At 38.3% G+C, this 288,050-nt stretch overlaps 14 protein-coding genes across 37 annotated transcripts; 7 read left to right on the top strand and 7 right to left on the bottom strand.

The window, feature by feature from the left end:
* Positions 1–16,867: 16,867 nt before the first annotated feature.
* nlrb5 (NOD-like receptor family B, member 5) lies at positions 16,868–27,929 on the bottom strand (the record flags this gene model as incomplete). The annotated part of the gene is made up of 16 exons (XM_079875898.1): positions 16,868–17,845; positions 18,425–18,463; positions 18,986–19,130; positions 19,369–19,485; positions 20,880–21,136; positions 21,285–21,499; positions 21,599–21,675; positions 21,936–21,997; positions 22,603–22,691; positions 22,819–22,896; positions 23,113–23,259; positions 23,676–23,780; positions 23,882–23,962; positions 24,073–24,153; positions 24,656–26,300; positions 27,914–27,929. 16 exons carry the CDS (start codon positions 27,927–27,929, stop codon positions 17,565–17,567), a joined length of 3,435 nt encoding a protein of 1,144 aa, XP_079732024.1. The 3' UTR covers positions 16,868–17,564.
* Positions 27,930–54,257: 26,328 nt separating this feature from the next.
* zeb1a (zinc finger E-box binding homeobox 1a) lies at positions 54,258–76,767 on the top strand. Of its 4 annotated transcripts, none has more exons than XM_079875301.1 (10): positions 54,258–54,411; positions 62,919–63,080; positions 65,327–65,374; positions 66,953–67,093; positions 67,192–67,394; positions 67,526–67,631; positions 68,515–70,127; positions 71,406–71,969; positions 72,066–72,240; positions 73,631–76,767. In XM_079875301.1, the coding sequence occupies exons 1-10, from the start codon at positions 54,354–54,356 to the stop codon at positions 74,230–74,232; spliced, it is 3,672 nt and encodes a 1,223-aa protein (XP_079731427.1). In that variant the 5' UTR covers positions 54,258–54,353; the 3' UTR covers positions 74,233–76,767. The 4 variants fall into 4 exon arrangements, with proteins under 4 accessions (XP_079731427.1, XP_079731424.1, XP_079731426.1 ...); XM_079875298.1 differs by having other exon boundaries at positions 54,259–54,411; positions 72,069–72,240; XM_079875300.1 differs by lacking the exon at positions 54,258–54,411 and adding an exon at positions 55,444–55,720 and having other exon boundaries at positions 72,069–72,240.
* A 605-nt stretch (positions 76,768–77,372) lies between these two features.
* Positions 77,373–113,557, bottom strand: arhgap12a (Rho GTPase activating protein 12a). Of its 6 annotated transcripts, XM_079875340.1 has the most exons (18): positions 113,367–113,452; positions 103,262–103,954; positions 94,379–94,636; positions 93,870–94,001; positions 92,715–92,813; positions 92,362–92,484; positions 91,214–91,279; positions 90,446–90,507; positions 90,247–90,328; positions 90,054–90,152; positions 81,816–81,908; positions 81,613–81,715; positions 80,685–80,801; positions 80,490–80,588; positions 79,658–79,735; positions 79,420–79,554; positions 79,228–79,333; positions 77,373–79,025 (listed from the first exon to the last, which is right to left on the bottom strand). In XM_079875340.1, the coding sequence occupies exons 2-18, from the start codon at positions 103,883–103,885 to the stop codon at positions 78,851–78,853; spliced, it is 2,451 nt and encodes an 816-aa protein (XP_079731466.1). In that variant the 5' UTR covers positions 103,886–103,954; positions 113,367–113,452; the 3' UTR covers positions 77,373–78,850. The 6 variants fall into 6 exon arrangements, with proteins under 6 accessions (XP_079731466.1, XP_079731468.1, XP_079731467.1 ...); XM_079875342.1 differs by lacking the exon at positions 93,870–94,001 and having other exon boundaries at positions 113,367–113,557; XM_079875341.1 differs by lacking the exon at positions 91,214–91,279 and having other exon boundaries at positions 113,367–113,524.
* Positions 113,558–114,938: 1,381 nt separating this feature from the next.
* LOC307160976 (E3 ubiquitin/ISG15 ligase TRIM25-like) lies at positions 114,939–118,504 on the top strand. The gene is made up of 6 exons (XM_079875382.1): positions 114,939–115,666; positions 116,021–116,116; positions 116,315–116,548; positions 116,652–116,811; positions 116,942–117,001; positions 117,778–118,504. Exons 1-6 carry the CDS (start codon positions 115,076–115,078, stop codon positions 118,299–118,301), a joined length of 1,665 nt encoding a protein of 554 aa, XP_079731508.1. The 5' UTR covers positions 114,939–115,075; the 3' UTR covers positions 118,302–118,504.
* Positions 118,505–119,480: 976 nt separating this feature from the next.
* Positions 119,481–122,706, top strand: LOC307160974 (E3 ubiquitin/ISG15 ligase TRIM25-like). The gene is made up of 6 exons (XM_079875380.1): positions 119,481–120,168; positions 120,466–120,561; positions 120,757–120,990; positions 121,094–121,253; positions 121,391–121,450; positions 121,938–122,706. The coding sequence occupies exons 1-6, from the start codon at positions 119,581–119,583 to the stop codon at positions 122,462–122,464; spliced, it is 1,665 nt and encodes a 554-aa protein (XP_079731506.1). The 5' UTR covers positions 119,481–119,580; the 3' UTR covers positions 122,465–122,706.
* A 1,735-nt stretch (positions 122,707–124,441) lies between these two features.
* Positions 124,442–127,039, top strand: ftr16 (finTRIM family, member 16; the record flags this gene model as incomplete). The annotated part of the gene is given in 7 exon segments (XM_079875377.1): positions 124,442–124,957; positions 124,960–125,034; positions 125,320–125,415; positions 125,617–125,850; positions 125,963–126,122; positions 126,287–126,346; positions 126,435–127,039. Coding segments are annotated over 7 exon segments (1,680 nt in total). The 3' UTR covers positions 126,974–127,039.
* A 2,278-nt stretch (positions 127,040–129,317) lies between these two features.
* Positions 129,318–148,726, top strand: kif5ba (kinesin family member 5B, a). 2 transcript variants are annotated; one of them, XM_079875312.1, is made up of 26 exons: positions 129,318–129,666; positions 134,637–134,724; positions 134,815–134,888; positions 135,701–135,805; positions 135,923–135,971; positions 136,135–136,190; positions 136,306–136,393; positions 136,511–136,635; positions 136,715–136,819; positions 138,427–138,572; positions 138,762–138,910; positions 139,570–139,778; positions 140,507–140,575; positions 140,668–140,874; positions 140,979–141,122; positions 142,718–142,906; positions 143,053–143,170; positions 143,269–143,324; positions 143,407–143,516; positions 143,718–143,819; positions 144,066–144,126; positions 144,234–144,305; positions 144,485–144,589; positions 144,797–145,013; positions 145,146–145,287; positions 146,905–148,726. In XM_079875312.1, exons 1-26 carry the CDS (start codon positions 129,541–129,543, stop codon positions 146,906–146,908), a joined length of 2,916 nt encoding a protein of 971 aa, XP_079731438.1. In that variant the 5' UTR covers positions 129,318–129,540; the 3' UTR covers positions 146,909–148,726. The 2 variants fall into 2 exon arrangements, with proteins under 2 accessions (XP_079731438.1, XP_079731439.1); XM_079875313.1 differs by having other exon boundaries at positions 142,721–142,906; positions 146,905–148,725.
* Positions 148,727–149,045: 319 nt separating this feature from the next.
* Positions 149,046–150,673, top strand: LOC307161005 (dual specificity protein phosphatase 14). Of its 2 annotated transcripts, none has more exons than XM_079875438.1 (2): positions 149,046–149,317; positions 150,120–150,673. In XM_079875438.1, exon 2 carries the CDS (start codon positions 150,128–150,130, stop codon positions 150,635–150,637), a length of 510 nt encoding a protein of 169 aa, XP_079731564.1. In that variant the 5' UTR covers positions 149,046–149,317; positions 150,120–150,127; the 3' UTR covers positions 150,638–150,673. The 2 variants fall into 2 exon arrangements, with proteins under 2 accessions (XP_079731564.1, XP_079731565.1); XM_079875439.1 differs by having other exon boundaries at positions 149,078–149,093.
* Positions 150,674–151,674: 1,001 nt separating this feature from the next.
* LOC307160944 (NACHT, LRR and PYD domains-containing protein 1 homolog) lies at positions 151,675–171,209 on the top strand. Of its 5 annotated transcripts, none has more exons than XM_079875315.1 (15): positions 151,675–152,016; positions 152,121–152,159; positions 154,442–154,690; positions 154,789–154,830; positions 155,555–157,259; positions 158,258–158,341; positions 158,439–158,606; positions 158,727–158,795; positions 158,998–159,144; positions 159,233–159,391; positions 160,105–160,227; positions 160,541–160,660; positions 160,783–160,876; positions 161,926–161,954; positions 165,332–165,403. In XM_079875315.1, the coding sequence occupies exons 2-13, from the start codon at positions 152,141–152,143 to the stop codon at positions 160,811–160,813; spliced, it is 2,916 nt and encodes a 971-aa protein (XP_079731441.1). In that variant the 5' UTR covers positions 151,675–152,016; positions 152,121–152,140; the 3' UTR covers positions 160,814–160,876; positions 161,926–161,954; positions 165,332–165,403. The 5 variants fall into 5 exon arrangements, with proteins under 5 accessions (XP_079731441.1, XP_079731440.1, XP_079731444.1 ...); XM_079875314.1 differs by having other exon boundaries at positions 151,698–151,835; XM_079875318.1 differs by lacking the exons at positions 151,675–152,016; positions 152,121–152,159; positions 154,442–154,690; ... (7 more) ...; positions 160,105–160,227; positions 160,541–160,660 and adding exons at positions 165,720–165,764; positions 165,910–167,614; positions 167,844–167,930; ... (3 more) ...; positions 169,788–169,907; positions 170,166–171,209 and having other exon boundaries at positions 165,332–165,475.
* A 659-nt stretch (positions 171,210–171,868) lies between these two features.
* Positions 171,869–195,007, bottom strand: epc1b (enhancer of polycomb homolog 1 b). 4 transcript variants are annotated; one of them, XM_079875328.1, is made up of 16 exons: positions 194,659–195,007; positions 193,777–193,861; positions 181,020–181,179; positions 179,976–180,121; positions 179,684–179,719; positions 178,277–178,483; positions 178,047–178,195; positions 177,612–177,756; positions 177,246–177,404; positions 177,074–177,163; positions 176,803–176,951; positions 175,762–176,126; positions 175,303–175,424; positions 174,663–174,795; positions 174,231–174,576; positions 171,869–173,137 (listed from the first exon to the last, which is right to left on the bottom strand). In XM_079875328.1, exons 2-16 carry the CDS (start codon positions 193,843–193,845, stop codon positions 173,065–173,067), a joined length of 2,349 nt encoding a protein of 782 aa, XP_079731454.1. In that variant the 5' UTR covers positions 193,846–193,861; positions 194,659–195,007; the 3' UTR covers positions 171,869–173,064. The 4 variants fall into 4 exon arrangements, with proteins under 4 accessions (XP_079731454.1, XP_079731455.1, XP_079731453.1 ...); XM_079875329.1 differs by lacking the exon at positions 179,684–179,719; XM_079875327.1 differs by lacking the exons at positions 193,777–193,861; positions 194,659–195,007 and adding an exon at positions 189,545–190,011.
* Positions 195,008–196,526: 1,519 nt separating this feature from the next.
* LOC307160957 (integrin beta-1-like) lies at positions 196,527–205,941 on the bottom strand. Of its 2 annotated transcripts, none has more exons than XM_079875357.1 (16): positions 205,692–205,941; positions 205,000–205,066; positions 204,650–204,735; positions 204,339–204,543; positions 203,012–203,182; positions 202,697–202,932; positions 202,151–202,306; positions 201,960–202,055; positions 201,749–201,838; positions 200,885–201,025; positions 199,224–199,426; positions 198,895–199,133; positions 198,080–198,302; positions 197,646–197,881; positions 196,955–197,121; positions 196,527–196,821 (listed from the first exon to the last, which is right to left on the bottom strand). In XM_079875357.1, exons 2-16 carry the CDS (start codon positions 205,064–205,066, stop codon positions 196,756–196,758), a joined length of 2,382 nt encoding a protein of 793 aa, XP_079731483.1. In that variant the 5' UTR covers positions 205,692–205,941; the 3' UTR covers positions 196,527–196,755. The 2 variants fall into 2 exon arrangements, with proteins under 2 accessions (XP_079731483.1, XP_079731484.1); XM_079875358.1 differs by having other exon boundaries at positions 202,214–202,306.
* A 3,694-nt stretch (positions 205,942–209,635) lies between these two features.
* Positions 209,636–227,022, bottom strand: itgb1b.2 (integrin, beta 1b.2). Of its 3 annotated transcripts, XR_013821659.1 has the most exons (15): positions 226,781–227,015; positions 226,090–226,156; positions 225,746–225,831; positions 225,435–225,639; positions 224,047–224,217; positions 223,777–223,967; positions 222,347–222,439; positions 221,759–221,854; positions 221,551–221,640; positions 220,696–220,836; positions 219,368–219,570; positions 219,039–219,277; positions 217,551–217,768; positions 213,993–214,077; positions 209,636–210,049 (listed from the first exon to the last, which is right to left on the bottom strand). XR_013821659.1 is itself a non-coding variant. In XM_079875369.1 (14 exons), the coding sequence occupies exons 2-13, from the start codon at positions 226,154–226,156 to the stop codon at positions 217,557–217,559; spliced, it is 1,794 nt and encodes a 597-aa protein (XP_079731495.1). In that variant the 5' UTR covers positions 226,781–227,022; the 3' UTR covers positions 215,502–216,247; positions 217,551–217,556. The 3 variants fall into 3 exon arrangements, 2 of the variants coding, with proteins under 2 accessions (XP_079731495.1, XP_079731494.1); XM_079875369.1 differs by lacking the exons at positions 209,636–210,049; positions 213,993–214,077 and adding an exon at positions 215,502–216,247 and having other exon boundaries at positions 226,781–227,022; XM_079875368.1 differs by lacking the exons at positions 209,636–210,049; positions 213,993–214,077 and having other exon boundaries at positions 216,570–217,768.
* Positions 211,362–249,821, bottom strand: itgb1b (integrin, beta 1b). 3 transcript variants are annotated; one of them, XM_079875349.1, is made up of 16 exons: positions 249,378–249,694; positions 242,123–242,180; positions 240,791–240,876; positions 238,372–238,591; positions 238,036–238,206; positions 237,678–237,916; positions 236,824–236,979; positions 236,630–236,725; positions 236,420–236,509; positions 236,036–236,176; positions 234,526–234,728; positions 234,198–234,436; positions 233,345–233,567; positions 233,035–233,267; positions 232,762–232,928; positions 211,362–211,454 (listed from the first exon to the last, which is right to left on the bottom strand). In XM_079875349.1, the coding sequence occupies exons 2-16, from the start codon at positions 242,178–242,180 to the stop codon at positions 211,377–211,379; spliced, it is 2,400 nt and encodes a 799-aa protein (XP_079731475.1). In that variant the 5' UTR covers positions 249,378–249,694; the 3' UTR covers positions 211,362–211,376. The 3 variants fall into 3 exon arrangements, with proteins under 3 accessions (XP_079731475.1, XP_079731476.1, XP_079731474.1); XM_079875350.1 differs by lacking the exon at positions 211,362–211,454 and adding an exon at positions 228,503–229,882 and having other exon boundaries at positions 249,378–249,821; XM_079875348.1 differs by lacking the exon at positions 211,362–211,454 and adding an exon at positions 231,030–231,164.
* A 4,028-nt stretch (positions 249,822–253,849) lies between these two features.
* nrp1b (neuropilin 1b) lies at positions 253,850–278,319 on the bottom strand. Of its 2 annotated transcripts, XM_079875320.1 has the most exons (17): positions 277,758–278,319; positions 276,540–276,717; positions 270,772–270,953; positions 270,354–270,581; positions 269,107–269,274; positions 266,693–266,856; positions 262,272–262,427; positions 261,460–261,604; positions 260,778–261,109; positions 260,509–260,653; positions 260,216–260,383; positions 259,354–259,398; positions 258,043–258,189; positions 257,566–257,912; positions 257,392–257,488; positions 256,817–256,861; positions 253,850–256,597 (listed from the first exon to the last, which is right to left on the bottom strand). In XM_079875320.1, the coding sequence occupies exons 1-17, from the start codon at positions 277,816–277,818 to the stop codon at positions 256,329–256,331; spliced, it is 2,877 nt and encodes a 958-aa protein (XP_079731446.1). In that variant the 5' UTR covers positions 277,819–278,319; the 3' UTR covers positions 253,850–256,328. The 2 variants fall into 2 exon arrangements, with proteins under 2 accessions (XP_079731446.1, XP_079731447.1); XM_079875321.1 differs by lacking the exon at positions 259,354–259,398 and having other exon boundaries at positions 277,758–278,274.
* Positions 278,320–288,050: the final 9,731 nt, after the last annotated feature.

The raw sequence follows: 288,050 nt of genomic DNA, 5'->3' as shown, positions 1-288,050 counted from the left end.
AACTAAACAATAGAACATCTTTTAGATGGACTAAACAGGGATTCAAATATTTAGGAGTTACCACCTAGACTTCCACAGTTGTATCAGGCAAATTATAATAAACTAATTAATACCATTAAAAAGGATTTATTAAAGGGGGAAGTGTTGCCACTTTCGCTGTTTGGTAGGATTGAGACAATAAGAATGAATATTCTGCCTAGATTGCTCTTTTTATTTCAATCCCTCCCAGTATGGATTCCTGCAACTATAATATGCTAGAAAAACTCATATCAAAGTTCATAATATGGCAGAATAAACGACCCAGAATAAAATTAAAAACATTGACTTTAGGAAAGGACAGAGGAGGGCTGCGTCTCCCTAATTTAAGATATTATTATTGGGCTGCCCAGATAACATCGATAGTGGCATGGATTAACAACGATGTTGAAACAGGATGGGTTAGCATAGAACAGAGCTCTGTACCAAATGCCCCTTTATCAAACACTCTGAGAGTGTGGACAACAGTTAAGAAGAAACTGAAAGGAGTGGCAACCATATCAAGGGCTATGTCCATAGCAGATAACCCTGAGTTTTTACCCTCTAGGTGGGATGCTATTTTTAAAAGATGGACTGAGAAGGGTCTTACCAAGATTGATCAGCTTTTTGACGGAAGTACATTGCGCTCTTTCTCTCATCTTAAAGAAAAGTTTATGTTATCATCAAATGATTTTTTCAGATACCTACAAATAAGAAACTATATTACAAATCATAAGGAAAGGGAAATAATTAAGAAAGCCCCGACTAATGTGGAACAGTATTTCATTACTATAATCAAACAACACCCATTACATAAAGCACATGTCGCACATATACAGCAGACTACTGCTTGATTCAACAGATAATACGTTCCATATAAAGACAAAGTGGGAGTTTGAAATGAATGATCATATAGAGGATGAGACGTGGGTAAACATATGTACAGGATGTCATAAGGGCATCAACAGTCATAACTGGAAAGAGTTTAACTGGAAAACAAAAATCAGGTTTTTTAGAACACCACAGGTGATATAAAAATTTGTGGATAATCCACAAGCAGATAAATGTTGGAGGGAGTGTGGGAAGGTAGGAGACCACACACACATATTTTGGGAATGTCCAAAATTATTTACATTTTGGCAAGGGGTTAAGGATGAAATTATGAAAATGATGCATGTAGATCTGCCTTTTACTCCCCTGTATTTTTTGCTTGAAGGAATACCCCAAGATTTTTGTAGTCAAGACCAGAGATATATTCTGCATGTCCTCCTATTATGTGCACGAAAAACCATTACAATTAATTGGATGAAACCACACCCACCCAAAATGAGTCAATGGAGAGAAAAACTTATATCTATATATAGTGACTGCCCAACTCAAATTTTCATACAAAGGTGGACACCTATTAGTATATATATTGAGGCTTTGAGGGTGAATTGAACTGATTGTGTGAAACTTTTAATTATTCCCTGTTGCATAAAAAAAAAAGATTTTTTTTTTTTTCTTCTTTCTTTTCTTTCATTCTACTATTGTATAGTGCTTTATGTATTTTCTTTTTCTTTGGGCCACTGTGGTTGTCAAGGAATGTTTAGTTTGTTGTTGTAACTTGTTAAAATGTATAAAAAATAAAGTTAAAAAAAAAATTCGTTTTCCACATGTGGGCGGTCCTGAGACGCCCCCTTCCGCCGATTGGTCAAACAAATCTGAGCATGTGACGTCATCAGTCGTCGCTCAGGTCTGTTCAACAAAATAATAGTCTTCTATGGCTACCGATTCTTAAACTGTACAGGGCATGCCAGGTCCTATTGGGCTTTCTTATGTGCAACTTTAAGCGTTTCACAGAAATCTTTACATCAGAAATATTAAATACTAGTCTGCCACCAGCCTGTTTTATTTAGCTGTGCGGAGTTAAATCTGTGTGGTGAAGCTGCGCTTGACAGCGCCGAGCGGGATAGGCTCACTGACCATTGCCCTGTCCCAAATGGCACACTCCGTACTTGTGGACTTCCTCAGAGTCCACACTTTGGTGATGTCATGTAGTGACATTGAGAGGTATTTTTGGGACAGACTCGATCGTCACGCCGGAAATAACGGTCTGGTTGTTGCTGGACAGGAGAAATCACATTTTTGCGCTCCGACGTCTTATCTCCATGTCATCTACACAGCCTAATTTTACAGTTCTATATTTTGATATTGTGCATATCACCTGGGCATTAGACAATAGATATATCATGCTTATTTAAATGATGTATAGGCTACAGTTGTACATAATAATACAATGTTCCATTTGAACCAAGATTACAGTTTTAAAACATAATGAAAATGTGCATGAGTCTCAGATGAATTTACAGGTTTCAATATTCATACAATGTATGACTCAGTAAAGCCCTGACATGACCATAATGTTTGACCATAATGTTTGTAAAACTGTAGGTAACAACTGGTAAAATGTACATTTAGGTCATAAAAACCGTAATATTTTCTTCTCAGCGATGTCAACAATTATCCGTGAGTGAAATCTCCTCCCATCTGTCGTCTGATTGGCCTTTCGCAAGGATTCCTGGGTAGTTAAAGACATTCTCTGGTGGAGCCTGCTTCTATGCGGGCTTCGTGGAAGACCGCTTCAAGGGTACAAAGGGGGCGCTGCTGAGTGCACTTCCGAGCGTTAAAATGCTGAATGGGACGGCCTACGGACTCGTAGACTCGGCGAGCACGCGCAATTCAAGTCCACGAGACCGAAAGTCCGCATGAAGTGCGCCATTTGGGACAGGGCACATGTCACTGACCAATGTTCAGTCAGCAGTCAGAACTTTTCTTTTAGACAGTATACGCTCCGTTTTGACACGGGATGGTGATTGCATATACAGTAATGCCAATCGGCTGAGGATGGGTACCGATGATGGTGAAATACATTTTTACTGAAACTGTAGCCTTTTTTGTTGTTTTGTTGTTTTTAATCAAATAACGTAATTGTATGCCTAGGCAAAACACCACAGTTTTTTGTTTTGTTTGTGCGACTTTTTATCCCCAACCATATTTCTTCATGGGCTCCACGCCAGGGGTCACGCTCAGCACCCTTACTTCCCATGGTACTAACTGTAATTAACAGTATGCTGACCCAGTTTACTTGTAAAATCTTTGGAATTTGAACTTATCAATTGCTTTTCCTCTAGATCACTTTAAAGTGTGATGAAAATAAACTTTTCTTAAAGCGTGTTGTACAGGTGCTGGTCATAAAATTAGAAAATAATCAAAAAGATGATTTATTTCAAGAATTCAACTTAACAGGTGAAACTATATATTATATAGACTCATTACATGCAAAGTGAGATATTTCAATACAGCTTATGAAACAGCTTATGAAACCCACAAAATCAAAATCCCAGTAAATTAGAACATTACATGAAATCACACAGTAATTACACAGTAATACCATGGTCATTGAACCAGGTTTTGGTTCTTTTGGCAGTGTGGGCAGGTGCAAATCCTGCTGGAAAATGAAGGAAGCATGAAGTGCTCTGAAAATGTCCTGGTAGACGGCTGCGTTGACTCTGGATTTAATAAAGCACAGTGGACCAAAGTCCTCTTTTCTGATGAGAGCAAATTTTGCATCTCATTTGGAAACCAAGGTCCCAGAGTCTGGAGGAAGAATGGAGAGGCACACAATCCAAGATGCTTGAAGTCCAGTGTGAAGTTTCCACAGTTTGTGTTGGTTTGGGGAGCCATGTCATCGGCTGGTGTTGGTCCACTGTGCTGTCCACTCAACGCAGCCGTCTACCAGGACATTTTCAGAGCACTTCATGCTTCCTTCAGCAGACAAGCTTTATGGAGATGCTGACTTCATTCTCCAGCAGGATTTGCACCTGCCCACACTGCCAAAAGAACCAAAACCTGGTTCAATGACCATGGGATTACTGTGTAATTACTGTGTGATTTCATGTAATATTCAAATTTTCTGGGATTTTGATTTCGTGGGTTTCATAAGCTGTAAGCCATAATCATCAAAATTATAACAAATAAAGGCTTGAAATATCTCACTTTGCATGTAATGAGTCTATATAATATATTAGTTTCACCTGTTAAGTTGAATTCTTGAAATAAATCAACTTTTTGATGATATTCTAATTTTATGACCAGCACCTGTATATCACCACAGATTTTTTGGCACTGTCGAGGAAATTCTTAATACGAATACAACCTACTTAATCTGACTTCTTCACCACGGACTGACGGACAATTTAAACAACTTGCAGTTGTTAAAAATAATAACTACAGTATCTCGAGGTAATTCCCTGAATTACCTGAATACTTACAATACAATACAATACTTCCCTGAAGTAAGGTGACGGCGTCCCGTCAAGAAGCTACTATCACTACCTCAATCACACATGAGCACACAGGTCTTTAGCATCTACAATCTCTCCGTCCTTCTCAGGTTTACGCTGGTCCGACACAGGATCATTAATACTAACTCAGAGTATTACAGCCTCACCCCAAGGGTGGCTCTATAGTCTTCCAACACTATCACTGTCTCTGCGGTGGTCTTTTGAGCATAGAATCTTTAGTACTTCTATTACTACCTCAATCACACATAGATGTTCATATATATTGTGGGGTTCCCATTTTTACTAATAACTGCTTTGTGTTAATTCAGAGGACAGTAAGGCAAACTATTAAGCATGAACTCGAACAAGATCAATTAAGATTTTCAAAGCATTTTGGAACTCTTCTTGGTGGAAATTGACAGCACGTTCAAAAAGAGATAATGCATCATGCTGCAGGAGCATTGTGGGGTGCAAGCTGTGCGTCAACCAATGGGAGGCAACATCTACACAGTGCCCTAAATGCTGCTCCGAAGAGTACAACATCACTGAGGCTGCGGGTCTCTCCAGTGCCCTGGACGCAATTAAATATATTGTTTAATTTTCAATGCAGTGTTTCAATGAGTTTCAACTTTTGGGCAGAATCCATTTCAGTCACCAGAGGACCAGGATGCTGTGGAGAGGCAGTTTTCTATGCAGTGTCCTGACATTTCATCTCTTTTTGAACGTGCTGTCAATTTCCACCAAGAAGAGTTCCAAAATGCTTTGAAAATCTTAAATGATCTTGTTCGAGTTCGTGCTTAATAGTTTGCCTTAATGTCCTCTGAATTAACACAAAGTAGTTCTGCTATGCTGTTGCTAGTACGTGTTATCACATTGCAATGGTGTTTCAGATAGATTAGAAATATTAGATAGATAGTCTGAAGTTTTAAAGTTTTTAAAGTCTTTAAGTTTTGCAAGGACTTATAAAATTCTATCTAGACATCTAGATATCAAAATAGATATAACCACCCTATAACACTTAAACAAAGATCTTGTACATTTTACATCAAATAAAAGCCACATTAAAGGAAAAAAGTATTAATTTAATTCTTGTTAATATTACTAAATAGTTTTTTCCCTTCACATTCTTACCTACGGTAAAAATAAAGAGGTCCTCCTCGAAATCGGGATAAAAGGAGGAGTGATGACAGTGAAGGACGAAAGAGGACCTGGTGTGTTGTTTAAGTTTCTGCAGCAGTTGTCCATGAGGGGCGGCTGCTTTACTTTCGTATTGTTGTTTGTTTATTTTTGGATTAAAGTTTATTCTGTTCTGTTCTGTTTCCGCCTCCTTCATTGAACCTTAAACCTTGCTACAGAATTGTTTTGGGGGAAAAGATTGGGAATACTTATTTGTGGTTGTTTTTCTGTATTTCGCGAGTCTGGTCAATTCGTCCGGTCAAATCACCTATACATACACATCTATGTCTAGCCTGGAAATCCAGACCTAAATCTAAAAGATTAATGGTCTGGCATCAACTAATGAAAATCGCCCAGCTCGAGGGGCGGCACCAAGCATGCATTTGAAAATCTCACTGCATGCAATTGGATAACACTACGACCAATCACAACAATAAACCCCATACGCTTAGCTACCAGCTACCAGCGGAGCTAACTGGTAGTCGTAGATTATGCTCTTACCGTATCCGGTCGGCAAAACAGCAAAAACGTCCTTCTTGCAAAGGAACGATTCGAGCGGCGTCTTCTGTTCCTGTTTTAAATAAAAAGCCAAGTCTAACTCGTTCATTAGCGGCCAAAGCCGTTTCAAACAACTGGTGTTCATCCATAGCCATCTTACAATGTTTATTAATGACTTCGACGTCACAGCGCTGTTGTCATCTGTTTAGCTCGCCTCTGGCCCGCCTGTATCAGATAACCCGATGTGATTGGTGCAGCTCGGATTGAGGGGCATATTTAATGAGCATCATTACTCGACACCAGAGTAACTCGCTGAGCAAATTCAACTTGTGCTCTCGCGAGAACTCTGGATTTCCAGGGTAATCTATGTCCTCTGGAATGGTAAAAAGAAATTTCGTACAGTTAATAGAAGTTTTTATTATAAGGAATAGTGACAACGACTGTATACACAAAATGTGGTTACCTGTCTGTTGAAAGTGGTGACATAGATGCACTGGATTATTTCCTCCAGCAGAGGACAGCAGAGTGCACTTTCCGATTAAACTAGGCTTTTAGTGAACAGTATTCCCCCTTTAAATTCATGTTATTGTGGGTTAGGTGTTAAAAGATTATCGTTTAAAGAGGTTGGTGCCCAACAGAGAAGATGTAAACATTTATTATTTTATTCTACCACACATTTGTCTGATATATATTAATCATCATCATGAAATGAAATGGTTTGACTACAAACCAAATTTTTCTCATTTTTAAAAATTACTTCAAACTTTACACTAATGTTTTACAGAAAATGTAATAGCCTAGTAGAAAATGTGATTAGAGCTTATAACATTGTAAGTTAGTTGCATACATGGCAACCCTTTCCACTTGTATATATTCTGTTTTATATTATTAATTTATGTACTCTGGCACGGCTTTATTATATATATTTTTTTATTTTTGAATTGAATGTTTCTCATTGTGTCATTCTTGTATATGGCATTCATTAAAAGTTCGATTTTGAACAAAAAATAACCCTGATCCAACCAACCTCAATTATCTATTCAGTGAAATGAAATGGAATAGAAAACTAGAGTAATACAAAGAAAACAACTGACACTTTTTGCATCAGTCGTGTCGCACGTGTTCACAACTTTCATTATGTTTGCAGTGCACTGACGCTGATATTAACCTCTTTTTAAAGGGTTAAACTATGTCATCGGACTTCCCAGCCTGTCGGGGGCGCTCCCGATATTACAACAACCCTTTTTTCCCTGAAATGTCCTCATATGTCGCTCTAAACTATTTCAGAGAATGTCTAATAGGAAGAGAATTGGCACTCTCTGCTTACTTCTGGTTTCTGGACTGGCTGCAGTAACACGTCTCTGTCCATGCGGGGCGCTCGCAGGCGAGTGCAGAATGAATGGAGGTCTATGGTGAAATACCCCTCAAAATCCACTTTTCTCAGGATATAATTTTTTGTCTAGTAATTTGAATGTTGTATTCGAAAGGAGATGCAAAGAAATTACACATTGCTGGGTGTTAGATTTTTTAGAGTCACTTATTTGCTTTAAAAAGTCTTTTAAAATGATGCTGACGTCATTAGCAGAATGCTAGCGTGTTATGGGCAACAACAACTCAACCTGTAAGAAATCGAAAAGAAATAAGTACTCGTTCATTCAACTTTCGACCTATAACCCATGTTGAACTTGCAAAACCTACAATAAAATCTGAGATTTCTCAACGGCAATCGGGTGAAAGAGACACATTTAGCCGTCTAGCCCCATAGACTCCCATTCAGTCTGCACTCGCCCGCGATCACCTCCAGTGGAATTCTAATGGAACTGCAACCAAGATCGATACAATGGGGCTAATAGGAAGTGCCAAGGCTCTCCGTAGACGGGCTCTGACTATTTTCCCCGTTCCTCCTTAATGTAATGCTTAATGTAATAAGCTGCATATGCGCTTATTACATATGCAGAATGTTTCCCCGTATTTAAAAGCAATGGATATCTGACCACAGAGGGTGGGGTGTCAGGGGAGAGGTGTTCCAGAGCTCGTCTAGCCCGCCATATTAGACATTCTCTGGGTGTTCTCACTGCATAAAAAGGTTATGTCGTAAAGCAGAATGTCGTAAACCAGGTGCGGAGAGGGGCCTGGTATGGGGAGGGGGTAATAGAGGGGGGAGAGGGGCTCAATCCGCGAGGCACCGTTTAGACACAGCGCAAAAATCATGGCGGATGGCCCCAGGTGCCAGCGCAGAAAACAGACAACCACAGCGCCGGTGAGTCCCACAGGCTGAGATCAGATCACACGCACTATAACGAAAGGCAGAAAAGTTGTTTTAAAGTTGTTTTTCCATCTTTAGACTAGTTTAAAGGGGGGGTGAAATGCTATTTCATGCATACTGAGTTTTTTACACTGGTAAAGAGTTGGATTCCCATGCTAAACATGGACAAAGTTTCAAAAACTAAGTTGTACGTTTGAAGTTCTTCCGGTTTGTCACAAGTTTCGGAAAGTTTTTTTCGAGTATGGCTCTGTCTTACGTAAGATAGGGCGGAATTTCCTTATATGGGTCCTAAGGGAACTTCTCCGGTAAGATCGCGGCCGCGCGCGCACTCGTAGACCAGAGCAAGAGAGTGAAAGCAGTTCGCCATCAAAGCGCCCTGCCCGGCTTTTGGGAAGTCAATGTCACCAAAGAAGTGTGTTTTTGGTTGCCAGGGCAAGACAACCCTGCACAGATTCCCAAAGAACCCAGCGTTAAGGAACCCGTGGATGGAGTTTGTTTTCCTGAGCATAAACGGAGTTGTGTAAGACTGTTGTTCCCTGCATTTCGACGATGATTGTTTTATAAACAAAGCCCAGATCTACGGATTTGCAGATCGTCTAATGCTTAAGGATCGAGCAGTCACAATGATAAAGGTTCGCGGTCGTGCGTTGGAACCGGACGGTGAGTAAAACCATAGTTCGAATTACGGGGGGTATTGGGGGGGTCCGACCCCCCTAGATGAGACTTGGTACCTCCCAAAAGGGAGGAAAATAATAGTTGGGGGGTACTGATTTAAAAAAATAAAATAAATATAATGTTAGCCTATCCAAAATAGTATGTATTTAAATACGATTTCAAACCCTACCCCCCATCGGGCTGTACCATTTTTCTGGTACGTTCAGCCTCTGTTCTTTACCATGTTTTTTTGATATCACTTCACTAGCTGTCAGTTTGTCGATAGTGCTGCACAGATCATAATCCGCCGGTCGAGCGGGTCAAGTAATAACAACATTCCATTCAATCGAGGGTGGATGACAGATAAATCATTATAATGTGTTGAGTGTAATAAAGACACGGAACTCCCATCATGGTAACTTATCTAATGTACAGACGGTAACAAAGTTGCGCTGTTGAGGTTTGCGCAGTTATTTATAACATATTAATTATAGTTAAGAAACAATAACGTTATATACACGACCAGAATGCTGTTTTCCTGAATGCTATCACGATTGAAACCGAGATATTGATTTCATAACAGTTCAATAAACAAATAATTAAAACTAAGTTAGGCTACTTACATTTTTAGACGCAATGACTGTTTTTGTTCTGTTTCAGCAGCGAAAATAGTTCCAAACAACAGAACCATAGCGCATCTCACAGCAACACGCATCCATGATTCATTACTGAATGATTCAGCGTTTTGAACTAATCGCTCGAGTCAAAGATTCAATTACCAATTATTAAACTGCCTCATTCTGAATAAATCAGCCGTTTGAACGAATCATTTAAATTAATGACTCAATGACTCGCTCATTAAGACGGTCGCCTGCCGCCTCCTACTGGCGGTTCTGTTTAATAAAGTATCATTCTTTTCAACATTCCTTATTTGTATCAAAAAATATTCAAAACAATCTCATAATCTCATTTAATACAGTTATATTTTTTCAATGTAAATTATTTAATTTGATTGGTAACAGCCTAGTGTCTTATTATTTTAATTGAATGTAGGCTATTGATAAAATGTAAGAATTTGAAATGAAATTTAGAGCATGCATCAAATTAGGGGAAAAATGCCCTTTATAAAGGTACAAAAAATTATTCCGATAAGTGTTTTCAAAAATGAAACATTGACAATTTAAGTTTAAAGGGAGTAAAGCCTCTGTTTAGGCTATAAAGGAAATGTAATTTTGCCAAAAGAAGAACTTTTATTTTAAATAAATGTTAATTTTAAATCAGCCTACTTCAGTGTGATATGTTACCATATTATCATGCTTAATTGAGTAATTGTAATGTGATGATCAGATGCAGATATCTAAATCAAAGAATATAGGCGGTTGGCGGGTGGATTATTATTTATTTTTAACAACAGATTCGAGTGACTCAAAGTGCACCAGATTAATGAATTTAACTTTAAAATGTAAAAAATTTTCTCCCGGGGGGGCATGCCCCCGGACCCCCCTAGAGTTACGATTTTACCACCTCCGCCTCATTTTGAGCCAGGAAAAACTCTGATATAGATTAGTGGTTCTTCTGTGTAAACCTATAAAATGGGCAAAAAAGTGACGTCACCAGTTGAAATAGTGGTACCCCTCGAAGCTCACGGTATAATTCGAACACTGAGTAAAACTGTTTGTTTAACAAATGTCTCTGTATGTTGTCACTAGCTTGGCGCGTTAGCACAGCTAAGCTTCGCCCACACGGCCCGCCCCCAGCCGCTCGTTTTTTTCCGGAAAGACTCGGTACAGCCTATCTTTCTGTTAAAAATGTAATAAAACAAAATACTTTTTGGAGATATGAAGGATGCAATATTACTCTATAGGTACTCAAGATTAACAGGAGATTGAGTGAAAATGAGCATTTCACCCCCCCCCTTTAATGACGACTTGTGAAGTTGTGCAGTATGGGAGTGGACTGGGCACCGTTACCTGAGTCTGCCCGGACCGTTATGGGCCTTTCACACAGGACGCGGTATGCGCGGGGATTGCCGCTGGGTTCAGCGTTGCCCTTCAGATACAACGCGATTTGCGCTGCGCTATGACGTAGGCGGAGTTTTAAAAACTTATATGGGGACACATATTAAAAAAACTGTTTACACACATTGCCTACCTACAAGTTACCTGACTGTTAAAACCATAGACTGTAAAAAAAGATGGACGACGCCCCTTCGCTCTCTTCCATTGATGAGAACTGAAGCCGCCAGTGTCCCCATAGACATCATATGATGTCTATGAGTGTCCCGATATGGCGCTGACATATTGGAACTTGAGTCTGCGCAGTAGCGATCTCGGGACCAGACCTGCGCAGTAGTGAGCAGGAAGTAAAGCCGCGAAGTCAACGCTCCGCCCTCACTCTCGTCGGGAGAGTGCATTCTGCACACTTTTTTGAAAATTGATTGCAGTATGACAAGAGGCTTGTTAAAATAAAGTAAATACAATCTCCTCAGTCCTCCGAAGATCCCGAAAAAAATGTCCGTGGTGCTTCAGTGACTACTTCGCTCAGAGAACCTGTCAATCACAGCTGTCAATCATGACGTTACACCACCTCATCACGTAACTAACTAAAAATCAACTTATTTTTGAAACAGACACTTGAACTTACATCAGCGTGATAAAAACAACAGCAAATGAAAGAAACCACCTTTGGAAAAAATATATTTGAAGTGTAATTTAATTGTTTAGTTGGTCTCGCGTCCCATTGAATAACACGGCGAGGCGGGGCTTATGACCTATACTAGGACCAGTCACCGGGGGGCGATCGAGACGTTTTGGCTTCACTTTTCAGGGCTTAATTGTGCGGCACGCTTGGTTAAAACACAACTATTTTTAATGTAAATCTGTCTGTCTATGAGACGATCATCCATTTTGATTTCCGTGCTTGTTTGGATCCCCTGATTCTATTGGCCGCGCTGGTAATCGTCACAGAGCGCAGCGGCAAAAGTTGAACTATTTTGAACTTTGACCGCGGCGTGCGCGTGAGCACGCCAATGATGCGCATCGCTGCGCTTGCGCTTTGATCGACGCAGCAACAAAACGTCCTTGCGCGGCGCAAGCCATTGATATGAATGGATTTTATAGCGCAGCGCCGCGCATACCACGTCCTGTGTAAAAGGCCCATTATACGGAAGGACGCGCGTCTCGTGCACTAGCTGCGTGTGCATTACACCGCATTAAACACAATTAAGTAATTTAGCGTTTGTCCTGATCAGAAACTTGTGGCGTAGATTGAATCAAATAGTGCTGTACTAGAGTATCTGCTGCTTATAAAGCAGAAACTTTTATGGCATTCAAATGACTGATCCCTAGAGGGCTTCTTGACAGTTGTCGGTACCAAGCGGCAACCTCCCCGTTTCTCTCTTGAAACCAACACGGAAGTGAGTTAAACTGCAATTCGTTGACTGGCCGCTTGAGGCTGTTGTCAGAAGTGAGTCAAATCTGTATCTCCCCCATGTTAAAATGACCAACTTTACAGCAGAAAAAAACATGTTTACAGCCTGGTGTCTGTATGTGGCTTAGGTCTATACAGCTAATTTTGCCCTTCATGACAACTGTGAGGGGGGTGAATTTTTTTATAACTCTTCCGTTTAGTTGATTAATATTTAAAGTTCTGCAAGGGTGTGGCCACTTGAGTGAAAGGTGGATTGCCGCTGATGTCAATGCTAGCCGTTTGTCTGCTGTTACTAGCCGTCAGTTCACCTCAGCAAATTTTAGCTGCTGAACTTGCCACCTCTGCAGTGTTTTGTGCTTTTTTCGGGATGATTTCATACAATTTAAAACACCCATTACTTGCCCACGGCTTTGGGTTCCGTCGTTGTCGTCGAGTATCATTCGAGAGAACAACCAGTGCTGTATTTCTAAATTGTTTTCCTCAGTGAACATGCACTAATGGATGTCTGACAATTTCGTTGCTTTTGGAGTTATCAGATTTAAAAACGTCAATAAAGGCTCGTTCTGCTCTCACGGAACAGATTGATTATAATATGTAAGTTACCGTCAGATGAAATCCTGCAGGCGTCGGCGCTTTCTCCGTCCATGCAATAAATGCACATCCTTGAATGAGCGCGGATTTTATAGCTCATTTACTTGAACTTCATGGCAATATATCTATGGGGAGGTGGCCAAAATCAGAATTTAAAATGGACCGAATAAGCTCTCTACGAACTTGACGAGCGATGCCGCGCTGACGGACCATAGACTATAAAAAAAGAGTGACTGACATGTATGCACATAAATCACTGTCTCACACACACACTCTCAGAGTAATATTAAGTTACTGCATAATGCATTTTCAACTAGCAGAATAGTACAGAATCACGATACACAGTCTCACTTGTAGCCATGTCTTTTAACTAAATAATATTTTGAAGGGCAAAAATAGGAACTTTTAATTGAGCTCCTCAGCTCCACTCACGCCCCGCCTCTTTGCCCATTTTCTGTTATCCGGGAGTGACGCAAGGCCAAGATGGCGACGGCCGGCTCCGCCCATGCTCTTCAGAAACCTACGGGTGTCGTCACGGACACTACGTCCATATTTTTTTACAGTCTATGGTCGGTACTCACAAATTTAATAAAATATTTAAAGGGACAGTTCACGCCAAAATCATTTAACATGTTGTTTCAAACCTGTATGTTTAGGACCTGTTCAGCAGAATGACAGCCTCAATAACCATCCACTTTTATTATAGTAAAATATGTAAGTGAATGGTGACTGGTGAATGGTAACCAAGCCTGTCAGTCCATAACATTCATCCTAACGTCTCTTTTTTTTTTTGTAACACGAATGTTAGAAATAATGAGCGAATATTCATTTTGAGTGAACTGTCTCTTTAAGAGCGACCAGTCCTGAATCTTAAAAGCCATGGTTGTAGCTAACGTTAGATGTTTTTTTTCTAGATTTTACAAGATAATATTTTTATTTAATTAAAAGCAAATAACAATCTGCCATATTATTAAAAGTTTTTCCTTCTCATTAAATATATAGCTTATGCCATTACAGCTACGTGCAAAAAAGTCTGGAGAAAAATGCCTATAACCATAAGATCTAACATAAGATTTATTAAATTCATTTTAAAAGTACATATGCTATTGCATTCATTATTATCCAAACATCCACGTCCAATATTGCACTGAATGAATGTTGACTTCTGGTTCGACGTCACTTTCTCTTTAAATAACCTTTTCGGTAATCCGGTAATATAGTCCGCCGTGCAGTGCCGTTATGAGCACCTTTTCCTGTGCGTGCGTGTGACAAGGAGCGCGGATCCGCTCGCGACGTATAGAAGCGTTTGCGGGAAAGTTGTAACGGTTTGACATCCTGATAGAGGACAGTCCCAACATTAAATACACCAATTTTGGTGTGTCTAACTCATTCCCTCTAGCGCCACCACCTGTCCAAAGTTTAACTCATATTTACGCTAATAACTTTAGAACCTTATGGCCAATCAACAAAATTCTTTTTTCCTCTGATTTCTGAGCTCATGTCGATTCGATTGCACCCTATGACGTCATTTTCCGTCATAAAAATATGGCCTCCATTTTGAATTTTCCAAAAAAGCTACTTTTTCGAACTCGTCCTAGACGGTTTGTCCGATCTGCACGAAAATTGAACCAGATCATCTGCAGGTAGTGTTAACAAAAAGTTATGGAATTCAAATTGATTCGTCAAACCGTTTTCGATAAACGCACTAATACATTTTACATAGCGCTAGCAAAAACAGTCGTAAGGTTGTATCTCCGCAACGGTTTATCGTATTCAGGCCAAACTTGGTACATGTACTCACAAGCATGACCTGAGGCAACATGCTGCGTTTCAGCGCAGCACCACCTACTGGTCCGGAAATATGAAAAATGGCTATTTTTATGGTTATAATGGCTTATAACTTCTGAACAGTTTGTCCAAAAATCATAAAATTGGTCTCGTTAGATTCAGAGCAACATGCCGAGTCGACTGATATCCAATTTTACCATATCGGCCATTTTGACTGTCGGCCATTTTGAATTTTGTGCTAAAATGCTGTATTTTAAGAACGCATGAACGGATTGTCACGAAACTTGGTATTGGTCATCATCATAATTCCTGAAAGAAACTGAGAAGTTTCGCAACAGCGCCACCTAGTGGTGGGTTTTTTTTCAAATGCTTATAACTATGGGTGTGGTCAACTTATTTTCACCTGAGTCATCTAATTAGACTCCTGAATCCTTGCCGAGTCCAATGATACCAAACATGCTAGGTTTCGCCTTACGGTTTGTGTAGCGTTGTGATTTAGCGCTTAAAAAACATTTGCCGATATCTTCGAAACCGCTAGTCCGATCAAGACGAAACCACCGTCAGAAGTTTGGAAACATAGGTCGATAGTTAAACATAAGTGGCCAAATGCGAAAATATTGATAGTAAGGGGTAGTAAAATCCAATCAAAGTCATGTGTCAGTCATTTTTTACGTGTTTTGTCATATAAATGTCTATAACTCCGAAGCGAATTGAGATATTTTCAACAAAATTGACACACATATGTATGGGCTCACTCTGAGGACACGTAAATAAATTGGTGGGACTGAGCCTCTTGGTGGCAATATAATAGAACAAAACATGAAATTCCCATAGACTTCAATAGTTTTGTGAAATAAAATGCTATACTAAACAAATGCATTGGTGTAATATTACGAAACTCAGAATGTGCCATCAGCACCATCCCCTGAAAGTTCTCAAAATATTTCGAGACAGCGCCACCTAGTGGTCAAAAGTTATAACAAAATTTCCAAAACTGCGAATAACTTTTGAATACATTGGCCTATTGTAATGCAACTGGTCTTAATAGATTCCTTGGGTCAAGCTGAGAACATAGATACCAAGTTTACCTTATTTGGCCTAACTTCCTGTCCGCCATCTTGATTTTCATTCAAAACCTACTTTTTCGAACTCCTCCTAGACCGTTTGTCCGATTTTCACCAAAATCAAATCGTATCATCTCCAGACTGTGCCGACTAAAAGTTATGGATTTCGTGTCGATTGACGAAACCGTTTTCATATACCGTAGCAGCAAAGTTGAGGCATGATGCCGAAAGGACTATTCAGGCTTTATCTCTGCAATGCCTTGACAAATTGACACCAAACTTTGTATGTCTCATTGTCACTTCACTCTGACCACATCACATCAGTTTTGTGACTGCGCCACCTATTGGTCAAAAGTGATAATCCATTTAATCATATTTTTAATTACTGTTCATATGATTTTTCAGCCATTTCACCTAAAATCTTCTTTAAATGTCTTTAATTGCTCATTTTTGCAGTTAGTCTGACACTTTCAGCAATGTTGGCATGTCTTGTCGTCTTACTCTGCTTGGCCCTGATAATTGCTGCTTGCAGCTATATTTTTTATTATTGCTTTAAACAACAAAATACAACATACAATTTTAGAGCCAGGGGAGAAAAGACAACACATATAAAAAATAATAATAATAAATAAATAAATAATAACAATAATCACAAGAATACAAGACCTTTGTATCAATCAAAGATTTCGAAGACAGTACACAAATTAACAGTCTTAATAGCTTTTCCATTAGTACTAGAATGAATGGTATAAAAGTAATTTTCGAATTCTTTAAGGAATACTGAGAAATGGGGCTTTTTGTTAGAAAACTTACACTTATGGATGTGAAATTTGACTAATAAAATTAACAGATTAATTACAAAAGCCTTCTTAATCACACCGTTATCATACTTTAAATATCCAAAAATTACATTTTCAAAATGCAAAACAAAATTAGAGAGTAGCCTATCTTTTCCTTAATAAACATAGACACTTCATACCATAACTGTTTTACATGACTACAATGCCAGAAAATGTGGGGTTCTGTTTCCAAGTGCAAAGAGCAAAGAAAAGCATGTAAAAGTGAGTCCAGTGACAGCCTCAGTAACCATCCACTTTTATTGTAAAATATGTAAGTGAATGGTGACTGGTGACCAAACCTGTCAGTCCATAACATTCATCCTAACATCTCTTTTTTTGTGTGTGCGAATATTAATTTTGAGTTAACTGTCTCAGAGCGTCCAGTCCTGAATTTTAAAAGCCATGGTCTTTAGCTGAATGTTTTTTTCTAGATTTTACAAGAGAATATTTTTATTTAATTAATAGCTAATAACAATCTGCCATATTATTAAAAGTTTTCCCTTCTCATTAAATATATAGCCATTACATCTACGTGCAAAAACGTCTGGAGAAAAATGCCTATATCAATAATATCTAACATAAGATTTATTAAAATGATTTTAAAAGTACATAGGCTATTGCATTCACCCTCTTCATCAGTGTTCGAATTGTGTCAAAGCTCTTGGGGGGTCTTGACTTGAGAAAGACTTTATCAATATTTTATATACCATTGATTTACAATACAAAAGATGCTCATTTGATCTTTCCAAAATCATGGTGTAGAACATGATCATAAGGTTTTACACAAACTTGCGCCAGAAATATCATTTGAAAATCTTGTGCTAACTTAAGAAAATGAGCATCTAAGTCTCTCTCTCTATAAATATATACACATGTATAATGCTTGAGCTGGCGTTTATGTCTCAAAATGACCAAAGTTTTAGCATTGCTGCAGTCCACTGTGTCCAGACTCCAGTTCATCTACTAGATAAGGTTCCTTCTCCTTCAGCAGTCTGTAGAATTCTGCTTTTACAGAAGCTCCTCCAGAGTCAAGAGCATCCAACAACCGTCTTGTTTTCTTATGTCGTGTGTCTGCAGCATTAACTTCACTGTAAATTTCATCTGGAATCATGTCTTTGGTCCTCAGACCATCAGCAATCGCCATCGCTGATGAAACTCTTTTAATGAGTTCATCCCTGTGTTTTTTCACAAATACAGATTCTGATTGAAACAAAAAAGCAAAAAAAGTTTGTGTGTGCGATAGATAGATAGACAGACCAATCAACTGAAATTACTGCTGTCAAACTGATTAATCGCATCTAACATAAATGTTTGTTTATATAATATGTGTGTGTGTGTTTATGTATGTATGTATGAATATATTATATATTATATATATATATATATATATATATATATATATATATATATATATATATATATATATATATATATATATATATATATATATATACACTCACACATACACATCATACATATATATACACACACATACATATATATATTTTTGTCATGACAACTGAGTGTTGGGCATGGTAATGGTACTGTACACACACATATTATATAAACACAAACTTTATGCACACTTTAATCGTGAAAGTGCCCTTTCGGTCGTATCGCGGGGCCCTCGGAACGTGATTTCTACCGAGGGAGACCCACGCATAGGAAACGCGACTTCGCCCCAGCCTCCACAGAGTTCTGTCACACACCACTGCTTTTATGTTATATGCGATTAATGGATTTGACAGCACTAATTGAAATACATCTTTGAGTTCATACCTGTTAGCCTTTTGTGAGCAGAAGGGTCTGCATCTTTACCTGATGTTATTAAGAAATAAAGAAATTTTAACACTGAAAAATCTAAAACTTTAATATAAGTTAAGTAAGTATTATGAATCAATAAATACTTCACAAATAATATTGAGTTTAGTACAATGGTTTAGATAACATAATAACATGGGTTAAATCTATTAATCACCTAGTAAGTGTCCAACTTAATACTTTTATAAAGCATTGTTGATTACACAAACATATTGGAGTAGGATTTACTTTGAAAAAGCCAGGAAACAATCGCTAGTAAATTTCCCAAATAATTACAAAGAATCAGCAAGTAACATTGAATTCAATATGAAACTCTTCAAGCAGAAAGACTGGATAAGCATTTGCTTGTAAACCATATTCCAATAATCTGTTTTATTTACAAAATTAAAAAACCTTTTTACAGTGTAGACTGAAAGATTCAATCTTTCATATAATTTTAATTTTGTAACGAATTAATGTATCAATGCGCTAAAAAGAGTTACAATACTAGCAACATCTATCACTCATGTCATTTGTTACCTGTGAGAAGGATTCGTCGAACCCACACTTCCTTTCCTTCAGTTTTATCAGAAAGACTCAGCTTGACCTCCTCAATGTTGACATTCACAAACGCTTCAAATGTGGGATGATAGTTTGGACCAAAATTACACTCAAACATCTCACTCTGAAAAAAGAACAGCAAAATGAAGGCGAGAGACTAAATTACTAAAATCACAGAAAAAAAAAAAAACAGTGTTAATCTATTACACAAATTACTCATTATGAAAAATATGCTACAAACAACTAGAAATCAAGAACATTTCTCAAGGAAAACATCTACTCTTCAGTGACATTTTAGTGATATTAATTAGAAATCTGAGAATATATTGCTGACATGTTTATGCAACCTAACATGAAGTTACCTCTGGCTGCACTGTAGATGCCTCTGGTTGACAACACAGACCGTATTCTGTTCCCGGAGTAAGAGAACACTTTGAACTGGTTTTAATGTGGTTATTCTCTGCATGCTGGTCCTTGACCTTAAGGGAGTAAAAGGCTGTGAATTTTTAGATACAAAAGCCAGAGGTAACAGAAAAATGGTTCCTTCCAATATCTTTAGAAAAGCCTCCTCACTTAATGACTAAATAGTGTAAAAAGTCCTCTCACTTAAAGCTACACTGTGTAACTTTTTTAGTTGATTCTTAGCAAAAAACACTTAGTTCTTTCAAAAATATATGTGCTCATTAATGTATATTTACTTCTTTCAAGTAATAAAGTATTGTCTTAAGTTTATAATCTGCCATTGAAAGTACATACGGGTGAGGGGTTCGTATGCCGGTCGCCATGTTGCCCCTCCATCTTGAAACTACATTAGCCAAAGAGGGACATACCTGTAAATTCAAGCTTCGCCTTTCGCGCTTTACACTCAGTGACACAGAGACGAATGCGAGGGGGAGATTACTCGCGAGCGCCGGCAGATTTGAAAGATAGTGTGGTGTGTGTGTGTGTGTGTGTGTGTGTGTGTGTGCGTGCGTGCGTACTCACATTTGAAAGAGAGAATTAAAACGTCAACGCGACAGACAAATCAGCAAGACCGTAGTCAATATTGGAGTAACTTTTCCCAGATGGAAAGAAGAGCTCATGAGGAGAAAATATTTTAAAACGGTCGCCGAGGTTGCCTGCTTTCTTCTCGACAGGTAATTCAGCCTGTTGTAATTCATTTGTGTAAATTCGAAGTTTTATAGTTGCTTGTCTAACCATAGCATGGTTGTGCATAACGCCAGAACGACCTCTAGTATAACTTCATCCACGCATCAATAGTGAAAAAGTATTGTTTACCTTGTAACATAAATCTGTGCTGCGACAGATCACAGGTAATGAATAGTTTTAAAGGTGCAATTTTTTAAGCTATATAAAAAAAGGACACTGTAAATTTTAGTTATTTTTAATTGCTTTTACTTTGTACACATTGTAACATTAGCCTAATCTGATTATGCTGGGATAGCCGATTCCAAGGGTGACGTTTACCTCCTGACATCTGTCCTGTAGTTTTATTCATTTTAGACGTATTGTTTATTATTGTCATGGACGAAGTGATAACTGGAAGCCATGTTAATCTTGGAATAATACGGCCACCGTAGGAGTTAAAACGCCCTCGGAATTGAGAGGAACAGAAACTAATTTTCACTGGGTAGTCATATACAATTTCACCGCTAGATGGGGGTAAAAATCACACAGTGTAGCTTTAAGAGATTTACACCACAGTCATCTGAAGTATGTATTTTATATATGTTCAAAAGTAATGAGTAATGTGTGCCTCTCATTAGGGGAATATGATACGGATCAGAGTATAATAGAAGGCACATTTCCACAGAAATACACTTTTTATTAGTATTATGTAATCATTTGCTTTCATTTGCAAAAATAATGATACCTCTGACAGTGGAACATTCAATGGGAGCAAATGGACATCCAGTATGTTTTCTCTATGTCTCACAGTTATTGGACGCAGAAAGACAAGCACTTGGGCGCAGATAGGGGAAGGAGAAAAGATCATCCTTTTGAAGAGCCCAAAGATGGAGAGATCTCTGATGTCAATCATCACATGAGTTTCAGTTACTTTGAGAGGCTGCATTATTGCTGTATTACCGCCAGTTAAATGTGCTACAGCCAAACCATCCTTGTTTTCCTCTGTAAAACACATAGGAATGATAGATTAGTATATTTTATTGTTATATTATCATACTATTATACAGATTTTTTTCCAACAAAGCTGATTATTTAAACCCTCAAATTGTGAGAATTATAATTATATGCATATATGTAGAAATAAACATACCAGAGATTTCACAGTGTGGAAGGTGCAGTCTCGAGATTGAACCATGAAAACAGTCAATGTTGTACAAGGGTCCGGCTGGCTGCATCTGACCCAAACCATCTAACACACGAGGATCCCATGAGACAGTTTTATACAGCACCTCTCCTTCACCCTCCATCACAAACACAAGGCTGGTCAGACTGCAATGAAACTGACCAGCATGTGGACACACAAACCTGGAGGACATAATATTAATTTTATTTTTAAACTTTATAAAGTCAAAACAGTATGCTTACATTCTAACAATGTCCACAAATAAGATGAGTGTTCAATACCTGTATGTATTCTTGTGTTTGTCCTCCTCATCTCCCTGAAGTAGTTCAGGTGTGAACACTTCTGCATCTTCTGAGGACTGAAATAAAGAAAAGTATAAAGAGTATATGTATCCTCTAAAATGTCATGTTACAGTATGTAAAAGATTATATGTAAACATTCTGAATAATGGGATTACAAAATAGTGTAATTAAATGAAATACCATACCACTGTTTTTAGTAGAATGTTTTATAGCTTCAAAATCATCTCCAGATTCAAAGAAATTAATTCACACATAAATATCACAAACAAAAAATAATAATTGTTATAACAAGAAAGACTCTTCAGCTTCTACTCACTGATTGTGCTGAAGATGATTCAGCTTTTGATGATGAGCAAGACCCAGAATCTGAACTCTCTCCTGTCAGACAAAACACAATTCAAAAACTTTTTGCACACAATACAATTTTTTTCCAGATACAGCCATTTATAAGTAGACTCATATGTTAGCCAACATAAAACATTTATAAGCAAAGAAAATCAGATCAGATTTTATGAAATTACTGTTAGGAACATTACTGTGTAACTCAAAACTACATATTACATTGAGATTATATTCTGTTTTCTGACTCCTAAAATTAACATATCCCAAAGCACCAAATAAGAGTGAAAATGTGATTTGTTAAATAAAACAAATTAATTCAATCAAGGTAAATAAACCTGAGTTACCTGCCACTTGGCCAATAACTTTATAAGTAACTATAATATTATTTGCTTAAAACAGAACTGTAATAACGGTAAGACTCAAATAAAATCAACTAAAGAAAGCATCTATCATCATTTGTGGCTCTTCTAATCATGTATACAACAGTGAACGCTTTACTATCAGATGTTTTGACTGTTGTCAGTTCTCTAGATTATTTGGTTTATTCTCAGGAATATGAGTTATAATGAGGTACATAATGAAGGCACAGATCAAGCTCTCTGGCAGGAGTCTTGATTATAAAAAAAAAAATATTTGCTTACTTCTGCTCTCACTCTTTTCTTTCTTCATCTTCAGCTTCTCCACTGTGAATCTCTTCTCACCTGGCTTGATCCACACTGAATTTCCCCAGCTAAGGAAAATAACATTAAACACTCTTGATGACTGAAAAATTATAATTTTCTGTATGTCTACAGAACATAATCTTCCTAATGAACTGAAAGAAATGGCTAAAAAAAGTCTTAATATTTAACTCTTACACAATCAGGGTCCAATCAGTCTTCTTCAATGATTCCTTCAGGGATTTCTCTAACATGAATCCATTTCTGGAATTTATCCTGAAAAATATTTTAAAAATGTACTACAATAATTCTACAACTATAAACGCTTATGGTTTATTGTGCTCGATGGTTGCTGGGGAAAACCTTGTTATTATGATAATTAGGATGAGAAATCGAATGGAAAACAAACTATTAAGATAGATTTTTTAATTTTCACAATAGTAATAAGAAAACAACATAAAACCTTTGTGAATGCTCAGATACTGCAGTTACCTGAGTTCAGTCAGGCTGGGACAGGCCTGGATGAGGGACAGGATTTCAGAGGCAAATGTGTCACTCAGACGTGAACCATTCAGACAGAGTTTCTTCAAATCAGACAGTGATTTCAGGAAAACAAACAGTTTCTTAAACTTAAAACCCCTAAAGAACACAAAACCCAGATGAAGTAGTAAATGTGACATGCTGGTTCTCAGGCTCAAAGCTTGGATATACACGCTTTTATTTTTTAGAATAAAAAAAAAAGAAGAAATTAATCTAATAAGCACCTATTAAATCTACCAACTGATCATGATGTAAGATCCTTAACACGATAGTTTACTCAAAAATGAAAATTCTGTCATCATTTACTCACCCTCATTTCACTGCAAACCCATAAGACTTTCGTTTACCTCTGAAACAAATTTGTCGAACGAAAGTCTTATGGGCTTGGAACAACACAAGGGTGAGTAAATAATAATTTCTGGGTGTACTAATAATTTAAATATATTTTTGATATTAAATGGCAGCCATTCTTAAGGGGATATATCTGAAAAAGAAAGAATGAAGCTTCCACTCACAAATGTCGATATCTGTCCAACTGTACAACAGAGTTGATGGTGGAAACCACTGAGCTTGGACAGGTTAGAGTCAATGATGTGATCAATGAACTGCTAAAAGACAACCTGAAGCATTCACAGATATAAACATCAGTATAGGTTTATAATAATCATCAGGTAGGATGAGACTGCAATTTTGTGTGTGAAAATTGAAGAGAGTTTCATACCTGATGTCTTCATCTCTGACTGACACGGTGATCTGTGTCTCTGGGAAAAATCCACTTTCATGGGTTTCAGGCTTCTTTATACTGCCAATATTTAATGAGTTTATTTCATTATTAGATATTAAATAAAAATGATTAAATGTACTGAATATGGCAATGAGTACAATTGTAATCTAAAAAGAATTATACATTACTTGAGTTTATGCAGAATCTTCCCTTTACCAGCAGCTGAGATCAAACCAACAACATCGTCTGAAATGTGATCCATCATCAACCTTTGAAAGTTAAAAGAAAACAGATCAGATTTGATCTTCATTACACACACGGGTAATTCTGGGCTTGTGTGTGTTTGCAGTGTTTCAGACTAAAGTACGGGGTCATTGTTAAACAGAGATGAGAAATTTGCCTAGAGCATTTCTTTTTTTACATTTTAGAATTTTTTGACTCCGCATTTTCTCTCACTCCGGTCTGGTTCAGAAAAGTGATTCTCAGTGACTGTGGAGTAAGAAGTGTGTGGTAAAAATCAAAATATCACACAATAATGACTGCTGTAATACTGAATATCAGATTACACTCGAGGCTGAATCACAGCTGTGCTCATATTCAGCACTACAGCACTCTTGCTTGTGTGATATTCCATAAGTATTGAAACAGATACAATTTACATTTAGAGCTCCAAGAGAAGTGAATGTATTGAAATTGCTGTAAATAAAATGTAAATGCTGTAAAATGTCATGTGTTGATGACGTGTCAGAAAGGGCACAAAGTTTTGCTCACCACAGCTCTTTACAGCGGTACAGTTCAGGCTGAAGCATCTTCAGATCATCAGATGTTACATGGAGTTTCAGGTTTCTGATGTGTTCACAACACTGTAAACAGTACTTCAACACCCAACAGTCTGTCCTTTTCAGTGGAATATTTGACAGATCTATCAAAATTAAACCTTCCAAAACTTTCCCAACAAAGCTTTTCTCATGGAGCTCATAGAGACAATGGAGAATGAACAGCATGTGTTCATTTTGAAATCTCTGTGAGCACTGATTGATCCATTCCTTAATCTGGGATTCTGTGTTGATAGAGACGGCCATGTTGTGCTTTTCAAAGAATGAGGGGATCCATTCTTTCTTACAGAGACCACAGAGGAACAGAATCACAGGCTGCAGCCACTCTGAATGTCTAACTTCTGCATCTGTCATTGAAAAGTCTCTATCAGACCAACAGGACAGAGCCCATCCTCTCTCTACAGTGTGAAGCAGCTCTCTCACTTTCCTCTGGGACTCTTCTTCATCCAGAAGGACATAGTACAGAGCAGTGAAGAACTCCTGAAAGCTGAGATGCATAAATTTGAACATAGTCTCCTGGTGGATTCTTCTCTTAATGAGGAACTTGCACAGGAATGGACTGCCATCAGGGTCTGAAAAGGTTTCATTCACACTTTTCTCATCAAACAAGACCTGATGTTCCAGCATCCCTCTCTCTGCCAGCTGACCCAGACTCCTCAGCAGGGTCGGGACGGACTGACTCAAACCCTGGCAGTGATGCTCCAGTAGAGTGGACACAAAGTCAGCGTAGATGGAGGTGGTGGTTTCCAGTCCACTTGTTACTTTTGCACCAACTCTGAACATCTCACTGATGATCCAGCAGATAACAGGTTTGGAACAGGCAGTGAGGAGGGTTTCATTTGCTCTCACACAGTCAAACTCTTTCCTGAAGAACTTCTGGAAGTACCCGTCCACCTGACTTGCAGAAAAGCCCATGATCTCAGTGAAACGCAATTTTCCTTTCAGCATCTTGTTCACAGTGTTCTTAGTTCTGGTGGTGACCACCAGTGTGGACTCAGAGATGAGGTACCTCCTCATTAGGCCACAAAGAATGACCTCAGGTGGGGCTTTCTGAAGCGGATCAGTGTTTGGTGACATGTCATAAATGTCTTGTGTGAGTCTCAGGTCATCAAATCCATCAATGATGAAAAGCACCGTCATTGGTGACTGCTGTAACACCTGTGAGATCTGATCTGATGTTAAACTGCAGCTGTAGCTCAAGAGCTCAATTAAGTTCATCTCCTCAGAAATACACATCAGCTCTTCACACCTCAGATAGAAAACTAAACCAAAACGTCTAGAGTTTAACCCTTCAGATGCCCAGTCCAACATGATCTTTAGTGCTTTGAAGGATTTGCCACTGCCAGAGTCGCCTTGGAGAATAACACTCACTGGAGAATGGAACTGGAAACAACCCAAAATATCATCCACACTGATGATCTTAAAGATGTCATTTTCATTTTTCTGAATGATCACTGGTTCAGTATAGAGGACAGACAATGATTCTTTTTCACCAGATAGGAAGCTCCACTCATTGTCATACTTCTGTATGAGTGACAGCTTATATTGATGTACAATCTCCTGAGATTCTGAAGGAAAACCTGTTGATTAACAAACAAAATGTAAGAGCAAATACAGTAACACTCAAACCACTTACTATTGCATTCTAATAACTGTTTTTCAAAAATATTGTAAAACCATTCAAATACAATTATTAACAATAAATCTTTAAAAAATAAAACCAATAATTTTTTTTTATTAAAAATAAAGTTTCAACAAAAGTTATTTAAAGTCAACAGGGCTATATTCATTATTCAATATTCATTATTTTTTGGGTAAAATTTCAGCATTAACTGAGGGTGCAAACATGATGTTGAACTAACATCACATTGTAACATTGATTCAACAACATTACCACCCATTCTTTTTGCTAATTTTATCATTGAATCAATGGCAGTGTTGAATTCGTTAGGGGGCATTTAGAAAACAGCATTATTTTGTAGTGTTGGTTGGTCACACTTGATTCAAATTATGATTCATAGGTTTTTGACAAAAAACAACAACTTATTTTTCTTTTGCATATTCAGAATGATTTGCTTTGATTTCTAATGAAATTATATTAAATACAAAATAAAATGCATTTGTTTTTTTTAATACTTTCTGTCTTGCAAGAAAAATAAACTACTTAGGATTGTTTATTCCACCAAAAGTAATTTAACTTTAAATATATGAAAATTTCAAGTCACATGATGTTTTTTAACATATAGACCATAATAACTGAATTTACACAAAAGATCCAGTTCAAAAGTTTACATATGCTTGATTCTTAACAGTGTGTGTTACCTGGATGATCAAAAGCTGCAAGCATTCACTGATGCTCAAGGCAACACAACCCATTAAGAGCCAGTGGGTGTAAACCTTTTAACAGGATGCGACCATCTCAAATATATAGCCAAGTGACCAAAAACGGACGAATTTGTGATCTTGAGACCAATGTTAAACAGAAGGCGTGAGGACCTCAAAGTGACAGCTTCCTAATATGAACAGGTAAAATAAAAGTAGAGTTGAAAAAAATAATCAAATGTGCTGCTAAACTATTATATAAATTACCAATAACCAATTGGCATTCTAACCTAAATTCGAGGTTGTGATAAAATGGAGTCGGATAAGTTTAATTGGAATTAAATTACTTTGCCACGCGGAAAAGACAGTAACACGCAGAGACCTTCACCCGTTTTATCGGAAACCGCCATTGGACCAATAGACAGGCTTGCACTTCTGGTTCAGTAGCTCTAAATAAATATGACCATCAATGTGAGAACTGCTCGGTCAAGATTCAAATTACACCTGTTTCAAAAAAAGAAAACCTTTTTAACTATATCACCACCGATTAATGTATCAGCTTTTAAATCATGGATCTAAACTCTTATAGTGTTTCGTATTATTCAGTTAGTCAGTGATTTATTTCAAGATCAATCAAAGTAGAGCTCTCATATTAAACAGCCAGAATATAAGCCTACCTTTGGGTCTTATCTGGTGTCTTTCAGTCCAATCAGGCTCCCCAAACACTGAGATAGTGGGCCGCTTATTAAGGAGAGAAGAGTGTTAAGGAGTTCATTAACATGGAGCAAACAGATGCACCCAACATTAGTTGAAAATCAAAAGTACTTCTTAGTTCACCAAGGTCTCATTATAACAAATACACATCACTTACAGAAGTAGAAGCACATGACTCGTTCTGTCTGGCCCTGCTTGAAAAGAACTAGAAAGAGCTTGTGACAGCTGGAATAATGTCAAGTACAATCCCAGATAGCAGGGTAACATTGATACAATGCTGAGTTCTCTTACGAGAGGTTCTCTCGTATTGCGTAGTTGCTACGCTACGGGAAAACCTTTCTTTCTCGAGATACTGAAGCCAAAAATGATCCTTAATTTTTATAATCTTGTCAACGCAGTGCGGCAGCCTGCAGACCTAGGGCGAGCTACTAGCGTGCCCATTGGCTGCCCTGCGGCAACTGCAGCAGCTTACCGCTGAGCCCTTGGCGTGACGTCACGACCAATGAGCGCGCTTGGCGCGCTTACTGCGTCACAGCCCGCGAAAAAGGGGGGTGTGGCTTAGCGTATATAAACAGGGCTCGGAGGCTGCTTCTCTGATTTCTGTCTTTTCAGCGAAGCTCTTCGCATCGCTGCTCTCTGAGGAAGCCGCCGTTGAATCAAGCGACCAGCACGCCGAGGATCTCAGCCTGAGGACGCCGGCCGCCTTCGCCGCCTTCAGCTTTCCCTGCCTGCTTCGCTATCCGGCGAATATATCCTTTACTGCTCTGTGTTGTATGTGTGTGTGTGTTCGCCCCGCGACACACTTTGCATCTAAAAGAGCGCGAGGCGTTGTTGCAAATGCCTCGCTCATCCTGTGGCTCGTGCAGAGCCTCGCTCAGCGACGGAGACCGCCACGTGGTCTGCGCTCTCTGCCTGGGCCTCGACCACGCAGCCCGCGCCCTCTCCACGGGCGGCTGCGAACAGTGTGAGGACTTGCCGATGTCGACCCTGCGGGCTCGACTCGCCATGTTTGATGATCCTCCACCTTCCCCGGCTGCCTCTTCAGGGCCGCGAAAGAAGAAACGCCGCTCTCAAAGGCCTCCCGAGCCGGTGGTTATAGCTGAGCGCTCGCCGGAGCCCCTCCCGCGAGCCTCGCTCTCTCCTTCTCCCCCGCCCTTCACCGACGCGCAGCGGCCGGCCACTGCCTGCACTGCCGTCGCCTTAGGGGATGAAGCAGATGACGCCGCTGACAGCTGCTCTCTGCTTGCTTCGGACAGCGAGGAGTGGTCGGGCTCTCACCGCTCCGCCTCCTCGACTCCAGAGTCTGGCAGGTCCCGCTCCAGTGTTGACGCGGAGCTTATCCGCCTCCTCACCAAAGCGGTCGACCGACTGGGATTGGACTGGTCCCCACCCAAGGAGCCCGCGCCGAACCGACTCGACGGGTGTTTTCTGCCTAGCCGCCGCCAAGCGCCAGCCTCTAGGTCAGCACCCTTCCTGCCCGAGCTCCATGCGGAGCTATCGAAGTCGTGGAACGCGCCCTTCTCCGCTAGACTCCGCTCATCTGTCTCCTCGGCCCTCTCCCAGGTGGACGGGGCCGCCGAGAAAGGATATACCGGCATCCCTTCCGTTGAGGAAGCGGTGGCAACGCACCTTTGCCCGCCGTCTGCTAGATGGCGCTCAAAGTCTGCCCTGCCGTCCAAAGCCTGCAGGACCACATCAGCTCTCGCCGGCCGCGCATTCGCCGCCTCCGGCCAAGCTGCTTCCGCCCTGCACTCGATGGCTGTTCTCCAGATCCTGCAAGCCGACCTCCTCCGCGAATTGGACGAGAAGGGCTCGGATCACACAGCCTTAACAGATCTGCGCAGCGCGACGGACCTTTCGCTCCGCGCTACCAAATCCGCTGCACAAGCCATCGGCAGATCCATGGCCGCGCTCACCGTCATCGACAGGCACTTATGGTTGACGCTGGCGGATATGAGTGAGTCAGAACGCGCTGTTTTCCTCAACGCCCCGCTCTCGCCCACTGGCCTCTTCGGCCCTGCGGTCAGCGGGATTGTGGACCGCTTCTCTGAAGTACAGAAGGCGTCGCAGGCTATGAATCTCTTCCTGCCCCGCCGCTCGAGCTCAGCCGCAGGCCGCTCTCAAGCTCAGCCTCCTGCGCACAGCTCCACACAGCGCTCGTCTCGGCCACCAACTGCTTCGCAGCGACGCCAGGGCGGCCGCCCTAGGTCGCGCTCAACCAGCCGTCACAGACCGCCGCCCCCCCGGGGTCCGCGTCCCAAGATAACGCTGAAGTCTGAGCCCGCGAAGTCCTCCTAGCACCCGCAGGGAGGAAAAGATGGCTGAGTCCCGCTGCGGCCGGACCGCCATCAAAACGCCCAGCTCTGTCAGTCCCCTCAGTACAGGCTACTGCAGCAGCTTACACCGCAGCCAACGAGCCAGTAACACCACTCGCTCGCCTGCACACAAACGCCGTTTTTACGGCGGCCCAAATAAATCTCAGAAAGAGTGTAAATTCGGGTTTTCCGGCTCCGGCCGAAGGTGTTGTAAGTGCAGAAAATGTGCCCACTCCCACGTGCTCACTGCTTCACACAAACACGGTCCCCATGGTAACGCGCTCAGAGCGCTCTCTCATAAAGCGGTCACACACCGCTCGAGTACTAAGTGTAGTAAATGTGCCCACAATTCTGTGCTCACATCTACCCGTAACTCGCTCTGCCACTCGGTTACCCCGGGCAACAACGGCTCAGGCCGAGAGTATTATAAGTGTAGAAAATGTGCCCACTCCCATGTGCTCACTGCTTCACACAAACAGGGTCCCCATGGTAACGCGCACAGAGCGCTCTCTCATGAAGCGGACGCAAGCTGCTCGAGTATTAAGTGTAGAAAATGTGCCCACAGCCTTGTGCTCACACCTACCCGCTGTTCGCTCTGCCAGTCAGTTACCTTGGGTCACAGACCCTCTAAAGCTCCCAAACACTGGCCATGTCATAAGTGTAAACTCTGCGCCCGCTCACGAGCACGCGCACTCACTTTTAGACATTATAATCCCCACGCCACTCTCGCGCCTGGGATGTTTGACAGCAAATCACGCTCCATCCGATGGGACCGAGCTACTGAATGCTGTTCAGTCGGCCAATACTGTTTACCAGCCCCCGTGTTCGAGCACCAGCGGCGCGCACGCCGCTCCATCCTCTCTGATACAGGTTCCCCATCCCGCGCAGCGCGGCGATCTGAACCCAGAGACCATTCGACCCCTAGCTATGCATGCGAAAGCATGGGAAGCGATTCAGGGCGCGTCAGAATGGGTGCTGAATACTATAAAACACGGCTATTCGCTTCAATTCGCTCGTCGCCCTCCGCGCTTTACAGCACAGACGGAGACGAGAGTGAGTTCAGAAGCTGCGCACCTGCTTCAAGCAGAAATAGCGAAGCTGCTGCGCAAAGGGGCTATAGAACAGGTTCATCCTTCTCTGAGCGAGTCGGGCTTTTACAGCCGCTACTTCCTCGTACCCAAGAAGGACGGAGCGTTAAGACCTATTTTAGATCTGAGACATCTGAACAAAGCCCTCATGAGACGGCCGTTCAAAATGATCACAACCAGAAAAATCCTCGCGCAGATTCGCCCAGGAGACTGGTTTATCTCTCTCGATCTAAAAGACGCATACTTTCAGATCCAGATAACTCCCCGTCACAGGCCATTCTTGAGATTCGCCTTCAACGGTCGAGTATATCAGTACACAGTCCTGCCCTTCGGCCTGTCTTTGGCACCCCGTACATTTACGAAATGCATGGACACGGCCCTCGCTCCCCTGAGAAAACAGGGAATGCGAATACTGAATTATCTGGACGATTGGCTTATTCTAGCGCAGTCAGAGACGGAACTTGTGTCTCACAGAACAGCGCTTCTCAGCCATTTGGAGGAGCTGGGTCTCTCGGTCAACTGGACCAAGAGCTCGCTATCGCCCCGTCAGTCAATTTCCTTTCTTGGAATAGAACTGGACTCGGTGGCTATGACGGCCAGACTGTCGGAGCAGCGCGCGCGCCGCATCCGCCTCCTCGCCGCATCCCTCCAAATAGGCAGCCGGGTTCCGCTGAGGACATTCCAGCGTATCTTGGGGCATATGGCCTCAGCTGCAGCAGCGCTCCAGCTGGGCTTACTGCGCATGCGCCCGCTTCAACGCTGGCTGAAAGCGCGCGTGCCCCACCGAGCCTGGGCGGCCGGCGGCTTGCGAGTCAGAGTGAATCAGGGCTGCATTTCAGCCCTGCAGCCCTGGCTGGCAGCCGAATGGTATCTCACGGGAGTGACTATGGGAGTGATTTCACACCGGAAAGTTGTCTCGACAGACGCTTCCAACCTAGGTTGGGGAGCGCTCTTCGAAGGCAGACCGGTCTATGGCCGCTGGTCAGACCAGGAGAATCTCCTACACATAAACTGTCTAGAGATGCTCGCGGTCGAGAAAGCGCTCAAACACTTCCTCCCATTCCTCCACGGTCACCATGTTCTAGTCCGCACGGACAATACATCGGTAGTGGCCTATGTGAATCGCCAGGGCGGTGTCAGATCAAAGACGCTCTGCACCCTGGCGGAACGCCTCCTCGTGTGGGCTCAGCACTCTCTGCGCTCGCTGAGAGCCGCGCATGTGCCTGGCCACCTGAACGAGGGTCCCGACAGACTGTCCAGGGACAACGTTCCCCCTGGGGAGTGGTCTCTACACCCCCAAACAGTCCAGTCACTGTGGCGCCGTTTCGGCAAAGCGAAAGTCGACCTTTTTGCGTCAAAAGACAACGCTCATTGCCCAGAGTTCTTCTCGAAGAACGAGGACGCGCTGGCCCAGACCTGGCCCAGCGGCCCGTTGTACGCTTTTCCCCCGGTCTCTCTGCTGCCTCAGGTCATCGAGAGAATCAGGGAAGCGCGCCACTCAGTGCTCCTCATAGCCCCATGCTGGGAGAACCAAGCTTGGTTCCCGGATCTAATACAGCTGGCAGACTCAGCCCCCTGGCCGATACCGGTGAAGAGAGACCTTCTCTCTCAAGCCCGCGGCTCGATATGGCATCCCCATCCAGAGCGCTGGTCTCTGCATGCGTGGAGCCTCAACGATTACACGCTGATCTGCCAGACGGGGTCATGAACACGATCATACAATCTAGAGCCCCCTCTACGAGGCGGCTCTACATGTCGAAATGGTCAGTGTTTAACAGATGGTGCACTGCTAAGGGGCTCAATCCACAGACATGTGGGGTATCGCGAATTCTGTGTTTCCTTCAAGAGCTACTGGACGCGGGCAGGTCCCCCTCCACGCTCAAAGTCTATGTTGCGGCCATTTCAGCGCTCTCTGTTTCAGAGCGGGGCCGCGCATTAGGAAGGAACGAGTTCGTCATCCGCTTCCTTAGGGGAGCCAGGAGGATGAACCCCCCGCGACCCCCCGCGGTTCCTATGTGGGATCTTTCTCTGGTCTTGGAGGCCCTGAGAGCGCATCCCTTCGAACCCTTGGAAACTGTGGATATGAAATACCTCACGCTCAAAACCGTTTTTCTGATAGCACTGTCTTCAGTCAAACGAGTGGGAGACCTTCACGCGTTATCTATTAACGCCGCGTGCCTCGAGTTCGGACCTAATGACTCCAAAGTCATTCTCAGACCGAGGCATGGGTACGTTCCCAAAATTTTGGGCACTCCCTTCAGAGCACAGGTCATTTCCCTCTCAGCCCTGCCAACGCATGGCAGCGAGGCCGATAGTAATCTCCTCTGCCCGGTCAGGGCGTTGAGAAACTACATTTCACGGTCCGCCGCTTTCAGGCGCTCGGATCAGCTCTTTGTTTCGTTTGGTGGGCGCACCAAGGGTCTCGCCGCCTCGAAACACAGCCTGTCCAGATGGATAGTGGACGCTATTGCTGTGGCTTATGCGTCTAAAGACCTGCAGTGCCCATTGGGCATTCGAGCTCACTCCACCAGAGGCATGGCCTCGTCGTGGGCGTGGTCCAGCGGGATTCCCATTCATGACATTTGTGCAGCGGCAGGCTGGGCCTCCCCCTCTACATTTGTTAGGTTTTACAACCTGGATGTTCCCGCCTTGCAGGCGAAAGTGTTATCAGTCTAAGTCTCGCGTATGCCGGCCCACTATCTGTGCGCGGGCTACGGTGTGTGATTTAGCTCTACTGGTTGAGCTGCACTATGCAGGGAATTGTCAGTTCGGACCGGCCGTGCCGCTCCTAACCCCCTAGTGTTTGCTTATGTACGGCGCTAGCCCTCTTTAGGCCGCCCGGCTCTCCGCTATCACGTTCCCCGGGCTCTCCCTGGGACTCATTCAGTGGATGCTGGGCGCGCACGGCGTTGACAAGGGCGTTCCCGTAGCGTAGCAACTACGCAATACGAGAGAACCTCTCGTAAGAGAACGTTTCGGTTACTCACGTAACCTCTGTTCTCTCTAGAAGAGGGAACGAGTATTGCGTAGCCCGCCGTGCTCGCGCCACGAGCTCATTTCGCTTCATGCGACAGAAACCAGAGAAGCAGCCTCCGAGCCCTGTTTATATACGCTAAGCCACACCCCCCTTTTTCGCGGGCTGTGACGCAGTAAGCGCGCCAAGCGCGCTCATTGGTCGTGACGTCACGCCAAGGGCTCAGCGGTAGGCTGCTGCAGTTGCCGCAGGGCAGCCAATGGGCACGCTAGTAGCTCGCCCTAGGTCTGCAGGCTGCCGCACTGCGTTGACAAGATTATAAAAATTAAGGATAATTTTTGGCTTCAGTATCTCGAGAAAGAAAGGCTTTCCCGTAGCGTAGCAACTACGCAATACTCGTTCCCTCTTCTAGAGAGAACAGAGGTTACGTGAGTAACCGAAACGTTTTCATCCAAAATATTATCTTGATTGAGACTGACTTCCAATGTTTAAAGTATGTTGGATCAGAAATTGTGATGAAAGCCGACAGCACACACGAATGGATAAATGCCCATGTTGTTTGAAAACACACACTGATTGCAATTTTAGTTTTGCATGTGCACTCAGTAGTCTAAATAATGCTTAATTAATGTGTTTTTTATTTTAAGTGGTTTTCTCTTTGTAATGGTCCAGCAATATGACAACATTTTTGTTGTTTTTCAATGTTTCAACAAAAGTGATTTAAAATCAACATGGCAGTGTAATTTTTTGTTTGTTTGTTAAAATGTCAGCATTAACTGAGGGTGCAACATGATGTTGACCTAACATCACATTGCAACATTGATTCAACAACATTACCATTTTTGCTAATTTTAGCATTGAATCAATGGCAGTGTTGATTCGTTCGGGGGCATTTCGAAAACAGCATTATTTTGAAGTGTTGGTTGGTCACACTTGATTCGAATTATGATTTATAGGTTTTTTGTTTTCTATCAACTTATTTTCTTTTGCATGTCTGTTTTTTAATACGTTCCTTGTCTTGCAAGAAAAAGTTTTTAATTTATTTATTTTTCGAAAAATTTTCATGGCCTGGAAATCACAATTTTAACATTCCAAGTTTTCCATGTAGGAATGTAACAATGATGTGAGCGTCTTTAAATAAAGACTAGAGAGTAATTATTAGGGGTGTAACGATACGGATATATCGTATCTAACGATACGATGCATCGATTCCACACTTAAAATATCGATATACACCTTTATTTTGACACTCTCCACATTCTCACGTCATTCTTCCGCCAAAGCGCACATTTTCGTTTACTCACCAACCGCCTGCCGGTGTGTAACGTTAATCTCCTCATCTGAAAAAGACGCCTGACAAGACTGACTAAACCCTAAACAAGTTTTTTTTCACAAAAGTCGGTATTGTCCGCTGTCAAGGCATCGCGAGTTCATGTTTTACAGCAGAAACAGACAAGCACTCGCACCCTTGTTGGTGAACACAACACGATAAGTCCGTTTTAGCGACTCAGCGCGCAGTATTCAGGTCAGATGCATAGACTGTAAAAAAAGATGTCACTTTGAAAAGACGCGCTGGCTAAGAGGAGTTTCGTCAAAGCTGACTAAAAGTGATCGAGGATGGATAATTTCAATGAACTCGTGATATCTTCTTCAGGGCATAAAAGGAAAATAAAACCTGAAACATTTTCACGGAACTACAAGCCCTAAGAGGCCATGGATTGTTATTTTTTTCTATCTTGTTTCCTCGTGACCACGACTTAATTTTCTCGTTATCTCGAGATAACAAAAGTTGTTTTCTCGTTATCTCGAGATAACAAAAGTTGTTTTCTCGTGATCACGACTTAATTTCTAATGTATGATCTCGACATAAAACCGTTTTCTCACGACGTCATGTGTATCGCGATTCGCGAGAAAATCTCGCTCCTTCTGAATGTGTATCATGGTGTAGGTTAGCGGTAGCCTATGTGCGATATGGCGTCTTTGATTTTAAAATCAGATTTCGTCTGAATCACAGAAGAGATGGATTTTATAACTGCTCTGAGAGAGAGAGGTGTCCCAGAGGAGAACCTGGCAAAAATGGAGGAAGATAAGGTATGTCACTTGCTAGATAACATGTGGTTTAGCCTAAGTTACTTGTACTATTGTAACTTCTGTTAATGGTTATTGAAATGGTCGCCTTGATAGCACCTGTTTTGAAAAATAATAGGCCCCATGCCTTATTAGCGGGACGAATACAACACGTATCCATGTCGGATTTGCGAATCAATTGAGTTTCTTCAAGTTAAGTCATCTTTATGTAGTCACGGCTGAAGGGCGTTGTTAGATAACCCTGCAACCCCGTGATACAGCACTAGCCTCGAGTACCTTATTACTTTTATAAAACGGTTCTCACAATACAAATATTAAAGCTAAAAAAAAATATGTATCTCTGCAACTTTCATGAAGTAAAATAAATCACTAAAAGCCTTCCTTCCGCTGGAACAAATAGTCCCTGACTGTAAACAGCAACAGAAGTTACATACACTATTTCTCCAATAGATGGCGGCAAAGACTGTCTTTATGAGTGAGTCAGTCAGTAGAGAAGACTATTACAACCTTACTAAAGCAGCTCGTTTAGTGGTGAGGGAAAAGCTCTCTGTACTGCGTGTACGTTATCACAACAACAAAGTTTGTTAGGCGTCTATGTCAGCTGAGGAGATTAACGTTATGAAGATTAACCGAGTGTTGTATTATTTATCATAGCAATTACTTGGTTTTGTTTGACTCAGAAAGATGAAATGTGAATGTATCTGCTCTGCAAAAAAAAAAAAAAAAAAAACTTTTAACATATTAAAGCATACTTTCAATTCAATTAAATTTTGTAATTTACCTGTATTTTTTAAGTTATTATTATTATTAATCGAAACAACCCAGCTGCAGTTTGATTGATATTACCTAATAATAATAAAACAATAATAATAAAAAACATGATTTATGAAAATGAACAAGAACGGAGTACTTGCAAATGACCACTTTTGTTATAAATGTCCCAATTGGGAGAGGGTGTGCAATTTTCAAAGAGTTTAATTAAACGTTCATGTTATATATTTTGATTGCATTTGTGAGTTAATAAAAACGTAACTGGTTGTGTGAACATAATATCTTAATATCGATTAATCGATCGATATAGCCCCGAATCGAATCGTGTAATTTTTTGAAGTATCGGAAAATATCGCATCGCTGGCTGAGAGAATCGGTATCGTATCGTATCGTATCGTGATGAACTGTCCGATTTACACCCCTAGTAATTATGAAGGAGCAGTCATCTTCTTATGTGATTTTCAGTGGCCGACTTCTTGAGAAGCGATCAGATGAGGTGTGCAAAAGCCTTAGAAAACTGCTCAGAAAAAGAATGTGGATGAGGACATGAATGCTTTCTACAAGTTGGAATCTTGTAATAACGGCAATTCCTGCATGGAGTGAATGCATTAGGAGCTAATGTGCTGAGTGTGTCTGTGAGGGAGAACTGTAAAAGGGAGGCACGCCAGAAAAATACAACAGCACAATGTCTCTAGTAATTCGCATATGTAATTAATTTTGTGTTGATATATTTTTTAAATATTGTGCTATCGCAAAAAAACTTTCTTCTTTTGTTTAATGCTTTACAAATATAGTGCATATCGCCAACTATTTGGTGGTTGTGCAAACATTTTTCAATCTTTTCGTTTAATAATCTTTAATCACTGTGACTTAAGAACTATATTGTTTGTTTGATGCTAATTATATAATAAAAAGAAAGACTGATTAAACTAAAAAACAGTGTGCTTGTTAAGATGGAGCTTGCTTTAACAGTAAAAGTTTATTTTTTATGTTTAGCCATTTTGCTACCACATTTCTTGAAGGGTAAGATTTTATATATATATATATATATATATATATATATATATATATATCTTATGATATAAATATATATTTATTTACATTTAAATACATATAGTGCCCAATGCTTATTAATCTGGTAGGTACCTCATAATCCGAAGTTTTTTTAGGACACTGAGCTCCTTAGTACAGACAGAAACACAGCAGTAAATTATAATGTTCATCAGAAATCAAAGAAGAGCTCTCATTTTAAAAAGTCAGAATATGAACTTACCTTGGAGTGTTTCAATCAAATCTTGCTTCCAATTTGTTGATAAACTGTACATCTTAATAAACAGAAAAATAATGAGTGTTTCACAGTCTTATTGTAACAAACACACATTACAGGAAATTCTGCATCACTTACAGAAGATAACTCAGGTTTCACCCTTCTGTCTGGCCCTGCAAGAAAAGAATTTGTTAGAGCTCATGTCAGCTGGAATGATGTCACAAAATACAATTTGCTTGGATAGGAAAAAGATACCTGATAATCTGTATTTTTTATAAAACTCTCTTATCTGCTTGGTAACCATGGCAATTTCACTTAGGACCTCAATGAGGACAAAAGCTATTACAGAATGACATTTCTTAAGTGCCTAGTCTTATTTTAACTAAGGATAGGTAAAGGCTATTATAGAAGCATCCTAACTCGACAAAAAATCCTAAAAACTGTCTTAGGACAACTCCACTGGTGTCCTAACTTCAAAATTCTTTGAAAGCCAACTGTAAAAATCACATAACAATAGCCCTGTCTGAGAATGGCATCACATTTATTAATGATACACGATGAAGAACAGCAATGGTGGATGGTGGAAACACGCAACATGATGTTCTTCACTTTGACAACAAAACAAATAATAACAGACTCCCATGAAAAGTGATAGGCTTTGCCTTTTCTATCAAGTTTATCAAAACTTCCCTTTCTGCAGCACTTAATTAAACACATTTTTAAAAGTATATTTTGTTTCTTCATTTAAATCTAGCATTTACTTCACAGCAGCTGCTTGTCCGTCATTGGCTGCTTGGTAAAAGACCTTTGAATACCAAACTCCTCCAATCTCAGTGCGAAAGATTAGAAGTAGGACCAGATGATAGAAATCCTAAGTGGAATTTTGGGAAAGCTGATTGAGATAAGTTTCAGAAATTGAGCGATGATGCAATGATTAGAATTGAGGTTTCTGGAAGCATGGATGATGTTAACAACCAGATAACTTTGGAAATTATTATGGCAGCAGAGGAAGCTATTCCTAAAGGGAGAAACAGGGTAAATCTAATTCAGTACAAGAAAGCTCAGATGGTCAGAAGAACGATTCGCAAAGCAAAGAGGAGGAGTTGGAGGCATTTTTGTGATGAAATAGAAAGAACTACACCAGTAAGAGAAGTGTGGGAAATTATTAAAAGGAGTTATGTCATTTGAAGAGCTTTCAAAACAACACCAGTAACAGCCATACATGTAGAGATGGGAGAACTGCCACTAGAGTTAAGAAGGAAGCAGCTGATAGCAAACTATTGGGCTGGTTTACAAGGGCATAATAATTCACATCTCGCTAAAACAGTACTGCAGGAGAGCTGGGAGTATGGGAAAAATCAAATTGGGAAATTAAAAAGTTAAAGAATTAAAAGATCCTAGGGTAGTTTATCCAAAGATTGCTCCATGGAAGATAGTTTGGCCTGAGGTAGACTGGTCTGTATTACAGGAAAAAAGGAAGGCACAGGAGGATACTAATTTGGAAAGAGTGTTCAATAACCACGTAATGGAAAAATATAATGAATCCTGTTTATCCAGATTTATACAGATGGTGCTAAGAATCCAGAGACAGAAGCAAAAGAATTGGGGGTGGTGATACCAGATAAAGGAATAGGAATCAATAGAAGAAAAGCTGGAAATGTGGAAATGCTGGCATGTTAATTGCATTACGATGGGTAGAAAAGACAGGACATGACAAAGTTTTGGTATGCTCAGACTCATCAACAGTTTTAGCAAGCCTACGGTCATTCTATTCAAAAAGTCATCAAGATATTCTGTTTGAAGTACTCCAGTCAGTAACAAGAGAAGGAAGACGGGTCAAATTTATTTGGGTTCCAGGGCATGTAGGGATAAGGGGGAATGAAATGGCAGATATATTAGCAAAAAGGGCGTTAACAAAAGGAAATATGCAAGTAAGTATAAGCAAAGCAGAGGTTAAAAGTGTGATATGGGAGAAAATAAATCAAAAGTGGCAAGAAAGGTGGGATAGAGAGGAGAAAAGGAGACACTTATATCAAATTTAAAGGGATGTTAAAGATACAAGTGTTGGAAGTGGAAATAGGAGAGAAGAAATGGTAATAACTAGGTTAAGATTGGGACATTGTTTATTAAATAAAATGCTTAAAGGGATAGTTCACTTTGAAATTAAATTTTGGTATGTTTTAGCTTACCTCAAGGGCATCCAAGATGTAGGTGTCTTTTTTTCCGCAGTAGTTTCAATTTTGATATTTTTAGGTCAAACCGTTCTTGTCTGTCAGTCCTATAATGCAGGTCTGTGGTCACTGTCTCAAAGAGCATGCACAGAGTCGAAATTAAAACAATTCCCCATCGTCCAAATTAAACAATTCCCCATCGTAAGTACACATTGATGGCCTAAGACATGAAACGAGCGGTTTGTGTGAGAAAACGAACAGTATTTATATCGTTTTTTAACTCTTGTACACAACCACGTCCAAGTGATCTGAGGGCGCGTGCGCATCCTGGTGTGTGACGTGTGCGCAGACTGATGCATAGATATATATATATATATATACACTAGAATAGATGCCGCCTTGCCTACAGCATTCGTTCCAATGAACTGCCGTAGCCAAGGCGACATCTAGTGTATATATATCTATGCACCAGTCTGCGCACACGTCACACACCAGGATGCGCACGCGCCCTCAGATCACTTGGACGTGGTTGTGTACAAGAGTTAAAAAACGATATAAATACTGTTCACTTCAATTGTTGCGTTTTCTGTCTGCATTTGAAGTTTTTATTCCCTCCAACACTGAATTTACTATTTATATACCATGCACAGTGTTTCAATGACTGTCCAAAGCATGTAAATATACAAGCATGAAACATTACTTTCCCAGGGGTTAAAAGCGGTGTTTAGAACAACAATAACCTGTGGTTGAGCTCAGTGTGAAAAGCCCTATGAAGTGCTTGCCTTTGCCTACAACCAGTGTTGTGTACTCGAGACTCAGACTCGGTCTCGAGACCATATTTTAATGGTCTCGGTCTTGTCATGGACTCGTGTGCATTTTGACTCGGAATTGACTCGTACTCGAACATATTAGGACTCGGACTTATTCCCGAGTCCACTCAAGTCCCATTCAAAATATTTCATGATTGTTACTGTATGTTAATATTTCTTTAAATTGTTGTTTGATTGAAACGTCCAAAGATTGCTGACTTTCTTGTGCGCAACTGCGCATGACTTGAGACTAACGTTCGCGCCACGCAAATGCAGCAGAAGCCTTTTTACCATTACAGTGTACATGATTCCATGGTATATTTGATTTACTGTTTGAGTATGGTGCCAATTTTATTGTTACCACCAAATATTTTACATATTCTTGAAGATATCTTTAGGTCTGGTTTTTAGACCCAACCTTAGGTTATCTAACCTCTCTGGTCTCTGTCTCGACTCGACTCGGGCTCGATTCTCATTGGTCTCGGTCTCGACTCAGACTGGACTCTCTCTGGTGTCGACTCAGGCTCGGGTCTCTTTGGTCTCAGTCTCCACTCGGACTCGACCCTCTCTGGTCTCGGTCTCGACTCGGACTCGAGTGAGCTGGTCTCGACTACAACACTGCCTACAACACAACACAACACAAGACATTGTTAAATTTTTCATTTGTTTGTACACTTCTCTCATGAAGAAGCCACAGATCACAGAATTCATCTGCACTGCAGCTTCTGCGGGACAAACAAACGTCATCACTCACAGATTTAGTCGAAGAGCCGTGCTTTCTGAAATTGAAAGAGGAAGAAAAGGAAAACGCCCTTCTTCAACTTTCACAGGCTGAAACGGATGATGACAGAGAGACAGACCAGCCAAAGAGCTTTTAGTGTTTCGCTTCTTAAGGATGAGATGGACATTTTTCTTAATGAGTATTTGGACAAAAGGACTCTCAGAATGAATTGTATGTTTATGGAGATTTTTAATTTATCATCATGTACCTGCTGTGCAATAACTTGTGTTTAATTTATTCTCTTTGCTACTTAAGGGTAAAAGTAAATTTGCTTAAAAATTTAATAAATCATTTTGGTGTTTTGGGTTTGATGGATCTGAATTAGCTTGATTCATGCAAATCCACTGTAGAATTGTAATGTGTATGAAAAATGTTTTCTGAAATGCTAGAAAATTATTTTATGTCAAATAAATAAATGTTCAAATGCTCAAGCCATTTAAATTTTTTGGGTTTTAAGCTTTGGGTTAAATTTAAATTATTTGAATCATTTAAGACATAAAGCAATTTTTAACTTAAAAAAACAAAAGGTTACAAGGGGGTTATATATACGTGTGTTTATATTATTAAGCTGTCATTTTAATAAAAAGTCAGGGTCTATCTATCCAACAAAACAATCATAAAATCATTTCATAACACAAAATATAATTTCAATTGGATCGTTTTAACAAAATACTTAACATTAAAACTTGAAACTGAAGTGCTCCACACACACGCACACTCACTCACACACACTGCGTTGCAGTGTTGTCCTCAGACTGTCTATGGCAAGCCGTTTTAACATTTAATCCTTAAAACCTACTAGTATCTATTTTCATGCTACTAGTACTTATTTTTTAGACACTAGTATCTATTCCATTAAGTACTAGTGCTTATTCTTTAGATACTAGTACCTTTTTAAAAGATACTAGTAGTTATTCATTAGATACTAGTGCCTATTAAATTGGTACTAGTACTTATTCATTAGATACTAGTACTTATTTAGTGACTAGTAACTATTCTTTTGTTACTAGTAACAAATTTAAAAAATTTGCCATTGACTTCTATGGGGATCTGTCATTCAGATATCAACTATTCAGTTCTGACTAGTGTGTATTCCAATTGTGACAAGTACATATATATTAGATAGCCTACTAGTAGTTATTCATTAGGTACTAGTACTTATTTTATAGATACTAGTACCTATTACTAGATACTAGTATTTATTCCATAAATACTAGTACTGTCATTAGACACTAGTACCTATTAAATATATACTATTATTTATTCATTAGCTACTAGTACTTATTCAATAGATACTAGTACCTATTTATTAGATACTAGTATTTATTCCAAATGTTACTAGTACGTTTTTTTATTTTACTAAGTATGGCAAGCCGTTTTAACATTTAATCATTTCAACCGACTAGTATCTATTTTCATGCTACTAGTACTTATTTTTTAGATACTAGTATCTATTCCATTAAGTACTAGTACTTATTCATTAGCTACTAGTGCTTTTTCTTTAGGTACTAGTGCCTATTCTTTAGGTACTAGTGCTTATTCTTTAGGTACTAGTACTTATTCAATAGATACTAGTACTTATTCATTAGATACTAGTACTTATTCATTAGATACTAGTACCTATTAAATAGATACTAGTACTTATTCATTAGATACTAGTACTTATTCATTAGATACTAGTTCTTATTTATTAGATACTAGTACTTATTCATTAGTTACTAGTACTTATTATTAGATACTAGTACTTATTCATTAGATACTAGTACCTATTAAATAGATACTAGTACTTATTCATTAGATACTAGTTCTTATTCCAATAGTGACTAGTAACTATTCTTTTGTTACTAGTAACAAATTTAAAAAAATGCCATTGACTTCTATGGGGATCTGTCATTCAGATATCAACTATTCAGTTCTGACTAGTATGTATTCCAATTGTGACTAGTACATATATATTAGATACTAGTAGTTATTTATTAGGTACTAGTACTTATTTTTTAGATACTAGTACCTATTACTAGATACTAGTATGTATTCAATAAATACTAGTACTAAGTCATTAGATACTAGTACCTATTAAATAGATACTAGTACCTATTAAATAGATACTAGTACTTATTCATTAGATACTAGTACTTATTCAATAGATACTAGTACTTATTCATTAGATACTAGTACTTATTTATTAGATACTAGTACCTATTAATTAGATACTAGTATTTATAAATTAGCTACTAGTACTTATTCAATAGATACTAGTACCTATTTATTAGATACTAGTATTTATTCCGAATGTTACTAGTAAGATTTTTTATTTTACTAGTAAGATTTTTAATTGAACTCTCCAGTGGCCGTTCTGACTAGTCATAACATAAGACGTGTAAAAAAGCAGTTGTGACTAGTAAAATAAAAAATCTTACTTGTAACATTCGGAATAAATACTAGTATCTAATAAATAGGTACTAGTATCTATTGAATAAGTACTAGTAGCTAATTTATAAGTACTAGTATCTAATTAATAGGTACTAGTATCTAATGAATAAGTACTAGTATCTATTGAATAAGTACTAGTATCTAATGAATAAGTACTAGTATCTATTTAATAGGTACTAGTATCTATTTAATAGGTACTAGTATCTAATGACTTAGTACTAGTATTTATTTAATACATACTAGTATCTGGTAATATGTACTAGTATCTAAAAAATAACTACTAGTACCTAATAAATAACTACTAGTATCTAATATATATGTACTAGTCACAATTGGAATACATACTAGTCAGAACTGAATAGTTGATATCTGAATGACAGATCCCCATAGAAGTCAATGGCATTTTTTTTTTGTTTGTTACTAGTAACAAAAGAATAGTTACTAGTCACTATTGGAATAAGTACTAGTATCTAATGAATAAGTACTAGTATCTATTTAATAGGTACTAGTATCTAATGAATAAGTACTAGTATCTAATAATACGTACTAGTAACTAATGAATAAGTACTAGTATCTAATAAATAAGTTCTAGTATCTAATGAATAAGTACTAGTATCTATTTAATAGGTACTAGTATCTAATGAATAAGTACTAGTATCTAATGAATAAGTACTAGTATCTATTGAATAAGTACTAGTACCTAATGAATAAGTACTAGTATCTAAAGAATAGGCACTAGTATCTAAAGAATAAGCACTAGTAGCTAATGAATAAGTACTAGTACTTAATGGAAAATATACTAGTATCTAAAAAATAAGTACTAGTAGCATGAAAATAGAGACTAGTCGGTTGAAATTATTAAATGTTAAAACGGCTTGCCATACACTAAGATTTTTAATTGAACTCTACAGTAGCCGATGACTAGTAGCTGTGACTAGTAAAATAAGAATAGTTACTAGTAACAATTACAAAAGATACTAGTGTCTAATAAATAAGTACTAGTATCTATTGAATAAGTACTAGTAGCTAATGAATAAGTACTAGTATCTAATTAGTAGGTACTAGTATCTAATGAATAAGCACTAGTATCTGATGACTTAGTACTAGTATTTATTGAATAAATACTAGTATTTAGTAATAGGTTCTAGCATCTAAAAAATAAGTACTAGTACCTAATAAATAACTTCTAGTATCTAATAAATACATACTAGTCACAGTTGGAATACATACTAGTCAGAACTGAATAGTTGATATCTGAATGACAGATCCCCATAGAAGTCAAAAAAAATTGGCAAAAAAAATTATTTGTTACTAGTAACAAAATAATAGTTAGTCACTATTGAAATAAGCACAAGTATCTAATGAATAAGTATCTAATTAATAAGTACTAGTATCTAATAATAAATACTAGTAACTAATGAATAAGTAGGCTACTAGTATCTAATGAATAAGTACTAGTGTCTTTTTAATAGGTACTAGTATCTAATAAAAAGGAACTAGTATCTAATGAATAAGTACTAGTACCTAAAGAATAAGCACTAGTATCTAAGAATAGGCACTAGTAGGCTACCTAAAGAATAAGCACTAGTAGCTAATGAATAAGTACTAGTACTTAATGGAATAGATACTAGTATCTAAAAAATAAGTACTAGTTGCATGAAAATAGAGACTAGTCGGTTTAAATTAGCCTAAATGTTAAAACGGCTTGCCATAGACAGTCATGACGTTCTGCGTTTCTGCAGTTAAAGGGATAGTTCACCCAAAAATGACAATTCTGTCATCATTTACTCACCCTCAAGTTGTTTCAAACCTGTATGAATTTCTTTTTCTGCTGAACACAAAAGAAGATATTTTGAAAAATGTCTGTAACCAAACAGTTGATGGACCCCACTGACTTCCATAGTAGGAAAAAAAAAATACTATGGAAGTCAATGGGGTCCATCAACTGTTTGGTTACAGACATTTTTCAAAATATCTTCTTTTGTGTTCAGCAGAAAAAAGAAATTCATACAGGTTTGAAACAACTTGAGGGTGAGTAAATTATGACAGAACTATCCCTTTAAACTCGATGGACCGGTTTAGGCTAAGATTTCATAACTACAGAGAAGATGAGATGTGGAGATATGATTAGAAAATTAAATCAATTTGAGATTTGGTTATGAAATTCGAATTTGTGAAAAATCCTAAATTAACTTGTCAGATAGAAAGTCTGAAACGAAACATCTCAATTTATTTTCGCATTTATGATTTACAATAGTTTACTTACTGTCTCTTGAGCGTTGTCTGAGCTCCACTGCTTGTTGATTACAGCCAATAGCCTCTAATATTTCGAGTGTTACAGGAACCGCGCCCTTCAATGTGAAAGTTGTCACCATTAAATCGGCGAGATCTGCAGAGTCTATAACTTTGACGACTGTAAATATTTCGAGGTGCGGTTTTTTCTTCTGATCGCACAATTTGCTTTTAAACTTATTTTGGTTTTCTATCCCAAGATTATTAAAAATATGACACAGGAGCTCCTTGATGCTCTGACACTTTTCCAGTAGTGATGGGTCTGTCATGAACGGTTCGTTCATTTTGATCAAATTTACTCGGGAACACATGCCGAGAGTAGGCTATTTCTTCATTCTATGTTGACCGCGCATGCGCAACATCTTAATGCTCTGCACAGGAAATAAGTGAAGGTGCGTCGTCCATTTCTTTTACACATTTACACAACTTTACAGATTCTAAATACATTTTAATGAGTAAAATTGGGTTTTGAGTTACTCAATTTAGTTTGATAATGATACAATTTTCCTAATAACAAAAACAAATCGATAATTTTTTTTTCTTGGAGAAGTCATATTCATTTGAATGAGTAAAACATGGCAAATTTAAGACTAGATTGCAGTTCATTTTAACACAGATACCAAAAGAAAAATTAACATGGCCTTTAAAAAAATAAGTGCACAATATAGACTCTCTTTCACAATTACAAAAACAGCCATTGTAATCAATATCCAGATGAAAACGCTCTAATGTGTCTTTCACAGGATATATTCTGTGAGAAATTTTAAATTACACTTCTTTGGTTTTATTTGATACACAATAGGCCTACCGACTAAGAACTCCCCAAAAATGTCCCCACTCAAATGAGGGAAACATAAACAAATTTAGACGGAGGAGAACAGATATTAACAAAAAGATCTAATCGATTGGTTACTCCATTTATCATTAAATCAAGTTTATCTAAAAACAAATGTTTGGAGACTTTACCTTCTACATTTTGCCGTCGGTAAAATAGAATAGAATTCATGACAATACAATATTTTTTAACAGAAATATGACACTTACATGTAAGACATAGTTCAGTAATACTTAAAAACTGACCATCAGAATTCAACTGACAAACTAATAATATATCAGACTCAAACCAATGTCTAAAAAATAAAGTTTTTCTTGTGTGTGTAATGTACTTTTGATTCCAAATAAAAAATGAGTGAAAAGAGAAGTTATGTTTAAAAGCCATCCCTTACAAAAATAACCTACAGGTATCCTGCAGGATTTTTCGCTTGTGTTGAATGTTCCTGCATGTTTCTGTTGTACTGAAGGGTTCATTCTAAAACATGTAGGAATGTCCTGCACATACTGCTGTGCAGCACAAGTGAAAAATCCTACAGGAATTTACAAATACCATGTCAAAAGGACTTGCCTGTAAAAATTAGATAAACAAAGAGGTATCAACATGGTGGTATACATTTTTTCCTTAGATGCAGTTTTGATATTAACAAAATACCATTTTGTTTATTGTTTTGGTCTTATCAATGCAGAAATAATGTGTTTTGTATAGATAACTGGGGTGCACTGCTTTTCATTTCTAATTTCCGCATCCTTGTTTCTTTTCCTCGCGTCTCAGCCAGGGGGGCACTGTTTCATATTATTTTGAAGCTTCCCCGGGCACTGCCATTGATTAGCAGACCCCCACCTGCTGTTAGCATTCCATTGACTCCCATTCATTTTGGCGTCACTTTGACAGCGAATAACTTTACATCTGAGGCCTTTAAAGACTCCATTTGTCCATTATTTATTTCTAAAGAAACACGAAAATGTATAAAAGGCTCCATTACCTTGTAGCTTACGTTATGGCCCCGTAGAAGCAGTTTTTGTAAAAGTAGGCTAACGATTGCGTCATAACCTGCGACTCTCTCATACAGTAGAGAGATTACCATATGGACAGGAGGAGAAGTATGGAGTTAGAATCATGCCAAAACCTCACACACACACAAAACGTGTTTTACTCACACCCAACGATTCACAAACAAACTCAGTGTGGTTTGCAAATACAAAACATCACTCACAAACTAATGCATTTTGTTCTGCAAATAAAAAACGTACCTATCAAACAAATACAGTATGTTTTACATATACAAAGAAATTTCTTCAATAACAAAAATATCCTCCAAGTACAAACTCAAATCTTTCAAGTACAAAAAAAAATCCTTCAAGTACAAAACAAAATTCTACAAGTACAAAACAAAATCCTTCAAGTACAAAACAAAATCCTTCAAGTACAAAACAAAATTCTACAAGTACAAAACAAAATCCTTCAAGTACAAAACAAAATTCTACAAGTACGAAAAACTGTCACGTGACTTTTGGCACTAATTTTCTGCCTTGCTGATCCACACACAAATGCCTTCAGATCCACACACATGCTAGTAAACTGTCATGTAATTCGCACTCCTCAACGTCAGGTGGCGCTGTTACCGACTTGCTTAGCGCCGCCACGGACATGGAAAGAGGAGAGAAGAAGAAACGCTAGCGTGGGGGACGTATTTTGAACAAGATGAGCGGCCAACAGGTGAGTTTGCAGTCGTTGCCGGTGAAAAATCAAATGTTAGAAATGTTAGTATATTTAGTTAGTAAATATCAAACTCCAGAAATATCTGTCGTGGGTAGGGTGAATGGCCGTAGCCAGCTGAGGTCACCGAGGTCCGGACCTCGGTAAAAAAATGTATATTCAAAAATAAAATTTCAAGCTCTCTGAATGATTAATTAGCCTTTTAAACCACTTCATATGAGTGTTTGCAATTCATGTCGCTGCGAGAAGGTAACGTTAGAACAGTGAACGGGGCTTGAGAGCGTGCTGTGAGTGAGGGCGCGGGTGCAGCCTCCGTGTTGCCAGATCCACCTATTATACGTCTTTTTGGACTCGTCTTTCCCATGTATTTATTGTGACACTTTAGGAAGTTTTTTTTTATTACCTTTCCAAGTTAATGTGAAGTGGCGAAGTTATGAGATGATGATAACAATAGAAAGACTGGTAAAAAATATGTCTGGCCATTTTATTTGTTTATGATGCATATAGTTCAATTACCAGTTAATCTACAGTTTACAGTAGTTGGTTGTAGTTAAACTGCAGTGCATTCAAAATCTCTGTAGCTTTTTCAGTAGTTAAGTACTTTGGATCATGTAGTTTAGCTAGTTAATTACAAACTGCAAATTCATAGTATTCAAATAACATTTTTTTTTTCCACCCTATAAAGCCCACAACAATAGGAAAAGCTGTTGATAAGGGAATGGGGTTTCACTTTTGTGTTTTTGTAGCGCTGTCATGAAAGCTATGTGGTTTTAACCAAATTTGAGTATATAGAAATATGATTTCTTAAGTATTTTGTATGCATGTCTTGATGTGTCATATTTTGCAGTGTTAACAATGCACTTAAGATTGCACCCATGTGTTAAGCTTTTTTTAGAGCAATTCAGGAGAAAAACAAAAAACAAAGTTAATACACACGTCTTTGCTGAAATGTATTGTGCTGTTGTTGTTAACAAGCCATGGTTCATTTGCTCTGCTCTTAGGATTGCAAGTGTCCTGGGACAGATGAGGGTGTGAGTGGGAAAACCCACTGCTGAAACTTGGCCCTGGTTTGTCCTCATGGATGAGGTGTTGGGACAGAGGCATTGCACCAACCCCCCTGTCCTCATCGCCTCAATCCCTGAGGACAGACCAGGGCCGAATTCAGCAGTGGGTGCCCACGGTGAGGAGGAGCCAGGGGCAGCACCAGCACGAAGGCGGCGAGACAGAGAGGTCAACTACAAAGGGAGGCGAGGAGAGCACAGGAGAGTAGGGAGAGGATGGACAGGCTGTTTTCTCTTCTTGAGAGAATGATTGAAAAATATATTTCTTTTATTTTTGTTTAACTTTTTTCACTTTTATTTTTTAAAAGGAAAGAAAAAATCTGTACATTGTTTTTATGCAACTTTAAATGTGTAAATAAAAGAGAATGAATTGTTCTGGTCATTGCTTATTTTTGTAATGACAGTAATAATTTCTACATGAAACAAATTCTTCTATACTTTTTTTTTCCAAATACAATTTGTAAATGAAAATCATTTGTTCCACAGGCTACATTAAAGTACTTTTTCCAACCATGAACAACATACATTAAACATATCAAAATCAACATAAACATTTACATTTACAATACATAAAATAAGAAAAAAATAATGTAGACTTCTATTGAGCTGAGCAGGAGACCCTGGAGCTGCTGGACCGGGATGGGCTGTCCCTGGTAAGGCCTCTGCTGGTGGGACATCATCTGGGATGGTCTCCAGAGTGTTAGAGTGCATATTTCCACTATCCACTACTAAGTTGTCTACCAGCAGGTTTGCAGGGCTGACTTAATCGACGGCTCCCATGTCACTGAGGTTTTTTTTCTTTTCTTTTTTCAAAGAGTATATTTCTGAAAAAAGTACTTTTAATAACTACTAATACTGCATTGGGGGGAAACTACTAAAACCTTAGTTAAGCAAAATTATCTTGCATACTCTAATGTACTTAAAGTACCAAGAGTAAAACTAGAGGTATGTATTCTGCAGTGGAAAAAACTCCTTGTCAGGGTTTTTATTATAGTTTTGTAATTATATTATGCTACTACTGCATTTTACTTCTGTATATTTTCAAGGTTGTTACATTATATAATTGTGTAGTTTAATGTAAAATCATATGTGTGGGAAAAAAAGTACTTCAGTAGGTTACTTCACATTTGAACGTGAATACTTAACGAAATATGCAGTTCCGAAAATTAAAGAAACAAAATGTAGGCCTATTGTCACAATAGGGCGCATCTGAAGCGCTCGGACCGGTCTAGCCTACGGAGGACTGTTCTTGTCGCCTGGCAACTGTGACAGTTGCCGATGACGAGCGTGAGAAATACTGGACTTTTTTATATTCAGTTGGGTTTTATATTCAAACCGGGCTAAACCGAAAATACATGATCCGGCAGCGCCGGGGCTGAAACATCCTCAACATGTCCTCCAGTAAAATATAAAACATAAAAAATACAATAGCCAATTCTGGCTCCATAGCTGTTTACTCAATTAGGCTATATCAAATGAATGATCAGGATGGCAGCTGTCCTCTCGCACCGTTGCTTGGCACCAGGAGCGGTGATCAGAAACACCTGGTTGCGCAATTAGGAAATCCTACGAAGGCTACATGGTGCGTCCTTCGAAGGACGAATATAGGCTGCATCCTTGAAGTCTTCAGTCCTTCGAAGGATGCAGCCTTCACGTTGGGATACAGCTATCATGTTCAAAACATCCCCCACGCTAGCGTTTCTTCTTCTCTCCTCTTTCCATGTCCGTGGCGGCGCTAAGCAAGTCGGTAACAGCGCCATCTGCTGTTGTGGAGTGCGAATTACATGACAGTTTACTAGCATGTGTGTGGATCAGCAAGGCGGAAAATTAGTGCCAAAAGTCACGTGACAGTTTTTCCGTACTTGTAGAATTTTGTTTCGTACTTGAAAGATTTTTTTTTTTACTTGAAGGATTTTTTTGTACTTGAAAGATTTGAGTTTGTACTTGGAGGATATTTTTGTCATTGAAGAAATACGTTTCTTTGTATATGTAAAACATACTGTATTTGTTTGATAGGTACGTTTTTTATTTGCAGAACAAAATGCATTAGTTTGTGAGTGATGTTTTGTATTTGCAAACCACACTGAGTTTGTTTGTGAATCGTTGGGTGTGAGTAAAACACGTTTTGTGTGTGTGTGTGAGGTTTTGGCATGATTCTAACTCCATAGGACAGGCCTCAACTTGTCTTGTGTTTTGTTTTATTTTATTGTGACAGCAGTCGTCCGTGAGGGGCTAATGTCTTTTACTTTCGTTTTGTATTTGTTTTATTTTTGATATTAAAGCTTCATGAATGTTCGCCGGTTCCCGCCTCCTTCCAATAACAACGAACTGCGTAACACTTAAATATAAAGTGTCTGTGCAATGTGTTCTTTTGTTAATTTTGTTTAGTTTTCCATGAAGTGATCAGCTAAACAGGCCAATAAAAGACTAACTACTACTATTATTTTTAAAGCTGCAGTCCGTAACTTTTTTCGGTTAAAATTATCCAAAATAAATTCGAGCAAGTAACCAGCCAGTGTTCAAAACTATTTGCTTGCCTTAACTCGATTCAAAACGGTAAGCTTGTAGGCCTAATAATGTTTTTAATTCCAGTGCTGGTGGATTTCCGCGGGAAATTCGAGCATGTTTTTGCATCATTACGTCACATCTGTACACATAAAGGTGTCCTGGTTAGTAGGCTATATTGCGTGTGAGGATGTTGGAGGTGGAGATTTATAGCCTTTTCTCACAGCACTTAATATAATTATAATAATTTGCTTTGGTTGTTTTTCTGTATTTTGCGAATCTGATCAATTCGTCTGGTCAAATCACTTATACGTACACACCTATTTTTCCTCTGGAAGGGTAAAAAGAAATTTCGTACAGTTAATAGAAGTTTTTATTATAATGATACTGACAACGACTGTATACAAAAAAGTGTTTACTGTGTTGAAAGTGGTGACAGATGCACTGGATTATTTCCTCCAGCAGAGGACAGCAGAGTTCACTTTCCGATTAAACTAGGCTTTTAGTGAACAGTATTCCCCCTTTAAATTCATGACTAAAGTTTTATTGTGGGTACTAGTATTAGGTGTTAGAAGATTATCGTTTAAAGAGATTGGTACCCAACAGAGAAATTAAAACATTTATTATTTTATTCTACCACACATTTGTCTGATATATATTAATCATCATCATGAAATGAAATGAAATGAAATTTTTCTCATTTTTAAAAATTACTTCAAACTTTACAATAATGTTTTACAGAAAATGTAATGGCCTAGTAGAAAATGCGATTAGAGCTTATAACCTTGCAAGTTAGTTGTATGGCAACCCTTTCCACTTGTATTCTGTTTTGTATTATTATTAACGTATGTACTCTGGCACGGCTTTGTTATATATCTTTTTTTTATTTTTGAATTGAATGTTTCTCATTCCGTCATTCTTGTATATGGCATTCATTAAAAAGTATGATTTTGAACAAAAAATAATCCTGATCCAACCAACCTCAATTATCTATGCAGTGAACTGAAATGAAATAGAAAACTAGAGTAATACAAAGAAAACAACTGACACTTTTTGCATCAGTCGTGTCGCACGTGTTCACAACTTTCATTATGTTTGCAGTGCACTGACGCTGATATTAACCTCTTTTTAAAGGGTTAAACTACGTAATCGGACTTCCCAGCCTGTCGGGGGCGCTCCCGATATTACAACAACTCTTTTTTCCCTGAAATATCCCCGTATGTCGCTCTAAACTCTTTCCCCCGTTCTTACTTAATGTAATACACGCTTATTACTTATGCAGAATGTTTCCCCGTATTTGAAAGCAATGGAAAGCTGCCCATAGAGGGTGGGGTGTCAGGGGAGAGGTGTTCTCACTGCATAAAAAGGTTATGTCGTAAAGCAGAATGTCGTAAACCAGGTGCGGAGAGGGGCCTGGTATGGGGAGGGGGTAATAGAGGGGGGAGAGGGGGCTCAATCCGCGAGGCACCGTTTAGACACAGCGCAAAAATCATGGCGGATGGCCCCAGGTGCCAGCGCAGAAAACAGACACAACCACAACGCAACAACGGTGAGTCCCACAGGCTGAGATCAGATCACACGCACTAGAACGAAAGGCAGAAAAGTTGTTTTAAATTTGTTTTTCCATCTTTAGACTAGTTTAATGACGACTTGTGAAGTTGTGCAGTATGGGAGTGGACTGGGCACCGTTATACCTGAGTCTGCCCGGACCGTTATACGGAAGGACGCGCGTCTCGTGCACTAGCTGCGTGTGCATTACAGTTACACCGCATTAAACACAATTAAGTATTTTAGCGTTTGTCCTGATCAGGAAACTTGTGGCGTAGATTGAATCAAATAGTGCTGTACTAGAGTATCTGCTGCTTATAAAGCTGAAACTTTTATGGCATTCAAATGACTGATCCCTAGAGGGCTTCTTGACAGTTGACGGGACTCACAAATTTAATAAAATACTTAAAGGGACAGTTCACGCCAAAATCATTTAACATGTTGTTTCAAACCTGTATGTTAGGACCTGTTCAGCAGAATGACAGCCTCAGTAACCATCCACTTTTATTGTAAAATATGTAAGTGAATGGTGACCAAGCCTGTCAGTCCATAACATTCATCCTAACGTCTCTATTTTTTGTTACACGAATGTTAGAAATAATGAGCGAATATTCATTTTGAGTGAACTGTCTCTTTAAGAGCGACCAGTCCTGAATCTTAAAAGCCATGGTTGTAGCTAACGTTAGATGGGGGTTTTTTTCTAGATTTTACAAGATAATATTTTTATTTAATTAAAAGCAAATAACAATCTGTCATATTATTAAAAGTTTTTCCTTCTCATTAAATATATAGCTTATGCCATTACATCTAACGTGCAATAAAGTCTGGAGAAAAATGCCTATATCAATAAGATCTAACATAAAATGTATTAAATTAACTTTAAAAGTACATAGGCTATTGCATTCACCCTCTTCATTATTATCCAAACATCCACGTCCAATATTGCACTGAATGAATGTTGACTTCTGGTTCGACGTCACTTTCTCTTTAAATAACCTTTTCGGTAATCCGGTAATATAGTCCGCCGTGCAGTGCCGTTATGAGCACCTTTTCCTGTGCGTGCGTGTGACAAGCAGCGCGGATCCGCTCGCGACGTAACACGCCCAGGAGCCGTCAACGTGTTTACCTGAACGGTGAGAAGACAACGGAGCGAGCCAATGTCATCTTTTACCGTTCATCGCACTCCTCGCGTGTCCAGAGCAGTGATTGCACAGACGCAGGACGGGAATCGGTGTGTGAAACGCGATCTGCCCGACAGAAGCGCGAGAGAGGCGCCCAGCACACTCCACGGCAAATGGCAACTTGTGCAGGTAGAGAGAGAATATGGTGTTTGATGGCAGACGTGCTTATGTCGAGCTTAGACCGATGACCTCTTTTATTTAGCTTTCATCCACTATAGTGATATTTCGCTGTATGCTCGTTGCTAGAAAACAGATTGTTTTGTTTATATTTTTATTTCCGCGCCGGAGTTTAGTTTCAGCGGCTGTAGAGTGGTTGGGAAAGAAGGACTTCGTGCATAAGGTGGTTATTAGAGGTGCTGTCCGTCGTATCACTGATCAGAAGTCAAACAGGTCGTTTTTCCCGTAAGGTATTTCTGTAATGGCGGTGTGTGGACCGTTATTTGCTGCAGTGAGGGCGGGGCGGCTGCTCTCGCATGTCGGAGACGAGCCAGGTAGGATAGGTGACGAAACACCTACATAGGTGCTTTCATTGGCATTTTTTTGTAATTGTACAATTTTTATATAATATTTAAACGCGATTTAAGCTGTATGACGACAGTAACAATTTGCAGCTCACGTTTCTTTGTAAAGGAAACATAGGTAGTCTATTCAGGTCCAGAGAGGCGCTGATTCACTGTGTCCGTCGTTATAGAGCGAATTTACAGTTTTATCCCTATCAAACATGTTGAGATTTGTTTCGGTTGTTTTGTGCGATATGACAGATCATACAATTTTACAAGAATACACACAGCAAATAGGGGTTTGCTTTGGCGCGGACGGATGTATTGTGAGACGAACGGGTGGTGTGACGTAAGCACTAGGAGGAGTGAAGCTGCTGTGACTTTTATTTTCATTCTTCGTGGTTCTTCTCGCGCTTGACATGTTCACGGGGCCGTACGATCTTAAGGGCGTTACTACACGGAAATGAGGTCACACGCTGGATTTCATTGGTCCAGTTACTCAGCCTCATGTTTGTTTCTGGAGAGATGTCTCTGTAGAATCAGCTGTCGTGTGTGTGTGTGTGTGTGTGTGTTTGTGTAGGATATCAGTCCTGGAGAATGTGTCATGTGAGTGAATGTTATTAGGGAGCACATAATATTAGAAGTGTGCATTTTACATATCACTTACATTACAAGTGAGATGCAGAAAGACAGAAAATGACAGAAAATGACAGTCAGATAGTCGTTGCTTTGAGAATTTTTTTAGTAACCCAAGGTATATTTCAGAAAACATGAAATGAAGGTTAGCCTATGCTTTGAGAGAGGGCATGTTTTTTCTAGGGATGTCCCGATCCGATCACATGATCGGAAATCGGGCCCGATCACGTGTTTTCAGACTCGATCGGAATCGGACGTTACCTCCCGATCAGGACTCGGATATATATATTCTCATTATTTTTTAACACATCAATATTTATGCGGTGGCACAGAGTTACGCCGGTTTCACATTGCACGCGTTAGTAAGCAGCGCAGGAGCAGTGCGTATGGTGAGCAGGAGCAGGACACGTGCGTTTTGCTTTCACACTGGCAGCGTTTGTCACGCGCGGCTGAACCGCGGGTTGTGTAGGGCAGGCTACAGACAGAGTAGGCTACTCTATAATGGATAAGTTGGCATTGCTTTTTTTCGTTTTCAAATACATTTAAGAGAAAAGACTTGTCAAGAAGCTTATTTTATTAATAATTTCATTTATATAACTTTTGTTTCATCTTTGATTTTATTGTTATGGCAACAAGTTTGTTTTTGGACATTTGTTTTCTTTTTAAATTGCTGTTGGTCATTTGATTGACTGTTTAAAACACAATAGATATCATCAATGCACTTTTTGGATAAAACTGCGGTGTATTTTGGCCATGATCAATGTATTGTCACTTTAATTCAGCAAAAGCGGCGCAGCAAAAATAGACTCGGCGCCGAAACGATCGCGGCACTGCCGCGCCGCCTCTGCGCGCGGTGTGAATGCTCTAAAGCCTGGTTTAATCTGGTAACATGGGCGGCGAAAAAAAATACGCGCTGCACGCTCTGCTAACAGTGCAGTGTGAAACCGGCGTAAGAGTTAGGAGTGCAGTTCCTAAAAGCACATTACTGGCTTTGCAAACACTGTAGCACTTTTTATTTTTTATTTGTTTACATGCCTGCCGGGTATTTTAAGTTGAGGTGCTATTTGTTTATATATTAGACTTTTTTTATATTTACTGTTGCACTAAAGTCCAAAAGTGAAGAATTTATGTATTACTTGATTGTTCAAGCTACCTCACAGAAGTGCTCTGTTTGTTAACAGAGTTGTTGAATGTTAAAATAAGGTGAATTAAATAAAAAATAAGGAACATCCTGGATCTGTTTTTTCGCTCTTCTTTATTCTTTTTTTATGTATTAAGTATCGGATCGGGACTCGGTATCGGCAGATACTCAAAATCAAATGACTCGGACTCGGACTCGAGGGCAAAAAAACCTGATCGGGACATCCCTAGTTTTTTCCATTCCTCATTCCTCCTGACCCTTTCAGTCGACCCCTGACCTATGAGGCCACACATGTTATCATTTAGCTTTTCTTTCTGGATTGTTGTTTTTAAGAATTCAACTGCCTGTTTCATAATCTTAAGGGATAAATAAATATATATATATATGTGTGTGTGTGTGTGTATATGAAGACTTCAGATGCAAAAGCCTCTAAGTGCCATCTGAAATTTCCTTCTAGAATGATCATTTTTATCAAGCTTGTATGTTTATGTTCACTTACAGTGCTATGCATAAGTGAATACACCCATGCTAAAGTTGACGAAAAAGAGGAATAAAAAATCATATTTTGGAAATTGAATGTAATGCCTTAATTTAAAAAATTAGGAAAAATCCAACCTTTAAGGACACCATTTTTCTTTGTGAATGAATAATGTATCGTAAATAAATAAATGTTCTTCCTTAAAATACATGGTGCATAAGTTAGTACACCCCTATGTTAAATTCCCATAGAGGCAGGCAGATTTTTATTTTTAAGTATTTAAAAAAAAAAATTTTTTTAGGATACTATGCATCCTGATACAGTTCCCTTGGCCTTTGGAATTAAAATAGCCCCCCATCATCACATAGCCTTCACCATACCTAGAGATTGGCATGGGGTACTTTCCATAAGATCATCTCTCAATGCAAATCAAACTAGCTTTTAGGCTAACTGAAATAAAACCATGCCAATCTCTAGGTATGGTGAAGGCTATGTGATGATGGGGGGCTATTTTAATTCCAAAGGCCAAGGGAACTTTATCAGGATGCATAGTATCCTAAAAAAAAAAAAAAAAAATACTTAAAAATAAAAATCTGCCTGCCTCTATGGGAATTTAACATAGGGGTGTACTCACTTATGCACCATGTATTTTAAGGAGGAACATTTATTTATTTACGATACATTATTCATTCACAAAGAAAATTGGTGTCCTTAAAGGTTGGATTTTTCCTAATTTTTTAAATTAAGGCATTAAGTTCAATTTCCAAAATATGATTTTTTATTCCTCTTTTTAGTCAACTTTAGCATGGGTGTATTCACTTATGCATTGCACTGTATGTTCACTTTTATGGCAATGAAAATTACCTATTAATTGTCATTAAAGTGAAATTACTGAACTTAAATATACGAGCTTGATAAAAATACTCATTTTAGAAGAAAATTTCAGATGGCACTTAGAGGCTTTTGCATCTGAACTCTTCATATATGCTAGTATCTTCAAATTTTCTTGCCAGGTATTATAAACTGTACTAATATTGATATAATATCAGGTATTACTCTCCCCCTCTATCTCTTTCGCTAGATAGATTAGAAAATTACCTTTCAAATTATGCCAATGACATTTATAACAATGAAGTACATTGTAATGCATGTCTCAATGTGTGTTGTAAAGGTATATGCATGGAACAAGCAAAGACAATAAGAACACCTGTAGCACTGAGCTCTTCTCACACTTCCCCGCTGATGGAAAAGGGATATGTGAGGGCATTAAAGAGCTTTTCACATTTCACTCCGTGTTTGTGGGGGGGCTTGTGACTGCTGGGCATCTCTTTTTGCATGCTAATCTCTCCCAGTGGTTTGCCGCCTCTTTGTACGGCAGGGGGAAAGTTTCTCAGGGTGAAGGGGGGGGTCTTCTCTCTTTCTTTTTTTAGGGTGGGGGAGGGTTGGGAGGGACTTGTGTTTGTGTGATCGAAAGAAGCTGATAATATATGTCGGTGATTAAGTTTACATGGATGTGAAAAAGAAAAGTTTTTAATTGGTCTCACGTGGCTCATACAGTGTGTGTACATGAGGGCTCTTATTAACCTAAAGACCTGGGAGAAACAAACCTCAGGTGACCACCACTGCTCCCAAGTGATCCTAAATAGATTATGTGCCAAGACACACACACACACACATACTGCATTACATGCCTCTCTCTCTCTCTCCTTCTCTCTCTCTCTCTCTCTCTCTCTCTCTCAAACTTATTGAGTTCATAAGTTTGCATGAACCGCATGATATTTATCAAAATATTAACTGAAATTACAGAAATCATTCTGTTATCTTTTGGTGTGTAACTTCCTTTTTTGTGATAGATAGATGCATATCTTACATAGTTTCTGAAGACCAGCACTATATTTAAAAAAAAAAGTTATATTTTGTATGTTTACATTAAAGGAGTTTATAAACTTACAAGACAAAAGAGGGTATTGTAAACGTGTGCAACTATATATAAACACATAGGCCTACACCATAGACTGTAAAAAATAGGCCTACACAGATCAAAATATTACAGTAGATCTAATATATCAGAAATAAACAGACTATCATTCAAAAGTGTTTTTGTTGTATTGTAGTGTTATTACAGTTTTATTATTATACTACAGAAAATATTTTCATTTTTTTTTTTCAGGATTCTTTAAATAGAAAGTTCAAATGAACTGCATTTATTTGAAATAGAAATCTTTAGTAACATTAAATGTCTTTAGTGATACTTTTGATCAATTTAATGGGTCTTTGCTAAAAATGTTAATTTCTTCCTAGTCACACACAATACATTTAAGTTTATTGCTGACATTAGATATTTTTTAATGTTTATTCGGCAGTCTTTAAATTCATCCCCTTTTAACATATACACACAAACAGAAACGTAAAATTCAATGTGCTTTTATAGTTAATGCACTCATTGGTTAATTTGTTTTTAGAATATCAGGGTGATCCTGAATGTACTCTCTTATGTGAAGTCAGAGCGTCTGTGGTTAGGTGTGTGTGTGTGTGTGTGTGTGTGTGTGTGTGTGTGTGTGTGTGTGTGTGCACATATGGTGGCAGGTGCACTCTATAACAAGCCAAATCAACACATCCCAGGAAGTGTCACATAAAATGGAGCTTGCCATGGTGACCTGATTGTGTTGATTATGAAGTCACACTGGAAACGGTTCTACCTGCCAACACGGTCTGTCACTCAGGTGGTGCACAATAAACACACCCATGAAGGCAGCACAAGTGCGCATGTCCTTTAATGTGCACCCAAAAAACAAAAACATAATTTACTCACCCTCATGTCGTTCCAAACCTGAATGACTTGATTCTGTAGAACACAAAAGCAGATATTCTGAAGAATGTTCATGCTGCTCGTTTCCATACAATTAACTCTTGTGCTACATTAAAAGTCTACTGATACAATAGAACATGGTCAGGTTAGATGCCAATGCCATATTGAATTTCATGCAGATGAAAACAAGGCTGTGAGGGGTAGACTTAGTCTTTACACAATGGCACGCCCTTTATAAAGGTTTTGGATCACATCATTTTCACAACTTTGAGGGTTTTTTTCTTAAAAGGTGCTTAGTCAGCTGAACAATCGATATGTTGTTAAACAACGGTACAATCAACGCACTGCAATTATATCCCTCACAGCCTCGTTTTCATTGCAGTCGAAAATTAAATATGGCACTATCCTGACTAAGGTCTATAGCTTTGTGTAAAGAACAGACAGAAATTTACAGTGTGATTCATATCAATCAGTTTTGTCATTATGAGTGTCTCTTATTGCCACAGAGAACTTTAGTATAGCTTGTATGGAGTCTAGGAAACAATCAATCGACTTGTTTAAAAAAAAAAATAATTATGATGAGATCCACCATGCTGATTCAGAGATGATCGCATGCTCCTCTCATTGTGGCTGGAACAATGAATGAAATGAATTTTTGCAATTTCAAATGTATTTTTATCAGGGCCAAAAGCATCTCTGATTACTACACACCTGTTCTAGTGACTGTGATTTCAGCTGTCCACGGGATGGGACAGACATTCAGCAGTGATTTGAATCAGCTGTGAGAACAGAGAACATTTTCCATCTGTATGGCAAAAAAAATCATAATTTCCATTTCTTGCATGCACAGGTATGTGAAATGACTTCGCACAGATCATTTCAGAGAACAGAAACCTTAAACGGGAACTGTTTTTTGCACAATCAGATCACTTTTACATCACTTCCTGTTTACATCCTCAAATTCTGCTAGTGAGAACAAACTGGATGAGCTCCATAGAAACCAAGCAGGCTTAAATCTGTGTGTATTTAAAAACACAGATTTGACATGCACATCTGGAAATATTCTTTGTATCCCAACATGTATGCACAAGCACACACACACACACACACACACACACACACACACACACACACACACACACACACACACACACACGTTAGAGATGAGTTTTCCAGTACCTCATATGCTTGTGCACAATTTGAAAACTAGAGCTCTCGGATTTAGAGAAAGGAATGGGATTCATGTGTCAAAATCGCTGCATCTGCACTAACATGCTATTAAAAACACTTTTAAACACTGCTCATCTTTCCTTTCTTCAACGTGTCTCTTGATGATGTCACACAGCAGGTAAAAAGCTTTTCTGGGCTGCAGGAAACTGATCTAAAAATAGACGAATCTCACTTCCTGTCTTTAGGGCACAAATTCTACCTTTATTGTATGCATGCTCATATATTTGTTCATCAGGGATGTGTGTGTGTGCATGTTTGATTGTGTAAACCCTCTATTTTCACAATAATTTTACATTTTAGGTTTACAGTAATAATAATTTAAAAAAAAAAAAAATCACAGCTGTTACTGATTACAGAGACATCACTACTTGAAGTGTCCTGTTTGCAAACATGTGCGCGACTGTGCGTGTTTTAACAGCATCAAACATGGCCAATAGATAAAGGAGAGTATGAATATCACTGTTAATTTGCCTTTTGGAACATCTGTGATCCTTAAATGAATAGGCCATTCTCTCTCTCTCTCCGTTATGTAGTGAGGAGTTTTAGCAGTGTGCCAGAGGCGACCTCAGATTCAGATGATGAAGACAAACTGCACATTGTGGAGGAGGACAGTATTGCTGACGATCCTGACCAAAAGTCCTCAGTATTCCAGCTCAAAGCAGCACGGCAGCTCTCTGACACATGCACACAGGACGGTGAGTAAACAAACAAGAGATTAGAAACTTAACGCATTTATTTTGGTTACAAACCAAAACAATGCAATTGTAACCTAAACATTTTAAGGATTTATGTAATAGACAAAGTTGCAAGAATAAGGATGATTGATGTTTACCACAGCATGGTCGACAATCGGCCATCGGTGAGTGTCTGAAGGGCTCGTTTTTGCGGTGTTTCTCTCACATCGGCGGGAGTTCCCCCAATTCAGCTTGTTGAATTGGTATCGGGGCCATCGGTGAGAGAGATCACTCTGATTGGCTGTTCAGTTTAGCGAGCGGCACACACAGAAGGCTGTTCTAATTTTAAGTATCTTACATAAGCATTCCAGAATCTAGAATAAAGAAAGTGATCAGCATGATTGATTTTCAAAATGATAAGCAAGTGCTGCTTTGTATATCCACAGTCTTAGCTTCAGTTTCCCTTTTTGAATGATGAATATCGACTATTGATACCTGCTGATAAAGACAGTTATTTCCCTACACGCTGGCACAGAACACACATGCTAGTTGACAGTCGCCTGTAGTCCTTTTGGTGTGTTCAAGCGCAGCTTTTTGGCCGAGACGCAGCCAACGCGAGGTAACAACACGGTTAGCTTTTGTCACAGCTAGTTCTTTGACGTCGGCTTTGTGTGTCACAGCCTTAACTGGTACATAATCTGTTTACACTTGGTATTAAGATGCGTTTTGATCGTTAAATACAGGTGTAAACGGGGTCTAAAACATTTTGAGTTTGTTCACTTTTGACCACTTCCAGAGGTAGTCGAAAACACATTGAACCGGATTGCTTTCGTAGTGTAAACGTTCATGTGGTCGAACGCGTTCAAACACAACCACAAAAGGCCGCCTACTGATCTAATTAGGGATGCACCGATCCACATTTTTTCACTTCCGATCCGATCCCGATACCTGAATTTGGATATCGGCCGATACCGATACTATTCCGATACCAGAGCTGTGTTTGCTTTAATATTATTATTATTATCATTATTGTTTATTTTATATGATGCTGAAATAAACTTCTCTCAACAAGCAAGTAATGATATGTTATGTACGTATGTATGCATGCATGTATGTCCCAAAAGGCAACTTGAGGTAAGTATAAGGTCAGAAAAGGAAGTCAGAAAAACAGGAAATCCTGTTAACAGGAAAAATCCCATTCTGAAAACAAATATGCAGCTGGGGTTTCAAATTGATTGTCATGATGTCAATATTTATTACATTCCCAAAATGTCAAATACTTGCGTCTTGAAATATAAGAAAAGTGCAAGTGTAACGTTAACGTTAAACATCTTACACACACTATCTGAAGGGTGATCCTCGCTCCGATGCAGTAAATGCTCGATCAGCGTCAGCATCGTGCAAACAAACAAGCGGATTTTGCCTCAGACGCGCGTCAATTTCGTTTCAAACTTTTGCTTTTTACGCACGTCAATTTTTCTCTGGACGCGCGAATGGATTCAAAATAGACGCGGTAGACGCGAATTTGACGCGCTATTCGCATTTGGTGTGAACGCACAGTAACGTGGTGCTTTTTTAAATGTTTGATTGCGTTCGTTGTGTTGTACGACGCGAGGAAGCTTCAAAAGACTCTGAATTACAGCTTTGCAAACATTACATTTTGCTGTCTTGCTCTGCGGTGTTTCCAGTGTGAAGTATATCCACACAGCGGACGTTGTTGGCTAGCCGCAAACTGCGGAATAGGATTCCTGAGCGGGGGCGTGTCTCATAACTCTGTGTCTCATTGAGCCGCGCCTCCGTTCAGGAAATCCATTCCACAGTTTGCAGCCAGCTAGCAGACTAGCCGGCGGGAATCACTTTTGGAGTCATTTCAGCAGACGTTAAAGCGAGCGCAGACATGACTCATGGATATCGGATATCTCCGCAGGTTGGATCGGGAAAATCCGATACGTGAATTACGCTGGTATCGGGTCCCGATACCGATACTGGATCGGATCGGCCCCATCCCTAGATCTAATGAGTAAACATTATAGGAAGCGCGCTAGCCAGACGGGATTTAAACTTCGCTGGAGACCCAAATTTGGTTTGAAGACGAAAAACGTACCAAACACAATGTTCTCTCACCATTCCTGATTTCTAACACACACTCACCGTGTTTACTGTGATCTTGCGGCTATCAGAGCAGAAACGAAAGCTGCTGTTTTAATAGTACATTGATTTCATCAAAACAAGGAAGTAATAGATTTGTTTTTGTTTTCTTTCAACAGATGGCAGCCTGGGGCCAGATGCTTCAATACAAGAAATAAGGGTCAAAGGTCAGTTTAGTACAACACTTTTATTTTTCTGTTAATTTCATAGACTTTTACCAGTATAAAGGCTGGATTACACTACGAGATTTTTGCCCCAACTTTCAGTATGGATGAGTTGACGCCAGTCTGCAAATTTTTGGCAGGTGGAGTTGACAGATTTCACACAAAATCGTGTAGCATGAGATGGGCACAGGCTCAAGTTTTTAGCTTCAGACTATGATCCCATCCAATCAGAGGATGACCAAACAGGTTAGATATTTTGAGCTGATTTTAGAACACATTGTTTTCATTTGTCACACGTCTTCTAGAAACAAGGCGCGTTTCTGCATGAGTTTGTTGTGTTCGGAACAACTTGAAAGTCTGGTAGTGTGCGATCCTCAGTCGTTTAGTGTATGATGCCCAGTTTTTCTCTGTTACCATTTACAAAACCAGAAAGTGTATTACAGCCCTAAGACAGGACAGCAAGACATACATTAGAAACAACAGGGAGAAACAGGAGTGATGGGGTCAGGATATATCAAACAAGTTTATAGTTTGATATTCGGGTTGCCATCTTAAGGCTTATTTGGGCCACTTGGGCCTTCTTGTCATGGAAAGATCTTGAAATTATTTTGGTAAAGGGAAAAATAGCTGACATGTCTGTGAGAGTGTGTTAGGGCTAGGATGGCTGGATCAGTTGTGTGTGAGCTCATTTCTCTCTCTCAGGTCGTTAATACGACCTGGCCCACGCCTCCATAGCACATAGGCGTGGGTCTTAATGGCCCATTTCCCGGTCAAATATTAATACACTGTTGTATTAAAAAACTGCTATGTTACCCTCCAACATACAAATTCTGTGTCAGTGTATGTCACACCGTTTCCATTTAAACCAATGTGTGTTTCACTTAAGGCCTCAGTCAGGTTGTTTTTTTCAGTGTCCCACAGGTCCTTAAAAGCTTAAAGCAATAAAAAAGGTCTTAAATATCTTAAACGGTATTAGAACGGTCTTAATTATCATTTCATGAGGATCACGATATGGCTTAATGTAAATATTAAACCTCAAAAGGCTATGATTTATTTGTGAGCACTGCATGTTTCAAAGTAAAACTGTTGTGCATTATACAGGCTTGCGGTTTCAGTGAATACGGTGCATTTATTATCGTGCAAAATCATTGCGTTTCTAAAAAGTACATCTCTGTTGTATACAGGGCTACCAGGGTATCCTCTGTGTTTCTGCTGTACCCCTATAAAGCGTCACCTACTGTCAGAGAGTGAATTTTCATTTATTTTCATTCAGCCAGTGGATCTAAAAGAATCTAATGTGCATTATAAAAATAAGAATAAGATAGAATAAGAGTTATTTAAATCGTCGTTTTTACAGTCATTTTGTGGTTTGGTTGCTCTACCCCGCACATAAATTACATATGGTATCTATTCATTTTATTTGTGCACCTCTTAAAAAACCCTTCAGATACCTTGTTTTTGTGTATCACAATATGTGTTTTCAAATAAAAATGCAAATATATTTGATGCTGAAACAGAAGCTGAGAAGAGGGTATTTGTGTGCGTTTTAGTTGATCTAATCTGCCTGTGTGTGTTTGAAAGAGGAGTGTGTCACTGATGAGGAAGACTGTGCTGATAATGAAGTGGCCGGTGAGGAAAAGCAGACGGAAACTGAGCCTATTTACTCAGACGCCCAGGAGGAGCATCAGAGAACGCCAGAACGAGGGGTCCACGATGAGAACGGTACCAAACTATTTTTTTTTTTGGTCTTTCCTTCAATTGCCATCAGCTTTTCCTCTACAGTTGAATGCATATATTGATTACGATTCTCTCTCTGTCAGGTACTCCTGACGCATTCTCCCAACTGCACACCTGTCCTCACTGTTCCCGTGGTTACAAGCGTCATACGTCGCTGAAAGAACACATTAAACTACGGCATGAAAAGGGCGATGACAACTACTGCTGTTCCCTCTGTAGCTACACCTTCACCTACCGAACGCAGCTCGTCCGTCACATGACCGCACACAGACACGTCCGAGAGCAGGTACAAGCAGCACTCACACCTTCGTGATGTTCACACCTCTGCAGAGGAAATGACACTGAGCTCTTGTTCACAGTCATATGTTGACTCAAACTTCTTTGAAGGAACAAACGTTTTCCTGTCTCTTTTCTCAGCGGACTATTTCTCAGTCGGGCGGAAACAGAAAGTTTAAGTGTACAGAATGCTCCAAGGCCTTCAAATACAAACATCACCTGAAGGAGCACCTGCGCATTCACAGCGGTCAGTTGCCAGCCACGGCACAACTTAAGTACAGAAATGATTCTGATATAACCCTAGTTAATGTCTTTGTAGATCCAGATTAAACCCACCCACTTTTAAATCAACATTAGGATTAAAACCAGTTTTGACCCTAGACTATGAAACCCTGTTCCAGAGAAGGGTTAACGTATTAGTAAATGTTATACAGTAAATGATTGTTATAGAGAATCTACCGCCAATTATGGAAAACGACAAGTGCCTAATTTAATATTTAGGAACTTTGTACAGTTGCAGACATTTTCACACTGTTTAGTTTCAATGTCTGAGGGAAACATCTTTTAAGAGACAGATTTTTGGTATGTTTCAGAAACGGAAAAAAAGGAAGCTTGTTTGCACATCGGTATAAAATAAATATTTAAAAAGTTACATTGTAAGATAAAGTTGCAATTGTGTAATTGTTTTTTTCTCCTCTAAGGGCTTCTAATAACCTTCAGAAGGTTAATGAAATAAGCTAATTAAAACAGGTCAATTATTCAATCAAAAATACAGTAAAATATCTTGTGAAATATTATTACAATTTAAAACAACTGTTTCCTATTTTGATATATTTTTTAAATGCATTTTATTCCTGTGATGCAAAGCTGAATTTTCTGCATCATTACTCCAGTCTTCAGTGTCACATGATCCTTATGCTGATTTGGTCCTTTAGAAATATTTTTTTATTATCGTCAATGTTGAAGAAAGTTGTGCTGCTTAATATCTTTGTGGAAACCTTGATACAATCTTTTTCAGAGTTCTTTGATGAACAGAAAGTTCAAACTTACTTTTGAACAGTAGTGTATATCAGACACATCTACATATACTTTTGTAATCCATAAGCTTCTTTATCTCTGTGTTTTTACAGGTGAGAAGCCATATGAATGCTCTAATTGTCGGAAGCGTTTCTCTCACTCGGGGTCCTACAGCTCTCACATCAGCAGTAAGAAGTGTGCGAGCGTGACCAAAGCGGTCAACGGCCTGCCTCGTGCACCTGGAGTGAAAACGACTCTTACCATTTCTCGCCCCACACAAATCCTTTTGAGGGAGAAGGTGGAAATTACCAACAAGCCTCTGCAAGAGCAGCTCCCCCTAAAACAGATCAAACAGGAGCCTGTTGAACACCAACCCAAATCTGCGCCAGCAACACCTACAATAGCCGGCACAAATGCCAACGGGGTCGTGACTCCGCAAGGCGTCATCCAAACCTTGGTCCTGCCCACTGTCGGGCTGGTCCAGCCAATCAGCATCAACCTTAGTGACTTACAGAATGCGCTGAACGCTGCGATGGAGGGCAGGCAGGTGTTGACTAGTGGTAATGCAAATGGAACAAATGCTAAAATCATAGGCCAAGCGCAGACGCAAGCTGTCATGTTGCAGCCACAGCAGGGACAGCCCCAAGTGATCTCTGCCATCTCTCTACCGGTTGTGGGTCAAGACGGAAATACCAAAATTATCATCAACTACAACCCCCAGCTAGACCCACAACTCAAGGGAGTAAAAGTGAACACAATGCAGCCCACAGTGACCCAAACCGGTATGGCGCAACCAAAATCTACAGCATCTGACATCGCACAGCCAAAAGTGATCCAGCTTAATTCGGTACAGTCCAACTTGACCGAAACCCAAGCATCAGGTACACCTAAACCTACACAGGTAAACATAATTAAACCAGTCCAAAGCAAACCGCCATCTATCATCAAGATAACGCCAGCGCAGGCCGCCAGGTTGGTCCAAGCTCGGGCGGCACAACCTAAGCTCACCCAGCAAACTTTACTGCTAGTGAGGAGGGCAGATGGGTCGCAGAGCCTTGTGGTTCGACAGATGCCTGTCGCCAATCCCAACACGCAGGGCACCGAGATGAAAACAACCCCAGACAAAACTACAAACACACCAGCAGCAGAAAGAAAAGAGACAACTGAAAATACCAGTTCGGTGGAGGATAATTGTGAACCACAAAACCTGACTGCACCACCAGAAATCAAAATCAAAACCGAACCAGACTCTCCGTCCAAGATCGAGACTGATATGCAGAGTGAAGGAGAGAAAGAAGAGATGCAGACAGATGGAAATAAAGAAGAAGGGAAACAAACAACAACAACTGATGCAGTCTCTCACTCTGGAACGGTTCACAGTGGCGTCGCCTGCGGAGATAACTTCCATAACTATGCGACATGTCTGGTTTGTGACAGCTCCCAGAGTAAACGGAAGCTCGCAGACTCGCAAGACAGTGACGCCAAAGCGTCGCCTACAACTATCTCTCTCACCTCTCTGCTGGATAAGGATAAGAGTGGAGCAGCAGAACGCCTCCTCCCTCTTCTAAAGGCCTACAGTCAGAACCCAGAGCCTACTGACAGGCAGCTGGCACAGGTGGCCAAGACTGTCAAGTTACCTCTAGAGGCGGTCAGCAAGTGGTACCAGAAGATGCGCTCGAAAAGGATATTGCTCCAGGGTGCAAGCAACCCGAAAAACGACAAAGAGGTAAGTTGACAAATTAGGGCTGTTATGAACACAAATAATTGTGTAATTATGTAAAAGTTTAACATAGATACAATAATGAGTCATTTATTTCTATTTATCATGGATTCATGATTAAATAAGCTTACCGTATATGATTTTCTATAAAGCTCGGAAAAGTTATGATAATATTTTAAACTCTAAAAATACAAATACAGAATACACGTATATTCAATTATATCAAAAGGTTTTTGGAAATAAATATTTTATTCAGCAAAGACCTTAATCAACGTAACAAATAACGGCGACGGCGCGCGATTTATTTGCATTGAAGCAATAGTGAAGATTAAATTAAAAAAACAATAATGTGGCGATACTTCCCACAGACCACCAGAGCTCACACAGTTCACACGCAAAGACAGAGGTGAAAAACAGCACTTCCTTACTGAAACAGTTGAAGATGAGAGCTCTGAGGACATTTGAGCATTTGGTTAACAGAAAAGACATTGTCATTTTCTAACATCCTGCAATTTTAGCAGACCCTGGCTTATCCTGAGAGACCACAGGTTCGTTTTGTTCTGCATGGTGTTTGATGTTTCACCAAAAATACATTTTTGCTGATGAGGATGAAAAGGGAAGGGAGGATGATGGCTAGACAGAATTTTGGTTGAATAAGAAATGAATGTATGAAATTCAAATTGTATAAAAAATATATAAGCTGTGATGTAGTTAATATGGTTTATTTATTTTTTGGGCTAGAAGTAGTTCTGAATGGCCGGTAACTTACAAATTTAGTAGCCAAATTGGCCGGTGAGTGAAAAAGTTAATTTCAAACCCTGTATGTATGTATTTATGACTAGTATATATGTATGTATGTACATATGTGTGTGTGTATATGTATATGTATATATATATATATATATACACACTGTATATATCAACATGAAAATTTCTCAATATTACTGTATTTTTTATTAAGTAAATGCAGCCTTGGTGAGCACAAGATACTACTTTGAAAAACATTTAGAAAATCTTGCCTAAAACTTTAAAAAAGTGTGTACATATAACAAATAATATATTTACAGATATTTAAAGCATAATATAATTTCTTAATTGTAGTTCATTATAATTATAACAATTATTATTAGACATGTTAATACTTTCACTTAATGCACAAGGCAATTATATAAGCGTGTCAAGCCCTAAAAACTATTTCTAAGGTGGCCACTAATGATGCCTTTTAAAATGAATGAGTTGTTCCAAAACATGTTAATAATGTCTTACTTTCTTTGTCTGACCAAGAAAAATACACCATCTGCTGTGCCTCAAGAAACGAACTCAACTCAAGCCACCTGCACTCCCACTCAGCCCATTGATGACACCTCAGAGGACACCCAAAATGAAAGTGCCGCTTCACCCGCCTCCCTTCCAGCCAGTCTCTCCACCGATGATCTCGTCATTGTAAAGACAGAAGACGTAGAGGAGGATCTGCAGTCTGAACCGCTGGACCTCTCACTCCCCAAGTCCAGCCCAACTCAACCCAGCACCACCACTAAGCTGCCGGTCTCCACTCAAAAGGAGCCGCTCAACCTCACCTGCCTCAAGAAGCAACCGTTGCCAGGAAACACCATCTATGTGACACAGAGCACCACAGGTCAATTAAACATCATGACAGCGTCATTGCCAACACTGGTTGCCATAGCAGAGCCAGGTGGTGTTCCGTGCATCGGCACTGCAATATCCGGTAACAAACGAACCATCCTGATTCCTCAGCTCACCTACACCTACACCACCAACTCCAGCATCAAGACCCCTGACAGTGTCTCGACAGACACGAAGGGGACGGTGATACTCAACAACTGTCCGGTAAGCACAACAAATGCACACAAACATTAAGGTCTGCACGTACCTTTCTTCAGAACATCATTCCAGACTCATTCGCCCTGTGTTTCTCTCCCTCAGCAGGTCCCGGACATCGCTTCTGACTGCGTGTCAGGGGTCGAGGACCAGAACGATGAAGATTCACCTCTCATGAAGAAGAGGAGGAAGACTGTCGGGGGCCTGTACGCCTGTGATCTGTGTGACAAAATCTTTCAGAAGAGCAGCTCACTGCTGCGACATAAGTATGAACACACGGGTACGTAAAGCCACACATACTTTACAGCACTTGGGCACTTGAAAAGGTATTAATATAGTATTAGAAAACAGAATATACCTGTAGATCAACTGCTGGCAACCTCTTGCAACTCCAAGGTCTCTTACAAGAAAAACAGTGCTGATATAAAAAAAAAAATACTACTACTAATAATAAATATAAACATTCATTGCTCTATAAGTCACTTTGGATGCAACTGTCTGCAAAATGTATACAAGTAAAATATTAAAACTATTGACGCACTGATGTATCCTCCAATAGTTGGTATCAGACATTTGCAGACTTTAAAGAGTGTTTGACTCTTGCCTTGTCAATGCAAGATCTTAACCAAAAATTGATGCACCTCTTTTGGTCAAGATCTTGTATTGGCAATGCAAAAGTCAAATGGAGCTTTTCCATTACCAGTACCAGCTCAACTTGACTTGACTCGACTCGCTTTTCGCTCCGTTTTCCATTGCAGATAGTACCTCCACAATAGTACCTGGTCGTCATAGCGACGCCGCAGGAAACTGCCGTGACTTAATCTTTTACGCGAGACGCGCGAGACACACCCGCTACCCACACACACAGGACAATGGAGGAAATCGAGTGTATGCTGCTTTTGGATGTTTTTGTTTTTGCTGTTTTTTATTCAGGATACTCCGTCTGGCGCGTGCAATGATGATGCAGTGAATAGTGACGATTCTCTCTGACCAATCAGCAGTCTGCCATGTTTTCACGTCACATTTTAGTATCGCCTCAGCTCGCTTAGAACCTCGCCGGAGGTGGTACGAAAAAAAGTACCTGGAAGCAGGTACAGGTACAACTTTTACACAGTGGAAAACCAAACAGAGCCGAGTCGAGGCGAGGCGAGGCGAGCCGGTACTGTGTAGTGGAAAAGCGCCAAAACACTCTGTAAAGTCTCCTCCAGCACATCCCAAAGACTTTCAATGAGTTTAAGGTCTGGACTCAGAGGTGCCAATTCAAGTGTGAAAATGATTCTTCATGCTCCTCCCAAACTTTCCTTCACAATTTGAGCCTGATGAATCTTGACATTGTCATCCTGGAATATGGCCATGATACATCTTTCGACATGGTTGTTTAAGAAATTAAAGCTACACACTATCAATTAAGGTTAGAAGAACTGCTGCCAAACATATAACATGTTAGAAACATAATAATCACTGCAATAAATGATCCAATAATCGATCATTTGCCTATTTAAATCCAAACAGCAACTGGGCTGTGTGGGAGATGAAGTCTCCTACATGGTGTTCATATATATAAATACACCATGATCTAATACAGTGGCATTCATACATTTTGCAGCCACTGTACCTCTTAATCTGTTCTCCCTTTATGGTAAACTTAACATATTGCCTATCATTCCCAGGTAAGCGACCTCACGAGTGCGCCATCTGTAATAAGGCGTTCAAACACAAGCACCACCTGATCGAGCACACGCGACTACACTCCGGAGAGAAGCCCTACCAGTGTGACAAGTGTGGCAAACGCTTCTCTCACTCGGGCTCTTATTCTCAGCACATGAACCACCGATACTCTTACTGCAAGAGGGACACTCATGAACTGCCAGAACAGATCAGCACCTCCACTCCTCCCTCTCACCTCGACTCAGACGAGAGAGAGAGCGACGCAGAGGACGAGGACGAGGAGGAGGAGGAAGAAGAGGATTTATCCGCTCTGGACATGAGCGATATCAGAGTGGTGCGAGTAGGAGAGGAATACGAGGATGAGGAGGAGAGCGGGGAAGAGGAAGAGCAGGACAGAGGACACGACGGGCAAGAGACAGAGGAAGCAGGAATGGTTATGGAGGTGGAGATTGGAGACACTGACACTCTGGAGGAGGAAGTCGGGGAAACCGTGGAAACTGAGGATGCTATGGAGACGGAGGAATCGAGGGAGGTTTCAGGCAGTGCAGAGGACACAGTTCTCACTCATAATGAAGGAAACACAGAGATGGCAGTCGAGGACTGAAGAACGAACGCTCCTCTTTCTGTCACTCACGTGGGACTAATGAAAGAGGTGATGAGCTCTTCATCAAACTAATCGTCGGTTGCTATGGAAACCGTTTCAGCTCTTTACTGTGTATAAAACCCGGGTGTGCCTGATTTACAAAACAACATTTCCTTGTTTAAAAAAAAAAGAAAAAGTATTTGAGTATAACAAGGAAAAAAAGGAGAAGCAAAAACTCCAACTCAACTAGACTTCATAGGACTTAAAAGTTTCAGTTGTTTCGCTTTGTTCCGTTACTGAACCGACCTCGGTATGTCAAATTTTCAGTGTTCATGTGTTTTTGTTGCTCTGTACAGTCAGATTTCTATACCTTTATATTTGCCAATGAAGTTTACGAAAATCAGTATTTTAAAGTTTTCAGAAACAAAACTAAATTCTGCACTGCAGGTATAACTGGTTTACTTACAGGGGTGATTCTCACAAAAGGGTCATATTTCACTCCAAAAATCAAAAGAAAAACATGAGGAAATCATATTTTGCATAAAGAAAATTAGGCCTATTTTTAGGACCATCACAGGCATTATCTTGAAGACAATTTAACACACTCCTTTTTTAAAAGTCTACATTGTTTGTAAAGAACAATTGTAAGTATAGACTTTTTATTTATTTATGCCATACATTTTAATTCATGATGATTTTTTGATTAATAAACAAAAAAGAAAAACTGTTCAGACAGGATGGTTTTCATGCTTAATTGTCATGAATATTTTCTTCATACAAAATATAATTTTCTTTCAACTCTTTATTTTTATTTTGGTGTGAAATATGACCTGGGCATTTCTTTGTGAGACTTACCAGATTCTTAATGCCTCAAGTTTAAAATACCATTCAGTATTTTTGTCTTGTTAAACAGGCAATCTGTTGTTAGCATTGCCTTGTTTTCCCATGTGATTGTTTGTCTGCCTTATGAAGGAAATTAGATTGCACTTCGTTATTAAGAATTAATGATTCAATATCATACGAATCGTTAATTATGGAAATATTCATAGGAATGCTTATTGTCATTTAACAATTGAATCACTTTGTTGATATAATTTGAACTGTTCACTTGTAATGAACTACTCAACTGATCAATAATTCAAATTAGATTGTAATTCTATTGAGAAAAAATGTTTTGTAATAAGCACTCCAAAAAGTTTGTCGGTAACAGTTAAACAAAAAAAAAAAAAAAAAAATTGTATAGATACTTTTCACAATCATGACAACATAAGAAAAAAAAAACCGTCAGTAAGAAAAAAAGGATTTGTCATTTCAACCTCAAAGGCAGTTTCACCTGTTATTTTGTTTATCTTTGTGTGGCTTTATGTTGTAGCATGTCAGTCTGTGTTCATTGGTGATGCTCTAAGGAACTGCACACCCACAGCCTTATGCAAGACCGCCAAGCTGTAAGTGCCATTCACAAATAGTTAAAATAGTGCTCCACAGTCCAGTGTGGACAATATAGACTTTATATAAAAGGTAAACAATATATGTCAATATTGGTCAAAAACCCAACAGATTTGAGAAATGTACAAAAATATTAAAGTTTGTAACACTGCCATCTACCTGTGATAATCAAAATGGCGCACTTTCAAGCTGTTACAATTTTTCACCTTGCGCTCCTAAAAAAGTTGTTCTCTCTCCCCGCCATAGGATTGTATTGATAAGGAAATCCATATTCTTCATCTAGGTGTTCTCTCTGTTAAGATTTCCTAGGTTCATGGATCTATAGACTACACAAAATGTATCATGCTTAAGTCATCCGACAAATATGGACCGTATGTAATATGACTGTGAAGTGCACAATTAAAGCAGCACTTTGGAAGAGGCGCATAGGATTAATATGTTTTAGTTGATTGTGTCTGAGCAGACCTTACAGTATTATTAATTTCAATGTATTTCAAAATGTTTATTATTTGTGTTTATGCATGTGTATATTGTGTAATACCATCAGTATTATTGTCACTGACAAATGTTTCATTTGTAGAACCTTTTTATATACGTCTTATTTTTGTATTGCTTTATTTATTGCGTGTGTAATACACAATGTTGTAGTTTAACACAATGTATTTTAGATTGAATTTCAGTGCCACGAAGGAGGTTAAACCCTGATATACAGTATATAAATCCAAACTGAACAGTATTAGTTTTATAACTTCAAGTTATTTTTTAATACTACCACAGAAAGTCAATCAGGCAGACATTTGCACCCATTGTTTTTTTTTATTTTTTTTTATTAAACCCTGAACCTTTTCCAACAGATTCACGGTAATTAATAGTAAATGACCCTTAAACCTGTGATGAAGAGCATGGATTCATGTTATTGTACTGGTGTTGAAATTGCCATTTTGGAACCAAAATCAGTCAACCCATTTCATTTACATTTATTTTCATTTGTGCCAACTTTGCATTGTGTGTGTAAATGTCACATATTCCACGAGGTGATGATGAACCTACTTGTAAGATTTTTCTTCCTTTGTTTCCTTTTATGATGCCCCATACAATAAAATGAAGTGAAGCACCAGGTCATTTCTTAATTACTTATTCATTCTCAAACTAATTTAGTGAAAGCATGGTAATATTTAATATTATTTCTAATTTTCACACAATAGTTGGTATCTTGGAAGATGTTTAGCATTTGATATAAAACTTAGACCCAAAATTAAACAAGCCTATAATTATAATAAAATAAGCCTATATAAAACAGCTGTGTCAGTGCTCTGACAGGTTTTCATCACTTTTATGCTTTTTAGGTTTTTAAGAATTATAGGCTTGTTTAATTTTGGGTCTAAGTTTTATATCAAATCCACTGTTTGTGAGTTTTTTTCCCCCAAAGAAAAAAAATTCCCCATTAGACGGGAGAGGATATTTGGAGTAAAACAGCATTTCACTCATTTTAGTGTGAAATAAGGGAGTGCAAGAACAGGAAATCAAAGATGAAACAAACAAACTGCATCTGATTACGTCTCTATTTTGTCTTTACATGGTAAGTTTGCATCTTTACCTATAAAAATATAATCTGTCAATGTATCAACAGCATTAAAGAATTGTTCTGGGTTCAATTATTTAGATTCTCACTTTTAAAAAAAAAAAGCATTTACAGTAACAAACGACAAAAGTCTGAATCAGAATATTTCTTTATACAGCTGCCTTACAAAAATGCTTTGATCAAATTCATAATATTCATCAGGTAGGAGTAAAGAGTAGGTTCATATACCAGTAGTTAAATTTTATGTGAGAATGTTCATGTCAACACATGAAAAACAAAACAACAGTGTTACTGTGATGCTTTCTGCCCCCTGGTGGAGAAACTTTGAGAGTAATGACACTCAACAAGATGACCAATTTGCCTTGTCAACTTTATTTTGATCAAGACAAAGCTCTGCAACAAAGCAGAACATTTGATGAATTACATTCAACAGCTATTAACCAAATAACCATCTTAATTCTTATTAAAACATTTTAATAAACCAGTCTCTAATACAATTGTGGTGCCTTTACCTCCATGTGCTCTTTTAGTCCTCACACACACATACACACACACACACATACATACAAATACACATGTAGTATGTCTGTCAGACATATTTACAAAGAGAAATCCAGTTTAACCCACTCACAATTTCTCCCTTTACTTATCTCTCTAATACAAGATCTTCACATGGTATTTTGTCAAACGCATACTGAACTCGTTATTTAAATGCTGTAAGTTTGCATGACAGGTCTGGTCAGGAACAGTAGTGAATATGATGTCCTCACTGGGTTAAATGTGTCCTGCACACATCTTATTCAAGTGTCTCTCTAAGGGCCAAGACGGTCAGATGCACTCACACAGCATGAAATATACCTGACAATATATTTGCATACCGCAAGAGTTTATGAATCCTTTGATTTGGGACTGATAATCAGGGAAAAGGAGGCTGATACTCAAAAGTGTGTCCGAAATTTAAGGAGTCTACAAAATAACTCCAGTGTTTCCCAGCAGTGGTCATCTCAGAGGTCACTTCCATCAGTCCAGAGCAGAATGAAATCCATCTCCGCAGAAATTTGAGTTTTAACATAAGGTAAAATCCATGTCTATCATGTCAGTCAATCAGTTGACGTGTCGCTCCAAAATGTTTTACGGTATTACCACGGAAAGATGTGATGCAAAATGTAATATGTCAATCTGTTGACGTGTCGCTCCAAAATGTATTACAGTATTACCACGGAAATATGTGATACAAAATGTAATACTAGTAGTGAATGGAAATCTAAAATGAAGCATCAGATTTCTCCCAGAAGCAACATGGTTTTCAATCGGACAGAAAAATGTCCATATTTCAAGCCCTCGTTGCTTGAACCAAATCCAAAAATGACATAGTCCAATGGATTTGGGTATGTGTAAAAATAACACAACATCCAGGCAAAAAACATGGCAATAATTTAGTCCAATAAAGATATGAGAAAGGATTTGACAGTTTGTTGAAGCCAGAATGGTGAATTTTTTTCCTCTCATGTAAACATACCAAGACGTGCTCAGTTTTCAGACTGGCAGTCAATGGGCTGTCTGGTCTTCTGGCCCGGTGGAATTTGGTCAAAGGGTTCCTATGCGTGTGACCTACCTGCCAAATATGGTCTCATATTCCATAAGAATCAGCTCAACAATCTGGTTCTGGTAGACCATGTGCACGGCCATATTTGCCGTCTCTGTCTCCGGGCGCAGGAGCGTTGGGCCGAACACGATGGCTACACTCTGGGTGGTCATCCTGTTCTCATCGACATGCTGGATCACTCTACAGAGAGAGAAAAAGGTTATAAACACAGGGGCAGTTGACATGACATACACTTTTATCTAAAACTGTTTCAGAATTTCTAATTATAAACTACCTAATTATTTCCATTTATGATTACGTGCCTTCTAGTGTTTAAAAAAAAGAAGCAAAAAAAAAATATTTATTCATCTTTTATTTTGTCTCCCTCCCCTTTTATACTCACTTCTTCAGGTGTTTGAAGAGCACCTGTATGGTGTCTTGGTTGGGCCATGGCAGTTGCTTCATCAGATCCTTAACTGTCTGAACTTTGTGCTTGTAATCTGGCATTTCTACACGAAAAACGCACACAAAAGTGTTAAATGTGCAAGAAACATCTCTCTAAGAAGCTGTGTCTCAAATATTGGTGTCCACTCACTGATCGCAGCGATGAAGTCGTTAAAGAAAGCAAAGGTGAACAGAGGTTCTGGTAGCTCGCGGAAAAACATCTTCAGAGCTCCAGTGGTAACGTGAATGTCCTCCCATTTACTGTCCCCTAAATTCACTTTCTCATCTGTATTTATGTGGATCATAGTGACACAAATCATCAGTTTATTTATCCAGTAATCTGTTATATATAAATCAGCAAGGGTGTGAGAAATGGTGGAAGGGCATACCATGATTAACAGCAAATCTCAGTTTTTGTATGATGGCCAAATTTCCACTGACTCTGTACAAACCATCCACTCCTAACCCTGGATGAAGGGAGAAAAAGAAATGACAAGTATTACAAAGCATTAGAATGCATGTTAGGATACAGTTTGCAGCAGCGAGTATCAACTCATCCCATTTACATGCACATTAAATTTTCTGATCACATCTGATTTTAATATTTATCAGATTTTGGCAATATTCTGATTAGTATTGATTCATGTTAATGTCGCAATCGAAAATTTGTAAACATCTTATTTAGAAAATCCACTGAAAGGAGACATGCACATGCTCAGTCCGCAAGGAATTGTGGGTGCCAACAGATGCTTAGCCAGGTATTTAGCTATGGCAACTCAAGCTAAATAGACACATTTCTGGAGTGAAAAAGAAGACTGACTTGTTTTTATGTAATTATTAAAAGAAATCGACATCAATGCTTGCCCGACTTTCTCAATTTTGTGGTGGTGTCGTCGGGCATTTCTGAAGGTGAGAAGTGTTCGGGTCCTAATTAAATTATGGTGAAAAAGTAGTAATAAAACTAATATTAGTTTAGCATACTGTGTAATTAATGCCAGCTCTAAATCTCCTGGTAAATAACAGAGGGAAAGGAAACTTAATACGTACACAGGAATATTACGATACTTAAACGGAATATGTTGAGCATGGAAAGGCAGTCAGTGTCAAGGAGTGAAAATAGTAATTTAAGTTTTATTAAGCATAAAGTTTGAAAGTTGGGGTTAGGGTAAATTTAGGATTAGGATCAATATTCAGCTTCACATGGTCTAAACAGAAGATTACCGGTCTTCTCCACATGCTCGATGCAAATCCAGACGAAGCGAGGGACGGTGGAGGCCTCTCTCTGACAAAGACTGCTCAAACTGCAGCCAAACACCTGATCTACAAAAAGAGAGAAAATCAAACGATATAAAAGGCCTCTGAATTTTACAGATAATCCTGTGATGATCCAGTTCTGTTTGTAGATGCATGTGGAACCTTTAATGTAGCCCTTGTCTTTGACAGCCTGTAAAGAGGGTCTGCCTGTGAGAAGCTTCATCAGCTTGGTCTTCTTCTTCTGTTCAGCATTATCCATGCTTATAGACTTCTTAATATCTAAAGCATAAAGGGTGAAGAAGTCTATTTAAGGAATGGTACACAACTCCAAGTGCACATGGATTAGTAATAAACTAATGTTTATGCTAATTAGATCTTAGAACTGAGTTTGAACATGTGTTTTTAAGATCTCATAGGTGCACTCCTGGAAACGATACAGCAGATACAGAAATTACAAAGATGTGTATGTGCCATGTGAACAGCACTCGTCTCATAGTACTATGATTACATGCATGAACAATCAAATTCACTTCAATTTTGTTCAATGGCTGTATTGGAGAGTATTAATGTAAAATACACCTGCAGCTGTCATGGAAATGAAATCAAAGAACTTCAGTAACTTTAGTAAGTATCAATACCAGGGCTTTATTTAACATTTCACTACTTTTTCAAATTTTCTTGAAGTTTATTCAGAGTTTACATTTTTTCAGGGATCTAGAATTAGTTTACTTCATTTTTATCTTTGTTGTATTGTCCTCATTTGCTCTTTTGCCTGAAATGTGTTTATTTATCAGGTTTAGAATAAGACACTGTCATATAATATATAAGACACTTATATGGTTTACTTGCCTTTAATAATTGATAACTAAAAACACTATTGAATTAAGAAATTATTTAGTATTAGTTTTTGCTATGGTATAATAAATAAATATACATTTAACTACATTAAATACTGAAAGATAAATCTAATAAAAAAATGGATGATTTCACCCTTTAATTGAGAGTAATGTATTTTTATGCTTGTTAAAGTACTGCTCAATAGGTTTTGGAGCAGAGCTTCAGAATCGTGGACACACACACACACACACACCTCTGGCCTTTTTGGAGTTTCTTTGCTCTTTTTCTTTGTCATGTTTCTCAGTGTCAGGAGATTCTGACATGTCTTCTTCAATGGCCTCATCAGACTCCCACATCTGCAACACGAAACACATTAATGTCAGTACAAGGATTCAGAACAATTACAGTGAAGATGTAATGTAATGTAAGTGCAGGTATATAGAAAAGTAATCTTACATATGTGAGTATGGCTTCAGTCAAAGCTTTATACCAATCGAGGCCGTCGTTATCTGACTGCAAGAGGAGCTCCATGCCCTGCCGGGTCTTCAGCTACACACAAAATCGAATTAATATTTGTTACACGTGAACCACGTTCAAACATCAAGCAGATTTTAGCAAACCTTCAGACAGGCTCCTTAAAAAATGACAGGTTAATCCACTGAATGACCTTAATAGCATTTCAACATTCAGACTTCTTTAAATTAATAAATATTCAGACCTCATTTAACCAAATAAAGCACAGAGAGCCAATTAGGTCAAAAGCACCTGCTTCATCTGCCAATGGATGATGAAATAAAAACATTTAACCTACCCATCAAAAATACGTTGTATCAGCCAGAGACATGTATTTTGCATTAATTCCTTAAAATATTGTGGGGGTTTTTTTATTAGTTGTTGCATGAAGTTCTGGAGATAATAAAAGGAAAATATAGCTGCGAGCAGCGATTACGGGCCCAAGCCGGTGGCACCGCAACCCTGTTGCCTTTAGTTACCTAAAGGCACCGGGGTGGCGGTGCCGCCGGCTTTGGCCCTTCATCTCTGCTCGCAGCTATATTTATATATATATATATATATATATATATATATATATATATATATATATATATATATATATATATATATATATATATATATATAAGACAGAAACCTTATTACCTTATTCTGATTTTATGATACACTCAAAATATTCCACAACAAATCTTTTAAATTTAATGTAAAAATAAAAACGAAAGTAAGCACTGTTTGGCTCACGTAACCCTCTCATTAGAATCAAAATGTTTCAGCATTTGCGATGTATTTGGATGCTAAACTATTCTTTATTGTAGGCTTTGTTCTTCACTCGTGTTCCAATATCGACGGAAAAAATCATCCTCTTCACACGCGCAAAAATGTGCTTGAAACATCACAGTGGTGCGGTGCTTACTGTGAATGTACGAATTGTTCTACTGACTATTTAGAGCAGTGTAATTTATATATGTTAGGTTAACTATTTTATTATTATATTTTATCAAGGCTATAATGAACAGGCTGCGATGTCAAGATTGCAATGCTGGAATGTGTGTTTGTGTGTGTGTGTGTGTGTGTGTGTGTGTGTGTGTGTGTGTGTGTGTGTGTGTGTGTGTGTGTGTGTGTATATGTGTGTTCATGTTTTTCTATCCCGGTGGGGACTTCAACCTGAATGCACACAGACTCATAGGGACTCATGTCACAGTGGGGACCTAAATAGAGGTCCCCATGGGTAAACAAGCTTATAAATCATACAGAATGAGTTTTTTTGGAAATGTAAAAATGCAGAAAGTTTTCTGGGATAGGTAGGTTTAGGGGTAGGGTTAGTGTGAGGAGATAGAATATACAGTTTGTACAGTATAAAACCATTAAGTCTATGGAGAGTCCCCACAAAGATAGTAAACCGTGTGTGTGTGTGTGTGTGTGTGTGTGTGTGTGTGTGTGTGGCGTGGGCGCGATTGAACAGTGGACACATAAAAACATACTCCGTCATTATACAGGACGACATTCAAACTGCAAAGTGTTAACTTATATTTGTGTACAGTCGCAATAAAACACAACATTGTGCTTTTGTAAATAATTTCAAGCAATCCACCCCCCGAAAGGCGCTCATTTTAAAATTAAACTAAAATGCTCATGGCTGCACGGGCATTCATAACGGTGCGCATCCACGGCGAGGAACGAGCAGAACAGAGTGAACGTTTTTCAGTTAATTCCTACTTCCATAGGAATTCATTTGAAAAGCTCGCTCAACCACTATCAGTGTCAGTGCGGACGAGCATATTTTACTTTCATTTTTAAGTTGGCGATTCAAAAGCCCCCAGCGGTGTCACACATAGATTAACCAGTGGTAAAATATTCTCACCGTCACAAACCTAGTATATTTTTATGTAGATACAATAGGCCTACCTGATTTTGAACACAAGAGGACAGTATAGCCCTATGTATGACTTGACTTTTATGGGACTAAATAGTACAATTACTATTTTTAAACTTATAAATAATTATTAAATTGAAAAAAAAAAAAGAATAAAATTGGTTTAGTTGTGATATTTGTATACTTTTATATAGAAATAAATGTTTTTTAATTAAATTTTTAGAAGATGAGGCTTTTAGTTTCCTTTTTGTACATTACTTAAGTCCCTCACTATAGCAAAACCGTTTGAGATGTTTAATATCCGTTCACAATTTAGCATCTTTAATGTATTTTCATCATTTTGAAAAAGTTTGGTGTGAATAAAATAAACCAGTTAGGAAGAGTAGCTAAAAACTCAGAGTCTGAAATATCCAAAAAATCCACATTCAAACCAAAATATCTGACTTCCTTTTGCTCTGAGCTAATAACTGTAAATTAGAAAGTTGTCTGACTCGATGAGACCTATATATACTGATTTTTGGAACTGTTGGTAAAACTAACCCCCCCACTTTTGTCAAAAGCATGTTGAAAGTGACACACTTCCTGCTGCCAGTTGGTGGCGCTATAACTTTGGCTCACAATAGTTACATCCATCTGATCGGCCTCTTACCACGAACACACTGGTGAAGTTTCATGAAGATCAGTTAATGTATGCAGAAGTTATACCACTTCGTGTTTCTCTTTTCTCGCCATAATTTCGTTTCCTCGCCACGGCCAAACCGTTCGAGATATCAAAAATCTGTCCGCAATTTAGAATCCTCAATGTCTTGACTTCATGCACACCGAGTTTGGTGGGGATTGGATGAATTCTCTAGGAGGAGTACTTCGCATTCCACAGCAAGCGTTTTCCAAACAACCCATAATAGCCGACTTCCTGTTGGGCTGGCGTAAAACTTGACGGGGGGAAAGTTGTTCGGCCCGATGAGATCTATATGTGTACCGAGTTTCATATTAATTCATGCAAGCGTGTTTGATCTATGGACCAAGTTTTGGGACCCCTTTCAAGGGGGCGCTGTTGAGCCCCCCTGCCACGCCCGGGTACCAGCTTCAGCCCGTCCCTGATGGCAGGGGGTTCTGACTTGTGTGCAAAGTTTCAAGAGTTTTTGAGCATGTTAAGGACCCCAAAAGCCCCTGAAACCTTGATTAACAATATAAAAGCAATAGTCAAATCCCCCCTCCCCTCACACACACAGAGACACAGAGAGAGGGAGAGAAAATTCTTCAGAAAATCCACATTCAAACCAAAATATCTCTCTTCCTGTTGGTCGGAGATAGATCATGTAAATTAGAAAGTTGTCCGTCTTGATGAGAACAATACACATACCAAGTTTTGTTGCTGTTGATAAAACTAACCCCCCCACTTATGACTAAAGGTGGCGCTACTGAGCCCCTCACCACGCCCGTTTCTGAAACTTTGCACATGTCTACGGGCTAATAAATGTGATGTGTCTGTCGAGTTTCATGCAATTTCAAGTATGTTAAGAGTCTCAAAAGCATAAAAAAAGAATATTAAAGTTTGATGCGTTGCCACGGCAACAGTATCTAAGATATCAATAATCCTTTCACAGGTTTACATCTGCCGTGTGTCTACATTGTACACATAAAGTTTGAAGCAAATCTGGTAAAAATAAGACAGTGATTTCAAAGCATTTTAATAGTGATGTACTTCCTGCTGCCTGTTGGTGGCGCTATAACCTTGACTCACAATAGTCACATCTGTGCGATCGGCCTCTTACAACGAACACACTGCTGAAGTTTCATCAAGATCAGTTAATGTATGCAGAAGTTATAACACACTTCCTGTTTCATTTTTTCGCCATAAATTCGTTTCCTCGCCATGGCCAAACCGTTCGAGATATCAAAAATCCGTCCGCAATTTAGCATCCTCAATGTCTTGACTTCATGCTGACCGAGTTTGGAGGAGATTGGATGAATTCTCTAGGAGGAGTACATTAAATTCCACAGCATGCGTTTCCAAACAACCCTAAATAGCCGACTTCCTGTTGGGCTGGCGTAAAACTTAGAGCACGAAAGTTGTTCGGCCCGATGAGATCTATATGTGTACCGAGTTTCATATTATTACATGCAAGCATGTTTGATTTATGGACACGTGTTCGGATCCCGTTCCAGGGGGCGCTGTCGAGCCCCCCTGCCACGCCCGGGTACCAGCCTCAGCCCGGCCCTGATGGCCGCGGGTTCTGACCTGTGTGCAAAGTTTCAAGAGTTTTCGAGCATGGTAAGGGCCCCAAAAGTGCCCGAAAGGTTGACAAAATAATAATAATAATAATAATAATAATAAATATAGCTGCGAGCAGCGATTACGGGCCCAAGCCGGTGGCACCGCAACCCCGGTGCCTTTACCTAAAGGCACCGGGGTGGCGGTACCGCCGGCTTTGGCCCTTCATCGCTGCTCGCAGCTATATTATATATATATATATATATATATATATATATATATATATATATATATATATATATATATATATATATATACAGTATATATATATATATATATATATATATACACACATATATAAATATATAAAAGACAGAAAATATTACTTGACTTACCTTATTCTGATTTTACGATACACTCAAAATATTCCACACCAAATCCTTTAAATTTAATGTAAAAATAAAAATGAAAGTAAGCAGTGTTGGGTTCACGTAACCCTCTCATTAGAATCAAAATGTTTCAACATTTGCCATGTATTTGGATGCTAAACTATTCTTTATTATAGGCTTTGTTCTTCACTCGTGTTCCAATATTGATGGAAAAAATCATCCTCTTCACATGCGCAAAAATGTGCTTGGAAACATCACAGTGGAGCGGTGCTTACTGTGAATGTACGAATTGTTCTACTGACTATTTAGAGCAGTGTAATTTTTATATGTTAGGTTGACTATTTTATTATTATATTTTATTAAGGCTATAATGATCAGGCTGCGATGTCAAGATTGCAATGCTGGAATGTGTGTGTGTGTGTGTGTATATGTGTGTTCATGTTTTTCTATCCCGGTGGGGACTTCAACCTGAATTCACACAGACTCATGGGGACTCGTGTCACAGTGGGGACCTAAATAGAGGTCCCCATGGGTAAACAAGCTTATAAATCATACAGAATGAGTTTTTTGGGATATGTAAAAATGCAGAAAGTTTTCTGTGATGGGTAGGTTTAGGGGTAGGGTTAGTGTGAGGAGATAAAATATACAGTTTGTAAAGTATAAAAACCATTAAGTCTATGGAGAGTCCCCACAAAGATAGTAAACCGTGTGTGTGTGTGTGTGTGTGTGTGTGTGCGTGTGTGTGTGTGGCGTGGGCGCGATGGAACAGTGGACACATAAAAACATACTCCGTCATTATACAGGACGACATTCAAACTGCAAAGTGTTAACTTATATTTGTGTACAGTCGCAATAAAACACAACATTGTGCTTTTGTAAAATAATTTCAAGCAATCAACCCCCGAAAGGCGCTAATTTTAAAATGAAACTAAAATGCTCATGGCTGCACGGGCATTCATAACGGTGCGCATCCACGGCGAGGAACGAGCAGAACAGAGTGAACGTTTTTCAGTTAATTCCTACTTCCATAGGAATTAATTTGAAACGCTCGCTCAACCACTATCAATGTCAGTGTGGACGAACATATTTTACTTTCGTTTTTAAGTTGGCGATTCAAAAGCCCCCAGCGGTGTCACACGTCGATTAACCGGTGGTAAAATATTCTCACCGTCACATACCTAGTATATTTTTAAGTAGATACAATAGGCCTACCTGATTTTGAACATAAGAGGGCAGTATAGCCCTATGTATGACTTGACTTTTATGGGACTAAATAGTACAATTACTATTTTTAAACTTATAAATATTTATTAAATTGAAAAAAAAAAGAATAAAATGGGTTTAGTTGTGATATTTTTATACTTTTATATAGAAATAAATGGTGTTTAATTACATTTTTAGAAGATGAGGCTTTAAGTGTTACTTTACTTTAGTCCCTCACTATAGCAAAACCGTTTGAGATGTTTAATATCCGTTCACAATTTAGCATCTTTAATGTATCTTTATCATTTTGAAAAAGTTTGGTGTGAATAAAATAAACCAGTTAGGAAGAGTAGCTAAAAACTCAGAGTCTGAAATATCCAAAAAATCCACATTCAAACCAAAATATCTGACTTCCTTTTGCTCTGAGCTAATAACTGTAAATTAGAAAGTTGTCCGGCTCGGTGAGACCAATATATATACTGATTTTTGTAACTGTTGGTAAAACTAACCCACCCACTTTTGTCAAACGCATGTTGAAAGTGACACACTTCCTGCTGCCAGTTGGTGGCGCTATAACTTTGACTCACGATAGTTACATCCATCTGATCTGCCTCTTACCACGAACACACTGCTAAAGTTTCATAAAGATCAGTTAATGTATGCAGAAGTTATAACACTTCGTCTCCTCTCTTTTCTCGCCATAAATTTGTTTCCTCGCCACGGCCAAACCGTTCGAGATATCAAAAATCCGTCCGCAATTTAGCATTCTCAATGTCTTGACTTCATGCTCACTGAGTTTGGAGGTGATTGAATGAATTCTCTAGGAGGAGTACATCACATTCCACAGCAAGCGTTTTCCAAACAACCCATAATAGCCGACTTCCTGTTGGGCTGGCGTGAAACTTGACAGAGGGAAAGTTGTTCAGCCCGATGAAATCTATATGTGTACCGAGTTTCATATTAATTCATGCAAGCGTGTTTGATATATGGACCAAGTTTTCAGACCCTGTTCAAGAGGGCGCTGTTGAGCCCCCCTGCCACGCCCGTTTCTGAAACTTTTCACATGTCTACTGGCTAATAAGTGTTATGTGTCTGTCGAGTTTCATCCAATTTCAAGCATGCTAAGAGTCTCAAACGCATCCGAAAAGAACATTAAAATTTGATGCGTTGCCACGGCAACAGTATCTAAGATATCAATAATCCTTTCACAGGTCTACATCTGCCGTGTGTTTACATTATACACATAAAGTTTGAAGCAAATCGGGTAAAAGTAAGAGGGTGACTTCAAAGCATTTTGAAAGTGACACACTTCCTGCTGCCAGTTGGTGGCGCTATAACTTTGACTCACAATAGTCACATCCATGTGATCGGCCTCTTACAACGAATACACTGCTGAAGTTTCATCAAGATCAGTTAATGTATGCAGAAGTTATAACACACTTCCTGTGTCCCATTATTCGCCATAAATTAGTTTCCTCGCCACGGCCAAACCGTTCGAGATATCAAAAATCTGTTCGCAAGAATTCATCCTCAATGTCTTGACTTTATTCTCACCGAGTTTGGTGTCGATCGGATGAAATCCCTAGGAGGAGTATTTCACATTCCATTGTATGCGTTTTCCAAACAACGTATAATAACCGACTTCCTGTTGGGCTTTTGTAAAACTTAGAGCACGAAAGTTGTTCGGCCCGATGAGATCTATATGTGTACTGAGTTTCATATTATTACACGCAAGCGTGTTTGATTTATGGACCAAGTTTTCGGACCCCATTCCAGGGGGCGCCGTCGAGCCCCCCTGCCACGCCCCGGTACCAGCTTCAGCCCGGCCCTGATGGCCGCGGGTTCTGACGTGTGTGCAAAATTTCAAGAGTTTTTGAGCATGTTAAGGGCCCCAAAAGTGTCAAAAAGGCAAAAAAAAAAATAATGAAGAAAAAAAAAAAAAATAATCCTTACGGAAACAATAGGGCCTTCGCCCTTTCAGGGCTTGGGCCCTAATAATAATAATAATCCTACCGAAAACAATAGGGCCTTCGCCCTTTCAGGGCTTGGGCCCTAATAAAAACTTTTGGCTTCCTAACTAAACTCCTGATGGCAAACTTTCCACTGAGATAAAAGTTGGTAGAAGATAGTGAGAGTCATCAGTCTTAATCACTGAGGGTCAGACTATCATTTTTGCATTGTGATCTACAAGCATTGTGCAAAAAATTTATGGCCATATTGCTGCAAACTCAGTTTCATTAACTTGCCAAAACTTCACATTTTCCCCCATTCATGTCTTCAGGGAATATAGCTGTAATCAGTGATTCTGCTAATTTTAATTAAATCTTTTGAAAATGTAGCCTTCCTGCTAATTGATTAGGCACACACACACACACACACACACACACACCCTCACCCTCAAACACCTCCTTAATTTATCTAATTTATATTTATATTATATTATTTAATTTATTTATTAATCAGTCTACAAGAAAAGTGAGATTAGTTTCCAACAGGCTGTTTACCTCCAGAACGTTTTTCTTGCTGGATTTGTCTTTAGACGCCCAGTCCACTGACCCTCCTCTGAGATCCAAACTGAACTCCAGCTTCTGGTCTCTTCCAAACTGTTGAGAGAACAACACATTAACATACACACCAGACATATAAAACTGAGTACATCACATAGGTTACTTATGATTTTCTGTTACTGTTACTCACCCAACCAGTCCCGCTCCCTTGGCCCTTATTAAATAGCAGTGATGAACCCTGCAAAACTGTCCAATAGGAGGTCCAGTTCTTCCTGTAGGCATGAAATTAGACAAATAAACCAAATTACAATATCAGCATGGCACAGTTAGTCATTTGTTTGATCTATCAGATGAATGGGAGCATTCCCTCCCTGTTTGTTTCTACTTACCGGACCTTTTTTCCATGTTCAGTGATTTTAGTCATGTTTAAAGTGCCACATTTCTCTGACGGCTGAAAGAAAGAATAGAAAAGCTGATGTGAAAAGAGAAAAAGAAGACAAACCTAAATAAACAAACTACAGTTAAGAGTGTTAAACAGCAAGAGTGAGAAGAGACAAGCAACCTGATTTTGCCCAGTGTTAACAAAGACTTGAATCACCATACGAGAGAAATGACAGTGGTTGTACTGAACTACATTAGTCAGTGCTTTAATATTTACTAGAGAAGCAAGAAAACAGACAAAACCAGCAAATCAAGCTTTAAAATGGATCGTTTTAAAACCCGATTGGATGAGCATTCAAAGCATGTGCAAATGCAAAATAGCTGATTTAGACACCTGTGATCTATTCTGTATCAATGCACCACACTGACTTAGAATTACTTTTACTTTTTATTAATACCACTGCTAATGAATGTAATCACTTGACAGTCTTGATATATTGCAGTTGCTTTCTAAAGGCATTGATCCATGAGATGTCATCCAGTGACTTCACCATGGCCAAGAGTGTTTTTAGCAATACACTTCATATTGAGTGCATCACATCAACAGCCCTTAACACATATGCTGGTTATTGATTCATTATAAACCCACACCACAAGCACAAAGCATTGTCAGAGCTCTGCATGAAGAGAGAAGTTAAGAAAGGACAGGGAAAAATAAACAAAAGGGGGAAAATTGAGGACCAGGAAGAGAAAAGATGGATGATGCTTATACTAACAGAGTGGGGGGGTTTAGGAGAGGAGGGGCAGGACGAGTCAGAGTCAGGGGAGCCTGTTTTAGTGTCCTAGACAAGAAAACAACAAACCACATAATTCAAACTTGTGTCAACACCTGTAATAATATGTTAATCAGATAGCAATACACTTCTATCTCCATTTCAGGATCAATCAAGATATTCTAATAGGTCAAAACAGGTTGTTTTGAAGACAGCATCAGTTTCCAAAGCCAGACAGGACATATGTTTTTTTATTGCTGATCTTTTAATCAAAGTATTTGATTAATCATACAAGTGCAAAGCATTTCTCAAATCATTCAAGACACGGTTCTTTCAGAAATAAAATTTCTGTCATCATCTCCTTAACTTTACACCACTCACATAATAAACATCCTAGAGGATCTGAGCAACATAAGTGTGTATACATGATGACATAGCTGAAAAGATTCCTTTAAGCAGGATGATATATTCAAGTGCAATTTACATTGATTGACGGGTCTTAATTTCGGCTGATTATGATGACAAGAAATCGATAGTCAAATCTGCTGCAATAATCCTGATCGGAGCATCCCTAGCAATTTCTCATGCAGTTTGAACACATTTGTGCAGAAATCACTGTGTACACTAAAATGAGTTGCAATGGGCAAAAGTGTGCATGCATCATCTCATTCAACGTGATTGGTTGCTGGAATATAGGGGTGGGACAGCACTGACTTGTGGCCTATAAGGGTGAGAGCGGAAGGTGCTTTTGCGGTGCGGGGGGAAGGCTCGCCGGTCCTTGACAGATTTCTGTTTTAACTTAAGTCAAACATTAAGCACATGTGAACATCACCCAAATCTGAATGGGAGACTTTTTCCTCACTAAAAACCAAAAGAACTGTTAATTTCAACCAGACCAGCGCTAATAAATAAAACAACCTCTAAGCAGTTACAGTGTGACACAATACCTAATCAATCTTCATTAAAGACTGAAAAATAAGAGTTTAACCACTAAATGAAGATAAAACCACCTTAAAACAACGTGTTTGATTACTCAACTTTGGCATTTTTACTGAATTTGAATAGTTTTATTATGCATGTTGTCACTGTCTCCTGTATAATGGCAAGAAGACCCATTTTCTCTCTTTGTTTGTATGTATACGCATGAGTACCTTGTCATTGGACTCTGAATATATGCTGCGTCTCGTCCTGGTGATAGTAATGGGATCTGGCAGTCTCCGATCAAGACTACGAGTTTTGTGTGCATCCCCTGGCAGCAGAGGTGTGTGGTTAGACTAGAACAGGTGGGACGAGAAGACGCAAAATTATTAGGGCTGGTAATGATGTATGTTAGGCAAACAAATCTTGATATACTTGCAACCTGTACATGCACACACAGACGCACAATTTAAATAAAACGGTACTGAAACCGGGATTATTTGTTTTAAATCAAATTGAAAGGGATATCTGGGACTTCCTGATATTTTTAATGCTGATAAGAACCGGAATCTATTGTTAGTCTCACCTGTGATTTGAGACCAATTTTAGGAAGCTCCCATTCAGATCTGGAGTCACCTGCACTGTAGTAATACAGCCGGCCTCGCTCGTCTGTGTGTCTCAACCACTACATACATGTACAAAACACACAGAGACATGATGTACAAAATAACATCTTCAAAATCAACTAGTCAGTGAGTTGCCTGAACATCCAGTTGACTAATCGGTCTCGAGAAAGCTCTATAAGGCTCTGTTTACACCTGGTATTAAGATGCATTTTGGTTGCTTAATACAGGTGTAAACAGGGTCTAAAACATTCTGAGATTGTCCACTTTCGAGCACTTCTAGAGGTAGTCGAAAACGCTTTCAACCAGATTGCTTTCGTAGTGTAGACGTTCATGTGGCTGAATGTGTTAAAACAGCCACAAAAGACGCCTACTCTCCGCCTACTGACCTAATGCGTAAACATTATGGGAAGCACGCTAGCCAGACTGGATTTAAACTTTGTCAGCTGGAGACCCAAGTTTGGTTGAGAGGAAAAACATAAGCACAATGTTCTGTCAGCATTCCTGATTTCTAGCAGAAATGAAAGCTGTTGCTCTCTCTGTTTCTCTCCATCATCTCCGGTCACTTTCATATGTAATTTGCATGAGGATATTTCGTCCATCAGGTCGAAAGATCCCAAAAAAAGACCAAATATTTACCCATCTGTAGACACTCCCCTTGAAGAAATAAGGGACAGAAGTGGTTGAAAGTGGACAAAAGAGACGGATTAAAACACCAGGTGTAAACGGGAATGTGTCTCCCACATCTACTTGTGATCTGATTGACCGAAAGTGGGTCGCAAGACCGCTCTGAGGGGGCCACGGCGAGTGCACTCAAAAAACAACATTAAAAAAAAAAAATTCTAAATGTTTTCTGATGCAAAACTTTTATTTTTAAAGACATGAAAAGCGTGAAAGCTGTTGATTCGTCTCTCTGAGAAAAACGTGTTGTCCCAAATCAGTAAGGCTATAATCAGGCTAGAAATTTTTAACTGACTAATAACTAAATTACAGCTTATTGCCAGCACAAAATAAAGCAGCGCAAATAAAATATAAAAAAAATTATAATTCTTCATTAGTGAGGTTAGTAAGAAAAAAACGGTCAAGCAAGCACTAACACACTGAGTTTGTCTTTGTACCTTCTCATTAGTATAGTCAGACACATACAGAGTGTGTCCATGCTCATCCATTTCTTCAGACCAGCCTCTAGGTGGCGAACCGTACTGACTGTCTGATTGGCTGCTCAGACAGTTTTCCTCCGATGACAGAACCTTCACCCAGCCAAATCACAAAAAAGCAAAACGAGTAGAAATGAAGAAAAAGAGAGAAAAAGAAAGTGAAATAGTTAATTAAGAGATGCAGACAAGGAAAAGAGAGAAGAGAAACAAATCACCAATAAGTCACAATCAACCCGTTGCCCACAAGATTTGAGAAACTCATTTACCCAGAATGCTTTGCGTGCATAAAACATACAGCAGGAAGAGAAAGAGTTTAGCTATCCCATTATGCATTTCCAAAGGCCACAGAGGATATTTCGTCCCTGATGGAGTTATTCCCTTTTGCAAGCCACATTTGATGATTTGATTTTGTGTGTGCGCTTATGCGTGCATGCATCACTGTCTGTTGTAAAGTGTCTGAGGGTGTGTACCTCAGTGTCAGTCATTTCTTGTCTCCCCTCTTTCCTGGTGAGGCTATCCCGTGCCCGTGGGGGTTTCCAGGTCCTCTCCTGCGTGCTGCGGTTGTAGTAGAAGAGTCTGCCATTCTGGTCTTTGTGAGTCTCCCAGTCGCCAATGGTGTGGAGCGGAGAGGAGGACGGCAGTGGAGGGGTGGATGACTGAGAGATCTTCAGCTCCTGCAGGTTTGTGTAGACAGGAGAATCAGGCCTGCCCTGCCCTGAACCTAAAGTCTGCATAAGGAGAGAGAGAGAGAGAGAGAGAGAGAGAGAGAGAGAGAGAGAGAGAGAGAGAGAGAGAGAGAGAGAGAGAGAGAGAGAGAGAGAGAGAGAGAGAGAGAGAGAGAGAGAGAGAGAGAGAGAGAGAGAGAGAGAGAGAGAGAGAGAGAGAGAGAGAGAGAGAGAGAGAGAGAGAGAGAGAGAGAGAGTGAATCAATCCTTGGAGTTACAGCAGCCGTCTCCCAACATTGCTGCCCCCTCAGATGTCTGCCTTTACATGCACATTAACTTTAATGACATCCCATTCTTAATCCATAGGGTTTAATATGGAGTTGGCCCACCCTTTACAGCTATAACAGCTTCAACTCTTCTGGGAAGGCTTTCCACAAGGTTTAAGAAGGCCTTCTCATCCAACATCAGTGCCTGACCTCACAAATGTGCCTCACAAAAATTACGTTTTTTGTTGTTGATGTTTCTTGGCCGGCACACTCCCCGACCCACCAGTTGAGAAACACTGATCATAGGCACACTGATTTTTCTCCATGTCAAAGTTCCTGTTATATGATCTGTTAAAGTTTCCGTTTTTCCAGATTTTTGCCATATTTTCTTGATTGAACAGAAACCTAAATTGCAGTAATGGCATCTGCGGCAACCAAAATTTCTGTGTATCCCTAATGCTCAGAGAAACTGATTCGAATAGTATTTTCTTTCTATTGCTACATGACGGATATTATGAGACTAGAACAATAGAGTCACAGTCAAAGAGGGAAACAGAGGGGATAGATTAGAGAGAGAGGGAAAGACTGTCATTCATACCTGAAACTATTTATGGAAGAACCTGCACAACCACATTCCAGACCCTTACAGCACACATCTGAATGCTTCCTTTACCACAAGGCATCTCGACAAGATTAGATTTGCAATGGATAAAAAGTTGTTTAAACAAAATAATCTGGATGAGGAAAATGGAACAAAGTGAAACGCCATGCAGCAAAAAAGCACTGAATAAAAAGGAGAGAATTTATGACAAACCTCTATGCTCACAAAATACTGAAACAGAGAGAGATGGAGGGAGAGAGAAGGTGAAAAATTGTGTTTGAGCTTGTCATTCAATCAAACCTGTTATACAACAGCCTCATAGGTAATTTAATTATGACTAAGCACATTAGAGTAAGTGTGAGAGAGAAAGATCACTTGATTATTTTGCAAAGCTATTGAACGTTTTATTACAATGTGAATCATAATGCATGTGAAGTGCACCAGTCCAGTCCATCCCTGCAATGTCCGAAACAAGGTAATGAGCTCACATCAATGAGTGCATAGTGAACCAGGATGGCACTTAACAGTTTAAGCCACACAGAGGATAATGCCATCAGATTGAAGACGCTGCCTGAAGCGCACAAACATACGCTAATGGCGTGGTGCGATTAAACCAAGTCAGACTTTTAAGGTCAACATGAACCCAAAGCAACATTGGGAACCTACACCCGATACCCCAAAAGTTATCACGTGATCACAACGATTACTTACCAATTACTGAAAAAAAAATAAATAAATAAAATAAAAAAATTAAAGAAACTAATTAATGAAAATCTGTGTCAGAGAAAGAGTTGTGTGCATCATATTTAACAACCATAAACACTAATTTCAGCCTGCTGGGGCCATTAGGCAGACGTGTTGGACAAAACGACCACAAAATTCATGTTTTATCTATCTGCCCAATAATGTGCACTGAACAGTTTATGATCTAATATTCAGTACAATTTTCATTAAGTATAACCATAGGATAACAGCAAGTTGAAATGCTAATTTAAACAGTAATATTTACAAAACATAACTATAGACATAACAAATCCCTTACTAAAACTAGACACAATTACGCAGTCTCTCATGTGCTGAAGCAGGATTATGTAATGCTTAGAGCGTGAAATGTGAAAATGTGGGGGGAAATTTTTTTTGTTGTGGAAACAAACCACTGAATGTGTATGAATGAAAGATGAATGGTGGTACATGAAAAGCCAGGGGCTATATAAACACACAACTAGTTTCCACTATGGAAACTCACCAATAAAGCATTTCAAATTCACTGAATAAAGATCAGTAGACAAAAACATGCATCACAACGACAACAATTGAATCTAAAAAAAAACAAGCAATGTATAAACACAAATGATCGCAAACACAAAGGGTAGTTAATAAAAGCATATTAAGAGAGAAGCAAAGTCTTTTTTAAACTTTAAACAAGCCTGTTCCTGATAATTCAAAGCACTATTGAATATTAGATGGGTGAGCACCCAAGAAGCCAGACGTGAAGAAACAGCCAGCAGGTGGCGTAATGCTCACCCTGTATGTCTGTGGATCCTCATGTTTTAAGATAGGGGAACACACTTTCAGGTGACATATTAAACATGACACCTCTCATGACAATCAATGGGCCTTACATTACAAAAAGATTTGATTATTTCTTTCTAAATATTCTAAATATTCATAATGACACTGTGTTCGCAAACTGGCCCCCCAACTGAGCCTGGTGTCTCCAAATGTTGTTTTCTCCATTCTGTCACCCGATGAAGTTTGGGTTCCTTGCCACTGTTGCCTCTAGCTTGCTTAGTTGGGGACGCTTAATATTCAACATTATTGATCTGACTGAACTGACGCTGTTGTATGAGAACTGAATCAACACTGAACTGACTTCAGCTGAACAACATCCGTAAAGCTGCTTTAAAACAATCTGTATTGTATAAAGCGCTATATTAATTAAGATGACTTGACTGATTCGCACCCCTGCTGAACAGCTAATTTGTGCTTTCCCTGACTGGCTGAAGTTTTATCACTGTGAAGGCAAAGTCATTACCATCGTGAAGAAGCTGTAGGCTTGTTTTTACATGCAACCAGAGAAGAAATAACAAAAGAAAGAAGTATTATCTTTGTAGTACTTTATGATACCCAGTCTTTTTAACATTAAATTCCTTCTCCAAACTATGGTACAGTATAATTTCTAACATTTAGTAGCAGCATAGGAAATGCTGGTATGAGAAGCTCCAAGTGAATTTTTTTAAATTTACAATTAGAGCCAAAAGAAGAATCGGGTTCAGCACTGAATTGTACAGTGTGTGCAAAATTTTGGTAATATTAAACAGTACAATCATGTACCTTAATGTGCCTTTATGCGTATGCGAGTGTAAGGGTGTGCATTGCAAGCAGGATAGTGAGCAAGACATTGTGAGTGCTGGAATGAGGAAGTGTAAGTGTTCTTGCAGCAAGTCAGAACAAAATCCCTGGAATAAAGAAGAGAGCAAAGCTAACTCCATTTCTCCCTCTCTTTGCCTCTAACTATCTCTTGTAGCCCTCATTCCTTTCTCTACCTTCTATATCTCCCTGTTTGTCTTTCTATACCTCTCCCTCTCTTAGTCAAATGTGGACTAACCCAACTGTTGGTTTATTTTTTTTAATTAGTTGGGTTTGTCCATATTTGACCCAAACATGGGTTGAAACAACCCAGCATTTTTTAGAGTGTACTAAAATAAGGAAGAGCATTTTGAAATTTGAGATTTTTCTTCCTCTCTCTTAACAACTCAATTTCTTCTTTCATTGTTCACTTCATTTTGTCATAATTTCCTCCCTCATTCCACTCCACCGCTCTATTTCCAACATGAGGAGACTTAACACCTCAAATAAGCAGAACACTCTGTGCCAACATGCCCTAAAGACTCAGGTGAGTGTGTTTTTGTGCTGCTCTATAATAGACACGCACCCAAAAACACTAAAGAAAGAGGGAATCGAAGACAGATATGGTCAAAAGAAGAAAAAGCAATTAAAAGGGACAGAGAAAAAACAAGATAGAGAGGGGGGAAAGATGGAAGAAAAGCATTTGAATATCACTCTTGAAATACAGTAAAAACAAAGTCTAAATCACACAGAAATATCTAGAGCCTGTCCAGCTCAATACCGCACACTAGGACCAAAGCATCCTAGAATGCGTCAGCAAGAGAGAGACATATAATCTGGTAATCTAATAATGTCTGAGTGAATCATTTTTGAGTTGCTCCTCTCATCCTATCACGAAAGGGTCATCTCTAGGTAACAAACGCAGAGTTTTCTTCTGAGATTGTTGTATACAAATAGACCCTCTGTGGCCATTTATAGACCACATGGACACACACACACATCATGACTAACCTTAATCCACTACAGACCAGTCTTAGAGAGCTTCTCACTTTATTAAGAATAATCCTGCATGTATGTGTCCTCTGTGCTAAGGAGGATGGGACATAGATTATGAAGTGCAATCCTCCTTAGAGTGACCCTTGAAGCTAAACAGTACTCCGAGAAAGAGAAAGTGACCTTTGAACCTAAACAGTACCGTCTATGCAAGTGTGTCACAAGTTTGTTCTGAATATGAGCATAAGTACTGTTGCCTTACAAGCAGAAAGCTTTTAGGTCAGGTTAAACTCAGGGAGAATGTACTGAAAATATAACCCAAGGTATACTACATGAAAAACCTTTGGGCAAGATGTTGCATAATATTTGATTACCTCATAAAACACACCCCACCGCCACAAAAACAAGTGCAAAGCAGAGTAAGCTAAACTCGTAAAGTGTCCATCTGAAAATGGTTGAAGCAATAAGTGAAAGGCTCCACAGACATTAATCAATGGGAAAAGTGCAAGAACTTTGTTAGTATTCTGACAACAAAGTCCCTTTCAAGGCAAGTCACTCAGTTCGCTTAATGGCTATCTCAGGAACACAATCAGATAGCAGTTTTCAGGGCAGCAAGTAGGCTATATCTATCTGCCTAACTGAAAGGGGAAACAGTGATATCTCAAAAACTACTAACCAAACTCACATTTCAATAACATATTTCAAATCAGCAATAAAATCTGACATGAATAGTATAATAAATTATGCTTCTTACCCTCAGATAACACAAAAAAAGGGGAATATTTCAGACTGGTCCAGCCATTGTACAAGTGCAAAAGCTAAGCACAAGTTTCACATAAAAGAGCAGGCGGCGACAATGAAGACTGTCTCTTTTATTTGGAAGGTGAGATATATTTTACTAGATCTTCAATATTGGCCGTTTCAATTTCTCCTAGTCAATTGTAATGCCAGTGAAGCTTATGGCTCTTGCCATTTTTGTCTGCAATATGCATAAGCTGAGAGTCTGGCTGAGACTACAAAAGTCCGACGTTAAACATGATACAACACCAGTTATTAGAGACACTCTCAAACTCAGCATTCACATCAAGAACTGACTCCACTCATCTGAACCACACAGAGATTTCAGTACAAACCTGTGCAGGGACACACAGCGGTAAAACATGAGCTCACAGATGTTTTCTAAAAGGAGAATAGGAATTAGCATTAGAACGCCATTTATTTGTATGCTTATGCCAGGGAACAATTACATTAAAATAAACCTTCACAAACAACACAGCAAGGTTAAATAAAGCTGTTGCAGTGATAAGTGATCCATGTTTACAGTGAAGTGTATTAACAGTAGCTATCCTGCAGTATTAGCATTATAGTATTATGTAAGCTACAGAGCAATAGGCCCATGGAGCAGTTGAACAGTGAGATTCGGTCGACAGAGAAAACAGATTAAAACAGCTTAAAACAGCATTTCATCTGCATCAGGGCAGAGGAATCAGGAATCAGACTGTTTTTTTACAATCACATTATTACAGCTGTGTAAAATGCAAGACAAATTAAAAACACACACACACACAAGTGCCCAAGCCTGGTAATGTGTGTGTAAGCCTGCTTGTGCAGAGATATGCTGAGTGTATGATTTCTTAAATTGTGTATTCTTGGTATAGTGTGTGTGTTCTTCTCAGGCCAGCTGTCCACTGAACTGTTATGTATCAGAGCTTATGTAATACAGCAGTTCACATCACACACATGCACAACCTCATCACATCAGCATGTCATAGTAGCCTAACTTAAAACAATAGCACATCATGTTCCAGCTCCAATTCTTTCTCTGACAACAACTGCAGTTTGTGTGTATAAAACAACCTGTGTGAACGTCTGTGCTGCAAATGCAAGCTCAACTGCATTTGCATGGCTAGAGAGTATCATAAGCATAAGTTGTTTAACACTGGACCCCATTGGCTTTCAGTGTATGGACAAAAACAGACCATGACATTTTTCAAAATATCTTCCATAGAAGAAATAAATACAGGTTTAAAACACACAAGAGTGAGTAAACAATGACAGAATGGTCATTTTTGGATGAATTATCCCTTTATGTATATGTGATTCAGCAAAAAAAAGGAAACGAGAAAACAGAAAATGCACTTACTATAGTGTAGTTGAGGTAGCCTAAATTTAGCAATTGTGCATGTGTGAGTATATGTGTATTCATGCATTATATGTGTATTCATGCATAGTGCAGATGGAGGTGTGTGAGTGTGCGCCTGCGTGTGAGCCTTACCGGTTCCTCTGGGTACATGATGTCTCTGCAGTGCTGCTCAGTGCAGAATATCCTATAACGGGGGACGCAACAGCAAGCAACTCTTATCTGGACTGGATGCAGGATGCTAGAGCCAGTGAAGAGCGCTAATACACAAAAGCACTCAAACAAACACAGAGAAACACTCTCCTTGCCCCCTCCCATTCAACACCATCACGTCATGCTGAACATCCCGACCCAAACTCTCTCTCACTCTCCCTCTGTTCTCAGAGAGATTAAGCAAATCTTCATATGAACATAATAAAGACAACCCTTCTGTTCACACGCACAGATGATGGAAGGAACTACAGACTGAGTGTTTTCCTCTCTTTCCTCCATCAAACTCTCTCTTCAATGTAGTACTGTATGTAGTTTACAAAACGTCTCCACGTCCCTGCAAGTGACCTTTGGTCACATACATTAACAGACACATTTGCACAAACAGAACACACCTTGCTCAGTTTCAGAGTTTTTACCTACGACATATTGTAGACCAGGGGTATTCAATCTTTTAGATGCCACAGACCCCCGAGTATGATAACCCTCATGTGAGGACCCCCATTTTAAAATATAAAAGGGCATCTATCTCTATAAAAACCCAGTTTATATACTGAAGATGTATGTCATAAATCTACATTTAGTTACTATTAAGTTACATATACATACATACATACATACTACTCACTTCATTTAATTGTAATCTAATTATTATTTACTTATATTCATCAAAATTATGATTATGTATTTTGAACTAATTTAATCTATTTAGAAGATTAATAACTATTACATTATTATTATTATTATTTAGAATTTTATTTATTCTCTTACAGGCTTCTTGTCAGTCCCTTTTGGCCCCCTGTTGTAGACTACTGAAATGATGATGCCAAGACCATTATTTTGGTTTGAGGACTTCTGATGTTTACAGACAGTAGATTATGAAGAGATGGAAACAGGGTTGACAAAAATACAGAGCGGGACATATCCCAAACAATCCCTCCAGGATTTCGAGATCGCAGAATTTAATGCAAAATCAAGTAAACTCTGCAACACCGGGACATCCGAGACTTTATATACAAGTGTTTTTAAAAGGAAATCATTCATTCACAACCTACATTTGTCTATTATCTTTTCAACCTGTTCGCTTCCAAAATGTGTGAGAGAGAAGCAGCTGTGCAAGTAATCCAATGCCTTGTTTATATTTACATGTCAAGCATGCGGGACGAAAAGAAAGTTTGTAGATAACGATAGGCTACAATTAAACTATTTAATACTGAGAATAAAGTATATTGGGGTTGGGGAGTGCAATGTCACAATTTTAGATTGTGAACGATTAAAATGTCTCCACGATCTGCGCCCACATCCCATTCACATCACGTTTAGCAACGCAGCGGACGCTCATATGCCATTGCCGTTCTTCTCCATCACGAAAGTTTGCTCTTGACTGAATACTTTTAGTACCTTTAATAACAATCAGTGTATATTTAATTTATACAGTGTTTATCATACAGTGTCTATACAGTCTATGTTGTGTTATTTTCTTTTACATTTAGGCTATTCAATTTCTTACTTGAATGCTACTCTTAAATACACCTACTGTAGCTGACAATATTAATGTACTGTTTATTTAATTAATATCTTATATAAGAATTTTTTTTAAATCGAGTACTCAAATCGTGACAGCCCTAGTCTTTACTGTAACTTTTGATCAATTTAATGCATACTTGCTGAATAAAAGTAGTAAAAAAAAAATCTTGACCCCGAAACCTTTAAACGGTAGCGTAAGTGTGCGAGTAAGAGAAAGCATTCGCACCATCCTACACATGCCATGATGACACAACAGCAAACATTTGCTGTTTAGCAGAAATGCTTTGATGACACAGCAGGAGGAAAAGACAGAAAAACAGTGGGAGGAGATGATTAAAAAAAGCTTCAGAGAAAGGAAGGAGTGTGATTGTGAGAGAGAGAAAGAGTAAGAGAGATGACTTCACAGTAGGGCTTCATGATATTGAAGAAAAATGCGATATGCGATAACTCATTAAATAATGCGATATTCGATATGAAAAAAGAGTAACTAAGAGTAACTAAGGCTAAACAGGGGCTTAAGAGATAAGAATGTTCAAATAGACTTTTGGAAAGAGGGAAGCTAAAGGTATTCGCTTATGGGTTGGTATACAAGTGACTCTCACCTGTAGGTTATCAGTGGACCCGCTGCTGAGATCATCCCCGGATTCTGAATCATTCCGTTTCTTTTCCGAGTTGTCTCCCTCTCCCGTGAATACTTCTTGAATTGCACCTTTTTCTGGTCCTCGACCACTCTTATCCAACTCTTTGTCTTTATCCCTCTCTCCATCCACTTTGCGACTTGGGGACTCTGCTCTGGTACGAGGAAGCAAGTCAGGTAAAGTGTTTGTTTGTGTTGGGGGGGCGTGTCCCGTCGGGCTGCCCGGGCTGCCTCTGTCATCCCTGGGCGGCAGTAAAGCACCGCTGGAGGGAGAGAGAGAAGGGCCCTTTTTGTTTTCATCTGGCCGCTGGATATCCAGGCCAGATGGTCGATTGGGTCGGCACGCTGCACTGAGGGGTTTAGGAGGGGGCATGAGAGCCCGTCGCACCTCACGCACATACTGTGCTGGGACATAGAAGGGCTTATTGGCCTCATCCTTGCGTACTTGCCACCAGTCATTATTGGTCTTCTTAACAAGAAGGTAACTTTCTCCCTGTTTAATGGTGATCAAACGGTCCTTGGATTTGTACTCATAGTCGTACTCCACCTCTATGTACATCTGACCTGGAGCCACCGAGCGTTCTGCCATCGCTGCCAGAGATCAAAGGTCAAGATCAAAGCAGGAGGACAGGAGCATGGTGGGTTGATATGGAATCAGCTGAAGGAGAAAGGGAGAGAGATGGAAAACATGTTATTAGAAATATCAGTGACTGATGTCTGTACGTGTAAGTACGTGAAATATTTTGCAATTGCAAAGTCATGTCATTGTTATAGTAAATGACAGAAGAATTACAAATAAATGCTTGATCAAGCATCTGTCATTCAGTTTTTATCGTGGACTCAAAAAAATAAAAATTAATTCAAATAAAGTTTGCGGACTGTGCTGTTGGTTTTCCCATTAAAAATAGCGTCACTTTCTAAAACATGTCATTAAAGAACTGGCTTTTGTTCAATGAATTGATATTACAAAAGACTAACAGGATGGAAAACAAAACGAAGGAGAAAAACAAAATCCAATTAAAACAGCATTACTAAGAAATAGTTAGAAACATTTGGATTGAAGAAAGGAAAAGCGAAACATTTATAGGATGCATAATATTAAAATTATGTACAATAATAGTTAAGCTGATAACTAAATAATGTAAATGAACAAACAATAATTAAAAACCATTTAAAAAATGTGTGAGTTCAATATTTTGGCCAATATATTTACATATTCAATATATAGCCTAAGTCCCCCTGTAGTAAATTTTATCCCTTAAAACTCATCTTTGATCACCAAAATTACATATTTAAACGCTTTTTCCTGTGAAAAATTATTCGTGCCTTAAAATAGCTTGAATGCAACTCCCTTGCTTCATTTAGTATACACGGATCTATGAATAAGCTAATTAGCCCCGCCTCCACTCAATCACACCAGCTCTACCTGATTTTTCATATCAACAGAAAAATATACCAGGATAACGGGCTTCTCTTGAGACTCACTCCACTACTTCAGAGCACTCCTCGTTAATGATATGCTAAACCAGGGTTCACCAATCTCGGTCCTGGAGGGCCGCTGTCCTGCAGAGTTTAGCTCCAACCAGCTCCAACACACCTGTTTGAAAGTTTCTAGTATGCCTAGTGAGACCTTGATTAGCTGGTTCAGGTGTGTTTAATTGGGGTTGGAGCTAAACTCTGCAGGATACCGGCCCTCCAGGACCGAGATTGGTGAACCCTGTGCTAAAGCCAGTCGGCACGTTGACCTGACTGGTTACAAGGTAGTTTGTGATGCAAGTAACACAGGCGATTTCAAACTGAGTTTTTGAGACTGTCTTTGGTTCACTGCAGTTTTAAAGAGAAAATACTCAGCAATGGCGTTGACTAATGAATTTGCACATGGTTTGTCTTAAAGCACATTAAAAACACATTAAGAACACCACATAGACATATAAACATTAAAAACTTGATTTTCACCACAGGGGGACTTTAAGAACCCTCTCTCACTTCAACAGCCACTCACATGACTGTCTCCATTACCACCTTTCTATATAGGTAGACCAGCAAATTTAACCAATAATTTCTCATCTTCTCATCCGGTAACATTTTATCACATAGTATTATGTTCATATCTTCATTTGTACACTTTACACTGTAAAGTTAAAGACATGAATCAAATAAACTCCTAAGAGTTCACAGCAATGCTACAAGTAAAAAGTACCATCATGGAGAAACCAGGATTTTGAAACAAAGAGGAATTTGCTTCAGGGTATATGAACTTCAGCACACATCAAACATCCACACATAGGAGACTTTGACTTGAGCAACTCATCCTGACTGAGACACGAATATGAGGTCAAATATAAATTTTACTTTTTCAGTGATTTTCTACAGGTGATACCAAACGCACACCATATACATTCACCTATGTTAAACATGACCATATTACACAAAACTGAACATGTGTCAAAAGTACTATTCATGTCTTCTGGGCTAAAAGTGACTCCTAAATGTGACATGACAGATCACTGTAGCTCCTCAGTTCAAGCTGCAGAGTGGAGCGTGAGTCTTGTCTTACAATTTAATACAAGTTACAGCACAAAAAACATGCATGAACATCAGAGGGTATGTTGAAAGATACAGTACAACTTTTGTCTGATGTAATTGCTCAGTGTTTCAACCGCAAAAAGACGTCGATAAAACAACTTGTGAACAATAATTTCACTTAACCTTGCATTTACCTCATGAAAAGGATTCAATGAATGGTCAGTTTGTTAGGTAGCAATAAAAAACACTTGAGAGAAGCTTATTATACTGTTAATTATATTTGTACGTTTGAATAAATTTGTCATGAAGACAATTGCTTACTACCTTAGCTTACAGACAATTGCTTACAAACTACCTTATGTGCAACAGTTATTTAAGTTTAACGAACATTTAATTTTTTGAGTAAGTATTATCTCTGAAAATAAATAACAGTTGAATATAATAGTTTGGGCTCGTGAATGCACGTTAGAGATAAATATTTTGTAAATAAAGTGGTACATTTTGAGAGTGAGTGGTAAAGTGGTGTTTTTATTTGAGCAAAAAGCACTTGCGTTGCTTCATGAAGTTGAAGTTAAACCACTGGAGTCACATGGATTACTTTAATGATGCCTTTACTAGGGCTGGGTAAAAAAATTTAGATTCTCCGGTTTTAATCGATATTCAATTTAAAGGGGGGGTGAATTGCTGTTTCATGCATACTGAGTTTTTTACACTGTTAAAGAGTTGGATTCCCATGCTAAACATGGACAAAGTTTCAAAAGTTAAGTTGTACGTTTGAAGGAGTATTTTTGTTCCAAAAATACTCCTTCCGGTTTGTCAAGTTTCGGAAAGTTTTTTTCGAGTATGGCTCTGTCTTACGTAAGATAGAGCGGAATTTCCTTATATGGGTCCTAAGGGCACTTCTCCGCGGCCGCGCGCGCACTCGCAGACCAGAGAGAGAAGAGAGCGAAAGCAGTACGTTACCTCAAAGCGCTCTGCTCGGCTTTAGGGAAGTCAATGTCACCAAAGAAGTGGGTTTTTGGTTGGCAGGGCAAGACAACCCTGCACAGATTCCCAAAGAACCCAGCGTTAAGGGAATAGTGGATGGAGTTTGTTTTTTCGAAGCATCAACGGAGGTTGTGCACGACTCTTTGTTCCCTGCATTTCGACGATGATTGTTTTATAAACAAAGCCCAGATCGACTTATTTGCAGATCGTCTAATGCTTAAGGATCGAGCAGTCACGGTGAGTAAACTACTTCAAATGTCTCTCTGTGTTGTTGTTAGATCAGTTAGCACAGCTATAGCACACCGCCCACACGGCCCGCCCCCAGCCGCTCGGTTTTTTCCGGAAAGACTCGGTACAGCCAATCTTTAACTTATAAATATAATAAAACTAAAGACGTTTTGGAGATATGAAGGATGCAATACTACTCTATAGGTACTCAAGATTAACAGGAGATTGAGTGAAAATGAGCATTTCACCCCCCCTTTAATGGAACGATGTCGATTCGGGAAATCCCTGAATCTATACTTGTGTGTGCTTTACTTGAGAAGATGTGAATATTATCTGTACTTCGACTTTCGTCCTGAAGATGTCACCTTCTTTCGAGATGCTCCACAAAACAAAACAAAAAAACAGAGGATCATGGCGGAAGGTCACGGTAGCCAATTGAAGCCAGCGCCAGCAAAATTAAAGTCTGACGTGTGGAAGTATTTCATGCTCAAAGGCAGTGACGGTGAAGATGAGGTCGACAAAATCACTGTCATTTGCAAGTTGTGTCCGCAAGAGCTAGCCTAAGATTCTGAAACAACACAACAAACCTACGAAACCACCTGTCCAGATGACACACTGACAAGCTCTTTGGTTTTTGTGATTCTGGACAGCAACGGCTAGACGTTGCATTTGCCTGCAAACTACAGTCAGATTCACCTCGCGCTAAGAAAATAACAGACGCCATAGTAATGCTGATTTGCAAGGGTTTACACCCCTACAGCATAGTTGAGAATGAGGGCTTTCAAAATCGTATTAATGTTTTGGAACCACGGTACATGATGGTAACATGCAAGTACCTCAGTGAAATGGCGATACCGAAAAAGTATGCAACGGTTAAGACCAATGTCGCAGCATCTCTCAAGTCGGCAGAAAGAGTTGCCCTTATCTGTGACAGCTGGTCATCCAGGGCGACTGACTCGTATGTCACTATCACATGTCACTATATCGCAAGTGACTGGACACTCGTGTCGCATGTTTTGCAAACCCGGGCTGTCCACACCAGCCACACAGCAAGTAACATCGCAGCATTGTTGAATGAGGCCTTAAATGAGTGGGGTATTACCGAGAAAGAACCGGCCCTGGTTACCGACAATGCAGCTAATATGGTTTGTGTGGTGGAATTAATGATGTGCTTCACGTCGGTTGCTACGCGCACACGCTGAACTTAGCATCGCAAGCAGCACTCAAACTCCCAAAAGTGTCTCAATTGCTTGACAAAGTCAGACGAATCACTGGCTTCTTTCATAGAAGCAGCATCGCCAGCCGTACTCTGAAAGTCAAACAAAAGCTACTGGATCTACCCTCGCATAAGCTGAAGACTGACGTTGTAATTCAGTGGAACAGCAGCCAGTCATATCCGCAGCGCTGCTCTCACCTGAGGTTCGCAGAAGTGAGAAAGATCTCTGCACTTTGTCAGACGCTGACATAACGGCATGAATCCCATGAAAGCTGCTACACTAGCCATGTCTGAGGAGTGGTCATTGGTCCTCTGCATGCACGGCTGTTACAGATGAGAACTGCACGCAGCGACTCCACAATCATCAAGGACTTTAAATCCACAATACATTGTAACAGTTCCAGAGTGTTTTATTACTGGCTGACTATAGCTGTTTTGTAATTATCTTCCTGGTCACCAGGGGGTAACACCCTCAGGTAAGGGGGTTAGAATACCCATATAAAGAAGAACAAGTAATCTAGCTGGTAAGCCATGTGGTGGCTCGATTTGGAGATGGCTCACTCTTTTTTCTTAAGAGGGGTTTTGAGTTGAGGCTCACTGTTTATGCCATTTATGGTTATGTTTCATTTTGTCTTTGATATCAGACGAGTTGTTACAACATGACAACCTAATGTCAAGGTATGTTTACTTTTTTTAAACTTTTATTAAAGGGCCCCTATTATGGATTTTTGAAAATGACCTTTCATGTAGTGTGTAACATAGCCTATAGCTCTAAGTGAATGAAAACATCCTGCAAAGTTTTAAATCTGAAAGTGCACCGTATATAAAGTTATTGTCTTTCAAATGTAAGAGTCGACTCTGATTCAATGAAATGAATTGTTTTTCAAATGAGTCATAAGCCGTTTCGTCGTGACGCCAAGACGAAACATTAACATATTGCCCGCCCACTTATTGCGCACGCAGACACCAGGGAAAACTTGAACCTCAAACCAGCAGCTGATTCCTGTGGATACTGGATAGCATCATGTCGAGAAGACGCTGTGCTCTACAATGTGAAGGAAAAGCCTTTTTTTTTTACTGCCCAAGGACAAGTGTGAAGAATCAGTGGTTAAAGTTCATCTTTACCACGATATCACAGCAGTATAATCCTAAACTTTTGCTGTGTTCCCTTTATGTTACTGACGACTGCTTCTCAAATCTCGGAGTTCAATGCAGGATTTACAAACCGCTTGCTCTTGAAAGATGGTGTTCAAAATACTTAGTTTTGAGTTTTATATTGTGTTGGTCTCCTGCTAACCGGCTAACTCACATTATTACTGTCTTACTGAAATACTTCTGCTAATCAGTTGTGGGCCACTATTACCTAAAACTGTGTCTATTAATGCAGATTGTCTGTCGTTCTCACTAGTTTGAGTAAACTAGTGTTCACCGCAATATATTAGAAAAATACTCGGTAAATAAATTAGTACAAGTAAAATAATCGGTTGATGGACATGCACTTGTTTATGCTGATGCTGATGAATTACAGTTGCATCATCTCATGTACCTCAAACTGAGTAGTGTATCACTGAGAAACGTCCTGCCCGAGTCGTCCTTGCGATGGAGGTTCGGGTTGAATAACTAGTTCTTCCAATGAATGTTTCATCATCGGACTCGCGCTCGCATTGATATGGTAAAATCAACATCATTGTTCGTTATTGTGTTTAGTTTACAGTGTAGGAAGCCTCAGGGCATGCAGAGCTGACATTGTTATGGCAATGGGAGTTTTTGTTTTCGACGTGCTGTACACGGTAAACCAATCACAACAGACTGAGCTGTCAGGCCAATCAGAGCAGAGTAGCTCGCGGAAAGGAGGGATTTAGAGAGACTGATTCAATTGATGAGTCGTTTGAGAATCATTGAAAATGTGGTGATGTGCAAATGTATATTATGAGAAAAGGCAACAGTTTGACCTTTGATGCATGTAAACCTGTTGTAGGAGACTCCAAAACAACATTAGGAAACTTTAAAATGGCATAATAGGGGCCCTTTAAACTTTTTTTTAATTCTGTAGTAGTGTTGATTTATAGACCCTGTGTAAACTAAATATAGATTACATACATTAAATCAATTTACAAACATATATAGATTAAAACAATCAATTAAATGCAATCAGCAACACTTTAATAAATGACTATGTACCTTTGACTTGTGTATGGACGTATAACTGCATATGACAAAAAGTCAAATATATCCTTAAGATATGCTGGCCTGAAGGAAACAGGCCCTTCCCTTCTTGTCTGAAGAGGATCGTGACAACACATTTTCAAGACTGATGAGGGAAATTGTTAGTCTGGAGCAAATGAAAACACTGAATGTAAGTTGTACCAGTGTAGAAAGGAAATAGTGTTTTTGGTTTATTTTGATCAGAACTAGACGGTATTTTCTTTGTGATAATTTATTACCATTATATTTTAAATGTATTTTTTTGTTATTTTATCTTTAAGCAACAAGGAACTGACAGTGCTTGCGGTGAAGTCACTGTGCCTGTTCAGCAGAATGACAACTCCTTGGGTCCTCCTGATGATGTGAGAGATGCAGAAGCCCCCACATCACCCAAGAAGCCAAAAACATCTGCACTGATGGATCTCCTTGGACCAGTCTACAAAGCAGCAGCCCCAGCATCAAAGAAAACTGTCACTGAAATTGTAGAGGAGGAAGTGGCAAGGTAGAGGGAAGTCAAACCTGTCCTTCTCTCTGAAAACCCACTAATCTGGTGGAAGATGCATGCAGAAGAGTATACTCTTTTAGCACAACAAGCAAAGTGATATCTGTGTGTGCCTGGAACAAGTGTTCCTGCGGAGAGAGTTTTTTCAACTGATGGTGATGTAGCCTAATCACAGCGCAAAGGAGCTGCCTTAGGTCAGACCATGTTGACCAGCTAATCTTTTTGCAGAAAAAAATTGGCAATAAAAAAATGAGTTGTAGGACAGTTATATTTATGAACAGTTAGTATGTTTGGGTTAGGGTAAGCAATGTCCAGACAAGGGCTTTATGAGCGTGTTTTAAAATTTTAAAATTTGTTTTATTTCTTAAACGATTCAAGGTGTTAATGAATTTCAGTGTTGCACTGGTTTTATTTCTTTACAATAATGAGCATTGTGCAGTTTGTGCTACTTACCTTGTGTGCATATTTATGAATTCTTGTTAAAGAACTGTTAGTTATGTATACAGTATGTATACACAATGTCCAGACAAGGGCTTTATGAACCCTTTTGAATTTTGAAAAACCCTTTTTGGGTTTTGTTTACAGTAATACAGTGTAGTTTGTTCCTACATTGTGTGCATTGAATGTGCATATTTATTATTATTTAAATCTGTTCAAATGTTTGTTACTCAAAGTAAAAGTAAAAATGAATTAAACATAATTGTGTGGACCCAAATGTGTATTTCAGTAATATAGCTAAGAAGGACGGTTTCAGTTACCAGCATTTACATTGAAATATGGATTCCATGTCTACAAAATTAACATTTTAAATAAAATATTGATAACTAATCGATGTTGAATCGAATCGAAATCGAATCGAAACTATATAAATAAGAATCGAATCGCCAAATTGTTTGCAATACCCAGCCCTAGTCTTTACTACCTTTCTGGGGCTTGAAAGTGGTATACATAGACTGTCAATGGAAGGACAGAAAGCTCTCAGATTTCATTTAAAAGATCTTAATTTGTGAACGAAAGTCTTACGGGTTTGGCATGACATAAGGGTGAGTAATTTATGACAGAATTTTCATTTTTGGGTGAACTAACTCTTTAACCAGAGACCTCTGAACACAGCAGCTAAACACTGGCTTACTGAACACAAGCCTGATCCAATGAGTGATCATGGCATCAGGAAGAGTAAATCCTGAGGTGAAGTGACGGAGAATAGGATTTTGTTGGGATGCACAGAGATAAAGAAAAGAGAGATAAAAAAGAAAGTTCCTACTAATTCCAATGAATTTATTTTTCCATAACTTCCCAGTAATTCATGATTATTGGATAAGGATTTAAGAAAATAATAATAATAGTGCTCAAACAAAGCATTTCTAGCTATAACATACTTTTGAGACGAGCATGACTAATTTCCACATGAACTGAACCCTATAGAGAAAGATCAAAGCTTTCTTTCATGTTTTTGGACTAGAAGACAGACTAAGTTTAATTCACAATGTCTTTAGCATTAAACACACAGAGACATCTGTCATGGGAAACTGCAGTGAATGAAAGACGTGTATGCCAGCGAACAGCACAAAGAAAATGTTTCAGTTAACTGAATAAATAATGCACAAAAATTTTAACAAGACAATGTACGAGCAAAGCATGTGACAGAAGCTCCGCCCACACAGAAACCTCATATCTCAAACACAATCTCTCTCTCACATACATACTCCCCTGCTGTCAACATGACAACAATTTAAAGTGCTGTAATACTGATTTTAATCCGGGATTTATGGGAAAGGCCATGTAAACTAAGTGTTAAAAATACATGGCAGAATATGTAAAATAGCGTTTCACGGTTTGCCATTGCCAATTAGGCTATAATTTCGCCCAATATATGACATAAAATTAACGTTAGCAATTTCCTTGTCACTTTCCTCGGTGTATAACATAAATGTAGCTATGTCATTTACACACTTCAAACAATAACGTTACACGACATCAATGTGACATTTCACGCAATCAACTTTTCCTCTCAAATTTAACAAAAATGACGAGACAAGTTCAATAAAAGTGAAAATTATATGTATATAAATCATGTTCATGAAAAACAGAAAGACGCTAAATCTTAAATAATCTGAGGTCAGGTGAAATTCACTCCCTCAGGTGAGGGACACACTTTAAAACTCACCTCTGTGACAGATTAACCTCTCAAATTAAACTTTAAAGTTTCATTTTCTCGTTTAATTCAGTGTTAATGTCTGTATAAATGCTGTTTACTCAGCAGAGAAGAGTTAAGCACACCTGAGGAAACAGGTTCGCTCTCATTCCTACCTGCTAACCTGCTAACGCGTTTTAAAAAATCCGTAAAACAAGATGAAACGCCTATCATTGTACCTATTTTCACAGTTTACCGACAGATGAACGTACCTGACGAGATATTCCAGGTGTTTCGTGAGCTATAGACAAAGAAACAGGCTGAATTGGAGGCTCATTGGTCTTGCTGGGTAGTTGAGCGTCGAAGTTAAGGTTGTTCCTGAGTCGCGGCGCGAGCGAACTCCTCCGGCACGCTCGCGCCCACTATCCCCACAGTCCCGCCTCACCGCTCCCACGCGCTCCTCACGGGCCGGTGCCTGTGAACTTCACTTGGACTGTAGAGGGACCTTTGACGGGACACTGACGCCACCGTGAGGCAATAGACAGAAAACTCACAAAAGTCAAACTGAAAAAGCAGTGCCCTCCAAAATATTTGGGGTCAGTATTTATATTGCGTTACAATCAAAATTGTTACATCAAGTGGCATTTATTTTAGAGAAAGAGAGCATAAGCACAGTTTTCAGGGAAAACATGTTAATGTGATGAACGATAGGTTACCTGTTGTTATTATGCTAGGATACCTGTACTGTGTGATCTTGAGGCCTGGGCCCAGTTGTTCAAAAAGTTTAATTTGGATCAGAATGATTTCGATTTTGGAACACTGGATTGGATCACTGTGATCCAGATACAAACTTTTCCAAAAACATACCAAATCCAGATCACCAGTTCTCTAAATGGAACATGTCACCATGTAGGCAAACATCCTCTTCCATTTTCAAATCCCAATCCTACTAAAGTTTGATCAACAGCCTACTGAAGGTTTGATCCAGATTTCAGATCCTTTATAATTAAGTTTGTGTCATGCTGTTCCATTCTTTCACAACTCTCACCATTTCACACTTATAAATATCCTAAATTTTTTTAAACTTTTCCAAATAGACTTTGTCAAGACTGCAGTAATTACATTACATGTAATGTGACAAGACAAGAATTGAAAAATTATTATAGACATTATTTTGCAAAGTAATCACATAGAAATCATGCAGCAGTTAAAAAGCTACAAACTATTTTACAATTATTTATGTTTAATCTAAGTTGTTTAATTATTTATTTATTATTTAATGTTAATTTAAGTTTTATCAATTGTCATCTGATTGATGTGTTAATCTGATCAAATGATTTACTGTAGATTAATTTTAGGGACGGTTGTGAACAGTCAAGTTAAATGATACAAACTTAGAAAATAGAACAAATTCAAATTATTCTGTAAATCAGCTCTAAAATAGAGAATAGGCCTGGTGTTGTTATTCATCTGAAGTCGCTTCAGTGTTGATTCTGTTCATTTCAATAACTGTGTAAACTTCAATTCTGAAATGAGTTCAGTTCAGCCATAAGCAGCTCTCACTTTGAGTCAGTTCAATGTTTATTCAATTCAGTTCAATAACAGAGTCGATGTTGCTAAATTTCTCCGTTATGAAACGAAGTCGAATCAGCTATAAAGCATCTCTGACTGCAGACAACAGCGGTGTCACATTTATTCACATTTACAGTTATTCAGTTCATATTGAGAGGAATGTTTTTATGGTCGACATTATTATTTGTGTCCAATAGAGAGCAGCAGAGCATTAGATTGTAACAGTTTAGACATCTTACCAGTTCTCTCGCTTTCCCTCTCTTTCCCCTTCTGTCAGCCAGTAGCCACATCACCTTCAGTTCAGTGGAAATGAAACTCATCACTACTTCCTGCTCATTCTGGGTGTGGGATTCAGCAGTTTTGTGGGGGGGTTCTGTTTCTGAGGGCTAAACTGTTTGTGAGTTACTAAATGGCAGAATCCAGTGTTTCTTTGGCTCAGGATCAGTTCAGTTGTTCAATCTGTCTGGATCTACTGAAGAATCCAGTGACCATTCCCTGTGGACACAGTTACTGTATGATCTGTATCACAGGCTTCTGGGATCAGGATGATCAGAAGGGAGTCAACAGCTGCCCTCAGTGCAGACAGACCTTCACTACAAGACCTGTTTTAGGTAAAAACACCATGCTGGCTGAAGTGGTGGAGAAACTCAAGAAGACAAAACTACAAGCTGCTCGTCCTGCTCAGTGTTACACTGAATCTGGAGATGTGGAGTGTGACGTCTGTACTGGGGACAAAAACAAAGCCATCAAGTCCTGTCTGGTGTGTCTGAACTCTTACTGTCAAAATCATCTGGAACAACATGAGATTTTCTTCAAAGGTAAGAGACACAATCTAATGGATGCCACTGGACGACTTCAGGAGATGATCTGCCCTCAACATGAGAAACTACTGGAGATTTACTGTCGTACTGATCAACACTGTATATGTTATTTATGTACAATGGATGTGCACAAAAATCATGAGACTGTATCAGCTGCAGCAGAGAGGACTGAGAAACAGGTACTAACAATTATATAATCCAAATATTAATATCAATTGCAAAATGATAAATTTAAACATATTATAAACGGTTTTGTTTATCATGCTGTGCCATGTGTTTTACAAATATCTTCTGGAAAATCTGGAAGTTGCTATATGATTTAAGTAACATCTAAATAGTAGCGGGTGATATCAGAAATGAAATCTGATACTTTTATTAAATCTGATAAGTTTTGAACAATTTGATTTGTAAGGTTAACACAAAAGTACTATGTACTTACTAACCCATTGATTTAGATATATTTGAATGTTAACATGTTTTTATTATCAAACACATATACACACTGCATATTAAAAAATACACTTTCCCAACAGAGACAGTTAGAAGAGACACAGAGAACAAACCAGCAGAGAATGGATGAGAAACTGAAGGAGCTTGAGGAGCTGAGAGAGGCTGTAGAGTCTCACAAGGTGAGTTTAGAGCAGAAGAACTGCTGGAAGAGCTGTTTCAGACTCAGTTAGATCTCTCCTCCAGTCAGTCCGTGAGGAGCCAGTGCTGGAGCTCTTTCAGTCCCACTGAAGCCCACTGTGGGGAACAACAGGCTGTGTGAGGGACCAGTAAGAGCTGAGTGAATGGACTGGTTCTAATGCGTCTCTGTGTCCTAACAGCGCTTTGCACAGGCAGCAGTGGAGGACAGTGAGAGGATCTTTACTAAACTGATCCGCTCCATTGAGAGAAGCTGCTCTGAGGTGACACAGCTGATCAGAGACCAGGAAAAGACTGCAGTGAGTCGAGCTGAAGAACGACTGGAGCGACTGGAGCAGGAGATTGAGGATCTGAGGAGGAGAGACACTGAGCTGGAGCAGCTTTCACACACAGATGATCACATTCAATTCCTCCAGGTAACAGAGATCTGACAAACAGGACAGTGTCTTTAGGAAGAGAAGAGATTGCGTTTTCTAATGTTTCTGTGTCTTTAGCTGCTGTGTCTTTGTGTCTGTGTAGAGTTTCCAGTCTCTCTCTGTCCCTCCTGGATCTACAGACTCGCCCAGCATCACTGTCAGTCCTCGTCTCTCTTTTGATGATGTTGGTAAATCTGTGTCTCTTCTGAGAGAGAAACTGGAGCATTTCTGCAGAGAGGAAATAGAAAAGATATCTGGAAAAGGTAAGTACTGGATCATTTGTGTACTCCCAGAATTAAGTGATTCATCATGAAACATAATGTGGAATGAAAAGTAATAATATTAAATAGATGTATATTTAATGTTCTCTGTACTTTTATCGATATTCCACAGTAACATACATTGAGATAATTCCCATACCCGAGCTCAAGACCAGGGAGGAATTTTTACATTGTAAGTCTCTATACACACACACACACAGACAGACACACACACACACATGGCACACATCACACACACACACACACACACACACACACACACACACACACACACACACACACACACACACACACACACACACACACACACACACACACACACACACACACACACACACACACACACACACATATGTTGGGTTAGTTGGATTGTATATGTTGGATTTCCATAGACCTAATGCTTTTTTTATACTATACAAACTGTATATTTTATCTCCAAACCCTAAACCTACCCATGACAGAAAACTTTCTGCATTTTACATTTTCAAAAAATAACATAACATAACATAACACATAACATAACATAATATGATTTATAAGCTGTTTTCCTCATAGGGAACAAAAATGTCCCCACAAGGACAAGGATTTTGGATATTGTTCTTTGTGGGGGCATTTGTCCCCATAACATAGGGTTTACCTGAACCACACAAACACACTACTACTACTACTACGACATTGATTTACCCCCTTATAATCTGATTGACTCCACTATGTAGTCATACATTTATACTAGGCTGTTTTGGATGTGTAATGTGTGCATGTGTGTCATGCGTGGGGAATGTGAGTTTTAGTAAAGCTTCCATGTTAAAATCTGTCTCCTGTCTGTTCATTACTAATAATCTAACAAATCTTAGTTAAATAAAATAAGATAAAAATAAAAACTCTTGCAACTGTTAATATTTCAAATAGTTATTTCCTGATGTAGATTATTTGTTTTGTTTCCATCAGATTTCCGTCAGTTCACTGTGGATTTAAATACAGCGTATAAAAGTATTTGTCTGTCTGACGGGAACCGAGTGATTAAATACACTGACACAGTCCAGTCGTATCCGGATCATCCAGACAGATTTGATACTCTGGAGCAGGTGTTGTGTCGAGAGAGTGTGTGTGGACGCTGTTACTGGGAGGTTGAGTGGAGTGGTGAGGTGGGTATATCAGTGTCATATAAGAGCATCAGTAGGAAAGGAGAGGAAAATGAATGTATTTTTGGACGCAACATTCAGTCTTGGAGATTATTTTGCACTTCCTTTGCATGTTTACTCTGGTATGATAAAAAAAAGACTAAACTCCCTGTAGTCTCCAGCTCCTCTAGAATAGGAGTGTATGTGGATCACAGTGCAGGAACTCTGTCCTTCTACAGCGTCTCTGACACAATGACCCTCATTCACAGAGTCCACACCACATTCACTCAGCCTCTCTATCCTGGCTTTAGAGTTTATGGATCAGTGAAACTGTGTGATATCACAAAATAGATGATACAAAGTCATATAGGCTACTACAGCATGTGATATTACTAATAAAAATATAAGTAAAAATCGTATTACATTAATCTAATAATGGTTGTAATGTATGAGTGAAAGAATAACAATGAATAATCTTTATTGTAACCAATAGGACAAATAATATTCATACTGTCTGTCACTGTATGCTGTAAATAAATAAAAATGAGAGAACCAAAGGCCCTCATGTCATTTATTTTGCCCTACTACTTATTGAAACTTGGAATCTGAGTTCATGACATCACAGTTATGAATTAACAACCTTGCAGGTCAAAGGTGTTGCTGTTCATTCTGTTTAAATATGAAACGTGAGTGAAAAAACATGCAGTGTGATCAACAGTGAAACAACTCAGATTTTACTTCAATAAAAAGAAGCAGAGAAAGTTTATCTTTTAAAGATAATTTTATCATCTTACTAAAGATAAATTGCAAAATGACTTAAGAGGTTGTAAAAAGTAAAATATTTGAATGAAGAAACAAATAATAACAAAAATAATTGTAAAAAACATTGACATTTGTACAATATTGAATAAAATTATACTGTAAAAGCATTAACAATCACACATAAACTGTAAAATGAAATCATTAAATTAGAGTATTGTTAATAAAAATGAATTATCAATATAATATATTGCCATTTTAATTGTCATTCATATTAAAGACTTTTTTGGAGATCCATTTTTGGGGTGAATTGTAGTTCTATAATCTTTGAGTCAGACTCAATTCTGGGTAAAATAGAGAATAGGCCTAGTGTTATTCAGCTGAAGTCGGTTCAGTGTTGATTCTGTTCAGTTCAATAACTGTGTAAACTTCAATTCTGAAATGAGTTCAGTTCAGCCATAAGCAGCTCTCACTTTGAGTCAGTTCAATGTTTATTCAATTCAGTTCAAGAGTCGATGTTGTTAAATTTCTCCGTTATGAAACGAAGTCGAATCAGCTATAAAGCATCTCTGACTGCAGACAACAGCGGTGTCACATTTATTCACATTTACAGTTATTCAGTTCATATTGAGAGGAATGTTTTTATGGTCGACGACATTATTATTTGTGTCCAATAGAGAGCAGCAGAGCGTAACAGTTTAGACATCTTACCAGTTCTCTCGCTTTCCCTCTTTCCCCCTCTGTAAGTCAGTTACCACTCCTACCTTCAGTTCTGTAAAAATGAAACTCATCACTACTTCCTGCTCAGTCTGGGTGTGGGTTTTCTGTTTCTGAGGGCTAAACTGTTTGTGAGTTACTGTTTTGCAGTAAAATGGCAGAATCCAGTGTTTCTTTGGCTCAGGATCAGTTCAGTTGTTCAATCTGTCTGGATCTACTGAAGAATCCAGTGACCATTCCCTGTGGACACAGTTACTGTATGATCTGTATCACAGGCTTCTGGGATCAGGATGATCAGAAGGGAGTCAACAGCTGCCCTCAGTGCAGACAGACCTTCACTACAAGACCTGTTTTAGGTAAAAACACCATGCTGGCTGAAGTGGTGGAGAAACTCAAGAAGACAAAACTACAAGCTCGTCCTGCTCAGTGTTACACTGAATCTGGAGATGTGGGGTGTGACGTCTGTACTGGGGACAAAAACAAAGCCATCAAGTCCTGTCTGGTGTGTCTGAACTCTTACTGTCAAAATCATCTGGAACAACATGAGATTTTCTTCAAAAGTAAAAGACACAATCTAATGGACGACACTGGACGACTTCAGGAGATGATCTGCCCTCAACATGAGAAACTGCTGGAGATTTACTGTCGTACTGATCAACACTGTATATGTTATTTATGTTCAATGGATGTGCACAAAAATCATGAGACTGTATCAGCTGCAGCAGAGAGGACTGAGAAACAGGTATTAACTGATATTGAGACTATAATGCAAATATTAATATCAATTGCAATGTGATGAAATTGAACATATAAAGGATTTTGTTTATCATGCTGTGCCATGTGTTTTACAAATATCTTCTGGAAAATCTATTTAATTAACATCTAGTTGCAGGTGATATCAGAAATGAACAATTTGATTTGTAAGGTGAACACAAACGTACTATGTACAAACATTGATTTAGATAAATTTTAATGTAAACATGTTTTTCTTATCAAACTGCATACACACTGCATATTAAACAATAAACTTTCCCGACAGAGACAGTTAGAAGAGACACAGAGAACAAACCAGCAGAGAATGGATGAGAAACTGAAGGAGCTTGAGGAGCTGAGAGAGGCTGTAGAGTCTCACAAGGTGAGTTTAGAGCAGAAGAACTGCTGGAAGAGCTGTTTCAGACTCAGTTAGGACTCTCCTCCAGTCAGTCCGTGAGGAGCCAGTGCTGGAGCTCTTTCAGTCCCACTGAAGCCCACTGTGGGGAACAGGCTGTGTGAGGGACCAGTAAGAGCTGAGTGAATGGACTGGTTCTAATGCGTCTCTGTGTCCTAACAGCGCTCTGCACAGGCAGCAGTGGAGGACAGTGAGAGGATCTTTACTAAACTGATCCGCTCCATTGAGAGAAGCCGCTCTGAGGTGACACAGCTGATCAGAGACCAGGAAAAGACTGCAGTGAGTCGAGCTGAAGAACAACTGGAGCGACTGGAGCAGGAGATTGAGGATCTGAGGAGGAGAGACACTGAGCTGGAGCAGCTTTCACACACAGATGATCACATTCAATTCCTCCAGGTAACAGAGATCTGACAAACAGGACAGTGTCTTTAGGAAGAGAAGATATTGCGTTTTCTAATGTTTCTGTGTCTTTAGCTGCTGTGTCTTTGTGTCTGTGTAGAGTTTCCAGTCTCTCTCTGTCCCTCCTGGATCTACAGACTCGTCCAGCATCACTGTCAGTCCTCGTCTCTCTTTTGACGATGTTGGTAAATCTGTGTCTCTTCTGAGAGAGAAAATGGAGCATTTCTGCAGAGAGGAAATAGAAAAGATATCTGGAAAAGGTAAGTACTGGATCATTTATGTAATCACAGAATTAAGTGGTTCATCATGAAATATAAACTGGAATGAAAAGTGCACAAAAAATTCATATGAAATATGTACATTTAATGTTCTCTGTACTTTTTTTCATATTCCACAGTAACATACATTGAGATCATTCCCACACCCGAATTCAAGACCAGGGGGAAATTTGTACAATGTAAGTCTCTACACACACACACACACACACACAGACATATGTTGGGTTTTCATGTTTTATGTGGACTTTCCATAGACATAATGATTTTTTATACTGTACAAACTGTATCTTTTATCTCCAAACCCTAAAACATGATAGAAAAGTTTCTGCATTTAAAATTTTCAAAAAATATTACAATATGATTTATAAGCTGTTTTCCTCATAGGGAACAAAAATGTCCCCACAAGGACAAGGATTTTGGATATTGTTCTTTGTGGGGGCATTTTGTCCCCATAACATAGGGTTTACCTGAACCACACAAACACACTACGACTACTACGACATTGATTTACCCCCTTATAATCTGACTGACACCAACATTTAGTCATACATTTATTCTCTGTTAATCTTTGTTGAATAAAATAAGATATAAAAATAAAACTCTTGCAACTGTTAATATTTCAAATAGTTATTTCCTGATGTAGATTATTTGTTTTGTTTCCATCAGATTTCCGTCAGTTCACTGTGGATATAAATACAGCGCATAAAAGAATTTGTCTGTCTGAAGGGAACCGAGTTATTAAATACACTGACACAGTCCAGTCGTATCCGGATCATCCAGACAGATTTGATACTCTGGAGCAGGTGTTGTGTCGAGAGAGTGTGTGTGGACGCTGTTACTGGGAGGTTGAGTGGAGTGGTGAGGTGGGTATATCAGTGTCATATAAGAGCATCAGTAGGAAGGGAGAGGGAAATGAATGTATTTTTGGACGCAACATTCAGTCTTGGAGATTATTTTGCTCTTCCTCCAAATGTTTATTCTGGTACGATAAAAAAAAGACTAAACTCCCTGTAGTCTCCAGCTCCTCTAGAATAGGAGTGTATGTGGATCACAGTGCAGGAACTCTGTCCTTCTACAGCGTCTCTGACACAATGACCCTCATTCACAGAGTCCACACCACATTCACTCAGCCTCTCTATCCTGGCTTTAGAGTTTACTTTTTGGGACCACATATTTCAAAAGTAAAACTGTGAGAATTGAACTGCATTGATGGTACAGAGAATCATGTCTGAGGTCAATGGTAAATCCATATCACTGAAATGCTGAGTGGAGCCTTTTCTTAGATTAATCGGATGAATAAATGTTCATAAACATAGAGTATAAAAAAGATGAATGTGGAAACATCATCATTGACACCAACAGTAGAAATAATACTTGTAATGTAACTCAATTTACTTGCTTAATGCAAATAAAATAAATAAGAAGCATGAGAGGCATTTTGTTGTGTTTTCTTCAATCATACATTAATACGTATACATATTCATTGAGTGAATTTAGAGGATCCTCTTTGTCTTTAAAGGGGGGGTACAATGGTGTTTCATGCATTCAGAGTTGTTTACAGTGTTAAAGAGATGGATTCTCATGCTAAACATGGCCAAAGTTTAAAAAAAATATTTTGGACGAATAACGGAGAATTTCTGTGCCGAAAATCTTACTTCCGGGTTGGTACAAGTTTCGGCTGGTTTTTTTCGATCGTGGATCTAATGACGTAGACGAGAGTGGAACTCCTTATATGAGCATTTCTCTCGGAAAAGCGCGCCCGCACACACGTCGACCAGAGGAGAGCGAGACCGCGCACATCAACGCGCTTCAACAGGAAATCATCGGTAGCGCTGCATAGGTTTTATAAACAAGGCCCAGTTCGACGCCGGGTTTGCAGATCGTCTAATGCTTAAGGATGGAGCAGTCCCAACGATAAAGGTTCACGGTCGTGCGTTGGAACCGCAGGCGGTGAGTAAAACTGCTTCAAATGCCTGTGTGTTGTTAGCTATCGGCGCTCCGCCCACACGGCACGCCTCCAGTCGCTCGTTTTTTTCCGGAAAGACTCGGAACAGCCTATCTTTCTTTTATAAATATAATAAAACTAAAGACTATTTGGAGATATGAAGGATGCAATACTACTCTATAGGTACTCAAGATTAACATGAGATTGACTGAAACTGAGTGTTTCACCCCCCCTTTAAATATTAAATGTTTATTAAACAACAGTGGATTCAACAGTGACACTTTAGAGAGACTTTTACTTGAATGAAGATACAAATATGTATGATGTTTTCCAGAACTAATGGTTACAGTTGAGTCTCATATTGTTGCTTCTGTCACTGTACCTCTGGATCTTCTCATTTTGCCTCAACATGTTTACAGTAAGTCGTGAAGCAGTCATTTATTTTAACCTCAGTGACTTACAGGCCGATCACAGACAGGGTCAGTCCTAATCTATTGGCCTTCCATTAAGACTGCAGCTTAAGAGCACAATGGTCACACACTTCTATGTATTACATGATGATGCTTTACCCTAAACCCGCTGGATGTTGATGCATACCTGGACATGTTTTTTGTTATTTTATTTACATTTTAATGTAAGTTTGTGTCACTGCTTTTCCATTCTTCTTCCATAACTATCAGTAGTTCATTCTACTAAATATCCTATGATTTTTAAACACTTTCTAATTGACAAGACAGTTAATGCTTTGTGATGAGACATACATTTTAAGTTTAGCATGGTCATTATTTAATAAAGTAATAACATGACAATCATTTTGCAGTTATAAAAGCAACAAACTATTCTACAATTATTTATAATTATGATTTACTGAAGACTCATTGTAGGGACAGTGAGAGGACATTAGTATTAACATCAACATTAGTATTAGTGATCAGTAGAGGGCAGTGAACCTTACCTTATCTGACCAGCTCTCTCTCTCTCTCTCTCACTCTCTCTCTCTCTCTCTCTCTCTCTCTCTCTCTCTCTCTCTCTCTCTCTCTCTCTCTCTCTCTCTCTCTCTCTCTCTCCTGCTTTCCCTCTCTTTCTCCATCTTTCAGCCACTCCTACCTTCAGGGAAAGTGAAAGTGAAACTCATCACTACTTCCTGCTCAGTCTGGGTGTGGGATTCAGCAGTTTTGTGTTTTTTTCTGTTTATAAGGGCTAGACTAAACAGTAAAATAGTAAAATGGTAGAATTCAGTGTTTCTTTGGCTCAGGATCAGTTCAGTTGTTCAATCTGTCTGGATTTAATTAAGAATCCAGTGACCATTCCCTGTGGACACAGTTACTGTATGATCTGTATCACAGGCTTCTGGGATCAGGATGATCAGAAGGGAGTCTACAGCTGCCCTCAGTGCAGACAGAGCTTCACTACAAGACCTGTTTTAGGTAAAAACACCATGCTGGCTGAAGTGGTGGAGAAACTCAAGAAGACAAAACTACAAGCTGCTCGTCCTGCTCAGTGTTACACTGAGTCTGGAGATGTGGAGTGTGACGTCTGTACTGAGGACAAAAACAAAGCCATCAAGTCCTGTCTGGTGTGTCTGAACTCTTACTGTCAAAATCATCTGGAACAACATGAGATTTTCTTCAAAGGTAAGAGACACAATCTAATGGACGCCACTGGACGACTTCAGGAGATGATCTGCCCTCAACATGAGAAACTGCTGGAGATTTACTGTCGTAGTGAACAGAAGTGCATTTTTGTTTGCTGTGCATGGTGGATGAACACACAAACCATGACACTGTATCAGTTGCAGCAGAGAGAACTGAGAAACTGGTATGAACTAAAGAAAGTGCTTAAATGTCAAATGCATGTGAAATATGCCCCCCCCCCCCCCCCCCCCCCCCAATTCTATTGTGTATGAGCATTATTGAAAGAGTTCAAACAATAAGTTCATATTGGTTAGTGTTGGATTATGGCAGTGCCATTACTCAACCATCTTAAAATAAATTTGTGAACAAACATAGATAGCGATTGTTTACATGAGATAAAAGCTTCTAAAAATACATATTAAAAAGGATCCCAAAACAGTACACACTTATCAGTAAACTTTCCCAACAGAGACAGTTGGAGGAAATGCAGAGAACAAACCAGCAGAGAATGGAGGAGAGACAGAAGGAGCTTGAGGAGCTGAGAGAGGCTGTAGAGTCTCACAAGGTGAGTTTAGAGCAGAAGAACTGCTGGAAGAGCTGTTTCAGACTCAGTTAGGACTCTCCTCCAGTCAGTCCGTGAGGAGCCAGTGCTGGAGCTCTTTCAGTCCCACTGAAGCCCACTGTGGGGAACAGGCTGTGTGAGGGACCAGTAAGAGCTGAGTGAATGGACTGGTTCTAATGCGTCTCTGTGTGTGTGTCCTAACAGCGCTCTGCACAGGCAGCAGTGGAGGACAGTGAGAGGATCTTTACTGAGCTGATCCGCTCCATTGAGAGAAGCCGCTCTGAGGTGACACAGCTGATCAGAGACCAGGAAAAGACTGCAGTGAGTCGAGCTGAAGAACGACTGGAGCGACTGGAGCAGGAGATTGAGGATCTGAGGAGGAGAGACACTGAGCTGGAGCAGCTTTCACACACAGATGATCACATTCAATTCCTCCAGGTAACAGAGATCTGACAAACAGGACAGTGTCTTTAAGAAGGGAAGAGATTGTGTTTTCTAATGTTTCTGTGTCTTTACTTGCTGTTTCTGTTGTGTCTTTGTGTCTGTGTAGAGTTTCCAGTCTTTCTCTGTCCCTCCTGGATCTACAGACTTACCCAGCATCACTGTCAGTCCTCGTCTCTCTTTTGATGATGTTGGTAAATCTGTGTCTCATCTGAGAGAGAAACTGGAGCATTTCTGCAGAGAGGAAATAGAAAAGATGTCTGATATGGGTAATGCACTGGATTGTTCTTTTACTTTCAGAAATAATTTAAGCATCATGCTAGAAAAATCAATACAGTAAAATAAAAATATAATAAAATATTAATACAGAATACATTGTTTCTTTCAATGTTTTCTTTAATATTACACTGAATATGTCTTTTGGTTTTCATAGTAAAATACATCGATATTGTATCCACCCCTGAACCAAAGACAAGGGAGGAGTTTCTTCAATGTAAGGCACAACACTAGTGGGTGAAATCTTCCCATTTGATGTCAGTAATTTCCTGATTTAGAGAAAGATTATGTGTTTTATCTTTCAGATTCCCGTCGGTTCACGCTGGATGCAAACACAGTGCATAAATACCTATGTTTGTCTGAGGAGAACAGAATGATTACTGAAACCAACACAGACCAGCGGTATCCTGATCATCCAGACAGATTTGATAGTTTGACTCAGGTGTTGTGTCGAGAGAGTGTGTGTGGACGCTGTTACTGGGAAGTAGAGTGGAATGGGAGAGGAGTGTGTATATCAGTGTCATATAAGAGCATCAGCAGGAAGAGACAGGGTTTTTTTGAATGTGCATTGGGATATAATGATCAGTCTTGGAGTTTGTATTACTTTCCCTCCAGTTACTGCAAATACTCATTCTGTCACAATGACACAGAGACTGAACTCCTTGCCGTCTCCATCTCCTCTAGAATAGGAGTGTATGTGGATCACAGTGCAGGAACTCTGTCCTTCTACAGCGTCTCTGACACAATGACCCTCATTCACAGAGTCCACACCACATTCACTCAGCCTCTCTATCCTGGCTTTAGAGTTTATGGATCAGTGAAACTGTGTGATATCACAAAATAGAATAGGCTAAAGGGCTGCAGGATGTGCGATAGGCTTTTATAGGATTCATAGTTGATCTGTGATCCGTAACGCATGTAATTCGCAGATTAATTGCAAAGTTTAACCATCAGAGTGACAGTTTATCATTTGCATGTGTTTTTAAGTCCTGTCAATTTAAACATCAAGTGCAAAAAGACTGAGCCACACACACAGAGCCACGCAGACAGCACGTGAAGTTCGTGAACACCGAATTCCCTTCCCTTTCTTATCTATTTGTGCTTAAACAGACATGTGCATGGAAAATTAAGTCAAAATGCCCATCTCGACGAGTTTCCTCGTGAATGCAGTCGTTTATGAGTTGTAAACAGAGAAAGAAAACGGATGCTTGTCATTACCAATGTGCGTTCGCCTTTAAGTGACAGCAGCCCAATATACCTGCAACTGTTTGTGTCACCAATGTTAATCAAACAACAAAAGAGAAAGAGAAAATCACTTTTGTTGCTTTAACAAAAATAAACTATGAATTATATGAATCCTATTTAATTTATACAGTGAAGACTATGAAGTGTAATTTTACATTTGATTATTCATTGTCTGTACCTGAATAGTTAATTTACCTGAAAAACATAAAGCACTGCTTATTTCATCTGTCTTTGTTCTATTATATTCATCTATGCTTGTAATTTATTATTTTCTATGCAGATGCAATACCCTACAAAATTACCCCAATCATCCTAAAATGATTAATTCTTTACAAATAGAGCTATTCAAATCATCAGGTGAAATTGTTTTCATATCGCAATATAGATATCACAAAAAAAAAAAAAAAAAAAACTAAATAATATCGCAATGTCAGTTTTTTCCCCAATATCGTGCAGCCCTAATATATAGCATGTGATATTATCAATAAAAATATAAGTAAAAATATTATCACATTAATCTAATAATGGTTGTAATGTAAGAATGAAAGAATAACGACAATGAATAATCTTCATTGTAACCAATAGAGAAGTAATATTCATATTGTCTGTCACTGTATGCTGTAAATAAAAAAATGAGAGAACCAAAGGCCTTTATGTCATTTATTCTGGCCTACTTATTTAAACTTGGAATCTGAGTTTATGACATCTCAGTTATGAATTAACAACCTTGTAGGTCAAAGGTGTTGCTGTTCATTCTGTTTAAATATGAAACAAAGTACAGAAAACATGCAGTGTGACCAACAGTTGAACATCTCAGATTTTACTTCAATAAAAGAAGCAGAGAAAGTTTGTCTTTGAATTGTAAGACAATTAATTAGACAATTATCACATTTTCATTTGTGGATGTAATGTTTCTCATGCAGGACATATGAGTTTACTATAATAGTGTATCCTGCTGAAACCTAGGAATAGTCATTTGGCCTCTGTAGAATTTCTCTGACAGCATACATCACAGTTTTAAATCTGGATGTCCTGTAAAGAGCAGCACATTCAGGGCTTTGCAGAGATAACAAATGTTTGGAGGTGAAACTATGACAACTCCCTCTCCTTGGTCTTTAAAAATGACTGAATTATCAAATTTAGCACTTTTGTGGAAATATGATCATATTTTGTAATTATTATTTAAATCTGACTAATTTTCAAATTGTTTGTCAGAAATCAACATCTCAGGAAATTGTTATGGGGTTTAAAAATCAGAATATGACTTCATTTATGAAATCGATTTCATACATGTCCACTATATGGACACTAGGACAGCATGGCATATCGGGCATTTTTGGAGACACAAGTGAACAGGGAATTGATTATGGAAAGAAATTACACCCTATATCATTATTCTTATGAAATATGAGATATTTTTAATAATAAAAAATTAATAATAAATTTAATAATAAATATGAGAATTTTTACTCCAATTATTACACGTCTTGTATCATGGTCCCCCAAAAACACATTAATATGCAGATTAGATACAGTGTATAGATGCATTGCATAGAATGGGAATGGCATTAATGGCCATGATTACACGCATATTGCATAAAATGGTATATCAAATCATTCTGTTATATCTGTCATAACACAGTTGAGAATCATCCTTATACAAAGTTTGGATTAAGAAAAAAAACTTGAAACCTAAAATTGATTGGTGAATGAAACAAAAACGTTGTTTCTGTCTATAAATGTCTTTAAAAAATTTTTTTTTTAATAAATGGGTATACAGAGGACATAGCATAACATAGGGAGAAAAAATTCTTCAAAAATGTATTTAATCCATTTGCTTCTTATATACTCCAAACAATGTAATGACCTAAAAAAAACTTAATTCACAAAAGTTTTGTAATTCAAAAAAAACAAAAAAAAGTTCTGGTTCTCAGGAGGATATCATTGTTATTTTCTGTGTGCTCTTGGTGACGGGCGTGAAGTGACGTCACCGAACCGGAGGCCGGGTGATCCTCCAACGCGGCGCTTAGTCACACGGGCCAGGAATCAACAACCCAGGCCGGAATTTCGGAGCGAGGCAGTGTCCCCACCCCTCCGTCCGTGTCTGTATCCGTTTGTGTGCGTGTGTTCTGGCCGGTGCTCTCGTGATTCGGTAACCGGGGGAAGATGGCGGACCCGGCGGAGTGCACCATTAAAGTCATGTGCCGTTTCAGGCCGTTAAACAGCTCGGAGGTGACAAGAGGGGACAAATACGTAGCGAAATTTCAGGGAGAGGACAGCGTCGTGATTGGGGTGAGTGTTATTTTGGGATAGGGTTATTTTTTTTTATATAGTTTATCCTTCGGTTGGTCTCGCGCGAGCGGCTAATGCTAATGACCGCAGCCCAGTATCACCAGAATTTGTCACAACCTGTTAATCTGAATAATTGACACCGACACCAGCCACTGCCTCCGGTCCGGTGCCGCCCGAAACCGACGGTTTAATTCAGATATAAGTATTAATTTAGTTCATTTCTGTGTCGTTTCCTCATCAGCTTCATGCTAACCGTGTTAGCCACACCTGCACATTCAACGCGGAAACACTGTCAGTTTTACACTTTTGAAAAAGCAAAAACTTATTTTGTTTATTTATTCGGTTCATGATACGGACTGGTTGCACATTGTAGGTTATGATGATCATTTCAAACCTCTAATTGCATGGTTATGTGTAGATATGTTGAATGAGCAGGAAACTCCACATTTGCGTTTGTAAATAACTTACTGAGATAATTACTAGGCTATGTCAGAAATGTTTTCAAATGTTTTGGTATCAAGAACCCCCAAATATGATCCAATTTCCAATATTTCCCTTCATAAAAAAATACTTTAAGCATTACCTACATGTTAATGGCCAGACTCATTCATAAATATTAATTTGTGTGGGGAAATTTGTCCATTTTATAGAAGGATTTAATAATACTTCAATTTTGTGTTTTTATATTTAATCAAAAAGCAAACTGTATAAAAAAAGGGGAAATGTTTTCTTTTTTTCAAAAAAAAAAAAAAAAAAATTTGGTTAAATTTTTGTAAAGATAATTATTTTTCTCATGTTATTGTGGCCCGTTTTGAGTTTTGCGGACCCTAGTTTGAAAACCCCTGCTCTATAACATCAGCAGTCACATATGCACTTAATTATATAGTTACATATATGTGTCTAAATTACAGGTGAAATTGAACATAAGGTTGTTCATTGGGTGAAATGAGAATAAAGGCTCAGTTAGCCTATAACTTTTATGGGTTTCTGTTGAACCAAAGACCTGAATGTGATGTCCCTTTTAAAACGAACCAGTAGAGATGTTGATGTTCCTGGTGCGATCCGTGTACAGTGAGAAACATGAGTCATAGTGCTGCACTAGGATCTACTTGTATTTATGGGTGGGGAGTGGACTGGGGAATTGATTGATCGATTGTCACTGTGCTTAGATTATCTTTAAACCCAGTTCAAACATGACAGGCCTGTTATATTCAGTATTCTGTTATAAACTCTGAAGCTTTTCACTAAACCATCATGGCATGACAAATGACATTTGAAAGCCAACATCAGTGTGCAGTGGTGTCCTGAAGTTTAGAAAAAAAACATCAAATGTAAATTATGTCCCAGTTACTTAATGTTGTCACATTTTCCGGGTTAAATTAAAAAAAAAATATTTTGTATTTTTACATTAACAATGTAATTAATGTTCTATTTATTTAAACCAAGTATAAATCTCATCAAGTTAGTGTTTTAAGCATTTTACATTTATTCTAAAATAATAAAGGTAGCAACAATTTAAACAATACATTGCGGCCATATCTAAGTGGCTGAGCTGTTTATTTACTTTTTAATTACCCTTCCCATTAACACCATCATTTTGTTAATTCAGACTGGTTCCCAAATGCGGAACACGCACAAAAACAAGAGGTGGGGTTTATCGCGTGAGCCAATCATGGTGCAAAATTGAGTCATTGCCTGCCTCCTCTCATGTGACTTTCCCCCATTCATTCTCAATTACCCCCCCACTAAACCCACCGCACACTTAGAGGCTATGTTAAAGTCAATGGGCTCAGGGGAGGCACGAGAGACGCGGTGTCCCTCTGTAACTTTGCCGGCTGGTATCGCTGTTGGACAGTGTTCCTTTAGAAAAAAAACTTGATTTTATTTATTTTTTTATTTTTTTAAATGTCACATTTTGTAATATTTCTTTGCGTTCTTTTATTTGTGGAATATGGATTTTCTCATCCAATTTTTTTGAGGAGGCACTGTCTCCCATGGCTCCTTGGAGGAAACTCCCCAGGCAAACATGCTATGTGGCAAGCTGTCTCAATCATATGAGTGACCACCATCCCTTTTAATGTAAATAATGATGATTTCATAGAGCAGTTTTTCTTGTACATCTGGTTCAATTTCACAAATCTTTTATGATAATGTGGTGGATCAAGAATTCCTGTCTGCTTACAGAGTGTGTGTACTTTCCAGAAAGACCGGCTCTGAAACGGATATGTTTGTGTTTGTTCAGCCCTCACTCTCTTAATACTACTCTTCTATGTGTATGTAGACAATGTGAGAGAATGCCCAGGAATTGGAGTCTCCTTCAGGCTTATCCACTGTAATTTAAGTGAAAAGAGTGTGTGTGAGCACTAGAGGAAGGTGAGATAATGCTTTGGAAATAGAGAGCGCTCCACCCTCTGCAGCCCATGGGACTCTGTGTATGTGTAAGTGAGATGAGAAAATAGTTAGGTAAGAAAGTAGAACTCTGGAAAATGTTCTGTTCTCACAGGAGATTGGCCTCAGTTCTGTATCAGCACTGTGTCCGGCCCATATTGGCACTTTTCTCCTTCGTTATCGGTTCCCAAAACAAATTTGAAAATAAATTTGCGACAGTATCTAACTTTTCATAAATACAATAATTATAATATTATAGAATGTATTAATTTTTATTATTTTTAATAATTATTATTAGTTATTATTATTATTATTATTATTATAGTGTCAAAACAAGAATAAAATTCACTTATAATGTTAAAGTTTTTTGCAAAATAACAAAACAAATATAAATGTGAACAAATTATAATTTTTAACCCTCTGTCTGAAATAATCTGTTTTAAAGGGTGGCTCCTTTAAGGCTTGTCAGTAAACATCCACTGTTTTGATTGGCTAACATCACTGCATAGGAAACAGCATCAACACCCCCTTATTAATGCATGCGAGTAAGTGTTTTGAAAACATTCTCCATATAAAACCATAATTTACAGGCAAAGCATTATGAAATCATTTACTTGTGGTTTGTGATGCAGCTGCTGTCAGATACAGCACAGTTGGATCAGTTCAACAAAAGTTTATTTGCAAACTCTCTATTACTCTGCCTCGTTCACAAAACAAAATGTTCCAAACAAACATATAATCCTTCAATGCCATTAAAATAAAACCATACCACTTGTTTCTGATGCTGGTATCCTTCTGAAGTCTGTACAAAAAAAATTACATTCAGTATAATTAATTATTAGCTTTTTATCAACTCACTAACCCACTGCAGTTCCCTCATGAACCCTTATTTTGGGAAACCATGGAATCCAGGAACATGCTTTTTCTGGCAGTCACTATTTTTTCTCCTCTGGTTTTAGCTCATTTGCCTATATTTAAAATCTGCACATTTTAACTGGCTTAATACTTGCGGCTACAGAAAAAGCATTTTACAGACTGTAAACCAGCGGCCCTGCTCTGGAAAGGCTGTTAAACTTTTTATTTCCCCTGTCATTCCCTCTAGACTTTGGACATCATAAGACAGTCATTCAGCCGGATATTTCAAACGACTCCCTTCTTTTTGTCATGCATTGCCATGTTGATTGATAACAACATTTAATTTTGTAGACTAAATTTTTTTGTTTTGTTCTTGTTTAGAGTGGGTACGTTTTCGTTGATAATTTTCATCAACTTTAAAAAAATATATATTTGATTAAATGAATCTGCCATAAACTGATGATTAAACAATTATGTAGGCTACTTCTTGTCTCAACAAAGATATGGGACACTTATGGTTTGACATTGCGCTGACTGCATAAAAACAAGGTAGCACAGTAGTCAAAGATTAAACTTTTTTTAGATCCAGTGAGAAAATTAGGCTAATGTAAAAACTAATGTAAAGTACTGGACTGGTCCTGACCTGCTCTTTTTGTCCCTGGGCGTCTTAAGTGTGTACTTTTGATGCAAGTTTGTTTATTGCGTGTCTGAATTTACCAGAAATCTCTGAAAAAGTGTTATGTTAGTAAGGCATTAATTGACTTCCCCCTCAGCCCAAACTCCATGGAAGAGCTTATAGTTTGGAGCCAAATAGTTGGCAATCTTTCTTAGTCACTTTGCACTTAAGCAGAAGCTGAATATGCAGTCTTTGTGTTGGCAGTCCAGAGCTTTAACCATTAGGCTACCATCACCACGATTGGATGGTATCTGTGTTTTGTTAAAGGGCGTTCACCCTCTTGTGTTGTTGAATGCAATTTCTTTAACCATTTCCCCCCCATTTCCCCTTAAAATAATAAACATGTTCTTTGTTCAGCCATAGTTATCACCTTGTTGCCTTTAAAGGAAAAAATAATCCCATGATGCCAGTTCTTCAAGAGGTGCAGTAGGATTTTCTTTAAGTTGTTGGCTGTGATAATGAATTTGTTGGTGGCATGTGGTCTTTGCTGCCTGCTGATGTAATCATCACTGACACAATATATGCATTTTTACATTGAGAATTGTCAAAACTGTCTTCCAAGACAATGTAAGTGCATGGAGTAGCACAAAAATACACAAACACAAAGGTTAATAAACGGAGCAATTTCAATAGGATCCTCACACCATCGGTGCTCGGGCCCTAACGAGTATGCTACAGTAGTGCTTCGTTACGACACAGAACTTGGAGCAAGTTAAATGAATGGTTTTCTCACCGGTGTAGTAGCACTTTCCTTTGAGATGTTTGACCCACATATGTTATTTACATTAATGCTGGAGTTTTTAATTAATTGTACAATTCATTATTTGATGAGAAAAGCCATATTTTTACTGGCCATGTGTTTGATCATTCCTTCGCTGCTTGTCAGCTGATCATTTCAAGCATTTGAATTCTATATTCTGTAACAATTTAGTCTGTTCCATGTTTTGTGACGGTAAAGTCTTGAAAACCTAAAAAAAATTATCTAATGGTATTTTGTCCAAAATGGTTCTAAATGCATTTAATTTTATATTTGTTTTTCTCCTCTCTACAGGGTAAACCGTATGCGTTTGACAGAGTTTTCCAGTCCAACACGTCTCAGGAGCAAGTGTACACGGCCTGCGCTCAACAAATCGTCAAAGGTAAAAGCAACATGTCTCATGATAGACCTCCGAATCAAAGCAAAAAGACAGAACATGCAATGAGGCTTAATCATGAATGTGTTCCCACAGATGTGCTTGGTGGATATAACGGAACCATTTTCGCCTATGGTCAGACGTCATCAGGCAAAACGCACACAATGGAGGTGAGCGAGAAATGTTGAAATATCTCAGCTGCAGTGAAAAGTCAAGAATTATGTGCGAAATCACTTTCACATACTCGCATATGATTATTTTTTCCAAATTTTATCTGTGGATGATCTTTTAGGTTCATGGCCAAATCGCACCTTATGTTTAGGGTTGTTTGATAGCAGTGAAGTGTAATGCAGTGAAGTGACTTTATTCATAATCAGGTTCAGTTTATTTATATCATGACACTTTATACTATACAAATAACTTCAGAGCTGCTTTACAGTGAAAATCAGTGTAAGTGAAAACATTCAACCTGTTTGAGGCTTAAAGTGTTCAGTATATAATATACCATTAAAAAAAGGTCAGTACAATTTTTTATACTTATATTCAGCACGGATTGATTAAAAATGACAGTATGTAATGTTACAAAAGTTTTCTATTTTAAATAAATTCTGTTCTTCAAACTTTCTATTTATCAAAGCATTTAGAAATTAGAATAATTTCTGAAGGTGCATGTGACACTAAAGGGCAAGGCTGGAGTAATTATGCCATTAAAAAAAAACCAATTGAAAATAGATCTTTTAAATAGCCATAATATTTCACAATTGTTCTGTTTTTGACTATTTTTGATCAAATAAATGCAGCCTTGGTGAAAGATTCTTCTTTCAAAAACATAAGAAAAACCTTGCTGACCCCAAACTTTCGAATGGTATTATATAACTGAACAAAATAGTGGAGCAAACAGGCTGTTTTAGGCAAGTAATGTTGTGAAGAATTGCTTGTTTTATTCCACTTTTATGACTGAGGTTTTGTGGTTGTTCTCTAGGGAAATCTTCATGACACAGATGCAATGGGAATTATTCCCAGAATAGTACAAGACATCTTTAACTACATTTACTCTATGGATGAAAATCTGGAGTTTCACATTAAAGTAAGTTATTGCATTTACACAATCTTTAAGTTTTATGCTTTCTTCTCATTCATTGGAACCTTGTGCATCATTTCAAGTTGGATCCGTTCTCTTGATGGTATGGTTTAACTTTGACAGGTGTCATATTTTGAGATATACTTGGATAAGATTCGGGACCTATTGGATGGTGAGTGTGGAAGTGGTTCTAAGCCTCACATCTACCAACCAATTGATCTAAACATAACATAATTAGAAATCATTTTAAGATGATATCAAATTCAAAGGTAAAATTATAATGTTCCTTTCATTGTGCCATAATATCTTTCTTTCTCTCTCTCTTTGTCTTGTAGTTTCAAAGACTAATTTATCTGTACATGAAGACAAAAACAGGGTTCCTTATGTCAAGGTGAGTTCCTGAAACCTGGCACCAGTGTCCCATTAAAATCTTAACGCAAAGTGGTAAATGCCACTGATCTTTAGAGAATATAAGTTGTTTGTTATAATTGTCTTCCTGGTTTTAGGGTTGCACTGAGCGATTTGTTTGCAGTCCAGACGAAGTGATGGACACTATTGACGAGGGCAAATCTAACAGACATGTAGCTGTGACAAGTATGAATACACAGACACAAAACAAATAATATATTCAATAAAGAGAATAAAATACAATTATCCAGACAATGTAAGGTGTGATTTATAGTTGTAATAATGTCTATGTGTGTGTCTTAGACATGAATGAGCACAGCTCCAGGAGTCACAGTATCTTCCAGATCAATGTGAAGCAGGAGAACACTCAGACAGAACAGAAGCTCAGTGGGAAACTCTACCTGGTCGACTTGGCTGGCAGCGAGAAGGTGGGTGTGTGTTAAACTTTAGTCTTGTAGTTCAGTAAAACATGAGCAGAGTGTGTTGAACTCTTGCATTCTCTCACAGGTCAGTAAAACAGGAGCTGAAGGCGCAGTACTGGATGAAGCCAAAAACATCAACAAGTCTCTGTCATCCCTGGGCAATGTGATATCAGCCTTAGCCGAGGGCTCGGTGAGTCACATACTCACGCAGACATGCTCACAGGCTTTAGATGAGTTCTGTACACTCTTTGTTTCTAGTGTTTGGCTCCTAGAGCAGTGAGGATAGCTTGTATGAGTTCAGAGATTCACTTCAGCTTTGTCCAATTCAGTTTTCTGTTCTTTATCAGTATGACCAATAATGCTACTTGCGTAAAACCAATGAAAGGGCAGCTAGAAAATAAAATATGAAATAATTCAAAATAATGTCATTCATTTTAGTTGGGGTGTGGTGTAGTTCTCACATTGCTCCGTAGGAATTGTCCCTATTACTGTAAGTCGCTTTAGATCAAATAAAAGCATCTTTAAAATGATCACTAATTTATTTGATCAAATACAATACAGAATTGAAGAACAAGTAAAAAAATTAAGTATGATACTGATAGTGAAGATCTGGTGGGAAGTAGACCAGACCAGACCAGACTGGAAACATAGTGTTCCTCACATGATGGGCAGCACAGCTGTACTGTGCTGTTAGTACACAGCAGTCCTTGTGTTCTCTTCATAGGCTGGACAGTTTCATGCTGTCATACTCAGGACCAGCTGAGCGAGCAAACTCTTTTCTGTGCTGCAAGGCCTTATTTTAGTCTGAGCTGTATTGGAGAAGCTAAATTGAAGCTGGGATCAGACCACACAATATTTTTGGTCTGTTACGATAGTCACTGTCAGTTTATGTAATTATTTTTGTCATGGATGTCACAATTATAACAAGCGACTGACTTCTAGAAACAAGAGTGTAAACAAACAATGGCTACCGAATCGGCTGTCTTGCTAGCTTAATACTTATTCTAGTACTCACCGTGTTGTTAAAGCACCTCAACTATCATTCGCCAGCTTTTATCTTTTTTTCACTCTGTTGTGGTAGTCCTTCGAGGAAACATAATAAAGGCAGGAGTATTGTTGCCATAGCTCCACGAACCTTTCCTTTATTGCATAATTCCAATTAGCAGCACCAATACCATCGCCTCTTTAGTTTTGCTGTGAACGGAAGAGCTTCTGTGCTCCTATTGGTCAACGTCACAGATGTGACACATGCTACTCTTTCTGCCGGGTCATCGTGAAGCGCCACAGATGCTGCATCTGTTGCTGTCCAGTCACTATGACATACTATACAAAATAAAACGATCGATTCTTGCAACAGATATTCCAATATTGGGCTAATATCATGTTTTCTGAACCCGGCATAACCAAAACTTGCATGCTACATTGAAGCTACTTAGAGGGCAATGCATTTGACCTATAATGAACAAATTAAATTAAAAACAGAGCATATTATTATCATAGACTAAATCTGATATCAATGTCAGAATCAATCTGGAACATACATTTACATTTCAATACATACTATTATAGATATTATAATATTAAACATTTTATTAATGTAAGTTGATCAAAAGTAGTAATTTAAATTTTGAACATTTTCTTTACATCAATAAAGAGCGCAATTTTGCAAATTGTCTTCTGGGAATGCCTTTGAGTAAAGACTGTTGTAGTCCTGAAACTTAATCACACATTTAAATCTGTTTTATTAATGTCTGTTGATCTAATTCTATCCGGAATCTCTCTTTGTTTCTTTCTCAGGCGTACGTTCCTTACAGAGATAGTAAAATGACAAGGATCTTGCAGGATTCTCTGGGTGGGAACTGCAGGACCACCATTGTCATCTGCTGTTCTCCTTCCTCGTACAATGAGGCTGAGACCAAATCCACTCTTATGTTTGGACAGAGGTGAGGAGATGCATTCATATTTGTCCAACTTTATCACTTAGTCTTTTCTCTCCATTCATAATAAATGTGTCACTGTCATTGGTGTCATTTATGCAAGAATAATTACAAGCTCTATGTATTTATGCAAACAACGGTGTAGGAGAAAAAAAACAGAGCTGTACAGCTTTGATTGTGTTTGTGTGTTTGCAGAGCCAAGACCATTAAGAACACAGTGAGTGTGAATGTGGAGCTGACAGCAGAGCAATGGAAGAAGAAATATGAGAGGGAGAAAGAACGAAACAAGAGCCTGCGAAACACCATCACATGGCTGGAGAATGAACTTAACCGCTGGAGAAACGGTCAGATGGCCATTTGTTTTTATATTTATTTTAGGGCTGTCAAAAGATTAATCGTGATTAATCGCATCCAAAATAAAAGTTTGTGTTTACATAATATATGTGTGTGTACTGTGTATAATTATTTTGTATATATAAATACACACACATGCATGTATATATTTAAGAAATATTTGCATACATATACTGTATATATATTTATATAGTTTATATTATATATAAATATAATTTTTTTTATATATAAATAACACATTTTTCTTAAATATATACATGCATGTGTGTGTATTTATATATACAAATTTAATTATACACAGTACACACACATATATTATTAAAAACAAACTTTTATTTTGGATGCGATTAATCTTTTGACAGCCCTAATTTATTTATTTTTATATTACATTTGTGAAACAGTTTTGTTATTGCATTCAAAACTTTTTTTAACACTTGTTTATTATGCATTGACATCCAGTCTAAAACCACTTGTGAAATGCTTCTATTTTGCATTTTTGAATCTTAAATAATTTATATGATTCATTGTACATAACTTTTATTTAAAAAAAAAAAAAAAAAATTAGCTGTCCTGAAATATTATATTTAGGTTTAAACTTTTGAAAGTGCACCTCTGCAGTACCTCAAGGTTCTCTCTGTGTGTCCTCCAGGTGAAACAGTACCTGCAGAGGAGCAGTACGATAAGGAGAAGGCTAATGCTGAAGTGTTGGCGCTGGATAACACAATTAATAATGATAAATTTGCATCCACACCAAGCATGCCGCCTGTGCCAGGAATGCTCGGGGCCCGACTCACCGATTCTGAGAAGGATAAATGTGAGGTTGAACTCACCAAACTGTATGAGCAACTTGACGACAAGGTGCAGACATGCATGTAACATAAAAATGAAGCAGATTTCTGTCATATATCTAATGATTCTGGGTGCTTTCACACTTTCGCACCCGGATGCGATTTGACATCAGATTTCAGTTTGCTTGGATGATGTGAACGCTGTTTTCCAAACTTGGGTTGCGCACACGTGAACTGAGCCCAACTCTGCATTGAAAGGCTGGTCTGGGGTGTACAGTTCATGTGAACTCCAGTGCGGTTCGCTGCTGATATGAACGCTATCGTACTAAATTGCAGAAGTGAACCGCTTGTGTTTTCAGTTCTCACTCACTTTCCTGACAAGTGCACTGCAAGCAGAGAGAATGTATTCCCTTGTTCTTTAGAACATTTGCAGTACATTCGCGGCAGATAGACGCAAATGCCATTATGTGCTGACACTTTTGAAACAAAATCAGAGGTTCATAAAAACCAAAATATAAAAGTAATGTGAGCAACACCATCCATTTTGCTGCCTTCTCCTGCGTTGTAGTAGCCCTTCGGGGTAGCAATCGAACTCTGGCTTGGATCAGGCAATCGAACCTATAGTGTTAAAGCACCCTGAATCTACAAAAATTCCACAGGACCACCACAGACACTATACATAATTAATATTGTTAAACCATGGTCAGTTTTCATAAAGGTGATGTTAGACTTTCATTATCACAAACATATTCAACTTGAATGAGAGCTTGTTTTTTTTCTCATCTCATCTCTCTCCAGGATGAAGAGATTAATCAGCAGTCTCAGTTGGTGGAGAAGCTTAAGCAGCAGATGTTGGACCAAGAGGAGGTTAGTGAGCTCTCATGTGCACATATGTAAATGAATATTAGTAGGTAAGCACTGTATATTCATGCTCACAAATGTTTGTGTGTGTGTTGCAGCTGCTGGCCTCGTCACGGCGAGACCATGATAACCTGCAGGCGGAGCTGAATCGTCTGCAGATGGAGAACGATGCGTCTAAAGAGGAGGTGAAGGAGGTACTGCAGGCCTTGGAGGAGCTTGCCGTCAACTATGATCAGAAGAGTCAAGAGGTGGAGGACAAAACCAAGGAGTTTGAAGCACTCAGTGAGGAACTTAGTCAGAAATCTGTAAGTGCCGGAAGGGCTAATTAATATATCAGTCTTTTGCTTACGGTCGGCCTGCTGTGTGAAGAATGACTCTAAACTTGACTTTAAAACACTCTCTGTTTCAGAGCACCCTGGCATCTATAGACTCAGAACTACAGAAACTGAAGGAAATGGCAAATCACCAGAAGAAGAGGGTAACTGAGATGATGTCGTCACTACTCAAAGATTTGACTGAGATTGGCATTGCTGTGGGCAACAATGACATCAAGGTGAATGACAGGTTTTTTAAAAGTTTTTTTTAAGGTGAAGTGTGTAAAGCCTGGTTCACACGGCAGGACAATTAGGCCGATTTTAGCCCCGATTCACCCCTTCCGACAATCTTAAGGATGCTCCGATTATCGTAAAATAATCTGATCAGATATTCCTGCCGTGTGTGGTGTGTTAAGACTGCTCTCGTCTGCTTGGAAGGACGTCGGGACCGCTCCGATCTCAAATCGGGAATATCCAACATGTTGGATTTTTATGGCCCGATTTTTCCTTGTGTGTGGTGTTCCCGGGGACAAACGAGTACGCAGCATGTGGACTGAATCAGAAAGCAAGGTGACGAGGTGGTGAGGAAGCACCGGGAAACAAAATAAAAACAGCCGGCGGTATGGCGCACCAGAAAGTCTGTCTCCACTTCTTTGACCATCGCCTTTTCTTTTGATAACGTTTTTTTTTTCGGTTAAAAACAAACTACAAACTATCGCCATTGCATCCTCTTCGTCCGCCATGATTGTTTACTCTGAAGTCACGTTTGATCTCGAGGGATTTTGCGAGATTTCCCGTCTGACCTGGGAATGCTCGGGAGTCAAATCGGTTTGTGTGTCATGTGTTGATTTTGCCATGTGGCTGTGCACCACACACTGTATGACCAAAACTGTTAGACCCGTGATTTTTTTTTATCGCCGTGTGTAGGCGATAAATTTTAAACACTCCCCAATTTACTATTGGTCAGATAGACCGGCCCCCAAACTCACACCAATGTTTGAACCAATGTTGCTGTGTTTTTGATGCTTAAACAGAAATTATATAAAGTGCCCGTATTATACGTTTACAAGGTAAAAAAAACACTTAATTTTCTCATAATAAACATTGCAGCATCACCTCTTTTTTCAGTGTCTGAAATGGTTCGATAAAGGATTCAGTCTCTCTAAACCCCTCCTTTCTGCGAGACTACTCTGCTCTGATTGGTCAGATGGCCCAGTCTGTTGTGATTGGTCTACTGCTTACAGCACGTGTCGGAAACGAAACACCCATTACCACAAATTAATTTCCGCTTTTTACCAAATCAATCCGAGTCTTCATCGTTTGGAAGTGCATGCAAAGTGCTTTTTACTTTCACAGCACAGAAAGCACTTCTTGAGATGTCGAAAACATGAACCAAACTTTTCCAGGCCTCAGCTACAACTATAGGTTGAGGGCAGGTCAAATTTGATGATGTTCACGGGCATCCAACGAAGACCATAAGCTGGCATTATGCAAATTGGGGAGACAATAACTTCATTTATTGTGCACTTTGATCTCTGAAATTTTGCAGACTTTTACATTCACAAACAGCTATATTGCACACTACATGAAAGGTTATATTTGAAAAAGCAGAATAGGGGCACTTTAATAGCACCACAGTATTTATACTGTTGTTATATAACCAAGTATCTGTATTTATAAAGTGTCTATTCAAATATGATGCCATCTTTATAGATTTTAACAAAGACTTATACACCACCTTTTAATAGCTTATTATTTAGTAGCTTTATATAGTAGCTTTAATAACTATAATTAATTGATTTTTGGACAAAACTTGACTTCTCTGTCTTTGCAGCAGCATGAAGGCAGTGGTCTTATAGACGAAGAGTTCACTGTAGCCAGACTCTATATCAGTAAGATGAAGTCAGAAGTCAAAACGATGGTCAAACGTTGCAAGCAGTTGGAAAACACACAGTCTGAGAGCAACAAGAAGGTGGATGAATCTGAGAAGGAGCTTGCGGCATGCCAGTTACGCATCTCACAGGTAAGATTTCACACTCTTCCGCTGGATACTGCCTCCTAAAACACTTATTTCTTACATGGCAAACCTTTGTACTATAATACTAAACAATAAAGTTATGAATAAAGTAACAAGTACTTAATATTAACAAATAGATGTTTGTTTTGCAGCATGAGGCGAAAATTAAATCTCTAAGTGAGTATCTGCAGAACGTAGAGCATAAGAAGAGACAGCTGGAAGAGGACGTGGACTCCCTTAATGAGGAGCTGGTTAAAATCAACGCACAGGGTACACAGACTCATACAGATAAAGATGTACATGTACTTTTTCAAAACGGTCTGTAATTTTCTGTGCTTCTAATGTTTTGTGTGTGTTTGTGGCCACAGAGAAAGTTCATGCAATGGAGAAGGAGAGTGAGATTCAGAGTGCCAATGAGGTGAAGGTAAGAAATGTGTATACACATACAAATGAGTTTTTTCAATTTGGATGTTAATTTTAATTTTAATGTGAGTGTTTGTGTTTAGGATGCTGTTGAGAAGCAGATCCAGAGTCACAGGGAGGCCCATCAGAAACAGATCAGCAGCCTGAGAGACGAGCTGGAAACCAAAGAGAAACTTATCACTGATCTTCAAGAGTACGATACACATTTCAGTCAAAATAAAGCAATATCAGTCGGAAATTAAACTTTTAAAGTGCATGTTAATATACTGACTGATTTTAAGATGTATGACAGTCATAACAAATCTATAGCTTCACATCAAATTTAATAGTTGATTTACAGCAGTAATAATTAATACAGCAATAGCTAATAAATTCTCTCTCTCTTTCTCTCTAGTTTGAATCAGAAGATCATGCTGGAGCAGGAGCGTTTGAGGGTGGAACATGAGAAACTCAAATCCAATGACCAGGAGAAGAGCCGCAAACTACATGAGCTCACGTATGTAAAGCACAGTCAGTTCTGTTCATCTTCCTCATTGTAGAGGTTGAGCTGATAAAACCTTGTTTATGAGCGAAATCTCCCTTGTTTCTGTTGTAAGTCTGAAGAGTTGTGCCGGAATATTGCACAAAGCATTAATACACCTGCATTGTGTATTTATATGAAATGTATATTCAATTAGAGTTGTGCATGGATTGCTTGTCTTTAGTGATGTGCTGTTTTAATGGTTTTGTTTGTGCATTACAGTATGATGCAGGACCGCAGGGAACAGGCCAAACAGGATCTAAAAGGCTTGGAGGAGACTGTGGTGAGTGCAATTCCTCATTTCAGCCCTAGAGGGAGATGACAGATGACAATTGTATTCACATCATATAGCGTGTACATTTAAATATTGCTATTTTCTATTTATTTAAGGCCAAGGAGCTGCAGACTTTGCACAACCTCAGGAAATTGTTTGTTCAGGATCTGGCTACTCGTGTTAAAAAGGTGGGAGTGGGTCTGTCGTAAATCATCCTTTTAATTTTCATGTCTACTGTGTCTGTTATTTCTTTGAAAGTAAACTTAATTCTGCCATTTAGGTCAATGTAAATCCATATTTTTAGTTTCTTACTAAGTGGTCGACTTGGTCTTTGTTTACTTGAAAGGTTTTTGTCTTTTGTGTGTAGAGTGCAGAGATGGACTCTGATGAAACTGGCGGCAGTGCTGCTCAGAAGCAGAAGATCTCTTTCCTGGAGAACAATCTAGAACAACTCACCAAGGTTCACAAACAGGTAAATCCAAACCAGAAAGGTCCCCTTAATGATTCACACATGTTAGCAAATGTTTTTACCAGTTCAAAATCAAAATGTATAAACTCTTACTTAAATATTTCCCTTTTATAGTCAATCATGCTTTCAAAACAACATACATAGTTTACTAAATGAAGAAAAAGAATAAATCAGGTAATGTAAAGAATGTTGTCTGTCTTTATTCTTTAGCTGGTGCGTGATAATGCTGACCTGCGCTGTGAGCTTCCTAAACTGGAGAAGCGTCTGCGGGCAACAGCGGAGCGTGTGAAGGCTCTGGAGTCGGCGCTCAAAGAGGCCAAAGAGAACGCAGCCCGCGACCGCAAACGCTACCAGCTGGAGGTGGACCGCATCAAAGAGGCCGTGAGAGCCAAAAACATGGCCCGCAGAGGACACTCCGCACAGATAGGTGACTGCACAATTCTCCTTGATAATAAAATTAACGTCTGGTGTCTGTAATTTGAAATTATAAAAATGAAAAAGTTCATTTTAGTGACCGTGATCTTTTCCTTCACGATTTGCCTCTATTCTCTGGTTGTAGCTAAACCCATCAGGCCTGGACAGCAACCTGTAGCTTCTCCTACACACCCCAATGTGCTGCGTGGAGGCGGTGGCGTCGGCGTCCTCAACCAGAACAGCCAACCTATGCCCATCAGAGGAGGAGGCGCTAAACAAGAGAAGAGGTTCGTAAGAGAGAATCTGGGGCTTTTGTTTGGAGGAAGACCATAATGCCAGCACATTTGCTGTCATTTTATTTTAAGCTTTTCTCACAGGCAGATTTTTGCAACATATTTTGACAATTTAATTCACATAACAATAATGTCCAACAATAATTAGAATTAATAAAGTAACAATAGATTTTTTTTTAATTAATGTAATAATAATAATAAATTGAATTAATAATGATAATTATAAAATAAACAATCAATTTATCAAATTTATCTTTTTTATGTATCTATATAGCCAGACTTCGCTGTAGTTTTGTAAACTGTATGCAGTGAGGACGTAATCCTGCCTCAGCCAGTGATGTTAATGGTTCCTGGTTCTAGACCAGCAGGTTTAATGGGCTGGTTAGTAGCCAAATATTCCACCTAGAGAATACTCCAGATAATGGTTATAATTTTTTTTTTTTTTTTTTAAGCCAGTGTCGATTCTCGTTTTATTATGAGCTCCGTTGCATTCTCTTTTTTGCCAGCAGACTCCTTTGTTTCTCTTTTTTTTTTTTTTTAGCGCAATTTTCCACTGGACAAAATTGCGATTGTTAACTCATGATTTCTGTTCTGTCTGTGCGCACCAATCTTGCACTTCTATCTACTCCTCAACCAGACCACCTAGAGACTTCGGGTTTTCGGCATTATGTTAAGGAAGATCTAATATCGGGAACGCACAAAAAAAAATCCAGGAAAAGATTTTGGATTTCCTGGAAATTCCAGAAAAAAATCAGTTTTTTGCAAATTTCTCGGCAACCATAATAGCTATCGAGTTGAAACAAATTGCAATCGATAGCTTCTAAAATTTACAATAATATTAGAAAAAAAGAATTGATAAAAAATCTTTCCTTTATGCTTCAAAAATTTATTAAAACTTTATATGAAGGGAAATAAGAAAAATATTGCCTTTTCACCTATAAAACTATTGTTGTGTATTTGGAGAAATATTGATTAATTATCATATGTTACTAAAATATTTCGCCAATACAGAATACAATTCCTATTAATTTTACACTGAATTATACCATCTGAATAGCTCAAACAGCGCACGGAGCTTGGAGCTTGTCTCCCCTACCTGATTTGCTTCAGATCAGACCTGAATCTGAACTTGAGAAAATTGCGCTAAAACACTCACTGAGTTTTTATTACTTGTTTTTTTAACGGGTGATTCCCTTGTGGTTTGAATTTAGCGCGCTTCATGTTAATCTTTCTCACTTGTTGTGGCAACTAACCGATGACACTCCCACACCATACACACGTCAAAGTAGCCAGAGCAAATGTTCTCTATTTACGGATATGACTAGAGATACACGGGCGAGTGACCGAAAACCGTCCCGTCAGGTCTAAAATATAAACACTTATAATAGGTTTACCATAGGTAATCAGGGTAAAACAAAAACACGTTTTGGAAAGAAGGATTGATGTTTTCATTATTTACATTTTTTTTTATTTTAAACATAAAAATGACATAGTGTTTAACATTAAACAATAAATGAAAGTACAGTGGGCAGATATAAAAATCCCTTGGTTTGTTTAGCACAACTTTATTGGATCCTGCTTTCTCACTGCCTTCTTTTCTTGTCTTTTTAGCTGAAGACGAGTTTTTTTCCCTCACTACCGAAGCTGCGAGAATGCAAGAAGTCTTCATGGAAATGTCATTCCATTAACATAATCCCTCCTGCTGGTGCACATGGGAGGACGTCCCAATCGAAATATTCAAGGCTGTACAGTTCCACTTCCCATCTGTTTTGTTTTTTTCCCTCCAAAGCAAATTATTTTATGAATATTGCACTCACACGTGCACCAAACACGATATAACAAGGAAATCAAGAAATAAACGTAAGCAAAGCGAACAATTGACCACGGCCCAGAAGCCTGTGCTATCAGCTGTAATGTGTCCAAACACCTGCAGTCCTCAGCTGCTCTCTGCACACCTGTAACCTGTGTTAAAACTACTGCCTGATAACTGTGCAAAAGATCTCGCTCCTGGCTTCACTTCATACGGGTCAGCGTCTAGACTGCATCAAGCTTGAATAGAAAAATACCTGAATAGAGAATATGCAAGCGTGCTCGTCAGCAGATCGCCCGTTTTACTACAAACTCAGATATTCCTGTGTGAAAGTACTCTGAACAGGTGCAGATCTGAAACCCCGTGGTTTTTACTTTCTGTAGTAACTAATGGTTGTAAAGGGGAAGGTGGAGAGGATTGTAGACATGAGGAACCAGGCCTTGCACAGCAGGCTAATGCTGTGTCTCATTTTAAACATGCGGTTGCAAAGGCAAATGCTTTTTTTTAACAAAAACAAATGAAGGTTGTCCTGTCCTGCTTTTCGCACATATCACGCCTTGCATATCAAAATTCTTATTTGAAGAGTTATTGTCTATATTTAAGATTATTTTATTATTCATACTTTTCTGCCTGTATCCTCAATACATAACTATGTATTTAAATGTTTTGGATTTGTATGTTGTGGTCAGTTTACATCTGTAGTCCTCACGTGACGACATTGCTTGCTTGCTCTGCCACTGTTACTGATCAACCAATCAGTTTAGCAGAATGATGGTATGGGCTGGCTTGTGTTTCAAACCTTAACTTGTATCTCCAAGAGGACATTGCAGAAAGGTGTTGCTTATTTTTTAACTCTCTTTATGAGGAGGTTCAAGGAATGTGGATCATTATTATTGAAGCTAGCCTTAAATGATTTTATTTAGACTGTACACTCCTGATATTGTTGAAAGAAAGCTTATGAATTGCGAATTACAGGACATTACAACCTTCAGTGTCATTATTGCTTTCTGGGTGTTTTTATACCTTTAATCGACATCACAAGGACCATTAAGAGCGCATTTGTGTTATTAGCCCTAAATTCTAACCTTTTCAGTGCATGAAGGATAATTAATTGATGTTCATGGGGAATGCCACACATTTAATGAAAACTTCAAATAAATAGCTAATTTTTTTATTACTGTGTAATAGTAACTCCATGACTGATTGACAGAGAGTTCCACCAATGGACAAAGCCACTGGATCATTCCAACAGTACAAAGTGTTATTGGAAGATTCTGGTTGAAGGGAAAGAGTGAGAGGGGATGAAATTACTGATGACACTTTTTTTTTTTTCTGGATGGACTGCATGATGTATGTGTGATTAAATCTATATTCTGAAACATGAAGTTCTTTCTCCTTTTTTTGTTACCTGTGATTTGATGTGTAGTTAAGCTTATGAAAAATGTATCGCACATGTAAATGACAATGAAAATCTTTTTTCTTGCCAGTCAGTCAGATTTTCTTTTTACCAACCATTTTATCCTTTCATTTCATATAAAAGCAGCTCACTATAAAATGAAACAAATGCACTAAGCATTAAATATTGTTTTTTCACAGTTGAGTGCTCAGTAAAAACTTGAATTGAATTTTGTGTTGCATTCAGTTTCATTGTCACTTTCCCTGGTAGTGTATGTGAAATTGACAATCTTTTGATTGTGAGTTTCTTGTGTGAACCCAGTTTGGGCTACCCCAAAAGTTAAAAATAGTAGGGGAAAAGGATAATACAAAAAAGATTATGTTGCTCTATTTCCTTTTCAGAGCATGACCGTATAAATACAGTTTTGACTCAAAATCACTTGGATCTGGAGAGGCTGGGTGAGTAAATTGTGTCTCCTGAGTTTTAATTTTTGGATGAACTATCCCTTTAAGTTGAACACTTAGCATGTGTCCACTGGGGGCTCCTGTCCTGCGCTGTACTACCGTGGCAATTGGCGAAGATCGTGCATTTTATGTAAGCAGTATTATTCTATGGTAAATATTTGTATGGTAGCAATACCAGGCGTCGTAAGGCTACAAAACTTGTTTTTGGTTTGATTGAAATTGTTGCGTGCCTGTGGTTCTGTTCTATTTATAACGATGCTGCAGAGTAAAGCTGCTTGTGTTTAGTCTCTAACAGAAACACACCAAAGCCGATAGAAAGACTGGAAGTGCTATCACAGTCCTCGAAGCCCTGAGGTAAACTACATTTCCTCCATGGTTAAAATGATCAGCTGTCACTTACGCACATCAATAAATGCTGGCTATTTGTTGTTCGCTACAGTATCAGTCTGTTGGATAGTTAATATGATTTTACTGTACTGACAGCAGTGTCCTTCAGTGTGGCAGGCTATAGTGTATACTTCAAGGTTTTTCCTATCTTTTAATGCTAAGGAGCTCCAAATATGACGATCCCCTTGTGAGAGACCACCTTCCTAAAATATAAAGACAACTATATATATTATAAAAACCCATTTATATGTGAATGTAAACAAAATGATTATGGGCAACATATTTTGTTAATGTCTTGAATGTGCATGTTAACTTTCTTAATTATTATTTTTTTTTTTTAACAATGTCTTTATACTTTCTCTTTTAATTTCCATGTATCCTCCAGCACCCCTCGTGGCCCCCTGAGGTCCTGGGACATTTAAAACTTTTAAAGCTATACTTTTCAAAATCTTTATATTGCATGCATTTGTATGAGCTCATATTTATTTATAGATATGGAATATTGAATGAAAAATTTCTATTATTGCAAAAAAAAGTTACTACGATTAACATTTGTGAAAAATCTGTGAAGTATTTTAAATCATATCATTGCTCGAGTGTTGAATAATAACAATGGTTTGTATGAGAAATATACATGTATTTCAGATTAGTTTTAGAAATATGTAATATTTATATACAGTATAAAATATTTCATAAGAGACATGCAAATATATTATTTAATATATAATATATTTTGTCTCCCTTTTGATGCATTATTTATCTCTTACAGCCCCAGTGATGATCTCTCAGATCACTCCCACTCTGTACCTGAGTGGAGTGCAGGCCCTGAATCAGTCAGCGCTGGACCACAGAGGGGTCACTTTGCTGGTGAACGCCTGCGCTGAATATCCCTGCCCCGAGTATGAGGGGGTGAAATGCATGTGCGTGCCGGTGGAGGACCGTCCTCACGCCCCTCTGGACCAGTACTTTGACAGCGTGGCTGAGCGGATCCAGCAGAACCACACTGGAAGCTCGCTGGTGTTCTGCTCGGCCGGTAGAAGCAGGTCTCCGTCTCTCATCATGGCGTATCTCATGAGGTTTGAGGGAGTCACACTGCTTCAGGCTCATCAGCGGGTTGTGGCTGCCCGGCCCTTCATCCGCCCGAACGCGGGGTTCTGGAGGAAACTGCTTCAGTATGAGAGGAAACTGACCCACTGCAACAGCATCAGGATGGTGGCCACCTCGCAGGGCGTCCTACCTGAGGCCATCCAGCCCACACAGGACTCGTCATACTGCCTTCATCTATAATTCAGGAGGACGTATTGAACTGGATTTATTTATATGGTGTGTCTGTGTTTAAAACTCTTGATCATGTTTATATGAATCAAAAGATCATGTATTTTTTAATAACATTTTTGAACATGGTATTACATGTTTCATGGTAATACCATGGTATTCCTTGAAGTACCATCATTTACCCTTTATTAATATGGCAATCAATCAGTACCATCTGATACTATAACTATGGTAAGCACAAAAAAAAAAAAATGAAGTGCTCATATTTGTGGCTTTCTTATTTTCTGTGCAGATTAGAAGCAGCGCCTCACCGCAGTTACTAAGACTGACTATAATAAAAAAGTTCATTTTAACCCTGTAAAGCCTGACATATTTGTTTTAATTGAAGAGTTTATTGAACCTTTAGACAAAATATAAAATAAAATCTAAAACAATTTTGCAAATGTGTTTTACGTTTTGTATCATAGATAGCCTACATCAAGATTTTATGGCCTATATAGTATCATAGTGAGAATATGGAGCTCACACTTGTGATTTTTACTACAGTATCACAGCATATTTAAATCCTTAGTTGTATGATAAAAGCTCTGTAGTTTTAGTTATGTATAAATATAATTCAATGCAATACTACGATAATCGAGTTTGTTTTAACATTTGATATTTACATTTTAACACGAAAAAAAAAACGTATGTAGGCCTATGGATCATCAAGTAGGCTAGCCTAACTAATTGCTTCAGTCCAATCTTCTTCTTGAAATTGGTTTTAACATTTTAAATATTTATTTAACAATATAAAATATATTCTAACGGTTAAGTTTATGTAAATCATTTTTAAAAAATCACTTCAAAAAGACCTGTATTTAGAGTTAATATTATAAGATAATAAAATTATTCAAACTAAAAATCAAAATTTCATGTCTATTTATTTTGCTAGTTAATACATAAATAGTAATAAGAATGATACTGTGAACGCTGTCCAGGGCTGTGTTTCTCTAAATCGTGAGCTAAGTTGAATTCTGGCAATGGTTCTTTAGTGTACGGGGCAAAATATGATGGGCGGGGCTAATAACTCAGACCGGTGGGTTCATGTCGAGTTTATGTAACGTTGTGCGTTTTTCGGATCTAAAAAGCAGACCGTGACGATAATAAAGTGACTTAAAATGTAACAATTCCGTTCAGGTTGCTTCAAAACGCGTCCCTGAAAAGCCAGGTGAGATTCTCTGTGATTTCGTCGTCGTTTTGTATAGCATACGTTTCAAGTGGGTACAGTTCAAAGACCTCCTGTATATGTACAGTTTTGTTTTGTGACTGTATGTTAAGTGAAGTTACTTCAATTCTAAAAAAGTGCGTCAAAGTAATTTTTCCACATGCCACTTCCTTTACCGCATAAGGTAATCTTTAACCATGTGTCACAAAAGCTGTCTCCGACAATTGTTGACATTCCGACTAACGTTAAGTGCATTAGCTTTACCTTTACCTTTGTTTTATTTCCTAGAGGAAAACGTATGAGACACCATGGACCAAGACTCAGAGCGTAAGTAGGCTACTATTACATGGTAAAAGAAGAGAAAGTCATATGCAAAATATTGTCTTCCTTAGACTGATTAAAAGTGAAGTGGTCAAAATAAGTATTTTCTACACTTAAAAATGTTTGAATGTATTTATTTATTTTTGCTGATGCTACTTAAATGTTTTATTTTTTACTTCTGTGGTTCTCAATCAGGGGACAGAATGACTTAAAATTAGATATTATTATTAATAATATAATTAATATAACTGTCACAAACTGTCAGTTTAGTTTTCATTTTCATGGACTTTTAGTTTGATTGTCATTATTTCCTGTTGTCTTTGTTCATGTTTAGTGCCACTTGTTTGTTACCATGGATATTCATTTAATCATCACAGCTGTTTGTATTTGAGTTTATCATTTTATACCTAAGTTCCTGTGTTTCCCTAGTTATTGTTTGTGGTATGCATGCTGTTATGCCTTGTGGATTATTTGAGTTTGAGTTAATATTAAATACCCTTGCATCGGAACCTTTTAACTCTTCTTCATCTGTGGACTTTTATAGTTGTAACTTGTGACAATAACATTCTTAATACTACCATATATCAGTAATTCATATAAATACTGTAATATAATAATTATTATTCATATATATTTAATTTATTATTTAATCATATTTAATATAAATATAAATTATGTAACTTAATTAAAAAAAAAAAATACAAGCAAAATCAAGATGAATTCCCCAACCCCCTCAAAAAGTATTGTTTTAATTGAAGAACATACAGTTCTTGAAACTTTAGGAACCACAAAATATTGTGGTTAATTCATTTACATCAACACTCCCAGTTTCTGTTAATAATATATTATACTGAAAATTGGAGAGCCTTCAAGTCAAAAAGGTTGAGAACAGTTAATCTGTTTGCAATGGAATTAATGTTTAAGTGTGACTTAAAGGGCACCTATTATGACTCTTTTCACAAGATGTAAAATAAGTCTTTGATGTCCCCAGAGTATGTATGTGAAGTTTTAGCTCAAAATACCCAACAGATCATTTTTTACAGCATGTTTAAATTGTAATTTTTTGGGGCTCAGAAAAACGCGCTGTTTTAGTGTGTGCCCTTTAAATGCAAATTAACTGCTGCTGCACGACACAGGGGGCGGAGCCTCACGAGCTCGTGCTCAGAGTCAGGACAATCTCATCTGATAATATATCAGAACAGAAACTCAGTTGCGGTGTTCATTTCGACTCGGAGTCGGACAATAATGCCCACAGAGCCAGAGAATATATGCTGTATGGACATAGAACAGGTATAGTTTAGTTTAATCATGGTTATAACTTATTTGTCATCTGCTTTTATCCACTAATACAAGCCTGCTGTATCAAAACCCGTCCGAATGATGACCAAAATATACTGACGAGTTCAGTGAAGTTTATTGTACATCACACAAAAGATGAGCGTTAGTTTTACTCCAGAGAATCTCTGTAAGAGCTGAATAAACATAGTATAAGAAGTGCGCATTAAAGTCTTATCCATAAACTCTCTCTCTCTCTCTCTCTCTCCCTTTCATTATCAACAACATACACAGCGAAGTACACAAAACACTCGTTACAACTAACAGTAAACAAATATACACACCTTTTCAGTGGGTGCTAAATAAACTGGTAAACCTTATATCCGTAAAATGACTCGAAGAGCTGTCATAAAGAGCGCGCTCGCACTTTCATTTCTTCCGTGTCCAGTCACGTTAGGCCTGTTGCTCCGGAGAGTGTAAGCTTGATCACAAACAGTACAGATCCATCTTCGAGTAACAACGGGAGTAAATGAAGACTGCTATGTTCATTCTTACATCCATCAACAACACACCTCAATCGCTTAGGAGACATTCTTGTCTACAGCTGCTCAAGCGTCGAACAATGGCGGACTCTGTGTCCAGCTCACTCAGGGCGAGTCTAGGCTCAAACTGAAGTGTCACTCAACAGTCGTGGGAGGGGCCTGCTCAATTCTACGTCACATTGCGCCGAATCTGAGAACAGCTCATTCTGAGACCGTGCTTATGATTTATTGAAATTGTAAAAAAAAACACTGGGTGGATTTTTATCATTCTAGGGTGGTTTTGCTCACACACTGCCAACACACATTTATGTTCAAACATCATGTAAAAGTGAATTTTGCATAATAGGTGCCCTTTAAATCAAGTGTCCAAATTACTCTTTGATGTTTAAAATATGTATGTTGAATGTCTAAAATGTGCTGTTTTGACTTCCTTTCTTGTGACCAATTATCATTTTACTATCTCTCCACCAGGGGCTCAGTTTGTGGATGCCCACTGGGCGACACTTGTCCAGAAAGTAATCATGGTGATGCCGATAGCGGATGAGCTGCGGTCAGCTGGTATGCTGGAGTGGGAGCCGTACTGTAAGATCAGAGCAGCAGATATCAACCAGGAGAAAATGAGAAAGTTTTATGAAGTACTGCACTCTGGAGGAGACAAGGTTAAATCTGCCTTTTATTCTAGTCTGGAAAAGCATGAGCAATCTCTGTTTAGAGACTTGGGTGAGAGCACACTAATTTAGCCTATTATACCACATGAATCTAGACCTTTGTACTGAGAAATGTTCTGTTAAATGTTACCTGTAAAATACCTTTTACAGGTAGCATCGCTCAAACTGCAGACACACTTGTAAATAGCTTAAGTGAGTATTTCATCTTAATTTCTTAACTTCATTTGTTCAATTAAGTTTAATTTGACTTAAATGCTTATGCTAAAGGTTGGACACCTCTTTAAATAAATAAAAAGTAAAAGGTGTTTTTGTAAGGATAGTTAACACAAACATGAAAATTCTGTAATTTACTCATCTCTCTATTCCATGTAATGGGAATTAATGAGGACTGAGGCTGTAATGTTACAAAATGACAAAAAGCACAAAAAAAGTGGTTCAATTGACTTGTCATGAAACCATGCAATAGCTTTTTGTGATAAACAGACAAAGAGACATGCAAAAACCAATGGTGTTTTTGGTCAAATGGAATTGACGCTCTGTTTTTGTAGGCCCTACAACCTTCGTAAGCATTTTAAAGTTTCAGAATGGATGATTATGAGGGAATATTGACTTAAATTTTGGTCTGTATCTTTGCTCCGAATCTGTATAACTTCAAAACTCTTGGAAAATGATGCAAGTTGCATGGACCATGATGCTTTTTTTGTCATTTTGGGGCTTTGCAGCCCACATTCCCCAATCTTTATTATGGAAAAGAGTAGTTTGAAACCAGATGAGGGTTAGTAAATTGACAGTTTTCATTTTTGGCTAAAATGCCCTTTTAAATGAAGTTTAAGTATCTGCATTTTATGTTATGCAACAGTGCTTACAAGCTGATATTTCCATATGTCTAATGAGTTTAACAATGAATTATACACAGAGAAATATAAGAAGTGGATCCAGAAGGAATATGAATATGTGAGTGAGTATAACTCTCTGCCTGGTGAATGTGTGCTGTTGTCCGAGCGCTATACACAACCTCTGATCATCACGAGACACAGAGAGAAGAGAGAGCGAGAAGAAGAGATGTGCTCCGTGGGAGAGAGTTTCCAGCAGCTCCTCACCTCCAGGAATAATGCGGACAAGGGCAGCTCGGTCTTGGATGTGCTTTTCAGTGCCGATAATAAAGGAGTCAGTCCCAGTGCTGTCATTCTTCAGGGGAACTCTGGGCATGGCAAATCCTTCACTGCTCAAAAGATCATGCTAGATTTGGCATCAGGAAACCTCAGCAGAGAGGAATTTTATTGTCTTTTTCACTTGAAATGTAAAGAAGTGAACCACATATCTGAAGAGCAGAGTTTGGCGGAGCTTTTGAGCTACAACTCCAATTTAACATCAGACCAGATCTCACAGATCCTGCAGAAGTCACCAGAGAAAGTTCTCATCCTCATTGATGGATTCGATGAGCTCAGGTTTTCATATAGTGACATGTCGAATACGCCAAAACTCAAGCATCTCTCTGACAAAGCTCCAACCGAGGCTTCTCTGAAGGCCCTTTTGAGGGGCCACATCTTGTCCGAGTCCTTCCTGCTGGTCACCACCAGATCTACTGCTACAGAAATCCTGGGTGGTCTGCTCAAGCACCCTCAGCGCTTCACCGAGATTATTGGCTTCTCCGAGAGGGAGGTGGAGGAGTACTTCCAGAGGTTCTTTCAGGATGATGGACTCTTCAGGAATGCTTTTGACTGTGTGAAGGCAAACGAAACCCTCATCACCGCCTGCTCCATCCCTGTTATCTGCTGGATCATCTGCACGGTAATGCGGGAGAGGGCGGATGCGACAAGTGGACTGGAAACCACCACCTCCATCTACGTTGACTTTGTGTCCACTCTACTGGAGCATCACTGTCAGAGTTTGAGTCAGTCCGTCCCGACCCTGCTGAGGAGTCTGGGTCAGCTGGCAGAGAGAGGGATGCTGGAAAAGCAAGTGGTGTTTGAAGAGAAAAGCATGCAAGAAATGGTTTCAGGCAGTCCATTCCTGTGCAAGTTCCTCTTTAAGAGAAGAATCCGCCAGGAGACGATGTTCAGTTTCATGCATCTCAGCTTTCAGGAGTTCTTCACCGCTCTGTACTACATTTCACTAAATGAAAGAGAGTTTCTGGATAAACTAACAGAGTGGTTCCACTCTCAAACGCAAAGCTATCTTGCCCTATATTTGGATGAGAAGTTTCCACTGAAGTATGGATGTCCTGAACCTCATTTCCTGCCTGTGATTCAGTTTCTTTGTGGCCTCTGTAATAAAGAAGTGAGAAGCTCACTCGAAGAGACGCACAATCTGTGTGTCCCTTCCTTTGTACAGGCACAGCTGGAAGAATGGATCCTCCATGTTAGCAAAGTTGGAGACTACAATTCTTTGCCCTTCATTCTCCACTGTCTGTATGAGCTCCATGAAAAAGAGTTTGTGCAGAAAGCCATGGAAACTTGGCAAGAGTTAGACATGTCCTGGGATCCACTGAGCAGGACAGACTGCTGGGCGTTGTTGTACTGTCTGGACTGCTGTCCTCACTTCAGAAGCCTGAAGATCAACTTTGCGGCTGAAGAGCTGAAGATGCTTCAGTCTGTATTGTGCAGAACCCCAGAACTAGAGTGAGTGTGCAGATCTAGTGATGAACCAATACAGAACATTTGGGAGATATTGACAGCTATCAGTTATTTTTATGTTTTGTAAATTAATATGATTGTTCATTCTATAAATTAATTGTGGTTAGGTTTAAACATGCTAAATGAAACAGAAGCATGAATATCTGATGCTGTATATATTTATGTATACCATATGCTATTTTAATACTATAATAATGAATAAGAAAATAGAAAGATTTTTAAAATGTATAATAATATTACATTTAATATAAACAATTATATATAATATTATTTAAATATTTGAATTTTTAGTTTTTACTGGAATCTCATTTCTACCTTAGAATGAAAAATTAAAAAGCCGAAGGCTGGAATACACTACACAACTTTTAAAACACTTGGCACTGAGAAAAATTGAACATCATAAACCAAACGAATGAGGATCACACACTACCCGACTCAAAAAGTCTCATAGGTTCATAGGTTCATAAGTTCATAGTCTGAAGCTAAAAAATCCCATCAATCACTACACAAATTTCGGTGAAATATGTTGACTCTGCCCACAGACATCCACCTTTGCATTGCGTGATTTTGAGGGCGGAGCAATGAAGGTGTGTTTGTTTGGGTTGATTTCAAATATCAACAGTGTTTCTAAGAAATCACTTACTGCACCTTTAATTGTGCGAAAGTTAAAAAAATGTAATTATTAAAATACTTCAAAAACGTATTCTTTATATTTTTTGTGAGATATAAATTATTATTATATAGATAGAATTTAAGCTGCAATTATGAGGAAAAAAAGTGGCAATTAAAAATCAAATTGTCAGGAAGTCACAAATTTGAGATATACATTTATGAGAAATATACTTTATTAGCTTTTTTATTTGTTTAGTTTTTGTTTGAGGTGGGCTTCCATAGTTTGTTTCTTTACAAGAAAGAAACAAAAGAATATTTAAAAATTGCATTGATCAATGTGTTCAATTATTTTATTGATTTATTCTTTTTAGGTTGACTGTGCAAAACTTTTCAGACACAGATGTCACTAATCTGCTCTCAGCTCTTGGAGAAGGAAAGCAACTGAGAGAACTGAAGTAAAAACCAGTGACTTTTCTGCACAGAACTGCTAATCCTGGTATTGACTGATAAATGTCACATTGTAACTGATCAGATTATAAATCTCTTTTACAGGCTGAACAGCAGCTGTCTGTCAGATCAAAGTGTGCAGCAGGTTCTTAATGTTCTGCACAAACAGAAGAGCGTGGGTGGACTTCAGTTAGCGGTGAAGAGCATCACAGCTGATACCGCACTCATCCTCACAGACTTCTTGCAGAGCAAAGGGAAATGGGAGGAGATCAGGTATCAGTAATCTCAAGAATTTTCTTTTTACATTTACATACATTAAAACTGCACATGCATTCATAAATGATTGGTCCATTGCCAGTCACACATCTAAAACCTTTGTACTCTGATTGACAGTTTACGGACCAATGATACAGAGAGTCTCTGCTCGTCTCTCCGGCTCTTCAGCTTTGAAGGAAAGCTTGTGTAAGGATCTCTCCTACAACACCTGGACTCTAATCAGTTCTCTTTTGATCTGTTATTATTATTTTTTAATCATTAATAAATACAGTTACATGTCACATTTTCACTATATGATGTTGTGCAACCTCTTAACTAAGACTTGGACAAATAAACTAGATTATTGATTGAGATATATTGAGGAAATAAATGTGTTTCTTGTTGACAGCTTGAATGTGGTGAGGTGGTGTTCAAGCCCACAGAATGAACCGTCACTGTCAGAAATCATTCTGAAATGTCCACGTTCAGAGGTGTCCAGTATTAATGTCAAGAGCTTCTTACAGGCGTTTCACGGTGTCAACTGTATAACAGAACAGTATGTTTTCAAAACCACCTTCACCTTCCCTACATGCTCTTTGTGTATGGAGATTACTCTCTCTCTAAATGTTTCTCTCTGCCTTTAGAAGTGCAGATTTTGACGGGCAGGTCGATGCTCTGCTGTCTCAGCTGACATCTGTGTCTGGTTTAAGTGCGATAAATCTTTCCGTTCCCTTCCTGACGGAGACCTGGGCTTCCAGAATCCTCTTCCTGGTCAAGTCTTGCACTAAACTGGCTGTGATCAGGTGAGAGTTATTAGCTTGGTTCGTGTCCCTTTAGTTTGTGTGCATTTATATTTTGCAGTGTACTTTATATACGAGTCATTCTATGATAACTGTTGTGATCATTGTCCAAACAATTTTACATTTCATAAAAATAAAGATGGCAATAGGAAAAAAAAACTATTAAAATTATTTTTAAAATTGCCATGGTTTTTTTAATTATAAAAAAAAAAACTATATTTTATAGTTTCTAATTATCCTGATAAAAAAAATCTGCATTAAAATTATCAGAAAGAATTCATTATTTTCAGTTTGAAGAGGTTATACAATTTGGCAGTGTTTGAAAACAATTGTAATGTTTAAGCTCTTGTTTTTTGTTGAACATCAAGTGTGCAATTTCTGCACTACTAGTTTCACCAAAGCAAACAGCAGGCGCTTTGCCATTGGTTCATTGATTCAAGCCAGTGTTGATGTGTCAGGCTGGTCGGGATCCTAAAACAAAACAGACAAATATTGTGACAGCAGCACAGTAATACACTAACTAATACCTGTCTGTGGGGTAATGAGTTTTAAAAGCCATTAAGCTCTAAAATTCCTGGAAGAATAAAATGTAATTGCTGCAACTTATAAACAATTTCTTTTTACTTTTTCTCAGCAGAGTTGTAACAGTGTAGAATCACACATTTTTTATATCAACTTTGTCTTATTATTCTCACAGAAATATCTCTGTTTTGTAGTTTCAATGCTGGTTCATGGGGCTCTGATGGTGCTAAGTGTCTCCCTGGTCTTTTAATGGAAGAGGGAATCAAGTTGCTGAAGGAATCTGCAAAACGTTCTGAGTGCATTGTGAACATTAGAGGGTTTGTAATTCACATCCTCACATATCTGTTTACTAGTAGTCATATTTTATGTTAATCTACTAGTGTTATAGACAGCTGTAGATAAATGTTTGATAAATGTGAAAAATTAAAATATGATGTTTTTTGAATTGTGAATGAACATATGCATGTTCTCTGATGTTCTTTCACATTTACACTTCTGTGCTCTCACACATTTATGCACCTCACCTGGCAGCACATATGAGATATTTCCTGGTAATATTTTAATGAAATCCATGTCTTTCGCTGTATTGAATGTGGTAAATGTGTGCTGCTGTTCTGCATCTCTGTGAAGGCTCAGATGCAGTAAATCCTCTGACCGCTGCACACGTCACACCGAGCAGATCGAGGAGCTCAGCTGCAACCAGAGAGTGACCATTGAGTTCTGTGGAGAGAAATGTACAGAAGACATAAAGTGAGTTCTGATTAGTTAAACATAATTAAGGGGCTTATACAATGGATTGTATTGTTCTTATTATATACTGTAAAAAACACTCTGAGTACTGCAATATAATTTTCACTCATCTTTCCCTGCAGGTCTAAACTTGTTCTGCCTGATGTAAACTGAAGCTGTCTTTTCGATGAATAAATAACTCCAAGTGTGTCTTCAGACTGGCCTCCTTATCTGAAGGTCTTAAGAACTTTGATATTATAGCTTATCGAGTCTGAAGTTACGGAGACAGTGTGTAATAATACACTGTAGGAAGTATTGAGAGGAGTAGAATGAACTTTAAGAGTTCAACTTTACCTGTTAGTTACTCCTGTCTATATTATTGAAATTTTTATTTCAAATGTCTCATTACAATTTGAATATATTTTTATGCGTATGTTAGACTCAGGCAAAGACAAGACTGTTCGATTCAAGACCCTTTTACTCTTGAAAAAGGTGAAGCTAAAAGCTAGCTTTAATAGTATAAAAGAAATTGTTATTGTTTGAAATTAATAACTTGTCTTGATCACATTCACTGCCTTTAATGGTGATCTTGTATTTTGGTTCTAAACAACTGTATTACAACTATAACATCTGTCTAAGGACTCGTAATACTCAAAAAGAACAAACGTCATTTTGTGAGAAGAATAAAACGATTCGAGTCACTGATGAATCGAAATCAATTTGACTTGCTTAACTACTCGGCAAAACAAAGCATTAAAAGGAACTATATTCAGTATATTATACAGTCTGCCATCGTCTGTCCTCTTACGAAAACACATCAAATCAACAGCTCGAACTGTTTTTCAAGTAACCTATGACTTTCATCTGACATCCGATGAAAATGCAGGAAGAGACTGATCACGGAAACACCATTCAACTTGCGTCATTTAGGCTTTCTACCCCTGCAGAACATGAAATCCAGGGGGAGGAGTTGGATCCAGATCCAACTCCTCCCACTTTACAAACCTAAACCTACCCATCTCCACCCCCTGATCCCTAAACCCACCCCTAAACCTACCAAACTCCACCCCTTAAATCTGGATCCAACTCCGCCCCCTGGATCTCGTTTACTGCAGTGAGGTGCTACTGGAAACTTATACAAACTAAAACTTGTTCTGCTGGAAAGACTTGCTGTTATCACGTAACACGTATGCGTTTTTTTCTTTTAAGTGTGGTATAAAATATCCTTAGTTCTGAAATTTCACATTCACATTTGGATAATTGATTGTGTGCTTCTATTCTTGCAGAGGATGATCTGAAATGGACTCTTTATACGGTATGTCAACTAGGCATTTTCTAACTATTATTATTATCTCATGGTTTTGGGTGTAGTGTGGAAGCCCGTTTCCGCCACAGCTGAGTAAAAAAAATATATAGTTCTGTAAGTCATAATAATGAGAAAGTTTCTCATAATAATGACAGTATTTCATTTTAATGAGAAACTTACTCGTAATTATGACATAGTATCTCATAATAATGAGAAACTTTCTCGTATAATGACAAATATTCCATAATAATGAGAAACTTTCTCATAATAAGGACTTAACATCTTATAATAATGAGAAACTTTCTCGTAATAATCTTAACATCTCGTAATAATGAGACTTATTTTCTCGCACTCCTACGCATGCGCAAAGCAGTGGAGCAGAAGGGAGTGCCACGCTAGCGACATCCGCTGGTCAAAGCCGTGTAAATGCATCACAGCAAAATGGCACGCTCTGCAAAACGGATTCATAAAAGTCAGTGTGATCTACGAAGTGCAATCTGTAGTATTATTAAATAACATCAATTAAAAACCCTCAGTATATCTTCCATACTTTTCCATGCGCACGAAAAGGTGTGAAACAAAGTGGAATGCAGAAGCCGGACGGTTACCATGGTAACGAAGGGCGCCTGTTTGTGCACATCGATGGAAATTGTGTTACATGAACTTACATGACTATCAGATTAAAGTTGGAATATTACATTTATTCTTTAAGTTTCACAAAATATATATGTGTTAATATTTAACGCGTATTTTGCGGATGTGTCTCTAGGATATTTGATGTGCAGGTTCATAAGATATCAATACAGAAATCCCCTTTAAGATGTTTATGACTTTGGGGACATTTACACATGGGCAGTGGAATAGGGGGAAATGCAAGGTCTTGAGACATGTTTTTAAAAGCTGAACTTCTTTTCAATTGATCGCCGCGTTTGAGAACGCCGTGTCATGCGCGAGACGCTGCAAAAAAACGCGAGACGCGTCCGTCTAGTGCGCGTTTGCCTAGAAAAGCAATGAAAAAGCGCGTTCTGTATGAACGGACCCTTATGCAGAAACAAAACTGCATGAAAATATGTTTGTACACAGATTTTCCAGATGAAGCGTTCTTTAACAGATTTGGAAAGGTGTCTTATCATTCCTCCATCTATTTGAAATCCATGAATCACTGTTTCTGCTTGTTCATACACAAAAAATACAAATGAATATTACAAATTAATAAAAGACTATCTAGTATGGAAGCCCGTCTCATATACTGATAATGTATCATTATGTTATTCACATAGACAGTATAACTATAAACGGTTATTCACTGCAGAGCGTGCCATTTTGCTGTGATGCATTTACACTGCTTTGACCAGCGGATGTCGCTCCCTTCTGCTCCGCTGCTCTGCGCATGCGTAGAAGTGCGAGAAAATTACGAATAATAAAATTAAGTCATTATTATTAGAAATTAAATTCCATAGTGTAATGATTTCATCAGTCAAAATTAAAGAACTTAAGATAATCTTTCAAGTTTTATTTTTAGTCTGTAAAGTAAAAGTGCTTTTGCATAACGCAAAACGTTGTGTCAAATCTTTCTCTGCTTCTCAGCTGTACACAGTGGCGGTCTTAACATAGAGGCATAGGTAGGCGGCTGCTTGGGGCCCCCGTAGTAGGGGGGGCCCCAACCAGCCTCAAAAAAAAAAAAAAAAAAAAAAAAAATAATAAAAAGCCCCTTATCATCATGAACGCTTCAAAAGAATAGTACATTGTATTAATATTCTTAAGAAATACGTTGAAAAGTAGTAGTTAAAATGTCCAGTTCATGGTTATCCGTTTCTACACACCCCCGACTTTCACTATGAGATGGACTAGTCCGTAACTGTGCGCGGCGCGAAAGATAAACACGCAGTGACAGGAGGACTGGGAAGTACACAAAAACAGAGACGAAGCAAGATGAGTCTAAACGCGAAAATGAAACCAAGTTACCCAAGCGGCTCAAATAAAAGAAAAAAGACGTTGATAAGTATTTGTCAACGCTGCCAAAGATGACAAACTTTTTTACAGCTACTGTTGGGGATTCAGACAGGAACAACAACGTCCAAAGTGTTGAACATGCCGCTACAGCAGCAGCTGCTAGCTGTGAAGTGGCGCTAGGTGAGGATAACGTTAACACACTCACATGGATATAGGTGGATTTGCTTAGAGCCAAATGCAACATCACCTCTCCCCAGTTCGCCCCTCTTACCCCCCTCTCAATTACTTACTATAAATACTGTTTTGGCGCTTGTAAATGTGACGTGAAAGATCCCTAGCGCACGTGAACTGATCATCTCTAACGTAGCCTAACTAACGTTAGCTAATAGTGAATAAACACGAATGACTATTGAAAGATACAGTACAACTTACCAATGTATATTCCTCATACATAATACCGATCAATCAGTGTTTTTCAACAGCGGAAAGGGTCAATAAAACAGCTGGAGAACAATTATGTCACATAAAATTTACCTCAGGAAAGCCGTTTAATGACCATAATATATGTTAGGCTATAGCACGTTAGTTGGCTAGAAAAAAAGAGCTATAGAGAGTATTTTGCTAAATATGTGTACTATATTACATATTTAGTATATTTTTGACTTATATTATTAAAGTTGTTATTATAATAAAAACGCATTATGTTTAATTTGAGTTATTTTTAACCTTAAATAATACTACCAGCTGATAGGGCTCTATGTATGTTTACAGCATTATGTGAGTTTTTTTTTTTCTTGAGAAAAATTAACCCTATCTTGTGTACCTAATATTTATCCAAATGAGTCAATATTGAATCAAATCACAAGAATTGAATTGAAATCGTGAAATTTGTCAAGCAATAATAAAAAACAGTAGCTTACCAGAAATTGTACCATGTAAACATTGTAACATGTTTCTGTTTAGTTACTAAATGTTTTGACAATCACAATACACTTATTGTGATGCAAGATTTTTCAGGTGTTATCTGAAACCTTCTCTGTTGGGTTCCATCGTGACTATTAGTTTGTGTAGTGCTACACTTTGTGTGTTCTCTGCTTTCCATCTTCATTTTGGAGTAAAGAAATGTATGCAGGGTTTAAAGGGAAAGTTGTTTTTTTCTCCTCTCCAACCTTTACTTCCCCGTAGATTAGCTTTACCTGGCTATCCATCATTCAGTCTGTAATTTTTTTTCGTTATCTTTTAAAAATCGGATGGGGGGGGCCCCCATACATACTTTCGCCTTGGGCCCCCAATTTGCTAAATCCGCCACAGCCTGTACACAAAGCTTGTATTTTACCGAATAAGTGTTCATTTAATTCATGATTTAAGGCTAAAAGCAACAACAATAATACAGTGTTATTACGGGTGTCTAAAAATGTTCCCCTGTTATCTAGAGTTTCGCAGTAAGAAGAACATTTCCACATCTCACTCTGGGCCAAATGTGAGCGCTGCAGCTCAGAGTGGAGGCCATATTACAGCTCCTGTACTCACTAACAATACAATAACAGGCAATGTCCACATCATACACAATGCACCTGGTAAGAAAAATGTGCTGTACATTCATAGATGCTAATAATATAGACTATTATATTTTTTCTGATGATGTATTGAGTATTTTCATGTGTGTAATCACGTCATGTGCTTAAATGTATTCATTGTAGAAGAAGGATCTAACAGATACTTGCTAATACAATTATATTAATGCTGTATATGTTTTAGATTTAGCTGTTGACAATTTTTAATTTATTGATATTTAAAGAAAGTTTGTCTTATTTTCTGCAGGTTTTGCTTTGTATCGTCCACCCTCTGAAAAAACACAAACCTCGGGTAATAGATACATCTGATATGTCTTGAATGTTGTCCCTTCCACCTCTGAAATGTCTTACTGTACCAGAATCATAATTTGTTTTAATTATGTTAAGTACTTAAAATTCACTAACCATTTTTAAAATGGCTTATTTTATGTGTGCAGCATCAAGGTCAGTGATTATAAACTATAAGAAGCTGATATGCAGCGAGTATCAGTGTGTGACCGAGTATAACTCACGGCCTGGTGAACATGTGCTGCTGTCTGAGCGCTACACACAACCTCTGATCATTCAGAAACATAGAGATCAAAAAGAGAGAGAAGAGGAGATCTGCTCGAGTGGAGAGAGCTTCCAGCAGGTCCTCAGATCCAGGAGCAGTGGTGACTCCGTCCATCTGAACTCTCTGTTCGACCGAGATAGTCACGGGATCAGTCCTAGTGCTGTTATACTGCAGGGAAATTCTGGGAACGGGAAATCCTTCACTGTGCAGAAGATCATGATGGACTGGGCATCTGGTGACCTCTACAAAGAGCGGTTTGATATTGTGTTCCACTTAAAATGTAAAGAAATAAACCGCATTCCTGGCAAAAAGAGTTTGGTGGAGATCTTGAGCTACAGCTGCAGTTTAACATCAGATCAGATCTCACAGATGTTACAGCATTCACCAGAGAAGGTGCTTTTCATCATTGATGGATTTGATGAGCTGAGACTCACACAGGACATTTATGGCATGTCACCAAACACTGATCCGCTTCAGAAAGCCCCACCTGAGGTCGTTCTCTGTGACCTGCTGAGGGGTCGAATCCTGCCAGAGTCCTTCCTGCTGGTCACCTCCAGATCTACAGCTACAGACACACTGAGTAATCTGCTCAAAGGACCTCAGCGTTTCTCTGAGATTATGGGCTTCTCTGAGAAGGGGGTAGAGGAGTACTTCCAGAAGTTTTTTCAGAATGAGGAGCTTTTCGGGAAGGCTTATACATTTGTGAAGGCAAATGAAACTCTCATCACCGCCTGTTCCATCCCTGTCGTCTGCTGGATCATCTGCACAACTATCAAGGAACGATTCAAAAGTGGTGCAGATGTAACAAGTGGACTAGAAACCACCACCTCCATCTACGTTGACTTTGTGTCCACTCTACTGGAGCATCACTGCCAGGGTTTGAGTCAGTCCGTCCCGACCCTGCTGAGGAGTCTGGGTCAGCTGGCAGAGAGAGGGATGCTGGAACAGCAAGTCCTATTGGATGAGAAAACTGTTTATGAAACAGTTTCAGACCCTGCTGGCAATCCATTCCTGTGCAAGTTCCTCATTAAGAGAAGAATCCACCAGGAGACGATGTTCAGTTTTATGCATCTCAGCTTTCAGGAGTTCTTCACCGCTCTGTACTATGTCATTCTGGATGAAGAAGAGTCCCAGAGGAAATGGACACAGCTATTTTCTATTGATAACTCAAGTTATGGTTGTCCTCCACGCTTTGCAGCTGTGGTGCAGTTTGCATTTGGTCTGCTGAATAAGGATGTGAGATACACACTTGAGAAACACGGTCTCTTTATTCATCCAAAAACACAGGCTCATCTGAAAGAATGGATTTTGGAAGAGCTTCAAAATAATAAAACGTATTCAAGTAAAGTGTTTTTTTTCCTTCACTGTTTCTATGAACTTCATGAAAAGGACTTTGTGAAAGAAGCTATGGAAGCCTGGAATAGAATTGATGCATATGGTGCAGCCATAAGAAGAACAGACTGCTGGGCGCTGCTCTACTGCTCTCAGTGCTGTCAGTGCATACAAGAACTCTCTCTTCTTGACTGCAGATTATCATCTGAAAAGTTGCTTATGATTCTGCCAGTTCTCCACAAGTTTAAGAAAGTATGGTAAGTGCTTTGTCCCAAAACAGATACTCAGTTATTTTTATATTCATACCATCACTGGTTCATCAACTTTCATTTCTTGCTTGTGGATTTATTATCATTTTTAAATGTATCTGTATACAGATTCATATTCTATACATTTTATAACTGTCATTATGTTTTTATTGTTTGTTATTGCAAGTTAACTTGATTATTTAACCTGTACTGTCATCTTCTGGGTTTGATTTTGAAGCTGCTTGACTGTAGAAGTTTCATCAGACTCTGATCTTGTTGAACTGATGTGTACACTCATAAGAGAACAGACCCTGAGCTCACATTGGTAATGTCTCAAAATACATTTTATACATTTAATGTATTTTATGTACACATGAGCTATTATCCTTTAGTGTGATTTTGTTTCATAAATATCCTTTGTCCTTTTTGTCCTTTGATTTGCAGCTTTGATGTCCGCCTATTAACATCTAAATCTGTATCACTTGATCTGTCAATCAGTGAAGGGCTATCCAGGTGAAGAAAAAGTTAATGTTTTTTTTTCTGTTCATCAAATTATGAAATGTAATTATGACTATTATATATATCAGATATATTGTCACCTTGTTCAATAATCATAATAGCATAATAGTTATACCAGTACACAAGCCTTTTCCTGGCAAACATCTCACATGTATCTTGCCTATTTGTTCTGACAATGTAATACCCTCAGATTATAGTTATGGTAATAATAATGCAGCTAATTTGGTGATCCAAATCAGATCAAACAATAAAGCATCACACTTCCAGCTTTGATTATTGCTAATGATGCAATTGATCATAATAAAAGAAAAGAAAATCACAAAAAGGGATTCTAAGAAAGTACTTGTTGGTTTACAGACACAGGCACAACATTGATACCCCCCCCATTTTTTTTTATAGTATCCACTTACCGCTAAGTCCTCCAAACCCAGGAGCATCTTTGCAAACACTCAGTTTCACCTTTCCACACGCAGCGCTAATCAACATCGACTGGACCAGTGTTGCTCTGACAATTCACCAAGGAGATTCAGATGCGTTAATGTCTGTTCTCTGTTCATTCTCTAAACTGAAAAAGATTGAAATGAGAGTGGACTGTCTAAGTAAGATGTGGGCTGCTTGGACCCTCCAAATCGTCCAGAACTGCTCCAGTCTAACAGAACTCAAGTAAGAAAAAAATATGAAATCACCTTCTGTCTTATTTCTATATGAATTTGTCTGTTATTAGGAACTGTGTAGACCATATTTAAAGGGATAGTCCATCAAAAAATGAAAAAATCTGTCATTTATTTTGTTGTGCCAAACCTGCATTTTCTTTCTTCTCCTGAGGAACACAAAAGAAGTCATTTTAAAGAATGGTGGTGTCCCAAACCGTTTCGGATCCAATTGACTTCAATTTTATGTACAAAAAATACAATGGAATTCAATGGGAATGATAACTATGGAAGTAAAATAATGGCAAATGTTTTTGAAACAAAAAAGCCTGTTAAATTGCACTACTTGAAAAAAATAGGCATTGCATTAACCATGCTTGCATTTTAATGCATTGTATTTTAGGGCTTGCATTTTTATGGGCTGAAATTTAACATGGTTGAATATTTAAGCTGTGAATATTTCAATTCAAAACATTTCAAATACATTTTGTTATGGAATTGTTCAAATAAATGTGTGAAAAACAGTATAAAGTATGGAATTATCAGTCCCTAAAATCTAAATAATTGTATCTGTATAATGTGTATCCATATCTAGGGTGGATACTTGCTATGTACTGGAGGAAGGAATCAAGATCTTGCAGAGGTCACGCACAAGACCAGCCTATATTGTGACAGTTCAGGGGTTTGTATTGGTTTATCATCATACATTTTGCATCAGTAAATGTCTTTTACATGCAATTTCATGGAGACTAGAGCTTTCAACCTAAGAAGGACACAAAACACCATAAAAGTATGACTTGTGCATATTCCACATTATACCTTTTTGTGAGAAATAAACTAAAAGTTTGAGAATTGCTATGGATTTTCTTTACATTATCCCTAGATCTCCTAGTTCATTAGCAGTCAATAACAACTTACATTTTGGTCTGTTTCTCACACAAATAATTGTTACAGCATTTTGTCAGGTTTGTTAAAGACTCTAGTGATGCTGTGCTTTGTGCTTTCTGATGAAGGCTCATGTGCAATAAACAGTCTCAAAAATGCACACACTATGAGGACCGCAGATGTAGCTGCAACCAGGAGGTGACTATTCATCTGAATTCCCGGGGATTTTCTATGGAGACGCGGCGAAAGTAAGTTATGACTAATATTAAAAACTAAGAATGCACCAGTAATGAGATGCATCAATGATGAGAACTATAATGACAATTTAAAAAAAGATGATTTTAATTCCATATGAATATTGTATATTAAATATATAAGTTTTCAGTGCAATAGTATATGATCATTGTGTGCAGTATGGATCTTAACATACTGGTCGGCTTTATATATAGACATATTTCTACATGATTTATCATGTGTTTTATCTCTTGTCTCTCTACATTTCTAAGGTCCTGGTTTTAGATCTAATGGCACAGCTTGATAACTGGGAGAAAACTGCTATAGCAGCATCTTTACCTAGAGCTGTGAGTGGGAATAAAGATGTCAACCAAATATATCTAAAATCATTTAGATGCATGTAATAGTAATAGTCATGTGTCAATTTATTGGTATATTGTGTTTCACAATACATTTTGTTTCAAAGCAGCTTAACAGAGTTTTACGATGTCGATGCTTAATTGTCTAATTAACCGTTTAGAGCTGAATGATAGTTTAGTTTAATTTGCTTTATAGTATATATTGTGTGACCACGTGAGAGTATGTTTGCATGCAGAAAAAAATGTATATAGTATATGGAGTTTTAATTTACACGGAGACATGGAGAATTATGAATCTGTAATTGTTTTGTACAATTTATAATAATTTGGTGTATTGACAAGCTTTTTACTTGTATTTGATGATGTTTATCACTGCCACAGATAAATGACAGGTTTTAAGATTTTGGTCATATTTTAGGGACTTCACTGTTGGTCCCATTTTTAGAAGAGTCGTATTAGTACTGAGACTTAAAAACAAACCAATAAAACATGAAAATAAAATCTCTGTCTCTGTATTTGAATTTACATTGATCATGAATTAAAGAAAGGTGATACCACACCCAGAAACAATTCACACAAAAATGTCTAATCTCTCGTTCTGTCCATGTTCATATGTACAAATATATGCATATCTCTGCAGCAGCTTGTTTTCTCACTCAGCAGCATGTGTGTATGTGGTTGTATTGTTTATTTAAACTTTGCAAATGAAAAGTTACTTTATATACTGTATGTATAGCAATAGTCTCTTTCAGCTGTTGCACAACTCTTCTCCAAACTCAAGATCTAGAGCCGCTGGGAAAAGCTGTGGCATTGGCTGTACAGCCTAAACTATCTGGAAAAGATGTTTGTTCGTCGGAGGGCTCTGCACTTTTCTCATGTCTTGTCTCCTGCTTTGTTGAGTGTTTTTTCAAAATATCTTCTTTTGTGTTCAGAAGAAATAAATTCATACATGTCTGGAACAACAGATTTTTCATTTAAATAGTAAAAAAAACACGGTTGAATGTCAAGACCAAGATGTTGGTTGACAGACTGACAATAACCAGTTAGATTTTATGATATAGTCTAGCTGTCGCTTTAATTGATACCAATTCTGTTTGTGTGTGTGTGTTGTGTGTGTAGTATCTGGATAATATCAGAGTGTCACGACCCACTGCCACCTTTGAAATCACTCGACCTCAACTTTCCACACTCTAATCAACATTGACTGGATAAAACTTTTTCAGATATTTCATGAAAGGAGTTCCACAGACTATTCAACAGACATTAAACTTAAATTTAGTAACTCTTATTGATATATTTGAAGAGTCTTAGAATCTGTAATCTAATAAAACAAGAAAATGTTGCTAGATGCCAATTAAACTAAGATATTAACAAGTTCATCAGGTATCACTTAAAATGGATTCAACCAAAAATTAAAATGGTCCTTTTACACATCTTTATGTTGTTCAAAACCTGTGTGACTCACCTTTGATTAAGGCTAATGTAATTAATAAAGGGGACTTGACAATCATATTTTCCCTGTATTGAATTCTACATAAAACTGCACGTGTCACGAAGAGAAAGAGCTGTAATTGTTCATAGAAAATCTGAAATATATAAAAATGACAGACAGAATTGTGCTGGTCAAACACTTAATGCCCTGGGTTTATTAAACATTTTTTGTCATATAAGTTTTTTTTTTAATTCATTCTTCCAGGTGGGACTAAAAAACACCTCAAAGATAGATGATGCCATTGGAACGGGCATTCAGATTGTGGTACATACAAACAACAACTACGAGTAGCCTTGTGAGGTACCGTCCTCTTCACAGAAGAGAGCTCATGCTGGCCCCACAGGAAGGGTGCCACCATGAAGTCTTACAGGAAACAAAAATGTCCCTTTTTTGTTCGTTTTCCTTATTTTCATATAAAGTGGAATGATGATGATGATAAAGAAACATACTGAGATGTCACTGTAGTCCTCTCCCTTATGAACTACTGTTACACACCAATAACAGACAGGGGACGTACAATCAGTCATCAAAAACAGAGGTAATAAAAATAAACCCATTTTTTAAGTTTCACAAACCCCAAATGAAAAAGGGTCTCTCAGATTCCAGGAAAAGAAAAAAAAAAAACTCAGAAAACATACAAAAGCAGCATTGATAAAAAAAAAAAAAAAAAAAAAAAAATAGTGCTTGAGTGGAGTGGGAGCAGCCACATGAGAAAGAGAGACAGACAGATGAACCCCTGCTGCTTTTCCAACAAGAGATGTTCACATACAATGGCTTTACCTACACACACACACACAGAAACCCAGGAGGTTACAGTGTAGTAAAAAATTAAGAATTTAAAGGGGGGAAAAAACAAAAATAAACAAAACAAAACTGTAAACACCTCACAATAAATAGATAAAACAGCAGGTTTTGCACCATGCATGTGACACATACATTCAGATACAGTCTCACAAACACTTGAACATTCACAATCTCCGACACACACGCACAAACTGCACACACGCTACGAAAATCGCAGTTTTTTTCTGATTTTTTTCCCAAGTGCAAAACATCACAAATGAACGATTTCTGTATTCAAGTAATGTTATATACAAGGGGGTGTATTACAAATATGTATGTACATAGAATATTTTCAATATTTCATAATTTACAGATGTTGATATTTTAACAGTAACAAAATTGAGGAAAAACAAAAAAAAGATGAGCATTGCAATTAAGTCCCAACGGCTGCCACGGAAACAGCGTCGCTACGATGCATAGCACCTAAAGGAGACGCCTCGATTGAGAGGTGGTGTGTGAACGGCTGAGGGGGCGGGGCTACGTGACCTCCATGGCAACTGTGTTGTCTGTTAGACTGTTTAACGGCGGTTTCTCTTGATCGTGATTTTCCCTGCAAGACAAAACTCGATTAAATCAACTGATCATGTAACTTCAAATTAAACCTATAACTTAAGTCTAGTAAATCACACAATGAAAAAAACAAAAACAAAAAAAAAGTTGCTAAATAAAAAGAAACACTAACAGCAGGGTTCCCACACCTTGGTTAACTTCAAATTCAAGGACTTTCCAGGTTCCCTCAAGTTGAAGGACTTAATGTGGGAACAGTTTTATTGTGTCCAACAACAAACGTTGAGGTTCCATTGTAGTAGTTTGCGCGCGTGAACCTCATGGCAACGTACAAGTACCTCACGCGGGAAACACTTAACGTAAAACATAAAAGCACATAACTGACGTAAATCAAACAAGTGAAATAACACATTAGCGGACTGGAGGGAATAATGTGGATTTTTTCCTAGCACAAAATAAATTCAAGCACTTTCAAGGAGCTGTATCTATGCAATTTTGAAAAACTTTACAGGGCCTTAATTTTTTTTTTTCAGATTCACAAATTTTCAAGGACCCATGGGAACCCTGACTAACAGTTAGGCTACTAAAATATTTTTTTTCTACAACGTAAATTACACAGCCATTTTTGAAGCACTTATGTTCAGTTTTTAAAACATAAGTAACTACAGTAGTCAACATTTGAAGTGGATCAAAAAAGTTCATCAAAGTTGTCCAAAGACAAGAATGGGTATTGTTCAAAATTCATGTATAACTTCATGGTTTTGATCCACTGCAAATGTTGACTACTGTAGAAAACACAGCTTGGGGTGTATTTACTTTGTAGAACAAAACATTTAAGTATTGTCAACTTATGCTCACCACAGGCTTTAAAAAAAAAAGAAAAAAAAAAGGGAAAAACACCATTATAAAAACCCCATAGGAAAATCCCGAGGGAACCAGCGGCATATACACAGCTATAGCCGTTATTAAAACCCTAATCTATTTTTTATTTCAAATTTTCAAAGCAACTAATAAAAAATAAGACAAACACAAGCCATATCACTATTTGGAGTTTTATTTCAATTGTCCTAATTGCGCAGCCCTACTTTTAATTTCCATTTCATCAGGAATATCCCTTTGATGCCACAGATTCTCACCTGGGCCCCATGTCGAGTGTAGTTGACCCTGCGGTGACCTTGGGGATGGGTCTGTTGGCGTTGACAGCGAGTTTTAGGGCAGAGGCGGGAACGGTGAGCTGACGCTGGAGCTGCCGCACACTCAAGGTTCCTGCTGGTGACGGCACGCTCACTCTCACGGCCCCGCCCACCAGCGCTTGGCCAGGGGCGGGGCCAGATGTGCTGTCGTGATGATTGGCCGAGGAGGTTCCGTTGTTAGTGGTGGTGGTGGCAGCAGCGGGAGAGGGGGATGAGGTGAAGGTAGGGCTGGCAGATGGAAGGATGGACGACACTGCAGAGCTTGTGTGATGTAAGCCCTTATAGACGCCTGCGGATTCAAAGTTAAAGTTCCCGAGTCAAAAATAAACCATTATATTATATATAAAGTGAAAGTGTACAGTTTAAAAGACCAACCTGAGGCTGAGACGACTCCATTGACACCAACTCCCTCTTCTTTACTCTTCAGCGCCATCAGCTGGTCAGAAGTCACCAATGCAGAGGCAGCAAACTGAGCACTGGCAGCGTCTATCGTCTTTGACACCAAACTCTGAGATAGGAGAAAAAAAATTACATTTAAAAAAATTATAAACAGCAGCTCTGGTGTATCCATTAAAGATATTTTCCATGTTTTATGTGATCAACAAATGATGATTTTCAATTACAAGAAACAGCAGCATTAAACCGTTTCCTGTTATTCAAGACCAAAGTAATAAAACGTGTAGTGTAAAGTGTTATAATGTACATTCATTTTTTGTTTTACAAATGAAAAAAACCTTATGATTTATAACTAGATTTAACTGTGGAAACATGTCCATTTTGGGAAAAGGAGTGAAGTGTCTTCAAACAGCATTGCATTCGTAGTGCAAACTAATGACAACAACAGAAGAATGTATTCTCATGACTATTTAGCCGAAACGGAAGTCTTAAAACATTGTCCCATGTAAAGAGGACAACCATTCAATCAAAATCAGTAAGCCCATCAACAAATTCTTGTTCATATCAACATGCAGTGACATGACACGAGGCACTAGAGACGCTGTCACAGAAGGCTGACCTGGGGGTTGTTGGTGACGGCTGTGCTGCCGGCCCGCTGCTGTAGTTGGACCTGTTCAAGCTGCTGTTTCTGCATCAGTGCGAGATGCTCCTGGTGCTGCTGGTACTGCTCGGGGGTGAAAGCTGCAGGAGCACACAGAGAACCGATCAGTGACGTCAAATCCAGGACATCACAAGAAATGCAAAAATAGTTAAGTGAGAATATTGACGTATTAATCGCAATGAAACCGCACGTATTTCAGCAAAGGCTGTGGTTATTTTATGCACGGCTTGTCTGTGCAGTGCGGCTGATCGGTAGTAAATGCTGCTCCATCTGAACGCCAGAGGGCGCTCTTAGAAGTGGTTTACAACACACCTTTTAAAAGCAACTTTATAACTTGTTACAAAACTTTTTCTGCCTTGATAAAGCAAATTTGAGATTAGCAGCTCCACACAAACGGTTTGGCAACAGTGGACTCACCCGGTGTGGGTGGAGGGGGAGGTGGTCTGGTGTAGGAGGCGGGGCCTCTCTGCGTCTGAAGCGTGCTGATTGGGCGGATGAGGAAGCCACGGCGAGGTCTGCGTGCGGACCAGTGCTCGGGATTGTCGGGATCGTCAGGCGGTGCCGTCCGAGGCTTGAAATGCCTCCAGCGACAGGCTTTGATATTGAGAAGGACTTGTGTGAGGTCAGGTGAAGTGGAGGAGGGGGCAGAGGTATCTGTGCTGGTGTGTGAGGTATCCATGCTGGGCTGCTGCGTGGGAGACAACGATGGGAATGCGGGGGAATCCGGGTCCAGCCCATGATACACAGTATCCAATTCGGAATGGGCTCGGTCTAATAAAACCCTACAAACAGATGGGAGAAAGAAATTTAGCTTGCAGAGTGAATGTGGTTTAAATATTTCTTATAAAAATATAAGAATCAATATATGATACTCTAAATCATTAAATTAGGACAGTCAATAATTCAATATTTGAACTTAATTAACTGCATGATATGCCAAATAATTAACATTTTTATTCACAAATAATTGCACAATATTTACTGAGAAAATCCATTTCATGTTATATTTATATATACACAATTCATTTGTACCACCTTCATTTATATTAATTTGCACATATATGCAATTAACTGCAGTAATATGACAATGTTCACATTTGATTAAGTGTTAAATTCAAATTCTCAGTAAATATTAACATGCGATTAAGAGCAAATTTACAGAATTAATAAAATCACAAATTGGTGAGATCCAATGAAGATAATACAAATTAACTGTCATACAATTTAATCATTCAAATTATACTAATTAAATTGCAAATTATAAATAATACCACTTATTTGAATTAAACTGTACTTTCCCAGCAAATTTAAAACTTTAAAACTCAAATTTAAAACTTATCTTCATATGTGCTTAATTGTAATTTAATTTGTACTGCAATTGCAATTACTCATAACCAAAATATTTGCTGAAATAATACTAAGTAACTGTAGTTTTGTAAGATAAGGGGCTCAACTCACCTGCCCCCTCTGCCCACTCGTCGCCGTGCCAACCCCAGGCATCTCCGCGGGACCGTGAGCATGGTGAGAGAATAGCGATACCGCACATCTGCTACCCCGCCCTCGGCAGGGTCTGACCAGGGCCAACCGGACACGAGTCCCGGACGTACCTTTGACAAAAAATAGAGAATCATTTACTAAAACTACATGGCCTAGACTGCAGCCTCACATTGGATAAGAGAGTATACTTTTTTACTCCAATTCATGCATGTTAAGATGCATCACAACATACAGCTTGATATTGACAGCCTGTTCTCCTCCTGAACCCAAACACACCATCTGGATCGTTCTCCTCCTCGACTTCTGAAGAACCAGAGAGCATCTGAGGAAATGAAAAGGAGAGTGTTAAACCAAGAGAAAGCAGAAAAGGATTCCCATGAACCTCTGTGATTTAACACGTGTACCTGTGAGAAGGGTTCATCGTCTGAGCTGGGAAAGTCATACTGATTGAGGTCTTTAGTGTTAAAGACTGCCGGGCCTGAGTGAACAGAGCCTGCAAACGGCAGTGGCTTTGCCTTCTTCTCATACTTTCGTTTCTGCCGCACAACCTCTGGCTTATCCATCTATAGCCGAACATTAGAAACAAATACACACAATGTTTATTAAATAACTATCACTAAGTAATTCTGTTGTACTGGACAAAAATGGGAATACACAGAAATATTGAGATAATTTAGCAGAAGCAAAATGCAACAGTTGCACAGAATGTGTTTTTACCATAAGGGGAAACCAGCTTGCTCAGATAAACATAGCTCTGAGTGTGTGTGTACCTTGATTTTGTAGTCCCGGTCATGTTCTGTGTGTCTGTACTGGTTGCTGTTTGTGATTGGGATCAGAGGGATGACTGGTTTCTCCAAAGCTCTCTGAGCCAAAACCTCTGCCATCACCTCCCCTCCAAAATCAGCCATGTTGTTCCTACACACACACACACACACACATCATGAGCTCAAACAATACACACTCCAGGGATAACCAATCTATAATACCACGGTTTTCAAAACAAGGAATTTCTGTGAAATGTCCAATCAAAATATTTTAGAGCTAAATATAAGAAACATATTACAAACTATATTTACTATAGAAATTTAATAGATTTTTCTAGGTCTGGACAGCACTCAAACTTCCTGTTCTTGATATTTCCAGGCTGAACATGATCACAAGACTCCGGGACCACAAATGAGAAGGTGCATGACATGTGCGTGTACCTCTTCTCTACGATCTCCAGCGTGAGGTGCAGCAGCTCTCTTTTGCTCTTCTCTCGTCTCTTGATCATCTCCAGGATGGTGACGGCCCGGCTCAGGTCCCTACGCAGCTTCAGCATTTTCTCGTAAGAAGCTTCGTCGTTCTTACGATTCTGTAGAGGAAGAAAACTTATAAATCTTTTCTCTTGTTATTCCATAAGCAGAGTCACTTCCTGATGTGTTTTTCCTCTTACCTTTCGGGTCTGCATCTTCTCCGTTCTGCGCCTGAAGGCCACGTAGGGGTCACTGGTGCTGGAGCCGTCACGCTTCTCCTGTTTGACAACAGGGATAAAAGAGCCGCTCTGACACCCTTTCCTCTTCCTGCTCCAGTACTCATACACCTCCTTTATCAGCTCATCATCCTCCTTCAACAAGAGTTTGGCCTCCTGCAGAGTCACCGGCTGAGAGAAAGAATGTTTCTAATTAAGCTTCTTATCAAGATAACAGGCTAATGAACATTAATACCATAAGTATTGGTCAAAAGACTGTCAAGGCTGTTGGTGCAGAAGCTAATATAGGTATCTCTGTTCTTGCCTTAAACTGACCTTAACAAACGATTCCAATGCATGTCAAGTTCAATTATTCATTCAATGTTAGTCAATTAAATCAGCAAAATTCAAAGCAATAAATCAAAATATTTGGGATCAGTAAGATTTTTGAAATAAATTAATACTTTTATTCAGCATGGATGCATTAAATTGATCAAATATGACAAATATTTTGTTGCATATATGTCTTTACTAAAAAATCAAAAAAAAAATCTCTTTTTAACTTTTTATTCAAAGAAACCTGCTTTTTTTTTTTAAATGGTTTCCACAAATGTTAAGCAGCACAACAGTAAATCAGCATATAGGAATGATTTCTGAAGGATCATGTGACACTGAAGACTGGAGTAATGGTGCTGACAATTCAGCTTTGCCATCATATGTATAATAAATAAATAAATTAAAAAAAGTTATTTTTAATTGTAAAATATCACAATATTACTGTTATTGCTGTATTTTTTAATCAAATAAATGCAGCCTTGGTGAACATAAGAGACTTTCAAAAACAAAAATCTGACCAACCCCAAAATCTTTGAACAGCAGTAAGACTTGATTCTCAGAAAACATGCACATGATCAGCTACGGTAAGATGTGGTGACAAGTACAGTGGGATGATATCCTTATTGATGAGCCATGACTCGGTTAAAAAAATAATAGGTCATAGGTGGTGTGTTGTCCATTCACAAGGCTGACAATCAGAATGAACTAATACTGCTGATCAACTGGCCTGGCTCATACATCAGCCTATGAATAATCATTAGCTCTACTGGGCTTACAGTTTTACCCATAAATCAGCTGCAGAATAAGCATGCCCTTACAGAAACACTAGTGCAGGCTAGGGAACAGTTCGTGCATTCAAACATAAGTTTAATATGCTTATTAACAAGAAACAAACACACACTTTATTTTCCTCAAACAAGCAAAACATGTTACAGCTACACTCTTATCGGAAAATGTTATCGAATCAAAGCAGTCTTGTGGTCAAAGCAAATCACTAGCAACACCAAGGTCATGGGTTTAATTCCAAGGCAATGCATAAACTGATAAAACGTATACCTTCATTGCAATGCAAGTCACTTTGGATAAAAGCATCTGTCAAATGAATAAACATGCAAATGTAAAAATGTTTTGATTATATTAACAGCTATCCGCTATATTTATTGTGATTATTGTGATTTTTCAGAATCCATAAAAACTTTGTCATGACCAGTAATCAAATAAAATCCATCTGAAGGGTCTCTGAAATTAAACTCTTGAGCACAGATCACAACCACAATTAAAATCCTTTAAAAATAAAAAAAAGATATCTACAGTTCTGACTATTCCCAGTTCTGCCCGTCTCTGGTACCTGCTGTCCGCTGCCTTTCTCCAGCCGGTCGATCATCTCTTCAAACTGCAGGGCCCCTACGTCCATCTTCTTCTTCAGTTTATTTACAAATGCCTCATCCTCGGAGTCCAGGTCATAATCTGGTTGTTCTGTGTCCAGACTGAACGCTGTATGTAGCAAGAGTAGATTGGAGAAAGTGGGAAAGAACAACAAGAGTCAAAACAGTTTTACTGTGAACCAAAACCACAATAATCCAAGTTTGACTGCAGGTAAACAAACAATCCGTGTGGTCAATAAAGGTGCAATGTGTAATTTCTGAGCCTTTATTGGCATCAAATTGAATTGCAATCTGTTTGAGAGGACCAGCATGGCTATGTTTACATTTAAAATTGTGACTTTCGCATAAAACAGCAAATAAAGCAGCGTTTCCATCCCATGTGTTCAAGAGAACAAAATCATCACTTCCTGGGAAATTGGTGTAAAATATCTATAATAAAAATGGAAGTTGCTACAATCAGGGAAGCCACTGTGGCTCTTACTTCCTACATCATAAATGACTTTGTCCGTCTCAATTGAGCACACAAGATTTATACACGATTTTATGCATATTTTAAGCATATCTTGGCATTTCCATCAAGTTTTTTTTAAATGCGATATTCCAAAATGTGCATTAAAATAGGTGGATGGTAACATAGCTACTGACTCCAACTACCATGAGTTTGGGGCAATTTGTTTGTCTGAACCAAATGATCAACGTTTGGCTGGTTAGGCTTGTAAACTCCTGGTAGAAAACAAACTACACACTCCGTACAGCATCTTCCTCCATTGACGGATATTCAAAAGTAGCAGTGTATTCAGACACAATATTTTATTATATCATAATCAGTGTTTCACTGTTGCTCAAGTCTGTTTTGAAGGGCTCTTGCAAAATGGATTTATTTTATTTCCTCTCTGCTGCCTTTCATGTCACAGCTGAGTAAAGTCAGCAGTAAAAGGCGTGAAGGACACATAAACCTCAAGCCTCAATGTGAGATATTTGTTCTGGGTAAAGGCTGAATGACTCACGCTGTATGTGAATGAGCTGTTTAGGCATCCTGAAGTCCCCCGGATAGAGGGACTCATAGTATGCGATGTTGCTCTCAGCCTCTGGGACGGGAATCACCATGTTGTCTCTCTTCTCCCCGTACACCTGCTGAGCAGAGATCGCCCGCTGGAGATGGTGTTCCTACATAAACACACACAGACAAGATTTAATTAAGTTGCAAGTGCAATTTAATGTGGGGTTTGGCTGATTGACAAGTCATGTGACTAAATGCTAAGATTATCGATCATAAACAGACTCCACTTTAAGATATTGTTTGGAGTTTCACACTCAACGTATAGGCAGCATATAGGACCGGACTTAAACCACACCAGCATATCCAATAGATTTTTTTTTTTTTTGCACAAAATTTTTTTTTTATTGCATTGCCCTTGTTAATAAAACACAAAAATGGTATTCTGACCAACACACATGCTTCCTTTAAGTTTCATTCAGAGAGACAGGTTTAAGAACAGAAAACACAAAGCGCTGTAAGTAACTTCGCTTAGCAATCCTTCATTTTTGTGTCCCTGTATGGCGGCAAATCAATGCCAATAATCACCGAGCACACAACTGATGCTAGCGCGCGCGGTGAATGACTTCCGCGAGAGGATAACAGATCTACACGCGAAGAAACGGGAACTCGCGAGCTCATTCAAACCCTGCGCGCGCGCATGACATCATCTCAGCACGCAATACAAGCCCTCTCGCGCGCGCATGATCATTCCCCACGCGCTCGCGCTTTATCTGCTCTCGCCTGCTGCTTTTGCTCGCTCGAACAGTTTTATTTTTGGCAGTCGAGGGGCGGGACTTACTGTTTTAATAAACTCAAATGTCATTGGTTACTTTTCCCCTTTTCCAGAAGTCAGTTGCGATTGGACGCCTGTCCAATGACTCGTAATTCACTTGACTTGAGACATGAGACATCACTTCATTTGTTTTATTTATTGTGGTTTATTAATGTGTAATGTGATTTAATGCATTGTTAATATAGAATAGATTCTTACCAGATACTTTATTAACAAAGTCTTATTGCGTTGTGTTGTTAAGAGATATTTAGGCTACAGACTAATGACGCATTTCCATGGTTATTAGCATTGCAAATTGACCAAATCTTTTATAAATTTTTAGGTAATATAAGTGGTTAATTATGTTTTCTATTAAATGCAAAAGGGGTTCTGGCTTCTCAAGTTAAGATACAGTACACAGCATGAATTAGCTTACAAATGCATTTTCAGAATTTGCTACAAAATATAGAGGAACAAAATTAAACCCAGCAAATTATTAAACACAGCAAATTAGATATTAAAATATTATATAGTGATCTTAACCATCTAACTTTTTGTAAGCTAATAACCTAATAAGAGAAAGTATGAACGTGCAGTACTAGTTGAGGTTATTTTATGATTTAGATCAAACTAACATAAAATCACAGCATTAGCTATAAAATGGAGTTTGCAAGCCTGAATAGTGGAGGAAAACTAATAATTGGGTAACAGATAAATAAAGATGGAAAAAAATCGATTCTCGGCGTTTGAGAATCGATTTTGAATCGACCACATTTTAAAAAACGATTTTTTTGCCCAGCCCTATGAGGCAAGTACAGTACACAGTATAAATGATTACACCCCATCTGAACATAACATATCTTTAAAAAATAAAATAAAAAATAAAATATGTCCTAGATAAAGAAAAAATTCTGAATTTGTTGGGTTTCAGAGGGGTGTAATCATTTATGCTGTGTACTGTATCTTAACTTGAGAAGCCAGAATCCCTTTTACATTTAATAGAAAATATAATAAACCACTCAAAATGGACATAATAGTAATACACAGGATGATAACAAAAAGCTTACACAACAACTCTTGAATATTGATATAAACAAGTAATGTATCTTTCATCCAAAGCCCTTGTTATATTTGCAATTTAATGGATACGTTTTACATTTCTGAGGTTCTCAGAACCAATATAATTTTGGTTGGGTAAACGTAAATAGTGGTGAATGGGAGTATAGTGGTAATGTAGTGGTGATATACAGCAAATACAGGTGAAACTCGAAAAGTTAGAACATCATGCAAAAGTTCAAAATTAGAAACAAATTCAAAATTAGAATATTGTGAAAAGGTTTTCATAAGCTGTAAGCCATAATCATCAAAATTATAACAAATAAAGGCTTGAAATATCTCACTTTGCATGTAATGAGTCTATATAATATATTAGTTTCACCTTGTAAGTTGAATTACTGAAATAAATGAACTTTTGCACATGAACTTATATTAAATATTTTCGAGTTTCACCTGTATGACTTTACATTCCCATTTTTCTCCAATTTCTTTTAGGTATTTTAATGCCAATAACACAAATCACAGTGTTATGAATATAAAATGTAAAAATGTATACAAATTTGGGTCAATTTGCAATGCTAATAACTATCATGCATCATTAGTCTGTAGCCTAAATATCTCTTAACAACACAACGCAATAAGACTTCTGTTAATAAAGTATCTGGTAAGAATCTATTCTATATTAACAATGCATTAAATCACATTACACATTAATAAACCACAATAAATAAAACAAATGAAGTGATGTCTCATGTCTCAAGTCAAGTGAATTACGAGTCATTGGACAGGCGTCCAATCGCAACTGACTTCTGGAAAAGGGGAAAAGTAACCAATGACATTTGAGTTTATTAAAACAGTAAGTCCCGCCCCTCGACTGCCAAAAATAAAACTGTTCGAGCGAGCAAAAGCAGCAGGCGAGAGCAGATAAAGCGCGAGCGCGTGGGGAATGATCATGCGCGCGCGAGAGGGCTTGTATTGCGTGCTGAGATGATGTCATGCGCGCGCGCAGGGTTTGAATGAGCTCGCGAGTTCCCGTTTCTTCGCGTGTAGATCTGTTATCCTCTCGCGGAAGTCATTCACCGCGCGCGCTAGCATCAGTTGTGTGCTCGGTGATTATTGGCATTGATTTGCCGCCATATCCCTGCAACGTCTGTTGGTGGAGCGCGTTTGGCCTCATTGTTATCAGAAGCCATGTTCCCACCGAAATTACCTAGAACAACTTGTCTCAGGAACTTTTTTCCTCCAGACCAGTTTCCATCACAGTCTAAAGTATTGTAAAGATTAGGCAAATTAGTCTGGTATTGTAGGACTGCGCACGACTTTCCAATTCTCACTGGATTTCGTCCTCCACATTTAAGGCCTTAATAAAGCCTGAACCTCATTGTTGATTCGAATAGCAAACATAACACATGCACACACCGCAACAAACATTTAAAAATGGTGGTTGAAATAAAATGCTGCGTGGAGTCAACCAGTCAAAATGCTGTGTGAACTCAACCAATCAGCATGTTTAGTGCCCAAGATATTTTTTGTTTACACACATTGTTTAAGGTTTTCAACTAAAAGAAAAGATCAAATTATAAAATGTAAGCTTGTTGTGTATATTTGCTAATAAGCATGTTCAGAAATGGTGACAAAAACGTAATGATTGAAAAATTACACCGTTCTCATTCAACTTCATTTAAATAAAAGAATATCTTTCTTTTTTTTTTATGAGCCCAAATATTCAAATTGAATCTTTTTGAAAAATGCCCATCCCTAATCTCAATGCATTGCAACCTCAAATGTGGAATGCAACAGTGCAAAACAGTGGCCAGATGAGAAGTAGAAGTCTTCAACAGTCAAACAGCACAGCACACTATCAGCACAATAAAAAATGAGGGACGCACAGAAATGTAAATTCTGGGCAGACACCGATTCTGAATGCATTTAGCCGAAAACCTAAACTAAATAATAAATTAATTAATCAAACTTAATTATCAACACTCAAATAGCTATTGCACATAAGGCAGTTTTTATTTGAACTTTTTAATAACAATTGTAGCTACTCCAGTTTGTTGGTGAAATGTAAACATTTAAATGACATTAAGCTGTAATAACTTGTTTTCATGAACGATTCAGTCCATTCAAACATAGCCTGCATTAAATAATGAAGACATCACTAACGGGTTAAGTAAAATAATTAATATAGGTCTATTTACAGTGCATATTTAGATAAATTAGATTCTAAGAGTTATTTTCTCTAGCTACAGGTCACAAATGAGTTTATGGACACTATAACTTTCTTGAGGTAATTGTAGAGTTAAGTGACATCGTACAGCCTACAAACAGTTTTATTGATGTCTAGAGGAAACACTGATTGTCACTGACTTGAAACAAGATTCACTTTGTTCTAATATATCTTTCAACACACCTTCTGGTGTTCATCTATGTTTATTTCGTGCGGTTTGATTATTTACGTTTTTAACACCATGGTAACACCACAGCTATTTAAAATGGCAAACAAGGTCAATATCACAATCCATAAAATCCATAAAATGTATTAATATATAAATGCTGTATTAAAAAGCACAAAAATGACATTGTTTGAATTTAAAAGTGGAAGCTCTGCTTCATACTAAAAGTAACAAAGATTTTTGTGATTGTTGGATGGCAAGTGCGCTACAAATGTTTAGTGAAGTTCATCAACAGAAAACAGCACAGAACATAAGATTTAAGATAGAACCCATATTATTAAAACTGAGAAATTAATATCGCCAATCCAAAGCCAGCAGCATCCACACAGCTGACATGTTTAACTGTTGTAGCTTGTCCACGTTGTGCGCACAAAACAGACATTTCCTCCGACGGCACATTTTGACTGTTCAGCATCTGTTTCGGTCACTGATTTCCCTGAATTTTGATGCATCCCTAGTAAAAACATCAACTGAACTAATCGACTGCTGTGGCCCATCCTTAGTTCCCACCAATGCAAGGAAACCATTGACACCGCAGAGCTGGATCTGTCAGATGCAAACCGAACCAAACCATTGGCATGCCAGTACAAAAAAACTGCACATGCTCCAATCTCAGCAGACGGCAAGACACCGACCTCACTAAACATTGTTTTTTTCTCAAATATACATTCACTTACAAGATAGCGAACACTGACCTCTAACAAACTAAACTGGTCAACAAAAAGTTTTTTTTTTTTTTTTCGTACATATGAAATCATTCTAATACACTTATTTTATCAATGAAAACTGTTTTGATTGAAACATTTTTGTGGAAACTCTCTTTAAAGAACAGCATTTATTTGAAATATAATTATTTTGTAACATTATAAATGTCTTTACTGTAACTTTAATCAATTTAATGCATTGGCATGCCCGTACAAAAAAACTGCACATGCTCCAATCTCAGCAGACGGCAAGACACCGACCTCACTAAACATTGTTTTTTTTTTCTCAAATATACATTCACTTACAAGATAGCGAACACTGACCTCTAACAAACTAAACTGGTCAACAAAAAGGTTGTGTTTTTTTTTTGTACATATGAAATCATTCTAATACACTTATTTTATCAATGAAAACTGTTTTGGTTGAAACATTTTTGTGGAAACTCTTTAAAGAACAGCATTTATTTGAAATATAATTATTTTGTAACATTATAAATGTCTTTACTGTAACTTTAATCAATTTAATGCATATTTGTTGAATAAGGTAATAATTTATATTATTAATATTTTTTTAAAAAGATCTTACCCCAAAGTTTTAAATGGTAATGTGTCCACACAGCGAAACTAGAGTTTTATATATAGGGTGGCCGAGGCTAATTCCGTAAAACAAATTTAATGTATAACCATAACCAGGCATAAAAAAAGCATGAATGAAACCTTGGATGTCTGATTACATTCCATTACCAAACTATACATACCTATAATGTAATTTCAAGACACTGTGACTGCACTGAGTGTATTACTAGCACAGATGTAAACATAATGAACGTTAGGCTACTGGAACTCTCATTTCTCTGATTTGATTAGCGAAATATCTAACGGTACCTTACAGTGACTTTCATAAAAGTTGAGGAAGCCTGACACTTAAACTTCAAACAGGGATGCCAACTTTTGAGTTCAGCTTTGAGTGAGAATTATTCCTGTGGGAAAATAATTATTCATAAGCTTGCGATTCAATATCGATTAATTTGGACACATGAACGGATATGTAGTAGGCTACACTTATTAAAATTGAAAATCTCTCAACTAACAAACTTTACAGGGAATTATTAGATGTTAAAATGAACAACTAATTTTATACAATTGCATATGAGATTGTTTTTAATAAAAATATAATGAATACCTAATTTAGTGCATAATTTCTGCAAAACGCTCCTCTCTAGAGCACATTTTTCTTGCTAATTATAGAGTTTATGGACACTGAGATGAGATGATTAGTTCACATGCGCTCCTGCTTCGCTTGAACTACAACAATCTGTCACGAACATTAAAGAATGTCAAAACAGTTTTATCATTTAAATTTTATAATAATATGAACATAATTTGAAAGCTAAGACTTTGTTTCATATCAAAATTAATCTGCACTCTCTTGTCTGTCAGCACATTGTGTTTTTCATGGCGTGAGAACATTGTCCATAACATAGTCTCACGCTGAATGTGCCAGTGGACCCCCGGACACCCCTCTAGCTCTGCCACAGTATCAAGGGTTTCCACAAAAAGCATCACAACAGTTCTTAACATTGAGAATAAGAAATATTTCTTGAGCACCAAATCAGCAGATTAGAATAATTTCTGAAGGATTGTGACACACTGAAGTCTGGACTGGAGTAATAATGATGAAAATTCAGCTTTGCCATCACAGAAATATATTATACAGTAACACAATAAGGTTTCATTTGCTAACATTAATTAACGTATCAACTAACATTAACAAACCATGAAAAATAAATGTTCTACTGTATTTGTTAGTCTTGTTCACGTTACTAAAAACAGCTGTTCGTTGTTAGTTCACAGTGCAAACTAATGTTAGCAAATACAACTTTTGATTTTAATAATGTATTAGTAAATGTTTTAAATTAACAATAACAAAGATTAATAAATGCTGTAGAAGTGCAGTTCACTATTAGACCATGTTAACTAATGTAGTTAACTAATGAAACCTTATTGTAAAGTGTTACCAGTTATATTTTAAACTGTATTCAAATAGAAAAGTTTTTAAATTGAAATATTTCACAGTATTGCCATTTTTACAAAAAACAAAATCAAATAAATGCAGCCTTGAGGAGCATAAGAGACTTCTTTCCAAAAAAATGCATTATTCTGAATTATTCCAAACTTTTGACCACATCACCTGCTTGATATAATCCAGTGATAAAAATCCACAGACAAACCACTAATGTTGGTCCCTGATACCCCATTATTATGAGCATATAAAACAGTCAGTGGGACATCAGCACATACACTTGTCTGTCGTCTCACACCAAACACCATAACATGAACAGTCTTGACACCTGTCCCAGAGTGCTGAGGTTAACACCAACGCCTAGCATTTTAACACATTCACTTTTAGACAGACATGTTTACTACATGCATATTATTTCCCCCAGCACATTTGCACGCATTAATAGATCAGTGTGTAAAATGTGAATCATTCTCATTCAAGATTTGTAAATCAAATATATGTGGAACAAGAACAACGTAGTTTAAAACATGTTGATTTATTTCTTTGATTTTATGCATTTAAAAAAAAAAAAAAAAAATCACAACTGAGAAACAGAAATACACAGACAAATGTCATGGGGGAAATAATTTCAGTTTAATGGATCCGATCTAAATATTTCCACATTCATAATTGCTGAAAGAGAAGATTGTTTCACTTGATGTGTATAAAGTTCTACAGAACAGATGAAATAGAAATGTCAAGAGCTTCAGGTGCCCATGTTGAGAAAAGAAAACAAGGCCTCATGTGCGCCCCTGCCCCCCGGTCAAATGGATAACTGCATACACCTAAACAGACCGGTAGGGCCAGATATACTTCCTCTGTCAATTCAGAGATGCATTCACCAATACATTCACAATGCACATAAATGTAATTGCTTCTAAGCATACCTTCTTTAAGAACACATGCAATTAAAGAGAAATATATGCTTTCTTTGATATGACAGGTTTTCTGACCAAAGCTTGCGGCACTTAAGAAGAAAAAAAACATCTTTGCATGGACACTTTGAATTGTTCAAATATTAAACATTACTTCACTGATTGTTTTGCTGGTGTTAATTGGTGATTTCTGTTTAAGGGCGCAGAGATTGGCGCCCCCTTTGGTTCAGTGCGCGTTACTGCACCTCCATGGAGCCCTAATATAATCAACAAAATGGCGGCTTTCCCCGTGGTCACGTGACTCCTTTGTACTCCGTAACCCCTCTATCGGCAAAAATACTGCGTAGTAATCACCTCCGAGGTTATATTTGCAGAGAAAAATGTTTAATATTTGGGTCCAATATACTAAACCTCGACCGTATCGTACCGTAGCTACAGATTTGATGCGTTTCTGCAGGAGAAATGGCGGCCATTTTGTGTACACTGGCGCAGAGAAGCAAGGGACGCGCCTCTGACAAGAAAAATTCAATTATTTCCAAAATACATGATTCGAAGCAATAAAACGTACCGATTCCTCCTCTTTCTCCATCCCCGTGGGCATCTGTGGTACTGCCCGGTTAATAGACGCATATTCGTGCAGATCGGGCAGGTCCTCGCAGCGGAAGACGGGTAGAGGCTTGGAAGCGTCCAGCGCCCGCGCCCGAAACGACAGTTTACTCATTTTTCTTTATATTTCGAGATGCAGCATAAATCTATCCGATCCCCTAATGTTCCCTACTAGTCCGATTAAAGTTCTCATGGATGATGCCGGTTCGGTGTCCAGCAGTGCACGGGTCACTCGGTGGAGGTGGCGGGGCGAGCAGAGGCGCGAGGCCGGGTGTCGGTCGCACTCTCTCGGTGTGTGTTTCCAACGCGCTCCGGTCCCTGATTCCAGGCTCAGTGCGCCATGGCCAACATGGCGGACATTAAAAACACTCTTTAACGGTTTGCTCGTGTTGGGCGGCCCAACCCCCCGTTCCCAGATCAGCCATTCCCACATGGGTTTACAACGCATGCGCCTGTGGCGCGTGGAGCGAAGGGGGGAGGGAGTGAAAACCACTCCCATACCTTTTGCAAAGCGCGCCTCTTCAAAAACATTTATTTTTTGCCCGGTGTGCATTAGCATGATATATAATTTAATTAATATTAGGGGGGAAAACGCCGAATAATTCTTGGCTGCTGGTTCTACTCAATCCATCTTGTAGTCAGCGACTACACATGGTAAAACAGGTGAGCGTGAGCTATGACAGTAAATACATATTTTCACATTTATACACTAGCTATATTTTAGAGCATTTCGTTGCATGCTGTATTGTTGTGTATTTGAAAAATAAACTTTGTCTTGACAAGACAAGGCAATTTTCCCAACTTAACAAGCAACAGAAGTTTTTCTGCTGTACTTTTTTATATAATTAATAATATATTAATATTAAAAATGTTATATAAATATACACGTAATGTCATAATGTAACATTATAAATATCTTTACTGTCCCTTTTGATCAGTTTGCTGAATAAAAGTATTAATTTCTTTAAAAAAATAAATACTGACCTCAGACTTTAGAATGGTAATGTGTGCATATGCTTGTATATTTATCTATGTGAGGACTAGTTTGAGTTTTAGACCATCAGAGTGTGGACAAAAGAGTATAATGGGGATTTTTTGGCTGGTCCTCACTTTCTGACACCCCTTTAAAGGGCTGTTTGAGGGTTAAGACTTGGTTTTAGGGTTAAAGGCCAAGACCAAGCAGCAACCATCCGGTCTCTCTTTTTAATCCAACACACTAGAGACAGGCTCCAAAAGAGTCAATCCCAAAGACCCCCCATGTTAAAATTTACAACTTTACAGCAGAATTTATTTTTACAGCCTGGTACGAAAAAAGTGATTTTGGTCTATATAGCTAATTTTGCCCTTCATGACAACTGTGAGTTTATTTTTTATTTTTTATAACTCATCCGTTTAAATTAGTTAAAGTTCTGCATAATTAAGGGCGTGGCCACTTGAGTGACAGGTGGATTGCCGCTGCTGTCACTACTAGCACTACTGTCTATTAGCTGTCACTTCACCGCAGCTAATCCCGCCTATTTGCCCATTTTCGGTTATCCAGGAGTGACGTGCAGTGACGCACTGCCAAGATGGCGACGTACGGCTCCGTCCACTTTGGGCTTCAAAAATGCTCTTCAGAAACCTACGGATGACGTCACAGACACTACGTCCATTGTTTTATACAGTTTATGGCCGAGAAACACCAAGCCGACAGTCTGGCAATCTCAGGCCATTTTTGAGCATCGGTTGGCTTAGTTTTATCGTTGTGTTCTGCACCGCTGGCTCTAGCCGGACGCCGTCTAGGTTTTTTGGGCCGGTGTCAAACCGTTAGTGAGAGAGAAAGAGAGAACTCTGATTGGCTGTTTCTGCATAGCAAGAATAAAAGCAAAAGTGAAGAAAGCAAGCAAAGAAGTAAAGATGGTACAGACAGAAGGCTGTTATAATTTTTACATCATCTTACCTGAGCATTCGAATGCACAAATATTTTCATAATAACATGAGCCGACTGGATTGAAGAAAGTGATCAGTGTGATTGATTCGAAATGGTAAGCAAGCACTGCTTTGTTTACGGTTTGTATATCTGCAGTCCTAATTTAAGTTTCCCCTTTTGAAATGACGAATATCGACTATTGATATAGACAGATATTTACTTACACGCTGGCACAGAACGCACATGCTAGTTGAAAGTCGCCTGTAGTCCTTTTGGTGTGTTCAAGCGCAGCTTTTTGGTCGAGACACAGCCGGTGTCGGCTCACAAAGATAAGCATACGTGTGTGTGTGTAAAGCCATATATATTTTTGACCAAATCAAAAAAGATGAAAAAGCAAAAATGTGAATATTTCAAATAATTCATTGCTAGTAAATTTGTTTTTATATAAAAGTAGGGTGACCAAACGTCCTGTTTTCCCAGGACATGTCCTGTTTTCATGTCCTGGCCGTCCTGGCTGTTTTTTATAAAGTGATGAAAATGTCCTGGTTTTCATTATTTTTCATTGGGCCATTAAGCGTGTATTTTAAATACACGCTTGCCTTTGCACACAAAACATATGAAACCGGCTTTGGCTTTGCCCCGTCTTGTTATAATCAGCGCGTTCCTCAATCCGCAGCGGCAAGCAGAGAGCACGTCAGAATACAGAGGCCTGTGTGTGTGTGTGTGTGTGTGTGTGTGTGTGTGCGTGTGTTCATCTCAGCCTCATTGGTCTGTCACTGCTCGTCAATGTCAGAATATTTGAAATGACCAATCAAATCAAAGTAGGCGGACTTTACGTTCACAGAATTTTAGCAGCGTGACTCGACGTTTTAGTTTACGGTCAAGTGCGAGATAAGATCAGAGTCAGAGTGTCAGAGATAAGAAGTAGCTAACAGCGTAAAAAAAAAAAAAAAGCCCAAATGTAAATTCACAGATGATTTACAGAGAAAATTCCCGTTTTTTCTTTTCGGTCAGGATCCGTGTAAAGCAGAATGCATGAACTTCATAGCTGGCACGTACGTGTCAGTATCAAATAAAGGTGCTAGAGACTTAGAAGCCCACATAAAGAAAGTATAGGCTACAAGAGAACATCAGGAGGATTGAAATTGTTTTTTTTTTTACTGAAATAGTGTAGTAGATTTTTTTTATTTTAGTAGTAGATTTTTAACCTATGGCCATAAAAAGAAATAGTATCATGTAAAAGGTGTTAAAAGCTAAACTTTTTTTGTTTTTTGTTTTAATAGTATTCTATTGTTGCGGGCCAAACACCGAATGGAAAGGATGTATTACTTTATGTATTAAAGTACAATAACATAGTTGCAAGGTTGTGAATGCATTTGTCAAGTATTTTTAGATGCATTCACCCCCAACCACGCCCCCACCCCTTAACCACGCCTCCCCAAACCACACCCCCGTCCTCTTTTCTGAAAACTAAAATATGGTCACCCTGTTAAAAGTCTGATATAGAAGTTATTCATTCATACTTCTGAAGTGATATTACTTTTCTAGGCGGATGAACATCTGGTTTGTTACTGACCTAGGCTAATTCATGAGACCGAAAGTTAAACAGGAACAGATAGCCTATATATTTGAAATGTGCTTTCCTTTGGTTTTGCAAACTGAAAAATCATATTCTGTGGTTTATACTGTGGATGCGGAGCTCAATTTGTATTTGACTACAAACATTATTTTATTAAAGTACTACTTTTAAAATGATTTGACAGCTGCATAAAAGGTTTTGTTTGTGTTACACTAAATCACTTGATTTTCACAGGGACATCAGGGAAGCAATGTAACTTGAATCAAAGACATGTGAATCTTGTGTAAATGCTGGTAAAAGAAGATGACAAAGCCTAAATTTTACTTGAAAAGGAGATTTATCCCCAGTGTTATCTAAGTGATGTTACAGCACAATCTAAAATACTATTCTCACTGGAAACGACGAAGACAAGTGCCTCATGACGGTAATGAGAAGATCATGTTTCACTGCAAACACATGCACCATTCCCCTTCTGTCTGCTAATGCAGTCCTATACTCTCTCCTTCATACATCCATGCACTTACACCATAATAAGACCACAAAACATCAAATAACAAGAAAAATATCCAGATTTATCAGCATGGAATTATAAAAATGCATGCATTAAGAACATATGATGTAACCACATGTGTTTAGGTATTATCTGATTGAAATGTCAAAGATAAAGCACCTAAGAAGATATGATCTATCGCAAGTGTAGTTTTACCTGCACTCCCAGAAGACTGTCATCGCCCACAGGGGACCCGTCTGACCCTCCAGAGGGGCAACAATCCATCCGGCACCGTACATCCCTGTCACACACATTGACATAATGAGCACTGAGCATGACCAAGACCACACTCTTGACCTCAAGGGTGAAGGTGTTGCCATCTCTGGGACAGCAGCCAAATTATGACATAAGTGCAAATGCACACAGCTTTCTTGTACCAACAAAGGGGCAGTGCTGCTGTGTGTTGTTTTTCCACATTAAATAAGACATCTGCAATAGCGCCACCATGCTAAAAGCCTGAACTATAACGCATTTTAGGTCGCTTCGCGCAAATCCATATGACCGTTCACAATTATGTCACTTCAAATCCGGATTTTACGTAAATGAACAACGGGCGCTCGCTCGTGCAACGAAGCTCGCGGAGCGGAAGAGAATGTAAAAGCTGCTCGGCTAACCGAGAGGGAAAAAACATCTGACAGGACAAAAAAACGAACCATGGCGAGCTTTTAAAGAGGATGACACGTAGACTCGCGGTTAATGTGCGGAGACGATGCGGCCATCCGCAGTCAAACCTTCTGCAGATATTTAACCTGCGCGAAAAGTGCACCGTCTTTGTTTCAACCCACAAATACCTCGCGAGCGATTATAAAATTCAGACATTTTATCAAAGTGTGCAGTTATAAAGGCAGACCTAATTTAGGAAGATATTTTGAGTTTATTTTCCAGGCTGATGTGACACAATGATGTTAGGAATATGCTGACGCTCGCCTGCCAAGTTCACAGTTTGACTCGCTCATTCAATAACCCTTTATGTTATTAAAAATACATTAATCGATCAATCCACTTTAAACGGGAGGCAGGCATAAAGTCAAGACTTACCAGCTCTAGATCGAGAGATATCAACGGGTCTGTCCTGAATTTGCCACATTTCAATGTTTCAGACGGCATGACTGTGTAACGCATCAAGGTGGTGTTTGGCAAACAAACGGCACAGTCGTCAGACATACTGTCTCTCTCTCTCTTTCTCTCTCTCTCTCTCTCTCGCCTTTGCCTTCCGCTCGACACGGCGATTAGACAATCTCCTCGGTTAAACGAAGACAACGCAACCCCGTTAAGCGATCCGGCAGGGAAATGAAGGAGTTATTTGCGTCAGATTAAGGCTGTAAGCAGACCCCGGGGAGAGTCCGAGACTGCCACAGGGTTAATAACTTTGCAATGGCAGCGAGACGCCTCCTGATTGGTCAGTGAGTGGCACCAATCACCTGTGGGAAGCTTCAGGCATATGATCTAAGTGGCAACATGAAGAGATGCTGTGGCATAACTAATTACTGCAAAAATACACTTAACCCCTTCTATTGTCTTCAGATCATGTATGACAAGGTTTCGGTATTAAATAATACTTTAAATACAACATAGTTTGTGTTAGCAGGTTATATGAACTTGACAAGATTATCAGTACAAACACAACAACCAAAAACAACTGTAGCCTATTGTTTTCCATGTGTAGTCTATTTTAGTCAAATTTGAATAACCATATGGCCTTTAAACGTTTTGTCATTAGTTTTGTGGCATTTAGTCCATATATGTTTGCTTTACCGAAGTTTATGCAATGTAAAGACCTGTTCACTAACTATGATAACACACATCCATGGCAGCGTTTCAGCGTACAATACATTTCTGTTTATTATAAGCACGTTGTTAGCACGTTGTGGTAAAGTCGATTAGTGATTTAGTGCAATTGTTAAAACTTTATAGTTATAATCATAGTTATCATCCTTGGTGTGAACAGCCCTTTACACTGACAAAATGCACTTTTAGCAGATATATGCATTCACAATTTACAGTCTTTCTCTTGGGAAAGAAAAAAAAACTAAAATATTGATGACTCATCCTGCACTACAGATTTTTGTCCAATCAGTTGCTCTCTAGAATGAAAATGCCCCTCCCCCAAATACAACCAGCCACTGATTAGCATGGAGAAAAATAAATCAACCACACAAGTCAAGAGTGTATTTTGTAAAACCCAACACTGTTTTATTGGCTTTATAGAAAGTATGTCAAAATAAGAAGTCATGTTGGATCTTGTGACTTCCTGTGAGATTATGGTATTTCTGAGCCAGATGAATTTAATATTTACATATAAACATTAAAAAAATAACAATCAAGCAATAGGAAACTAGCTTATAAATCAGTTCTCAACTGGTAGGTTGTGACCCAAAAATGCATTTGATTGAGTAGTGGACAGAAGGGACTGAAACAATGCTAAATGCACAGCGTAAAATGCAAAATAAATAAATGTATCAAATATTAAAAGGAAACATATAATTTGTTGTTGGCATCTGTGTGGGTATTCTGTTCCAAAGTCAAATGACCCAGACTTCATTAAAGGAACACGCCACTGTTTTACATTTAGATAGGTAGGCAAACGCATTTTTGTCTCAGTGAATGCATTGTCTTAGTCTGGCAGTGCCGTCGCTAGCTTAGCTTAGCATAATGAATGGAATCCTTTGTTGCAGGATAGCATGTTGTGAGTAAAAGTGATTAAAAAAAAAAAACAAGTAATTCTTGTGGCCTGCGTATTCACAACGAGTACAAATAGCAATGCAGATTAAGACTAGGCGATTTCCTAGGCAGATATTGACTTGGGACTATATTAGGGGGAAGCACAGGCGAAGCACTGCTACTTGGGCGCAGAGATATCAGATATCTTGGGCACAGAGATAGTGGATTTCAGGTGTTGCGTGATATCTCTGCGCCCGGCGCTGCCAGACTAAGACAATGCATGCAGTGAGACAAAAATGCGTTTGCCCACCTATCTAAATGTAGGGGAGACGGTGAATAACCCCTATTTCAAAAAACAGTGGCGTGTCCTTTTAAATACAGTTTATGGTACTGTATTAAGTCACCAATGTAAAATCTGATTCCTGAAGCCAATACCAGTTGAGAACCTCTGCTGCAAGCCATCGAGAAGATCCATCATTTCCCCTCATATTTGGGGTTCACCACAGTTGTCACAGCACTCTTGTAGATGGGATTCTCACCCTAAACAGAACAGAAAGACCATACATACATGAGTATTATCCCAGTATTATTCCCATAGCCTATACAGCATGAACCCAACAAAATGTATTTATTTGCAATATTATAAAATAAATATTAATAAAGATTTGCATACCGTGTCCCATCTGGCATTCATCTTCTCTTTCTCGAATTTGGCGAACTCTCTGCGATCGTGAATAATCATGAGCAGCTTCCAGATGAGCAGAAGCGCTAAACCAATCAGAACGATTCCTGCGACCACACCCGCTACGATGGGGATGATGTCAGGGCCAGAGGGACACTCTGTCAACACAGACACAAAGCATTATTGGACACAAGGTAAAACTTAGTTATCACTAACTATCAATTAAGAAATTAAGCCAACATGAAATGGAAGTTGCGATACTCTTTTCTTCTTTATTGTGACATATCTGAGTGAAACGGCTTCTAGAATGAGAAAAAAAATGTAGTGCAGGATTTAATTTTGTCCATCGGGAATTGATTGGATGATTGTTGTTTGCTATTGCTATGATCTCATGTGTGTGACGAGGTGCTCTCGTGCCAATGCACATGTCAGAGAAAAGACATTGCGAGGGGAAGGAAAAGCTTATGTTTTTGATTTACGATTACAAGGTAAAACAAATGGGTAAACCATTTATTATAAACACTGCAATATTCTGTAAAAATAAGAATTGTCAATTGTGATTTCTTGGTGACTTTAAATAATTAAATCAATCAGGGACACTCATATTTAATGTAAAATTTTTATTTAATATTTTCAAAAAATATTTCATACTGGTACTTGGCAACATTTGTCCATCATTTACCTTTTTTATCAGCCACATGGACCTCAATCTTGTCTTCATTCTTGGTAGCGTAGGTGAAGAAGAACCAGCAGTCGTCAGCGTCCCGTTCTTTGCAGAGATCGATGTTGGTCTGGTCGTTGGACTGAGGAAGATCATCCTTGTTCTTCACTACATTAAGAGGTGCAAAGTTTTTGCATTCTTTCTCACATGTACGTTTCTTGATACCCGTACCAAACTGTAGGCACTCAACACAATCCCTTGGAGGACAAACACACAGGAATGTATTTAGTGCTGCTAGCTAAGATTAATTCTGTTTTAGAGCACCAGTGATTAGTAATTAGAAGAAAAGTTATTCAGATAAAAAAAAAAAAAAGACTACAAGCAAGTAGTTCAACTCACAGGGTTAGTTAGCTTTGTTAGCTTAACCATTAGAAAGTGTTCTGCCAATAACTCACTTGTGTTCATTGCAAATTCTGGGGCAGGTTGGGCACATTTCACAGGTCGGACCCTCAAACTTTGAGTCTGTACATTTACACACGCCACACTCGCAGGTGCCCCGGCCGTTACAGATCTGTTTGTTACTGGCCAGACAGGTGGAGGTGTCTAGAGGGCAGTCGCATGCACTACCGGTGTAGTTAGCATCACAAATACACTGTCCGCATTCACATCGTCCATGACCTGAGGGGGAAAGGATGCCTTGGTGATAAATCCGTCTTAACCGTGCAATAGCATTTTTGTCTTGTTTTCCAGTACAAATATCTAAACAGTCTTAATTCAAAATTCCATTACTTGAGAACGAAATGACTTACGAAGACTTGTTTTCTGAAAAATATATCAAAATTAAGTTTAAATTAAGAAAAATATCTGTCAATGGGAAAAGAAAAATAATCTTGTTTTTCCTGTGATATTTCCTGTTTCCTTGCATATCCAGTTAATGTATCTTGATTTAAGAATTAATAGATATTTATACTGGAAAACAAAACAAGAATACTGAGTAAGAAAATATTTATTTGCAGTGTTCAAGCAAATGCAGCAGCTTTTTAACCCAATAAAGTCAACATGAAATCAAAATGGTTGCTATTTACTAAGAAAAAAAAATGCTAGAGAAATACATTTTCTAATTATATACAGTGTTTTCTGTAAATAAAATGGGATGCAAATGCAATTTCATGTTGATTTTAACTGTTCTATATTTTTAATTTAGGAGAAGTGAACATTAAACATTAAAATTTGTATAAGATAAATTGAAAAATCCTTAAAAGAGTCGTACCTCCACAGAGCTTGTTGTTGGATCGGTCGCAGCTGAAGTTGTCGCACTCGCAGAACTTTCCGCTGTATCTCTCCACTGGGTTGTCTCTTTTCTTACACTCGCACGTTCCACAGACACATTCTCCATTGTTGCTGCAGACCTCTGTCTGGTTACCTATACGACAATTTGCATCCAAATCGTCTGTTTTGACCTCATTTTGGCTGCACTCGCATAACCTGCCTAATCGGCCATCATTACACCTGATATGAGAAAGAAAACATCGAATCAGAATGATTGTCATACTTAGTTGTCTGCATTTGCATATGAGAGAGAGTGACAGCTTCTCAAACCTGCATACTCCACACTCCAGGGTACCGTTGCCGAAGTGACACGATGGGCTGTTTGGGATTCCATCTTTGTGACACTCACATTCACAGATGAAGTTGAGGACGATCTCCACCTCCTCGTTGAAGCCCAGCGGTTTGATCTTTATCGTCTCTGACTTACCATTAGATGGACAACCTTTAGCCGTGATTTCTATATCAAACTTCACCTATGAGGCACAACACATTGTTTTATGTTCCAGGTGGCATATCATTTATAAAAATGGAAATAGCCAGCAGGGTGTACAGGGAAACGAAAGCTTTTATTTGTGACACGTTCTTTACAATGCTAAGTCCTTGTGCACATTATAAGACAGAAGCTCTTTGTGTACATTTAAAGATTCACTAAAATGTTTTGCACTGTAATTTTATTTATTTTTATTTTATTCTAAAGTAAAAACCTGTTAATTGGTTAGTTGCAAGTTACCTTACTATATAGAGACATTTTTTTTATAGTTTAAAGGAGCTGTATGTAAGAAATGTATTTCAATTAATCATAAAATGGCCCTGATATGTCACTAGACATTAAGAAATCATGTTCATTTCAAATACTTATATCGCTGACAACAGTAGTACGGCCAGGATATTGTCATTTAAAAAGTGAAGTTGCAGCCCTCAACTGATGTTGATGTTGTCATCTTGTGTTTTGGCCTGAAGCGCCACCCTCCATCTATCTACCAATCACGAAGTCAGTAGTGTTTCGGAATCCGGGTTGCCAGCTCTGCTCTAGTTACCACAGCTGCAGCTCCTTGTAGCAGCCTATGTTCCTGCTGGATCCTGCAGCATATCTGGCAACCTCGAGTCAGGGGGGAGGGGGAGGGGATACAGTGATTGCAGTACCAGTTTTGGCCACAATCTTACATACGGCTCCTTTAACATCACATTATAATGTAATTTTACAGTGAAATACTGTCAAATATATGTTTTTTACAAGTAAAAACTATGAATCACCATATAATTGACAATGAAAAACAGTTAAAGGACATTTCCAGAAGTCCCTCTGCGACACATCACATATGATTTTTTTCTTGCCCTTTTAGTTATCAGGAACATACATTAGGGTGTTTTTTATTGAGGACCAAAAATAATTTATAATTTAAAAATAAATAAATAAATAAATAAATAAATAGATAACTGGCTTGATAAAACAAATGTAATTCATTTGAATTAAATTAATTAACTTTTTCCTTCATTTATTATTTTCTGTATACAGTATATTTTTATTCTTTTTAACTATTATTTATTTATGCGTTAATTCATTTGTATATTTATTCATTCTCACATGTATTTATTTTTGGACTCCTGTTTCCCACACATTGACCTCCACTCCCAGTCTTTCCTTTCGCAATTTCATTGGGTACAGCTGTAGCTCCTCTGCTTGTCAGAGAAAGTCAGGTTGGCTATATTTTAAATAAGAAGAAATTCATCCTAGCATCTGCGACTACTCAAATTGGAACATGTCTTAGAAGTATGCAGACTAGGAGAGCATTGGTGAATGGGAATGATCTAGAAGTTTGCTGCCATTTGGAAAGAGCGACGAGCTTCTGTCTTGAGCTACAGTTAGCACAGTTAGTTCCTTTACATGCACGGACAAGTTCAGATGGCTTTTATTGTGTTCACTCTCTCACCTCATCCCCAATGGAGATGTTGGAGCATGTGCGCCCACTTTCTCCTTTTCTGCTCACTCCATTCTTGCAGTGGGAGATGTAGGAGATGGACACACCAGCAGGTAGCCTGGTGTTCTCCAGAATGACCTCTGCAGACAAGGACTGATAGAGAGAATTAAACACAGAGAGTATATTAGAGCTGGGAAAATGAAATATTCATTCAAATCCTACATTTATAGGGATAGTTCACTCTGTTCATTTCTGTTTACTCAGCCTCATCATCGTTCTAAACCTGTATGAAAGTCTTCTGTGGGATAGGTTAGGGTTAATTCAATGTTTTTCACAGAGGAAAGAAAGTCATGCGGGTTTATGAGTGACATGAGACTAAAATAAGCAATTAAAGCTTTCTTTTTGGGGTCAACTATTACTTTTTTATAACTTTTACTATTTTTCTCTCGGGCCGGTTGCATAAACATAGCCATTATGTTAAGACAGTGTCTTAAGTTTTAGTATAACCCACTAGCAGTAAATCAGTGGCAGTCAGTCTTACTTTTTGGCATCAAATTAGACCAATCTATGTTTTTATGTGTTTTAACTGATTTAAAAAAGCTATGACCAGCCTTAAAGAAAATCATTTGATGTCTAACTTGTAAGACTAGTCTTAGCGGTTTATGCACCAAGCCAGTGGGTCGCACTTTAAGAACTATGAATTATGAACAACCTTAAAACTTTGGAACTGGCTATAAAGTGAATTCCTTTGTATGCAAGTGAAAAATAACAGCGGTTTTAGTTTCTTTTCTTTTGAACTGTAAGAGGAACTAGAGCTTACCACAGCCAACCATTACTTCACATTTGATAGACATCTGATGCATAACTTGAACTCACATTATAGGAATCAATGATGAGCTGGATGACATTGGTAGAGGAGGTAGATAGTGTCCCCACTGTAGATTTAGGGATTAGAGCAGAGAGCTCCTATTGTGCACACACATATACAACATGAATCAACACAGAGTATAATCTGAGTTAAAATTGATGCTTAAATCATGAGATGATGTTGCAATCAGAAGAAGATATATTACATGCATGCACAGACCTCATAAAGAGCCCGGAATTGCTCTGTCACAGCAAAGATGGTCTGAATGTTGTTGTCACTCAGTGTGTCTACTAGCTGAGAGATGGTGGGGTAGTCCTGCAAAAAATAACTCAAATGAAAGACATACTCTGATTTTACAGTTGTCTGCCTGCCTTTCTATCTGTCTATCTATCTGTAAAACTCACACTTACAAAGTAGTGGCTCATGGTGTACATATTATTGGAAAGATGGCATTTCGCATCATTTGGACGAACAATGCCACCCAGTTTTCCATCTCCAGCAAAATGGAATCCAGCATCCGTGGAAAACACGAGGAGACGAGTGACATTCCTCCAGCCAATCTCTTTCTGAGGAACAATCAAAACAAAGCAGACAGAACTCAGCTTCAAATGGTCAGGTTTTGTCCAAACATGTTCAGTAGCTAATGTTCAGTAGCATCCTGCTCCCTATGACTCAATAAGAATGATTAATGAGAGTGTGTCAATCACACGTTGACTACATGGTGATGAAGTAATTTTGTGTATACATAATCTGAAAATTTGTATTCAACTACAGGATTTCTAAACTGGTAGCATTTACCATTTGAAAAAAAAAAAAAAACTATTTTATTGGAACAAAAAGAAAGTAGTTGTTTTGCAACCATTCACAGGGCGCGTACAACACTGCATGTTCTAACATGTACCCGGAGACTTTGCCCGTAGTTCTGTGGAATTTATGGAATGTTGAACTCGACCCACCGTGCAGACAGCAGCTTGCATGATTGCATCAAATCCTGCCTCGGGAGAGTCCAGGTTTCCAGAGGTTTTCTGTTGGCTGACTTCTTTGGTGAACAACGTGCTGTTGTTGGTCAAACTCAGGACGTTTTTGTAGCTGAAGGGTGCTGTGCAGTCGTTTGGAAAACATGGGTTCTCCAGATACTTTGGCGTTGTCAGAATGAAAGGCATAACAAGCTTCTCCAAGAATGAACCAAAACCTGCAAGCAAGAGTTAGCAGATCATTTAACGGTTTTAATACCGCAAAGGCGTGAATGTGAGCATGTGTGTCCTCCTAACCAATCCGCAGGTCTTTAGTGATGTACCGCATCTCCTTGGCAAGGTCGGCTCCCAGATTCTTGACATTCTCAAGATTAGTTCGCATAGAGTCACTGAGGTCCATCAGGAAGTACAGATCGATGGGATAGTCCTCTGCCCTCTTGAACATGAGAGTAAACTTCTGCGGTTCATCTGTCGAGTGACAAAGATGAGAGAAAAAAAGAAATATGTTGCTCACAGTCACATGCCAATTCTCCTGTGAGCTTGAATAATCTTGATAAAAACGTTTTACTTTCTTTCCTGAAAAAAAATATATACAATGTTGAAATATGCTATGATGAATGCTATGAACAATTTGCTAAAGTTTTTAGGTAAACTGAGAATCCTATTACTATGTTTACTTAATTAATAAAGGAGTTGTTAATGGTACTGGTATTTGGTGCTGGGGGAAATGGAAAAAATCTTTAATATTCGTTTGGATTTCGAGCCAGTCTCACTGGTGTTGGGTATACCTAATGGACGCGTTGTTTCATCTGCTAATAAGAAATTGTATAATATTCTATCCTTCGCTGCCAGAAAAAAATATTTTACTTAATTGGATCAGTGATAAGTCTCCATCTCTTAAAGGTTGGCGTAAGGTTATTTTTGAGTTGATTCTCCTGGAGTGTCTTACCTATGTATTACATCAAAAAACAAGCCAGTTTTATAAAGTCTGGACCCCATATCTGGACTATTTGAAAACTCATCTTCGCCCTATTATATTACAAGGAATAATGTAATTTGTATAACTCTCTAGACATTGAACCTTTGTCCTCTTCTGCATCTTTTTGAAATATGCTATTGTTTTGTTTTTATTCTCTAATCTGTTTTACTATGGTGTAGTCCTGTTTTATATGCAAATCTGAGCTATTGGTGGTCCTTTATTTTTTTGTTAAAAATTAATAAAGGAGTTGTTCACTTATTAGTTAAAAAAAATAAAATTAAATTAAATTAAAGCCTGTCATCATATACCCTCATGTTGTGATTACGAGCTCGTGTTCAAGTGTTGTCAGAAACAACAGGAATCATGGAGGACACCAGGTTTATTCTTATTCTTAATGGGAAAATCATATTAAAACCTAAATGATATTTTGCTATTCAATGATCATGAAAGGGCGTTCATATCCAATTTTTAACTACGAAACTGTTTACAATAATTACGATAATTCAGATAGCACATGAGGGCAGCATACATTTTTAGCCTGTTTCTTTTACGACGCAGACGTAGGCTAAATGTAAATTTGATTTAACTTGTCCTGATTCATATTTCACAACACATCCGTTTTGGTTCACAGGTGGGGTCCAGTACCTGATCGGAGGTTCAGGGTGAATTTCTGTGGCTGAATCTGGATGAACTCTTCAGGCCTCCGATTTTCTCCTCCATCATTTTTACGGTTTGTGACAGGTTTGTTCTTGTCGATGGTGACCGTTCCTCGAGGGTTTTCTATGCCGAGTGGAGTGCAACCAGCCTTTTGCAGAGACTCCTTTTCATCACAGCGTGAAGGTTTGAAATCCTGCAAGCAGAGACTTGCTAAGTTCACATGTTCCGGTAAGACTCGGATAATCTTCCAGAGTCAGACGAGAACTTGACAATCAAATGTTGTAGACAAAGTAACTTACTGGATCTTTGCACCACACACACTGTGGCCCGGTCTGAATACACTCTCCACATGTTTTGGCATTTGCAGAAATGCATGCATTACTGTCTGAGTGCAAAACACAAACACAACAACTTTAGAAGACAAGATCTAACATTACAATGTTATGTGAGATTATTAAATAATAGTTTTCCAGCAACTAAAGCATTATGAAAAGAAAAGCTAACAAGAAGGTCTTTTGAAGAATAACTTGAGAAAGTAGCCTCAAAATTACTATGAGATAAACTCATAAACCTAAACATTAAAAGAATGTCCCCTGAGGCTACAGAAAGTAGGCCTAGCTGTGTTGTTGGCGATAAATGACTTCCTTACCTGTTTTTGCTCTGACATGAGAGACAAATCCTAGAAGAGCTGATATTAACAACACTCTCATATCCATCTAAATGCAGAAGAACCTCATAAATTACACAGAAACACATCAAGAAGAGAGAGATAATCACTTATACAAATACACAAAATCCTTGTCTGACACTCTTTGGCAAACTGTAGCCTACTGTGAATGATTGATCAATATATTTTGTTAAATATATTTTTTGATTAAGAAATACCATTCTTTGCACCAAAAAGTAGGTTTCCGTTAAAAAAAAGGACTGGCAAACAGGAGTGTTTCTGACTCAGAACAATGAAAGAGACAGTTAATCATTGACTTAGATAAAGAATAAGATATTGAGAAAGAAAAAGCAGCCCCAAGAAACAGGCTCTTACTTGTCTGTTAATCTGAGTAAAATCAAAGTTCCTTTAAGACTACTTTGGTAGTGTACAAATACATATATTTATATATAATATAAACATGTATATGTAAATACACTAAATGATTGATCCCTGATTTACATTGTAGTAGTGTGTCTTTATGGATTTGCTCGAACAATTTTGATCAGACAAACATATTCAAAAACAATATTTACATACATATTCTGTGACTAGTAAAATGTCATGAGATTTTTTATGGGCATTTTATAATAAGTGGAAATAAATAAGTGGAAAATAAAAGCTTAGTTACTTACCTTAACGCATGCCCCTGGCTCTTTCAAGAGATGTGTGTTTATGACGTAAATGTTTATATGATCAACTTTTCCTGATGTCTTGAGTTACACTCCAGGTTACTGTCGTCCTGTAAGCATTTGAAGAATGTGTTTCTGAAACGGCACACAAAACAAAATCGAAACGGTTTGTACTTGAGTGTTTGTGAGGTGTGTGAGCAGGTCTTTTTCAGTAGTTCAGCAGCAGCAGCTCAGTCTCACACCTTACAAACACAGGAAATACAAACTGAGGGTTGTGTGGTTTGGGCTGGACATGTGAAGAGTGGAGGCTCCTCCTCCAAAACAGACTCACATTAGAAAAAAAGATGTGAATTGCATCAAACTAATTATAACAATATAATAACGTGTTTATATAATTTAAAGGGCACCTATTATGCAAAATTCACTTTTACATGGTGTTTGAACATAAAGTGTGTTGGCACTTTGTGTACACAACCAATTATAAAAATCCACCCAGTGCTTAAAAAAAAAAAAAAAAAAAATCCTCATAAATCATAAGCACTCTCTCAGAACAACCTTAAGCCTGGAACACACCAAGCCGACGCCGACGAACTAGCGCTGATGAAAGCCAACTGTAGTGTGTTGTCGCCTCGCGTCGGGGTTAAAAGCGGCACCTGAACACACCTAGAGAACTACTGCCGACTGTCAGCTAGAATGCGCGTTCTGCGCCTGCGTGTAAATGAGACAACTGTCTATTTCTGCAGATATATTCGTCTATATTCGTCATTCAAAAAGGGAAACCGACGCTGCCGGCTGCAGATACACACACCGTAAACAAAGCAGTTCGTGCTTACCGTTTTGAATATCAATTCTGCTAAACACTTTCTTTATTCCACTCCTCTCGTGTTAATATTAAAATATGCGCCAAGGAACACTCAGGTAAGATGACATATCATTAGAACAGCGTCTATCTGTACCGTTTTGACTTTTTTGCTCGCTGTTTTGCTATTATTCTCGTGCACTGCCTCATTCACTAAGCTGAACAGCCAATCAGAGTTCCCTCTTTCGCCGACGGCCCGACGCCGATTCAACATGTCGAATCGGCCGTTACAAAGCCGACGAGGACCAATTTCAGCCGACGGTGCGGAACACACTGAGAAGATTTAGTCGGCCGACGCACGGAAACTGCCCGACGGCCGACCGTCGGCTTGGTGTGTTCCAGGCTTTACAGTCACTGAAAACAACCCATTCTCAGATTCGGGACAATGTGACGTACTTTTGCACAAGCCCCTCCCACGACTGTTGATGGACACTGCAGTTTTAGCATAGACCCGCCCTGAGTGAGCTAAGCACAGTCCAACATTGTTTCCACGCCAGCTGTTGACAGGAATATCATCTAAGCGATTGAGGTGTTTTGTTGTTGGATGTAAGAATTAACATAGAAGTCGTCATTTACTCTCGTTTTTACTGGAGGAAGGATCTGTACCAACTGTTCATGATCCAGCTTACAGTCTCCGGAGCGATAGGCCTAACGTTACTGATAGAGGCACTGATGGAAGGGAGAGCGCACTTTATTACAGTTCGTCAGAGTTGTTTTACGGATATAAAGTTTACCATTATTAAGCTCTCATTGAAAAGGGTTAAAGTCTGTATAAATTTGTTCACTCTGTTGTAACGAGTGTTTTTGTGTAATTCGCTGTGTATGTTGATGATAAAGAAAGGGAGAGAGAGTTTATGGATAAGACTTAAATCCGCATTTCTTTTACTGTTTATCCAGCTCTTATGGTGATTTTCTGGAGTAAAACTGACGCTTCATCTTTTGTGATACAATAAACTTCATAAAACTCATCAGTACATTTTTGGTAATCATTCGGACGCGGTCCGCTACAACAGGCTTGTTAGTGGATAAAAGCAAGATGAAAAACAAGTTATAACCATAATTGAACTAAACTATACCTGTTCTATATCCATACAGAATATATTCTCTGGCTCTGTGGGCATTATTGTCCGACTCTGGGTCGAAATGAACACCGCTACTGAGAGTTTCTGTTTTGATATTATCATTCCGTGAGATGAGATGAGATGAGGCTCGTGAGGCTCCGCCCCCTGTGTGGCAGCAGGAGCTCATTTGCATTTAAAGGGATACACACTAAAACGTCACGTTTTTCTCAGCCCCCAAAAGTGACAATTTAAACATGCTGTGAAAAATATCTGTTTGGTATTTTGAGCTAAAACTTCACATACACACTCTGGGGACATCAAATACTTATTTGACATCTTGTGAAAAGGGGCATAATAGGTGCCCTTTAATATAAAATGTTTCATAATGCATCACAAATGTTTAATCAGAACATGGTTATCACAGATATTTTTTAGCATTTAATACATGCCTTGCATAGTTGTTTGCTGAATATTGTAACTTTTAACCCCTACACTTCTATAAAATCAAACAAAGTGCAGTTTATTCTGTAAACCAATCATTATATGTAGCAGTGCCAGTGACGAGAGAACCCTCAAACACTATTAGTTGTGCAATAAAGATCATCATTGGGAAAACAACACATTGGCTGTGTTTGACCAAAAATGTATGCACATCTTGATGGAAACAAATGTTGTGTCAAGAGGTGCATCAGTTTTGACAATGAAAGAGTCGAGCACTCTGTAAAGTCTACTACTGCAAATACCAAATACTTTCTATTAATTTAAGGTCTGGTGCCAGTTCACTTGTGAAAATGATTATCCATGCTCCTTCCCAACCATTCCTTCACAATTTGAGCCTGATGGCCATGATGTGTTTTCCTAGAAATGAAAAGCTACACACTCCATCAATTAGGGTTAGGAGTGTTGTTGCCAAACATATAACATGCTAGAAACATAATAATCACTGCAGTAATGATCCAGTCAGCATTTTCCTATTTAAATCCTTTTTTTGGACAGGCTGTGTATAAAGACTTTACATTCCATTATAAACCATGCTGACCCACAAACACACACGGATAACAATGCAGTCCAGTGTTTTAGGTTCTTTATTTTAATAAATAACTCCTAGAAACAAAAAACAGAGGGCATGATGCAAAAAAAGAAAAGGCACTTTAAAATGCAAATTGTGTGTGTAACGTGATCAAGCTTTTAAAAGCTTTAAAAGATAAAAAAAAACCGTGAAAAAAAAAACGTAATCTTTCGTATAACACTGATCTTTACAAACAATAATTTGAGCAGTTAGGCTTATTTATGAACAATGATGTTGTTAAAAAGGACAAATTAAATTACAAAAGCAGATGTGAAGCAAGTCCACTTATGGAGACTAACAGAAACAATAAAATATAGGTCTTGCACAGTAGACGTAAATATTTGGCATCAGTGAAAGAGAGAAATTCGGGACCTGAGATTACATTTCCTCGTTCTTAAAACAAATATAAAACCTGAAGATCTTTTCATATGACTTTACACTTATGTTTTCAATAATAAATTTGATTGTTCCATTCACAGACAAAGATGAAAATGTCCCTCTAACATCTTTCAAAATCAGATATTGCCAAGTCAAAGGCATTTAAATCAAACACTTAACAGATGAAATGTTGTCAATTATATTGTGACAATTAAAAAGATACTAATCTGTCCTATTGGATTCATTAATGTGCACAATAAAAAGATCACTAAACCATCTGATTCGCAGACCAAAGAAAGGCGATGTGAGCACAAAGATCCATAGTCACATAGACCTAAATATTATAGACTGGACTCAAATTTCCCAGAATTATGCAGACGACATATGCGTCTACATTAAAAGCACCATGTGTACAAACAGCAGTGGTCCGCTACAGCTACCTACTATACCAGTGACAGGACACTCCATCCACAGGTTCAGAAAGTTTCCTGTACCAACATAAGACACAAACTGACTCCAATGTTCAACTAGTTGCTGGACTGAAGCAGGTGGGTCTGGTTATTGTGTCTTTGTGAATAACATTCTTAATGCATACTTGACCACATATTACATACAAAACCCCTGTCATCTAACCCAACACGACTGGTTTTAACATTCAGGGAAAACAAGGCAGGCCTGTGGCTAAAAATCAAAAACATTGATGAAAATTTAAATGGTCTAAGATTGCATAAAAAAAGTTTATACATACTGTACAGTTCCAAAACAATGCATAGAAACAGGTTAATTGATTATATTGAACAGTGGCAAATGCACAGCCAAAAGGTGAATTAAAAACAAACAAAAAAGAAAATAAAGTGAAATTCAACACTTCCGTTCCTCTTGAATTGTTCTGCATACAGTGTTGCTTGGAGATGGACAGATTCGTCCATTACTTGCCCTCATATTTAGGGTTGACCACAGTCGTCACAGCACTCTTGTAAATGGGGTTCTCACCCTGGAGACCAACATAAAGAGACCATCATTAGATCAACCATGAATACATCTACACAATTGCCAGGTTAGGACACTTCACAGCAAAAATAGTAAACTTTAATTGAAGAAAAAAAAAAGAAAAAAAGAAAAAGAAAAAAAATTATATAATAACACCAGCAAGCATTACAAAAGGCACACAATCAAACACAAACACTGTATTTGCAGTCATTTTGTATATGCAGCAATGTAAAACGTTTGTTTAGTATTGGAAATGTTTTGTATTATGCTCTTTGAAGGAATATTCACCCAAAAATGAAAATATACTCATCCTCAGAAATACAACAGAATCTACAAGTAATCCACATGACACGTGTTTGTAAGACACAAATCAATCATTAAAGAGGAATTTCACTGTTGGCAAAATGGGCTTTCAATAAAACATGGCTGCCTATACAGTAGAAAGGCGAACAACTGAGATAGGTGCAACCAGAGAGAACGTTGCCATCCAAGGCCACTCCTAACAGTCTGCTATGGATACAGAGTCAAATAAAAAACTTTTAGTCATAACGGTCACAGTATCGGCTTGTATCGTACATGTGTGCAAGAATTATTCAATAACTGTTCAGTCAATAACTCTCTGTCGACCCGACTGTCCGTGGGCGGGATACAAAAATTCGGAAGTATAATCTGTAGTTTTCACAATCAGTGGCATTTTGCATCAACCAGTGGACTTTTGCTGACAAATAAATGCGAGTAAACATTGTTCATTTACATATACTACTGACATTGTAACAATAGAAAGCAGGTTGAAAATCAGCGAAGTCACTGTAAGGCATTTTAACTTTAAACCAGACCACATGTGGTCAAAATACGAGTCCATAAACGATAATATTGCTTCCTCCAGTAAAAGAAAAGTCAACCCCCTGATTTTTTTATTAACTGTTTGAGCTCTCATTCTGACAGCACACAGCCACACAATCACTGCAAATTTCTCAAAATCTGTTCTGACGGAGATGAGTAAATCTTTATTTTTGGGTAAACTATTCCTTTAAGCATCAAAAGTTCACCCAAAAATGATTTTTCTATCATCATTTATTTGTCGTTCTGAACCTGTAAGACTGTGAGTTCAAGGTTGTGTATTCCACAGATGAAAGTCATACAATTACAATCAGTAAATAACACACATTCACATTGTGGCAAAGGCATGTCCAAATAATTAGTGAATTAGATTAAATAACAGCAAATGACAATTTACAAGCCGTCCATATTATACACGGGTCTGAGGTTGTTGTTAAAGTGACCGAAAGAGGGAGAAAAAGCCCATGCAAGCAGCTGAGAAGAGTACAGACTCAGAGTGTGACGCCCTTATTTCCATAACTTGGATTCTGGAACTTATTAATGGGGCTCTTGTATATGGGGTTCTCTTGCTAGATTTGACGAGAAGAAAAGGTTTGGAGAGAGAAAGGCAGAAAGGAAAAACAAAACAAAATAGAATAGAATAGAATGAGAAAAACAGAACTGAAGAAAGAAAACAAAGCAGAAGAGCAGGCAGTTTTGACCAGTTCAGTGCCAATGCCATATAAAGCCTCTAATTTATACATACTTTTTAGCAAATAAAATGTATTTTAGTTTCATTCTAAAAATGTCCACATTCAGATTGTGGTACAGATGCCTTTTTGCTGAGAAATCTTGAATTATTTTTATAAAGTACACATAAGTATAACTTAGATTAGTAATATTTGAAGATGATCATTCAATGGACTGAAGCAACTTAGGTTTACTTGATTATCCATACATCATTATTTAGAGAAGAAATTATGTAAAAAAATAAAATAAATAAATACATTTTTTATATATATATATATATATTTTCACATTTATACACTAGCTATATTTTAGAGCATTTCGTTGCCTTCAAGTGTTGCATGCTGTATTGTTGTGTATTTGAAAAATAAACTGTCTTAACAAGACACAATTTCCCCAACTTACCCAGCTACAGAAGTTTTTCTGCTGTACTTCTTTTTTTATTACATTTTTATATAATAAATCATATATTAATATTAAAAATGTTATATAAATATACACGTAATGTCATAATGTAACGTTGTAATCAGTTTGCTGAATAAAAGTATTAATTTCTTTTAAAAAAAAATACTGACCTCAGACTTTAGAATGGTAATGTGTGCATATGCTTGTATATTTATCTATGTGAGGACTAGTTTGAGTTTTAGACCATCAGAGTGGACAAAGAGTATAGTGGAGATTTTTTGGCTGGTCCTCACTTTCTGACACCCCTTTAAAGGGCTGTTTGAGGGTTAAGACTTGGTTTTAGGGTTAAAGGCCAAGACCAAGCAGCAACCTTCCGGTCTCTCTTTTTAATCCAACACACTAGAGACAGGCTCCAAAAGAGTCAATCCCATAGACCCCCCAGCAGAATTTATTTTTACAGCCTGGTACGAAAAGTGGTTTTGGTCTATATAGCTAATTTTGCCCTTCATGACAATTTTTTTATAACTCATCTGTTTAAATTAGTTAAAGTTCTGCATAATTAAGGGCGTGGCCACTTGAGTGACAGGTGGATTACCGCTGCTGTCACTGTCACCCATTTTCGGTTATCCGGGAGTGACGTGCAGTGACGCACTGCCAAGATGGCGACGTACGGCTCCGTCCACTTTGGGCTTCAAAAATGCTCTTCAGAAACCTACGGATGACGTCACAGACACTACGTCTATTGTTTTATACAGTTTATGGCCGAGAAACACCAAGCCGACAGTCTGGCAATCTCAGGCCATTTTTGAGCATCGGTTGGCTTAGTTTTTTCGTTGTCTTCTGCACCGCTGGCTCAACTCAGACGCCGTCTGGGTTTTTTGGGCCGGTGTCGAACCGTTGGTGAGAAAGAGAGAGAGAACTCTGATTGGCTGTTGTTCAGCATAGCGAGAATAACAGCAAAAGTGAAGAAAGCAAGCAAAGAAGTAAAGACGGTACAGACTGTAGTCCTAATTTCAGTTTCCCCTTTTGAAATGACGAACATCGACTATTGATACTGCTGATATAGACATATTTACTTACACGCTGACACAGAACGCACATGCAAGTTGAAAGTCGCCTGTAGTCCTTTTGGTGTGTTCAAGCGCATCTTTTTGGTCGAGACACAGCCGGTGTCGGCTCACAAAGATAAGCATACATGTGCGTATGTAAAGCCATATATTTTTGACCAAATCAAAAAAGATGAATATTTCAAATAATTCATTAATAGTAAATTTGTTTTTATATACAAGTCTGATATAGAAGTTATTCATTCATACTTCTGAAGTGATATTACTTTCTAGGCGGTTGAAGATCTGGTTTGTGTTACTGACTAATTCATGAGACCTATAGTTAAACCAAAAGTTAAACAGTTTACAGCTAGCCTACATATTTGAAATGTGCTTTCCTTTGGTTTTACAAACTGAGAAATCATATTTTTGTGTTACACTAAATCACTTGATTTTCACAGGGACATCAAGGAAGCAATGTAACTTGAATCAAAGACATGTGAATCTTGTGTAAATGCTGGTAAAAGAAGATGACAAAGCCTAAATTTTACTTGAAAAGGAGATTTATCCCCAGTGTTATCTTAGTGATGTTACAGCACAATCTAAAATACTATTCTCACTGGAAACGACGAAGACAAGTGCCTCATGACGGTAATGAGAAGATCATGTTTCACTGCAAACACATGCACCATTCCCCTTCTGTCTGCTAATGCAGTCCCATACTCTCTCCTTCATACATCCATGCACTTACACCATAAGACCACAACACATCAAATAACAAGAAAAATATCCAGATTTATCAGCATGGAATTATAAAAATGCATGCATTAAGAACATATGATGTAACCACATGTGTTTAGGTATTATCTGAATGAAATGTCAAAGATAAAGCACCTAAGAGGATATGATCTATCGCAAGTGTAGTTTTACCTGCACTCCCAGAAGACTGTCATCGCCCACAGGGGACCCGTCTGACCCTCCAGAGGGGCAACAATCCATCCGGCACCGTACATCCCTGTCACACACAGTGACATAATGAGCACTGAGCATGACCATTACCACACTCTTGACCTCAAGGGTGAAGGTGTTGCCATCTCTGGGACAGCAGCCAAATTATGACATAAGTGCAAATGCACACAGCTTTCAAGATCAAGAGTCTTTATTGTCATTTATGCTCACACATAACGAAATTTTGTATGAGACTCTCAGCTTTAAACATTATCAAAAGCAGAAAATAAACACAAGCAATTATAAACACAACTTTTAAATAGAAATATAAAATAGAAATGTCGACTCTAAACATCTCAAGTAAAACTGGACACTGGGATACATTGTATGTACATTACAGACACTATGAAATGAAATAATTAAATAGCAGCGGTAAAGTCAACTGATGCATGTGTGTGAGAGTCAGTAGGGGTAGGTGTTGCGAGTGAGTGTGTGGCTGTGTAGGGAGATTACATGTGTGTATGGCTGCGGGGGGAGGGGTGGCTTTCACAGCTCTGGGGAAAAAGCTGTTTTTGAGTCTGGTTGTGTTGGTCTTAATGTTTCTGTACCGCTTTCCTGAAGGGAGCGGTACAAACAGTCCATTTCCCGGGTGGATGGGATCCGCCACGATGCGGCTGGCCTTTTTCTTGACCCGGACAGCATTTGTGTCCGGTCCAGATCTGGTAAATGGCAGCCCACGATCCTCTGAGCATTTCTCACCACCCGGTCCTTTTTTTCCTTTGTGGTGCAGCTGCCATACCACACCGTTGCACTTAAACAGAGTATGGTTTCTATTGTAGCACTGTAGAAGTTGTTGAGCAGCTGAGAGGAGAATCCAGTACGTTTTAACTTCCTGAGGAAGAAAAGCCGTTGTTGCGCCTTCTTCACCAGGTGTGAGGTGTTGACAGACCAGGGGTGCGTTTCCCGAAAGCATCGTTGGCCAACTATGGTCGCAAGTTCCGTCGTTACCAATAGAGTTCAATGGACATTGCGATGAACTTGCGACCATAGTTGGCCAACGATGCTTTCGGGAAACGCACCCCAGGACAGGTCAGATGAAATGTGGACGCCCAGGAACTTAATACTATCCACACGCTCCACCGCGTCCCCCTGTATGCAGAGAGGAGCGTGCTTCGTCTTCCTGGACCTCCTGAAGTCCACTATGACCTCCTTGGTCTTACTGGTGTTCAAAATGAGATCATTAGTTGAACACGAACACCAGTATATCAGGTGCTGGATCTCCTCTCTGTATTGAGTCTCATCGTTGTCGGATATGTGACCCACCACGATGGTGTCATCCGCAAACTTGACGAGCGTGTTTGTGGAGTGAATAGCAAAACAGTCGTGAGTAAAAAGGCTGAAGAGGGCCGGGCTGAGCACACAGCCCTGCATGCCCCTCCCCCAAATACAACCAGCCACTGATTAGCATGGAGAAAAATAAGTCAAGAGTGTATAAAACCCAACACTGTTTTATTGGCTTTATAGAAAGTATGTCAAAATAAGAAGTCATGTTGGATCTTGTGACTTCCTGTGAGATTATGGTATTTCTGAGCCAGATGAATTTAATATTTACATATAAACATTTTTTTTTTTTAAATACTCAAGCAATAGGAAACTAGCTTATAAATCAGTTCTCAACTGGTAGGTTGTGACCCAAAAATGAATTTGATTGAGTAGTGGACAAAAGGAACAGAAACAATGCTAAATGCACACCGTAAAATGCAAAATAAATAAATGTATCAAATATTAAAAGGAAACATATCATTTGTTGTTGGCATCTGTGTGGGTATTCTGGTCCAAAGTCAAATGACCCAGTCTTCATTAAAGGAACACGCCACTGTTTTTTGAAATAGGGGTTATTCACAGTCTCCCCTACATTTAGATAGGACGGCAAACGCATTTTTGTCTCAGTGCATGCATTGTCTTAGTCTGGCAGCTCAGCTTTCAGATGAGCAGAAGTGCTAAGATCATCCTTGTAGTTCACTACTTTAACCCTCTGGTTATCTTCGGGGTCTTTTTAATCTGCAAATGACTTTTGCTCAAATTTATTTATTTTTTCTCTTTGTCCAAATGGTATGAAACTTTCTACGGCTCTCAACACTTTCTAGATATACAAAAAAAAATTAATGGAATGATATCTGTTATGTTAGCGTGAAAAAAAATAGTGACATTAGTTGTCTTCGGGGTCCCTGGAGACCCTGCAATGTAAATATACAAAATTCATCATCAAAATCAGAAACAACGTAGAACACATAGACAAAAATAAACTGGCACACTTCCAACAATGCAAAAAACATCCACAATGCAAAATGATCATAAAATAGTCCAAAATGTGGAACCACCACAAAACTAAATTTGGTGACACTGGCACATTGACAATGTGAACACTCTCTCTCACACACACACACACACACACACACACACACACACACACACACACACACACACACACACACACACACACACACACACAGAGAGAAAGAGACAAGTTACTGCTGTATTTGCTCATTTGTTATGCTGTTCAGTTCATTGCATTTTGATGTTCATGTCATGTATTTGTACTCAATATATAATATAACTGTACATATCTGTTCTGTTACAGTTAGTAACTGAAGTGTAGATTACATTTGTACAATTATATGAAAAAAAAGAAGATTGTTTTGTTTTGTTTTATTGGTTTATTTAAGAGGGGACAGTGCAATTTCATAAAACACATGAACAAACATGGTTAAAAAAAGCCAGAATTAGCCAAAAGGCTATTTTTCATCTGTAGTCCCCTGGCCAAGATGTAAAAAAAGCATTAAAATTGAAAATAAATGATATAAATGAATAAATGATATTAGATTGAAATAAATGATAAACTCAAAAAATTAAACTTTTATGTTTTTCAGGTTTGATTCTAATCATAATGTAACATTATTGAAAAAAACAAAACAAAATTTCAGTATAAAAAATGCTAAACTTTGACATAAAAGTCATTTTTATTGTTAGAATTGTGATTTTATAATATTTAGATACGAATCCAACTGGAAAAAACTTGTGAAAAGATATATTTCAGTTAGTCAAATAGCAAATAGCATATAGCGGAGCTCTATAGCCATCTAGTGGCTAAAATGATAATTTTTTACTTTTAAAACTACATTTTACAAAATATGGGCAAAAATTTTACACTAAACCATGTAAAATTATCCATGTTATCCCCATGAATGAAAGTTAGAAATATTGGTCTTTTATAAAGTGAATTTTACATAAAATGCTGTTTTTGATACCCGTACCAAACTGTAGGCACTCAACACAATCCCTTGGAGGAAAAACACACAGGAATGTATTTAGTGCTGCTAGCTAAGATTAAATCTGTTTTAGAGCACCAGTGATTAGTAATTAGAAGAAAAGTTTTTTTTTCAGATAAAAAAAAAAAAAAGACTACAAGCAGGTAGTTCAACCCACGGGGTTAGCTTTGTTAGCTTAACCATTAGAAAGTGACTCACTTGTGTAACTCACTTGTGTTCATTGCAAATTGCAGGTTGGGCATATTTCACAGGTCGGACCCTCAAACTTTGAGTCTGTACATTTACACACGCCACACTCGCAGGTGCCCCGGCCGTTACAGATCTGTTTGTTACTGGCCAGACAGGTGGAGGTGTCTAGAGGGCAGTCGCATGCACTACCGAAGTAGTCAGCATAACAAATACACTGTCCGCATTCACATCGTCCATGACCTGTGGGGGAAAGGATGCCTTGGTGATAAATCCGTCTTAACCGTGCAATAGCATTTTTGTCTTGTTTTCCAGTACAAATATCTAAACAGTCTTAATTCAAAATTCCATTACTTGAGAACGAAATGACTTACGAAGACTTGTTTTCTGAAAAATATATCAAAATTAAGTTTAAAACAAGAAAAATATCTGTCAATGGGAAAAGAAAAATAATCTTGTTTTTCCTAGGAATTTCTATACATTTTCACACAAAACTCTAGCCTGGGAAAACCCAGACAACGTACGGCAAATTTAGATTTGCTCTGCAAGTAGTCTGGCAAAGAGCTCATTCAAATCCATTTTCATGCCGTCGAAATCGCGGCACCAATCAGAAACGTTGAGGCGGGCTTTACACGATGATGATCGCTCTGATTGGTTTTAGGTCTAGCCTATCCAATTGCGCCCAGAGGCATTTGAGCGACGTCCATTGGTGAAGCGCACCAACTTTTAAATGCATTATTATATTCAAATTGCAAACACATGAGGACAGTCTCCATGAAAGACCCACTGGCAGATGAACGTGCTACTACATTTCTCTCTCTTTCTTTCTGATTGACAGGGCAGTTAACGTGACAGGATGCACGCAACAGATCCGTCCGATAAAGATGACGAAGTAGGCTACTATGTCCCAAAGCTTGCCTACTTTTTTGCTACACATTCAAAAGTAAATATATTTTCTTCACAAAAAGAGTAGCCTACATACTTTTATGGCGTAGTGTAACTTAGGTGAATTAAATTTGGGACGCAGTATATGGCTTTACATTATGACGATCTCTCTGATTGGTTTTAGGAGTTTTAGGTCTATCCAATTCTGCGCCCAGAGGCATTTGAGCGACCTCCTTTGGTGACGCCCCTTTGGAAATTAGTTATTGAAGAAGCTTTGCCAGAGGATAACTCAGTTACTACTGAGAATGGTCTGGTTTTAACCAGGCTAACAAAACTCAATATCTAAAGTCATTTTGCATATCCAGTTAATATATCTTGATTTAAGAATTAATAGATATTTATACTGGAAAACAAAACAAGAACACTAAGAAAATATTTATTTGCAGTGTTCAAGCAAATGCAGCAGCTTTTTAATCCAATAAAGTATTTTGTATTCTGTAAATAAAATGGGATGCAAATGCAATTTCATGTTGATTTTAACTGTTCTATATTTTTAATTTAGGAGAAGTGAACATTAAACATTAAAATTTGTATAAGATAAATTGAAAAATCCTTAAAAGAGACGTACCTCCACAGAGCGTGTTGTTGGATCGGTCGCAGTTGAAGTTGTCGCACTCGCAGAACCTTCCGCTGTATCTCTCCTCTGGGTTGTCTCTTTTCTTACACTCGCACGTTCCACAGACACATTCTCCATTGTTGCTGCAGACCTCTGTCTCTTTACCTTTACGACAATATGCATCAAAATCGTCTGTTTCAACCTCATATTGGCTGCACTCGCATAACCTGCCTAATCGGCCATCATTACACCTGATATGAGAAAGAAAACATCGAATCAGAATGATTGTCATACTTAGTTGTCTGCATTTGCATATGAGAGAGAGTGAGAGCTTCTCAAACCTGCATACTCCACACTCCAGGGTACCGTTGCCGAAGTGACACGATGGGCTGTTTGGGATTCCATCTTTGTGACACTCACATTCACAGATGAAGTTGAGGACGACCTCCACCTCCTCGTTGAAGCCCAGCGGTTTGATCTTTATCGTCTCTGACTTACCATCTGATGGACAACCTTTAGCCGTGATTTCTATATCAAACGTCACCTATGAGGCACAACACATTGTTTTATGTTCCAGGTGGCATATCATTTATAAAAATGGAAATAGCCAGCAGGGTGTACAGGGAAACGAAAGCTTTTATTTGTGACATGTTCTTTAAAATGCTAAGTCCTTGTGCACATTATAAGACAGAAGCTCTTTCCAGAAGTCCGTCCACGACACATCACATATGATTATATTTTATATAAATTGTTTTTTTTCTTGCCTTTTTAGTTATCAGGAACATACATTAGTTTTTTTTTTTATGGAGGACCAAACCTGCAGAAATTAAAAATAAATAAATAAACATAAATAAATAGATAACTGGCTTGATAAAACAAATGTAATTCATTTGAATTAAATTAATTAACTTTTTCCATCATTTATTATTTTCTGTATTTATTTTTATACTTTTTAACTATTATTTATTTATGCGTTAATTTATTTTTATATTTATTCATTCCCACATGTATTTATTTCCATATTTCTTTATTTATACATTTATTTCTCTGCTTTTTCATGTGCAACATGGACATGAGGGAGGCGGTCCATGCGTAGCTCCAGTGTGTTATTGGTTGAGAGCTCACGTATAGAAGTGTCAGATCTAACTAAGCGATAGAGATCGGAGTTTGCTACAGGACGTGGCAGATCAGCTGGAGAGTTAGTTATCTTCACTGATTTTCATTATGTTGAATTCTTTCATATAGTGAACTTTAGAATGCAGTATTTCAGCCAGAAACCTGCATATACATCATACACCATCAGATCATCCACACTGAAATAGTGCAACATAGAGATTGTTTTTGCATTGTTTTGAACAGAATGGAAAACAAAGATAGCTAGATAACAAGTTTTGATTCTATTATTTTTGGACTCCTGTTTCCCACACATTGACCTCCACTCCCAGTCACTCCCAGTCAAATTTTTCGCAATTTCATTGGGTATTGCTGTAGCTCCTCTGCTTGTCAGAGAAAGTCAGGTTGGCTATATTTTAAACAAGAAGAAATTCATCCTAGCATCTGCGACTACTCAAATTGGAACATGTCTTAGAAATATGCAGACTAGGAGAGCATTGGTTCCTTTACATGCATGGACAAGTTCAGATGGCTTTTATTGCGTTCACTCTCTCACCTCATCCCCAATGGAGATGTTGGAGCATGTGCGCCCACTTTCTCCTTTTCTGCTCACTCCATTCTTGCAGTGGGAGACGTAGGAGATGGACACACCAGCAGGTAGCTTGCTGTTCTCCAGAATGACCTCTGTGGACAAGGACTGATAGAGAGAATTAAACACAGAGAGTATATTAGTGCTGGGAAAATGAAATATTCATTCAAATCCTACATTTATAGGGATAGTTCACTCTGTTCATTTCTGTTTACTCAGCCTCATCATCGTTCTAAACCTGTATGAATGTCTTCTGTGGGATAGGTTAGGGTTAGACATTTTGAAATTCAATGTTTTTCACAGAGGAAAGAAAGTCATGCGGGTTTATGAGTGACATGAGACTAAAATAAGCAATTAAAGCTTTCTTTTTGGGGTCAACTATTACTTTTTTATAACTTTTACTATTTTTCTCTCGGGCCGGTTGCAAAAACATAGCCATTATGTTAAGACAGTGTCTTAAGTTTTAATCAGTGGCAGTCAGTTTTACTTTTTGGCATCAAATTAGACCAATCTATGTTTTTATGTGTTTTAACTGATTTAAATAAGCAATGAACAGTCTTAAAGAAAATCATTTGATGTCTAACTTGTAAGACTAGTCTTAGCGGTTTATGCACCAAGCCAGTGGGTCGCACTTTAAGAACTATGAATTATGAACAACCTTAAAACTTTGGAACTGGCTATAAAGTGAATTCCTTTGTACGCAAGTGAAAAATAACAGCGGTTTTAGTTTCTTTTCTTTTGAACTGTATGAGGAACTAGAGCTTACCACAGCCAACCATTACTTCACATTTGATAGACATCTGATGCATAACTTGAACTCACATTATAGGAATCAATGATGAGCTGGATGACATTGGAAGAGGAGGTAGATAGTGTCCCCACTTTAGATTTAGGGATTAGAGCAGAGAGCTCCTATTGTGCACACACATATACAACATGAATCAACACAGAGTATAATCTGAGTTAAAATTGATGCTTAAATCATGAGATGATGTTGCAATCAGAAGATATATTACATGCATGCACAGACCTCATAAAGAGCCCGGAATTGCTCTGTCACAGCAAAGATGGTCTGAATGTTGTTGTCACTCAGTGTGTCTACTAGCTGAGAGATGGTGGGGTAGTCCTGCAAAAAATAACTCAAATGAAAGACATACTCTGATTTTTCCAGTTGTCTGCCTGCCTGTCTATCTGTCTATCTATCTGTAAAACTCACACTTACAAAGTAGTTGCTCATGGTGTACATATTATTGGAAAGATGGCATTTCCCATCATTAATATTATGAACAGCAGCTATGCTAATTATTTCCCATCTGCTTTTCTGTTGTTATCTCGGGACGCTAGTCCCGAGGTAAATAGAGTTCGTCAGCTCCAGTTTGTATCCAGCCTCTCATGGAAACTTCAGATGCCCCAACACCCGTGAAGAGACGACTCGACGCCTGTGAAGAGACGACTCAACGCTGGCGATATGTTATCCCCTAAATGAATACATGATTAACTAACTGTATTTTCCTATGTACATTTATGAAATGCACTTTCTGTAAAGCTGCTTTGAAACAATATGTATTGTGAAAAGCGCTATACAAATAAATTTGAATTGAATTGAATTTGGACGAACAATGCCACCCAGTTTTCCATCTCCAGCAAAATGGAATCCAGCATCCGTGGAAAACACGAGGAGACGAGTGACATTCCTCCAGCCAATCTCTTTCTGAGGAACAATCAAAACAAAGCAGACAGAACTCAGCTTCAAATGGTCAGCTTTTATCCAAACATGTTCAGTAGCTAATGTTCAGTAGCATGCTGCTCCCTATGACTCAATAAGAATGATTAATGAGAGTGTGTCAATCACACGTTGACTACATGGTGATGAAGTAATTTTGTGTATACATAATCTGAAAATTTGCATTCAGCTACAAGATTTCTAAACTTAGTGGAGCGGCTAAGTGCTTATGTTTGGCAGAATCGTTCAGTTTATGATACAAGCGTGAAAATTGGCATGAGCAGTCTCCATGGGTCACTTGACAAGAAAATTGTCCGAGCCACTTGAAATTTCAAGATGGCGGCAATTTTTCAAGATGGCCGACACCTTAGTGGAGCAGTTAAGTGATATAGTGGTTTATTTGGTGATACAAGCATGAAAATTGGCATGAGCAGTCTCTGTGGGTCACTTGACAATAAGCCACCTACAGCTACTTGAAATTTCAAGATGGTGGCCATCTTGAAAAATGGTGAGAGTGTTTATGGACTTAAAGACTTAGACTTAAATCTGCACTTCTTTTACTGTTTATTCAGCTCTTACAGTGATTTTCTGGAGTAAAACTGATGCTTCATCTTTTGTACGATGTACAATAAAGTTCATAAAACTCATCAGTAAATTTTTGGCCATCATTCGGACCATGCCGCTAAAACAGGCATGTTAGTGGATAAGCAAGATGAAAAATAAGTTTTAACCGTAATTGAACTAAACTATACCTGTTCTATCTCCATCTCACCTTAGTGGAGCAATTAGGCTTAAGAAATCATTTAGTTGGTGATACAAGCATGAAAATTGCCATGAACCTAATTGCTCCACTAAGGTGGTGGCCATCTTGAAAAATGGCCGCCATCTTGAAATTTCAAGTAGCTGTGGGTGGCTTATTGTCTAGTGACCATCAGAGACTGCTCATGCCAATTTTCATGCTTGTATCACCAAATAAACCACTATATCACTTAACTGCTCCACTAAGGTGTCGGCCATCTTGAAAAATGAAAAATCTTGAAATTTCAAGTGGCTCGGACAATTTTCTTGTCAAGTGACCCATGGAGACTGCTCATGCCAATTTTCACGCTTGTATCATAAACTGAACGATTATATCACTTAGCCGCTCCACTAACTGGTAGCATTTACAATTTGAAAAAAAATAAAAAAACTATTTTATTGGAACAAAAAGAAAGTAGTTGTTTTGCAACCATTCACAGGGCGCGTACAACACTGCATATGCTAACATGTACCGGAGACTTTGCCCGTAGTTCTGTGGAATTTATGGAATGTTGAACTCGACCCACCTCGCAGACAGCAGCTTGCATGATTGCATTAAATCCTGCCTCCGGAGAGTCCAGGTTTCCAGAGGTTTTCTGTTGGCTGACTTCTTGGGTGAACAATGTGATGTCGGTGGTCAAACTCAGGACGTTTTTGTAGCTGAAGGGTGCTGTGCAGTCGTTTGGAAAACATGGGTTCTCCAAGAATGAACCAAAACCTGCAAGCAAGAGTTAGCAGATCATTTAACGGTTTTAATACCGCAAAGGCGTGAATGTGAGCATGTGTGTCCTCCTAACCAATCCGCAGGTCTTTAGTGATGTACCGCATCTCCTTGGCAAGGTCGGCTCCCAGATTCTTGACATTCTCAAGATTAGTTCGCATAGAGTCACTGAGGTCCATCAGGAAGTACAGATCGATGGGATAATCCTCTGCCCTCTTGAACATGAGAGTAAACTTCTGCGGTTCATCTGTCGAGTGACAACGACGAGAGAGAAAAAGAAATATGTTGCTCACAGTCACATGCCAATTCTCCTGTGAGCTTGAATAATCTTGATAAAAACGTTTTACTTTCTTTCCTGAAAAAAATATATACAATGTTGAAATATGCTATGATGAATGCTATGAACAATTTGCTAAACTTTTTAGGTAAACTGAAAATCCTATTACTATGTTTACTTAATTAATAAAGGAGTTGTTAACGCTACTGGTATTTGGTGCTGGGGGAAATGGAAATCTTTAATATTCGGTTGGATTTTGAGCTGAGATTTTGAGTCTCACTGGTGTTGGGTATACCTAATGGACGCATTGTTTCATCTGCTAATAAGAAATTGTATAATATTCTATCCTTCGCTGCCAGAAAAAATATTTTATTTAATTGAATCAGTGATAAGTCTCCATCTCTTAAAGGTTGGCGTAAGGTTATTTTTGAGTTGATTCTCCTGGAGTGTCTTACCTATGTATTACATCAAAAAACAAGCCAGTTTTATAAAGTCTGGACCCCATTTCTGGACTATTTGAAAACTCTAATTATATTCGCCCTATTATATTACAAGGAATAATGTAATTTGTATAACTCTCTAGACATTGAACCTTTGTCCTCTTCTGCATCTTTTTGAAATATGCTATTGTTTTGTTTTTATTCTCTAATCTGTTTTACTATGGTGTAGTCCTGTTTTATATGCAAATCTGAGCTATTGGTGGTCCTTTATTTTTTATTGTATTTTTTGTGATGTCTTGTTATTGTTGTATTATAATGAAAATTCAACAAACATAATAAAAAATTAATAAAGGAGTTGTTCACTTATTAGTAAAAAAACAAAACAAAAAAAACTAATTAAAGCCTGTCATCATATACCCTCATGTTGTGATTACGAGCTCGTGTTCAAGTGTTGTCGGAAAGAACAGGAATCATGGAGGACACCAGGTTTATTCTTATTCTTAATGGGAAAATCATATTATGATAAATGATATTTTGCCATTTAATGATCATGAAAGGGCGTTCATATCCAATTTTTAACTAGGAAACTATTTACAATAATTACGATAATTCAGATAGCACATGAGGGCAGCATACATTTTTACCCTTTTTTTTTTTTTCAACGCAGACGTAGGCTAAATGTAAATTTGATTGAACTTGTCCTGATTCATATTTTCATATTTTTGGTTCACAGGTGGGGTCCAGTACCTGATCGGAGGTTCAGGGTGAATTTCTGTGGCTGAATCTGGATGAACTCTTCAGGCCTCCGATTCTCTCCTCCCTCATTTTTACGGTTTGTGACAGGTTTGTTCTTGTCGATGGTGACCGTTCCTCGAGGGTTTTCTATGCCGAGTGGAGTGCAACCAGCCTTTTGCAGAGACTCCTTTTCATCACAGCGTGAAGGTTTGAAATCCTGCAAGCAGAGACTTGCTAAGTTCACATGTTCCGGTAAGACTCGGATAATCTTCCAGAGTCAGACGAGAAGTTGACAATCAAATGTTGTAGACAAAATAACTTACTGGATCTTTGCACCACACACACTGTGGCCCGGTCTGAATACACTCTCCACATGTTTTGGCATTTGCAGAAATGCATGCATTGCTGTCTGAGCGCAAAACACATTCACAACAACTTTAGAAGACAAGATCTAACATTACAATGTTATGTAAGATTATTAAATAATAGTTTTCCAGCAACTAAAGCATTAAGAAAAGAAAAGCTAACAAGAAGGTCTTTTGAAGAATAACTTGAGAAAGTAGCCTCAAAATTACTATGAGATAAACTCATAAACCTAAACATTAAAAGAATGTCCCCTGAGGCTACAGAAAGTAGCTGTGTTGTTGGCGATAAATGACTTCCTTACCTGTTTTTGCTCTGACATGAGAGACAAATCCTAGAAGAGCTGATATTAACAACACTCTCATATCCATCTAAATGCAGAAGAACCTCATAAATTACACAGAAACACATCAGGAAGAGAGAGATAATCACTTATACAAATACACAAAATCCTTGTCTGACACTCTTTGGCAAACTGTAGACTACTGTGAATGATTGATCAATATATTTTGTTAAATACGTTTGATTAAGAAATACCATTCTTTGCACCAAAAAGTAGGTTTCCGTTAAAAAAAAGGACTGGCAAACAGGAGTGTCTCTGACTCAGAACAATGAAAGAGACAGTTAATCATTGACTTAGATAAAGAATAAGATATTGAGAAAGAAAAAGCAGCCCCAAGAAACAGGCTCTTACTTGTCTGTTAATCTGAGAAATATCAAAGTTCCTTTAAGACTATTGTTATTCTATAGTCTTTGGTAATGTACATATATAATATAAACATGTATATGTAAATACACTAAATGATTGATCCCTGATTTACATTGTAGTAGTTTGTCTTTATGGATTTGCTCGAACAATTTTGATCAGAAAAACATTTTCAAAAACAATATTTACATGCATATTCTGTGACTAGTAAAATGTCATGAGATTTTTTATGGGCATTTTATAATAAGTGGAAATAAATAAGTGTTAAAATAAAAGCTTAGTTACTTACCTTAACGCATGCTCCTGGCTCTTTCAAGAGATGTGTGTTTATGACGTAAATGTGATCAACTTTTCCTGATGTCTTGAGTTACACTCCAGGTTACTGTAGTCCTGTAAGCATTTGAAGAATGTGTTTCTGAAAAGGCACACAAAACAAAATCGAAACGGTTTGTACTTGAGTGTGTGAGCAGGTCTTTTTCAGTAGTTCAGCAGCAGCAGCTCAGTCTCACACCTTACAAACACAGAAAATACAAACTGAGGGTTGTGTGGTTTGGGCTGGAGAGTGAGGCTCCTCCTCCAGACCAGACTCACATTAGAAAAAAAGATTTGACTTGCATCAAACTATAATAACGTGTTTATATCATTTAAACGGCACCTATTATACAAAATTCACTTTTACATGGTGTTTGAACATAAAGAAAGGGAGAGTGTTTATGGACTTAAAGACTTAGACTTAAATCTGCACTTCTTTTACTGTTTATTCAGCTCTTACAGTGATTTTCTGGAGTAAAACTGATGCTTCATCTTTTGTACGATGTACAATAAAGTTCATAAAACTCATCAGTAAATGTTTGGCCATCATTCGGACGCGGTCCGCTAAAACAGGCATGTTAGTGGATAAGCAAGATGAAAAATAAGTTTTAACCGTAATTGAACTAAACTATACCTGTTCTATCTCCATACAGCATATATTATCTGGCTCTGAGGGCATTATTGTCGGACTCCTGGTCGAAATGAACACGGCTACTGAGAGATTCGGTTTTCATATCATCATTCCGTGAGATGAGATGAGATTGTGGTCCTGACACTGAAGCGCGAGCTCGTGAGGCTCCGCCCCCTGTCCGGCAGCAGCAGCTCATTTGCATTTAAAGGGATACACACTAAAACGTCAGCCCCTAAAAGTGACAATTTAAACATGCTGTAAAAAATGATCTGTTGGGTATTTTGAGCCAAAACTTCACATACACACTCTGAGGACATCAAAGACTTATTTTACATATTGTGAAAAGGGGCATAATAGGTGCCATTTAATATAAAATATTTTTCATAATGCATCACAAATGTTTAATCAGAACATGGTTATTGGTTATCACATATTTTTTAGCATTTAATGCATGCCTTGCATAGTTGTTTTCTGAATATTGCAACCTTTAACCCCTACACTTCTATAAAATCAAACAAAGTGCAGTTTATTCTGTAAACCAATCATTATATGTAGCAGTGACGAGAGAACCCTCAAACACTATTAGTTGTGCAATAAAGATCATTGGGAAAACAACACATTGGCTGTGTTTGACCAAAAATGTAAGCACATCTTGATGGAAACAAATGTTGTGTCAAGAGGTGCATCAATTTTGACAATGAAAGAGTCAAGCACTCATAAAGTCTACTACTGCAAATACCAAATACTTTCTATTAATTTAAGGTCTGGTGCCAGTTCATGTTTGAAAATTATTATCCATGCTCCTTCCCAACCATTCCTTCCCAATTTGAGCCTGATGAATATGGCCATGATGTGTTTTCCTAGAAATGAAAAGCTACACACTCCATCAATTAGGGTTAGGAGTGTTGTTGCCAAACATATAACATGCTAGAAACATAATAATCACTGCAGTAATGACCCAGTCAGCATTTTCCTATTTAAATCCTTTTTTTGGACAGGCTGTGTATAAAGACTTTACATTCCATTATAACCATGCTGACCCACAAACACACACGGATAACAATGCAGTCCAGTGTTTTAGGTTCTTTATTTTAATAAATAACTCCTAGAAACAAAAAACAGAGGGCATGATGCAAAAAAAGAAAAGGCACTTTAAAATGCAAATTGTGTAACGTGATCAAGCTTTTAAAAGCTTTAAAAGATAAAAAAACACCAGTGAAAAAAAACCGTAATCTTTCGTATAACACTGATCTTTACAAACAATAATTTGAGCAGTTAGGCTTATTTATGAACAATGATTTTGTTAAAAAGGACAAATTAAATTACAAAAGCAGATGTGAAGCAAGTCCACTTATGGAGACTAACAGAAACAATAAAATATAGGTCTTGCACAGTAGACGTAAATATTTGGCATCAGTGAAAGAGAGAAATTCGGGACCTGAGATTACATTTCCTCGTTCTTAAAACAAATATAAAACCTGAAGATCTTTTCATATGACTTTACACTTATGTTTTCAATAATATTAATAATAAATTTGATTGTTCCATTCACAGACAAAGATGAAAATGTCCCTCTAACATCTTTCAAACTCAGATATTGCCAAGTCAAAGGCATTTAAATCAAACACTTAACAGATGAAATGTTGTCAATTATATTGTGACAATTAAAAAGATACTAATCTGTCCTATTGGATTCATTAATGTGCACAATAAAAAGATCACTAAACCATCTGATTCGCAGACCAAAGAAAGGCGATGTGAGCACAAAGATCCATAGTCACATAGACCTAAATATTATAGACTGGACTCAAATTTCCCAGAATTATGCAGACGACATATGCGTCTACATTAAAAGCACCATGTGTACAAACAGCAGTGGTCCGCTACAGCTACCTACTATACCAGTGACAGGACACTCCATCCACAGGTTCAGAAAGTTTCCTGTACCAACATAAGACACAAACTGACTCCAATGTTCAACTAGTTGCTGGACTGAAGCAGGTGGGTCTGGTTATTGTGTCTTTGTGAATAACATTCTTAAAGCATACTTGACCACATCTATACGTACAAAACCCCTGTCATCTAACCCAACACGACTGGTTTTAACATTCAGGGAAAACAAGGCAGACCTGTGGCTAAAAATCAGAAACATTGATGAAAATTTAAATGGTCTAAGATTGCATAAAAAAAAGTTTATACATACTGTACAGTTCCAAAACAATGCATAGAAACAGGTTAATTGATTATATTGAACAGTGGCAAATGCACAGCCAAAAGGTGATTTAAAAACAAAAAGAAAGAAAATAAAGTGAAATTCAACACTTCCGTTCCTCTTGAATTGTTCTGCATACAGTGTTGCTTGGAGATGGACAGATTCGTCCATTACTTGCCCTCATATTTAGGGTTGACCACCGTCGTCACAGCACTCTTGTAAATGGGGTTCTCACCCTGGAGACCAACATAAAGAGACCATAGTTAGATCAACCATGAATATATCTACACAGTTGCCAGGTTAGGACACTTCACAGCAAAAATAGTAAACTTTGGTTGAAAAAAAAATATATGTATAATAACACCAGCAAGCATTACAAAAGGCACACAATCAAACACAAACACTGTATTTGCAGTCATTTTGTATATGCAGCAATGTAAAATGTTTGTTTAGTATTGGAAATGTTTTGTATTATGCTCTTTGAAGGAATAGTTCACCCAAAAATGAAAATATACTCATCCTCAGAAATACAACAGAATCTACAAGTAATCCACATGACACGTGTTTGTAAGAAACAAATCAATTATTAAAGAGGAATTTCACTGTTGGCAAAATGGGCTTTCAATAAAACATGGCTGCCTATACAGTAGAAAGGCGAACAACTGAGATAGGTGCAACCAGAGAGAACGTTGCCATCCAAGGCCACTCCTAACAGTCTGCTATGGATACAGAGTCAAATAAAAAACTTTTAGTCATAACGGTCACGGTGTCGGCTTGTATCGTACATGTGTGCAAGAATTGTTCAAGAACTGTTCTGTCAATAACTCTCTGTCGACCCGACTGTCCGTGGGCGGGATACAAAAATGCGGAAGTATAATCTGTAGTTTTCACAATCAGTGGCATTTTGCATCAACCAGTGGACTTTTGCTGACAAATAAATGCGAGTAAACATTGTTCATTTACATATACTACTGACATTGTAACAATAGAAAGCAGGTTGAAAATCAGCAAAGTCACTGTAAGGCATTTTTTTATTAACTGTTTGAGCTCTCATTCTGACAGCGCACACTCACTGCAAATTTCTCAAAATCTGTTCTGACGAAGATGAGTAAATCTTTATTTTTGGGCGAACTATTCCTTTAAGCATCAAAAGTTCACCCAAAAATTATTTTTCTATCATCATTTCTTTGTCGTTCCGAACCTGTAAGACTGTGAGTTCAAGGTTGCGTATTCCACAGATGAAAGTCATACAATTACAATCAGTAAATAACACACATTCACATTGTGGCAAAGGCATGTCCAAATAATTAGTGAATTAGATTAAATAACTGCAATTGACAATTTACAAGCCGTCCATATTATACACGGGTCTGAGGTTGTTGTTAAAGTGACCGAAAGAGGGAGAAAAAGCCCATGCAAGCAGCTGAGAAGAGTACAGACTCAGAGTGTGACGCCCTTATTTCCATAACTTGGATTCTGGAACTTATTAATGGGGCTCTTGTAAATGGGGTTCTCTTGCTAGATTTGACAAGAAGAAAAGGTTTGGAGAGAGAAAGGCAGAAAGGAAAAACAAAACAAAATAGAATAGAATAGAATGAGAAAAACAGAACTGAAGAAAGAAAACAAAGCAGAAGAGCAGGCAGTTTTGACCAGTTCAGTGCCAATGTCATATAAAGCCTCTAATTTATACATACTTTTTTTAGCAAATAAAATGTCATTCTAAAAATGTCCACATTCAGATTGTGGTACAAATTCCTTTTTTCTGTGAAATCTTGAATTATTTTTATGAAGTACACATAAGTATAACTTATATTAGTAATATTTGAAGATGATCATTCAATGGACTGAAGCAACTTAGGTTTACTTGATTATCCATACATTATTTAGGGAAGAAATTATGTAAAAAAAAATAAAATAATTTTCTTCATTTCATATACATATATATACACATCAGGATGATACACAAATTACGTGTCTCAAATATGATACATCAGGCTTTTGAGGAACATTTATTTGTGCATCTCACAATTACAACTACAGAGCATTGGTCATAAAACTAAGCATTTAAATATAATTAAATATTTAAAAATAAGATGCATTATTGGGAGATATAGAATGACAAGACAACGGATACGTATATGCATTTTATGCAAGTAGTCTGGTATTTAGTTATAAAGATCTCACTGATTTAGCTTTAGAGCAAGCTATTAGAACTTCATCATAATTTTGGCCATATAAATAACATCTGCACCAAAACAAATTTTTTTTCCTCCTCAAATGCGAGCTCCATATTCTCATTATATGGGCCATAAAAGCCCGATGTATCAAATATGATACAAAACATAAAACACATATGCAACCTTTTATTTTTTAAGGGTTAATATAATATACAAGACCTCCAACTGATAATTCTACCACTAAATGAAAGACAAATGACTATACAAGTAATAACATTGACAAACTTTTTGATGCACTACGCTTTAAATAGACCTGTATGCATTTTGAAAAATGAAAAGAATGTACTGAAAGCACAAGCCCATCTTCCTGTGTCTTCAGACCGTATTCAGAGCAGCGCCATGACATGTATGAAAATGAGGCTGTGAGGGATAGACTTGCCATGTTTCCAATAGCATCCGCTGTAAAAAGCTGTATCCTAGATTACTTACAATTTTCCACAGCTTATATTGTCGGGAGTTTTTTGTTTACTGAAATCTCTTGGAAATATATTTTTCCAGTGTTTCATGAGTTGAACCATCCAAAAACACATTAAATAACAGTACAGCCCATTGAAGAGATGCATGTCTGTCCCTCACAGCCTCGCTTTCATTCCCATTAAAAATCAAAGATGGCGCTGCTGTGAATAAGGTCTATTGCTGCAATATTGTGTAGGAGTCATTCACTGCAATACTATCAATGACCAGCAGGTGGCAGCAGTGGACTCCCCTGGTGCCAGAAAGGCCACACCCCACACAATGAGACCAAACATCCCATTACACCTAGCTGCAGCTACAGCTTTCTCTAGTCCAATGAAGTGGCTACATATGATATGATTGAATGAATATAACTTTAAACGGATACTTGAAAATGAAGCGTAATGTAAATTAGAGAAACATACCGTGTCCCACTTGGCATTCATCTTCTCTTTCTCGAACTTGGCGAACTCTCTGCGATCGTGAATAATCATGAGCAGCTTCCAGATGAGCAGAAGCGCTAAACCAATCAGAACAATCCCTGCGACCACACCCGCTACGATGGGGATGATGTCAGGGCCAGAGGGACACTCTGTCAACACAGACACAAAGCATTATGGGACACAAGGTAAATAACTAGTTAAGTTAAAAAAAAAGTAAATCATGGCCTACTGGTACTTATTTCATCCAGCACGTACCAAGTTCCTCGGCCACGTGGACCTCAACGGTGCTGTCGTTCTTGGTAGCGTAGGAGAAGAAGAACCAGCAGTCATTAGCATCGCGCTCTTTGCAGTGATTGATGTAGGGCTGGTCGTGGGGCTGAGGAAGATCATTCTTCATCTTTACTACTATAAGGTGGAAGCCCATGCATTCTTTCTCACACGTGTCTTTCTTGTCACCAGTAGCAAACGCTCGGCACTGGACGCAATCCCTGTGAGGAAAAACACAGGCGATTATATTTAGTGCTGCTAGCTGCTTGTTTGAGCAAGTGTTCTGTTAATTACTTACTTGTGCTCAGTACAAACTCCAGGGCAGGTTGGGCAGATTTCACAGGTCTGACCCTGAAACTTTGAGTCTGTACATTTACACACGCCACACTCGCAGGTGCCCCGGCCGTTACAGATCTGTTTGTTACTGGCCAGACAGGTGGAGGTGTCCAGAGAACAGTCGCACGCACTACCGGTGTAGTTAGCGTCACAAATACACTTTCGGCATTCACAACGACCGTGACCTGAAAAGATAAAGAAACACTTTTAGTTTGTAACTTGTCATCTGTTTTATCATTTACTGTTACCCTACATATGTCACCCTTCTTAAGTTCTATGGATGCACAATATATCGGCCAATATACGTTAATTTTAATGTTATCGGTCCGATAAGAAAATTGGCCAATATGTTAAAGCCGAAAAATAATGGAATATTTCCTACAGCTGAGACACTTCAGATGCGCACTGTTCGCCATGATGGTTTTGAATTGCTTAAAACATGATTTGAATCACTTCAAAAAGAAAAATACAGTTAAGTGGAACATGTGCAGCGCAAATCTTTCATATAGGCTACTTAAAATTATAACGAGAACATTATAATTGTGTGCTTGGGCCATGGCTTTTATTGGTGAGACTTTTGTTTTTATAATCAGGCTCTCAAAAATTATAAAAAAATTTGGTTTTAGATTTATCGGCTTTTAAATATTAAGAATTATCGGCCAAAATGTTCATATCGGTGCATCCCTATTTATTTAAGTGAACATTAATTGTATTTCAAGTAATGAAAATGTTTTTAGTTTTAGTTAAACAAGCAGTTGTTTTTATTTTGCGTATCCCAGGACAGACAAAAAAAAACAAAAACAACGTAGTCGTACCTCCACAGAGCTTGTTGTTGGATCGGTCGCAGTTGAAGTTGTCGCACTCGCAGAACTTTCCGCTGTATCTCTCCTCTGGGTTGTCTCTTTTTTTGCACTCGCACGTTCCACAAACGCAGTCTCCATTGTTGCTGCAGATGTCGGTGCCGTTATCCATGCGGCAGTTTGCGTCTAGATCTTCTGTTCTCACCTCGTCTTTGCTACATTCACAATTCCTGCCGATACGTCCATCATTGCACCTGAATATAAGCAGAAGTAGATAGATATCAGTGCTGCCAGTGTTGAGGATTTTAATGGATGATACCATCAGTGCCAGTATATAACTCACCTGCATGCTCCACACTCCAGGGTACCGTTGCCGAAGTGACACGATGGGCTGTTTGGGATTCCATCTTTGTGACACTCACATTCACAGATGAAGTTGAGGACGATCTCCACCTCCTCAGTGAAGCCCAGCGGTTTGATCTTTATCGTCTCTGACTTACCATTAGATGGACAACCTTTAGCCGTGATCGCTACCTCAAACTTCACCTATGACACAAAGATGAAGAGCTACCAGTGAGCAAAATACGCATTTTTGAAAATTTGCCTTGATTTTTATTCGCAGTCTTTGTAGTTTTTAAATCACGTTGCTACATAGTGCATACTTTAATTTCTTTAAAGATAAATAGCAGCTAAAAATGTTCTGTAATGACTCGTTCACACCAAGGACAATAACCATGACAACTATAACATTTTAATAATCGTTCTAATTCTATGTTGATATGGAAGTCAATTGAATAACTAAAGTTATTCAATGAATTTGTGCTTTGTAACTTTACAGACATTTTCTTGCTTAAACCACATTACTAGCCTGGGAAAACCCAGACAACTTCTGGCAAATTTAGATTTGCTCTGCAAGTAGTCTGGCAAAGAGCTCATTCAAGCCCATTTCTAATCCGTCGAAATCGCGGCACCAATCAGAAACGTTGAGGCGGGCTTTACACAATGACTATCGCTCTGATTGGTTTTAGGTCTATCCAATTGCGTCCAGAGGCATTTGAGCGACGCCCGTTGGTGAAGCACCAACTTTTAAATCAAATGCATTATTATATTCAAATTGCAAACACATGAGGACAGTCTCCATGAAAGACCCACTGGCAGATGAACATGCTACTACATTTCTCTCCAAAATGGTAGGAAATTAAATTAGATTTAATAGAGGATTTTAACTGTGACAAGATGATTGACAGGGCATTTTACGTGACAGGATGCACGCGACAGATCCGTCCGATAAAGATGACGAAGTAGTATGTCCCAAAGCTTGCCTACTTTTTTGCTACACATTCAAAGTAAATACCTTTTCTTCACAAAAAGAGTACATACTTTTATGGCGTAGTGTAACTTAGGCGAATTGGGATGCAGCATATGTCTTTACACGATGACGATCGCTCTGATTGGTTTTAGGTCCATCCAATTGCGCCCAGAGGCATTTGAGCGACATCCGTTGGTGACGCCCCTTTGGAAATGCGTTATTAATGAAGCTTTGCCAGACCATAACTCAGTTACTACTGAGAATGGTCTGGTTTTAACCAGGCTACAACATTACACAACCAAAAAAACAAGTTGAAAATGTAAAACAGCGTAATAGGTTCAGACAACATAAAATAACAGAACTTTCTCTACAGTATAGCTACAGCTATTTTTATAACTATCATTGTTGGTGTAAACTGGCCTTAAAGCTTGTCTGACTTGGGATGGTTTGAATTTAGGGAATTGTACCCAATGGGAAGTACCAAACGCCAAAAAATGAAAGATGCAACTGCGTTAAGTTTTTAACTGGAGGAAATTATTCTGACCTCATCCCCAATGGAGATGTTGGAGCACTTCCTCCCATTTTCTCCCTTTTCAATCACTCCATCCTTGCAGTGGGAGATGTAGGAGATGGACACACCATCGGGCAGCCTGCTGTTCTCCAGAATGACCTCAGAGGACAGAGACTGAGAAAGACAGATTTAAGAAATCTATATTTCATTTAAGAAAATATAATATTAAAACAATTTAACACATGCAGCATAGTCTTTCAATCAATGTATTTTGAATTCAAGATGCTTTGATGCTTCCCGCCCCATTAAAAATGTAATGTTGCAGAAATTTGGCAAAAAACAAACAAACAAAAAGCAAAATTAACTAAAAGAATGTACTAAATTGAATTTTAGCCTCAGTTCCTGTGATCTACTCACATTATATGCATCAATAATGAGGTCAATCACATTGTTGGAGTCGGAGGTTAGCGTGCCCACAGCTGACTTTGGAATGAGGTTTTTCAGCTCCTGTAAATGAAACAAAAACAGTTTATCCAGGTTTTTTTCCCCATGCAGTATTTTATTTCCAAGAGTGTTATAGGATCTGACTTGCCAATTGTTGTAGACAAAAAAGACTGCTTTTCTTACCTGGTAAACAGGCTGGAACTCTTCAGTTACTGCAAAAATGGTCTGAATGTTGTTTTCGCTTAATTTTTGAACGAGATGTGCAATAGATGGATAGTCCTAAAAGGAACAGATTAAAAGAATGAGACGTCTTCTCATATATTCATGGAGGATAATCCAGAACAGTGATGACTCACATTGGTGTCACACACACTTACATAGTAATGGCTCATGGTGTACATGTCATTCTGCAGATGACATTTCCCATCATTAGGAAGCACGATGCCGCCCAGTTTTCCGTCTCCAGCAAAGTGAAATCCAGCATCCGTGGAAAACACAAGCAGACGGGTAACATTCCTCCAGCCAATCTGATTCTGATACACAATCAAGTGGAAGCATAAACTTCATTTCCAAAATCTGACAATTCAGAAGGGTTAGAAGCTACTTTACTTTAGTTTGACTTTAGATTAGTTACATAGACACACCTATCCAGTAGACAGTGGACTCTTGGTTACAGTACAATAAAACAATAAATACAAATTAAACATTGAAAAATTGAATTGAAATTGCTGCATTTATTTGATGGAAAATACAGTTAAAACAGTAATACTGTGAAATAATATTACAATTTAAAACGTATTTATATTTTATATTTATATTTTAAAATGTAATTAATTCCTGTGATGGCAAAGTTGAATTTTCAGCATCATTACTCCAGTCTTCAGTGTCACATGATCCTTCAGAAATCCTTTTAATATGCTGATTTGGTGATCAAGAAATATTTTTTATTATTATCGAGGTAGAAAACAGTTTTTGCTGCTTAATATTTTTGTATAAACTGTGATGCACTACCATTTAAAAAAAAAAAAACATACTTTTATTCGGCAAGGATGCATTATTTTGACCAAAAATTACAGTAAAGACATTTATAATGTCACAAAAGATTTCTATTTGAAATAAATGCTGTTCTTTTGCACTTTCTATTCATCAAATAGTCCTGACAAATGTATCACAGTTATAATATAAATAGATATAATTTTATTATTAAGTTAATAAAATAAAAATGACAAACCGCGCAGACAGCCACTTGCATGATGGCATCGAACCCTCCCTCTGGTGAGTCCAGGTTTCCTGAGATCTGCTGTCTGCTGACAAGGGTATTAAACTGAGATCCGTCCTCAGTCAAACTCAGCACATTTTTATAGCTGAACGGACTGGTGCAGTTCTGGTCTGATGTACAGGGGTTCAGCAGCTTGGCTGGTGTCGTGCTGATGTACGGCATGACAGTTTTCTCCACAAAAGAGCCAAATCCTAGAAGCATTAACAAACATTAAAAGGAAAAGTGTAATGAAATTAGCAGCATAATTAACATTGCACTTCAATAATACAATTAAAGACAAATCCAGTATGGATCCTCTGGGGTTCCTTACCAATCCTGAAGTCAGATGTGATTGTTTGCATTTTTTTCATCAGGTGGGTTCCCAGGTTTTTGACATTCTCCAAATCGTCTTTCATAGAGTAGCTGAGATCCATCAGGTAGTAGAGATCTATGGGATAATCCTCAGCCCTCTTGAATTTCAGAGAGAATGTCTGAGCTTCACCTGGGTTGGAATGAGAGAAGATCATGGGATTAGACTGAAGCTTTCCAGGGGAGTGAAATGATCACTTCTAGAAGGAGACCATCACTTCACATGACATCCAACTTTATTAGGTGATGACCTAAATCATTTAAGTGTTCCAGGAGTTGCGGTGGGAGTAACCGGTACCTGATCGGAGGTCTAGGGTGAGTTTCTGTGGCTGAATCTGGGTGATCTGGTCTGGCTTCAGTTTCACTCCATCCTTTGTGCGGTTTGTTACAGGTTTGTTTTTGTCGACTGTAACGCCCCCCCGAGGATTTTCTATGCTGGCATTAGAACAGCCCTTCTTAATCAGAGCATCAATCTCATCACAGCGTGTGGATTTCTGCTCACCCTGTTTCAGAAAGCTCTGCAGAAAGAGGCGAGGGAATAAAATGAAAGAAGAAAATAGACAGAGATTACAATCAAACAAAAATAGTATCAGATGGCTCAAGCACCAGTATTACTTAACCCTACAAAAAGATGAAGTGGTTTTGAGTGGACTTTTAAAGAGAATTGCGTTCTTTTGGGACAATATATCCTTGCTTGTTAATGTGTTAAATTTCATAGAAAGCATTATTATGCTTTTTTGGGAAATTACCTTTCGTGCAGTGTAATACATAATAGATGTTTGTGAATGTAAACGATATTCAAAGATCAAAGTGCACAATGGAGTTAACTGCCTGAAAACGAGTCGTCAGTAATTCCAGTCTCAATTCCTGCTCAAATCTACGTAGGTTTGTAACACATTTGCATAATGCCAGCATATGATCTTATTGGCTACTACTTTCACAAGTCCTCAAACACTATAGTTGTAGCTGAGGCCTGGAAGAGTTTAGTTCATGTTGTCGACATCTCTATAAGATGCTGTTTTCTGTGTTGTGAAAGCAAAACGCCCTTTGCATGCGCGTCCTAAGGATGAGGACTCTAACACTGTAATTTTTATCTGGTAAAACCATAGACTGGGTAAAACCAATGCCATCATTATGTTTATATCACAATGTATACTAGAGCTGAGGAAGCCTCCGGAGCTGAAACTTAGATATGGTAATACATTTCGTTTCCAACACGTGCCGTAAGCAGTAGACCAATCACAACACACTGGGCCATCTGAGTTACCGGGGTAACTTTTAACTCCGGAGGTAGTCGAAAAACATTAGTCTGGATCGCTTTCATAGTGTAGACGCTCATTTGGTCGAATGCGTTCGAAAAGCCACAAAGGGCCGCCTACTCTCCGCCTACTGAACTAATGCGTAATCATTATGGGGAGCGCGCTAGAAAGTTAAGCTTGAAGAGGAAAAATGTACCAGGCACAATGTTCTCTCACCATTCCTGATTTCTAACACGCATTCTCAGCGTTCGGCTGGTCTTGCGGCTGTCAGAGCAGAAATTAAAGCTGCTGCTCTTCGTGTGTTTTTTGTCGTCTTCAGTGCATACATATGTAAATTGTGTGAGCTTATTTCGACTATTAGATCGAAAGTTCTGAAAAAGCCCATACATTTACTCACAGATAGACCCTCCTCTTGAAGAAATCAGGACAGAAGTGGTTAAAAGTGGACAAAAGAGACAGGTTAAAAATGTGTCTACATAATCTACTTGTGATACGATCGACCAAAATCCAGGTTAGGTGTAGCCAAATACAAGTGTTTTTTGACCTAGGATGCATGCAAACCTGTTGCATGAGGCCTAAAATACAAAATTAGGAATCTTTAAATTAGCATAATAGGGACAGTTTAAATTTCACTATATTCAATTGAAATTCTTACAAGATGTCCAGTCTCTAAATTTTCATTGTGAATTTTTCAACTTGTAAACTGGAACACCTTTTTCTCTGTGATTAAAACTGTCTATGGCTATATTAATGTGAACTGTGAACCACAAATGCCACCAAATGGAATTGCTGATAACAAATTAGTACTATAAATATTGTTTTCAAATATAGGTCAGACAAAAAGATATTCACGCCACAAACTCAAGCCATTGGTTGAGCCAATGTTGCCATGTTGGGCTAGTCAGGATGAGGATGTGCAGTATGTCTGTTGAAACAATTAAGAGGGGGCACATTCCTTACAAAGCTCAAACCCCCCACCCTGCATTACATGCAGTTTAGTGATAGTACACTTCCGGTTTCTCTAATGTAGTGTGAGATGATTGGTGCTTCCTGTCCTGCCATAATCCGCTCCACATGTCAGAAACAGACATAATTACACAGGACGCTGACTCATGAACACTAACTAAAGGGTAGTATGTGCTCAAGATCCATTGAAATGACTCAAGAATCTCCGGGTAATAATCAACCACAGGCGAATAAAGGTGGGACAGGAGGTGATGTCACCCATAAAAATTTCAGAACGCTGAATCCTTTGGATACTTCGCTCTCCCAAAAACAAGTTTAGGTTTTCAGCACAGAATTGTTGGTAGAATCACGGGATGTCCTCTACAGACTTGGATAAACAAATAATCTGACCACAGAGGAAATAGTTTCCCTAATAACGTTTTTTTTCCCCCTTAAATGCACATCGTTGCAAAAGCAGCCATTTCCTTCTTTAATGGTTTCGCCTGAACTCACCTCGTCTGTACACCAGCCGCACTTTTCTCCGGCCTGAATGCATTCGCCACAGGACTGGGCCGAGGCCTTGGTGCATTCGTTACCATCTGCACACACAAGAGCACAAACATCCATCATCATCACTCGCAATACCCTCCCACCACTAACACAGGCAATCCAAAGCAAAGAGCATTTAATAACCAACACTGTGGTCAACCATACGCAACATGATTCTCTCTCACGAGACTGTCATTTTAAAATAGACGCAAAGATGTTGGCCATATGCTGTGGGGAGGTCATGTGAACTGTATTAATGATGGCATCCTTACTGCCTTCCCTAAAGACATAATGCAATCCACGAGGCCAGTGCTCCCAGAATAAACCATGCAGAACTGTAGCAGATCGCTAGATAAAGATGATATATATCCCGCCTTCCTATCATTCTGAATTAAAGCTGTGAAGTTCTCCATTTCTTTTCTTGGATTCCACAGTGCAGCCATATTTGAGATATTCCTGGAATGAAAATCATTGCAAATGTCTAACAGATGACCTGGACAGCATTGCAATAATTTGATCAGGTTCTGGTCTGGTGTGTGAGAGGAGCTTCCACAAAAATCACTCAAAACGTCAGGCTGCTTCTACACGCATGATTGCATACTGATACAGAGGGGCCGAAAGCCTGAGACCACACTGAAAAAGTGATTTAGCCTATTTCATTTTTTTTTAATTACACTTTAATTTAAAGGAAAACAGCTTATTTAAAAAAATGTTTTTAATGAAAACAAAACATGACAAAATGAAAGAGAAATAATTAAGATTTGGTATTATTATGCTTCCACTGAAACTCAAGACAACATGCCCTCCAGGATTTTGCAGGGATTTTTTTCTTATTGTTGCAGAAACAAAAGAATCAATTCGCAGATTTTCACAATAAACCTAATCATATTTTGGAGCATGTCTTGCGACATTTTTTGACGCATTGTATTTCAGCCAAAAAAAATTCACAGAGGGTGATAATGTTAACATAAGTACTTTTTATGTTTACTTTTTGTTAACTTCAGTGATTAACATGAGGTGAGGGCAACATCAAAAACAGCACTGAAACCCACACCCAGCTTTTGACAGCAAATTCTTATGATATCATTATACATCAGTTAAAAGGAACAATTTTCAGATTATCAATATTTTAAAATTGAAAATTCCACAACTCAGGTTGAATAAAAAAATTATTTTAAAAAAAAAACCTTAAAAAAAAAAATTAAACAAATTGCACAAAAGAAGCATATTCACTAGTGGCCTCAGACTTTCAAACCCTACTGTATATCTGATGCATTTGAAATCATAAGTTCTTACCTTGTTGTGCCCTGCTGAGTCCAAGAAGAACTGAAATCAGGAGCAGCCTCACGTCCATCTGAAAACAGCACCCAGGAAAACACATTGATTTCCATTATATTTCTTTGACATACAATTTTTTTATTAATAATAATAATAATAATAATAATAATATATAACTATTAATAATAATATTATTAATAATAATAACAACATATACACACACCAATGAAATATTTTAATATGTAATAACAACAACGATTAATAAATATTAACAATTTAATTAAATATGAAGTCTTTTTGACAAAACCAATAGAAGTGAAAACATTAAAACTTAGAGGAAGGGTGTGCCTATGCATGTATGACTTCTCAATGTGTAGGCCGAGTGTTACAAGGTCACTTCCTGTTTCTCCTAGCACAAATGCATGATCTCAGTAAAGAATTCCAACACAGTTTGCACAGAACTGCAAAAACAGATTCTTCTTCATTTAGCAGACACTTTCTTAGATCTAAACTGACTGTTTTACAAGGACAATCCCACCACAACACTCTTAAGTTAACGGTTTACAATCACATACTGAGAAGTCAAATATTACAAAGCAAGTAAAAAACCTAGTTATTGTTGAAACAGTGAGCAATGAAACACACAGAACGAAGCCAGACAAGCACGGACAGACATCCAGGAAAAGAGAGAGAGACTCTACTCCCATATTTGGTAAGACGATGGATCTGCTCTTCCAAAAAAACACCCCGCTGATGAAACAAAGAGGAGGAGGTCTGTTAGCCTCAATCTATCAAATGTACAGACACCAGTGCCAAAGATGCTGATTTGGCCTTTTTAGGCATGGCGGAGAGTACAAATAAACAATAGCGTTACTTGATGTCCTAAAAAACACTTCAGTCACAGGTGGGATACTTTTCACAATCCAGCATAAGAAATACACACACAGCAGAGGCAAATCTAACAAAACTCCAGTGGTTTTGAAGCAGAAGATGTGTGACAAGACTCATATTTCTTTGTTTAAAGCAGAAGAATGTCTGCTGTTGAGACTAAACGGGTGAGTGAACTGCAGTAGACTTAACCGTTACTCTATCCCCACACACACACACGACCTGTGAACACTTGAAGATAAGCAAACAGTGCTTCTTTCATTTAGACCAAAGAATCCAAGGTGTGTATGTGAGAGAGAGAGAGAGAGAGAGAGAGAGAGAGAGAGAGAGAGAGAGAGAGAGAGAGAGAGAGAGAGAGAGAGAGAGAGAGAGAGAGAGAGAGAGAGAGAGAGAGAGAGAGAGAGAGAGAGAGAGAGAGAGAGAGAGAGAGAGAGAGAGAGAGAGAGAGAGAGAGACCATGAAGGACAGTGAGTGATTTATCTTTGTCCCATGATGGCATATATCTAAACATTTCTCTAAAGCACACAATTGAAACTGAAATAGGGAGAGAAAGAAAAAGAGTGAGAGTTTGTGTGTACAAATACAGGCCAAAGGCATCCATTTCAGATCTGAAAATAAAACTGAATATCACTTTAAGTGTTCAAGGACACAATACGTGAAACATCAGTCTCCTCTGCTGACTCAGGCATGGGAAGTTCCTTCCTGAACACATCACTGGTGTGTCAGAGCATCATTTCCAGGTTATTCCTTCTAAAGAAACATCTGAGCTTCAGAGTGATTCATTGATTGTTGTGAGATATATCTTTATAATATCCACACATCAACCAATCAGGTTTCAAAGCTAAATTTTCAGCTACTAATACTCCAGTCTTCAGTGTCACATGAACCTTCAGAAAACATTCTAAAGTGCTGATATTTTTATCACCATCAATGATGAAAACCGTTGTGCTGCTTGATATTTTTGTGGAAACGTCAATACATTTTTTCAGTACTCTTTGATAGATAGAAAGTTTAAAAGAACCACATTTCTTTAAAATGTGTAAGTCTGTAATGTCACTTTTGATCAATTTAATGCGATAAATAAAAGATTTAATTTCCTTCAAAAAAATCCTACTAAGCTTAAATTGTTTAATTGTAGTGTAGGTTTACAGAAACCAATCAGCTTTCAATCAAGTCCACTAACACACGTGTTCATGAACTAAAGCATCCACTGAAAACCTGTCTTTGAATACCTGTAATAATAATAATAATAATATTTAAAAATATCTTTGAGCTCTTTTATCTCAAACCCAGTGACATCATAGTAGACTCAATTTCAAAAATAAGCTCCTCAATGCACAATGTACTCCAAGTGACTTCATTGGTCATGTATTTGACAGATCCTCATTCATAAGTCTCGCTGGCGCAGAGGCAGATTGAGCTGCGAGACAGCTGGTTCTTTAGCCTGCCGTTTTATTCTCAGTGGTTCTGTGTAACACTATCTTCAGAGAGTATGTGTGTGGGAGAGACAGAGACAGTTCTCAATTCAGCCTTGTCTGCCTTCCCCAAGGCTGTGTTGTGTGTCAAGGCCTTGAAAATGCAGCCCTGAGGTCTGGGTGTTTCTAGATGTAAATTTAGTGTGTGTGTGTGTGTGTGATAAACATTCATTCAGCTGCCTGGAGCGTCTTTGATACTTAATGTTCCAAAGCTCCGCCCACATCAACCAGACACCAATCAGATCACAGTTCTGCTTCAAGCACACATTCTCTTGGCAATGTTTAGTTGATTAGATAAAATTAAAAGTGTGCATAAACGATCTTCCAATTACAATTGAAAGTGAGGCACAAATACATGTCAATAGCACAAACGTTATGGGAAGAGAGAAATATGAACAGACTGAAAACGTATTATTTTCAGTCCGTATTAAAAACAAAGCTACTCATTCAGTAACCACTCTGATAGATTCAGTTCAGATTAAATTTGAATTAATTGATTGAATTGTCTTTTGAACTATTCATTAAAAGAACTTGATTCAAGAACCGTAATTTGGGAATCAGATTACACTGTTTTTGATTCACTACAAAGAACCAGATCATAAGATTAATTTTTACTTCTTTTTTTTTTAATTGCATCACATTCAATACAGACTGCAAGCATCACTAATACAAACACATAAAGATGTGGCAAAACTGTATGCCTCTCAGTTGGAACTTTAAAATTGTCTCTCAGCTTTATGATGCTTTTAAACAGGAATTCTTAAATGGCTGTTCTGGGTTATCCACTACTTGATTATTTAAGTAACTGTCCCGACAAACATGCACACAGAGCGGCCATTAACCCTCCACAGCAGGACGGCCATTTCCTTAATTAAACTGCCTCACCCTGCCAACCCCCTCCATCACACGCACATTGCTGAGTGATGGACGATCATTTACCTCAGACGGTGACCGGCAGACAGACTGGGGAAACTCCACCTTCACAAGTGACGCAGACTCACACTGCAGTAAAGGCCTTCCTAATACTTTAAAGGTACAGTGTCAATTTCAAATATCCTAAGAAAGGCATTCATATGTTGATATACCATTAAATGAAAAGATTATCAGAACATTTGATCAGCCAGTCATATCAGCTTCTAGATCAACCAATGGTGTGAGTTTTGGGCGGGGCCTTCTCTATCAGAACAATGGCAGACAGAGGAGTGTGTGAGAAGCGATTTTGTTCTAAACCCCAACTCTAAAGTATATATATTCATTCTGCATGTAACTCATTGAGCATCTATCCATCCATCCATCCATCCATCCATCCTTAAAACGCTCAGGTTTGTAGCTTTTAAAACTACTTCAAACTCAAAACTCTTTCAATCTTAAAACTTTCAAACTTCAAGCTTTTTAAACTGCTTTAAACTTTCTAGCCATGGCGTTCTTACGCCAAAATAAAAGTACATCTTAACAAACTTCATCCATTTATAATGCTGTTCACTGTAGAAGAAATAACAGACTTTAGCTTTAAACTAGATTTTAATATAATGTCCGCTTCCTCTTCACAGTAAGCTGTAACTATTACAGCAGATGCAACTCTCTTAGCACTTTTAGAAAAGTCTAGCTCTGGGCCCTTTAGATTATAATGACCAATTTGTTTTCAATGCCTGGCTGCCCTGCCCCCATTTTGTCTCATTGTTAATTTGTCATAACAGTTGAGGCGACAGGAAGTGAGTCAAAGCAACAGTCTGGATACATATCAGAATCAAACAATCTGACTCAGTCTCTACACTCACCTTTATGACCAACACTGAACTTTGACTGTCATATCTGCAATGGCAGGTTACATGATGCCAGCCTGCTTACAGTATATAGGTGCCAAATACAATGGCTGACCCTGAACACCCACATCAAAGGATTAGTTCACTCCAGAATTAACTCACCCCCATGTCATCCAAGATGTTCATGTCTTTCTTTCTTCAGTCGAAAAGAAATTAAGGTTTTTGAGGAAAACATTCCAGGATTTCTCTCTATATAGTTTACTTTAACAGAAACCAATGGGTTGAAGGTCCAAATTGCAGTTTCAATGCAGCTTCAAAGGGCTCTACAAGATCCCAGCCGTGGAATAAGGGCTGTCATTTTCACAATTTTTTTTTTAAAAACTTTATATACTTTTTAACCACAAATGCTCGTCTTCCACTGGCTCTGCGATTCGCATCCTCTTCATGCATTACGTGATCACGTTGGAAAGGTCACACGTGACGTGGCAGAAGTACAGACCCAGTCCCCATTGAAGTCCACTATATGGAGAAAAAACCTGGAATGTTTTCCTCATGAACCTTAATTTCTTTTCGACTGAAGAAAGACAGACATGAACATCTTGGATGACACAGAGGTGAGCAAATTATCAGGAAATTTTGATTCTGGATTGAGCAACATTTTTTCCATATCATGACGTACATCCAAGTGTAATAACAGGTTATTGAAAAAGAAAAAGGTAGGGAGACAGACATCGGTTGTTAACTGAATTTTGAAATGGCAAATGAGCTGGTGGCAGGGGCAGTTTTAATTGGACTAAACAAAGTGTCATTTTCACCGGAAAATCCAGTTATGACATTTAACAAGTTACAAGGTCAGGAAAAATTTAAAAAAGGGGGAAAAGAAAGAAACATACATAAATAAGTCTTTCACAATATAACATGCATTTAGAAAATAGATGCATTTTCAATTCATGCTGACATTCAGCACTTGGTGGATCTTATAAATAAACAGTCTTTAATTCATTAAAGCTGTATGATTCAAACACAGACTCTTTATCCTGTTCCCCTTGTACTGTATATTCAGATCCAACCCCTTTCTTATCTCTCACAGTGAAAAACATTGCTGTTAACAGAGCACTGCCAAGACACAAACGTGCGCACACATGTACAAACACACAGGAAAAAAATATATCCTAAATATGTCCTTAAAAAATTTACCATTCAGTCTTCCCTCACATGGTTTTATAAATCTTTGTATAGAGTTGGTACTCTGCAATTCCTACCCATTTAAATTTTTTATGTCGACAACATTTTACATTCGTTGTAATTTTTTTATTTTAGCCATTCCAAATTCCAAATAACTGATATTGCAACCACAGCTTCGATATTAGGCTACTGTTACTATTAAACCATAATAAATATGGACCTCCCTTGAAACAGTGTACTAAGCTTTGGATTTTGTCACTTTTTTTGTTTTGTTGAGTCTGACACTAAATTCCCAATTTTATTGTAACAACAACAGCTGTAGAAACAATAGCATTTTTGGCAGACTACCATTTTCTACAAGAGTAGGTTCTGTCAGGATATGCAAGCAGACATTCCACCCTGCAAAAACAAATTTATGGGTGATTTAAAATATATATATTATAGGCTACTCTTATATTCATTCATGCAAATCGCATAACACGGGATCGTTCATTCGATAGTAGCTTATTCGTACGCCGAAATTGATGTAGTTGAGTGTGACGAAAAAAGAGCCAAGTCTCCAAATACAGGTAAGAGACACATTTCAAACTTTATAAAACTACACCAGTTCAAAAATACAGTCAGAACTTTAGCAGTCACCTACATGTAGAGTACTTACAGATTACTCTTGATAACAGATTACACTTAATTGTAACGTCAAAACATGCATTTGTTCTGTAAAGCTGCTTTATGCATTGTAAAAAGTGCTATAAATTAATATGAATTGAATTAAAAGGTGCACTCTATTTATTTTTATTTTGCTTGCTAGTCGACAGTTGCATGTTTCTACGTTACAATTAAGAGTAATCTGTTTTGTGTCATCTGCAAAATGACATCAATGCAGCATCATGAAACAGTTTTCAGTTACCAATGCCACTGCAGGAATGTGCTATTTACAGTTAGCCAAGAATAATTAAAGAGCAAAATAATTTAACTGGTCACGTGACGTTGCCCCGTTGAGGCGACCCGCTTTAAGTACAATAAAGCAGCTTTTATTAGGCTGGAATCTTGATTTAATGTAAGTGAACATAACTTTAAAATATACATCAAAAGCACTCTTCATTTCTTTTATATGGGAAACATTTTAGTGAGAAAAAAATGACTGTGTGAGTGCAACTTTAAGACATCCGGCAAAAAATATAACATTCTTCCACGCGATCACGTGACCCAAATATGTTGGGTTGGATGTGAGAGTTAATGCAGATCCGCTGTGGGATCTTTCCATGTAAAATTGGCCCGTTAGCATTCCACAGATCTGTCCATGTCTATAATGCCATGATTCAGTTTCTCCTAAAACATCACAATGGACGAGCATGATACTTTTCATCACATAACCGCAGTCATATTTATTTCTGGTGCTGTAAGAATGCCAAACTTCTCCCAGCCGATGCGCTATGAAACTCAATTATATGATTCACAGATCATAGGTGGTCTAATGTGTTCAGCATGTCCTAAAGAGGACCATGACTCACGCAAAAACGGCCACATCATTTCGACTTCCAGCCAGGCATATTTACACAAGCAACTACCAAATAAAGCATTGTTTATGGGGAAGTTAACACCCCCACAGCCCCCCTCGGACCCGACGCGATTCTCTCAGGCTAGCAGAAGACTTGCAACAGATGTTGGGGACACATAAGACGCAACAAATAGATCAAAGATAACAGACGTCTTGGAAAATACAGCCTGAGGGGACATTGTTTGCATGTGATCTTTGTAACACGTTTGGGGCAGATCCACGTCTGTCCTTTGAAGTGAAATGGATGGGACAGGATCCCCACCCAAAGTTCGTGACCCAAAGATCCTTTTCCAGATCGAACCCTAAAGCTCATTGTTAGGCTATCTAAAGGCAGTTACAAGTACCCCGTTCAACAAACGGCCCTAAACCAAAGTTCTTTGAAAAAGTATTTTGGTGACCCTTACCTTAACACGTGTTCCCCGGCGATTCTTCAATCTTTCACACGCTCTTTTAAAACCACATTTGTTATGGAAATAACCCTCCGACGGCGTTTGGTCCAGTTGCCCGTCCGTCCGTGGAGTCTTTGTTTCCGTGGGGCACTTTGAATCAACAGCTGGTTGCAAAGTACTAAAACACGCAATTCCTTTGCCTACAACAAACAAATCATGGATATTGAGGGAAATAAAAGACTAAATGTGGGCAGAGAGTCCAGCTCGCCCTTCCACACTCGGCGTGTCCTCGGTCCGGATGGGGGGTAATGTGTGTTCGGTTGACTCACTGTGAGATGGGTTGGGTTTGCAGTGGCAGCCTCTCCTTCCTCCGCCCACAGGAAATAATGATAATGCTTTAACACCCCATCCACACTGCGACCAAACTGTGGAGAGAATTCTGATTCAAATGATTCATCTAAGTGATTCGACTCTTTTGAATCAATAAGCTCATAACCCGGTTTACACTGGCTCATTTTGTCTGTTCAGCTACAGACTTTTCCCACCCCTTTTTACTGGATGCTATGGGAAACGCCTCGAGTGATCCAGCATTTAATACCGTGTTAGAACCATAGACTGTAAAAACGTTAGAACGTTCTCTGTCTCATAATACAATAGTTTTTCTCAAATCTGAATGATTATGGTCGTATCAAGGTTTTGCTCAAGGTTTCACAGACAGAGAGCTCCTTTGTTTACTTTTTTTAATGTACAAATCCAGTTCAACTCGGTTTTATTGCTGTTCAATTATCAGCCAGAGCGAGAGAGTCTAGACCAGGTGTCACCAACCCTGCTCCTGGAGGGCTACTGTCCTGCAGACTTTAGGTCCAACCCTGTTCCAACACACCTGCCTGTAATTATCAAGCAACCCTGAACAGCTTGATTAGCTGGTCCAGGTGTGTTTGATTGGGGTTGGAGCTGAAATCTGCAGGACTGTAGCCCTCCAGGAGCAGGGTTGGTGACACCTGGTCTAGACAGTTTTATTTCCGGTGTGTCCAAATAAGATGGACTGATTAGACGTCATTACTCACCACCAGTGATTAAGAACTCATATACTGAGAAAAAATAACTTTAGTCAAGAAAACTGTCCAAGCACTGATGAGCAACTATATTTGAATGTCTTACTGACTAATCCAATTGTATTGAGATTAAAAATGAGCAAACGGGGGAAATCAGCCTAATGCCTTAATAAAAAAAAAAAAAAAAGAAGAAGAAGAAGAAGAAGAAGAAGAAAAAAAGAGGAAACTCTCATTATAAGGGTGACTGCTGTGGTAAACTGCTATCTGCCTTTGCAGCACCTGATGGTGTGAAAATATGAACCACAAAGCATTTCCTGTAGCCATAGTTCACTGAGGAACTTTACATCAATGTCCTTTAAGTCTCTTGTGGAACTGAAATTCAAATATGATTTGAAAATACCTTAATAAACACACGCGCACACACACACACACACACACACACACACACACACACACACACACACACACACACACACACACACACACACACACACACACACTATCTTTGTGGGGACTCTCCATAGACTTAATGGTTTTTATACTGTACAAACTGTATATTCTATCGCCTTACACTAACCCCTAAACCTACCCATCACACAAAACTTTCTGCATTTTTACATTTTCAAAAAAACTCATTCTGTATGATTTATAAGCTTGTTTACCCATGGGGACCTCTATTTAGGTCCCCACTGTGACATGAGTCCCCATGAGTCTGTGTGCATTCAGGTTGAAGTCCCCACCGGGATAGAAAATCATGAACACACACGCACGCACACACACACACACACACACACACACACACACACACACACACACACACACACACACACACACACACACACACACACACACACACACACACACACACACACACACACACACACACACACACACACACACTTGTTTCACTATATTAGTGAAGACATTGCATAGACTTTTATTGATTTTTTTATCAGGTTAATGATATTTTCTATTGCCTATATAGACACAGAAAACGTTTAGCAATTTTACATTTTAAGAAAAATATAATTTTGTATGATTTATAAGCTGTTTTTATATGGGGACCAAAAAATGTCCCCACAAGGTCAAAGCTGAAACAAATATTTTAAAATCATATTTTAATTTTTAATATTTTTATTATCCAACTTTGCATAACAAGAGATTTTGTGTTTTTTAAACATCTTTGACAGGGAGGTTGCCAATTTACTCTAAAAATAGCTGTGGAATGACTGGACTTCATCTGGCTTGATGTTGAGGAGCAGTTCACATTTAGGACATTCCTGAGAGAGGGGGGAGAGAGGGAAAAATAATAAGAAAGGAGAGGAGAGGAGGAGAAATGACAGTCATTCTATGGATAGACATGATGGTGTAGGCCTACTAAGAGTTTGACTGTTAGTGGAAAGAAATATGTCAACCATATGAGCCAGTGTTTACAGACGGACAATGATGAAGGTTAACTGGAATGAGATCCTATTCCAGTGCTCACCCAGTGTAGCTGAGCTGCATTCAGAAAGAGCTTATGCATCACAGAGAATTAATATTATGCAAGTAACAGTATGAGGAATTGTGCTGCCTGAGTGGGTGCTGTTTTCTTTGAGTGTTTTTGTTTGTTTGAAACATATAAATGGAGAATTAAAGGCTAAATAAATTACCTCATCTCATGTCAGCTGTTTGATCTGGGTTTGTGAGGTTTATCTGTGGCAGCACAGGAAGTGGCACAGTGGTCACATATTTTTAGTAGTGAACTAACGTGCAAACACACACACACACACACACACACACACACACACACACACAGTGAACTCAGTGGTTCATATGCAGAAGTGCTGAAGCAGCGGTTGGATGTGAAACCACACCTTTTAAGCAACCGTGTTACCAATGACGACAACACAACGAACGTTCAAAACAAAACCGTGTTATCACGGTTCTGCCTAGTTCCACTCATAGACTGTAAGGGTCCACTCACTGCACAAAACTTCATGTGGATTGTACTTGGATCTGGGACGTTTAGTTTCGGAAATGGAGAGTATATGCCCTCTAGTGTCAACGATAAAGAACAGCTTGGTCGAACAGCTTTATCTGTAAGAGCTGTTAACTGGAATCCTTTACCAATTAATATTAGACCGTGTCCTACTTTTGCACAGTTTAAGTTAGGCCTACATTTGAAAATGTGGTTAAAGAGGAGTCAATGTGGTTAAAGAGAGTTGTGTTTTGTTTTGTTTTTATAATTTTGGGGGATTGAATTTGTAACATTGTGTGATGTCTTGTAGTAGGCTATGTATAATAGTAGATATTCGGTAGTAACGTTACTTTGGATTGCAGTTTTTATTGTTATGTGATGGACTATATGTCGTATATATTTTTCATTTGTGGGGGGATTTTATCGTATACGTATAATGATCTTTTGGCATACAATGTGATTTGGTACTCTCCTACCCAGGGACAGCAGATGAAATTTAGCTTTGTAGCTAATTCTGGGGTAGTTTTTTCTTACTGACCATTGTCCCTGTCAAATAAAGAATGAAATAAAATAAACAAATAAATAAACAACAGCCCCGTTTAATTTATAGAGCAGCGCCATCTAATGGCAGAAGAGAGGAGACAGCATGTCTGAAAGAAGACGGGACAAGTTGTCACACAGAGTTGTCAAAAAAGTCTATATTCAAGTGATTTTAAGTATTTGAGACAAAAATTCAATTGCACAAATGTGTATTTTCTCCAAGAGTGATTATGTTTTAAATTTGAATGCTTTTTGTGAAATCTGTTCACCAAACTAAACAAGTGAACACAATTAAACCACACTGGCACAGGCTTAAGACAAGGGTCAACATTAACTTGAAGTTGTAATTTAACTAAACACTTCAGCTGCTTTCTGTTTTATATTTCAAAAGGCCAGTTTGGGGCAAGTTGTCCTATGAAATATTAATTGGCTTGTAATACACCTTAAAAACAGATATATGCTGTGAAAGAAATTGATATTCTCAATGAACAGCAAGTTCTTATTGCAACAATGTAACGTTACCCAATACAATTGACACTGTGCCCCATTATAAAATTTTAGTGTTGCTTTTTTTGTAGCCAGTATTTGCTGTCATTAATGTTAAAGGGATAGTTCACAGAAAAATAAAAATTCTGCCATTTACTCACCCTCAAGTTGTTGATGGAGCACGTTGACTTGGATAAATGGATAAAATACTATGGAAGTCAATGGGGCCCATCAACTGTTTGGTTACTGACATTCTTCAAAATATCTTCTTTTGTGTTCAACAGTAGAAAGAAATTCATACAGGTTTGGAACAACTTGAGGGTGAGTAAATGATGACAGAATTAATATTTTTTTGGGTGAGCTAAACAAATAAAGATGCAATCTAACAGTGTTTACATGAATTCACATAGTTTCCCGATATGGAGACAGTTATTTAAAACAAAATCTTTATAAAAACTTTATTTACTTCGCTCTTTGGAATGTTGTTGTCATTGAGAAATCCATAAATCTGACAATTGAATTAGTTGATGCAAATTGGAAAAGAGCCACCAGACAGATTGGACTTTATAACATCTAAACTTCAAGTGAAATTGAGTTTTCTTGTGAGAGTAAAAGCAAGTTGAGTGTCACTTCAGCTCCTCTGGACACAAAAACAACTATTACAATTAAGAAAAATACCATTTCATTTTAAATAGCATTAAAAAAGTGAGTTGTTACACTGACAGTTGGATTTCTCCTTACTATTTAAAGTAGTTAACACTTTTATTACTATCTAAATCTTTCATTAAATATAATTCTCAGTGCAAAATGACATGCGTTGATTCATTTGAGTGGGAGATAAGTTTCTGGGACCTCCTTCAAGCTGCTGAAAACGAACTGCATTTCTTCATTGTGTGTGAAATAGACCAAGATGCCTTTGTCAGCACTTGTGTCATCTCGTCTTTCTTGTCCTGCCAGTGCTTAAGAGCACGGATCAGTTTGTGCCTTTCACGTCCTTCAAATATAATTAATTTCCTTAGGGAGATGCTTCTACATTAGCGCTCTTAGACGCTTCATTTGCTTTGTCTCCGCTTCCATTGCCAGACGTTCCCAGAGTGAGCGTCTCCTGATCGGGAGGGGTCCAGTCTAGGAGACACTATTTTCACAGATGGTCCGCAGACATTGTGATGTCGTTCTGAAATATGACGTCACTCAATACCATGACAACACAAGTTTACAGACATATGTCATATGGGCAGCTGAAAGAAATAACGATTTCCACATTACTATTCCATTGTTTAAAAAAGCATTGACCCAAGAAATGTCTTCTGACCTGTTGTTTTACAATATATAAAGTGAGGATGGATCAAATAAAGTGGTAAAATCTCTTCGCTATTTAACATTGAGATAGATTGAGACTGCTGCAGTGATGATGTATTTTTAGGCCAACCTGGAAGTTAGCATCACCCTAGTTCCCTCAACAAAAACTCAAAAGGATTTTTCCATTGGCTTTCGGATTACTGTAGAAAATAAGCTCTGCTTACCAGCAAAAGTTTTCATCATGACAATATTCACAAATGAACACAAATCTGATGGATTTTGAAGCTTAAATACGATCGCTAGAGGTAAAAAGCTAAATATAGGCTATACTGTATGAACAACTTCACAAGACTTAAATGTCACCATCACTAAGCTTCTAACAACTCTCAGACACGTTCCCTAAAGTTTAAGTTAGAATAGTTTGCAAGAGCACGACTACATAAAAAATGTTCACTATGTGAACTATTATAGTGGACTAGTGAGTAGGTGAGTTTTCCTGTTCAGTACGATGAAGTTTTATGTCCCCGACAACCACTGTAGTCCCATTTAGCCACTTTTTAGCAACCGCCTTTTTCAAGACTGATACATTTTATGTTGTAGAATAAAACGTGCAAACATCTTGAGCTTGTGTTCACCACAGACCTTATTTCAACCAAAAACCATTAAAAAAAACCCATTAAGCTGCATCCAAAATTACGTACTGAGTAGGTACTACATTTGAATTTGAACTTACTTCACGACCATTAAAAATAGTATGTTCTATTTAGTATCAATATGGGTAGTATGACTGAAATTGGGACGTACATCATCCGCCTCGTTGTTCCTGTCACGTGATACCAGTTGCGTCGCTTCACTTCTATTCATAATTCCTCTCCGGTGGCTTCATGGGATAGTAACATGTATATCGAATGCGCAGTTCAGTATCTCGCCGGAAGTAGTAGGTCATCCGGGTACTTTTCAATTACTGTTTTTCCAAATACTATGAATTTGGAAACACTACTCTGTTGGCGTACTGATTTTCACATACTATATAGTAGAGAAGTATTCGATTTCGGACGCAGCGATTGTCTTCAGGACAATTTTTGGTCTATGAAAACACATCATCCCTGCAGCACTCTATTAGATGTATTATTATGTATTTAAAACTTGACCTCTGACCTGTGTCTGTGAACAGTTTGTGCTCAAGAGCAAACGACTGTCTGTCTAAGGGCAGGAGTCCATGTGTGAAAAGGCAACAAAAACACGTTTAAAGGCACCATTGGAATGAAGTGTGAGTTAACAACTGAACAAACACGTCTCCAAACATAAACGAGCACAATAAACACTAAAAAACCCAGTTGTGTGTACAGCTCTGAAAAACGGGTTTGTAGAAAAAGATATCCAACTGTGTGAGAGGATACATAGTTTTGTCTTGGTCTCATCACCAGCAACAAAATGTACAAACAAGTAGACAATCATCGTCTGGCTGTACAATCTATACAAGGCGCCCTCTAGAGGCCAGTCCCTCGTCCTGCACGTCCTGAGAATAACGCTCAGTCTCGACCTTGAGAAACGTCGCAACAACGTTCTAAAAACGTTCCTCCAACATCGTCCGGCAAATGTTTCCTGGGTTCGTCCAGCAATTCCTCATGCCTCTGTGTAAGATTTCTGTGCACTAAGTTTTTCTTTCTTTAGTTTGACTCCATCCACCAGCTCAAAGTTGTAGTTCTCCAGAGCGGAGAGGTTCCTGTTTGTAGTGTGAGCGCAGGCGCAGTAGAACAGCACCCCGCACACGGCGCCCAGCAGGACTCCCACAGCGCTCATCACGATGATGGTGATCAAGATGGGGTCTAAACTCTTCAGCATGGAGCCGCGTCCAAAACTCCACAGGGTGTTATCAGACCCCTCACAGTTCACTAGAGAGAGAGAAAGACAGAGACAGACAGGGTTTAAATGTGTATCAGTAAAACAAATTTTATCCTTAAAACATGAAAAATAATTTTCTATTGGCTTAATATCTTAAACAATTTTGTTTGTCAAGTAAAAGTATCATATTTTTTTGCAGTGTAGAGAGAATTTTAATCTTGAAATTGGGTTTTTATTATAATGCTTTTCTAATAAAAAGTGGGTCTTACCGATCTCATCAACTTCATCTTCATCACCTTCTGGATTCTCTGGGTCTGAAACACAAACACATTTAATCAAGGAGATGAATTCTCATTCAGAATCCTCAGAGATATTTCCAACATATAAATGTTAAAAACGTGTCATCTTGGAGCTGATTGGTTTGATTCAAAGGTAGAAACGCTTAATTAGAATTTTTTGTAAAATGCCTATGAAGGAAATGAATGAATCTGGACTTAAAGGGATAGTTCAATCAATAATAAAAACTTGACCATGATCAAACATCACTCTCATGCCGTTACAAACCTGTATGACTTTCTTTCCTCTGTTGAACATAAAATAATATTGGTAGACAAACAGCTTTGGTTCCCGTTAAATGGACAAAAAAACAATGAAAGACAGTGGGAACCGAAACTGTTTGGTATCAAACATTCTTTAAAATATCTTATTTTATGTTCTGCAGAAGAAAGAAATGTATACAGGTTTGGAACACCATGAAGATGAGTAAATGATGACAGAATTTTCATTTGTTGATGGCCAAAAAGAAAGGGAGGGACTTAAACAGAAGGGGCGTGGCTTAACATACCCTTGCACTCTTCAGGATTCACTTCAGCCAGTATCTTTATATCATCCAGTGAGATGAAACCAGATTCTGTAGGATCCACTTGGGCCTCGATGATCACCTACCATGCAAACACAGGAAGAGAATTAGTATTATGCTATAATAATGATATTTGACTCATAAAGTGGGCATCGGTACCTGATAAGGTGTGTCGGCACTGGGGATCACAACTCTTCCTTCCCTCCATCTGCCTTTGAAGTGTCCGCTCACAGAGCGGATCAGAAGCTCTCTCTCCTCCTCCTCATCCTCCAGATCTTCTCGCTCTATCTTCTGTTTGATGTTCAGAGTTCCCATGTGTTTCTCAGAGAAGTGGTACCAGAAAGACATGCACAGATCTGAATCTGGAGCCGTGACCGGCAAACTGGCTAGCCTCGCCACCCTTCCTTTTCTCGCCAGCTCTTCATCTGTTTCCATATCGGCCTTTCTTTCGATCTTAATCTGTGCATTTCTGTTAGAAGCTGCGTAAATGAAGTTGTGAGGCATTCCTGAAACAGAGGAGAGGAGTGCATCTGTTTATTCAATTACTCCCTCTTCCCGCAGTCACGGCAAATAAGCATTTTATCTCAATGTTTTGCATTTAGGAATTTATTAATCTAAATTTAAGACATCTCTTACCTGTGTGGTCCAGATTAGGCAGTTTGTGATCAGCGTGTTTGCTGTTGTTGTTTATATGCCATTCGGCTCCTTCGCCACCTTCTTGACTCCACCCACAGTAGGAAGGGTTATCAGCCCAGCCAAAGTCACAGGCAAACCAGATGTATGCTAAACAGAAACACAAACAACACTGAATCGACCATATAGTCCTCCGTTCTGATATTGCTTTCCACTCAACCCACTTTCAGTTGTTTTGCTAATTTAGTCAAAGCAGTATCGTACTGAACACCCACTATGCTTTTTGGACTGGCAGTAGCTTATTAGTCAAAGCTTTGGGCATGTATTCAAGAGGTTATATAGGCTTAAACCCCAGAGGGGAGTGAAGTGACAATAGTTCCTCTGGTAAAATCTGCTAAATCACCAGAAACCATTGGCCAATTTAGATATCACATTCCCCCATGACTCTGACTGCAGTAAATCTCATGTTCTTGTATAGAAAGGTAGTTTTTAGGAACCATGAAATTTTCACATCCAATGTTTTCTGTGGTGTTGCTGTTTTAAATATTTTATGTTAGGTACCTTAACAATAGCAAAGCAAAATATAAAAATTTGTTTTCAGAGGATATATCATGAATTAAGTATTGAATCACACACACACACACACACACACACACACACACACACACACACACACACACACACACACACACACACACACACACACACACACACACACACACACGATTTTATGCTTAAAATCAGAAAAACATGTAAACCTCATGATCTATTTTAGAAACCATGACGTGTAATTTAGTCATCCTGAAGGTGACAGTAAGAACAATCTGCCATCAATGTGTTTGAAACCCTGTATCCAGAATTCACATAATTCAGTTCAACAGCTGCATATTATTTCATGTAATTATGCAGCACTACACTTGAGGGCAGTAGAGATTTTGTTGTGTGCTCTACATGGAAAACGCCAAAGATTATGTTTCAATGTCCTGAAAAATCAGGTCCTCCCTCAAAATAGGGTCTCCAACAACCATCAGTTCACAGTTACACTAAGTATAAACAAATTACATTAACTTACAATATGTATATAATTTCTCACTATATAGTGCATTATAAAACTAAATGGACATAATGTAATTTCTTTCACTTGATTAATAATAATAATTGTCAATACATGTAGGGTAAGTGCAAATGTGTAGTGTTAAAGCCAAGCTATCAGGCTACTTTGGCTAATCTGTGCGCTATGCTAGTACGATAACTAAAATAAACATTAATGGTCATTATAACAGACTAGTACAAATGACATGAGATGTTTCTCACCAGGTACTGCTTCCATGTCCAGAAATGGCTCTGCTACTGCAGTTTCTACGGAAAACAAATTGCAGAAAATGCTATCAAAGTCAAAGCTAAAGAGTTTATAAAATACAGACTGGTTTAATTCCATTTGTAAATTCTGTGCTTTTACGTATTTGTTTCATGTTGAGTATCTGGGTCTCTTGTGCAGAAAGCCCTTAAATGGAGATGGTTTTGGTGTTCTTTATGCAAATGACTAACTTCAAAAACATCAAATCTCTAAACTCATTAACATTAGAATGAGGTTAAGAACAAATCATGTGCGTATACATGTGTTGTGAATTAGCTATACGATTAGCTATAAATACGATGCCGTTATTAATTAATGAGACATTGTCTTTGCGTGTGTTTTAGATGATAAACGCGTATTTGTGTGTTTGGATAATCTTATAGGTCACATAGTCTACGCGTCTTTGTTTTTGTGTAACCTATGGTTCATAGCATGTTACTGTTTTGCTAGGCGTATGTAACCTGCTGGGTCGTAGTTGGTGTGTGTTTCACTGTGTGGGTGTTTGTTTTTGTAACCTTTAGGGTCATAGTCTGTCTCTTTGTGGATGTTTTGGAGGTTTTGCTCTCCTAGTGGAGAACTAAATGTCCCACAGTGATAGTAAAACCTGAAATTACCAACATTATTGGGACCTCCCAACAGTCCTTATTACGAAAACAGCATAGTAAAGAGAGTAAATAATGTCTTAATTAAAATCTAAAAATACCATAATGTTTCTCTAAGGAGTTGGGGTAGTGTTATGGTTTAGCCAACATAATTAGCTCAATATAAAAATGATAGATGTTAATGATAGAACATAAGTGTAAAGTATGTGTCTCTAACCTGTTGTATCATAGTCTGTCACTGCTTCGCTATGGCAGTTACCGTCATCATCGCAACTCTCCGCTGTCGATGGAATAATGGTGCTTGTTGGAATATTCCCTGGAGCGCTGGTGATGGTAGCTACTGTAGTTTCCATGGTGGTGGTGAGGGGAAGAGGTGTTGTGGGCTCTGAAAAGCAATTTATTTTAGGTAAATGAATTATACATCATTTAAAAATCTTCTTAATATGTATTAGGGAGCCTGAGAACGGGATTGCTGTGAGTTCTGTGACTGGTTGGTTTGGTGTCACTCACCTTGCAGGTCACACCCTAAAACCTCCAGCCTTAACCCTATGCCGTCAGGAGAGCCACGCTCAGGGTACACACGCAGGAAACGCATCAGCACTGGATCAAAAGTACGAACTTCTGGTGTGTCATGGTTCTGATTTCCCATAAACACCTGGATGGGTGAAAATAATACATTTTTTAGTTTTGTGTCTGTCCAGTAAAATGAAAGAAGAAAATGAAAGGCATTTTTTTCTTGCTCTAAAGGGACGTTCACCCCAAGGATGATAAAGCAATACCTTCACTCTGTTGCTGTTCTCCTCCTGTATGTTACTCCAGTCTGTTCCAGTCATGCTGTATGTAACTCTGAAGCGCTTGATGAAAATATTCACGTCTCTGTATTTCCCGCCCTGCAGAATGAGACCCGTTACCATCCGCTGCACCCCCAGATCTATCTCCAGTGATTGGTTCTTCACGGGACCCTGCGGGTGAGCGACCACCCAGCCCGTTCTGCCGGTCAGCAGCCGGGCCTGTTCAGGGAGCCAGCCCCTCTCTGCCGATGGCCACACTGAGATCTGAGAGTCCGAAATCTGACCCGAAACCATCCCTAACATACTGGAGCATTGAGAATCTGAGAGAAGGAGAGAGAGAGAGAGAGAGACAGAGAATGTGAGCTACCCTCATGAAAGAAGCACCAATATTTTGAACCATGGGAAACGGACATACTGGCTACTTCGTCTGACTCTAAGCTGTCAGAAATGGTGAGGATTTATTAAAATAAACACACACACACACACGCAGGTGGCACCTCTTGATGTCAGTATTAGGTGTCTGTGAATAAAGAGGGGAGTCATTCAGTAGTGATCACACATGGAGTGAGCGAATCTGGGGGAATTATGAGTGACTCAGTGCTGTAAACCACTGCTGGGATTTCATAGTGATGTCATGGCTGAAACTCAGTGTATGTGCGTGACGGGATACCTGATATTTTACAGCCGTACACTTCGAAACGCATGCAGATCCCCTGTTCCCAGGTCATAGGTCGTATCCGTAGGTAACGGGTGAGGGTGGGTTTGGGTAGCATGACGCGTACCTCATCCGTGGGATTTTTATTTCCATGGAACACCTGAGAAAAAGAGAGATGACACACGCATTACTTTCCTTCCTTTTTTCCTCTGCTTTTCTTAACCAATGTTCGATTTCACAGCGTTTTACACACAATATTGCCAAATCATCAATCAACACAACAAAGATAGAAAAATGTGCAAGTAATAGTAATTAAAGCAATAACAATACATATAAAATAAAAACAATAAACAAAACATATGATCATTTTTAATCAAATCAAATAAAAAACAGGAAAATAAAATATATAAAAACTATATCAAAATCTCTTATGCTCAACAAGGTTGCAGTTTTATTTTCCAAAAATACAGTAAAAACAGCAATATTGTTATAAAACAGTGAAATATTATTTCAACTTAAAATATCTGTTTTCCATGTAATTAATTCCTGTGATTGCAAAGCTGAATTTTCAGCATCATTACTCCAGTCTTCAGTGTCACATGATCCTTCAGAAATCATACTAATATGCTGATTTGGTGCTCAAAAAAGTACCTTTTTATCAATATTTTTATGGGAACCATGATATTTATTTGAATTTAGATTCATTTGACATATTTTTTGAACATTATAAATGTCTTTACTTCACTTTTAACCAATACATCCTTGCTGAATTAAAACTATTAATTTCTTAATAAATAAAAAACCAAGCAAATTAAATAAATACTCACCATCTGTTTGGTTTTGTCTTTTATGGTTATCCAGTCCTCTCCGTTTGAGCTCACACTGATCTTGTATGTTTTGACGTAGTATGATTTTTTTGTTTCCTTTGATATGGCACCTTGTGTTCCTATGGCCGTCACGTACCGCAAGAAACCCAAGTCCACCTGCGAGAGACAGAAAAAGATCGTTAGAGAAGTGCTGTTACTCTCTAGTGAGTGTTTATATATGTGTGTGTATACATGTATGTGGGTTGTTTTGGACTCTGTGTTGGAGCAGTTGTCATGTAACTGCGAGTTAATCACAGTCAGACACACTGCATGATTCACTGTCAGACCGTTAGTGTGATCTATGATGTGTTCACTGCATAGCAGCAGTGCAATGCAGTGTCTGGACAGAGAGGCTAAAAGCTTAACACGATTTACCAAAGTAGGACATGTTCCTGGATCAGCGTCCTTGTTGCTCATTGTACAACATTCCTAAAATCCCAAACAATCAGGATTTAGGCTTATGGCTGCTGGGATTCCCTCTGTGCGTGCACACACACACACACACACATATTGATACTCCTATCATTATGAGGACATCTCCTATCTCGTAATTACGGTAATTATGACATGATCGCGCGATTATATTGAGCTAATGTCATTTACTAGCCCCTAACCATAAACCTACCCCTAAACCTACCCATCACCGAAAACGTTCTGCATTTAGTATGTTTATTTTGTATTTTGAATTAGAAGGACATCAGCATGTCCCCAATAATGTAGAGGGCAAGGCCTAAAGCATGAATACACACTACTGTAGGAGTTTGGTCCTTATAATGTAGGTCAAACCAGTACACACACGCACGCACATGCACACACACACACACACACACACGCACGCACACACACACAGTAAGTAAAGTACAGCACAAGCAGCTATGTAAATATGGTTCAATTACAGCCAGAAAATTGCTGGAAGAAACATGAGGTTCCCACTGTAAAACTATGACTTCAACTACACCTTGAACAAATTAGACACAATTATCAAATTTATACAATTTGACAAGACTTGGCAGCCACTTGTTCAAATTAAACAGTTCTCATTTTATTTTATTTAATATTTTATCTATATTATCTATAGATCTTGTAGTAAAAAAGGTCAGGTAATCAAAAGCTTAGGTCAGGTAATCAAACAACCGAACTGAACTTTCTAATCTCATTTCTACTTTTGCCACTTACTCTGTCATAATCTGAATCACTTACAACAACATTAACTGTCCAATGAAACCAAACACACACTCATCACATCATGGTCTTATATTGTGTTTCAGGTTCCGAGAATCTCCATTTCCTTCCCTTCTCAATAATTACAAGAAGTCTGTTTTAAGGGTTTAGTGACCTTCAATAACCTTACAGTAACAACGATCACATATAACACTAAAACACGGTCACAGATCCAGAAATGTTGACACATGCTCTGGGCCAGGATGACAAATCATGTTGTCGTGGAGCAATTCCTGCATTAAATCTAGCCTGTCAGTTATTGTCTGTCTCTCGAGTGCCTTTGTGCGTGACTCTTGAGATAAATTAAACTCAACTGACGCAACAGAAGTGTGCATAAATAGCCTATTGAGAGAGTTTGGCTCAATACAAGCATTCCTGGCACAAAAGTTCACATCTCTCTTCCACTGATTTCCACCCAAGTCTGAGTGAGCAGATGCTGCCATCTCTTTCTCTCTCGCTCTCGGTCTCTCTCTCAACAGGAAGGTATTATGAGACTAATTGCTTTTCAATATTGTGCCGTATCAGAAGCATTCGACCTGCCAACTGGAGCCAGTCATGCTAACAAGCTGAAACAAGTGTTAACAACCTTTAGCGAGGGAACAATGGCAGGGCAGAAGCAGAGCCCCTCAAATGCCAGGATCTAAGACAAACATGGACACTTTTTGTAGAAAACAGGATATTGGTGGGTGCATGTGTGTGAGAGAGAAGTAAAGAATTTAAACAGGAAAGGGAAGAGGAATAAGGAAAAAGGAAGACGGCACTTTACTGACCCTCATGTTGCTTTGCTTTCTTGGGATAGTTGCCAGACTGAGGCCAAAAGACAAGACATAGTTTGATTCAAAAGTGCCCCAGGACAAGGATCACTTGTTCAAAGGCAGGAATATGAAGATGTTGGACAGGGAAGACAGATGGGTTGAGAGAAGAAAGAAAGAGGCCATCTAAGGGAAAATGGAGCAGCAATTTCTGAAAAAAGCTTTGACATTGCTTGCCAGATTCGCAGACACCCTTGCCACGGCAGTTTTGCCTCAATTCACACATCCGTTGTGCTTGTCACTGACAGGGTGATGACTCAAACAGCAATTCAACATTCTTATGACACCCGGCTGAGTAGTAAGGTTAACAGTATAGTTTACCCAAACATAAAAATTCTGCCCTTTGTCTTCTCATCCTCTTGTCTTTTGATTTTTTTTTCTTCTGTGAACTGCCAAAAGAATATGTCTAGGTTGCCTTTCCTTACAATGAAGGTTGGGGACCATTTGCTGTAAGCTCTGAAAAGAACAATTTTTTTTGGATGCACTATGTAACTTTGTTCAAAAGTTGTATGATTTAAAAAAATAAAAAATAAAAAATATATTTTGATTCAGAATTAAATTAATCAAAAGTGACCATACAGAAATTTGTTATAAAAAGTTTATATTTAAAACAAATGCTGTTTTTTGAACTTTCGATTTATCAAAGAATCCTGAAAAAAATGTTTAATGGTTACCAGAAAAATATTCAGCAGCTCAACTGTTCAACATTGATAATAATAAGAAATGTTTCTTGAGCACCAAATCATCATATTAGACTGATTTCTGAAGGAAGTCTGGAGTAATTCAGCTTTGCCATCAGAAGATTAAGCTACTTTTAAAAATATATAAATAGAAAACAGGTATTCAAATTATAATAATATTTCACATATGTACACTTAATTATAGTCTTAAATATCAAACATATAACTTGATATACTTAATAGTCAAAATCTTAGGCTCATGCTCAAAGGAAAGCAAAGACCTTTAAATATTAGTTCACTTCTCACTCCTGCTGCTAAAAAAGAAATCTGTGCTTGAACATCTTGTTCAGATATAGAGCTCTTTCTCTCTCTGTCTGTCTGTGTCAGAATGAAATGTGTTGTCCAGATGTGAGTATGTTTTTCTGGTAACGTCAGAAACGCTGGCCTACTGTCAGCAAGCACTCCAAAAATGTCCTCTTTCAGAGAGGAAACCCTTCCTGCGTGCACTGCTGTGAGAATGACAACATGTCAATCAAATTCACTGTAGAAATAAAGAGGCAGGAAAACCCCTTTGTATATGTATGAGTGTGTCCAACTAAAGTGATAATGCAGGAAAAAATGTATCACATACAAAAATATTAAGCAGTGCAACTGTCTTCAAAATTGATAATAAGAAATGTTTCTTGAGAAACAAATTAGCATATTATAATGAAAAGATTATGTGAAAATTCAGCTTTGCCATTCGCAAGAATAAATTACATTTTAAACTATATTAAAATAGGAAACTGTTATTTTAAATTGTAGTAATATTTCACTCAATAGTAATATTTTTACTGTTTTATGGTGTTTATGGTGTTTTTGATTAAATAAATGCAGCCTAATATGTATGTGTGTGTATGTGTATAATATATATATATATATATAATGTAAGCAATAAGGTACGAGAGGCTGTGCTGTATCGTGAATAAGTCCTTCAGCCGTGACTTATTCACATGTAGTACAGCCGAAAAATATGTATCTATGCAACTTTCATGAAGTAAAATCACTAAAAGCCTTCCTTCCGCTGGAAAAAATAGTCCCTGTCTGTAAACAGCAACAGAAGTTACATACATTATTTCGCCAATAGATAGCGGCAAAGACTGTCTTAATGAGTGAGTCAGTCAGTAGAGAAGACTTTTACATTGAAAGGACTCAAGCATGTGATCACGGAGAAGGAAGACGCAACTGTCAAATGACTAGGGCACCGGAGAACTAACCGTTTTATAAATATATATATATGTGATTTAATATTAATTTGGATTAATACTGAGTGTTGACTTTGATTTAAGGCCCAATTTGTAGATGGAGGTTTGAGTCTGGCCAATGACATGTCTCTATCCCATCTCCCCCTCTCTATTTCAAGATGCTGTCTACTGTCCACTACAAAGCCAAAAATAAACAGCAGGTTTATTAAGTAAACTCTTTAAGGTCAAACACAAGTACACACCCAAGACCGGCAAGCGCTGTTTTCACCTTCTTATATAACCTTTTAATTATTTTTAAATATTTTGTCTATGTCCACATCTGTGTGTGCATGTGTGACTTTCCACGTGTAAAGGTCATGTATTGTTGTCTGGTAAAATGAAACAGTCTTTCCCTATAAAATTAGAGAGTGTGTGTGTGTTTGTACCTGTATCCACTCCCGAGCAGAATCCTCTGATGGCGTCCAGCCGTTGTCGGGGTAATGCAGTCTGGAGCGCAGTGGAGACCAGCTGGGATTATACTGTGATGATGCAGTTATCATGTCTTCTGTGATTTCACCGCTTTCCATCCCTAAAGGAGACATGCACTCACCTACACTCACACACATACATACAAAAAGATGTACTGTGAGCAGCAGTGTCGTGTTTTTGCAGTTATAAACAGCAAATCATAAAGGTTAAACTGACTTTTGAGGAAATTTGAAGTGGACCACACCATCTGACAGGCTCATTTATTTTAAATCTGATACAATAGTGTGTGTGTGTGTGAGAGAGAGTGAGAGAGAGAGAGTGTGTGTCCGATTTGCGCTCTTCTCACAATAGGAAGTTAATATTAGCCTTTCATGTTTGGCCTCAGATGTAGTGACCCACGTGACCCTCCTGCCCTGTGTGGCCGTGTGATGAAGATTAATTATAAACGGACAACCTCTTTGCACTTTATTACACTGAACTGAAAGCACACACATACACAATTTGTGAAGTGAATCTGAGCTGGGTTCAGGTCTCAATGGATCATGGGTGTTTCCTCAGTGCCATCAAGCACATTATTGCCACATTATTGCTAACAGTCTCAGTTAGTGTGTGACTCTCTGAAAACATGATGGATAGGTTTAATAAAAGCACCAGACTGAGTGAGCTGAGAGCCAGAGAAATATCAGCAGTTCCCATGTCATTCTCATCTTTACACTGACCCTCATAAATAAAAAATAATCTAAAAAATTTAATTAAATAAACTGCATGTATAAAATGTGTTACAATTATGTCCTGCAATGAACATTTTAATTTCATGTTATTTGAAATCAAAGTTCTAAAAGAGATTCTGGTTATACAAAACCCTGGCTTTTCACACCATTTTTGAACCCAAATTTTGGGTTTTAGCATGCGCTTATACACAACATGGCAAGGTAATAAATACAATTTAACTTCTAGCTACATTTCCCACAATTATTTTAATTTGAAATGAAATTAAGGGACTTCATTTTCCTTTTAAAATCGGCATGGCACAGAAGTTGAGATCTTTCTTCCCTATTGTGACGTATATTAGAGCGAAACAGCTTCTCGAACAAGAAAAATGGAATTGATTTTGTCCATCGGGAATAAATTGGATGGTTTGACGGTTGCTGTGATGTCATGTGAGTGACAGGTTGTCCCCCCCTTACGCCAGTAAACACATCATCAGTGAGGAGAAGAGATATCGCTGCAAGAGGGAGGGGAAGTTATTTTGACTAAAGATTAGGGCACATGAATAAAAAAATCTGATAAATTATTTATAATAAATACTGCAATATTCCATAAAAAACAAGAATTGTCCATTTTGATTTCATGGTGACTTTAATTGATGAACTAACCCTTTTTGGATGAACTAACCCTTTAAAGTAGTTCAGTGTCTTACTTTTCCCATAAAGCAATGCAAATGAGTCTTTCTAAGACAGCATGTGCTTACTGTATGAAACAAGCTTTCCTCAGTGATTCAAAGCCCTGAAACTAATCTGCAAAAACAAATTTCACTAAGGTGCAGTCCTATTAGTGAAATTTCATGGGCAAAAAGGGGTCTATTGTCTAATGTCAGTAGTGTAGCGATGTATGAAGCAGAACCCACAAAGAAGTCACTTTCAAACCAAGCAGCTTTCTTTTGGTCAACGCCGCAAACTAAATATTTCGCCCTCTCGTGACATTCCCGATCACGTGGATTCCTTTTGAAATGCCCTGATTTCGCTCTCACTGGTAAATGTGACCACACTTTAATGGTTGTAGCAGCACAGTCATCAAGACATTAAAGGTATAGTGGAGGATCTTTCCGAATTTTAGATAAGACCCGCCCTCTCCACTTTTTGAATAAGTTTGATTGATTCACCAGAATGATTGACAATTAGGAGGACCAATAGTATAGGTGATCCACCCGGAAGTAAAAAATCCACCATTATACCTTTAACATCCAACCGCAATTTACATATCTTCCATGTAATACTGAACCTGTCAGCAAATTCACAACGCATTCATAATAGAAAAAAAAAAAAAAAAAAATTCATAATAGAGGTTTAAAATCATAATAAAGCCTTATGAGCACAGTAATAGCAGTGTTTAATCAGAGAGAGGTGGAAAAAAGCAGTCCAAGAGTTCTTGAAAAATGTACAAAATGAACGCTTTTAAATGAAACTGAAGAGGCCTCATTTACAAAATGTTGCGTAGAAATTCCGCTACATATGGTCATTTCTCAAATGTGTGCCACCTAATTAATGTCATTAACATATAAAAGAGGCTTCGACTTTTAGTATACGCATATATAAGATCAAATCTGTACGTTCACACATTTTATGAATGAGGCCCAAGGTCTCACACTAACCTTGGCGATGCTGAGGATGGTCTGGGCTGGTTCGGATGCTGTAATTTGCTGAAAAACCCTCCTTGGTGATGGCATTGTCTGTGTGGATGGTGAGAGAGAGAATGCCGGTGTACGAGATGACACGACTTGGTGGTCTGGAACCACAGTATCGACCAATATGAGGCCCCACTGAGAGAGAGAGAGAGAGAGAGGGAGAGAGAGAGAGAGAGAGAGAGAGAGAGAGAGAGAGAGAGAGAGAGAGAGAGAGAGAGAGAGAGAGAGAGAGAGAGAGAGAGAGAGAGAGAGAGAGAGAGGGAGAGAGAGAGAGATTTAAGCAATCCAATTCACATCTCAATCGAAAACTCTGCCTTTCATCATGCAGTACAATTCTAATAACCATATAATGAGCTATAATGATTGAGTTTTGTGTGTGTGTGTGTGTGTGTGTATATATGTTTATGTGTGTCTGTCTTTGGCTGTTCTGTTGTCTGTTGATATTTTCTAAAAAGCTTTTCCTCCGGCTCTAAAGATTTACTTCAAGCGAAATTGAAGAACAAACTGATGTGACGTTATTTTGAACAAAATCAGGCTAAAACGTTTGTTTGGAGTTTGTTTCGGGAGTTCAAAACAGCTTGCCAATGCACACTTTCCATAAAAGTTTGCTCTGGCTGGTAAACACCTTCGAACCACCATTGGTCAGTGAGGATTACGTAATAGGTGGGTGTGTTCTGAGGCATTTACGTACACAAGTAAAAACATGAACACACTGGAGAGCTGCTTTACAGTAGAAATTGAAGTTGTAAAGCTTTCCAGTAGCTCAAACAGTAAAGCGTTGGCACTTCCAACGCCAAGGTCATGGGTTCGCTTTAAAGCAGTCTATTGTATAAAGTGCTATATAAATAAACGTGACGTGACTTGACTGGAGCGCTGATTGCAGAGCTTGTGCAAACATATCCACATCGCTATGATCAAATGCTTTCTTAACTGTTGTTTTCTCAGTACTGTCATTTTTGTTGTGTGTTTATATTGTTATAGAGAGGAAAGCGCAGCACATATTTACATACAGGATATCCGCTAACAGTATATGGCTACAAAGGTATTTCGAATTTCTTTTTACCCCTAATCAAAGAACGGAAAAGAACTTTGCAGTGAGTGAACTGAGCCCTTAAGACTTTATAAACTTCCTGCTGCTCTCAGCATGAAGTCTAAAAGTTATCACACTGTTTTTACCCTTAAGTTTACCCTTAATTTTTTTTTCTCGTCTCTACCTGTATGATATCCATCCCATATCTCCAGATAGTCAAATCTGCAGACGGCCCCCACAGGTGCAGACGGGTCCGACTCCATATCGAAGCGCTGGAAGTCCAAAACGATCTCTGCCATCTTGGGTGCAAAGATGATGAAGGTGCACTCCAGGTTGTTTGGATAATTATCAGGGAATCCAGGGGTTTGGAATACTCCGTTTGGTTCAGTGAAGTTTCTGGAACATTCAGTACCTGCACGAAAAGAAAAGTATCACTGAACCACCACAGGAACTGAACAGCATATGTCAGAGAATATAGTCATTTACATGCACTCATACATTACAAGAGAATCAATATTTTGATTAAAAGACTCTCTTTGTCTTTGTGTGTGAGCATGTGCATTATAAGATCTTTGACTGTGTGTGTGTTTGTTTTCTGGTACCTGTGCGGTGTATCTCATAGCGGATGCTGAATCCGGCTCCAGAGCTTTCATAGTCGGAGGTGAATTTGATGAGTAAAGAGTTTCCACTAGAGGTAATCGGAGATGGAGCGATTTTGCCGCAGAATCTCCCAGGAGAGGGAGCGTTCTCATCCACACCATCAAACACCTGTACAAAATCATACCTGCACACACACACACACACATTATTGAAAATACTGTGCTCATGTGTTCTGTAATACTTTTACAAGTGATATAATGTAAAAAATGTTCTGTGGTCTGTAATGGGCAATATAATATGATATGATATATGATATGAAGATAAATATGATAAAATAATAAACATATGGATATTTGTCATGCTTTGACTACATTCATAATCCCTTTAAAAAAAAAAACAACTTTAATCCATAATGCATTTAACACACCATATGTCAATTTCATTTTATGCTGCTTTATATTCTTGATATGACAATGAGTACATATTATAATGTATTATGAATAACTTTGAAATGCCTTTATTATATATACGCTTATATAGTGTAACTGGAAACTCTGAGAACTCTTCCCCCTGGTTTTATATTGACTAACTTTTGCATGACTCATTTAGATTTATTTTGATGACTCCTACAGCATCAGCTCCAACAAAACCACCAGAAACATGAGGCATTTCCTGCTGACCTGACACTGGTTTTACACACAACACCCCCTCTGAGTACATTGGTGCTCTCTTGCTCTCCTGTAACCCAAGACACTGACGGTCAGTATGATCTCTGACCTCTCACCACGACACGACCCTCTGTGGGAGCCGAAGCGTGCTTCCTGCCATTCAGACAGATCGCTCCATCCCTGGACTCAAGTTAGACTGATAATCTGGGTAATTTAATGAATCATTTACTTTATAACAGGAACCGTGGTAGAAAAAGGTGTCCCAGCTTCTTGAAGAAATGTATATTTTTCTAGGCTTCTGAATAAAATACCTTAAGAAATTTGTTAATTCAATTAGTTCTTTTCAATTGAATTAACATGATTTAATACAAAAAAAAGGACTCAAATAGATTAATTGCAATTAATCGCATCTAACATAAACGTTTGTTGATATATCACGTGTTAGAGTTGTCAAAAATTACCGACTTGGTACCAAGTCAGTATTGAAATTTAGAAAATGTGACGCTTTGAGCGCTGTTGAGCGGAATCGTAAACACCTCTGATTGGCCATTGTCCTCATGCGCTTATCGGATATGTCTGTGATTGGCTACAATGATCAGCGCTTCAAAAACATGTTGTAAATATACATCAATGACGCTCTTCATTGAGCGCTTACAAAGATTCAGACGGGAGCGTTTGAAAGGAGGCGTCTATCAGAGGACCATTACTTTTTGACAACTCTAATATGTGTGTGTACACACACACACACACACGTTTCTGATAAATTGAATGAGAGTTCAGTTCTGCAGGGTGTTTTAACTGATAAGAGACAGAGAAACTGTGATTACAACAGAGCCTGCACTTTCTACTAAGACAGAAACTGTGTGTTTTTCTGCATACTGTCACAATGTCTGTTTTGGATACAAAAATATCCTGCTATTGAGCAAGACACACATGAGGATGTGAAAGCTACTGATATAGTGATTTATTGAGAGTAAAATAAACCAACAATGAAACTTTTGAACATTGTCAGGAACAATGGCTCAGTTCTGGAGGTTTGCAGCTGATTCAGTTCCTCACATAAATGAGAATGGAGAAGGAGGAAAATGCTAAAGTGTGAGAGTCTGATTATGTTTAAAAGTAAAACCCTGAGTGATAGCGGTGGAAATAATAAGGAATAAAACAACTCATCAAAACAATAAGTCATAACATTAAGTCATTAAAATCATGAAAATAAAATGGCGAATGCTTCTGGGTGTTGAGGGTGGCTGATATGTGGTCATTAGGGTGTTCCGAGTAGTTTTTTTTTTTTTAACACGTTGCTATCCGGTTGCTAGGGTGTTCTGAGTTTTTTCTTAGCACATTGCCAGGATGGTATCATTCATAGCACAAATAGTGAAATGCCATTGTTTAATACTTAAGAGTTAGTAGGTTGTTTAAATCTCTAACACTACTTATGAGTAATAGTTATGGTGATGCTTGCCTTAGCAATAATGTGTGTGTGTGTGTGTGTGTGTGTGGCTGTTCGGAAGGGCTGTTAAGAAGGAGGAGAGAGAGAAACAGAGTGTCATTAATGATTAATATGTGCAGAATTATTAAAGCATTCCCACACAACAAAGCCATTAATGATGAACATTATTTCAACTCCGTAAGTGTGTGTGTAGAGGAAGTGAGAGGAATCAATCCTCATGAATGCTGCAGGAAAATACTTGTGTTTTCTCTCCTGGAACACACATCATAAAACGACAAGCAAAACTGAAATGGAAAACTGCATTTCTGTCTCTATGAGGATGAAGGATATAGATGTGTGTATGTGTGTGTGTGTGTGTGTGTGTGTGTGTGTGTGGTGTGCCACAGGAACATATGTGACTGATTTCACACTAATTACAGAGGCATTTGTAGGACCCCCATCTCCAACTTCCCCTTAGATAAGACAAGAATGCTCTAGAAACACACAGACCCTCTAAGACACTAGATAAAACAAGTACACCACAAACAAATCACGCTAGTCGAGCTCAATAAACTTTCACATGGCAAAAAACGAACTATAACAGCAAGACTCCACGCTCCTGAACCCGATACCAAAACATCTGATCTCCCAGCATGGATGTGCTCCTCTCTCTTTGGTCCTTCTCAATTAACATGGGACTTTATTTTACAGGTTTTTAGAACCTATGGCGCTTTATCAATGAGTACCTAAGAGAACCGTTTTTAATGCTTTAGATTAATGCTGCGTTCATACCATGTGGGAATTACTATAATTACAAGATGACAACTTGGAGATTCTACTCTGAGCTGTTCACATCCTCGGGCTCAGATATAATTTGTTTCCATGGCAACGCTCATAACGCCAAAATTGATCCATGTGCAGCTTTGTTGTTGATGACAGCAAAATAATGAAGTACTACTTTAATTCATCATACTAAGAATAAAGAAAGCGCACTAGATGACACTGGCTATAATAAAATGGCATATCAAATATGAATATGAATATGTAGTGCAATCTAACTACATTTAAAAGCTAAAGCCACTAGCATTTTTGTCATCACAATGATCAAATCTGAGTTACAACTTTTAAGTTCAATGAAGACAGGAATGTTTTTTGCCAGTCAGAAACTGTTAACGCAGCATCTCAAGCATTCTCAAAGGATGCATGTGTTACCAGCTCTGCTCTGTTATATAATATGTTGAAATAAAAGGCTGTTAGATTGTCCGATGCGTTTGTTCTCTGCAGTGCAGCGCAGGAAGGAATGAATAGCGTGTTTCGCTGTGGTCTCTTGGGCTTTTCCGCAGGGTTCGTTTAATAATGTTCACCATAAACTCTGCAGTTTTGCCACAGCTAAAAAACTGAAACCAGTCCAAAAACAACACAGCGGCATCTGGTCCAAGTTAAAGTGAAGTTCTGATTAACCTTCCAGTTCTGAGACTCACACTCATGGTAGTCTGTCCAAAACACACCAGACATTCCACAGCATGCATTGACAGTCACTCTCTTATTGTTGGCATCTGGCTTTAGCATTTTGAGGCAGAACATTTAAGCTCGCTGAATGTTTCTGAATGGAAAGGAACGTTCTGGAAATCTGGGAGAAAATAAAGTAATATCAGTAACCAATGCTCAGGGTGAGCATGGTTGTTTTAAAATATTCTTGATTAATCTGTCTATCTGTCCAAATTACAGAGATGCAATATGTCTATATCTATGTCTCTCTTCCTGGCAGGTTTTTGTATTTCTTGTGAAGCATGGAAGCTTTCAAAGATCTCTGTTACAAGATTGATAAACATCTGCAGCTGGAATCTTGCACATTTATAATCCAAAACAAACACATCATGTGTGATTGAACATGTGGTTCATTTCTAACATGCTAAAACATTAGTCACTTAAACCCAACACCAAATTTGTTGACCTCCAGTCCAGAGGACAGAGTTTCTGTTAGGAATGATGATTCAGCCTGATTCATCATTGAAGACTATTGTCTTTATATAGCCTACAGTAGTTTTGATTGTTTTGAATTTTGATCTTTTTTAAACGTTTCTTAAACGAGGGATGGTTTTTAACCAAAAATGTATGCTTAAAATGGAATACTAGAATACTGCTTTCAAACTTAAAGAGACACACCAAAATGTATTTTATTTTACTCACCCTCATATCGTTCCAAACCTGTATGACTTTTTTTTCAGTGCAACACAATAGATCTTTTTTTTTTTTTTCGTCAATACAATGAAAGTCAGTTGTGTCCAAAGTTGTTTTGGATGCGAATGATTTTCATTGTATAGACAAAAATGGTTCAAATATTTTTCAAAATATATTCGTTTGTGTTCCACAGATGAAAGAAAGTCATAAAGGTTTGAAACGACGTATGATGGAGTAAATAATAATGGAGTTTTTTGGTGAACTATCCCTTTAAAACTTGTGCAGTCTGATCAAATATTTTTCATACTGGATATAGAAGAATTTGAGTGCATTGTGTTGTGGCGTGGGATACAGTTTTAATGTGCAATGTGTTGTGATTGTATACTGAACATTTTGAAAAAAAAGTAATAGGACAATCTGACATTCTATTCACAAAAAGTAGAATATATAGAAACAGAATCTGCATATATGTATAGTATAATACTGAACACTTCAAAAATAGTATGCGTGGTATATAGCATGCCACACACAAACTAAATAAGATGAACTGAAAGAGAAAGGGATGGTCATGGTCTGTCTGTTGCTCTTTCATGCCCCCTCAGGGTCCAACAGAAGGGCATTCAGCATAAGGGTATTTTCATTGGTCCCCTGACGCTGAAATATAACCCAATAGTAAAGCCAAGCTTGTGTGACTGACAGCTGTTGATTTACGCCCCATTTATGAGCTGTTTACAATGACAGAGAGAGTCATCAAATCCATCTCATTTATGAGATTCAGTCCACACAAAGCCTTGTGAGTGTTTGAGTGCCGATGCTGTTAACTAAAAACAAGCTCTGCCTCCAACCTCACTATCATTTAATGTCATTGTCTGTCAGCCTCCTCGTTAAGAAAACAATCAGCTTAATTACTCATGTGATGCTGGAAGCCTCATCAAACTGATGAAAATGAATCCATAAACAGAGCGTTCTCAGATCATATGTGCCTTTCACATTTTGACTCTTCGCATTCTTCTCATTCTGGGAGATTTCCTCTTGGGAAAACCATCCCCCCTTTTTTTTCTCAGGAAAAACATCCATCTGAGTGATAAATGCAGATCCATTATCACAGCCTTGGACGTTTGTTCTTAAACAGATCTAGTTCCCCTCCAAAATTTAGCTTCATAAATCTGAAATATTTCATTTTCAACCAACAGGTGGCACACCTCAAGATCTGAGCGCCAAACTGATCTGCTTTGAAACCAGGTAGATGTTTTGTGAGACCAGAGAGAGTAAAGTAGAAGACCACTTGTAGAAAATGAACTGGAGACGCAAGTTCTGGTTTCCTGTTCAACAAATCAATTGCCTAATCCAGTCTTTCCCAATTCAAGGCAGTAGAAGACTAGAAGTTATATACGGATGCCAAGAAAACAGCTCACAAACAGACAAACAATCTGCTATCTATCATTTACGACACCCATTTTTCTTCAAGGATAGGAAGGTTGGTTAGACTTACTTGCATTCCCGACTTTCCAGGTCAAAATGCGGATTGAAGTTGATGAGGATCTTCTGCTGTGGATCAGGTGCCTGGATCAGCCAGGTGCATTGCTGGTTCACCGGGTATGCAGTCGGGTAACCAGGAGAGGTCACATACCCGGCCCTGGAGATAGTGATTTTCCCACCGCAGGGACTTTCTAAAAACCAGAGTTGCACATTTATCATTTTAAAATGGTGTCATAACTAAAATCAGTCATAGTACTGTACATTAAATGCATCTCATATACTAGCCTACAGATAAGTAGGTAACACGACAACCATAATCAGTCATAGTAGGCTACTGTACATTAAATGCATCTCATAAACTAGCCTACAGATAAGTACACAAAGGTAACACGACAACCATAATGTCACACACAGAGCATCTGATCTTACACTCTGTACGACAGACGATCGAACAGATCAGGGAATCGATTATGCGCCGTGAAATCGATCAATGTATCTGAGCTGAACACAACAGGCTCACTAAGGGTCACTATATGGGTGTGCAGACGTGGTGGGCAGATATGCCTCTGTGTCTGGGTGTTTGAGTCTGATAACACACACCCAACTCTCTCGCGAACACGCGTATACAACACACGCACACGCACACACACACGGAGCATCTTTCGTCCGTGCGCTACCATGAATTGACTAATCTACTTGTTTTACACATATTACCAAATAAATAGCCTAGATAAATAAATAAGCAAACACAAATAGCTGAAAAATGGAAATAAAAATACACACACAAATTAAGTCAATTTAAGAAAAATTAAGTAAATACAAATGAACAACATTAACAAAAAATGTCTAGGAAACATCTAAACTAACTGTTTTTATTCATAAAAATAATATTATTAATTACACAATAAAACCTGTACATTAGTTTAAACCAAATGAATTTTAAGGGGCAGATCAAATATATCCTTATTGTAACAAACTGCACATTTTCCCTTTTTACAGTGTAGAAACACGCTGGTTTGAACTTATTTGTAGCAATTCATTTTGTAGGATTGTGCGTAACGAATGATTTCTCCCTTCACCAAAATACGGTTTCTAATTGTTTCCCTTCTGAAACAGCAGTCCTACAGGTGAGCATCAACAACAAACGACAGTAATACACATAAGAGAGCTCTCCTGTGCGCAGAGAACCCGTGCCGAACCGACACAATTAACACACCAATATCCAACTCACCCGTTAGAGCGCGAGCCACGGACAACCCCGTTAGAGTCACACAGAGCAAAAGCCAGTACATCCTCAAAGAAATCTGTTCAGTTATATCCTCAGGATTTCGTGTAATAATTATTTCTGAATCCACGCGGTAGTTATAGCTGGAGAAAGATCCTGTCACTCAGACCCAGGGAACCGCTGTCTCCTCTTCTATTAGGTGAAGAAGAAGAAAGTCACAGCACTGTAAAGCGGGAGATTCTCACACAGTCAGTGCTGTTGCTGTTTGAATTTCATAATCCAAAGTCTAGAGAGGTTTGACAGCGCGTCCTCGGCTCGTTGGCAACGGGCTGTGTGCGCTTCTGCGGGCGCGCGGTCGGGTCACTCCCTTAAATGACTGATTTCCGCCCTCTCTGTCGCGCGTAGACGGGCACTGGTGGGTAAATTTAGCAGGTTCTCACTGGTGTGAAGGTGTCAGCATCCGATGTGAAGACTGTGGGTGTCAAAACTCTCGCAGCACTGGTTGCTCCCGTCCCTCCTCCTTGAGAGAGAATGGGCAGGACTGGAAACGAGCAAACCCTCTAACCCTTTCCAGGCAGAGACGCGCTGTCTCTCTGCCAACCAGACACGGAGACTGTGGGGCCAAACCAAAGAGACTTTGCGCTCATCTGCGTGGGAGCGCAGTGCTGAAAAAAGATGCTCCTCAGTGCATGCGAATTATGAGGGGTTTTGGTAGGCTATCCTAATTAACGCCTGGACCTCCTAAAACCCTTTAGATGTTTTTGTTTTTGTATATAGGCTATATATAAATGTATACGTTTTAACAGCGCTTTTAAACAACGTTTCAGCTACCACAGGAGTAAGTTGACACGTTAAGGCCCGTTCACACCACGAATGATAACTATAAGGTAACAATACTATTAGCATCCACACCAATGAACGCTGTTTATTAAGCGCGCGCTGCAGGTTGACCTCTTCCACTTTAAATGCTCGCTCTTTAAAGCAGGATGTTCTGATTGGCTGTCAATGTGTTTATCGTTCATCAGCTGGAACAAAATATTCTTGAAAGTGATTCCAGCAATATTGTTTCTCTGTGCCGTTGTCGTTATAGTTACGGTGTGTACTCTGCTATTCTTAATACTTAGAACGATTATTAGAATGGTATCTTCGTTATCGTTATAGTCGTCGTTCTCGGTGTTAAGGGCTTGTCAGAGTGCGCAAAATAGCGCAAAAAATCGTGAAATAGGTAGGTTAAAATATATTTAAATTATCCAACAAAACAATGCATTGTTGCTTTAAACAAACCTCAACCATACATTTAGCCTCCCCTATAAAAACAGGCTGAGATTGCTAACACTACCATTAGCTATTAAATATTGCATTTTATTTAGGCTATTAAATGCTACACATGTACATATGGATATGTAATGTTTTTTTGTAAGACTTATGAGAGGAACTCATTAAGCATTAATGTGTCTTTGCACATCGCAATAAGGATTATCGTGCGCCAACTCCAGGAATCTGTTTCTCTGGCTGGTGACACAGTGACATAAAAATGTGTAGCACGTAGTCACTTTCAAGCACCAGAGCAGGAGTGCTGCAATCTGATCATCCACTGGGAGAGAGGGAGGGAGAGAGAGAGAGAGAGAGAGAGAGAGAGAGAGAGAGAGAGAGAGAGAGAGAGAGAGAGAGAGAGAGAGAGAGAGAGAGAGAGAGAGATTCTCAGTGCAGTCTGCTCACAAAAGGATATAGCTATTAAAGAATCCAGAGAGTGGCATTGACCCTCATCTCAGCTCTAATCCACCACCATTTAAAATAATATTTCACCCAATAATGAAAGTTTTGTCTTTGTGAAGAAAAATTATTATGCCATTCCAAAGCTATTTGACTTTCCTGATCATGTGCAACACAAAAGGAGATTTATGATAGAAAGTCCATGCTGCTCTTTTCAAAAAGGTGGTCCAAATGACTTATTCAAAGTCATCTAACGTCATGATAGATTGTGTGATTAACAGATCACCATTCTTGCAACTTACATCATCAGCTGTGAAGTTTTGCCAAACATCTGCTTTTGTGTTCCTCATGAAAATTAAGTCATACGTTTGTAATAACATTAGGGTAAGTGACAGACACTGATTGTTATAAGCCCTAGGCAATAATTAATCAAATAATTATCCTAAGATATCTGAGCAGTTAATAAAAGACATGCCTCTGAAGTCAAGGTGTAAATGCTATAAACCAATCAGAGGACTCTTCTGTGCATGTCATTACAATACAGAACAATGGTTCACTGAAGATACTAGAAGGAAATAACATAGCACTTTAAATATATATCATAGCACTGAATGATTATTGCTATTCATACATGAAAAAATTATTTAATTATTTACTCATATGTATGCATTACTTTCTTCAGTTTGAACACAAAAGAAAGTGTTTAAAAAACATTTCTTTGTCCATTCAACCAAAAACTCTGGACCACACTGACTTTCATTGTATGGACAAAAACAGTTGAAACATTCTTTAAAATATCTGCAGTTAAAGTTATACAGATTTAGAAATGATATGGGGCTGAGTAACTTAAGACAGAATTGTATAGTTTTGAATACACACATACACTCTTAAAAATAAAGGTTAAAAATGTCAGTTTCCCCCAAAATCTTTCAATGAACAATTAAAAGACACTTTTGTGCTATAGAAAGGTTTCTTGGATGATAAAGGTTCTTCATGGAACCACAGATGCCAAATAAAAACCCTTTATGTAGGAAAAGCAGCTAGTAATCAAGCTCATGTGCTTCTGTTTTACATGTACACATTCTTATGCATGCTGAGCATGTTTCGTGGTGATGAATGTCTACTGATAACACTGCGCTGGTCAGATAACACCATAACCGCTCACTGATTCAGACAAGTTTTTGAAAAGAAGATAAAGAGTCGTCACACACACACACACACACACACACAAATATTGTTACATCTTTCCAGGACAATTTTCAGCAGCTGGTAAAGAATTAGAATAAGGCTAAAGACTGTTGTCATGAATCTGCAGCTTACAGTGCACTCTGACTGAGTCCGTATGCTTCGGATGGGCTTTTCAATCAGACACTGAGTGTGTGTGTGTGAGTGTGTGTGTGTTTGGCGGAGCAGCTGAAATCCCCTAACACACAGTGTGTTAATCTGCTCACAAACACTCACTCTCTGTCTCTCTGTCTCTCTCTTCTCCAGCCTGTTTTATGATGCCACGCTCAACAGCGCCTCCGGCCCCTGTACGCAGAGATGTCTGCAACCCTGAGTGAGAAAGACAGAATGAAAGAGGGAGAGAGACAGAGAGATTTAGAGTTAGTCTGCCCAGATATGAGCTCCTGCCAAACCTGATATTTTAAAGTCACGTATAGCTGAAAAAACAAAAGCACAGTTTAATATCCTGATCGTTTTTTTCATGCACCGCTGAATCAGATCAAAACACGTCCAGGTCACATTTCACCTCATAATAAAAGAAGAAGAAAAGAAATCATATTTTGCATAATGAAAGAAGCCTATTTATTTATTTATTTAGCATTGTGACATTTTATGACAATAAGTTCTCATTATTCTCAATAGTGATTCTCATTTTCTGTAATACAAAATATTTTTTTTATTTAAATCACCATAGATTAAAGACAATTAAATACACAATATTACGGTATATAAACACTATTTACATATTTAAACAATATATCAGTATTTATGCATAAAAGTAATGAAAATGAGGGGAGAGGTGTTTAAAGGACAAGTTCGGTATTTTACACTTAAAGCCCTGTTTACAGATCGTTTCTGATGAAATAGAACGGTTGAGATAAAAATGTGGACACATGCTGCTGTCCCGAGAATTTTAGGTTTATTTCGCTTCTCCCCCCCACCTACACAATGGCAGCCTATGGGCACTGGAACAATCCTTCCTAAAACGCATTAAACTTTCGATTACAAAGACGTGAAACTCACCGAGTGGTCAGGGGTGTTCACTGATATGCTCACACAAAAATCGCTGCAAAAGATGCTTTCCAACAGGTTTTATCGTAGTTTTTGTCTCCTCCATTGACTTGAATTGGATGGGCTGTGTGCGGTACGGTATTACTCCGCCGCTTCTTCTTCTGCTTCTTCTGTGTATTCAATGAAATGCCAGTGGTTTGCTTGTAATTGGCAAAGGTGCATTATCGCCACCAACTGGGCTGGAGTGTTTATTATTCAAGCTCTCAACGGAAGAATCTACGGGTGTGAGACGTTTGGAAAAATAGGTCCACAGTTTTACAACGAATGGTAAAACACCTGTTGGAAAGCATCTTTTTCAGCGATTTTTTTGTGAGCATATCAGTGAACACCCCTGACCACTCGGTGAGTTTCACGTCTTTGTAAACGAAAGTTTAATGCGTTTTATGAAGGATTGTTCCAGTGCCCATAGGCTGCCATTGTGTAGGTGGGGGGGGGGGAAGCGAAATAAACCTAAAATTCTCGGGACAGCAGCATGTGTCCACATTTTTATCTCAACCGTTCTATTTCATCAGAAACGATCTGTAAACAGGGCTTTAAGTGTAAAATACCGAACTTGTCCTTTAACTGTCATGAAAATAATGTTATGTTTAATGGTACCAAAAATAGGCTTTATTTTCTTTGTTTTCATTATTTATTTATTTTGATTTTGGGCTGAAATATGAGCATGCACTGTAAAAATGTTTTTCACATAACATCATTGGGTAACATCTGAATTAACTGGTTTTGCTAAAAAAAAAAAAAAAAAAATTCAAATATAATATTTAACAAGATCAAACCGTAATAAATAATAAAAATGTAAAAATATTAAAAAAATATTTTATTGGTTTACTTGAAAGTCATGTGACCTTTAACCGACATCAGAGATAAGTGAACATGCGAATATGTTTTAAATACTAAATGTACTGAAATAACTTAAAATCTTCGGGGATACTTCAAGTAAATATTTAGGGTCAAAGGGGTTTGGCTGACAATAAAACAATGAAAGTAAAGGTCAGGTCAGATATAAATAGCTCCTTAAAGTAACAAATGCACATATCCACTTTTTACAGTGAGATTCATATGCATAATCTTCAAACCATTCACAACAAAATCAGGAATTCCTATACTTTCGGCCTTTCTTTCATACTTCCACCATTTGACATCCCCTCCCCAAACATTCATACATGCTTAGAGGCAGTTCTGTTATTCTTTCCTAGTCTGTCATTAAACAAGAAAGCCCTCCACAGCCACAGGAAGTCTGCTCAGCGGACGGAGCTGATTGGCTATCGCTCAGAATCTACATCTGCTGGGACCAAAATCCAAAACCAGATCATTTACATAGTTTGACCTTCCACACAGTGCTGTGTGTGTGTATGAGTGAGTGTTACACACTGGTTTCATAAAGCTATTTATCATTCTTTCATGCAGAAAGAGGGAGGCTAGGGCGGAGGGGGTTGGACATGTTGCCGCTCTGTTGCTTCAGGCCGTTGTGCATGTGGAGAAATTTCTGAAATTACATCATATATCACACAGCGAACACACATAGTCATACACACCCAGTCAATCAAATGCACGCACAGACACTTTTGATAGATGGCTGAGACGGAAAGATACTTTACCGGTCCCTGAAGAGAAACGCAGTCATTTTGTATTTAGAAACGTGATATTTTGTGTCTCCCCCGTCAAGATTCCCGTCGTTCTGATATTGGGCAGCTGTGAAGGGAAACTCAACTGATCGGTCAGAGCAACAGAAAAGCCTCACAAACACATTCACACGTAAGATCATGTTGTGCCCCCGAAAACCACCCCATGTCACCATAGGAACACGGCTTGTTTCCATGGTGACAACTGAAGTTTGTAATTATGACCCTGCATCAACAGGTGAGAGTCAATTACTGTCACCCCCTGTTCTGCCCCTCTCCCTTCCCTCACACTCGCATTCATGCACTGCCTTCTGTTGTTTCCAGCTTTTATGTGAGTGACACTTTGTGCTTTTAAAAAAACTGATATTCCGGATGCCGAATCTAGCTTGTTTCTGGGGCTCAAACTGCTCTGGGATAATAAAAGTAACTTTAGATAAAAGCTTGAATCTCCTGACTCTGGATTCCTTTCATTCCTGATTGAGTAGCTTTAACACTACACTCTAAAAACTGCTGGGTTGTGTTAACCCAATTTTGGGTCTAATATGGACTGACCCAATGTTGGGTTAAAAAATGCAATTTAAAAATGGACAAATTGCATTTTGGACAAAATCCAAAATGGACAAAAATGCAATTTAAAAATGGACAAATTGCATTGGTTACATTAAAAATGTAAACCAACGGCTGGGTTTGTCCATTTTTAAATGGAATTTTTAACCCAACGTTGGGTTAGTCCATATTTGACCCAACATTGGGTTAACACAACCCAGCATTTTTTAGAGTGTATAAAGCCTATACTGTATCATATTTGATACATGAAATTCAAAGGTCTCTAAATTAACCAACATGATCTTCTACACATTTTTCAACACTTTCTTTAGCAAGTAAGGCCCTGTTTACGCCCCCTGTTAAGATGCGTTTTGGTCGATCGGATCACAAGGAGACGAGGGAGACACATTCCAGTTTACACCTGGTGTTTAAACCGTCTCTTTTGTCCACTTTGTCCTGATTTCTTCGAGTGGAGGGTCTAAGGGCGGGTAAGTGTATTCGATCTAATGGACAAAATAAGCTTGTGCAAGAACGCGCAGACGACGGCAAAACATACAGAGCGCAGCAGCTTTCGTTTGCGCTCTGACAGCCATAATACCAGCCGAACACTGTGAGAACATTGAGCTTGGCATGTTTTTTTTGCCTTCAAACCAAATTTGGGTCTTCAGCCGACAGTTGAAATCCCGTCTGGCTAGCGCTTCCAATAATGTTTACGCATTACGTCAGTAGGCGGAGAGTAGATGGTCTTATACTAGTTGTCTGTTACTGTTGTAAATATCTCATTGATTTTCATTACAAGCTATCTTTTTCGTGATATAAATACCAGCAATTGCACCAAATGGCATATTTTTGCTCAGTTTTGGTCTCTGAATAAAAAGTGTGATTTCCATATTCTCACAATATCATACTATATTGGCCATAAAAGCCTGATGTATCAAATACACATACGCAGGATGTTCAATCATATACCCTTAAAATCAGAGGGATATAATAGATTGAGTTCTTTAAACCCCAAATTGCATATATGTATAACGTCAAAATCAAACTTTCATTTTTTAAAAGATCATGAAAAATCCAGTTCTTTAGTAATGCAATCCCATTATCTTCATAAATCATCAATGACCAATATTGCCATAAAACAATCAGATCCTTCAGCAACCTGGTCAGTTTTATTTCAGAAAAAAAAAGTCTGGAAATATAAAATGTCATGAGAGAATATCATCAATATTTCTCAAAGGATATGAATCATGTGGAGTGACCATCTCAGCTCTGTCACTAGCTTTATCTCCGCTTTATATCATTTTACTTTATGCAGTAATATCATCTAATTCCACAGAAATCTCCTCAAATGTCAAATAAATGTCACATCAAGAACACGTGTCACCCGACTGATGTGCACTATCTGGAAATCTGGATTTACATTCGGATGCCTCTAAATTCTTATCCTCAGAAAATTCTTATCCTTTATTGAGTTCAATCAATAAAGCAAAGAGACATGCACAGGGATCTATGTATTCTTCTATGATCTAAGTGACAGATGTCAATGCATTTCTATACGTCTATGCAGATACGAATGCTAATGTCCTGAAAAAGAACGATGAGCATATTTTCACATAATCATTCCATTTCTTTCTTCCTCCTTCTGTGTTTTACACTCACATATACACACACAAACAATGCTGGAACAGCATGAAATAAGCAGAGCATGCTGGGATTTTTTGTTCATCGCATACACGGGAGAATGCTTGAGAAGACTTTCATTAAAGGCTTTAATACATCAAGGGTTTTTAGCTGAAGGATTTCTTTCTGAACAAACACATACACGGGTGACATCTACAAATGCCTGTGGCGCGAAAGCTAACATTTACACATTTTTACCATCTTATCACATGTTGTCTTTGCATTCATCAACTCCCACAAACAAAGTCTCGGTAAACAGCCAAACACATCCATCCATTCATCCATCCTATCTTTCTTAGAAGCCAATTCAAACAAAAGCCAATGTCACCACAGAAATCTCAGGGTCCCTCTCTGTGCTCTGAGAAAACAGTCTCCGCTCTCCAAACATCTGCTGCTGTAGATACAGATGCAGATACTGATAGAGTGAGTGATTCTTTACTGGGGTTGTTCTGTTTCACTTCAAAAAGTAAATCAAACTAAATCAAAAAATAGATTTTTACATTTTCTGGAAAAAAATGTAAAAATATACAACAAAAAAAAAGATATATATATATATATATATATATATATATATATATATATATATATATATATAGATAGATAGATAGATAGATATTAAAAACAGTTTTAAAAATATATTTTCAGTCTAATATACTGTATTTATATTGTCCAAAAAATAATTTTCTTCGCCATGAACTACATTTAGCCTACAGTTTTTCTGAATTGCTAAAACACATTTATTCAAACCATCACTCACTTTCTCAAAACCTTAAACACAAACGAACATTTTCAAACCACATTCAGAGAAACTCTGACTCTTCTGGCAAAAACAAACAATTGCCTCAAAACCATTTTATCTGTGCTCAAAATCAAACAATGCGTTCAGATCATACACACACAGTGAGTCAATTTAATAAACACTACAGATCATTCATTAGAAACTACATCAAATAATGGAGAACACAGAATCCAAAGCATGCAGTTACAGGAAAAAAAGTATATTGTAACAAAGTAAACAAATTGTCCAATTACGTAAAAAAGTATAGTAATGACAACTGACAGTAGTATGGTGAATACATTTTATACAGTATGTACTGCAAGTAGAATTGTACTGAATATTTGATAGTATTGAATGTCTGTATATTCAGCACTCGAATACCATGAAAAAAACAGTTACCCAACTGCAAAAGCCAAAAAGGTTACTGTAAAAAACTACGAAAATGGGTCTCGTCTACAATCGACGTCCCCGTTCAATAATGTTTACACTCTAGTGCGTCTACAGTCGACGTCGGCCGAGTCACCGAACTAACTTGTTCCCCTGACTAGCTTGCTCCATCTGACTTGCTGCGCAACAAAAGTCGACAAACAGACTTCAGCAAATGCCCTTTAAATGCTTTAATCACGGCCGGGGGATCTCAGAGCAGTTCTCCAGAGAATCTCCCAAGAAGAAGCAAGGCCGGAGGATCTCAGACAAATTCCATTGAGAATCCCACCAGAAAACACGGATACAACAGTTTTTATAAAACAGGAGTATGGGCGAAAATGACATGAAACATTACATAATTTGATTGGTTCTTCAGCCCTCTTGTTACTAGGTCACCACAAGATTTCAAGTTTAGACATATGTCTAGTTTCATTTCCCTTATTTGTTATTTTTACACACACACACACACAACCAAAGTAAAAGGTCTACATTCAAAAACAAAGAACAGAATGTTTAAGTACATTGTGTTTCAAAGTGTTAGTTTTGTTAGGCCTAAAAAGAGAAATAAGGTTAGATGTTAGAAACATGGTTAGTTTAATATACAGTTTACTATTTTATTGATTAAAAAAAATCCATCACAAAAGCATGTTACACTCAGAAGAGTTGTGCAACTGTAAAATCAAGGTCAGTGAGAGATTCATTCTGCCTCAGCATCATGTCTTCATGTTGGTCCGGCTGGATGACTTTGACCACATCACAGACAATCTCTGCAGGCAAAGAGAAAAACCCTAAAGCCAGATCCAGCCTTGACAACATTCTCCACATCTTGCTCTTTCTCATCCTCATCCTCCTTGTTCACCATCTCTTACACACATACTCTTCCTCGTCTCCCTCTTATATTTTTTCCATCCATTGTTGGTATCAACATTCAGTGCAACATTTTGAGTCAATTTTGGCACTCTGAACTGACTTATGTACAGTTGGTTTGGTCACATCATTAGAAATAAGTGTGAACAATTTTGAGTTGTTGTGTGTAAACGATGAGTGTGTTGTAGTTGTGTTTAAGTGTGTTGTAGTTGTGTTTAACTTTTGCCTGCCTGTGTTTAGCATTTTGAAACATAAGTGCATCACAGTGCAGTGCGAAATGTGTTTTAGTCAGTGAGAATGTGTTTAGAGTTTTGCAAACAGTGTCTTAACTACATGAACTTGTTTAATGTTTTACAGAAAGAGTGATTTATT

The sequence above is a fragment of the Squalius cephalus genome (genome assembly GCF_949319135.1).
Source record: "Squalius cephalus genome assembly, chromosome: 7".
In the NCBI taxonomy this organism is placed as follows: domain Eukaryota; kingdom Metazoa; phylum Chordata; class Actinopteri; order Cypriniformes; family Leuciscidae; genus Squalius; species Squalius cephalus.
Note: the sequence above shows the minus strand (reverse complement) of the source record. Positions and strands in the feature narration are given on the sequence as shown.

Bases quoted from the DNA above. Each gene is read 5' to 3' on its own strand.
- LOC307160944 (XM_079875315.1), top strand. The intron at 158,796-158,997 runs GTAAGGATCTCT...TCTTGTTGACAG, and splicing joins AGCTTTGAAGGAAAGCTTGT to CTTGAATGTGGTGAGGTGGT. The intron at 160,661-160,782 runs GTGAGTTCTGAT...CTTTCCCTGCAG, and splicing joins AAATGTACAGAAGACATAAA to GTCTAAACTTGTTCTGCCTG.
- LOC307160976 (XM_079875382.1), top strand. From the start codon at position 115,076: ATGGCAGAATCCAGTGTTTCTTTGGCTCAGGATCAGTTCAGTTGTTCA. The intron at 115,667-116,020 runs GTACTAACAATT...CTTTCCCAACAG, and splicing joins CAGAGAGGACTGAGAAACAG to AGACAGTTAGAAGAGACACA. The intron at 116,812-116,941 runs GTAAGTACTGGA...GATATTCCACAG, and splicing joins AGAAAAGATATCTGGAAAAG to TAACATACATTGAGATAATT.
- kif5ba (XM_079875312.1), top strand. From the start codon at position 129,541: ATGGCGGACCCGGCGGAGTGCACCATTAAAGTCATGTGCCGTTTCAGG. The intron at 143,517-143,717 runs GTACGATACACA...CTTTCTCTCTAG, and splicing joins CTTATCACTGATCTTCAAGA to TTTGAATCAGAAGATCATGC. The intron at 144,590-144,796 runs GTAAATCCAAAC...TTTATTCTTTAG, and splicing joins TCACCAAGGTTCACAAACAG to CTGGTGCGTGATAATGCTGA.
- nrp1b (XM_079875320.1), bottom strand. From the start codon at position 277,818: ATGTACTGGCTTTTGCTCTGTGTGACTCTAACGGGGTTGTCCGTGGCT. The intron at 269,275-270,353 runs GTAGAGACGAGA...TCTCTCTCTCAG, and splicing joins ATGGGATGGATATCATACAG to TGGGGCCTCATATTGGTCGA. The intron at 256,598-256,816 runs GTAAGACCCACT...CTCTCTCTCTAG, and splicing joins AGATGAAGTTGATGAGATCG to TGAACTGTGAGGGGTCTGAT.
- LOC307160974 (XM_079875380.1), top strand. From the start codon at position 119,581: ATGGCAGAATCCAGTGTTTCTTTGGCTCAGGATCAGTTCAGTTGTTCA. The intron at 120,562-120,756 runs GTGAGTTTAGAG...GTGTCCTAACAG, and splicing joins AGGCTGTAGAGTCTCACAAG to CGCTCTGCACAGGCAGCAGT. The intron at 120,991-121,093 runs GTAACAGAGATC...GTGTCTGTGTAG, and splicing joins ATCACATTCAATTCCTCCAG to AGTTTCCAGTCTCTCTCTGT.
- epc1b (XM_079875327.1), bottom strand. From the start codon at position 189,697: ATGAGTAAACTGTCGTTTCGGGCGCGGGCGCTGGACGCTTCCAAGCCT. The intron at 179,720-179,975 runs GTACCAGAGACG...TTCATTTGACAG, and splicing joins AGAAAGGCAGCGGACAGCAG to ATGCTTTTATCCAAAGTGAC. The intron at 175,425-175,761 runs GTGAGTCCACTG...GTGCTCCTGCAG, and splicing joins TCCCCCTCCACCCACACCGG to CTTTCACCCCCGAGCAGTAC.
- itgb1b.2 (XM_079875369.1), bottom strand. From the start codon at position 226,156: ATGGATATGAGAGTGTTGTTAATATCAGCTCTTCTAGGATTTGTCTCT. The intron at 221,641-221,758 runs GTCTGTGCATGC...TGTGCACAATAG, and splicing joins AATTCCGGGCTCTTTATGAG to GAGCTCTCTGCTCTAATCCC. The intron at 219,278-219,367 runs GTTTGAGAAGCT...TTCTCATATCAG, and splicing joins CTGGAGTGTGGAGTATGCAG to GTGTAATGATGGCCGATTAG.
- zeb1a (XM_079875301.1), top strand. From the start codon at position 54,354: ATGGCGGATGGCCCCAGGTGCCAGCGCAGAAAACAGACACAACCACAA. The intron at 70,128-71,405 runs GTAAGTTGACAA...TGTCTGACCAAG, and splicing joins ACCCGAAAAACGACAAAGAG to AAAAATACACCATCTGCTGT. The intron at 72,241-73,630 runs GTACGTAAAGCC...TATCATTCCCAG, and splicing joins ACATAAGTATGAACACACGG to GTAAGCGACCTCACGAGTGC.
- itgb1b (XM_079875349.1), bottom strand. From the start codon at position 242,180: ATGGACGTGAGGCTGCTCCTGATTTCAGTTCTTCTTGGACTCAGCAGG. The intron at 240,877-242,122 runs GTAAGAACTTAT...TTGTGTGTGCAG, and splicing joins ACTCAGCAGGGCACAACAAG to ATGGTAACGAATGCACCAAG. The intron at 234,729-236,035 runs GTCAGAATAATT...TTTGTGTCATAG, and splicing joins ACATCTCCATTGGGGATGAG to GTGAAGTTTGAGGTAGCGAT.
- LOC307161005 (XM_079875438.1), top strand. From the start codon at position 150,128: ATGATCTCTCAGATCACTCCCACTCTGTACCTGAGTGGAGTGCAGGCC.
- LOC307160957 (XM_079875357.1), bottom strand. From the start codon at position 205,066: ATGGATATGAGAGTGTTGTTAATATCAGCTCTTCTAGGATTTGTCTCT. The intron at 199,427-200,884 runs GTGAGAGAGTGA...TGTGCCTCATAG, and splicing joins ACATCTCCATTGGGGATGAG to GTGAAGTTTGATATAGAAAT. The intron at 197,882-198,079 runs GTGAGTTATTGG...TTGTCCTCCAAG, and splicing joins AGAATTTGCAATGAACACAA to GGATTGTGTTGAGTGCCTAC.
- arhgap12a (XM_079875340.1), bottom strand. From the start codon at position 103,885: ATGGCAGAACGCTCGGTGGCTCCAGGTCAGATGTACATAGAGGTGGAG. The intron at 90,329-90,445 runs GTAAGTAGAAAC...TCATGCCTACAG, and splicing joins GAACATGGAAAAAAGGTCCG to GAAGAACTGGACCTCCTATT. The intron at 80,802-81,612 runs GTGTGTGTGTGT...TTTATGCTTTAG, and splicing joins AAACTCCAAAAAGGCCAGAG to ATATTAAGAAGTCTATAAGC.